The following is a 266,087-nucleotide window of genomic DNA, read 5'->3' on the forward strand; positions in this document are numbered from 1 at the left end:
TGCCTCTAGGGTGTGTTAGAGGAGCCCAGAGCAGCCCCCAGGTGCGATCAGAGGTTGATGGGCGAGCGCTGCCTGGACACATTGAGAGGCAGGCCCTGCCCTGGCTGAGATCAGGGCCCCATGGTGCCAGGTGCTGCCCAAACAGTGACAGCCCATTGCCAATGTGGTGTCCTTCTCCCCATTACAGCAGGGAAACTGAGGCACAGAGTGGGGCAGAGAGTTGTCCAGTCTCACACAGGCATTCTCTAGCAGAGCTGGGAATGGGTCCCCGGTATCCAGCAACCCAGGTTGGTCCCTTAGCCACAAGGCTAGCCTGCTATCCCACCGCTCCCACCAGCACACTCCCGGCAATGACTCCACCCTCTCTCTGGCCTTAGATTTTGGCCTAGATGTTTTCTTTCGGAATGGTTCCCTGTCGCCCCCCTGCCCTGTCCAACTTCCTCCTACTCTGCCTTCCTTCTCAAGGGCTCCTCCTCCCCTGGTGTCCTGTGTGGGAGAGACCAGGTTAGCTGGGAACACCAGCTGCTATGCCCAGGGAACCCAGTGGAGGATGCTGGGCGTGGGGAAATCCCAGCAGAAGGCAGCTGCAATTCCGCCCGTCCTTCGTCCTCGCTGGGGTCCACCTGCCCATTGGGCTGTCCCCCGGGGGAGGCAGAAAGGATTCTGCTCCTGCTGCGACCAAGCACAACGGCCCAGCCTTGGGTGAGGTTCCTTTTCCACCATTCAGCAGAACCATGTCCGGAAAAAAGCTACTTCCTGCCCAACCATGAGGGGAACCAAGCACCCGCTGCAGCACCAGACCCAGGGGCCACCGCTGGAGAGGAACATGCCGCAGCCGGCAGGCGCATTAACAGAATCGTGGGATCCTGCCCCTCCATCCCTCCCACGAAGGGAGCTGCCGCCCACAGGAACTCCGGCCTTAATGAGCGTGTTGGTTTTCCAAGTGCCACCGGATCCTTGTTGTCGGTGCTGAAACAGACGAAGGCCACCTCTCCGAAACGCCCCAGCCAAGCCGCTCTGCCAACAGGAGCTTTAATCTCCATGGGGAATGGGGGAGAGGGGTTGGCAGGGGCCTTTGGGTTCATTGCTGGGGGGGGGGGGTTTCGTGGGCTCTTTTAGGTCACCAGTCTGAAAAGCGTCCCCAAGAGAAGTGTCGTTAGACAGGGGTGTGATGGGTTGGATCACCGGCTTGGGATTCTCCCCCCCAGCCCAGGCAAAGAGTTGGGGTAACTGCCCCCCAGAAGAGCAACACAGACAGTGAACCGGCTCGCTCCTGGACAGCTCAGCTGCAAGGCTGTTGACCGCTCCCAGGACACAGCCCCAAGGGGACCAAACCCCGAATAAATCTGAGTTCCCCGTGTAAAAGCTTTACACAGAGAACGCTCATAAGCTCAGCCCCCTTTATCAATCAAAGGGAGATATGCACAGTGGTTACCCCCCACAGGTAACATAAGAACGGCCAGGCTGGGTCAGACCAAAGATCCAGCTAGCCCAGTGTCCTGTCTGCCCACAGTGGCCAATGCCAGGTGCCCCAGAGGGAATGAACGGAACAGGGAATCGTCACGTGATCCCTCCCCGTCACCCACCTCCAGAGAAACAGAGGCTGGGGACACCACTTTTACCTGGAAGCAGGGTATGGGGGGTCCCAGAGCCCATGTGGAGTGGGAGAAGGGAACCTGGGGGGAAGGGAGAGGAGCTGGGGGGCTCAGGGGCTGGGATACCTTCTGGAGCCCGGGAACCCACCTGTCTGGGGGAGGCTGGACGTGTAACCCACACGCGGGTTGGGCGTGAGATCCCATGCAGAGAGAACAAGTCTGCTCCACAGCCCCAGCTACCAGCCAGCGGCTCTTAGCTCATGCCTCAGAGGCCCCAGGTTCGATTCCACCTGCAGATGACTGAAAAGACCTGCCTGGTTTCAGTCCCTCGGCCCCGGTGGGCCCCCGTGTGACGGCGCGTTGGGGTTCCCCAGTCTCCTGCAGCCCCGGAATGGCACAAACAGACTTCACCAGCCAATAGAATACAGGTGGTTTATTGCTTCTCCACAATACAGCACAGATGTAATCTAGTTACAGGAACTGGGGGCTAAGAGGCCTCAGTGCCCCCCTTGAGATAGGGGAATCCCAGCCCCCTCCCCAGTTCCTTCTCCCCTGCTTTCCTGCCAGGTACTAACTCCCCCTCTCCAAGCCCTGCCCCCAGCCAGGGCAGCCTTCCACCTCCCTTTGTTTCTCCCCATGGGGGGGTTGGCTGGTTCAACCGGTATGGAGTCACCTTTGCATAATAAGGTTTTCCCTGCTGGGTCTTGCTACAGACAGCAGAGGTCACCACAGCCCAGCAAGTACCCCCATTACGTCACACCCCGCCTGGGTGAAACATACAGCACCCAGTCACCTGCAGCAGGTCTGTCCCCAGCAGGGGGATCGCTCTGAGGGGGCCGTTGGGAACACCCTGCCAGGAGCCGGCTTTGGTGCAGAAGTTGACAAGTGAAGGCCCTTCTGCTGATGCTGCGGAGAGGAAATGTTTGTGGTGCCCGTCGGCTCTCCCCAGTCTGCAGCAGCGTCTCCCGGAGTCTGATCCGCCTCCCCACGCTGGCTCCAGAGCCTGGCCTCCGGACACCCCCAGCAAAGCCGGCAGGAGCAGCCAGCTGAGATCAGTGCAGGGGGGAGCGTTTGAGCCCTGAGGGGAACAGCACCCGACAAAGGGATCTGCAACTTCGGCCCGTCCTTTGCCCTCGCTGGGGGTCCACCTGCCCTGGGGGAAGGGGGAGGGATTCTGCTCCTGCTGTGGCCAGGCATGATGGCCCAGCCCTGGGCGAGGTTCATTTTCCACCTCTCAGTAGAACCAGGTGTCTGGAAAGAAGCCACTTCCTGCCTGACCACAAGGGGAACCTCTCCACCCCCGCAGCACCAGGCCCAGGGGACGCTGCTGGAGAGGAAGACGCTGCAGCTGGCAGGCGTGTTAACAGACTCGTGGGATCCTGCCCCTCTGTGCCGCCCATGAAAGCTCCGACCCTAATGAGCGTTTTGGTCTTAGGGTGCCACCGGATCCTTGTTGTAGGTGCTGAAACAGACGAAGGTCACCGCTTCGAAACGCCCCAGCCAGGCTGCTCTGCCAACAGGAGCTTTAATCTCCATGGGGAGTGGGGTTGGCAGGGACCTCGGGGCTCATTGCTAGGGGGGGTTACGGGCTCTTTTAGGTCACCAGTTTGAAAGCATCCCCAAGAGAAGAGTCGTTAGACAGGGGTGTGATGGGTTGGATCACCAGCTTGGGATTCTCTGGTCCCTCCCCAGCCTAGGGGGGGGTAACTGCCCCCCAGAAGAGCAACACAGACAGTGAACCGGCTCGCTCCAGGATGTCTCAGCTGCAAGGCTGTTGACCGCTCCCAGGACACAGCCCCAAGGGGACCAAACCCCGAATAAATCTGAGTTCCCTGCGTAAAAGCTGTACTCAGAGAATGCTCATAAACTTAGCCCCCTTTATCATTCAAGAGGAGATACGCACAGTGGTTACCCCCACAGGTAACATAAGAACAGCCAGACTGGGTCAGACCAAAGGTCCAGCTTGCCCAGTGTCCCATCTGCCGACAGTGGCCTGTGCCAGCTGCCCTAGAGGGAGGGAACAGAACAGGAATCACCATGTGATCCCTCCCCTGTCGCCCACCTCCAGAGAAACAGAGGCCAGGGACACCACTCCTACCCATCCTAGCTAATAGCCATTGATGGACCTAATCTCCATGAATCTAGCTAGCTCTTTTTTGAACCCTGTTAAAGTCCAGTTCTTCATAACATCCTCTGGCAAGGAGTTCCACAGGTTGGCTGTGCTGTGTGCAGAAAAACTTCCTTTTGTTTCTTTTAAACCTGCTGCCTATTGAGTTCATTTGATGGCCCCTCATTCTTTTATTGTGGGAGCAAGTAAATCACTTTTCCTTATTCACTTTCTCCAGGCCAGTCATGATTTTATAGACCTCTGTCCTATTCCCCGAGTCTCCTCTTTTCTAAGCTGAAAAGTTCAAGTCTTTTTAATCTCTCGTCATATGAGACCCGCTCCAAACCCCTCATCATTTTTGTTGCCCTTATAAACAATTGTTTACAAAGGGCCTGATAAAGAACAAAGGGTTTTATTAAGTTTTAAAAGTCAGACCTAAGTGGTTGCAAGTGAAACACTCAGATCAAGGGAAGTTATTTGTGACATGCAAATTCTCACCCTGAGACTTGTTCCAATCGATTGTCTTCTGTCACAAGCTGGGCAGCCACCTGGCTTGGGCCCAATCCTGCCCACTCTTCAATCTTAGATATTCCCAGATGTGCCTTGGGGGTAAATCGCGGGTGTCCTGGCATCTGGCCACTGCCCCTATTCCCCCCTTTCTACCTCTTTGCCCAGGGCGGGGATTCTTTGTGTTAAGTCCAAACTTGTCTCATGTTGAGTTGGAAAGTACCAGACCCAGAATGGATTCCAGCGTCACAGGCCTTTGTAGGACCAATCACAATCCAGGCTTACAGGAAAAACAAGCCCACTCAGACACAGTTACCTCGAGCACTGGGCCATTCAGTTCCCCAGTGCCACTACTGGCTCACACGCCAAAGTCTAGATTTAGACACACATTCACACTTCACTTTTCTAACTCCTCACACAAGGAAGATCCCTGCACAGAAAGTGAATATGGCCATTCAGGAGACTGTAGCTTTAAAAATGCTACATCATGTGAGTTCCTTGGTTTAACACTGATATGACCCCATGAGATAAATCTACTGATCCCCAGTGGCAGGCAGTCCTGCAGGCTAACTCAGCTAATAGCAATAAGCAGGGAATCCCAGCAGTTAATCCCTCTAATTCCCAGGGGCAGGGAGGAATGCAGACAAGTCCTATTTACACACCATTGCAGGAAGGCTTGTTAATAGCCAGTGGCAGGGAGTTCCAGGGATTATCCCAGCAGACACCTGCCCCAGAGGCAGGGCATCCTGTAGGTTAACCTCAGTATTAGAATATAATCAAACCACAGTGAACACACTGAAATTACAAAAATATATAAATGTATTTTGACAAATTTACTGTAAAATCCATGACCATGTTGGGGCAAAGCATCAGGGATGGATCTCAAGATGTAGAAAGGAAGAGTGGTGTAAAATATTACTCCTCTGAGGGCTACAACAGTGATTCACAGCGGGTAACCCAGGGGTGGGCAATAATTTTTGATGGGGGGCACTCCAAGAATTTGGAAAGTGGTCGAAGGTTGCACTGTTCCATGATTTTAATGGAGGAGGTGTGGGGTCTGGGATGGAGGTTGGGCGCTTGGGGTAAGGGAGGGAGTTTGGGTGAAGGAGGCAGTTGTGACCTGGGGCACTGGACTGGGGAACAGGGGGTTGGATTGTGACCCAGGGCAGGGAATTGGGGTACAGGAGGGGTTGCAGGGATTTGGGTTGTGAGCTAAGACAGGAGGGGACTGTGATCTGGGGCAGGGGACTGGGGTACCAGATCTGAGCGGGGATAAGGATGCAGGAAGGGGGCAGAGGATTTAGGTATGTGGAGTAGGGGGCAAGACAGGGGGCAGAGGGCTGGGGAAGGGAGGGGCTGGGGTGGCAGAGGCAGGCTTTGGCCAGGAGACTTACCAACCAGCAGCTGTTCCTGAATCAGCCTCCTTGCCAGCCAGTGTCCCTCTCAGCTGTGGGGCAGCCCAGCTTCCTAGATGATTAATCAGCCCTGCCCAGTCAGTCAACTCTGTGCAGTGACCCCTGAGCCTCTGGCTGGGGGGGGGGGGGGGGGGGCTGATGAATCACCTGTGCGGTTGTGCTGCCATGGGGCTGAGAGGGAACATGCCTAACTGCCCTGCCCCTGCACAGGCTTCAGCCATGTGCTCTGGAGGCCCTTGTGCTTCGTGGCTGCCTGTTATTGAAACAGGCAGCTCCCATTGGCCCCCAAACCAGTCCAGTACCCCAGAGCACAACTGCCTCCTTCACCCAAACTATAGATTGTGACGGAACTGATCACCCTGTCACCGGCTACAATTTTACTGCTGAGTTTAATCGTGTTAACCCCTGGAACTCCCAGCCATTGTATATTAGTGAGGTGAACCTGGGCAAAATCAGTCAGTGGGATTGTGCTGGGGGTAGGAACAGCTCCTCAATCTTTCCCTCCTCCCCTCCAGATGCACAGTTTTTAAAGAAAACCTGTCCACAGCCATGTTTCTGAGCAGTGTGTGGGTAGGGTGAGGCAATCAGGGAGCCTGTCTGGGGCTCCCTGCAGCGTCCACAGGCCAGATCTGGTGGCTTCTTGGGTTCGATCTGGCCCATGGGCCATATTTTGCCCAGGCCTGGGTTAATTTCACCGACATACAATGGCAGGGAATTCCGGGGGTTAACACTGGTAAACTAAGCAGTAAAACTGCAGCTGGTGACAGGTGTGCTCAGTTCCTTCACAGTCTATTGTGTTTGACATCCCCACTTTTCATCCTGCCCTGATGGGACCTTTGAACCTTTAGGCTACGTCTATACTGGCACGTTCTCACGCAAAAACTCTTCCAGAAGAGAGTGTCTACCCGGGCATATGCTTTTGCACAAGAGCATCCATGCTCGTGTAGACCAGTGATCCCCAACCATCTGAGGCTGCCGGGCGCCAGGGGGCGTGGCCGTTCGCCTGCCGGGCGCCAGAGGGCGGGGACACTTGGGCGCTCGGGGGCGGGGCTCCCCCCATAGCCGCGCGCCTGGGGCCGCCCCTCCAAGAGCACGGGTGGCTAATTCGCACCTGGAGCCGCCCCCCCCCCCGGTCCAAGTGCCGCGTGCCCAGGGCCGCCCCCCCCAAGTCCCGCGCGCCCAGAGCGCAGGTGGCTAATTCGCGCCCGGGGCCAGCGCCCCCCCCCCCTCCAAGCGTCGCGCGCCCAGGGCTGGCCCCCCCCTCCAAGCACCTGGGGCCGGCGCCTCCCCCAAGTGCCACGCGCCCAGAGTGTGGGCGGCTAATTCACGGCGTTCCCGTGGCCAGCACTCACCGTACGCCATTCGCCCGGGCCGGCTCCGGCACCATGCATGCGCCACATGCCCGGGGCCAGGCCAGCCCCGAGCACTTGGCGGGCACACACAAATGGCCCCGCGGGCACCGTGTTGAGGACCACTGGTGTAGATGCTCTCTTGCTCAAGAAAGCTCCGATGGCCATTTGAACCATAGGGCTTTCTTGCACAAGAAATTCGTGTTGCCTGTCTACACTGGCCTCTTCTGGAAGAGCTCTTGCGCAAGAGGGCTTATTCCTGAGCAGGAGCATCAGCGTTCTCACGCAAGAAGCCCTGAATTCATACATTACAATGTCAGTTAAGAACATGCGGCCAGTGTAGACAGGCAGCAAGTTTTTGCGCAAGAGCAGCCACTTTTACGCAAGATCAAAAACCTGGGGTCCTGAGATTTTCTGATTTTAGGATTTTAGCAGGGTGGGGAACAGGAGGGTGGGGAGAAAGAGCTGAATGCTTAAGAAATCAGAGTTGGTAGAAAATTCGACACTTTCCAACAAGGACTTAACAAACATTTGAACTATCTCACCCATTACCAAGATAGTTTCCCCAATTATCACCTCTAATACCATTAACTCACAAACATCCCACTCTCCCTACCTCTAATATCATCAATTCACAGACACTTACCTTCCTTCCTCCCCCCCCCCCCTGCATCCCCCTCTTGTTCTGCAATGTGATTTGTCCTTTTCATATTTGTTCATTTTTTTAATTGTATCCTTTGGTATATATGGTTGTGACTATTTTCTTCCACTATTTGATCTGAGAAAGTGGGTCTGGCCCACGAAAGCTCATCATCTAATAAACCATCTTGTTAGTCTTTAAAGTGCTACATTGTCCTGCATTTTGCTTCAACTACCCCAGACTAACACGGCTACATTTCTATCACTATTCTAAGGCGTTCACAGGACTTAGCACAAGGACTAGCTGACACGGGGGCACCACCCATTTGGGTGCCTGCTGTTATGTCATAAATGGCACCAAACCTATCTGGGCATCTGGGAGCAGGGCCTGGTTATCGGACATCAGGAAAGTTCATGCACAGGAAAGCTGGCACATGGCCTAGGGCACCACCCCTAGGGCACCAGGGTATGGGGGGGTCTTTTGCTGCTCCACATGGCGACTGAACCATACCTGGTACCGTAAAGAGGAAGTAACTCTACTTCTTACCTCAGTTGCTGACATGTGTTGGTTCTAGGCATATCCCACTTCCCCCACCATGTCACTGCCAACTATCCCACTGCTCACTCCCACTCACTAGCTATAATTACCCATAGCAATACAAGCACTTGTTGAAATAGAAAAGATAATTAGAAGCACTGTCAGCATGTCTAAGGTTAGACATTGGAGTAGATCTGGTCAAATGGCAAATGTGTCCGTAAACCGTCAGTGTTCGCGTAGACTTCGTCTCCTCCTCCTGCTACAGTCTCACTGTTTTCCTCTTGTTCCATGTTCTCATAGTCGTCAGAGCTCAGCTCCGGAGGCTGCGAAGAGGAAGGGTTGGTTTGCACAGTGACTGCGGTGCAGCTGCCTCTGGGGTGGGGCAGCTGGGGAACAGCCCCACACATCCCCGCATGAGGAAAGAGCACGTGCAGCCAGGGGCAGGAAGCAAGACAAATGTATCTAGGGCATCAGCACGGCTGTTCAGAAGCCAAATGCAATTAACTATCTGGGCATCCGGCCTGCACATCGGGATTTGCGACCCGTGAGCTCTGACGAACCGGGAAACGTCTGATTACAAGCAGGTGGAGGCTCTGGCCAGTACCTCAGGGAAAACAGCTGCAGAACAGCGCCCCCTAGTGCTCTGCTGGGGCACTGGGACCAGCCCTGCCTGCCAGGGGAAAGCCCCCACCCATCCTGGGAAGAAGCAGGTCTCTTCTGTCTTAGCCCCAAGGCCGATGGGGGAAGCATGCAGCCCTGGCGTTCCCCACCTCTCCCCCTGCCTTGGTCTTGTACGGGTTGAACCGCTCCTTTTTCTTCACCCTGTTGGGCTTCTCCTCCATAGGGGATGGCTGCTGCTCCCTGTTGCCATCGTCGCCATAGCTTGAGGGTCCTTCCTCTCCATCTTTGCTGCAGGAGGGAACAGCTTTAGCTTGGTTCCCCCAGCCCTGGAGCTGCCGATGAGTCCACCCGGAAGCAGTCAGTCCCAGAGTTTACCACAATCAAGCCCCAATGGCAGGGAGTCCCATGTATTAATGCAGATAATATCTAGTGGCAGGGAGTCCCACAGGTTGACCCTGCTAATACCCAGTGGCAGGGAGTCCCATTGATGAATTATTTCTTAGCGGAGTCTCAAACTACGGGAGAGCAGTGTCCAATCCCCTCCCAGTGGCCTATTTTCTATGGGTATCTCCCGGTGCACTAATTAATCCCGCCCCCCCCCCCATCTTCCTCCCTCCAGTTCTCTGGGCCTGTCTGCCCTCCACTCATTCCCCTTCCTATTTTGAGCCTCCTGCAGCCCCTAGTGCTGAGTGGGGCCCATGGCCCATGCAGCCTCTTTATGACTAAGCCACTCCAAGACCCTGGCTTGGTGCCCTCACCTGGCTCTGGCTATTTTATAAACCACGATCACCAGCCCCATGAGGAGCAGAACGCCACCGATGACACCACTGGAGACTATGAGCAGCAAATTATTGTCCCCTGATGAGAGAGATGGACACAGCTGGTGTCAGCAGTGGGATTATTGGCATCAGGCAGGGCAGGGGGGGCAGCAGGTATTTGTGCGTAATTACAACAGCCTGCCCGTGCAAGGGGGGAGGGTGCAATTGTCTCTTCCTCTCAGCTACATTCCACGTGTGCCTTGTATCATGGCGTGCATACATCTGCAAATACGGTAAGGGCACACGAGCTACTCAGAGGTTCCTAGGTTCCCCTGTGTCACGTTATTGGATTTTAAAGATCATTGCTGCACCCATGGGGGGGGGTGTCTGCCCCAAAAGTCGGTACAAAGGGGGGCGTGTGAGGTGTCACATGAAAGCTTGTGTTCTACTGATTCTATGTTTGCTATTCATGTACTTCTGTGATATCTGTACATGGAGTTATGAATAAGTACTCTGTGCTTATGCTGGAAAAATCTCTGTCTGAGACAGCAACCGGCAAAGAATGTTCAGCCAGTGACGGTGCTAAATAGCACAACTCCAGGGACAACAACTCTCCAGGTGCCAATACACAACTGAAGAATGTGTCTGCAAATCTGGATTCCGGCAAACCAGCCAGGGCATAATGGCTGCCAGCATGTGAAATAGGGATAGGTCACTTGACCAGGTGACCTGCTCTGGCCGGAAAGATGCCAGAAGAAGTATATAAGTGCCATGTGGCACCCTCAATTTTGTCTTGAGTTCAGCTCCTGATCCCAGATGCAGCCTTGCGAGGGACAGAGAGCCGGGAAGGATCGTGGACCCATCCTGACATAGGATGTAGGCCAGAGACTTTTCAGACTGGAGTTTATAACATCTCTGCTGAGAGCCTGTATTGAGAACTGGGTGGTTGGATGCAGGTAACGTATTCTCCTTATCAACTTTACTCTCCTTCTTTTCTTTCTTTTAGTTATAAACCTTTCGATTTTAGATTCTAAAGGATCGGCCCAACGTGAACTTGTGGGTAAGATCCAGAGTGTAAATTGGCTGGGAACTGTGGCTGGTTTCTTGGGACAGGGAGAACCCGTTTGGGGTAGGTGGGACTGGGTTCGATAACCCCTCCCTGGGCTGACTGCGGCACAGAGGGAGCTGGAGTGCCAGAGGCGCTTTGCTTGTGAGGATTCTGGATAGCCAGATTGGCACCTGGAGTGCTCAATGTGACAGGTTTGTGGCCAGTTTGGGAAGGTCTCCAGTCAGGGGCTGTGAGGAGCCCCGAGTTTTGAGCAATTCGCCCTGAGCAGACGACCTCAGCTGTGACCAGACCTGGCCCGGTCCGACACACCCTGGCCTTGGAGTAAATTAGGGGGGTGGTTACTATTCGGTTATGAGAATATACGGTAACCCCACCCCCATGCTCAGGCTATATTAAATAAATGGCAATTTGTACTAGGCACATGATTGTATACGAGTAATTACGGTACTAGCAGACATGGCTGTGTATGAGTGTAATTATGGTAGCAGGAGATCCCATGCAAGCTCCACCAACAATCTCTCCCAGCCATGAACCATATACCCAGAGTGGGTCATATATGTGAGTAATTATGGTAGCAAGGTGCCCCGCACCCACTCCCATAGGTCCCCAGTACCTGCAGGCACGAGGGGCAGCTCGGCCTGGCTCTGCCCGTGGGCGTTGGCGGCGGCGCAGGACACGTTGGCCAGGGCCCCGGCCGGGCCCCTCAGCTCCCCACTCACGGCCGGGCCTCGCACCCAGGACTTGGCCCGCAGCTCAGGGCCCTCGAAGTCCCCGGGGACGGTGCGGTTGGGCAGGCGCCACTGGAGGCGGGGCGGGGGGTTCCCCTCGGCCGCGCAGTAACACGTGGCCGCCCCCCCAGGCCTGCTGCCCCACACCGTGCAGTTCCCCCCCGGCAGCAGCTCCGGTGCGTCTGCAACAGGACACAGGGCGTGTGGGGAATTTTTCTCCTAGGACCCCACTGGCTGTCAGCTCCACCCCCACCACAACCACTAGCCCCCACTTCCCTCGCATTGCCAGGCATAGAACCCAAGAGTCCTGCGTTGTCCCCCGTAACCACTAGTTTCCACTCCCCTCACATTGCCAGGCATAGAACCCAGGAGTCCTGCCTATTCCCCCATAACCACTAGTCCCCACTCCCTTCACGGAGCCAAACATAGAATCCAGGAGTCCTGCCTGTACCCCCATAACTGCTAGCCCCCATGCCTCTGCCGAAGCTGCACTGGGTGACTCACAGCCGACGTGGAGCCGGAGGGCTCGGCGGGTGGACACCCCGACCGCAGGGTACGTGACGGTGCAGCCGAGCTCTTTGCCATCGTGCGCCAGGGTGGGCGTGAAGTGGAGCACGGAGCTGTAGGAGACGCTGCCGTTCCCCTGGGGCTCTGAGACGTTCATGGCTGTGGAGTTGAACCCTCCTGTCCAGGTGATTTGGGGAGGGGTCCCAGAGCAGGTGCCCGGAGCCTGGCAGGTCACATTCACTGGCTGCCCGGGCTTCAGCACCTCAGGGACCCTCAGGACTGGCTGGTCCCTCAGCTCTAGGCAGGAGAAACCATTAAGAATCAGCCCTGTGGGGAATTACTGGGATTAATCCCCAGCACTCACTGCCACTGAGTATAATTGAGATTAACATGTGGAACTCTCCGCCACTGGGTATTATTGGTGCTAACCTGTGGAATTCCTCGCCACTGTGTATTATTGGGACTGAGCCATGGAACTTCCCACCACTGGGCATAACCAAGCTCAGTATTACTGGGCCCCCTGCTGCACCTGTGACATTCACCAACGGCTGGATCTCCAGGTAGCTGTATTTGCTCTCTCCCTTCACGAAGCGGAAGTAGTAGCGGTCCCGGTCTTCAGCCCGCACGTCGCTGATGCTCAGGGAGCAGTCGTTCTCAGCCTCCCCAGCCAGGCGGATCCGACCCCTGGGCTCCTTCGGGGGCCTGTCCGGGTTGGTGCTGACCACGGGCACACCGCGGTGCCAGTCGGCGCCTCTGAGGAACCAGTATTTGTAGACAGGCCCGGGGGACTTGAAATTGGCTGTGAAATTGCAGGGGAGCAGCACGCAGAGGCCCTGCTGCACCGTGACATGGGGCGCCACGTGGATCCGATAGACCTGCCCCTGGGAGAGCTGGGCTGCAGGGGAACAGACCAGCTCTGCCAGTGCCCCATAACCCCGACCCACAGCCCCCAGCTCTGCCACTATCCCCCATCCCCAACCCACAGCCCCCCAGCTCTCCAGTGCCCCATAACCCTGACCCACAACCCCCAGCTCTACCAGTGCCCCATAACCCCGACCCACAGCCCCCAGCTCTGCCACTACCCACCATCCCCAACCCACAGCCCCCCAGCTGTCCAGTGCTCCATAACCCTGACCCACAGCCCATGCCTCTGGATCCTGACCCACAGCCCCCCTCTCTGCCCGTGCCCCTCACACCGTCCTGTATCTGACAGTCTCAGCTCTGGCGCAGGAAGGCGTCTGAAGCCAGGAGTCCTGGGTCTCTCCCTGGTGCTGCGGGATTCCTGCCCCCGGCTCCCTGCGACTCTTACCCTGGCAGAGCAGCGCGAGGAGGACTCTGAGGCCTCGCCTGGTGCAAGAGGGCATCTGGCCGGCTCCTGGCCCCCACATCCTCTCGCTCCGCGGCTTTGGGGGCAACTGGCAGCCGGGCCTCACGGACCCCCCGATTGGTTCCTTTCAGGGAGTCCCAGGTCCCTGCATGGGCGGGTGTTGGGGAGAAAGAGGGTGCAGGAATGAGCAAAGCCGGAAAGTGTGGTCTAGCAATAAGAAAAGGGGCACTCGGGAGGGAAGTGTGGTCTAGTGGTTAGAAAAGAGGAAGCTGAGAGTCAGGGTCTAGCTTGGGCTCTAGGCAAGGAGTGGGGATCAGAGCAGGGAGCTGGGACTCAGCCAGTGTCTGTCTGTACTTACCCAGGGGCCAGGCGATTCTACACCCAGCTCTGTGCTCTGCGGGTGCTACACCACGGAAACCGAGACTCCCACTTCCCTTGGGGAAACCACATCCTGTCAGCCCCACCCAGGGCGGGCCCTCCTGCCGGCGTGCCGCCTGCCCCATCCACGCACATGCAGAGCCGGGGGCAGCCAGCGCTGCCTGTGTCCGTCCCCCACAGCCTGTGTGCTCAGCACCGCGGCATTCACACCCCCGCTCTGATTTCACACCCGCTGCTGGGAGCTGCCCGTTTGATGTGGCTGACACTGGACATGATACGAGCAGAACGGGGGACCAGCCATGTCCCTCCTGCCCCCCCGTGATGCTGCATCCCCGGCAAACTGCCCACCCCCACTGCCCAGCGCCGGGGGAGCTCAGACAAAGTCTGTCAGCTCAACGAAGGCCAATGAGCCGCCCCAGCCCTTTGGCCCCCCAGGCCGGGCTGGAGGAAACTCTGACCCATGGCTCAGGGCACAAGCTAAATGAACAGCAAAACAAATGATTTGTCTCCTCACAAGCTGTAATACACAGCCCAGCTGGCTTGCACCACTGGCTGGAGCCACCATCCCCAGCGCCTCGGCTCTCTGGTGTCTCTTGACAAGAATGCGAGAGCTAATATGGATCCACTGTCTCGTTTTCCCACCGTTCTTCTCCTTGAGCAGCATCCTCCCCCTCAGCTGGGAAGCAGCAGACAAGCAGCCTGGGAAGGCGGTGGGATTTGAGCTTTCACTGAGGAAATTTACATTTCCCATAAATACCCTCCCTCTGCCCCTTCTGCCCTGCTGGACAATGGCTTCGTTACACAGGGCTGGGCCCCATGTGCCTTTGTCTCTGAGAAAATTGTGTAGTTGTTACCCAGAATTACAGCAGCAGCCATACCGTAGAATCTTCAAACTTCATAAAGTATTGGTCCCTGTTTTTCAGCAGGACCATAATGTTCAGCAGGTTATGAGTTTTCGTATGATACCCCACAGGGCTCACACTGTCCTAGTGTTGTCATAGTTTTATGAACATGGATGAACATATGAGGGGCAGGTTGTCACTCGGGCGGCCCATACTCTGTGTGCATGTCAGTGTGCCCCACTTGTGCACCACAATCACACCCCAACCCGCTAGTCCCCCTCCTGGGAGTGATGTTCAGATCACTATTTCTGTTTCCAGAGTCTTCCCCTGGCTTTTCGTTGACTCTCTAGCTCAACCTCAGTCAGAGAACGTTCACTTTGGGTTTATTATTAGCCCTTCCTCTTCGCTCGCAGCCTCTGGAGTGTGACCGCTGCTGACAGATCTTGTGTCACTCTCTGTGCAAACATTCATGGGGCAGGAAATGGTGAGTGCATCCCCCACTGCCACAGTAGAAACATGTGGGGCGCCCACCTGCCTTGGAGCTCCTGTCCTCCCGCAGCTCCCAGAACGTCTCCGAGGAAGAAGTGCGGGTGACGGAGGATTGGCGACGTGTCCCAGGCAAGTTGATAGCAGGGGACGTGCCAGAGTGTGTAAAAGGGGAACAGAAGATCGAGATGAGGGAATGGCTTTAGCTCGGTTCCCACAGCCCTGGAACTACTGAGGAGTCCACCCTGCAGCAAGCAGTCCCAGAGGTTAACACAACCAGTCCCCAAAGGCAGGGAGTCCCAAGGGCTAATGGTTGTGTCATTTAGCAAAAGGGGATCTTCTGGGGTGTCAAATGAAACCTTCTGTTCTACTGATTCTGTGTGTGCTGCTCATGGACCTGTGTGAGATCTGCATGTGCAGCTATGAATGTGGACTCTGTGCTGATTCTGTGAGTGTTCTCTGCCTGAGACAGAGCAGGGCCTGACCTGCCAGCTGTAAGGAAGGAATGTCCAGTCAATCACTCTGCTAATTAGCGAGGCTCCAGGGACAATGGTTCTCAAGGTGCCCCACACACACCTGAGGAAGGTGTCTGGGACCTGCAAACCAGCCAGGGCATGATGGCTGCCAGCAGGTGAAACAGAGATCGGTCACTCGGCCATGTGACCTGCTCTGGCCAGGAGGACACCGGGAGAGATATATAACGCTATGAGGCGGACTCCATCTGGCCTTCAATTCCGCTCCTGATCCCAGATGCAGCCTTGTGAGGAACAGCGAGTCGTGAAGAATCCTTGGCCCGTCCTGACGTAGGATGTACCCCAGAGACTTTTAAATTAGTACATTGTAACATTCCTGCTGAGAGCCTGTGTCGAGAACCTGGTGATTGGTGCATGTGATGTATGGGTATGTCTACACTACTACTCTAGTTCGAACTAGGGTGGTTAATGTAGGCATCCGAAGTTGTAAATGAAGCCCGGGATTTGAATTTCCCGGACTTCATTTGCATCTTGCCGGGCGCCGCCATTTAGTTCGGACTCTGTGCCCGCGGCTACACGCGGCATGGACTAGGTAGTTCGGATTAGGCTTCCTATTCCAAACTACCTGTACTCCTCGTGGCTTCATTTGCAACTTCGGATGCCTACATTAACCACCCTGGTTCGAACTAGGGTGGTAGTGTAGACAAACCCTATTCTCCTTCACAACCTCACTCTCCTGCTTTTCTTTCTTTTAGTAATAAACCATTATAGATTTTAGGTGCTAAAGGAGTGGCTTGGGGTGTCTGAGGGGTTTTCTCGTGAGGCTTCCTTCCTGCCAGATGAACGTGGGACAGGCAGGTTGTCTTTCAGGTGGCCCACACTCTGTGCCGCATGGCAATGTGCCCCACTTCTACCCCACAGTCACACCCCAACCCACTGGTCCCCACCTGGGGCTGAGGTACAGACCACTATTTCTGGGACTTGCTTAGCTGTTTCCAGAGCCTTCTCCTGGCTTTTCTTTGACTCTTGAGCTCAGCCCCGGTCAGAGAATGTTCACTTGCAGTTTATTATTCGCCCTTCCTGTTTGCTCGCAGCCACTGGAGTGTTACCGCTGCCGACAGATCTTGGCACCATCCTGGGTGGGGCTCTGATAGCGTCACTCTCCGTGCAAATGCTCATGGAGCATGGTGAGCAAATCACCGAAGGCCTCAGTGGAAATGTGAAAGGCGCCTGTCTGCCCCTGGAGTGCGCCCGGCGGGTCTGTCCTCCCCCAGCTCCCAGAACGGCTCCTAGGAAGCAGCGCGGGTGACGGAGGGTTGGCGACGCGTCCCCCGCGAGCTGAGAGAAGGGGACGTGCCGGAGTCTGTAAGAGGGAAACAGAAGCTGGAGATGAATCAGCTGGGGGCCCTTGTAGCCAGGCAGGCTAATGGCCTATCCGCTGTCCCCTCTGTCTCCTCCGCTCCGCTCCGCTTTCCTCCGTTTGAATCCGGCGCCCTTTCCTGACGCCAGAGACACGCGTTCATCCAGGCCCCGCCCCAGCTGTTCCCTCTAGGTGGCGCTGTTGCCTCCTGCCGTGGCGCTCGGCTGACTTCTGCCTGCGCACCCCATGCAGCACCCCAGAACAAGAGGCGCCATCTGCAGCCAGCATGGGGCGGAGCAAACCCTTCGAGGGAGGATTAGCTACAGAGAGCTGGGGAGGGGATGTCACTGGGCTGGGAGGAGGGGCTATTCGAAACCCTGCTGCCCCGGAGACCCCACAGCGGTGCCCAGAATAGAGCAACTGTGCAGCGCTTCACCCTGCCCTCCCCTTGGGGCTCCCGGCAGCCAGAGGTTATGGGTTGTCCCAGGCACCTGTCCATGTTGGCCACCTGCAGCTGCTGGAATGATCCTCTGGGGGCTTGTCATCTTGTGTGAAGCCAGCACAGCTCAGTCTCCAAGCCCCCAACAAGGAGTTCCACAAGTTAACAGTCAGGCCGGGTGTGCTGATGTGCATGAAGAAGCACCTCCTCAAGTTCACACTGAACCTGCTGCCTCTTCATTTCAGCAGGTGCCACCTGGCTCACGTCTTCTGTGCAGAGCCAAACATTTCCTCCCTTGTGTTCTCTGCTCCCGTCCCGCTCTGAGAATCAGAGAATCCCAGGGTGGGCAGAGACCTCATGAGTCAAGTCCACCACCCTGCTCAAAGCAGGACCAACCCCAACTCAATCATCCCAGCCAGAGCTTGGTCCAGCCAGGACTTAAACACCCCTAGGGATGGAGATTCCACCCCCTCCCTAGGGAACCCAGCCCAGCGCTTCCCACCCTGCTAGGGAAATAGTTTGTCCTAATACTCACCTAGACCTCCCCTCCTGTAACTTGGGATCATTGCTCCTTGTTCTGCCACCTGCCACCCCTGAGAACAGCCTCAGTCCAGCCACTTTGGAACCTCTGTTCAGGAACTTGTAGGCTGCTCTCAAATCCCCCCTCACTCTTCTCTTCTGCAGACAAAAGAGACCCAAATGCCTCAGCTTCTCCTTGTAGGTCACGTGCTCAAGCCCCCGAATCATTTTGGTCGCCCTCCGCTGGACCCTCTCCAATGCATCCACATCCTTACTGTAATTGGGGGCCCAGAACTGGACACAATACTCCAGATGTGGCCTCACCAGAGCCGAATAAAGGGGAATAATGACATCTCTGGATCTTCTGGCAATGCTCTTCTTAATGCAACCTAATATGCCATTAGCCTTCTTGGCTACAAGGGCACACTGTTGACTCATATCTAGCTTCTCATCCACTGTCATCCCCAAGTCCTTTTCTGCAGAACTACTGCCTAGCCAGTCGGTCCCCAGCCTGTAGCAATTTTTGGGATTCTTCCATGCCAAGTACAGCACTCTGCACTTGCCCTTGTTGAACCTCATCAGATTTCTTGGGGCCCAATCCTCCAATTTGTCCAAGTCACTCTGGACCCTATCTCTGCCCTCCAGCCTATCTACCTCTCCCCCCAGCTTAGTGTCATCCGCAAACTTGCTGAGGGTGCAATCCAGCCCCTCAGCTAGGTCATCAATAAAGATGTTGAACAAAACCGGTCCTAGAACAAATCCTTGGGGCACTCCGCTAGAAACCGCCCATCATCCTGACATCGAGCCGTTGATCACTACCCGCTGGGCCCAACCTTCTAGCCATCTTTCTATCCATCTTACCATCCATTTATCCAATCCACATTCCCTTAACTTGCTGGCAAGAAAATTGTGGGAGACAGTATCAAAAGCCTTGCTAAAGCCAAGGTATTTCACACCACTGACTTTCCCACGCCCACAGAGCCAATTACCTCATCATAGAAGCTAATCAGATTGGTCGGGCACGACTTTCCCTTTGTGAATCCATGCCGACTATTCCTGATCACCTTCCCCTCTTCCAAGTTCTTCAAAATGGATTCCTTGAGGATCCCTTCCATGATTTTTCTGGGGACTGAGGTAAGACTGACTGGCCTATAATTCCCTGGATCGCCCTTCTTTCCTTTCTTAAAGATGGGCACCACATTCCAATCATCCAGGATCTCTCCCGATCTCCACGACTTTTCAAAGATAATGGCCAAAGGCTCCTCAATGACATTTGCCAACTCTCTCAGTACCCTCGGATGCACTAAGTCCGGACCCATGGATTTGTGTACGTTTAGCTTTTTAAAATAGTTCCGAACCTGTTTTTTACCCACCAAGGGCTGCCCACCTTCATCTCATCTTGAGTCACTTAGCACATTAGTCTGGGAGCCGACCTTGTCCGTGAAGACAAAGGCAAAGAAAACATTAAGTACTTCAGCTTTTCCCACATCATCTCTCACTAGGGCTGTGTCCAGACTCAGGGTTTTTTTCGGGAAAAGTAGCCTTTTCCCGAAAAAACTTCCCCTGCGTCCAGACTCAAGCCGCGTTCTTTCTAAATTAATTCGAAAGAACGCGGCTTTTCTTTCGATGGCGGTAAACCTCAATTTACGAGGAAGAACGCCTTCTTTCGAAAGTTCCTCTTTCGAAAGAAGCGTTCTTCAATGTAAATAGGGCTTCTTCGAAAGAGAGCATCCAGACTGGATGCTTTCTTTCGAAAAAGCAAGCCGCTTTTTCGAAATTTCTCCGTGCAGTCTAGATGCTCTCTTTCGAAAGAGGCTTGCAGTCTAGACATAGCCTAGGTTACCTCCTTCATCCAGTAGGGGCCGCACACCCTCTCTGATCACCTTCTTCTTGCTAACATGCCTGTAGAAACCTTTCTTGTTCCCCTTCACATCGCTTGCTAGTCGCAATTCCAATTGCGCTTTCGCCTTCCTGATAACTCCCCTGCGTTCTCGAGCTAGACATTTATAACCCTCCCTGGTCATTTGTCCAAGTTTCCACTTTTTGTAAGCTCCCTTTTTGTGCTTAAGTTCACCAAGGATTTTCCCTGTAAGCCAATCCGGTCTCCTACCATATGTGCTTCTCTTGCTGCGCATCGGGATGGTTTCTTTCTGTGCCTTCATAGAATCATAGAATCATAGAATTATAGGACTGGAAGGGACCTCAAGAGGTCATTGAGTCCAGCCCCCCGCCCTCAAGGCAGGACTAAGGCTTCTTTAAAATACTGCCAGCTCTCCTGGACTCCTGTGGTGTTTTAGATGCTGCTTGTAATTATTAGAACTGGGAGCACTGGCTGTTGGGAACTGGGAGCGCAGGAAACAGGAAGGAGGGGGGAGGAGATGGGCCAGGCCTGAGTGAGAGCTACAGAGGGGAGCAGCAGCAGCTTTGTAAAGAGGTTTCACCTTTGTTAAATAAAGGCCTGTTGAAGTTTGTTACAACCTTGCTTGCATGATACAACATTTTGGCCACGAGGATGGATCTTCTGCCTCTGAACCCACCTGCACCCTTTCTGCAAAGGCCAGGTGAGCCTCCAATTGTTTTTACTGCCTGGATCCATATGTTTGGGTATGTCTACACTACCACCCTAGTTCGAACTAGCGAGGCTAATGTAGGCATTCGAAGTTGCAAATGAAGCCCGGGATTTAAATATCCCGGGCTTCATTTGCATCTTGCCAGGCGCCGCCATTTTTAAATCCCCAGTAGTTCGGACTCCGTGCCCGCAGCTACACGTGGCACGGAGTAGGTAGTTCGAATTAGGCTCTCTAATTCGAACTACTGTTACACCTTGTTCCACACACTTTAGATAACCAGTTGATCACCCTATCTTCTCCATTCCAATCAGGGGTCTTCCCTTGTTGCTCATTCCTCTTTGTATTTCTTCCCGGTATCCAACTTGCCTCCTCCCCTCAGGGTTTTGGTCACCATCCCCCGACGAACCTAGTTTAAAGCCCTCCTCACTAGGTTTGCAAGCCTGCCCGCGAAGATGCTCCTTCCTCTCTTGGTTAGGTGGATCCCATCTCTTCCTAACAATCCTTGTGCCCGGAACAGAGTCCTATGGGCGAAGAAACCAAAGCCCTCTCTGTGACACCACCTGTGCAACCACGCATTGACTTCCTCAGTTCAACGATCCCTACCCAGTCCTTTCCCTTCAGCAGGGAGGATGGACGAGAACACCACTTGCGCTCCGAATTCTTGGATCCTTCTTCCCAGCACTACATAATCCGCAGGAGACAAATTGCTCGATCATTGTCTTCGATCCACCTCCTCTGGGGCACCTGGTACTAGCCACTGTTGGCAGACAGGATACTGGGCTAGATGGACCTTTGGTCTGACCCAGTCTGGCCGTTCTTATCTTCTTATGTTCTCTCTAACACATCCATAACACATCTCTATAACTATAACACATCAAGAATAGTGATAGAAATGTAGCCGTGTTAGTCTGGTGTAGCTGAAACAAAATACAGGACTATGTAGCACTTAAAGGGTTCTAGGGGTTATAGCGGACCACAAGCTAAATATGAGTCAGCAATGTGATGCTGTTGCGAAAAAAGCAAACATGATTCTGGGATGCATTAACAGGTGTGTTGTGAGCAAGACACGAGAAGTCATTCTTCCGCTCTACTCTGCACTGGTTAGGCCTCAGTTGGAATATTGTGTCCAGCTATTACCCCTAGCGATACAAGCACGTGCTTAAATAGAAGAGAGATTTAGAAGCACTGTCAGCTCTTCCCCTCCCGCTCTAGGGTTAGACATTGGAGTAGATGCTTTCCTGGTCAGACAGCAAATGGGACTGTAAATCGTCAATGTTCTCAAAAACTGCATCTTCTCCTGCTGCTAAATTTTCAGGCTACATCTAGACTGGCATGATTTTCCGCAAATGTTTTGAACGGAAAAGTTTTTCTGTTAAAAGCATTTGCAGAAAAGAGCGTCTAGATTGGCACGGACACTTTTGCGCAAACGCACTTTTTGCGGAAAAGCGTCCGTGCTAATCTAGACGCGGTTTTGCGCAAGAAAGCCCTGATCGCCATTTTAGCCATCGGGGCTTTTTTGCACAAAACACTTTTTAGCTGACTACACTGGCCCTCTTGTGCAAATACATTTGCGCAAGAGGGCTTTTTCCCGAACGGGAGCAGCATAGTATTTGTACAAGAACACTGACAATCTTACATAAAATCGTCAGTGTTCCTGCACAAATTCAAGCTGCCAGTGTAGACAGCTGGCAAGTTTTTCCGCAAAAGGAACTGCTTTTGCGGAAAAACTTGCCAGTCTAGACTGGCAGCCTCATAGTTTTCCACTTGTTCTATGGCTTCGTAGTTGTCATTGTTCAGCTCCTGAGGATACAAAGAGGTAGGGTTGGTTTCCACAGTGACTGAGGTGCAGCCACCTCTGGGGTGGGGCAGCTGGGGGAATAGCCCCACACAACGCCACATGAGGATGATTTGTGTGCTACCACAAAGGTAGCAGGAAAGGAAGAGTAATGTATCTATGGCAACCAAGTGGTTCTTAGGAGGTGTGACGTAGTGGGGGTACTTGCTGGGCTGTGGTGACCCCTGCTGTCTGGAGCAAGACCCAGCAGGGAAAACCTCACTATGCAAAGCAATGTAGCACTAAAGACTAACAAGATGGTTTATTAGCTGATGAGCTTTCGTGGGCCAGACCCACTTCCTCAGATCTGAGGAAGTGGGTCTGGCCCACGAAAGCTCATCATCTAATAAACCATCTTGTTAGTCTTTAAAGTGCTACATTGTCCTGCATTTTGCTTCAGCTACCCCAGACTAACACAGCTACATTTCTATCACTATTTCACTATGCAAAGGTAATGCCAAACTTGTTGAACCAGACACCCCCCATAGAGAGGAACAAAGGAAGGTGGATGCTGCCCTGGCTGGGGGGCAGGGCTGGAAGAGAGTTAGTTAGTTCCTGTCTGGAAAGCAGGGGAGAAGGAGCTGGGGAGGGGGGCTGGGACTCCCCTATCTCAAGGGGAGCACTGAGGCCTCTTAGCCCCAGTTCCTGTAACCAGATTACATCTGTGCTGTGCTGTATCCTGGAGGAGCAAATAAACCACCCTCAATTCCACTGGCTGGTGGAGTCTGTTTGTGCCATTTCGGGGTGCAGGAGACGGGGAACCCCCAACGCGCCGTCACAGGAGGGCAAATGTAATTAACTATCTGGCCAGGACAGTGGTATCCACGACCCCCCAGCTCTGACAAACCGGGGAGAGGTCTGGTTACCACGAGCACTCGGCTGCGCTGGCCTGTACCTCAATGATGAGAATCTGAAGTCGACAATCTGAAGTGATGCATCTGATGAAGTGGGTCTTTGCCCATGAAAGTTTATGCTCCGATACATGTTAGTCTATAAGGTGCCACAGGACTCCTCGTGCCTTTTGCAGATCCAGACTAAGAGGGCTACCCCTCTGATAAGAGGAAGAATAGCGCCCCCTAGTGCTCTGCTGAGGTATTGGGGCCAGCCCTGCCTGCCAGGAGAGAGCCCCCATCCATCCAGGGAAGGAGCAGGTCCTTCCCTGCTTAGCCCTGAGGGCGGTGGGGGAAGCATGCCGTGCTGGTGTTCCCTGCCTTTCTGCCTCTGCTAGCCTTGTATAGGTTGAACTGCTCCTTTTTTCTTTGCCTTGCTGGGTATCCCTGTTTTGGGGGACAGCTCCTGCTCCCCGTTGCCTCCATTGCTGTAGTTTGAGTGACCCTCCTCTCCGTCTCTCCTGCAGGTGGGAATGGCTTTAGCTCGGTTCCCACAGCCCTGGAACTGCTGAGGAGTCCACCCTGCAGCAACCAGTCCCAGAGGTTAACACAACCAATCCCCAATGGCAGGGAGTCCCAAGGGCTAATGGTTGTGTCATTTAGCAAAAGGGGATCTTCTGGGGTGTCAAATGAAACCTTCTGTTCTACTGATTCTGTATGTGCTGCTCATGGACCTGTGTGAGATCTGCATGTGCAGCTATGAATGTGGACTCTGTGCTGATTCTGCGAGTGTTCTCTGCCTGAGACAGAGCAGGGCCTGACCTGCCGGCTATAAGGAAGGAATGTCCAGTCAATCACTCTGCTAATTAGCGAGGCTCAGGGACAATGGCTCTCAAGGTGCCCAACACACACCTGAGGAAGGTGTCTGGGACCTGCAAACCAGCTGTTTGTGTCTGGGACTTGCAAACCAAATGATGGCTGCCAGCATGTGAAACAGAGATCGGTCACTCGGCCATGTGACCTGCTCTGACAAGGAGGATGCCGGGAGAGATATATAACGCCATGAGGCGGACTCCATCTGGCCTTCAATTCCGCTCCTGATCCCAGATGCAGCCTTGTGAGGAACAGCGAGTCGTGAAGAATCCTTGGCCCATCCTGACATAGGATGTACCCCAGAGACTTTTAAGCCAGCACTTTGTAACATCTCTGCTGAGAGCCTGCATTGAGAACCTGGTGACTGGTGCATGTGACGTATTCTCCTTAACAACCTCACTCTCCTGCTTTTCTTTCTTTTATTAATAGACCTTTATAGATTTTTGATTCTAAAGGATCGGCCCAGCGTGATCTTGTGCGTAAGATGTAGAGTGTAAATTGACTGGGAACTGTGGCTGGTCTTTTGGGACCAGGAGAACCCATTCGGGGTAGGTGGGATTGGGTTCTATAACCCCTCAGCTGTGTGCAGGCCTGGGGCTGATTGTGGCACAAGGAGCGTTGGGGGGTCAGAGGGGTTTTGCTCGTGAGGCTTCCTGCTGGCTGATTGGCAGCTGAAGCGCTCGGTGGGACTGGTTTGTGGCCTGTTTGGGAAAGGCCTCCATTCAGGGGCTATAAGGAGCCCTTGTTTTGAGCAATTCGCCCAGAGTGGACATACTCAGTGGTGCCCAGACACTGAGTGGTCCGTCACAGGATGTGAATCGGAGGTCTCCTGGCATCTGGCCACTGCCCCTCTTTCCCCCTTTCTATTCCTTTGCCCAGGGTGGGAATTCTTTGTGTTCAGTCCAAACTTGTCTCACTGGGGAAGTCCCACATGTAAAATGGGTTCCAGCATCAGCTGGCCTGGCCACAGGACTTTGTACGGCCAATCGCAGTCCAGGCTTACAGGAAAAACAAGCCCACTTAGACACAGTTACCTAGAGCACTGGGCCATTCAGTTCCCCAGTGCCACTACCGGCTCACACGCCAATATCTAGATTTAGACACAGATTCACACTTCACTTTTCTAATTCCTCACACAAGGAAGATCCCTGCACAGAAAGTGAATATGGACATTCAGCAGATCGTAGCTTTAAAAATGCTACATCATGTGATTGATTTTGCCTAAAGTAGCTGCAAGTCACACCTATTCATACACCTATTTTCATAAAGCATGGGGGGAAAGGAGAGCTGTGAGTTCCTTGGGTTAACACTGATATGACTCTCTTCCCCCCAGGAGCTAAATCTACTGATCCCCAGTGGCAGGCAGTCCTGCAGGCTAATTCCGCTAATAGCAAGAAGCAGGGAATCCCATGGGTTAACCCCTCTATTTCCCAGAGGCAGGGAGGAATTTAGTCAAGTGGTGTGAATACACCATGGCAGGAAGTCTTGTTAATAGCCAGTGTCAAGGAGTTCCAGGGTGTAACCCTGCTAACAACCAGTGGCAGAGACTCCTGCAGATTAAACTCAATATTATAATATAATCAAACCACTGTGAATGCATTGAAAGTACAAAAACAGATACATGTATTTTGAAACATCTACCACTAGTTTGCTGTAAAACAGTAAAAATGGCTCTCAAGATTTAGAAAGGGAGTGTGGGGTGAAATGTCTCCCTTCTAAGCACTACAGCAGTGATTCTCAAGCATTCACCCCACTAATATCCAGTGGCAGGGAGTTCCAGAGGTTAACACCATTAAACCCACCATTCAAATTGAAACCAGTGAAAGATTTGAACAGTTCCTTCATAATCTATAGTGTTTGACATTCCCCCCTTTTCACCCTGCCCTGATGGGGCATTTGAACCTTTAAGGGCCCTAAGATTTTCCCCTTCCAGCATTTTAGAGGGATATTGGAATGTTTAGGAAATTGGACGTGGTAGAAAAATCCTCTCTTCTTAGCATTCCAGGGGCCTACATGCATTTCAATCACTAAGGCATTAAGGGGACCTGGCACAAGCATCAGCTGACACTATGGGCATGACCCCTAAGGGTGTCTGCTGTTATGTCATCAATGGCACCAAAACTGACTGGGCATCTGGGGGTGGGGCCTCGTTAACAGACATCAGCTTATGTGCAGAGAAGTAGGCACATGGCCTGGAGCTGGTGAGTGCGGGGGTCTTCTGCTGCTCCACACGGTGACTAAACCATCCCTGGTACCATAAAGAGCAAGTGACGCTACTTCTTATTGTGTTGGTTCTAGGCGTATCCCACCGCACCCACCATGTCGCCACCAGCCATCCCACCGCTCAACCCCACGACTCTAGCAACAATTATTGCAAGTGATACAAGCACTTCCTTAAATAGAAATAGTACTTAGAAGCACCATCAGCTCTTCCACTCCTGCTCTAAGATGAGACATTGGAGTAGATGTGGTCAGATGTCAAATGTGGGTGCCAATTGCCAATGTTCTCGTAGACTCCATCTCCTCCTGCTAAATACTCATCATTTTCCACTTGCTCCATGTTCTCATAGTCATCAGTGCTCAGCTCTGGAGGCTGCAAAAAGGAAGGGTTGGTTCACATGGTGACTGAGGTTCAGCTACCTCTGGGGTGGAGAAGCTGGGGAACAGCCTCATACAACACCACATTGGGAAAGCTCACTTGGTGTCAATTTGCAGCCAGGGGCAGGAAGGAAGACTAATGTATATAGGGCAACAGCATGGCTGTTTGGAAGGCAAAATGCCTTTAATTATCTGGGAATCCAGCCAGAACAGCCAGATCCATGACTCCCAAGCTCTGACAAGCAGAGAAGATGTCTGGTTACCAACAGCACTCGGAGGCTCTGGCCAGTATTTCAGGGAGAAAAACTGCAGCACAGCGCCCCCTAGTGTTGCTCTGGGACTCTGGAACTGGCCCTGTCTGCTGGGGAGAGCCCGTACCCATACAGGGAGGGTGCAAGTCCATCTCAATTTAGCTCTGAAGGTCTGTGGAGAGTCATGTGGCATTCCCACCTCTCCCCCTGCACTGGCCTTGTACAGGTTGGACTGCTCCTTTTTCTTCACCTTGCTGGGCTTCTCGCCGTTAGGGGAAGGCTGCTGCTCCCCGTTACCTCCATTGTCATACCTTGAAGAACCCTCCTCTGTGTCTTTCCTGCTCTTGCTCCTGCTCCTGCTTTAGCTCAGCTCCCACAGGCTTGCAGCTGCAAGTCCTAGAGGTTAATGCAACCAATCCCCAGTGGTAGGGAGTTCCATGGGTTAAATCTACTCCTCTTAAGTGGCAGGAGTCCTATGGGTTAAGTACTCTATCATTTAGTCACAGGGGAGCCTATGGGTTAATTTTGATAATATCTGGTGGCATGGAGTTCCACAGGTTATCCCTGCTACAACCAAGTGGCAGAGATTCTGTAGGCTAATTCTACAGGAGAGCAGCATCCAATCCCTTCCCTGTTGCCTGCTTTTCATGGGTATCTTCCTGTGTACTAATGAATTCACTACCCTCAGTTCTCCTCGGCCAGTTCTCTGGTCTGTCTGCCCTCCACTCCAAGCCTCTGGCTTGGTGCCCTCACCTGACTCTGGCTACCTTGAAGACCACGATCGCCAGCATAAACAGGAGAAAAACGCCACCAGTTACTCCACTGGAGACTAGGAGCAGGAAATTATCATCACCTGAGGAGAGACACGGACACAGATGGTGTCAGTGGTGGGATTAATGGTGTCAAGCAGGGCATGGGGGGCTGTCAGGATCCAGGAGGCCCTGCAGGAGAGCTTCGACCCTGAGGAGCCAGCAGAGCCACCCCAGTCCTCCCCATCGGGGGCTCGTGCCCCATTTCTCCCTCACTTCCTTCCACTTACCGTTCCCTTGTAAAAAATAAAGGACACGTGTTCAAAAATAGAAACTCTCTTTATTTAACAAAACTGGGGAGGGGGATTAACCTCTGGGGAGACTGGGAAAAGGAGGTGGGAGAGGGGAAAAGAGAGGGTGGGAGAGGGGAGGGGGGAAACTGGGAGGAGGGAGCTGGAAGGGGGAAGCCAGGGAAGAAGGAGGAGGGGAAGTATAAAACTATGGTACGCCATATCTTCAGTACTGTGTACAGATGTGGTCTCCTCACCTCAAAAAAGATATTTTGGCCTTGGAAAGGGTTCAGAAAAGGGCAGCTAAAATGATCAAGGGTTTGGAACAGGTCCCATATGAAGAGTGGCTAAAGAGACTGGGATTTTCAGCTTAGAAAAGAGGAGACTGGGGAGGGATATGATACAGGTCTATAAAATCATGAGTGGTGTGGAGAGAATGAATACACAGCCCTTAATTCGAACTACTTAATTTGAACTAGGCATTAGTCCTCGTAGAATGAGGTTTACCTAGTTCAAATTAAGCGCTCCACTAGTTCGAATTAAATTCGAACTAGTGGTTTGTATGTGTAGCACCTATCAAAGTTAATTCGAACTAACGGCTGTTAGTTCAAATTAACTTTGTAGTGTAGACATACTCTTACTGAGGTTAATCCCTGGAATTCCCTGCTACTGGATATGGTTGGTCCTAACCCATGGAACTCCCCACCACTGGGCATAGCTGAGCTCCGTATTACTGGGCCCCCTGCTGCACCTGTGACGTTCACCAGCGGCTGGATCTCCAGGTAGCTGTATTTGCTCTCTCCCTTCTCCAAGCAGCAGTAGTAGTGCTCCCTGTCTTCAGCTCACCTGTCGCTGACCCTCAGGGAGCAGTCGTTCCTGGGCTCCCCAGCCAGGTGGATCCGGCCCCTGGGTTCCTGCAGGGGCCTGTTTGGGTTGGTGCTGGCCACGGGCACGCTGCAGTGCCAGTCGGCACCTCTGAGGAACCAGTATTTGTAGACAGGCCTGGGGAACTCGAAATCGGCTGTGAAATGGCAGGGGAGCAGCACGCAGAGGCCCTGCTGCACCGTGACATGGGGCACCACGTGGATCCGATAGACCTGCCCCTGGGAGAGCTGGGCTGCAGGGGAACAGACCAGCCCTGCCAGTGCCCCATAACCCCGACCCACAGCCCCCAGCCCTGCTAGTGCCCCATAACCCCGACCCACAGCCCCCAGCCCTGCTAGTGCCCCATAACCACGACCCACAGCCCTCAGCCTTTCTAGAGCCTCATAACCCCGACCCACAGCCCCCAGCCCTTCTAGTGCCCCATAACCCTGACCCCCAGTTCTCAGCTTTGCCTGTGCCCCTCACGCACGACCCACAGCCCCCATCTCTGCCTGTGCCCCTCCCACCGTCCTGTATCTGACAGTCTCAGCTCTGGCGCAGGAAGCGTCTGAAGCCAGGAGTCCTGGGTCTCTCCCCGGCGCTGCGGGATTCCTGCCCCCGGCTCCCTGCGGCTCTTACCCTGGCAGAGCAGCGCGAGGAGGATTCCGAGGCCTCGCCTGGTGCAAGGGGGCGTCTGGCCGGCTCCTGGCCCCCACATCCTCTCGCTCCGCCGCTTTGGGGGCTACTGGGCCTCACGAATACTGAGATTGGCTACTATGAGGGGTCCCAGGTCCCTGCGTGTGCAGGTCCTGGGTAGAAGGGGGAATGAGCTGAGCAGAGAAGCGTAGGGTGGCCTAGTGGTTAGAAAAGGGCTGCTGGGAGGAGAGCGAGGGCTAGTGGTTAGAGCAGGTGCACTGCAGCGCCTGGAACTCCCACCTCTCTTGTGGAAACCACATCCTGCCGGCCTCACACAGTGCAGGCCCATCGGAGCCTCCAGCCTGCCCCAATCCATGCACATGCAGCGCTGGGGGGCAGCCAGCTCAGCACTGTCTGTGTCCATCCCCCACAGCCTGTGCACTCAGCACCGCAGCATTCACACCCCCGCTCTGGTTTCACACCCCCTGCTGGGAATTGCCATTTTGACGGGGGAGGGGAGAGGGGGTGACATTGGACAGGATGTGAGCAGAGATGGGGACCAGCCGTGTCCCTCCCCCCCCCCCCGCGATGTTGCATCACAGGGAAACTGCCCACCCCCACTGCCCAGCACCGTGGGAGCTCAGACCAAGTCCGTCAGCTCAATGAAGACCAATGAGCCGCCTCCCCCCCCCACACACACGCTGGGCTGCAGAAAACTCTGACCCCCGGCTCAGGGCAAAAGCTAAAGTAACAGCAAAGCAAACAATTCGTCTCCTCACGCGCTGCAGTACAGGGCCTGGCCGGCTCCCCTACGTCCTGGAGCCTCCTTCCCCAGCACCTCAGCTCTCTGGTGTCTCTTAGCAGGAAGGCAAGAGCTTCAACGGAGCCACTGTCTCGTTTTCCCACCATTCTCTTCCTTGAGCAGCCCCCTCCCCCTATCTGGGGAGCAGATGACAAGCAGCCTGGGCAGGTGGTGGGATTTGAGCTTTCACTGAGGAAATGAAATTTCCCATAAATACCCTCCCTCAGCACCTTCTGCCCTGCTGGACAACGGCTCCGTAACATGGGGCTCGGCCCCATGCGCCTTTGTCACTGAGAAAATTGTGTGTAGGTGTTACCCCGAAAAACAGCAACAGCCATCCCGTAGAATCTTCAAACTTCATAAAGGGTTGCTCCCTGTATTTCACCAGGACAATCATGATCAGCGGGTTATGAGTTTTCGTATGATACCCCACAGGGCTCACACTGTTCTAGTGTTATCCTCGTTTTTTGAAAATAGGTAAATTCTTTAAAAGCAGTGAACATGGAAGGGGCAGGTTGTCACTTGGGCTGCCCACACTCTGTGTGCATGTCAGTGTGCCCCACTTCTACCCTACAGTCACACACCAACCCACTAGCCCCCCACCTGGGGGTGAGGTACAGAACAATATATCTGGGACTTTTTTAGCTCTCTTTCCCGAGCCTTCCCCTGGCTTTTCTTTGACTCTTCAGCTCAACCTAGGTCAGAGAACATTCACTTAGGGTTTATTATTCGCCCTTCCTCTTCGCTCGCAGCCACTGGAGTGTGACCGCTGCCGACAGATCTTGGCACCATCATGGGCGGGGCTCCGACAGCGTCACTCTCTCTATAAAAACTCACAGGGCAGAAAATTATGAGCGAATTGCCTAAGGCCACAGTAGAAATGTGCAGGGCACCCAACTGCCCTTGGAGTGCGGCCGGCGGGTCTGTCCTCCCCCAGCTCCCAGAACGGCTCCGAGGAAGCAGCGCGGGTGACGGAGGGTTGGTAACTCGTCATCCGCAAGCTGAGACCTGGGGACATGCCAGAGTCTGTAAGAGGGGACCAGAAGCTAGAGATGAGTGAAGAGGGGGCCCTTGTAGCCAGGCAGGGCATCTTAGGGTGCATTAGGAGGAGCATGGCCAGCAGATCCAGAGAAGTGATTATTCCCCTTTATTCGGCTTTGGGGAGGCCAGATCTGGAGTATTGTGTTCAGTTCTGGGCCCCCTGCTATAGAAAGGATGTGGACGCACTGGAGAGGGTCCAGCGGAGGGCAACCAAAAGGATTTGGGGGCTGGAGCACATGACTTGCAACGAGAGGCTGAGGGATTTGGGTCTCTTTAGTCTGCAGAAGCGAAGAGTGAGGGGGGATTTGAGAGCAGCCTTCAAGTTCCTGAAGGGAGGTTCCAAAGAGGTTGGAGAGAGGCTGTTCTCAATGGTGTAGGTGGCAGAACGAGGAGCAATGGTCTCAAGTTGCGGCAGGGGAGGTCTAGGTTGGATATTAGGACAAACTATTTCCCTAGGCGGGTGGGGAAGCACTGGGCTGGGTTCCCTAGGGAGGGGGTGGAATCTCCATCCCTAGGGGTGTTTAAGTCCCGGCTGGATGAAGCCCTGGCTGGGATGATTGAGTTGGGGTTGGTCCTGCTTTGGGCAGGGTGGTGGACTTGACCCTTGAGGTCTCTGCCCACCCTGGGATTCTCTGAGTCTCAGAGCGGGACAGGAGCAGAGAACGCAAGGGAAGAAATGTTTGGCTCTGCACATAAGACGTGAGCCAGGAGGCACCTGCTGAAATGAAGAGGCAGCAAGTTCAGTGTGAACTTGAGGAGGTGCTTCTTCACGCACATCTACACACCCGGACTGACTGTTAACCTGCGGAACTTCCTGCCGGAAGCTTGGAGACTGCACTGTGCTGGCTTTACACAGGATGACAAGCCCCAAGGGGATCGTTCCACCAGTTGCAAGTGGCCAATGTGGACAAGTGCCTGGGATAACTTATAACCGCTGGCTGCCAGGAGCCTGGAGTGGAGGACAGGGTGAAGCGCTGCACAGTTGCTCTATTCTGGGCACTGCTGTGAGGTCACCAGGGAAGCTGGGTTTCAAATAGCCCCTCCTCCCAACCCAGTGACATCCCTGCCCCATCTCTTTGTAGCGAATTTTCCCTTGAAGGGTTAACTCCACCCCATGCTGGCCATAGATGGCAACTCTTGTTCTGGGGTGAACATTTTCATTTTTTTCATTGTATTCCTTCCATTCAACTGCTGCAGCAGTGATTAGGTAGGTAATATCCAGCAGCAGGGAGTCCCAGGAGTTAACACAGTTCAACCTGGCAATAAAATTGCACCTCATAGCAGGTGTGATTAGTTCTTTCATAAACCAGTTTTTCAAGTCAGCCCCTTTACCTCTACCCTAATGGGGCCTTTGAACCTTTCCAGGCCCTGAGATTTTCCCCATCCAGGATTTTAGGGAGATATTTTTAACTCAGCAAATTGGAGAAGGTAGAATAATCCTCTCTTCTTAGTGTTCACTTCTCCATAACACATCTCTATAACACAACACATCTCTAACACATCTCTATAACACATCTCTAACACATCTCTATAACACAACACATCTCTAACACATCTCTATAACACAACACATGTCTAACACATCTATATAACACAACACATCTATATAACACATCCATAACACATCTATATAACACATCCATAACACATCTATATAACAAAGCACATCTCTATAACACATCATGTTGCTGCCAGTAACTACTTCTTAATTCAGTTCCTGATATGTTGGTTCCAGGTGTATCCCACTTCCCCCACCATGTCACAAGCCATCCCACCGCTCAGCCCCACAGCTCTAGCTCCTATTACCCTTAGCGATAAAAAAACGTGCTTAAATAGAAGAGAGATTTAGAAGCACTGTCAGCTCTTCCCCTCCCGCTCTAGGGTTAGACATTGGAGTAGACGGATTCCTGGTCAGACAGCAAATGGGGCTGCAAATCGTCAATGTTCTCGTAAACTGCATCTCCTCCTGCTGCCAAATGTTGGTAATTTCCCACTCGCTCTATGGCTTCGTAGTCGTCAGTGCTCAGCTCCTGCGGATACAAAGCGGAAGGGTTGGTTCCCACGGTGACTGAGGTGCAGCCACCTCTGGGGTGGGGCAGGTGGGGGAAGAGCCCCACACAAAGCCGCATGAGGATGACACGTGTGCTACCACAAACGGGACCGGAGCAGGAAAGGAAGAGTAATGTATCTATGGCAACCACGTGGTTCTTAGGAGGGCAAATGTAATTAACCCATGTGGCCAGGACAGTGGGATCCATGACCCCCCAGCTCTGACAAACCAGGGAGACGTCTGGTTAACTGGAGCGCGAGGCTGCGCTGGCCTGTACCTCAATGATGACAGTCTAAAGAACAGCGCCCCCTAGTGCTCTGCTGGGGCATTGAGGCCAGCTCTGACTACCAGGGCAGAGCCCAGACTCACCTCCACGCCCCCACTACCCCCACCAATACAGCACCCTGGTGGTCTGCTGGGTCATTGGGGCCAGCCCTGCCTGCCAGAAGTGAGACCCCACCCATCCAGGGAACGAGCAGGTTCCTCCCTGCTTAGCCCTGAGGGCGGCGGGGGAAACATGCCATCCTGGTGTTCACCAACTTTCTGCCTGCGCTGGCCTTGTACAGGTTGACCTGCTCCTCTTTCTTCTCCTTGTTGGGCTTCCCCCCTCTGGGGGATGGCCACTGCTCCCCATTGCCTCCATTGCTGTAGCTTGAAGGACCCTCCTTTCTGTCTTTCCTGCAGGAGAAAATGGATTTAGCTTGGTTCCCAGAGCCCTGGAGTGGCCAATGAGTTTCCCCGTAGCAGCAAGTCTCAGAGGTTAACACATCCAATCCCCAATGGCAGGGATTCCCATGGGCTAAGGGTTGTACCATTTAGCTAAAGGGGATCCTCTGGGTTAACACTGATAATATCTAGTGGCTGGGAGTCCCACAGATTAACCAGTGGCAGGAAGTATCATGGGCTAATTCTTTCTTAGAGGAACCTCATACTACAGAAAAGCAGCCAGATTATGTCCAATCCCCTCCCAGTGGCCCACTTTCCATGGGTTTCCTGTGTCCATGGGATGGATGGGAGGAGAGCTGGTCTTTTCTGAACATCCAGCATTCAGTAACCCAATGGTTAAATGCGGGTAGCTAGGAGGTGTTGTCAGGGAGCCAGGAGAGCCAATGGGAGAAGGTGTAGAGATTTGAAATGAAAAAAATCCCGTTTGATTTTTCTTCTTTGTGTGCGAGTTTTAAGCCAGGACCTGGGAGAACAAGATGAATGGAACCAGGCACAATTACCATGCCTACAAGGAATATTGGACATACAAATGGACTGGACCTTAAAGCATGGATACGTGAGTAGATAGGGAATGCCTAGTTAGATGCACTCCGGTTATTTTCTTTGCTTTCAAGTTCCCGAGTTCTTTCTTTCTGCATTCAAGAAGAAAGGGTTGTTTGTTTCCTCTCCCCTTGGGTGGTGGCAACTACCTGCCAAAGCCAGGGAAACCGTGACTGTGGAGAGTTTTTAAACAGAAGCCGATAGAGGCAAATTATTTGAAGGTTTCTTGCAGGCTGTCACATTATTGGATTTTAAAGGAAGCAGACAGATCACTGCTGCGCCCATGGGCGGGGAGTGGGGGTTTGCCCCAAATTCTGTGCAAAGTGGCCATGTGAGGTGTCAAACGAAAGCTTATGCTCTATAGATTCTGTGTATGCTACTCATGTGCTTCTATGATGTTTGTATGTGAAGTTATGAATATGGGCTCTGTTCTTGTATTGTGAATGTTTTCTGTCTGGGTCTACTGAAAAAGCTCCCCACTGTTGGCAGAACCGTGGCTACAGAGCACTTTCGACATGGCGCGTGATTGGCACAGCGCCCGAACGTGAGTATGCAAATGAAGCCCGGGATATTTAAATCCTGGGCTCATTTGCACTTTCTAAGTGCTTGATTTGCATCCCCAGCCGACAGAGGGGTGAACTCTAGACACAGCCCATAGTGTTTTTTATTTCAAAATAAGGTATTTCGAAATAGCGGCCGTCCACAATGATGCAAATGAAGCACGAGATATTTGAATCCCCGCTTCATGAAGTGTAGACATACCCTCTGGGAGCGAGCAGTGGGCCTGGACTGCCTATGGTGAGGAAGGATGGCTCAGTGAATGACTGTGCTAATTAGCACTGCTGATGGACAACGACTCTCTGAGCAATGTGTCTGGCAACCTGCAGACTGCTGAATACCTCCTGGCTGCTGGCATGTGAAACACAGACAGGTCACTTAGGGCTCATCTAGACTACACCAAAATTCTGAAAAAGGATATGCAATTCAACAGGATGCATTTTTTTTCACACCTCCCCCTCCCCCCACACACACCTTTTTCAAAAAGCCGCTCTTCTTCAAAAAATGAGGTTTATGTGGCTTTTCGAAAAAGGGAGGAGGGAACGCTTTTGAAAGTGAGATCGGAAGAAGATATGCAAATTCCCACAGAATTTGCATATCCTCTTCCGGAACGTCAGCAAGGTCTAGACCAGTGTTTTCCAATTGGTGCTCCGCGGAGCTCTGGGATTCCGCGAAGCGAAAGTAGGGGTTCCACGAGGAGTCGGCACTCCCCCGCCCCCTCTGAAAGAGAGAGCGCCGGCTAGCCAGCTTCTTAAAGAAGGAGCACACTGGTTTCCCGTTCCCCCTAGCGACGCAGAGGCGTAGGGAGGCGGGGGCAGAGGGAACAGTTTCTCCCGACCGGCACACTAGAGGGGTTCCAGACAGAGGTGACCCCACGTGACCCACAGCGGAGAGAGAAGCACTTCCCCTCCTGAAAGGAGCCGGCGCACGCTGCCTGAATAGCTGGGGCTGCGGCACCCGTAACTTAGTTCCACCACCTTTCTGCGCAGTGCGGGGGGAGGTCAGGAGTCCCGGGGCTGCGCACCTCCGACTGTTCAGACAGCGCGCTCTGCCCCGGGACTCCCCACACTGCCCCCCACCCCACAGAAGGGAATCACAGAAGTAAGTTGCTGGAGTGCAAGAGCCCCTCCTGGTCAAGCAGCGCGCACACCTGAGCTATGTCTACACTTGTGGCATCTTGCGCAAGAAATATGCAAATGAGTGGAATATCGCCACGCCTCATTTGCATACCTAATGAGCCGCCATTTTTGCAGAAGAGGCTCTTGCGCCAGAAAGAGCTGGCTACACTGCCCCTTCTTGCGCAAGAAAAACCCTCTTGCGCAATTCTGCTAAACTGATTATTTTCAGGAATAACGGCATCGCGCAAGACGGTTTTTCTTGCGCAGGAAGGGGCAGTGTTGACAACTCCTTCTGGCGCAAGAGCCTCTTCTGCAAATTTGGTGGCTCATTAAGTATGCAAATGAGGCTCGGAGATATTCCACGCTTAGCCTCATTTGCATATTTCTTTCGTAAGACACCAAAAGTGTAGACATAGCACAGTTGTTTGGGGAGGGGAAGTGCAGTCGCACACTCCCAGAACCCAGAGGTGCTACAGGATTGCCAGGTACTTGTCCCAACTGCCCCTGTCCCCTGCCCTGACCCCCCATGGGTACCCTGTCCCCTGCCCCCACCAGCACTGTCCCCAGCACCCAGCACCACCCTGTCTCTGGCTCCAGGACCCTGCCACTCAGCACAGCAGAACCCTGTCCCCAGCCCCAGCATCTTGCCATCCACCCCAGTACCCATCACCACCATGTCCCCGGCCCCAGCAACCTGCTTCCCACTGCAGCACCCAGAAGCACCCTGTCCCTGGCCCCAGCACCCTGCCACCCATCCTAGCACCAAGCAGTACCCTGTTGCTTGACCCAGCACCCTGACACCCACACCAGTACCCAGCAGGACCATGTCCCTGAACCCAGCATCCTGACAGAATCCTGCCACCCAGCAGCACCCTCTCCCTGGACCCAGCACCCACTAGCACCCTGTTCCCTGCCCCCACCAGCATAGTTGGGACCACATTAGTGAGGCTTGGGGGGATTTTTTGCATCTCACTTGTGTGGCCCCAACTGACTTTTCTGTGGGTCAGTGATGCATGACTCAAAACAGATTCCCCGCCCCTCTCATAAATAAAAACACTGAAACATTTTGTGTTTGACAGAATATTTTATTTAAAAACGAAGCCTGGCCAACATGCAAAATCACCATCTCACTGCAGCATCATAACACTGCACCACCTGACCCCAAATCTCAGCTTATCATACACTGGAACCCCCTGTCCTGAGCCTCTTACATCCCCAAACTCCTGCACCCCCAGATCCTCCGTCTTCTGCCTCAACACTCCTGCACATCCATGCATCACAAATCTGTCCTGAGCCCATCATACTCACAGCCTGCTTGCCCTGAGCCCCTCACATATCCAGCCCAAACTCCTGCACCCTCACATCCACAAACCTGTGACGTGCTCAGCACCCCAACCTTCCACCTGAGCCCAACACTCCCCAGCCTGGAGCCCCCTCCCCGAGCCAACAGCCTGTTCTCCTCCATCCAGATTCCCTCCCAGAGCTTGTACTTCTCACCACTTCCCACACCCAAATCCTTCATTCCCACCCCAGAGCCTGCACCTCCTGTCTCAACCCAGGGAGAGTGTATAAGTGCTGGGGATAGCACGTGATGGAGAGGAGGGGAACAGAGAAGATGTGGCCTCAAAGGGGTGGGGTCTTCGGGAAGGAATGTGATTTTCATGAATTTTTGGGTACTTTTTTTCCCCTTGACGTAGGAGTTCTTTGAAATTCTGAAAAGCTGAAAAGGGTTCCATGGCCAGATAAAATTGAGAAACACTGGTGTACACATAACCTTAATCATGTGACCAACTCCAGTTTGGGACACAGCAGAGATATCTAAGTGCCATGAGGCTGTCTCCATTTTGTCTTCAATCTTCCTACTGATCCCAGATGCATCCTTGTGAGGGACAGCGAGCCGGGAAGAATCATTGGCTCATCCCGACATAGGATGTGCATCAGAGACTTTTAAGCCAGCACTTTGTAACATCTCTGCTGAGAGCCTGCATTGAGAACCTGATGATTTGATGCATGTAACGTATTCTCCTTAACAACCTCACTCTCCTGCTTTTCTTTCTTTTAGTAACAAACCTTTAGATTTTAGATTCTAAAGGATCGGCCCAGCGTGATCTTGTGGGTAAGGTCCAGAGTATAAATTGACCTGGGAACCGTGGCTGGTTTCTTGGGACCGGGAGAACCCGTTCGGGGTAGGTGAGATTGGGTTGTTTAACCCCTCACCTGTACGTTAGGCCTGGGGCTGATTGGGGCACAGGGAGAACTGGGATATCTGAGGGGTTTTGCTCATGAGGTTTCCTGTTGGACAGAATGGCAGCTGAAGCGCTCGGTGTGACTGGTTTGTGGCCTACTTGGGAGAGGCCTCCAGTCAGGGGCTGTAAGGAGCCCTTGTATGAGCAATTCGCCCAGAGTGGACACTCTCGGTGGTGCCCAGACACTGCCCGGTCCGTCACAGGATGTAAATCAGGGGTCTCCTGGCATCTGGCCACTGCCTCTATTGCCCCCTTTCTACCTCTTTGCCCAGGGTGGGAATTCTTTGTGTTCAGTCCAAACTTGTCTCATTAGGAAAGTTCCACATGCAAAATGGGTTCCAGCATTAGCTGGCCTGGCCACTGGTCTTTGTAGAACCAATCACAATCCAGGCTTACAGGAAAAACAAGCCCATTGACAGACTGTGACCTTGAGCACTGGGCCATTCAGTTCCCCAGTGCCACTACTGGCTCACACGCCAATGTCTAGATTTAAACACAGATTCACACTTCACATTTCTAACTCCCCACACAAAGATCCATGCACAGAAAGTGAATATGGACATTCAGCAGATGGTAGCTTTAAAAATGCTGCATCATGTGACTGATTTTGCCTAAAGTAGCTTCAAGTTACATACACCAATTCTCACAAAGCATGGGGGGAGGGCTGTGAGTTCCTTGGGTTAACTCCGATGTGACCACAGGAGATAAATCTACTGATCCCCGGTGGCAGGCAGTCCTGCAGGCTAACTCCGCTAATAGCAAGAAGCAGGGAATCCCAGGGGTAAGCTGATTCTAGGCGTATCCCACTTCACCCACCATGTCGCCACCAGCCATCCCACCACTCATACCCACGACACTCGCAACAGTTATCACAAGCAAAACAAGCATTTGCTTAAATAGAAGAGGTACTTAGAAGCACTGTCAGCTCTTCCACTCTCGCTCTAGGAATAGACACTGCAGTAGATCTGGTCAGATGGCAAATGTGGCTGCCAATTGCCAATGTTCTCGTAGACTCCATCTCCTCCTCCTGCTGAATTCTCATCATCTTCCACTTGCTCCATGTTCACATAGTCATCACTGCTCAGCTCTGGAGGCTGCAAAAAGGGTTGATTCACATGGTGACTGAGATGCAGCTACCTCTGGGGTGGAGCAGCTGGGGAACAGCCCCATACAGCGCCACATAGGGACAGCTCACTTGGTGTCAATATGCAGCCAGGGGCAGGAAGGAAGACTAATGTATCTAGGGCAACAGCATGGCTGTTTGGAAGGCAAATGCCTTTAATTATCTGGGAATCCGGCCAGAACAGCCAGATCCATGACTCCCAAGCTCTGACAAGCAGAGAAGATGTCTGGTTACCAACAGCACTCGGAGGCTTTGGCCAGTATTTCAGGGAGAACAACTGCAGCACAGCACCCCCTAGTGCTGTGTTGGGGCTCTGGGACCAGCCCTGCCTGCCATGCATCCAGGGAGGGCATGTGCAGAGGCCCACGACCCTGGCATTCCTCACCTCTCCTCCTGCACTGGCATTGTACAGATTGAACTGCTCCTTTTTCTTCGCCTTGCTGGGCTTCTCCCCATAGGGGGACGGTTGCTGCTCCCTGTTGCCTCCGTTGTCGTAGCTTGAAGGACCCTCCTCTGTGTCTTTCCTGCAGGAGAGCACAGCTTTAGCTCAGTTCCCACAGCCCTGGAGCTGCTAGTCCTAGAGGTTAATGCAACCAATCCCCAGTGGCAGAAAGTCCCATGGACTAAATCTTCTCCTGTTTAGTGGCTAGGAGTCCCATGGGTTAAGGATTCTATCATTCAGTGACAGGGGATCCTATGGGTTAACTTTGATAATATCTGGTGGCATGGAGTTCCACAGGTTATCCCTGCTACTACCCAGTGGCAGAGAGTCTGTAGGCTAATTATGTCTTAGGGGAGCCTCATGCTACAGGAAAGCAGCATCCAATCCCTTCTCAGTTGCTTTATTTCCACAAGTATCTCACTGTGTGCTAATGGATTCACCACCCTCAGTCCTCCTCAGTCAGTTCTCATGGCCTATCTGCCCTCCACTCTAAGCCCCTGGATTCGTGCCCACACCTGGCTCTGGCAACTTTGCAGACCACGATCGCCAGAATCAAGAGGAGTAAAATGCCGCCAGTGACTCCACAGGAGACTATGAGCAGGAAATTACCATCACCTGAGGAGAGACACGAACACAGTTGTTGTCAGCAGTGGGATTCATGGTGTCAAGCAGGGTTTGGGGAAGCATGTGTATGTGGGTAATTACTGTTAGTTACAGCCTGCCCATCCACAGGGGGGAAGGTGCTATTGTCCCCTCCCCTCATAGGGTATGTCTACACTATCCCGCTAGTTCGAACTAGCGGGGTAGTGTAGACATACCCATAGACATTAAGCGGGCGCCTGGTGTATATATAAGAAAGTAGGGTAAGTGTTCACTAGCTTCCCCGCGCTTCCTGGGTTCCCCTGGCCGTGAGGTAAGTTGGGGAGTGGTGACTTTTATTTGGGTGTGAAAATATACGGTAACCCCACCCCCACGCTCAGGCTTTATTAAATAAAAGGCAAATTATATTTGGGCCAATCTGCATAGCAGAGTAATTACGGTGCTAGCAGACACAACTGTGTAGGAGTGTAATTATGACAGGAGTACACCCCATGCCAGCTCCTACCACCCAGCTGCCCCAGCCATGCAGCATATACCCAGGCTGGGGTGTACACATGGGTAATTATGATACAAGGGACTCACACCCCTGCTCCCACCGGTCCCAGATACCTGCAAGCACGATGGGCAGCTCAGCCTGGCTCTGCCCATGGGCATTGGCGGCGGCGCAGGACACGTTGGCCAGGGTCCCGGCTGGGCCCCTCAGCTCCCCGCTCACAGCTCGGCCTTGCACCCAAGAATTGGCCCGCAGCTCAGGGCCCTCAAAGTCCCCGGAGACGGTGCAGTTGGGCAGGAGCCACTGGAGGCGAGGTAGGGGGTTCCCCTTGGCCACACAGTAACATGTGGCCGTCCCCCTGGGCCCGCTGCCCTGCACCGTGCAGTTCCCCCCTGGCAGCAGCTCCGGAGCGTCTGCAACAGGACAGAGGGCATGTAGGGGATTTACCTCCTGGGACCCCACTGCCCTCCAGGCTCTCAGCTCCACCTCCTCCCTAACCACTAGCCCCCACTGCCTTCGGATCACCAAGCATAGAAACCAGGAGTCCTGCCTCTCCCATGTAACCACTAACCCCCACTTTCCTTCCAATGCTGCACAGGGCGACTCACAGCCGACGTGGAGCCGGAGGGCTCGGCGGGTGGACACTCCGACCGCAGGATACGTGACGGTGCAGCTGAGCTCTTTGCCTTCGTGAGCCAGGGTGGGCGTGAAGCGGAGCACGGAGCTGTAGGAGACGCTGCCGTTCCCCTGGGGCTCAGAGACGTTCATGTCCATGGAGTCGAACCCTCCTGTCCAGGTGATTTGAGGAGGGGTCCCAGAGCAGGTGCCTGGAGCCTGGCAGGTCACATTCACTGGCTGCCCAGCTCTCAGCACCTCAGGGACCCTCAGTACAGGCTGGTCCCTCAGCTCTAGGCAGGAGAAACCATTAAGATTCAGCCCTGTGGGGAATTACTGAGTTAATCCCCAGAACTCCCTGCCAATGGATATTGGAATTATCCCATGGACCTCCCCACCACTGGGCATAACCGAGCTCAGTATTACTGGGTCCCCTGCCACACCTGTGACGTTTACCAGCGGCTGGATCTCCAGGTAGCTGTATTTGCTCTCTCCCTTCTCGAAGCGGAAGAAGTAGTAGTCCCGGTCTTCAGCCCGCACGTCGCTGATGATCAGGGAGCAGTCGTCCTCGGCCTCCCCAGCCAGGCGGAACCGACCCCTGGGTTCCTTCGGGGGCCTGTCCGGGTTGGTGCTGACCACGGGCACACTGCGGTGCCAGTCGGCGTCTCTGTGGAACCAGTATTTGTAGACAGGCCCAGGAGACTTAAAATCGGCTGTGAAATGGCAGGGGAGCAGCACGCAGAGGCCCTGCTGCACCGTGACATGGGGCGCCACCTGGATCCGATAGACCTGCCCCTGGGAGAGCTGGGCTGCAGGGGAACAGACCAGCCCTGCTAGCGCCCCATAAACCCAACCCACAGCCCCCAGCCCTGCTAGTGCCCCATAAACCCAACCCAAGCCCCCAGCCCTGCTAGTGCCCCATAACCCCGACCCACAGCCCCCAGCTCTGCCAGTGCCCCTGGATCCCGGCCCTCAGTCCTCAGTTTTCCTGCAGCCCCTCACACCGTCCTGTATCTGACAATCTCAGCTCTGGCGCAGGAAGCGTCTGAAGCCAGGAGTCCTGGGTCTCTCCCCGGCGCTGCAGGATTCCTGCCCCCGGCTCCCTGTGGCTCTTACCCTGGCAGAGCAGCGCGAGGAGGATTCCGAGGCCTCGCCTGGCGCAAGGGGGCGTCTGGCCAGCTCCTGGCCCCCACATCCTCTTGCTCTGCGGCTTTAGGGGCAGCTGGCAGCCGGGCCTCACGGGCGCCCCGATTGGCTCCTTTCAGGGGGTCTCAGGTCCCTGCATGTGGAGGGCCTGAGGAGCAAGGAGGAATGAGCTGAAGAGGGAAGAGGAGAGTGACCTAGTGGTTAGAAAAGGGGCTGCTGGGAGGAGAGCGAGGGCTAGTGGTTAGAGCAGGTGCACTGCAGAGCCTACAACTCCCACCCCCTTGGGGAAGCCACATCCTGCAAAACCTGTCCGGTCCCACACAGCGCAGGCCCATGGGCCCCGCCTGCCCCCATCCACACGCAGACATTGCTAGGGGCAGCCAGCGCTGTGTTTCCGTCCTCCTCAGCCTGTGTGCTCAGCACTGCGTCAGTCACACCCTCGCTCTGGTTTCACACCCGCTGCTGGGAATTGCTGCATTTGACAAGGGGTGACATTGGACAGGGTGCGAGCAGGGCTGGGGATTGTCTGTCCCTCCAGCCCCCCGCAATGTTGCATCACCGGGAAACTCTTCCCCCTCCGGCCTCTGCCCAAACCCAGTGCCCAGCGCCATGGGAGCTCAGACTATGTCTATCAGCTCAGAACCGCCCCAGCCCTACGCCGGGCTGGAGGAAACTGACCCACGGCTCAGGGCACCAGCTAAACAAACCACAAAGGAAATTATTTGTCTCCTCACGAGCTGCAGTACAGGGCCCAGCCACCTCCCCTGCAGCCTGGGTCCTCCTTCCCGAGTGCCTCGGCTCTCTGGTGTCTCTTAGCAAGAATGCGAGAGCTAAAAGGGATCCACTGTCTCCTTTTCCCACCATTCTCCTCCTTGAGCAGCTCCTCCCCCCACCCCACCAACTGGGGAGCAGCCGACAGAGTCTGGTAAGGTTGTGGGATTTGAGCTTTCACTGAGGAAATGTACATTTGCCATAAACACCTTCCCTCTGCCCTGCTGGACAATGGCTCCGTCACACAGGTCTGGGCCCCATGTGCCTTTCTCTTTGAAAAAATTGTGTGTAGGTGTTACCCAGAATTACAGCAACAGCCATACCGTAGACTCTTCAATCGCCATAAAGGGTTGCTCCCTGTATTTCACCAAGACCATAATGTTCAGCGGGTTATGAGTTTTCACATGGTACCGCATGGGGCTCAAAGGGTGTGTCTAGACTACAGGGTTTTTATAAAAAAAAAGTGGCCTTTTTTAAAAAAAAAAAAATTATATCTGCATCTAGACTACCGCCGTGTGCTGTCAACAGTAAATTGACAGACCGTGGTGGTTTTGTCGACAGCAGTAAACCTCATTTTATGAGGAATAACACCTTTTTTCAAAAGTACTCTTGAAAAAAGGCGCTATTGCATACAAACTGTGCTTTTTTGAAAGAGAGCATCTAGACGGTCTTGCTTTTTCAAACATACTGATTGTAGCCTAGAAGCTCTTTATCGACAGGCTTTTTCGAAGGATACTTTTGAAAAAGCCTCTGTTGAAAAGGGCGTGCAGTCTAGACGTAGCCACGCTGTCCTAGCGTTATCATAGTTTTAGGAACATGGATGAACATAGGAAGGGCAGGTTGTCCCTCGAGCGACCCTCACTGTGTGCATGTCAGTGTGCCCCGCTTCTACCCCACAGTCACATGCCCCATGCTGGGTGCAGACAGCAACTCTTGTTCTGGGGTGTCCTCATGGGAGCACCCAGGGGATGGGAGGAAGGTTCCATTTCAACCCCACCTCAACCCCCCCAGTCTGCCCCACTGGCTGGTCCAATTCCACAAGCAGTGCTCCCCTAGAGGGGAGAGACCCCAGGTCCCAATTCCTGCCCCACCAAGCCAGCCAGTCCCCTGCCCTTGGCCAGATCAGAGCTGATACTCCTGAGAGGGGAATAGACCCCGGCCCCCATTCCCCTGTTCCTCATGAGACTGGCATGGAATTTAACTATAACAGCCACCGTGCAGCTCTGAGTTCCATGGGTTAACACTGATATGACCTCATGAGATAAATCTAAGAAGAAGAAGCAGGAAATCCCTGGGGTTACCCCCACTGATTCCCAGGGACAGGGAGGAATGCAGTCAAGCCTCATTGATACCCCATTGCAGGAAGTATTGTTAATAGCCAGTGGCAGAACATTCCAGGGCTAACCCTGTTACCACCCAACGGCAGGGAGTCCAGCAGGTTAACCCCACTATGATAATATAATCAAACCACTGTGAAAGCATTGAAAGTACAAAAATAGATACCTGTATTTTGAAAAAACTTACAGCAAAATCCACCACCAGTTTTGCACGAAGCATCAGGGATGGAACTCAAGATTTAGAAAGAAAGAGTGGGTGAAATATTGCCCCTTTAAGTGCTGCAGCAGTGATTAGGTAACTAATAGCCAGCGGCAGGGAGTTCCAGGGGTTAACACTGATCAACCTGGCAATAAAATTGCACTTCATAGCAGGTATGATAAGTTCTTTCATAAACCAGTTTTTCAAGTCACCCCTTTACAAGTCACCTGATGGGGCCTTTGACCCTTTTCAGACCCTGAGATTTTCCCCTTCCAGGATTTTAGGGAGATTTTTTTAACTCAGGAATTAGAGAAGGTAGAACAATCCTCTCTTCTTTGTGTTCGCCTCTCTATAAGACAACACATCTCCATAACACATCATGTTGCTGCCAGTGACTCTATTTCTTAACTCAGTTGCTGACGTGTTGGTTCCCAGCGTATCCCACTTCCCCCACCATGTCACCAGCCATCCCACCGCTCACCCCCATAGTTCTAGCTACTATTAACCCTAGTGATAGAAACATGTGTTTAAACAGAAGAGAGATTTAGAAGCACTGTCAGCTCTTCCCCTCCCACAATAGGGTTAGACATTGGAATAGATGCTTTCCTGGTCAGACAGAAAATGGGGCTGCAAATTGTCCATGTTCTTGTAAACTGCATCTCCTCGTCCTGCTAAATTCTCATAGTTTTCCACTCGCTCTATGGCTTCGTCGTCATCAGTGCTCAGCTCCTGAGGATACAAAGCGGAAGGGTTGGTTCCCACAGTGACTTAGGTGCAGCCACCTCTGGGTTGGGGCAGCTGGGGAAAGAGCCCCACACAACGCCGCATGGGGATGACGCGTGTGCTACCACAAAGGCGCCCGGGGCAGGAAAGGAAGAGAAATGTATCTATGGCAACCAAGTGATTCTTAGGAGGTCAAATGTAATTAACGATGTGGGAACCTGGCCAGGACAGTGGGATCCACAACCCCCCAGCTCTGACAAACCAGGGAGACGTCTGGTTACCACGAGCACCCCGCTGCGCTGGCCTGTACTTCAATGACGACAATCTGAAGAACAAAAGCGCCCCCTAGTGCTCTGCTTTGGGGCCAGCCCTGCCTGCCAGGAGACAGCTCCCATACATCCAGGGAACGAGCAGGTCCCTCCCTCCTTAGCCCTGAGGGTGGCAGGGGAAGCATGCTGCCCTGGTGTTCCCCACCTTTCTGCCTGCGCTGGCCTTGTACAGGTTGAACTGCTTCTATTTCTTCTCCTTGTTGGGCTTCCCTCCTCTGGAGGATGGCCTCTGCTCCCCGTTGCCTCCATTGCTGTAGCTTGAAGGACCCTCCTTCCGATCTTTCCTGCAGAAGGAAATGGGTTTAGTTTGGTTCCCACAGCCCTGGAACTGTCGATGAGTATCCCCACAGCAGCGAGTCCCAGAGTTTAACACAACCAATCCCTAATGTCAGGGAGTCCCGTGGGCTAAGGGTTGTATCATTTAGCAAAAGGGGATCCTCTGGGTTAACACTGATAATATCTAGTGGAAGGGAGTCCCACAGGTTAACCAGTGGCAGGACATTTCATGGACAAATTCTTAGAGAAGCCTCATACTACAGAAAAGCAGCCAGATTCTGTCCAGTTCCCGTCCAGTGGCCCACTTTCCATGGGTTTCTCCCTGTGTCCGTGGGATGGATGGGAGGAGAGCTGGTCTTTTCTGAACATCCCAGCATTCAGTAACCAAAGGGTTAAACGCAGGTAGTGAGGAGGTGTTGTCAGGGAGCCAGGAGAGCCAATGGGGGAAGGTGTAGAGATTTGAAATGAAAAAAATCCCGTTTGATTTTTCTTCTTTGTATTCGAATTTTATGCCAGGACCTGGGAGAACAAAATGAATGGAACCAGGTAGAACTACCGTGCCTACAAGGAATATTGGACATGCAATGGATACGTGAGTAGATAGGGAATGCCTAGTTAGATGCACTCTGGTTATTTTATTTGCTTTCAAGTTCCCGAGTGCTTTCTTCCTGCATTCAAGAAGAAAGGGTTGTTTGTTTCCTCTCCCCTTGGGTGGTAGCAGCTACCTGCCAAGGCCAGGGAATTTGTGACTGTAGGGAGTTTTTAAAAAGAGAAGCTAATAGAGGCAAAGAATTTGAAGGTTTCTGCAGGCTGTCACATTATTGGATTTTAAAGGAAGCAGACAGATCACTGCTGCGCCCACGGGGGGCGGGAGGGTGTTTGCCCTAAATTCTGTACCAAGTGGGCCATGTGAGGTGTCAAATGAAAGCTTATAATCTACAGATTCTGTGTATGCTACTCATGTGCTTCTATGATGTTTGTATGTGAAGTTATGAATATGGGCTCTGTTCTTGTATCATATATAAAGTAGCCCAATGTCTGTGACTCTATAACGCTGAAATGTTGGCTGTTCCCTCTGGGCAGTGCTGTTGCCTGAGTCACATCCTTCGCCTCCCACCATGGCGCTCGGCTGACTTCTGCGCCACTCAACAGGGCCGCCGCGGGGGAGGAAGTGGCTGTTTGGGCTCTGCAGTCCCCTGAGTGAGAGGCAGGACGGGGAAGAGAAGAGAAAGAGAGGGTGTGTCTAGACTACATGCCTCCTTCGACGGAGGCATGTAGATTAGCCAGATCGGAAGAGGGAAATGAAGCCGCGATTAAAATAATCGCGGCTTCATTTAAATTTAAATAGCTGCCCCGATCTGCCGATCAGCTGTTTGTCGGCAGATCGGGGCAGTCTGGACGCGACGCGCCAACAAAGAAGCCTTTCTTCATCGGCACAGGTAAGCCTCGTGAAACCAGGTTTACCTGTGCCGATGAAGAAAGGCTTCTTTGTCGGTGCATCGCGTCCAGACTGCCCCGATCTGCCGACAAACAGTTGATCGGCAGATCGGGGCAGCCATTTAAATTTAAATGAAGCCGCGATTATTTTAATCGCGCTTCATTTCCCTCTTCCGATCTGGCTAATCTACATGCCTCCGTCGAAGGAGGCATGTAGTCTAGACACACCCAGAGAGACAGAGAGAGAGGCAGGAGGCGAAGGAGAGCTGGGGGTGGGGAGGCATTAGGAGGAAGAGAGAGAGAGAGACACGGAGCGAGAGACTGGAGGCTCAGGAGAGAAGACCGACGTGGAGGAGAATCCTGAAAATCCCGTCTCATAACGGGCTAATTCTCTATCTGGGAGGGAGCAATGGGCCTGGGCCGCCTTTTGGGAGGAAGGACCGTTCAGTGAGTGACTGTGCTAATTAGCACTGCTGATGGACCACAACTCTCTGAGTTGGCCAATACTCACCCGAGCAATGTGTCTGGAAACCTGCAGACTGCCCAGTACATTGTGGCTTATTGCATGTGAAACACAGACAGGTCACCGAGGGCTTGTCTAGACTACGCCGAAGTTCCAAACGAGGATATGCAAATTCCACGATATGCTTTTTCGGCAACCCCCCCTTTTTCAAAAACCTTCTCTTCCTCAAAAAATGTGGCTTACGTGGCTTTTCGAGAAAGTGGAGGTTACCAAGAAAAACCACGTCCCGACTACTTTCACTTTCGAAAGCTCTGCTTTTGAAAGCGAGATTGGAAGAAGGCCTCTTTTGGAACTGCGACGTAGTAAGCAACTCCAGTTTGGGAGACACCAGAGGTATATAAGTGCCGTGAGGCTGTCTCCATTTTGGCTTCAGTCTTGCTACTGATCCCAGATGCAGCCTTGCTAGGGACAGTGAGCCGGGAAGGATTGCTGACATAGGATGTACACTAGAGACTTTTAAGCCAGCAGTTTGTAACATCTCTGCTAAGAGTCTGCATCAAGACCTTGGTCATTGTTGTGTGTGATGTATTCTCCTGAACAACCTCACTCTCAACCATTTCTTTGTTTTGTTAGAAAACCTTTAGATTTTCGATTCTAAAGGATCGGCCCAGCGTGCTCTTGTGGGTAAGATCCAGAGTGTAAATTGACCGGCTGTGGCTGGTTCATTGGGACCGGGAGAATCTGTTCGGGGTAGGTGAGTGTGACGACGCATTGGGGTTCCCCCGCCTCCTGCACCCCTGTAGCGGCATGAACAGAGTCCACCAGCCACTAAAATAGAGGGAGTTTATTGCTTCTCCAGGATACAGCACAGCACAGATGTAATCTGGCTCCAGGGCAGGCCTAGGATGCCTCAGCCCCCCTTGATATGGGGGAGTCTCGGCTCCTAAGTCCCAGCCTGTTGCCTAAGCTGCTTCCTCCATGATCCCAGCCAGCCACTAACTAACTCTCTTCTAGCCCTGCCCCCCAGCTAGGGCAGCATTCCACCTTCCTTTGTCTCTCTCCCTGGGGGGTAGCTGGTCAGACAGGTTGAGAGACCCTCTTTGCATAACGACTCACCCCCTACCCTGCTGGGTCTGCTACAGACAGCAGAGGTCACCCACAGCCCACTGCCCAGCATAGCAGCGGACAAGTTACCCCCACCACGTCACAGTGAGATTGGGTTCTATAACCCCCCCGTGTGTTGGGCCTGGGGCTGGTTCTGAGCAATTTGCCCTGAGCTGACACCCTCAGCGGTGCCCAGACATGGCCTGGACCAGCCCGGATGGGCCCATCACATAGGCAACTCCTTCTGCACTCAGGGCGCCAGAGTGGGGAACAGTCGTGACAGGGCTAATGAATCCACCCCCCTCAGTCTTCCTCAGCCAGGTCCCTGGGCCTCTCTGTCTGCCCTCCACTCATGGGTGAAAGTAGATGCGATTTCTTACTGGCACTATTAAACTGCATCCCCTGGGAAAGGGGGGGGGGCTTCGCGGCAGAGGTGGTGGGGTTGTGATATGACAGTACCTGTAAGAAATGTAACTGTGGGGTGGAGTGTGGGGCGCTGAGGGCAGGGGATTGGGGGGTGTCAGGTGGGAGGCTCAGGGCAGGGAGTGTGTGGGGGGTGCAGGAGTCAGGGTTCGAGTTGGGGGGGCTCCCTGACACTGACAGGAGGGGGAACAACAGGCAGCGTCTGGAGGAGGAGGGGCGAGCTTCAGCCCTCCCTAAATGGCAGCAGGAAGGAGGCTCAGACTGTCCCAGACCAAGGGGGCACCCCAGCCAGACCCTTTCACCTGCCAGCTGCCTATCACAGAGAGCCCAGGAGCCCAGCTGGGAGTTGCCCCGCCTCCTCCTGCTGTCGAGTGCCCCAGCTGGCTACCTCCTTCCTGTTGGTGCCGCGCACCGGGCTGCACGTTCACCCCTGCCTCCCCTTGTGCCCTTTCTCATGCCGGACCTGCTGTGCCCCCTGGTGCTGAGTGAGGCCCGTGGCCCACACAGCCTCTTTGTGGCTAAGCCATGAGACCTCCAAGGCCCTGGCCCGGGGCTCTCACCTGGCTCTGGCTACCTTGCAGACCACGATCGCCAGCACCGAGAGGAGCAGAACGCCACCGATGACTCCACCAGAGACAATGAGCAGCAGATTATTGTCCCCCGAGGAAAGGAATGGGCACACTTTGCGAAAATGGCGATCAGGGCTTTTTTGGGGAAAAAAGCGCGTCTAGATTGGCACGGACGCTTTTCCGCAAAACGTGCTTTTGCGGAAAAGCGTCCGTGTCAATCTAGAAGCTCTTTTCCAAAAATGCTTTTAATGGAAAACTTTTCCGTTAAAAGCATTTGCGGAAAATCATGCCAGTCTAGACGTAGCCTCAGGCTATAATTAATAAATGGCAACTTTTACTAGGGCCATCTATATATCTGCCCTGACCTGCCCCACCCCTGCCTGCTGCAGCCCACTTCTCTTGCACTCTCTCCCCACCCTCCGGCTCCCTTTTAAGCTGTTTCTGTTTCCACTGCCTGTGCACCCCAGGGTAGGGGGTTGCCTGCGCGACAGCCCATGTGTCCAACACCAGCCTGGTGCGGCTCTTGCACCAGGCGAGTCCTTGGAATCCTCCTTGCGCTGGTCTGCCAGGGTAAGGGGTCATCTAGCCGGCTCCCGGCCCCCACATCCTCTCGCTCTGCGTCTTTGGGGGCATCCTGGGATCATGGGCACTCCTATTCACCCTTTTCAGGGGGTCCCAGGTCTCGTGATGTGAGGTGAAAATATTCTCTGGAGAATATTCTCCAAGAATGAGAATATTCTGAGAATATTCTCCAAAAGATTATTTCCTGAGAATTTTCTAATTTTTCATTTCCTCTTGAAATAATATATTGTATTCATCTTTCAGAACACCCTGAATGTTAATGAGCTTTCTTGATCATTCAAAATACTTCGGGAATGTTATAGAATGTTCCAGAATGTTATGGAGCTTTCTAGAACATTCTTGAGTCAGGAATTCTGACTGTTATGGAACTTTCTGGAAGCATCACAAAAGTATATAAAGAGGTAATAACACATTTATTCTCTTTTGTGAAAGGCGTAATTGCGTTTTCATCAGTATGAAAAGAAGAACTAAGCCTAATAGTGATATGTGGGATTATTTCCTTCATAAAACAGCTTAAGACAAAGTGTTATATGAATGTAAGTTCTGCAAGGCTGAATACATCATAAATGCGACAAGGATGAGAAAGCATATTTCCAATTGTTTGAAGACTCCTGCTTACATCAAGGAAAAGGCAACAAAATTCTCAGAGTCCAGAACAGGGCTGTCTCTAGGTTTTTTGCTGCCCCAAACAAAAAATATTTTGGCCACCTCCCACTCCCCTTTTTTTTTCTGGGGAGGGTGTCCATGCAAATGCAGCTTGTGCAGCTTCCTGGGAGGTGGGGGTGTGCTCCAGGATGATCCCAAACTCCGGGGCATTTTCATCTCCTAGGAGCGCACCAGGGACTGGCCACGTTAGGACAATGGGGGTACGCCTAAACTACATGCCTCCGTCGACGGAGGAATGTAGATTTGTGTATTCGAAAAAGGGAATTAATCGCGGCTTCATTTAAATTTACATGGCTGCCGCGCTGAGCTGACGAACAGCTGATCAGCTGTTTGTCGGCTCAGCGCGCTAGTCTGGACGCTCCCCTGCCGACATCAAAGCCCTTTGTCGGCAGACCCGGTAAACCTCATCCCACAAGGAATAACAGGGCTGCTGACAAAGGGCTTTGATGTCAGCAGGGGAGCGTCCAGACTAGCACGCTGAGCCGACAAACAGCTGATCAGCTGTTTGTTGGCTCAGCGCGGCAGCCATGTAAATTTAAATGATGCGGCGATTATTTAAATCGCCGCTTCATTTCCCTTTGCCTATCTGTCTAATCTACATGCCTCCATCGACGGAGGCATGTAGTCTAGACACAGCCTGGGAGGGCAGGTTCAATCACAGCAAGTCAGTTAAAGACTTCCAAAGCGTGCAGCTGTTCACATCACCTAGTGCTGGAGTCCCGGTTCCACTCCTCACTCTGCAAAGGGATTTTATTATTAGAAGAGCCTTACAATCAGACTCCAACTGCAACACATAAGCTGTCCAACTCTTGGTGTCCCAAGCTCAACTGTCCAGAACAAGACAGGCACCAGATAACAAAACCCCAGTAGCCTAGGACCTATTCTATGAGCACATCCCTGTGCTTTCTCCTTCAGGGATGAACCAAACAACCTCTGAAGCAGGGTGGATTGATTTAAATAGCTTTGATTTAAATCTCTAATTTTAATCATGAATTAAACCGGCAACCAGAAAACATTGATTTAAATTATACTTTTAAAATATTTTCCTAAAGGATGGTTGAATCTTATTGATTAGCAACCTTTAAAATATGTTGATTTCCAACTAATATAACCTTTATTCCAAATGTGGTGCTTCTATTTACTAACCAGGAGAATACACTCAGTACAACTATCAACTAAATAAATGCCCAGTAATTGTGTAACTTACATGTAATCAGATTCTTACTTTTTACATTTTTATTCTATTATAAAATGGTTATAATAGGAACATTTAAGAGACAGGTTTTACTCCATTTATTATTTGCTAAGTGTTGGCTACTTTTTTTAAAACATACAATTTGCATCTACTTATGTCTGGATGGAAATTCCATTTAAAATAAACAAAAATCAGCATTTAATTTTTGTATGAAATAAAACTCTAACATGTGAAGGACGCATAACAAAAAAGTATGCAAACACATTTTGCATCTAAAATTCATTTATTAATCAAAGGAAATATCCTTAGTGAATTTAACAGTTCTAATCTAGTCATCATGTTCTTCAAGATGTTAGAACGCTCTCATAACCAGTTTTTTAGTGAGAGAAGAGGAAAACAAGTTTTTCTGCTTCGTCAACTCTCGGTTTTGCAACGGTGAATGAACTAATCATTGAATTGAACTAGCTGAATAAACCAAAGTGATAAAAACATTCTCTCTTGACCTGCGGAAGAAGCTACTGCTGATGTAAACTGGTTCTGGGTGCTTACACAGCAACTTACACTAATGAACTGGTAGAATTTCTTTAAAAGTGGACAGGACACATGTTCTATTTAGTTTTTAAATGTAATTCATAAGTTATTTAAATAGGTTATGATACATTTAGTCCATAATAATTTGTAATTTAATTTTAAAGGTATATTATTTAAAACAAAGTCTATTTAAACGGGATCGCAGTTCCAATTTTAATAAAGCTCTCCTGCCCCAGACAGAAACGGACTTGGGGACATGGAAACTGGGAACACCAGCATACCCCTTCCTCAGACAAAGGGGGAGGGAGAATCACTTGGGTCCCAGGCAGGGGTGAGGTTGTCAGGACACAGCACAAGGAAGCTAGGTTCCTTGGCAGGTGTGTGTGGGGGGGAGGGTTCAGGGCCCCGAGAGTAGGGAGAGGGGGGATTATTTAGAGAGCCAGACCGGAGATGGGGATCCAGGTGGGCATCAGGGAGGCGGCAGGGGAAGGAGAAGAGGAGATGCGATCCCAGCAGAGTTGCAGTGGGCCAGGAGGTGGGGTGCGGGTTTTTTTTCTTCCAGTCCATCTTTTTATCTTTTAAAAAAAAATTCCTGACATTACAGAACTAAACTGCAATGTATTAATATTCCACTCTGACATTTCATGACAAATAGAAAACTGCATGAGCCAAAAAAAGGGAAAAGCTGATAAAACTAAGATATGAATCTCAGCATTTTAGCAGCTGAACAGAGAAAGGAATTAAAATGCTGTAATTAAAAAAAATCATGAGTGGATGGGAAAAGCGTGTAGAAACGGAAATTTACAAACTAGTTAAAAGCTGGAATCTGACTGCTTAGAAACTACACAGATGGAGCATGGGGATGAACAGCTGAAGGGGTAATGACGTGTTTGCATCATCCTAGCTGCTTTCCATTCCACCAGTCTCCGAAGGAAGCCTGACACTAATTAGATACTTGGCCAGGCTAATGCTGGCTGCAGATTATGGTACCCTGCCTGTCAGCAGATCCTTCCACTGGATTGGCAGTTTTGATCTACGCCCCAGACATCTGGCGGATCTCATTGATTTTGGGGCCTTGACGCCCGATGATGCAGCCAATCAGATCATTTGGAATGGTGAGTTTGTGAGAAGGGGTTTGAGCAGATGCATCCAAACCTGCCCAAGAGCCTTTCACCTCTGGAGGGCAGAGGCCTACCCGGGGGAGGAGAAGAGAGGGGGGAGGAGGGCAGGGGGGTCGCAGGACAGTGGGCAGGGCACACAGGTGGGGGGGACAGTTGGGCAAGGGGGGTTCACAGGCAGGGGAGTTGCAGGGGAGAGAACACAGGTGGGGGTGGCCAACAGGGTGGTACACAGATGGTGGTGCCACGGGCGGGAGGCGGAGTTGCAGGGGAGCAAGGTGCATGGGGGGGGCCGGACGAGGGGGCACATGGGCTGGGGTAGGGGGGGCGCTCACTCAAAGGTGAAGAAGAGGCTGCCGGGCTCAGCATCACCAGCAGCAGCAGCCGCGGCCACCCCGCGCCACCCTCCATGAAGCACCCCAGCAGTGGCCGCACCTCGGGGCTGCCCGCTCAGAGCTCCCAGCGCCCTGGGGCAAGGCGCAGGCTCTGAGCAGCTGGGCGCAGGGTTCCCAGCTTGGGGCGGCCTCCGGGGGGCTCCCTGCTGCCCTGCTCCTCTGGGCCGGAATGCCGCCCCTGGCAATTTGCCGCCCCAAGCACCTGCTTGTTTTGCTGGTGCCTAGAGCCAGCCCTGGTCCTGAAGCAGACCACCTCAGCCATCAACGTCTATAGAACACTGCGCTAGTGCTAGTGAATTTACATCACCACCTTCCACGTCTAGTTCAGCCAAGGGGTCTCATGCTGTAAGTCACTACTTTGAGTCTATGAATGACACTGAAAACAGGTTTGGATGATTTTTTTGCATGAGTTATTTTCTCACCGGGATCACCTCTCTCACTGGTTGAAAACAAAGATTGGATTATTTTCATGCAAAAATTAAGACCATCGTTCAAGATGCCATCAAAGTACACACTTTCTAACACACTTTTGGAAGCTGAATATCAACGTGTTGATGCTCTTATAAAAACAAAAATTGCTGAAGCCTCTTCTCTTGCACTGCAGTGTGATGCTCGGAGCAACTGAAGAAATGAATCTGTTATCAATTTTATTATATCAACACCCCAACCAGTGTTTTACAAGACAGTGGCAAGCGATGTTGAACGCCATACTGCTGAGTATATGGCATTCCGTATGGAAGAAATAATGACAGAAATAGGCGCTGAAAAATTTGGTGCCATTGTCACCGATAATGCTGCAGTAATGGTGAAATCCTTATCAGTGCTTAACAAAAAATACAATCTCATTGCTATGTACACTTGTGTTGCTCATACACTAAATTTTTTAATTTAGTAACTTAAAATTCAGTAACTTAAAATCTGTTCAAGAAACTGAAGCTACCTGTAAAACCATTGTGAAGGAAATTAACAAATCGCAAGTTTTACGAGCTCATTTTACTGCATTTCAAAAAGAGAAAAATCAAACTTGTGCACATAAATTACCAGTTAAAACTAGGTGGGGTTCCATTTTATATTGTTTGGAAACCTTATTGAAATCAAAACATGTCTTAAAATGCCTTTCTGTCCATGAAGATTTACAGACTAAACTGAGCAAACGTACCAGGAATTCAATCTTGAATGAAGATGTATTTTGGATACGGGTCCAAAAACTGCATGCACTGATAAGTCCTGTTGTTAAATGGATTATGCTGCTTGAATCTGACCAGCCAAAAATGAACAAAGTTCCTGAATGTTTCAGGGAATTAAGCAATCATTTTGATAGGCTACTTCCCAAAAGTCCACTTACCAAACAAGAAAAAAGAGGATGTGATGAAAAGTATTGAAAAAAGAAAAGATATGGCTCTAAAAGACATTCACTATGCTGCAATTACTAGAAATTAACAAATACAAGGAACTGAATTCATCGATAAATTAGTCACAAGAACGTATGGCACTGATCACTCAGCAAAAGTCATTGCAGAGCATCGTGCTAAAGAAGGTTTTTTTGGAAAATCGTATGTAACAAAATCAGCTGGCTCAGTAGATGAAGTAACATGATGGAAAGGTATTTGCTATGGATCAAAATTAGGGAAAGCAGTGATCAACATATTGAATATGCCACCAACAACGGCAACAACTGAAAGAAGTTTCAGTACTTACAGTATCAGTCATAACGCAAAAAGAAACAAGTTAACACAAGAAAGGGCAGGCAAGCACACATTCATAGCCCATAATATAAAGCTTCTTAAAAACCCAAATGATGCTCTGTTGAAATCCAAAAGAGAAAAAAGGAAACAGAATTAGAGAAATGAGGAAGAAGATATTGATGATGCTGAAGAGAAAGAAGAAGTCGAAGAAGAGGACATGTTTGAGGAAGAAGAACAGATAGAAATATATGGATCAGATTAATAGAATCATACAATACTAGGACTGGAAGGGATCTCGAGAGGTCATCAAGTCCAGTCCCCTGCCCTCATGGCAAGACCAAGTATTGACTAGACCATCCCTGATAGACATCTATCTAACCTTCTCTTAAATATCTCCACAGATGGAGATTCCACAATTTCCCTGGGCAATTTATTCCAGTGTTTGACCACCCTGACAGTTAGGAACTTTTTCCTAATGTCCAACCTAAACCTCCCTTGCTGCAGTTTAAGCCCATTGCTTCTTGTTCTATCCTCGGAGGCCAAGATGAACAAGTTTTCTCCCTCCTCCTTATGACACCCTTTTAGATACCTGAAAACTGCTCTCATGTCCCCCCTCAATCTTCTCTTTTCTAAACTAAAGAAACCCAATTCCTTCAGCCTTCCCTCATAGGTCATGTTCTCTAGACCTTTAATCATTCTCGTTGCTCTTCTCTGGACCCTCTCCAATTTCTCCACATCTTTCTTGAAATGCGGTGCCCAGAACTGGACACAATACTCCAACTGAGGCCTAAGCAGCGCAAAGCAGAACGGAATAATGACTTCTCGTGTCTTGCTCACAACACACCTGCTAATGCATCCCAGAATCATGTTTGCTTTTTTTGAAACAGCATCACACTGTTGACTCATATTTAGCTTGTGGTCCACTGTAACCCCGAGATCCCCTTCTGCCATGCTCCTTCCTAGACAGTCTCTTCCCATTCTGTATGTGTGAAACTGATTGTTCCTTCCTAAGTGGAGCACTTTGCATTTGTCTTTATTAAACTTCATCCTGTTTACCTCAGACTATTTCTCCAATTGTCCAGGTCATTTTCAATTATGACCCTATCCTCCAGAGCAGTTGCAACCCCTCCCAGCTTGGTATCATCTGCAAACTTAATAAGCGTAATTTCTACGCCAATATCTAAATCCTTGATAAAGATATTGAACAGAGCCGGTCCCAAAACAGACCCCCGCGGAACCCCACTTGTTATACCTTTCCTGCAGGATTGAGAACCATTAATAACTACTCTCTGAGTATGGTTATCCAGCCAGTTATGCACCCACCTTATAGTAGCCCGATCTATGTATTTGCCTCAATTATTGATAAGAATATCATGTGAGACCATATCAAATGCCTTACTAAAGTCTAGGTATACCACGTCCACTGCTTCTCCCTTATCCACAAGACTCATTATCCTATCAAAGAAAGCTATCAGATTGGTTTGACATGATTTGTTCTTTACAAATCCATGCTGGCTGTTTCCCACTAACATTCACTATGTTAGGCATTCCTTCAGACTTCTCGGTGAAGACCGAAACAAAGAAGTCATTAAGGGGGGGAGGTAAATGTTTGTGAGCTAATGAGGTGATAATTGGGGAAGCTATCTGTAATGGGTAAGATAATTAGCATCTTTATTCAAATTTGAGTGTAAAGTGTCGAATTTAAGCATGAATGACAGTTCAGAGGATTCTCTTTCAAGTGAAGTCTTAAAAGGTCTTTGAAGCAGGATGCAGGTAATCAGGTCATTGAGACAATGTTCTTTCTGGTTGAAATGGCAAGAAACTGTTTTTTCTTTGTGATCCTGTCTGATATCTGTTTTGTGGGCATTGATCCTTTGGTGAAGTGTCTGAGACGTTTGTCCAATGTACATAGCAGACGGACACTTTCGGCACATGATTGCATAAATTATATTTCTGGATGTGCAGGAATATGTGTTCTTGATCTTATAACTCACTTGGTTGGGTCCAATAATGGTATCAGCAGAGTGAATATGTGGACAAAGCTGGCTAGTTTATTGATAATGTGTTGGACAGGTTTACGTTGGGGGCTGTAGGTGATGACAGATCCAAGAAAACCAACAATAGAACACCACTTGTCATCACCTACAGCCCCCGACTTAAACCTGTCCAACACATTATCAATAAACTACAGCCTATACTGGAACAGGATACTAAACTCCGAGAGGCTCTGGGAGACAGACCCATAGTCTCCTATAGACAACCACCTAACCTCAAGATGATTCTTACCAACAATCAGAGGACATACCACACTAATACCAACCCTGGTACCTTCCCTTGCAACAAACCCCGTTGCCAGCTTTGTCCACATATTCACTCTGCTGAAGTGGGGGCCAGCAAGTGTACCCCAAAACCTTATCTACCAGGCTTTGGTAGAAAACTTCCCCCAAAATCTTAAAACCCTAGATTTTGGGAATAAAACTTTCACTGCCACCACCTAAATATTAATAAAGAAATCAGGGGAAAGATCATCTGGGAAATCTCACCCCTAAAGTAAAAAGCAGGACACCACCATTACCAATACGAGGTTAATTTTAAAAAAAAGAGAAAACTTTTATCACCACAATATTCCTACTGTAAGCATTATGACTAGATGGCAAGGTAACAAAATATACTCATGGAGAAACTCCATGGGCCTAGAACTTAGTTACAAAGAAAAGCCAAAACATTTTTTAAAAAGTGCACAGACAGCAGATCCCATACCCAAACCATAAAACAGTAAAACCCAACGGATTTATCTAAACTTTTCCCTTCTTACAGAAAGTGAAGAATTGTTTCCGGGGCTATGTCTACGCTGGCGTGATCTTGCGCCAGAGATATGCAAATGAGACTAAGCGTGGAATATTGACGAGCCTCATTTGCATATCTAATGAGCCGTCATTTTGCTGAAGAGGCTCATGCGCCAGAAGGAGCTGTCTACACTGCCCCTTCTTGTGCAAGAAAAACCATCTTGTGCAATGCCGTTATTCCCGAAAAATAATCAGTGTAGCAGCATTGCGGAAAACCCCAAATTCCTTTGTCCCACTTTGAAAGTCCTACCTACATTCCTATTGGCCACTCCATCTGGCTAGGTGTAGTTAACCCCTTAGTCCCCAGGCTGCTGGCTAACCCTCATAAACATGACAGGGGCAAAACAGTAAGGATGGCTCTCAAAATTTAGAAAGAAAGCATGGGGTGAAATATCTCCCTTCTAAGCACTACAGGAGTGATTCTCAAGGATTAACCCCTCTAATATCCAGTGGCAGGGAGTTCCAGAGATTAGCACCACTAAACCCACCAGTAAAACTGCAACCAATGACAGTTTTCATCAGTTCTTTCACCATCTGCAGTGTTTGAAGTTCCCCCCTTTTCACCCTGCCCTGATGGGGCATTTGAACCTTTCAAGCCCCTGAGATTTTCCCCTTCCAGGATTTTAGGGAGATATTGGAATACTTAGGAAATCGGAGGTGGTAGAAAAATCCTCTCTTCTTAGCATTCCAGGGTTCTACATTCATTTCACTCAAACACATTAAGGGGACCTGGCACAAGGATCAGCTGATGCTATGGGCATGACCTCTATGGGTGTCTGCTGTTATGTCATCAATGGTACCAAAACTGACTGGGCATCTGGGGATGGGGCCTTGTTAACAGACATCAGCTTATGTGCAGAGAAGTTGACACATGACCTTGGGCTGGTGTGTGTGGGGGGGGGAAGGAAGGGGGGTATTCTGCTGCTCCACATGGTGACTAAACCATCCCTGGTACCATAGGGAGCAAGTGACACTACTTCTTAATGTGTTGCTTCTAGACGTATCCCACCGCACCCACCATGTCACCACCAGCCATCCCAGCATTCACCCCACGGCTCTAACAACAATTATTACAAGTGGTACAAGCAGTTGCTTAAATAGAAGAGGTACTTAGACGCACTGTCAGCTCTTCCACTCCTGCTCTAGGGATAGACATTGGAGTAGGTCTGGTCAGGCAGAAAACGTGGCTGTAAACCATCAATATTCTCGTAGACTCCATCTCCTCCTTCTGCTAAATTCTTGTCACTTTCCACTTGCTCCATGTTCATATAGTCATCACTGCTCAGCTCTAGAGACTGCAAAAGGGAAGGGTTCATTCACACGGTGACTGAGATGCAGCTACCCATGGGGTGGAGCAGCTGGGGAACGGCCCCATACAACGCCACATGGGGATAGCTCACTTGGTGTCAATTTGCAGCCAGAGGCATGAAGGAAGTCTAATGTATCTAGGGAAAAGCATGGCTGTTTGGAAGGCAAATGCCTTTAATTATCTGGGAATCTGGACAACAGCCAGATCCATGACTACCAAGCTCTGACAATCAGAGAAGATGTCTGGTTACCAACAGCATTCAGAGGCTCTGGCCAGTATCTCAGGGAAAACAACTGCAGCACAGCGCCCCCTAGTGTTGCACTGGGGCTCTGGGAACAGCCCAAATTGCCAGGGGACAGCTCCCACCCATCGAGGGAAGGCATATGCAGAGGCCCGTGGCCCTGGCGTTCCCCACCTTTGCCCCTACATTGGCCTTGTACAGGTTGGACTGCTTCTCTTTCTTCGCCTTCCTGGACTTCTCTCTTTTGGGGGACGGCTGCTGCTCCCCGTTGCCTCTTTTCTTGTTGCTTGAAGGGCCCTCCTCTGTGTCTTTCCTGCAGAAGGGAACAGCCCTTAGCTCAATTCCCACAGCCCTGGTGCTGCTAGTCCTAGAGGTTAATGCAACCAATCCCCAGTGGCAGGGAGTTTCAAGGGTTAAATCTACTTCTATTTAGTTGTAGGGAGCCCCTTTGGTTAAGGATACTATCATTAAGTGAAAGGGGATCCTGTGGGTTTACTTTGATAATATCTGGTGACATGGAGTTCCACAGGTTATCCCTGCTACTACTAAATAGCAGAGGGTCTGTAGGCTAATTGTGTCTCAGAGGAGCCTCATGCTACAGGAGAGCAGCATCCAGTCCCTTTAGAGTTGCCTGCTTTCCACGGGTATCTCCCTGTGTGTTAATGAATTCACCACCCTCGGTTCTCCTTGGTCTGTCTGCCCTCCGCTCCAAGCCCCTGCCCCGGTGCCCTCACCTGGCTCTGGCAACCTTCCAGACCACGATTGCCAGCACCAAGAGGAGTAAAATGCCACCAGTGACTCCAGTGGAGACTATAAGCAGGAAATTACCATCACCTGAGGAGAGACACGGACACAGATGGTGTCAGTGGTGGGATTAATGGTGTGAGCCCTGGGATTAATTCTGTCAAGCAGGAAATGGGGAAGCATGTGTATGAAGGGAATTACAGTTAGTTACAGCCTGTTCATGTATGGGGGGGGGGGGGGGGGAAGGTGCTATTGTCCCCTCCCCTCAGAGGAATTAGGTGGGCATCTGGTGTATGTCTAAGAAAATAGGGTAAGGGCTCACTAGCTACCCAGCGCTTTCTGGGATCCCCTGGCTCTGAGGTAAATTGGAGGGGGGGGAAGAGGTGGATTCTATTTGCATGTGGGATATATGGTAACCGCACCCCCACACTCAGACTATATTAAATAAAAGGAAAATTATATTTGGGCCGAGAGTAATTACAGTACTAGGAGACATGACTGTGTATGAGTGTAATTATAGTAGCAGCACATCCCATGCCAGCCCCCATCACCCAGCTGCCCCAACCCTGCAGCTTATACCCAGAATCAGACGTATACATGAGTAATTATGGTAGCAGAGTGCCCCACTCCCACCGCCATGGGTACCCAGTACCTGTAGGCATGAGGGACAGCTCGGCCTGGCTCTGCCCGTGGGCGTTGGTGGCGACGCAGGACACGTTGGCCAGGGCCCCGGCCGGGCCCTGCAGCTCCCCGCTCACGGCCTGGCCTTGTGCCCACGACTTGGTCCACAGCTCAGGGCCCTCGAAGTCCCCTGGGAGGGTGCGGTCGGGCAGGAGCCACTGGATGCGGGGCAAGGGATGCCCCTCGGCCGCGCAGTAACATGTGGCCGCCCCCCTGGGCCCGCTGCCCTGCACCGTGCAGTTCCCCCCCGGCAGCAGCTCTGGCGCATCTGCAACGGGACACGAGGCATGTAGGAGATTTGCCTCCTGGGACCCCACTGCCCTCCTGGCTCTCAGTGCCACCCCCTCTACAACCATGAGCCCCCACTTCCTTCGCATCACCAGCCACAGAACCCAGGAGTCCTGCCTGTCTCCGTAACCACTAGACCCCATTTCCCTGCCAATGCTGCACAGGGCGACTCACAGCCGACGTGGAGCCGGAGGGCTCGGCGGGTGGACACCCCGACCGCAGGATACGTGACGGTGCAGCGGAGCTCTTCGCCATCGTGGGCCAGAGTGGGCGTGAAGTGGAGCATGGAGCTGTAGGAGACGCTGCCGTTCCCCTGGGGCTCTGAGACGTTCATGGCCGAGTAGTTGAACCCTCCTGTCCAGGTGATTTGGGGAGGGGTCCCAGAGCAGGTGCCTGGAGCCTGGCAGGTCACATTCACTGGCTGCCCGGGCTTCAGCACCTCAGGGACCCTCAGGACTGGCTGGTCCCTCAGTTCTAGGGAGGAAAAACCATTAAGATTCAGCCCTGTGGGGCGTTACTGGGGTTAATCCCTGGCATGCCATGCCACGTGATATTATTCGTGCTAACTGGTGGAACTGTCCTCCACTGGGTATAGTTGGGGCTAACCTGTGGAACTCCCCACCACTGAGTGTTATTGGAACTAACCCGAGGAACTTCCTGCCCCAGAGTATTATTGGAGATCACCTGTGGAACTCCCTGCCACAGGGTATTTTTGGGACTCACCCATGGGACTCCTCTCCACTGGGCATAACTAAACTCAGTATTACTGGGCCCCATTCTGCACCTGTGATGTCCACCAGCGTCTGGTTCTCCACGTAGCTGTATTTGCTCTCTCCCTTCTCGAAGCGGAAGAAGTAGTGCTCCTGGTCTTCAGCCCGCACGTCGCTGATGATCAAGGAGCAGTCGTTCTCAGCCTCCCCAGCTAGGCGGATCCGACCCCTGGGCGCCAGTGGAGGCCTGTCCGGGTTGGTGCTGGCCACGGGCACGCAGCGGTCCTTGTCTACGTCTCTGCGGAACCAGTATTTGTAGACAGGCCCGGGGGACTTGAAATCGGCTGTGAAATGGCAGGGGAGCAGCACGCAGAGGCCCTGCTGCACCGTGACATGGGGCGCCACATGGATCCGATAGACCTGCCCCTGGGAGAGCTGGGCTGCAGGGGAACAGACGAGCCCTGCTAGTGCCCCATAACCTCGACCCACAGCCCCCAGCTCTGCTAGTGCCTCATAACCCCGACCCACAGCCCCCAGCTCTGCTAGTGCCCCATAACCTCGACCCACAGCCCCCAGCTCTGCTAGTGCCTCATAACCCCGACCCACAGCCCCCAGCTCTGCTAGTGCCCCATAACCCCGACCCACAGCCCCCAGCTCTGCTAGTGCCCCATAACCTCGACCCACAGCCCCCAGCTCTGCTAGTGCCTCATAACCCCGACCCACAGCCCCCAGCTCTGCTAGTGCCCCATAACCCCGACCCACAGCCCCCAGCTCTGCTAGTGCCCCATAACTTCGACCCACAGCCCCCAGATCTGCTAGTGCCCCATAACCCCGACCCACAGCCCCCAGCTCTGCTAGTGCCCCATAACCTCGACCCACAGCCCCCAGCTCTGCTAGTGCCCCATAACCTCGACCCACAGCCCCCAGCTCTGCTAGTGCCCCATAACCTCGACCCACAGCCTCCAGCTCTGCCAGTGCCCTTCAACCTCGACCAGCCGTCCCCCCAGCTCTGCCAGTGCCTCATAATCCCAACCCGCAGACCCCAGCTCTGCCACTGCCCCATAACCCCCATCTGCAGCCCCCCCTGCTCTGCCCGTGCCCCTCACACCGTCCTGTATCTGACAGTCTCAGCTCTGGCGCAGGAAGGCGTCTGAAGCCAGGAGTCCTGGGTCTCTCCCCGGCACTGCGGGATTCCTGCCCCCGGCTCCCTGCGGCTCTTACCCTGGCAGAGCAGCGCGAGGAGGATTCCGAGGCCTCGCCTGGTGCAAGGGGGCGTCTGGCCGGCTCCTGGCCCCCACATCCTCTCGCGCCACGGTTTTGGAGGCAGCCGGAAGCCGGGCCTCACGGGCGCCCCGATTGGCTCCTTTCAGGGGTGCCAGGTCTCTGCCTGTGAAGGTCGTGGTGAGAAGGGGAATGAGCTGAGCAGGGAAGTGGAGGGCAGCTGAGTGGTTAAAAAAGGGGAAGCCGGGAGGAGAGTGAGGGCTAGTGGTTAGAGACGATGCAGTGCTGAGTCTGGCACTCACTCCTCCCTTGGGGAAACCACATCCTGCCAACTCCACTCGGACCCGCACAGCGCAGGCCCCTATGCCCCTCCTGCCGGCATCCTGCCTGCCCCCTGCACGTGCAGAGAGCCGGGGGCAGCCAGTGCTGCCTGTGTCCATCCCCCACAGTGTGTGCTCAGCACCGCCTCATTCACATCCCTGTTCCGGTTTTACCGTTGCCCATTTGACGGGGGGTGACACTGGCCAGGATGTGAGCAGCTGTGTCCCTCCCGCCCCCTGCGATGCTGTAGCACCGGCAAACTCTTCCCCCTCCGCCCTCTGCCCACTCGCAGCGCCCTGCGCCCGGGGGCCCAGACATAGTTCAACAAAGGCCAATGAGCCACCCCAGGCCTGTGGCCCCCCCTCGCCGGGCTGAAGGAAACTGACCCACGGCTCAGGGCACAAGCTAAACAAACCACAAAGGACTCCTCACAAGCTGCAGTACAGGGCCCAACTGCATCTCCTCCAGCCTGGAGCCTTCTTCCCCTGCGCCTCGGCTCTCTGGTGTCTCTTGGAAGAATGCGAGAGCTAAAACGGATCCACTGTCTCATTTTCCCACCATTCTCCTCCTTGACCAGCACCACTTCCCCCCAGCTGGGGAGCAGCTGACAAGCAGCCTGGGAAGGCAGTGGGATTTGAGCTTTCACTGAGGAAATGTACATTTCCCATCAATACCCTTCCTCTGCCACTTCTGCCCTGCTGGACAACGGCTCCGTAACACAGGGCTGGGCCCATGTGCCTTTGTCTCTGAGAAAATTGTGTGTAGGTGTTACCCAGTATTACAGCAACAGCCATCCTGTAGACTCTTTTAACGCCATAAAGTGTTGGTCCCTGTTTTTCAGCAGGACCATAATGTTCAGCAGCTTATGAGTTTTCGTATGGTACCCCACAGGGCGCACGCTGTCCTAGCGTTATCACAGTTTTATGATCATGGATGAACACAGACGGGGCAGGTTGTCACTCGGGCAGCCCACACACTGTGCCGCATGTCAGTGTGCCCCACTTGTGCCCCACAGTCACACCCCAGCCCGCTAGCCCCCCACCTGAGTGTGAAGTTCAGATCGCTGTGTCTGGGACTTTCTTATCTGTGTTTCCAGAGTCTTCCCCTGGCTTTTCGTTGACTCTTTATCTCACGTCAGGGAACGTTCACTTTGGGTTTATTATTCGCCCTCCCTCTTAGCTCGCAGCCACTGGAGTGTTACTGGTGCTGACAGATCTTGTCACCATCATGTGCAGGGCTCCGACAGCGTCACTCTAAGTGGAAATGCTCATGGGGCAGGAAATGGTGAGTGAATCACCCAAGGCTGCAGTAGAAATGTGCAAGGCGCCTGCCTGCTCTTGGAGTGGGTCCGGCGGGTCTGTCTTCCGCCAACTCCAAGAGGAAGTTCAGAGCAGGGCACGTGCCGGAGTCTGTAAGAGGGGAACAGAAGCTGTAGATGAGTCTACAGGGGGTCTTTGCAGCCAAGAAGGCTAGTGGCATGTTACGGTGCATTAGTAGGAGCATTGCCAGCAGACTAGACAAGCAATTATTCCCCTTTGTTCGGCAGTGGGGACGCCACATCTGGAGTATTGCATCCGGTTTGGGCCTCCCACTATTGAAAGGGTGTGGACGCATTGGAGAGGGTCCAGCGGAGAGCGACCAAAACGATTATGGGGCTGGAGCACATGACCTACGAGGGGAGGCTGAGGGATTTGGGCTTGTTTAATCTGCAGAAGAGAAGAGCGAGGAGGGATTTGGGAGCAGCCTTGAAGTTCCTGAAGGGAGATTCCAAAGATGTTGGAGAGAGGCTGTTCTCAATGGTGTAGGTGGCAGAATGAGGAGCAATGGTCCCAAGTTGTGGCAGGAAAAGTCTAGGTTGGATATTAGGACAAACTATTTCCCTAGGATGGTGGGGAAGCACTGGGGGGGTTCCCAAGGGAGGGGTGGAATCTCCATTACTAGGGGTGTTTAAGTCCCGGCTGGACGAAGCCCTGGCTGGGATGATGGAGTTGGGTTGGTCCTGCTTTGGGCAGGGTGGTGGACTTGACTCTTGAGGTCTCTGCCTGCCCTGGGATTCTCTGATTCTCAGAGCGGGACGGGAGCAGAGAACGCAAGGGAGGAAATGTTTGGCCCTGCACAGAAGACGTGAGCCAGGAGGCACCTGCTGAAATGAAGAGGAAGCAAGTTCAGTGTGAACTTGAGGAGGTGCTTTTTCAGGCACATCCAGCCAGCCAGCCTGACTGTTAACCTGAAGAACTCCCTGCTGGGGGTTTGGAGACTGAGCTGTGCTGGCTTTAAACAGAATGACAAGTCCCCAGAGGATCATTCCAGCAGCTGCAGGTGGCCAACATGGATGGCTGCCTGGGAGAACCCATAACCGCTGGCTGCCGGGAGCCTGGAGAGGAGGACAGGGTGAAGTGCTGCACAGTTTCTCTAGTCTGGGCACTGCTGTGGAGTTGCCAGGGCAGCTGGGTTTGGAATAAACCATCCTCCCAACCCAGTGACATCCCCACCCCGGCTCTCTGTAGTGAATCCTCCCTCCAAGGGTTAACTCCTCCCCATGCTAGGCGCAGACAGAGCCTCTTGTTCTGGGATGGCCCCAAGGGAACACCCAGGGGAGGGGAGGGAAGGTTCCATTTCAACCCCACCTCAACTGCCCCAGGCTGCCCCACTGGCTGGTCCAATTCCACAGCCAATGCTCCCCCCGAGGGGAGAGACCCCATGTCCCAATCTCTGCCCCATCAAGCCAGACATTTCCCTTCCCTGGGCTAGATCAGAACTGGTACTGCTGAGAGGGGAATAGGCCCTGTACCTCGTTCCCCTGTTCCTCAGTAGACTAGCATGGAATTTAACTATAACAGCCACCCTGCAGCAGTGAGTTCCATGGGTTCACACTGATAAATCTGCTAATACCAAGAAGCAGAGAATCCCAGGGCTAACCCCACTAATTCCCACAGGCAGGGAGGAGTGCAGACAAGCCTTATTGATACCCCATGACAGGAAATCTTGTTACTAGCCTGTGGCAGAGAGTTCCAGGGGTAACCCTGCTACCACCCAATGGCACGGAGTCCCACAGTTTCACCCCAATATTATAATAAAATCAAACCACTGTGAACACATTGAAAGTACAAAAATAGATTCCTATATTTTAAAAAACTTACAGCAAAATTAACCACCTGTTTTGCACAAAGCAGCAGGGATGGATCTCAAGATTTAGAAAGGAAGAGTGGGTGAAATATCACCCCTTTAAGTGTTGCAGCAGTGATTAGGTAACATTAGTTACCCAGTAGCAGGGAGTCGCAGGGGTTAACACTGTTAAACCTGGCAATAAAATTGCACCTCATAGCAGGTGTGATCAGTTCTCTCATAAACCAGTTTTTCAAATCACCCCTTTTACTCCAGCCTTGATGGAGCTTTTGAAGCTTTCCAGGCCCTGAGATTTTCCCTTTCCAGGATTTTAGGGAGATTTTTTTAACTCAGGAAATTAGAGAAGGTAGAACAATCCTCTCGTCTTAGTGCGCACCTCTCTATAACACAACACATCTCTATAACATATCATGTTGCTGCCAGTAACTCTACTTATTAACTCAGTTGCTGACATGTGTAGGTTCTAGGCATATCCCACTACCCCCACCATGTCACCACCAGCCATCCCACCGCTCACCCCCACAGCTCTAGCTCCTATTACCCCTAGCGATACAAGCAGGTGTTTAAATAGAAGAGAGATTTAGAAGCACTGTCAGCTCTTCCCCTCCCGCTCTAGGGTTAGACATTGGAGTAGACGCTTTACTGGTCAGACAGCAAATGTGGCTGCAAATCGTCAATGTTCTCGAAAACTTCATCTCCTCCTGCTGCTAAATTCTCATAGCTTTCCACTTGCTCTATGGTCTCGTAGTCGTCAGTGCCCAGCACCTGCGGATACAAAGCCGAAGGGTTGGCTCACATGGTGACTGAGGTGCAGCCACCTCTGGGGTGGGGCAGCTGGGGGAATAGCCCCACACAACACCACATGGGGAAGACGTGTGTGCTACCACAATGGTGCCCAGGGCAGGAAAGGAAGAGAAATGTATCTCTGGCAACCAAGTGGTTTTTAGGAGGGCAAATGTAATTCACGATGTGGGAATCTGGCCAGGACAGTGGGATCCACGACCCCCCAGCTCTGACAAACCAGGGAGACGTCTGGTTACCACGAGTGCGAGGCTGCGCTGGCCTGTACCTCAATGATGACAATCTAAAGAACAGCGCCCCCTAGTGCTCCGCTGGGGTATTGGAGCCAGCCCTGCCTGCCAGGGGACAGCCCCCACCCAGCCAGGGAACGTGCAGGTCCCTCCCTGCTTAGCCCTGAGGGCAGCGGGGGAAGCACGCAGCCCTGGTATTCCCCACCTCTCTGCCTGCGCTGGCCTTGTCCAGGTTGAACTGCTCCTCTTTCTTCGCCTTGCTGGGCTTCCCACCTTGGGGGGATGGCTGCTGCTCCCCGTTGCCTCCATTGCTGTAGCTTGAGGGACCCTCCTTTCTGTCTTTCCTGCAAGGGGGCACGGCTTTAGCTTGGTTCCCACAGCCCTGGAGCTGCCAGTGAGTCCACCCTCCAGCAGCCAGTCCCAGAGATTAACACAACCAATCCCTAATGGCAGGGGGAGTCCCATGGGCTAAGATTTGTACCGTTTAGTGAAAGGGGATCCTCTGGGTTAACACTGATAATATCTAGTGGCTGGGAGTCCCATAGGTTAACAAGGGGCCAGGAGTTTCATAGGCTAATTCTTTCTTAGAGGAGCCTCATACTACAGAAAAGCAGTCAGCTCAACAAAGGTCAATGATCCATCCCAGCCTTGTGCCTCCCTTTCCCGCTCCCCACACCAGGCTGGAGGAAACTCTGACCCACAGCTCAGGGCACAAGCTAAAGGAACAGCAAAGAATACAATTTGTCTCCTCACAAGGTGCAGTTCACGGCACGGTTGGCTCTCCCCACAGCCTGGACTCTCAGTCCCCAGCATCTCTGCTCTCTGGTGTCTCTTGGCAAGAATGCAAGAGCTAAAACAAATCCACTGTCTCATTTTCCCACCGTTCTCCTCCTTGAGCAGCCCACTCCCCCACAGCCCCAGCTGGGGAGCAGGCAACAAGCAGCTTGGGAAGGTGGTGGGATTTGAACTTTCACTGAGGAAATGACATCTCTATTACTATATTTTCCATAAATACCCGCCCTCTGCCCCTTCTGCCCTGCTGGACAATGGTTCTGTAACACAGGGCTGGGCCCCACGTGCCTTTGTCTCTGAGAAAATTGTGTAGGTGTTACCCAGAATTACAGCAACGTCCATACCGTAGAATCTTCAAACTTTATAAAGTGTTGCTCCCTGTATTTCACCAGCACCATAATGTTCAGCGGGTTATGAATTTTTGTATGGTACCCCCACAGGGCTCACACTGTCCTAGCATTATCATTGATTTTTGAAATGAGGTGAACATGGAAGGGGAAGGTTGTCACTCAGACTGCTCACACTCTGTGTGCATGTCGGTGTGCCCCACAGCCACACCCCAGCCCGCTAGCCCCCCACCTGGGGGTGAGGTACAGATCACTATTTCTAGGAATTTCTTAGGTCTGTTTCCAGACCCTCCTGTTTGCTTTTCTTTGACTCTTTAGCTCAACCTCGGTGAGAGAACGTTCACTTGGGGTTTATTATTAGCCCTTCGCTCACAGCCATTGGGGTGTTACTGCCGACAGATCTTGGCACCATCATGGGAAGGACTCCGACAGCGTCACTCTCTGTGCAAAAGACAGGACTATGTAGCACTTTAAAGACTAACAAGATGGTTTATTAGGTGATGAGCTTTCGAGGGCCAGACCCACTTCCCCAGATCAATTTGTGGAAGAAAATCGGCACAACCATACATACCAAAGTGATACAATCCAAAAAAAGTGAACGCATGTGAAACCGACAAATCAAATTTTAGAACAGAGTGGGGGTGAGGGGAGAAGGTAAGTTTCTATGAGGTAATGACATAGGGGTGATCATAGGGGAAGTTTCTGTGAGGTAATAACATTAGGGGTGATAATTGGGGAAGCTGTCTTTCTAATGATCACCCCTAATGTCAATACCTCACAGAAACTTCCCCTGTTATCACCCCTATGTCATTATCATTATTGCAAGTGATACAAGCACTTGCTAAATAGAAGAGGTACAGTAAAACTCCGGTGGTCCGGCATCCAGTGGTCCGGTACGCCTGATGGTCCGCCACCAACTGCAACCCGGAAGTGCTCCGGCAGCTGCTTCAAGTTGTTAGAGTAATTGATTAACTGCGGCTGTATCCACAGCCAACATGCAGTTAATGTAACTTTCCTCTCTACTGCCAGGAGGGGGGGAGGGCAGGGGAAGGTAGGGGTCGGTGGGAGAGAGGGAGGGGGAGGAGGAGGAGGAGGGCGCAAGGGTGTGCCAAAGCAGCTGCATTCAGGATGTTCTGGTCAGTTACAGTCACTCCGGCTGGATCCACAGCCGACACGCAGTTAATGTAATTTTCCTCTCTAGTGCCGGGAGGAAGGGGGGCAGGGGAAGGTAGGGGTTGGTGGGAGAGGGGGAGGGGGAGGAGGAGCCTGTCACCTGCGGCTCTACCTGTTCCCACCGCCCCCCCCCCCTTCCGGCAGTAGAGAGGAAAGTTACATTAACTGCGTGTCGGCTGTGGATCCAGCCGGAGTGACTGTAACTGACCAGAACTTCCTGAATGCGGCTGCCTGCCTGTCACCGCCTCTCCTCTTCCACCGCTCGCCGCTCGCAGGCTCTGCCTCCCTGCAGCAGGAGGGAGGGTTTGGCACACCCCCGCCCCCTCCCCCGCTTCCCTTCCGAAGAGACCCGCCCCTGCCAGAGTACCTCTTGATAGTCCGGCATTTCTGATAATCCGGCACCACCTGGGTCCCAAGGGTGCCGGATTATCGGAAGTCTACTGTACTTAGAAGCACTGTCAGCTCTTCCACTCCCCCTCTAGGGATAGACACTGGAGTAGATCCGGTCAGATGGCAAATGTGGCTGCCAATTGCCAATGTTCTCGTAGACTCCATCTCTTCCTTCTGCTAAATTCTCCTCATCTTCCACTTGCTCCATGTTCACATAGTCATCACTGCTCAGCTCTGGAGGCTGCAAAAAGGAAGGTTTGGTTCACACGGTGACTGAGGTGCAGCTACGTCTGGGGTGGAACAGCTGGGGAACGGCCCCATACAGCGCCACATTGGGACAGCTCACTTGGTGTCAATATGCAGCCAGGGGCAGGAAGGAAGACTAATGTATCTAGGGCAACAGCATGGCTGTTTGGAAGGCAAATGCCTTTAATTATCTGGGAATCCGGCCAGAACAGCCAGATCCATGACTCCCAAGCTCTGACAAGCAGAGAAGATGTCTGGTTACCAACAGCACTCGGAGGCTCTGGCCAGTATTTCAGGGAGAACAACTGCACCACAGCGCCCCCTAGTGTTGTGCTAGGGCTCTGCCGGGGGGAGCTCCCACCCATCCAGTGAAGGCATGTGCACAGCCCTGGCTTTTCCCACCTCTCCCCCTGAATTGGTCTTGTATAGGTTGGACGGCTTCTCTTTCTTCGCCTTGCTGGGCTTCTCCCCACTGAGGGACGGCTGCTGCTCCCCATTGCCTCTGTTGTTGTAGTCTGAAGGAGCATCTTCTCTGTCTTTCCTGCAAGAGGGAACAGCTTTAGTTCAGTTCCCACAGCCCTGGAGCTGCTAGTCCTAGAGGTTAATGCAACCAATCCCCAGTGGCAGGGAGTTCCTAGGGTTAAACCTACTTCTACTTAGTGGCAGGGAGTCCCATTGGTTAAGGATTCTATCATTTAGTGACAGGGGATCCTATGGGTTAACTTTGATAAAATCTGGTGGCATGGAGTTCCACAGGTTATCCCTGCTACTACCCAGTGGCAGAGATTCTGTAGGCTAATTCTGTCTTGGAGGAGCCTCATGCTACAGAAATGCAACATCCAATCCCCCCACAGTTGCCTGCTTTCCATGGGTATCTCCCTGTCTGTTAATGAATTCACCACCCTCAGTTCTCTTGGGCCAGTTCTCTTGGTCTGTCTGCCCTCCGCTCCAAGCCCCTGCCCCGGTGCCCTCACCTGGCTCTGGCAACCTTCCAGACCACGATCGCCAGCACCAAGAGGAGTAAAATGCCGCCAGTGACTCCAGTGGAGACTGTAAGCAGGAAATGACCATCACCTGAGGAGAGACATGGACACAGATGGTGTCAGTAGTGGGATTAATGGTGTGAGCCCTGGGATTTATGCTGTCAAGCAGGGCATGGGGAAGCATGTGTATGAAGGGAATTACAGTGCGTTACAGCCTGCTCATGTATGGGGGGGGGAAGGTGCTATTGTCCCCTCCCCTCTGAGACATTAGGTGGGCACCTGGTGTATGTCTAAGAAAATATGGTAAGGGCTCACTAGCTTCCCAGTGCTTCCTGGGTCCCCCTGACTCCGAGGTAAATTGGGGGGCGGAGGTGGCTTCTATTTGGGTGTGAGAATATGGTAACCCCACCCCCACTCTCAAACTATATTAAATAAAAGGAAAATTACATTTGGACCAAAAGTAATTACAGTACTAGCAGACATGACTGTGTATGAGTGTAATTATGGTACAGGACATCCCATGCCAGCCCCCACCACCCAGCTGCACCAGCCCTGCAGCTTATATGCAGCCTGGGGTGTATACATGAGTAATTACGGTAGCAGGGCACCCCACTCCCACCCCGTAGGTGCCCAGTACCTGCAGGCACCAGGTACAGCTCGGCCTGGCTCTGCCCGTGGGTGTTGGCGGCGACGCAGGACACGTTGGCCAGGGCCTCGGCCGGGCCCTGCAGCTCCCCGCTCACGACTTGGCCTCGCGCCCAGGACTTGGCCCGCAACTTGGAGCCCTCGAAGTCCCCTGGGAGGGTGCGGTCGGGCAGGCGCCACTGGATGCGGGGCAAGGGATGCCCCTCGGCCGCGCAGTAACATGTGGCCGCCCCCCTGGGCCCGCTGCCCTGCACCGTGCAGTTCCCCCCCGGCAGCAGCTCTGGCGCATCTGCAACGGGACACGAGGCATGTAGGAGATTTGCCTCCTGGGACCCCACTGCCCTCCTGGCTCTCAGTGCCACCCCCTCTACAACCATGAGCCCCCACTTCCTTCGCATCACCAGCCACAGAACCCAGGAGTCCTGCCTGTCTCTGTAACCACTAGACCCCACTTCCCTGCCAATGCTGCACGGGGCGACTCACAGCCGACGTGGAGCCGGAGGGCTCGGCGGGTGGACACCCTGACCGCAGGATACGTGACGGTGCAGCCAAGCTCTTCGCCATCGTGCGCCAGGGTGGGCGTGAAGTGGAGCACGGAGATGTAGGAGACGCTGCCGTTCCCCTGGGGCTCTGAGACATTCATGGCCGAGTAGTCGAACCCTCCTGTCCAGGTGATTTGAGGAGGGGTCCCAGAGCAGGTGCCTGGAGCCTGGCAGGTCACATTCACTGGCTGCCCGGGTTTCAGCACCTCAGGGACCCTCAGGACTGGCTGGTCCCTCAGTTCTAGGGTGGAAAAACCATTAAGATTCAGCCCTGTGGGGCATTACTGGCGTTAATCCCCGGCATGCCATGCCACATGATATTATTCGTGCTAACTGGTGGAACTGTCCTCCACTGGGTATAGTTGGGGCTAACCTGTGAAATTCCCCACCACTGAGTGTTATTGGAACTAACCCGAGGAACTTCCTGCCCCAGAGTATTATTGGAGATCACCTGTGGAACTCCCTGCCACAGGGTATTATTGGGACTCACCCATGGGACTCCTCTCCACTGGGCATAACTAAACTCAGTATTACTGGGCCCCATTCTGCACCTGTGATGTTCACCAGCGTCTGGTTCTCCACGTAGCTGTATTTGCTCTCTCCCTTCTCAAAGCGGAAGAAATAGTGCTCCTGGTCTTCAGCCCGCACGTCGCTGATGATCAGAGAGCAGTCATTCTCAGCCTCCCCAGCCAGGCGGATCCGACTCCTGGGCGCCAGTGGAGGCCTGTCCGGGTTGGTGCTGGCCACGGGCACGCAGCGGTCCTTGTCTACGTCTCTGCGGAACCAGTATTTGTAGACAGGCCCGGGGGACTTGAAATCGGCTGTGAAATGGCAGGGGAGCAGCACGCAGAGGCCCTGCTGCACCGTGACATGGGGCACCACCTGGATCTGATAGACCTGCCCCTGGGAGAGCTGGGCTGCAGGGGAACAGACCAGCTCTGCCAGTGCCCCTGAAACCCAACCCACAGCCCCCAGCTCTGCCAGTGCCCCATAACCCCGACCCGCAGCTCCCAGCTCTGCCATGGCCCCTCGACCACGACCCGCAGCTCCCAGCTCTGCCACGGCCCCTCAACCACGACCCACAGACCCCCAGCTCTGCCAGTGCCCCTGAAACCCAACCCACAGCCCCCAGCTCTGCCAGTGCCCCTCAACCACGACCCACAGACCCCCAGCTCTGCCAGTGCCCCTGAACTCTGACCCACAGACCCCAGCTATGGCTGTGCCCCTGGATCCCGACTTGCAGCCCCCAGTTCTGCCAGTGCCCCTCAATCCCCACCCACAGCCCACAGCTCTGCCATTGCCCCTAAACTCTGACCCACAGACCTCAGTTCTGCTGGTGCCCCTCAACCCAAGGCCGGCTCCAGGCACCAGCAAACCAAGCACGTGCTTGGGGCGGCACATTGCCAGGGGCAGCTTTCCGGCTGCCCCTGAGAGACACTGGCCGGAGAACTCCTGAACTCCTGACCCTTGCCACCTGACGCGGGCCTGCCTGCGTCTGCCCAAGGCAATGTGCGGGGTGGCGGAGCGCGCGATGGGCCAGCAGGCAGCCGCCCTCCGCAGGTGGGGTGCGCAGGGCAAGTCGCGCTCGCAGCCCCGCAGTGATGGCGGAGGCGCCATGACATCACGGTTCCGGGGCTGCCTCGCTGCCTTCCCTCAGCACTGGGGAGAAACATGCCCCTCTAGTTAGCACGAGAGGGCGTTGTGGCGGGCCGGGGCGGCCCCGGCAGGAGCGCTGGCCACGTGTCTCTCCAGTCGCCTTCCCGGCACTGCTGCCGCTGCCCAGCACCCAGCGGCCGCGGCACGGGAAACGCTCGAGGGAGCCTCCCATGAAGCAGACTCGGCGCCCGGGGATCCCGTTCTCCTCTGACAGGCACCAGCCAGCGCGGCCCGACGTGCAGGGGGCACCCTGGGCTTCGAGAACAGCAGCGGCGCCGGAGCGCTACGGCCCTGCTGGGCGAGCCGCTCTCCCCGGGCTGTGCAGGGCCGGCTGCACAGAGCGATCCGGGGCCTTGCCCGGTCACTGCAGCCAGGGACCGCCCTGCGAGCCACGTGCCTTTGGTCATCTCTCCGCCTGCCTTGCGCTTACTAGTGACCCCTCCGGCTGGAGCGGCCGCCCCGGCCAAGGAGTTTGCAGGAGTGTGTGATGTGGGGGGAGAGGGGGTTGCTCACGCTGGCAAATGGGGGGCAACTCTCCCCCTTTTCTCTACTTCAATGCTGGTCGGAGGGAGGGGAGAGCTCAGCCTGGGTGGGGCCGGGCAGAAGGAAGGCCTTCCCGGGCCAGGATGACTCAGGCCGAGGTGCCTAGGCTGGGGGGAGGGGAGAGCTACTTTGCAGCCCGACCTGGTTGGTCTGGCGCTGAAGAGCCGCTGGATGGGGCCTCGCCTGCCGGCTCAGAGATCTGTGGGGGGGAGGGAGAGGGGTGTCCCTGGCCTTGCCCATTACTTCCCGGCTGTGTCCGTGCGCATCCCCAGGGGGACACGTGCCACTTTCACCCTCCCCCAGGGCGCTCTGATGTTTCTGCGCGTGCTGTGGGGAGGGGACGAGGGTTTGGTGGGGAAAGGAGACGGAGTTTGTTCAGTGCGGGGGGGGGGATTGGGTTTGGCTGGGCGGGAAGAGGGGGCGCAAGGTGGATTGGGTGGGGGACAGAAGGGAGGGCAGACTGGGTCCGGTCACTGAGGGGTCGGGTTTGCCTGGGCGGGAAGAGGGGGCGCAAGGTGGATTGGGTGGGGGACAGAAGGGAGGGCAGACTGGGTCCAGTCACTGAGGGGTCGGGTTTGCCTGGGCGGGAAGAGGGGGCGCAAGGTAGATTGGGTGGGGGACAGAAGGGAGGGCAGACTGGGTCCAGTCACTGAGGGGTCGGGTTTGCCTGGGAGGGAAGAGGGGGCGCAAGGTGGATTGGGTGGGGGACAGAAGGGAGGGCAGACTGGGTCCGGTCACTGAGGGGTCGGGTTTGCCTGGGAGGGAAGAGGGGGCGCAAGGTGGATTGGGTGGGGGACAGAAGGGAGGGCAGACTGGGTCCGGTCACTGAGGGGTCGGGTTTGCCTGGGAGGGAAGAGGGGGCGCAAGGTAGATTGGGTGGGGGACAGAAGGGAGGGCAGACTGGGTCCGGTCACTGAGGGGTCGGGTTTGCCTGGGAGGGAAGAGGGGGCGCAAGGTAGATTGGGTGGGGGACAGAAGGGAGGGCAGACTGGGTCCGGTCACTGAGGGGTCAGGTTTGCCTGGGCGGGTAGAGGGGGCACAAGGTGGATTGGGTGGGGGACAGAAGGGAGGGCAGACTGGGTCCGGTCACTGAGGGGTCGGGTTTGCCTGGGAGGGGAGAGAAGGTGGAAACTGGGTCCGGTGAGTGTGGGGGGGGAGGTCGGGATGTGTGTGGAGGGGAGACAGGACGTAGGCTGGGTTTTCCGGAGGGCGCGGTGGGAGTCAAAGAGCCGCAAGGTGAAACGGGCGCTTTCCCCATCAGTGCCTGTCCTGCAGCAGTGGGACAAGGGGGGGAGGGGCAGCCAACATTTTTTTTCCTCCCCGTGGTAAAAAACCTAGAGCCGGCCCTGAGCCAACCCCCACCCACAGCCCTGCCAGCACCCCCCAATCCTGACCCACAGCCCCCAGCTCTCCAGTGCCCCATAACCCCGAACCACAGCCCCCAGATCTACCCGTGCCCCTGGATTCTGACCCACAGCCCCCTCTCTGCCCGTGCCCCTCGCACCGTCCTGTATCTGACAGTCTCAGCTCTGGTGCAGGAAGCGTCTGAAGCCAGGAGTCCTGGGTCTCTCCCCGGCGCTGCGGGATTCCTGCCCCCGGCTCCCTGCGGCTCTTACCCTGGCAGAGCAGCGCGAGGAGGATTCCGAGGCCTCGCCTGGTGCAAGGGGGCGTCTGGCCAGCTCCTGGCCCCCACATCCTCTCGCTCTGCAGCTGGGCCTCATGGGCGCCCCGATTGGCTCCTTTCTGGGGGTCCCAGGTCCCTGCCCATGGAGGTCATGGGGAAAAGGGGGAATGAGCTGAGCAGGGAAGTGGAGAGTTGCCTAGTGGTTAGAAAAGGGGCTGCTGGGAGGAGAGCGAGGGCTAGTGGTTAGAGCAGGGTGCTGGGACTCAGCAGGTGCACTGCAGAGCCTGGGACTCCCACTTCCGTGGGGAAACCACATCTTGCAAAACCTACCCAGCCCCACACAGCACAGGCCCTTGGGCCCCTCTAGCTGGCGTCCTGCCTTCCCCCATCCACACCCACCCTGAGCCGGGGGCAGCCTGTATCCATCCCCCACAGCCTGTGTGCTCAGCACCGCGGCATTCACACCCCCGCTCTGGTTTCACACCCACTGCTGGGAATTGCTGCATTTGACGGGGCGGGGGGGTGTGTGTGTGTGTGTGACATTGGACAGGATGCGAGCAGGGCTGCAGTCCCTCCCACACCCCACAATGCTGTATCACCAGCAAATTGTCCCCCCACTGCCCAGCACCATGGGAGCTCAGACAAAGTCCGTCAGCTCAACGAAGGCCAAGGAGCCACCCCAGCCCTGTGGCCCCCCCTCGCCGGGCTGGAGGAAACTGACCCACGGCTCAGGGCACAAGCTAAACAAACCACAAAGGAAACTATTGGTTTCCTCACAAGCTGCAGTACAGGGCCTGGCCGGCTCCCCTCCAGCCTGGAGCCTCCTTCCCCAGCGCCTCGGCTCTCTGGTGTCTCTTGGAAGAAGGCCAAGGATCCACTGTCTCCTTTTCCCACCGTTCTCCTCCTTGAGCAGGCCTCCAACCCTCCGCCACCAGCTGGGGAGCAGGTGACAAGCAGCCTGGTAAGGTGTCGGGATTTGAGCCCCATGTGCCTTTGTCTCTGAGAAAATTGTGTAGGTGTTACCCGGAATTACAGCAGCAGCCGTACCATGAGGAGTAACCGTTAATGCGAACTGAGGACTTGGTTCGAATGACCGTTTCACTGCCACGTGTAGCCACAGGAAGTTACATCGGACTAGTGGCATTTAAAAATGGAGACCGGATGGAAACATGCAAATGAAGCCCAGGATATTTAAATCCCGGGCTTCATTTGCAATTTCAAATGCCTCCATTAGCCACCCTAGTTCGAACTAGAGGGCTAGTGTAGACAGACCCTTACAGACTCCGGCACATCCCTGGGGGTATGTCTACACTACCCCGCTAGTTCGAACTAGCGGGGTAATGTATGCATACCGCACTTGCTAATGAAGCCCGGGATTTGAATTTCCCGGGCTTCATTAGCATAAGCGGGGAGCCGCCATTTTTAAATCCCCGCTGCTTCGAACCCCGTGTAGCGCGGCTACACGGGGCTCGAACTAGGTAGTTCGGACTAGGGTCCTATTCCGAACTACCGGTACTCCTCGTGAAACGAGGTGTACCGGTAGTTCGGAATAGGCACCCTAGTCCGAACTACCTAGTTCGAGCCCCGTGTAGCCGCGCTACACGGGGTTCGAAGCAGCGGGGATTTAAAAATGGCGGCTCCCCGCTTATGCTAATGAAGCCCGGGAAATTCAAATCCCGGGCTTCATTAGCAAGTGCGGTATGCATACATTACCCCGCTAGTTCGAACTAGCGGGGTAGTGTAGACATACCCTGGGTCTCAGCTCGCGGGGGACGTGTCGCAATCCCTCCATCACCCGCACTGCTTCCTCGGAGTCGCTGGGGGAGCTGGAGGACAGACTCGCTGGCCGCACTCCAAGGTCATGTGGGTCCCCCACATTTCTACTGCAGCCTTAGGCGATGCGCTCACCATTTCCTGCCCCACCAGCATTTCCACTGAGAGTGACGCTGTCGGAGCCCTACCCATGATGGTGCCAAGATCTGTCGGCAGCGGTATCATCCCAGTGGCTGCGAGCAAAGACAAAGGGCAAATAATAAACCCCAAGGGAACGTTCTCTGACTGAGGTTGAGCTAAACGTAAGCGGGGGAATGGTCCCGCTATTGTGGGGAACTTTCCTGGCTTCTATACACCCCGGTGAAATGGACCAGTGAAAGGATCTGAGTCCCCGCTCCCACTTCCTTTACCCCCCGGCTCTCTGATCCTGAGGGCTCCCCCTCCACTCTCCTGAGTAGCAGAGTCCTCGAAACCCCAACAAGGCTGGGCCCAGGTTTCCTGGGGCTTAATCCCCGACCTTGTAGTCACTAGGGGCAGGAGTTAGGGTGTCCCCACTCCGAGGTGCTCTCTTCACACTGCAGGCCTTCTTGGCCCAGCGATCACTTCATAAGGTTCAAAGCAAATACAATTTATTAAACAACAACTGATTAAAGAGAAAAGAATAAGAAAAAATGAGAATGGTTAAATGAGAACACACAGCCCTGCTCTGTAGCACGGGGACATCAAAACAGCAGCCTGCAGAGTGTAAGGACAGTCCACAGTCTCTTCCTTATAGGCCCTTTAGAAGCCCTGGATGTGCTGCAGGGGGGCTGCAGGCTGGACACGCTTGCTCTGGCAGTGACCACACAGCTTCAAGCTCTAAGTGGCCAGATCCCTCTCCCAGTCCAGAGCCTCTCCCCACACTTTGCAGTTCCCAGCTGCTCACCACATCCAGCTGCAGGCTGTGCTGCTTGGCCAGTCTCTAGCTCCTTGCGTTGCTTCTCTGTTCCTTTTGGCTCTCTGAGCACTGCCAGTCTGCTGCTCAACACAGGGTCTGCGCTCCTTGGGCTGTGTGTGCCTGGCTCTGTTGCTGCAAGACTGCCCCTCAGCACAGCTTGCACTCCTTGAGCTGTGTGTGCCTGGCTCTGTTGCTGCAAGACTGCCCCTCAGCACAGCTTGCACTCCTCTTAGCAGTCTCTCAGCTCTCTCCTTGCTCAGAGAGACCCTGAACAATCCCAGCTCCCAGGGAGGACGGGGCCTGGCCTCTTGCTTTTCTCACTGGCTTGTCCAACTTGTCAATCAGGCTGAGCTGGAGTGTTGGCTGCTTTCCATTGTCTCTGGGGTCTGTCAGTCTCATGGACCCTCCCCCTTTTGATACTGGGAGCTGGCAAACCAAAAAACTCCCACAGAGTTTTAGTAAGGGGTAATAGTCCCCTTACATAAAGAGTCAGCTGAGCTTTGGATCAGGACCCCGTGCTGTTCTAACTTTGATTTTGGCATTGAGATTCGGTTGGTTAAAGAGCCGCGTCAATGAGTCACGAACTATATGAGAGTCTGGACCGAAAGGCTCTAGAAGCTTTGTGCTTGGAGAGAGGCATTAAATTTAGAGAGAAAGCTTCTAAGCCAGAACTGAGATCTTTGCTAATACTAAATGACCAGCAGGCAAGGGAGCAGCATCCACCCAATGCCACAGATGCTGTGGCAGAAGTTAGAAAGCAGCAGGCATTGAAGAGAATGGATCTGGAACATGGGAGGGCCCTTGCCACAGGCATCGAAAGGCGAGGGAGGCGGATGCTGAAAGGGAGCGAAACGTGAAGGACTGCAGATACTGTTTCTATTGTCTCAAAAGGGCTCAGCCATAAAACTCCCCTCGGGGCCGGGTATGGGACCCACGAGGCAGAGTTCATCAGTGGTGCTAGGTGAATGGGGTGAGGGGTGAGGCCTGGAGAGACACGGCTGCAGGATGACTGGTCAGAGCCCGCCTGGTCAGGGCAGAGGATTACCAGCCAGGAGAAGGCCTGACTGTCCCAGCTTTGTCTGAGTATTTTGTAACGGGGCCTTTAGCCAGAATCCGACTGGCATGGAAGGGGTTTGAGGGCACCATGGCGGTGGGAGCGAGAGACACAATCCCTAAGGATCTCGTGATTGGGAAGGATATTAAAGCCGGGTTCAGTCCGAGTGTCCTGACTGAAGCACGAGGAGAAACAGTCCTGAGCCTTTGTCTGCCGGGGTGAAGGTTACTCTAGGTCCGTGTTTCCCAAACGGTGTTCCGCGGAATCCCGGGGTTCCGCAAAGCGAACATAAGGGATCCGCGAGAAAATTCCTTTACAAGAATATCTTATGATTAAAGAAATAATCATCAATATTTAAGCATTTCTGAATGTTATTGAAAGCAATTTTCATTTGTGTTTGCCACAAGAAGCGTCCCTGTGTAACGCCAGCGTAGCCAGAGAGGGGGGGAATGCTGTTACTACTCAGCGCTGTGCGCGAAGTCAGTGGTGCGATCTCCTGTTATATACAGAAAATCATACAGAAATTGACTGAATACTGCACCAGATATGGGAATCCACATTTCCAGTATGAAACCAAATATAAAAAGAATTTGCCAAGAAAAGAAGATAAACCACTCTTCGCACTGTAAACTGCCAATATAATGCATATTAGTTTTTGAGCTTTATTTTTTTGTACACATTAAATGTGATTTTTGTTTTTAAAGATGTGCAATTAAACTAAATGTTGATCTCATGACCTTGTTTAGCATTCGTTTATTAGTATCCTTACTTGGTTTTGGTCTACTTTTTCAGCTCCATATATGAGACTGTTATTAGGGGTTCTGCAAAATTCTTTCGAGTTTAAAAGGGTTCCATTGCCAAATAAAATTGGGAAACACTGCTCTAGGTCATGGGTTCCCAAACTGGGGGGTGTGCCCCCCTGGAGGGGGGTGAAAAAATTCCAGGGGGGGCACGAGGCGACCCAGCCACACACACGCACCCGTCAATCCCACGCCAAGTTTTGCTGCTATTTTTTGAGGGGGGAGGTGTGAGGGTTTTTCAAAAATCAAAAAGGGGGCGTGATGCCGAAAAGTTTGGGAACCACTGATCAGGTGTTTGCCTGAGGCAGATAGCTGTGTGTCTGGGCAGGGGGGCTCCAGGGGTCTCGGCAATGCTTCCCTGGAGCAGGTTGCAGTGGATGGCCAGGGTAGATACCTCACTGTGTAGAACAAAGTAAAGTTCTGGAGGGTGATGGGTTGTTGGCTGGTGGTGCTTGTGAAACTGCGCTTGCACAAGCTGGAAGTGAGTTGTGTGAAGAACCACAGTGTGTGGGGGCTGGCGGTCTGGCTGCTGGAAGTAGCAGTGGGTCAGTGAAGGAAGCTGTCTCAGTCACTAGCTGTGCGCCTGAGAATAGCCAGGGGTGCTGGGACAAAGGAGAAGAGCCCGTCTCTAATTGTCCATCTTTGTGTGGCACCAGCATGTCTGTGAGGGAAGGGATAGCTCAGTGGTTTGTGTGTTGGTCTGCTAAACCCGGGGTTGTGAATTTAATCCTTTAGGCAGCTGTTTGGGGCAAAATCTGTCAGGGAGGGTCCTTGGTCCTGCTGTGAAGGCAGGGGACTGGACTCGATGACCTTTCCAGGTTCCTTCCAGTTCTAGGAGATAGGACTCTCCCAGTCCTTTGTCTGAGGAAGATGCCCCTCCACCTGTGATGGCTGAGAGCAGGGCTGTTTCCCCAGAGTTGGGACTAGATACAGCTAAGGCCCAGAAAAAGGGTGGCCTTAGGTTTGTGTTTGCTGGGGAGAAGGATGCTGTGACTTGTGTAGATCCAGTCAGTGTCTTGCCAGGATCCCAGAGATTCCGTTAAAAGCATTTGCGGAAAATCATGCCAGTCTAGACCTAGCCCCTGGGTATGGAGCCAAAAATATGGCATGATGACAGAAAGTGTTGTCAATATACACTTGATATGGAGCTGTTCTTGTTGCTGATGTTAACTTTTGTAATCAATGTGCTGTTGCTACCAAGAATTGTAAAAATGTAAAAATGTACAATGTGCATATTGTTTTGGAAAGCTATTGAACCTGTCAAGAAATGTACCAAATGACAGACTGTATGTTAAAGGACCTTGTGATGTTGATATTTCATGGTTAACGCCTGTAACTGGTCTTGGAACTTCTTACAGGACAGAGAAGATTCCAGCCATAATGTACTGTGTGGAAAGGGAAACTGAGGCACACCACCATTATGTTTTCATGGCTAAGAGCCAAGATGCCTACATTATGAGGGATGAGAATACTTACATTAACACAATGTTAATTGGAGTTCAGAGAGGTCCCAGAGCTGGTATGGATACATTTATTATTTTCCTTCACTCTGGGCAAGATCACGCGCTACACATAGGGATCATGCTGCAAAAGCAGATCTGATTGGCTGTGGTATCTACCAAGTTTTACCTTGGGTTTATAAAACAGTGCAAGGACATGGTGGTTGGTATGACAGACCTTGCAATGAGGAAGCCTATTATAGGCAAACCTGGTTTTCATACAGATGTCCAGTTCTATACTCTTGTATTGGATTAGAACCCGTACTAGCACAGAGCCAAAACATGGGGAGGCCTGCGATGCCCTCAGTGATGTTACTGGCATCACTTCCTGCATCAATTTTGCATTGGGGTGTCGCCTGCTGATACTGCCAGTGTTCTCTGCCTGAGACAGAGCAGGGCCTGACCTGCCGGCTGTAAGGAAGGAATGTCCAGTCAATCACTATGCTAATTAGCGAGGCTCAGGGACAATGGCTCTCAAGGTGCCCAACACACACCTGAGGAAGGCGTCTGGGACCTGCAAACCAGCCAGGGCTTGATGGCTGCCAGCAGGTGAAACAGAGATCGGTCACTTGGCCATGTGACCTGCTCTGACAAGGAGGACACCGGGAGAGATATATAACGCCACGAGGCGGACTCCATCTGGCCTTCAATTCCGCTCCTGATCCCAGATGCAGCCTTGTGAGGAACAGCGAGCCAGGAAGAATCATTGGCCCATCCTAACATAGGATGTGCACCAGAGACTTTTAAGCCAGCGGTTTGTAACATCTCTGCTGAGAGCCTGCATTGAGAACTTGCTGATTCGATGCATGTAATGTATTTTCTTTAACAATCTTATTCTCCACCTTTTCTTTCTTTTATTAATAACCCTTAACATTTTAGATTCTAAAGGATCGGCCCAGCGTGATCTTGTGGGTAAAATCCAGAATGTAAATTGACTGGGAACTGTGGCTGGTTTCTTGGGACAGGGAGAACCCGTTCAGGGTCGGAGCGATTGGGTTCTATAACCCCTCCCTTGTGTGCAGGCCTGGGGATGATTGCAGCACAGGGAGAGCTGGAGTGTCTGAGGGATTTTACTCATGAGGCTTCCTGCTGGCCGGATTGGCAGCTGAAGTGCTCAGTGTGACTGGTTTGTGGCCTGTTTGAGGAAGGCCTCAAGTCAGCGGCTTTAAGGCGCCCGTTTTGAGCAATTTGCCCTGAGCAGATGCCGTCAGTGGTGCCCAGACCTGTCCTGGTCCATCACAGGGGGTAAATCGAGGGTCTCCTGGCAGCTGGCTCCTGCCCCTATTCCCCCCTTTCTACTCCTTTCCTCAGGGCAGGAATTCTTTGTGTTCAGTCCAAACTTGTCTCATCTCAGAAAGTACCACATGCAAAATGGGTTCCAGCATTGGGTGGCCTGGCCACAGGTCTTTGTACGGCCACTCGCAATCCAGGCTTACAGGAAAAACAAGCCCATTGACAGACTGTGACCTTGAGCACTGGGCCATTCAGTTCCCCAGTGCCACTACTGGCTCACACGCCAATGTCTAGATTTAGACACAGATTCACACGTCACTTTTCTAACTCCTCACACAAGGAAGATCCCTGCACAGAAAGTGAATATGGACATTCAGCAGATGGTAGCATTAAAAATGCTACATCATGTGATCGGTTTTGCCTAAAGTAGCTTCAAGTCACACCTAATCATATACCTATTTTCATGAAGTGTGGGGGAGGCAGTTGTGAGTTCCTTGGGTTAACACTGATATGTCCCCATGAGATAAATCTACTGATCCCCAGTGGCAGGAGGTCCCGCAGGCTAACTCCGCTAATAGCAAGAAGCAGGGAATGCAGATAAGTCCTATTAATACACCATGGCAGGAAGTCTTGTTAATAGCCAGTTCCAAGGTGCTCCAGGGTTTAACCATGCTGTGACAGACCGGGCCGTGTCTGGGCACAGCTGAGGGCGTCCGCTCAGGGCGAATTGCTCAAATCCGGGGCTTCTTACAGCCCCCTTGACTGGTGACCTCTCCAAACAGGCCACAAACCAGTCCCACAGAGCGCTTCTGCAACCTGCCTGAAGCCTCCCGAGCAAAACCCCTCCGACACCCCAGCAATATCCGTGCCCCAGATGGCCCCGGGCCTATACACAGGTGGGGGGTCCTAGCACCCAATCCCACCTACCCCGAACAAGTTCTGTCCGGTTCCAAGAAACCAGCCACAGATCCCTGGTCAATTTACCCTCTGGATCTTACCCACAAATCACGCTGGGCCAATCCTTTAGAATCTATATCTAAAGGTTTATTATTACAAGAAAGAAAAGCCTGAGAGTAAGGTTATTAAAGTACAGTACGTTACATGCACCGAATCTCCCAGTTCTCGATGCAGGCTCTAGCAGAGATGTTGCAGCTGCTGGTTTAAAAGTTCTTATTGCACATCCTACGATCAGGATGGGTTCACAGGTCTTCCGGGCTCTTCGATCCCTGCAATGCTGCCTCTGGGATGAAGTGCTGAGCTGAGAACAAAATGGCATCGACTACATGGCCTCTTTATACCCCCTTCCTGGCCTCTTCTGGTCTCAGCCGGTCACCTGGTCCTCAGCCTCTCTCTGCTGGCAGCTCTTGGGTCTCCGCCCTCCTGCTTTAGGTGTGTCCTTGGGCCATCAAGGGCCATTGTCCCACAGGGCTTTGCTACTCAGCCTGTTCATAGCCATGCTTAACCACATTCAGAGAAACATTCAGCTTCCACACAGATTACAGATTCCTACCTACACACACAGACATTATACACTCACATAAATAGCGTACATAAGATTAACAAACAATAAGCTCCCATTCAATACCCCACATGGCTCCCTTTCATACCAATTTCTGGGGCCAACACCCCCACCTAGGGGTGCAGCAGCGATCTGGCTGCTTCCCTCCAATTCAGTAATGTGACACATGCTAACAGCCAGTGGCAGGGAATCCCACAGATTAAACTCAGTATTATAATATAATAAAGCCACTGTGAATGCACTGAAAGTACAAAAACAGATATGTGTATTTTGAAAAATCTTACAGTAAAATCCACCACTGGTTTGGGGCAAAACAGTAAGAATGGCTCTCAAGGTTTAGAAAGAAAGTATGGGGTTAAATGTTTCCTTCTAAGCGCTACAGCAGTGATTTACAAGGATTAGCCCCACTAATATCCAGTGGCAGGGAGTTCCAGAGATTAACAACATTAAACCCACCAGTGAAATTGCAACCAGGGACAGTTTTGATCACTTCCTTCACAATCTACAGTGTTTGATGTTCCCTCCTTTTCACCCTCCCCTGATGGAGCATTTGAACCTTTCAGGGCCCTGAGATTTTCCCCTTTCAGGATTTTAAGGGGATATCAGAATATTTAGGAAATTGGAGGTGGTAGAAAAATCCTCTCTTCTTAGTGATCCAGGGGCCTACAAGCGTTTCACTCACTAAGGCATTAAGGGGGCCTGGCACAAGGATTAGCTGACACTAGGGACATGATCTCTATGGGTGTCTGCTATTATGTCATCAATGGTACCAAAACTGACTGGATATCTGGAGATGGGGCCTTGTTAACAGACATGAGTTTATGTTCAGAGAAGTTGGCACATGGCCTGGGGCTGGTGGGTCTGTGGGATCTTCTGCTGCTCCACATGGTGACTAAACCATATCTGGTACTATAAACAGCAAGTGATGCTACTTCTTAACATGTTGGTTCTAGACGTATCCCACCGCACCCACCATATCACCACCAGTAATCCCACTGCTCACTCCCACGGCTCTAGCAAAAACTATCGCAAGTGCTACAGGCACTTGCTTAAATAGAAGAGGTATTTAATTCACTGTCAGCTCTTCCGCTCCTGCTTTAGGGAGAGACATTGGAGTAGATCTGGTCAGATGGCATACGTGACTGTAAACCGTTGATGTTCTCATAGACTACGTCTCCTCCTGCAAAATTCTCATCGTTTTCCACTTGTTCCATGTTTGTACAGTCATCAGCAGTCAGCTCTGGAAGCTGCAAAAAGGAATGGTTGGATCACATGGTGACTTATGTGCAGCTTCCTCTGGGGTGGAGCAGCTGGGGAAAAGCCCCATACAACACCAGATGGGGACAGCTCACTTGGTGCCAAGATGCAGTCAGGGGCAGGAAGGAAGACTAATGTATCTAGGGCAACAGCATGCCTATGCAGAAGGCAAAAGCAATGAACTATCCTGAAATCCAGTTAGAACAGCTGGATCTATGACCCCCAACCTCTAACAAACTGGAGACACGTCTGGTTACCAACAGGACTCGGAGACTCTGGCCAGTATCTCTGGGACAACAACTACAGGATAGCGCCCCCTAGTGTTCTGCTGGGGCTGTGGGAACAGCCCTGCCTGCCAGGGGAGAGCCCCCACCCATCCGGAGACCGTGCAGGTCCCTCCTGGATTAGCCCTGAAGGCATGTGGAGAGGCATGTGGCCCTGGCATTCCCCACCTTTCCCCCTGCACTGGCCTTGTACAGGTTGGACTGATCCTCTTTCTTCACCTTCCTGGACTTCTTCCCATTGGGGGATGGTTCCTGCTCCCCGTTGCCTCCGTTGTTGTATCTTGAAGGACCATCCTCTGTGTTTTTCCTGCAGGAGGGAATAGCTTTAGATCAGCTCCCACAGCCCAGGAGCTGCTAGTCCTAGAGGTTAATGCAACCAATCCACAGTGGTAGGGAGTTCCAAGGGTTAAATCTATTCCTAGTTAGTGGCAGGGACTCACATGGGTTAAGGATTCTATCATTTAGGGTATGTCTACACTAGCCCCCTAGTTTGAACTAGGGAGGCTAATGTAGGCATTCGGAGTTGCAAATGAAGCCCGGGATTTAAATATCCCGGGCTTCATTTGCAACTTCGAATGCCTACATTAGCCTCCCTAGTTCGAACTAGGGGGCTAGTGTAGACATACCCTTAGTGACAGAGGATCCTATGGGTTAACTTTGATAATATCTGGTGGCATGGAGTTCCACAGGTTATCCCTGCTACTACCCAGTGGCAGAGATTCTGTAGGCTAATTCTGTTTTAGAGGAGCCACATGCCAGAGGAGAGCAGCATCCAATCCTTTCCCAGTTGCCTGCTTTTCACGAGTATCTTCCTGTGTGCAAATGAATTCACCACCCTCAGTTCTCCTCGGCCAGTTCTCTTGGTCTGTCTGCCCTACACTCCAAGCCTCTGGCCCGGTGTCCTCACCTGGCTCTCGCAACCTTGCAGACCACAATCACCAGCACCAAGAGGAGCAAAATGCCACCAGTGACTCCACTGGAGACCATGAGCAGGAAATTATCATCGCCTAAGGAGAGACAAGGACACAGATGGTGTGTGCAGTGGGATTAATGGTGTCAAGAGGGCATGGGGAAGCACGTGTATGAGGGTAATTATGGTTAGTTACAGCCTGCTTGTGCATGGGAGGAAGGAGCTATTGTCCCCTCCCCTTAGAGACCTGGTGTATATCTAAGAAAATAGGGTAAGGGCTCCCTAGCTACCCATCGCTTCCTGGGTTCCCCTGGCTCTGAGGCAAATTGGTGGGTGGCTTCTATTTGGGGGTGAAAATATACGGTAACACCACCGCCACACTCAGGCTTCATATTTATAGTAGCCCAGTGTCTGAGAGTCTGTAACGCCGAAATGCTGGCTGTTCCCTCTGGGCGGCCCGTGCTGCATGGGGAGTGCGGGGCCCAAACTGCCGCTTGCTCCGCTTGCTCGCCTGCGGCGGCCCGGCCGAGCGGCACAGAAGTCAGCTGAGTGCCACGGAGAGACGGGAAGGGGGGCGGGGCAGTGACGTGTGGTGTGACAGCAGCTCCAGGCCCCACCCCCTGGCCATGAAAGTCACCGTCCCGCCCCCCTTCGCCTCCCGCCGTGGCGCTTGGCTGACTTCTATGCCACTCAGCCAGGCCGCCGTGTGGGAGCAAGTGGCACAAGCGACTGTTTGGGCTCCGTGCCCCTCTCCCCCCCCCCATGCAGCACAGGGAGTGCGGAGCCCAAACGGCCGTTTGGGCTCCACAGTCCCCCGAGTGAGAGGCAGGAGGGGGAGGAGGAGAGACAGAGAGAGAGGCAGGAGGAGGAGGAGAGCTGAGAGGGGGGGGGCAGGAGGAGGAGGACAGGAGAGAGAGAGAGAGAGAGAGAGACGGAGACAGAGACAGAGACCGGAGGCTCAGGAGAGAAGACCAACGTGGAGGAGAGACCTGAAAATCCCGTCTTATGTCAGGCTAATTAGCTAGTTATTAAATAAAAGGCAAGTTATATTTAGGCCAATCTGTGTAGAAGACTAATTATGGTACTAGGAGACATGACTGTGTGTGAGCGTAATTATGGTAGTAGGACACCCCATGCCAGCCCCCACCACCCAGCTGCCCCAGCCCTGCAGCTTATACCCAGGCTGGGGTGTATATGTGAGTAATTACGGTAGCAAGGTGCTCCACCTCCACCCCCACGGGTCCCCGGTACCCGCAGGCACCAGGGGCAGCTCAGCCTGGCTCTGCCCGTGGGCGTTGGCAGCGGTGCAGGACACGTTGGTCAGGGCCCCGGCCGGGCCCTGCAGCTCCCCGCTCACGGCCGGGCCTCGCGCCCAGGACTTGGCCCGCAGCTCGGGGCCCTCGAAGTCCCCGGGGACGGTGCGGTTGGGCAGGCGCCACTGGAGGTGGGGCAGGGGGTTCCCCTTGGCCGCGCAGTAACATGTGGCCGCCCCCCCGGGCCCGCTGCCCCACACCGTGCAGTTCCCCCCTGGCAGCAGCTCTGGCGCATCTGCAACGGGACATAGCGCGTGTGGGGAATTTGTATCCTGGAACCCACTGACTTTCTGGATCTCAGCTCCACATCCTCCCCAGTCACTAGCCCCCACTGCCCTCACATTGCCAGGCATAGAAAGCAAGAGTCCTGCCTGTCCCCTGTAACCACTACCCCACACTCTCCTTCCAGAGCTGCACGGGGTGACTCACAGCAGACATGGAGCCGCACGGCTCGGCGGGTGGACACCCCGACCGCAGGGTACGTGACGGTGCAGCCGAGCTCTGTGCCATTGTGCGCCAGGGTGGGCGTGAAGCGGAGCACGGAGCTGTAGGAGACGCCGTTCCCCTGGGGCTCTGAGACGTTCATGGCCATGGAGTCGAACCCTCCTGTCCAGGTGATTTGGGGAGGGGTCCCAGAGCAGGTGCCCGGAGCCTGGCAGGTCACATTCACTGGCTGCCCAGGCTTCAGCACCTCAGGGACCCTCAGAACAGGCTGGTCCCTCAGCTCTAGGAAAGAGAAAACCATTAAGAATCAGCCCTGTGAGAATTACTGCGGTGAATCCCCGGCACATCCTGGCACAGGGTATTATTCTGGCTAACTCGTGGAAATGTCCTCCACTGGGTATATTTGATGCTAACCCATGGAACTCCCTGCCATTGGGTATTATTGGAGGTAACCTGTGGAACTCCCCAACTGAGGGTATTATTGAGACAGACCCATGGAAATCCCTTGCACTGGGCATAGTAGAGCTCAGTATTACTGGGCCCACTGCTGCACCTGTGACGTTCACCAGCGGCTGGATCTCCCGGTAGCTGTATTTGCTCTCTCCCTTCTCGAAGCGGAAGTAGTAGCGGTCCCGGTCTTCAGCCCGCACGTCGCTGATGCTGAGGGAGCAGTCGTCCTCGGGCTTCTCAGCCACGCGGATCCGACCCCTGGGCTCCTTCGGGGGCTTGTTCGGGTTGGTGCTGGCCACGGGCATGCTTCTGTCCTTGTCAGCGTCTCTGAGGTACCAGTATTTGTAGACAGGCCCTTGGGACTCGAAATCGGCTGTGAAATTGCAGGGGAGCAGCACACAGAGGCCCTGCTGCACCGTGACATGGGGCGCCACCTGGATCCGATAGACCTGCCCCTGGGAGAGCTGGGCTGCAGGGGAACAGACCAGCCCTGCTAGTGCCCCCCAACCCTGACCCACAGCCCCCAGCTCTGCCAGGGCCCCTCAAGCCTGACCCACTGCCCCTAGCTCTGCCAGTGCCCCATAACCCCGACTTACAACCCCCAGCTCTGCCAGTGCCCCATAACCCTGGCCCACAGCTCCTCAGCTCTGCCAGTGCCCCATAACCCCAACCAACTGCCCCCAGATCTGCCAGTGCCCCATAACCCTGACCCAGAGCTCCTCAGCTCTGCCAGTGCCCCATAACCCTGACCCACAGCCCCCCTCTCTGCCCGTGCCCCTCACACCGTCCTGTATCTGACAGTCTCAGCTCTGGCGCAGGAAGGCGTCTGAAGCCAGGAGTCCTGGGTCTCTCCCCGGCGCTGCGGGATTCCTGCCCCCGGCTCCCTGCGGCTCTTACCCTGGCAGAGCAGCGCGAGGAGGATTCCGAGGCCTCGCCTGGTGCAAGGGGGCGTCTGGCCGGCTCCTGGCCCCCACATCCTCTTGCGCCGCAGCTTTGGGGGCAGCCTGGGATCACGGGCGCCCCGATTGGCTCCTTTCTGGGGGTGCTAGGTCCCTGCGTGTGCAGGTCCTGAGGAGAAGGTGGAATGAGCTGAGCAGGGACGTGGATGGTTAGAAATGGGGCAGCTGGGAGGAGAGTGAGAGCTAGTGGTTAGAGCTGGTGCACTGCAGAGCCTGGGACTGCCACTGCCCTTGGGGAAACCACATCCTGCCAGCCCCACCCTGCCCCACACAGCACAGGCCCCTGGGCCACTTGGCCCCTTTTGCTGGCATCCTGCCTGCCCCCATCTATGCATATGCAGAGCAGGGGGCAGCCAGTGCTGCCTGTGTCCATCCCCCACAGCCTGTGTGCTCGATAATGCGGCATTCACACCCCCGCTCTGGTTTCACACCCGGTGCTGGGAAATGTTGCATTTGACAGGGGGACTGGGCACGATGCGAGCAGGGCTGGGGACCAGCCGTGTCCTTCCCGCCCCCCGCGATGCTGCATCACCAGCAAACTCTCCCCCCAGAGAGAGCCCAGCGCCATGGGAGCTCAGACAAAGTCCATCAGCTCAACGAAGGCCAACGAGCTGCCCCAGCCCTGTGCCCCCCCCCCCCCATGCCGGGGTTGAGGAAACTCTGACCCACGGCTCAAGGCAGAAGCTAAACAAACCACAGAGGAAACTATTGGTCTCCTCACAAGCTGCAGTACAGGGCCCGGCCGGCTCCCCTCCAGCCTGGAGCCTCCTTCCCCTGCCTCTCGGCTCTCTGGTGTCTCTTGGAAGAAGGCGAGAGCTGAAACCGATCCACGCCCCCTCCTCCCCCCCAGCTGGGGAGCAGGCGACAAGCAGCCTGGGAAGGTGGTGGGATTTGAGCTTCACTGAGGAAATGTACATTTCATAAGAACATAAGAACATAAGAACGGCTGTACTGGGTCAGACCAAAGGTCCATCTAGCCCAGTAGCCTGTCTGCCGACAGTGGCCAGCACCAGGTGCCCCAGAGAGGATGGACCGAAGACAATGATGAAGCGATTTGTCTCCTGCCATCTCTCTCCAGCCTCTGACAAACAGAGGCCAAGGACATCTTTTTATCCCCTGGCTTTTATGGACCTAACCTCCATGAAATTATCTAGCTTCTCTTTAAACTCTGTTATAGTCCTAGCCTTCACCGCCTCCTCTGGCAAGGAGTTCCACAGGTTGGCTACACGTGAAATGAGGAGTAACGGTAGTTCGAACTAGGAAGCCTAGTTCGAACTACCTAGTTCGTGCCCCGTGTAGCCGCGCGGCACGGGGTTCGAACCAGCGGGGTTTTAAAAATGGCGGCTCCCCGCTTATGCAAATGAAGCCTGGGAAATTCAAATCCCGGGCTTCATTTGCAAGTGCGGTATGCCTACATTACCCCGCTAGTTCGAACTAGGAGGGTAGTGTAGACATACCCCCCGTTTATTGATAAGAATATCATGCGAGACCATATCAAATGCCTTACTAAAGTCTAGGTATACCACATCCACCGCTTCTCCCTTATCCACAAGACTCGTTATCCTATCAAAGAAAGCTATCCAATTGGTCTGACATGATTTGTTCTTTACAAATCCATTTTGTCTGTTCCCTATCACCTTACTACCTTCCAAGTGTTTACAGATGATTTCCTTAATTACTTGCTCCATTATCTTCCCTGGCACAGGAGTTAAACTAACTGGTCTGTAGTTTCCTGGGTGGTTCTTATTTCCCTTTTTATAGATGGGCACTATATTTGCCCTTTTCCAGTCTTCTGGAATCTCTCCTGTCTCCCATGATTTTCCAAAGATGATAGCTAGAGGCTCAGATACCTCCTCTATCAGCTCCTTGAGGATTCTAGGATGCATTTCATCCGGCCCTGGTGACTTGCAGACATCTAACTTTTCCAGGTGATTTTTAACTTGTTCTTTTTTTATTTTATCTTCTAAACCTACCCCCTTCCCCTAGCATTCACTATGTTAGGCATTCCTTCAGACGACCCGGTGAAGACCAAAACAAAGAAGTCATTAAGCATTTCCAAGTTTCCTGTTACTGGTTCACCCTCCTCACTGAGCAGTGGGCCTGCCCTCTCCTTGGTCTTCCTATTTATAAAAAGTCTTCTTGTTTCCCTTTATTCCTGTAGCTAGTTTGATCTCATTTTGTGCCTTTGCCTTGCTAATCTTGCCCCTGCATTCCTGTGTTGTTTGCCTATATTCATCCTTTGTAATTTGTCCTAGTTTCTATTTTTTATATGACTCCTTTTTATTTTTATATCATGCAAGATCTCATGGTTAAGCCAAGGCCGTCTTTTGCCATATTTTCTATCTTTCCGACGCAGCGGAATAGTTTGCTTTTGGGCCCTTAACAATGTCCCTTTGAAAAACTGCCAACTCTCCTCAGTTGTTTTTCCCCTTAGTCTCGATTCCCATGGGACCTTACCTATCAGCTCTCTGAGCTTACCAAAATCAACCTTCCTGAAATCCATTGTCTCTATTTTGCTGTTCTCCCTCCTACCCTTCTTTAGAATTGTGAGCTCTATGATTTCATGATCACTTTCACTCAAACTGCCTTCCACTTTCAAATTCTCAACCAGTTCCTCCCTATTTGTTAAAATCAAATCTAGAACAGCTTCCCCGCTGGTAGCTTTTTCAACTTTCTGAAATAAAAAGTTGTCTCCAATGCAATCCAAAAACTTATTGGATAGTCTGTGTCCTGCTGTGTTATTTCCCCAGCATATATCTGGCTAGTTGAAGTCCCCCATCATCACCAAATCTTGGGCTATGGATGATTTTGTTAGTTATTTAATAAAAGTCTCATCCACTTCTTCCACCTGGGTAGGTGGCCTGTAGTAGACTCCTAGCATGACATAACCCTCCTTTTTTAACCCCTTTTAGCCTAACCCAGAGACTCTCAACACTTCCATCTCCTACGTCCATCTCGACTTCCGTCCAAGTGTGTACATTGTTAATATATAAGGCAACTCCTCCTCCCTTTTTTCCCTGTCTATCTTTCCAGAGCAAGCTGTACCCTTCCATACAAACATTCCAATCATGTGTATTAGCCCACCAAGTTTCTGTGGTGCCAACAATGTCATAGTTGTATTAATTTATAAGCACTTCCAGTTCTTCCTGTTTATCACCTATACTTCTCACATTTGCATGTAGGCATCTACATTTGATCTTGCCTCCCAGTTTTGCCCTGACCCTCCTTTCTCTTTGCCATTATGGCCCATGCTCCCTCCCATTTCTGACCCATCTCCCAGGTCTCCATCTTCTCCACTTACCTGTGGGCTTTTCTCACCTGTCCCCATCGAACCAAGCATAAAGCCCTCCTCACTAGGTTAGCCAGTCCGTGTCCAAATATGGTCTTCCCCCTGCTTATGAGATGAACGCCATCTCTGCCTAGCAGTCCTACCGGGAATAGCATCCCGTGGTTGAGGAAGCCAAAGCCCTCCTGGCAATACCTTCTTCACAGCCAGGCATTCTTAAAGTGTTGCCTCCTGCATTTCACCAGGACCATAATGTTCAGCGACTTATGAGTTTTTGTATGATACCCCACAGGGCTCACACTGTCCTAGCATTATCATGGTTTTATGAACATGGATGAACATAGGAGGGGCAGGTTGTCACTTGGCCAGCCCACGCTCTGTGTGAATGTCAGTGTGCCCCACTTGTGCCCCACAGTCTCACTCCAGCCCCCCAACTGGGGGTGAGGAACAGATCACTATTTCTGGGACTTTCTTAGCTCTGTTTCCAGATCCTTCCCCTTGATTTTCTTTGACTCTTTAGCTCAACTTCGCTCAGAGAATGTTCACTTAGGGTTTATTATTAGCCCTTCCTCTTCACTTGCAGCCACTGGAGTGATATCGCTGCTGACAGATCTTCGCACCATCATGGGCGGGGCTCCATCAGCGTCACTCTCAGTGGAAATACTCATGGGGCAGGAAATGGTGAGCGAATCGCCTAAGGCCACAGTAGAAATGTGCGGGGTGCCCGCCTGTCCTTAGAGTGCAGCCGGCGGGTCTGTCCTCCCCCAGCTCCCAGAACGGCTCCAAGGAAGCAGCGCGGGTGGTGGAGGGTTGGCGACGTGTCCCCTGTGAGCTCAGAACAGAGGATGTGCTGCAGTCTGTAAGGGTATGTCTACACTACAAAGTTAATTCGAACTAACAGACATTAGTTCGAATTAACTTTGATAGGCACTACACACGCGAACCACTAGTTCGAACTTAATTCGAACTAGAAGAGCGCTTAATTCGAACTAGGTAAACCTCATTCTACGAGGACTAACGCCTAGTTCGAATTAAGTAGTTCGAATTAAGGGCTCTGTAGCCACTTAATTCGAACTAGTGGGAGGCTAGCCCTCCCCAGCTTGCCCTGGTGGCCACCCTGGGCACCACCAGGGAAACTCGTCTGCCCCCCTCCCCGCCCCGGAGCCCTTAGAGGAGCACAGTCTGGCTACGGTGCCCGTGCCAGGTGCAAGCCTGCCAGCACCCAGCCAGCAGACCCTGTACCTGGCATGGCTCGAGCCAGCCACCTGCTGCCACCCAGCCCTCTGCCTCTTCCCGGAACCAGGCTGGCGGCTCCCGAGAGCCTGCCTGGGGCGGCAAGAGGCGGGCCCCCGCCTGGTCTAGTGTGGACATCGTGTACTTCATTTAGGTTTGGGGGGAAGCCTCCAACGTCCATGACCTCCGCACTAGGCACAGGAAAGTGGCCGTCTAGGGCAGGAGAGCTGCCAGCCTGGCCACCCAGGAGCAGGTTTGCATGAAAATCAGGGTGGTCGAGTGAGACCCCGACCCTGAGCCCTGAGCTTAGAACATAAAAACATAAGAACGGCCGTACTGGGTCAGACCAAAGGTCCATCTAGCCCAGTAGCCTGTCTGCCAACAGCGGCCAACACCAGGTACCCTGGAGGGGATGGACCAAAGAAAACGACCAAGCCATTTGTCTCGTGCCATCCATCTCCAGCCTTCCACAAACAAAGGCCAGGGACACCATTCCTACCCTCTGGCTAATAGCACTCCATGGACCCAACCTCTAAGACTTTATCTAACTTCTCTTTAAACTCTGTTCTAGTTCTAGCCTTCACAGCCTCCTGCAGCAAGGAGTTCCACAGGTTGACTATTTGCTTTGTGAAGAAGAACTTTCTGTTACTAGTCTGAAGCCTGCTACCCATTCCTTTCCTTTGGTGTCCTCTAGTCCTTCTATTATGGGAACTAATGAAGAACTTTTCTTTATGCACCCTCTCCACACCACTCATTCTTTTATAGATCTCTATCATATCCCCCCTCAGTCTCCTCTTTTCTAAGCTGAAAAGTCCTAGTCTCTTTAGCCTCTCTTCATATGGGACCTGTTCCAAACCCCTCATCATTTTAGTTGCCCTCCCCTCTCCCACCCTCTCTCTTCCCCTCTCCCACCTCCTTTTCCCAGTCTCCCCCAGTTTTGTAAAATAAAGAGAGTTTCTATTTTTGACCACATGTGTCCTTTATTTTGTACATCAGGAAGGGGGGCTAGAGATGGGTAAGTGGAAGGAGGTGAGGGAGGAATGGGGTATGAGCCTCCGATGAGGAGGACTGGGGTGGCTCTGCGGGCTCCTCGGGGTGGAACCTCTCCTGCAGCCCCCCGATTGACCGCCCCGGATGGCAGTCTGTGACAAGTGCAGCCAGGCTGATGGCCAAGTGCTGTGATATGCCGAGTGTGGGCACTCAGGGCACTCCAAGCCAGGACTGCTTTGCAAGCGGTGAACCCCTGAGAACTGTCTGTCTGGGATCGGGGTCAGGTCCCTTTAAGCACAGCCCTTGGCTAGCCTGAGACAGCAGCTTCACGCTCTAAATCCTAATCTGATGCCCTGCCGGCACTGCTTCCGGCCAGCCTTAATTTCGGTTCAGGGTCCACTCAATTAGGACATGCTAGTTCGAATTAGCAAAATGCTAATTCGAACTAGTTTTTAGGTCTAGATGCACTAGTTCGAATTAGCTTAGTTCGAACTAACTAATTCGAATTAAGTTAATTCGAATTAGTGCTGTAGTGTAGACATACCCTAAGAGGGGAACAGAAACTGGACATGAGTCAACAGGGAGCCCTTGTAGCCAAGAAGGTTAATGACATATTAGGTTGTACTAGGAGCTGCATTGCCAGCAGATCTACAGAAGTGATTGTTCCCCTTTGTTCGGCTCTGGGGAGGCCACATCTGGAGTATTGCGTCCAGTTCTAGGCCTCCCCCCCCCCACTAGAGAAAGGATGTGGGCGCATTGGAGAGGGTCCAGCGGAGGGCAATGAAAATGATGAGGGGCTGGAGCACATGACCTGCGAGGAGAGGCTGAGGGATTTGGGCTTGTTTAGTGATTTGGTAGCAGCCTTCAAGATCCTAAAGGGAGAGTCCAACGAGGGTTGAGAGAGGCTGTTCTCAGCGGTGGCAGAACAAGGAGCAATGGTCCCAAGTTGTGGCAGGGAAGCTCTAGGTTGGATATTAGGATAAACTATTTCCCTAGGAGGGTGGGGAAGCGCTGAGCTCGGTTCCCTAGGGAGGGGGTGGAATCTCCATCCCTAGGGGTGTTTAAGCCTCGGCTGGACAGAGCTCTGGCTGGGATGATGGAGTTGGGGTTGGTCCTGCTTTGGGCAGGGTGATGGACTTGACTCTTGAGGTCTCTGCCCGCCCTGGGATTCTCTGATTCTCAGAGCGGGACAGGAGCAGAGAACACAAGGGAGGAAATGTTTGGCTCTGCACATAAGACGTGAGCCAGGAGGCACCTGCTGAAATGAGGCAGCAGGTTCAGTGTGAACTTGAGGAGGTGCTTCTTCAGGCACAGCCAGCCAGCCAGCCAGCCTGACTGTTAACCTGTGGAACTCCCTGCTGGGGGCTTGGCGACCGAGCTGTGCTGCTTTCACACAGGATGGCAAGTCCCCAGAGGATCAGTCCAGCAGCTGCAGGTGGCCAACATGAGCACATGCCTGGGAGAACCCATAACCGCTGGCTACCGGGAACCTGGAGGGGAGGGCAGGGTGAAGCGCTGCACAGTTGCTCTATTCTGGGCACTGCTGTGGGGTCGCCAGAGCAACTGAGTTTTGAATAGACCCTTCTCCCACCCCGGCATCCTCACCCCGGCTCTCTGTAGCGAATCCTCCCTCGAAGGGTTAGCTCCACCCCATGCTAGGCGCAGATGGTGCCTCTTGTTCTCGGGTGGCCTCATGGGAGCACCCAGGGGATGGGGGGAAGATTCCATTTCAACCCCACCTCAACCCCCCTGGTCTGCCCAACCAGCAGGTCCAATTCCACAGCCAATGCTCCCCCCAAGGGGAGAGACCCCATGTCCCAATCCCTGCCCCACTAAGCCAGCCAGTCCCCTGCCCCGGGCCAGATCAGAGCTGGTACTGCTGAGAGGGGAACAGACCCCGGGCCCCACTCCCCTGTTACTCGTGAGACTGGCATGGAATTTAACTATAACAACTACTTTTCAGCAGTGAGTTCCATGGGTTAACACTGATATAACCTCACAAGATAAATCTACTAATAACAAGAAGCAGGGAATCCCCAGGGTTAACACCACTAATTCCCACAGGCAGGAAGGAATGCAGACAAGCCCTATTGATACCCCATGGCAGGAAGTCTTGTTAATAACTAGCGGCAGAGAGTTCCAGAGGTAACCATGCTACCACCCAATGGCAGGGTGTGCCACAGGTTAACCCCAGTATGATAATATAATCAAACCACTGTGAACACATTGAAAGTCCAAAAATAGGTACCTGTATTTTGAAAAACTTACAGCAAAATCTACCACCAGTTTTGCACAAAGCAGCTGGGATGAAGCTCAAGATTTAGAAAGGAAAAGTGGGTGAAATATCGCCCCTTTAAGTGCTGCAGCAGTGATTAGGTAACTAATACCCAGCGGCAAGGAGTCCCAGGGGTTAACACTTAAATCTGGCAATAAATTGCACTTCATAACAGGTATGATCAGTTCTTTCATAAACCAGTTTTTCAAGTCACCCCCTTTACCCTTGCCCTGGGTATTAGTGGGACAGCTGGGGGAATAGCCCGACATAACACCTTTCCAGGCCCTAAGATTTTCCCCTTCCAGGATATTTGGGAGATTTTTTTAACTCAGGAAATTAGAGAAGGTAGAACAATCCTCTCTTCTTAGCATTCCCCTCACTATAACACAACACATCTCTATAACACAACAGAACACAACACATCTCTATAACACATCGTGTTGCTCTCAGTAACTCTATATCTTAACTTAGTTGCTGACATGTGTTGGTTCTAGGCGTATCCCACTTCCCCCACCATGTTGCCACCAGCCATCCCACCGCTCACCCCCACAGCTCTAGCTCCTATTACCCCTAGCAAGACAAGCATGTGTTTAAGTAGAAGAGAGATTTAGAAGCACTGTCAGCTCTTCCCCTCCCGCTCTAGGGTTAGACATTGGAGTAGACGATTTCCTGGTCAGACAGCAAGTGTGGCTTCAAATAGTCCATGTTCTCATAAACTTCATCTCCTCCTGCTGCTAAATTCTCACAGTTTTTCTCTTGCTCTATGGCCTCGTAGTCGGCAGTGTCCAGCACCTGAGGCTGCAAAGAGGAAGGGTTGACTCACATGGTGACTGAGGTGCAGCCACATGTGGGGTGGGACAGCTGGGGGAAGAGCCCCACATAACACCACATAGGGATAGCTCACATGCTACCGTAATGGTGGCCGGGGCAGGAAAGGAAGAGTAATGCATCTATGGCAACCAAGTGGTTTTTAGGAAGGCAAATGTAATTAACGATCTGGGATCCTGGCCAGGACAGTGGGATCCACGACCCCGCAGCTCTGACAAACCAGGGAGACGTCTGGTTACCAGGAGCACTTGAATGCCTTGGCCTGTACCTCAATGATGACAGTCTGAAGAGCGCCCCCTAGTGCTCTGCGGGGGTATTGGGGCCAGCTCTGCCTGCCAGGAGAGATCCCCCACCCATCCAGGGAACAAGCAGGTCCCTCCCGGCTTAGCCCTGAGGGTGACAGGGGAAGTATTCGGCCCTGGTGTCCCTCACCTCTCCACCTGTTCTGGGCTTGTACAGGTTGCACTGCTCCTCTTTCTTCACCTTTGTGGGCTTCCCCCCTTTGGGGGATGGCTGCTGCTCCCCGTTGCCTCCATTATTGTGTCTTGAGGGACCCTCCTTTCCGTCTTTCCTGCAGGAGGGAACGGCTTTACCTCGGTTCCCACAGCCTTGGAGCTGTCGAGGAGTCCACCCCGCAGCAGCCAGTACCAGAGGTTAACACAACCAATACCCAATGGCAGGGAGTCCCATGGGCTAACTGTTGTACCATTTAGCAAAAGGGGTCCTCTGGGTTAACACTGATAATATCTAGTGGCAAGGAGTCCCACAGGTTAACCCTGCTAATCCCCAGTGGCAGGAAGTCTCATGGGCTAGTTCTTTCTTAGAGGAACCTCATACTACAGAAAAGCAGCCAGATTCTATCCAATCCCCACGCAGTGGCCCACTTTCCATGGGTTTCTCATTGTGTCCGTGGGATAGATGGGAGGAGAGCTGGTCTTTTCTGAACATCCAGCATTCCGTAACCAAAGGGTTAAATGCGAGTATCTAGGAGGTGTTGTCAGGGAGCCAGGAGAGCTAATGGGGGAAGGTGTAGAGATCTGAAATGAAAAAAATCCTGTTTGATTTTTCTTCGTGTGCGAGTTTTAAGCCAGGACCTGGGAAAACAAGATGAATGGAACCAGGAAGAACTACCATGTCTGCAAGGAATATTGGACATGCAAATGGACTGGACCTTAAAGCATGGATATGTGAGTAGATAGGGAATGCCTAGTTCGATGCGCTCCGGTTATTTTCTTTGCTTTCAAGTTCCCGAGTGTTTTACTTCTAGATTCAAGAAGAAAGGGTTGTTGGGTTTTTTTCCCCTTGGGTGGAGGCAACTACCTGTCAAGGCCTGGGAACCTGTGACTGTGGGAAGTTTTTAAAACAGAAGCCGATAGAGGGAAAGTATTTGAAGGTTTCTTGCAGGCTGTCACATTATTGGATTTTAAAGGAAGCAGACAGATCACTGCTTCCCCATGGAGAGGGGGGCGGTGTTTGCCCCAAATTCTGTGCAAAGTAGCCATGTGAGGTGTCAAACGAAAGCTTTTAATCTACAGATTCTGGGTATGCTACTCATGTGCTTCTATGATGTTTGTATGTGAAGATCTGTTCTTGTATTGTGAATGTTCTCTGTCTGGGAGCAAGCAACAGGCCTGGACCGCCTATTGAGAGGAAGGATTGTTCATTAAATGGCTATGCTAATTAGCACTGCTGGCCAGTACTGCATGGCTACTGGCATGTGAAACACAGATAGGTCACTTGGGGCTCGTCTAGACTAGCCCAAAGTTCCAAAAGAGGATGTGCAAATTCTGCGGGATGAGTTTTTTTTGGCAATCCCCCACCTTTTTCAAAAAGCCGCTCTTCCTCCAAAAATGAGGTTTACGTGGCTTTCCGAAAAAGAGGAAGGGAGTTTGCCAAAAAAAAACCCTTGTCCCGACTACTTTCCCTTTCGAAAGCCCTGCTTTTGAAAGAGAGACCGGAAGAAAATATGCAAATTCTCTCAGAACTTACATATCCTCTTTCCGAACGTCAGCGTAATCTAGATATAGCTTTTATCATGTGACCAACTCCAGTTTGGGAGACACCAGAGATATATAAGTACCATGAAGCTGTCTCCATTTCAGCTTCAATCTTGGTACTGATCCCAGATGCAGCCTTGCGAGGGACAGGGAGCCGGGAAGGTTTGCTGACCCATCCTGACACAGGATGTGCACCAGAGACTTCTAAGCTAGCAGTTTGTAACATCTCTGCTAAGAGCCTGCTTCGAGAACCTGGTGACTGCTGCATGTGATGTATCCTCCTTAACAACCTCACTCTCCTGCTTTTCTTTTGTTAATACACCTTTAGATTGTAGATTCTAAAGGATCGGCCCAGCGTGCTCTTGTGGGTAAGATCCAGAGTGTTAATTGACCGGCTGTGGCTGGTTCTTTGGGATTGGGAGGATCTGTTCGGGGTAGGTGAGATTGGGTTCTATAACCCCTCGCCTGTGTGGAAGGCCCAGGGCTGGTTCTGAGCAATTTGCCCTGAGCTGACGCCCTTAGTGGTACCCAGACATGGCCCATCCCATCACACAGGCCCCTACCTTCTGCACTCAGGGCGCCAGAGTGGGGAACAGTCGTGACAGGGCTAATGAATCCACCCCCCTCAGTCTTCCTCAGCCAGGTCTCTGGGCCTCTCTGTCTGCCCTCCACTCACGGGTGAAAGTAGATGCGATTTCTTACTGGCACTATTAAACTGCATCCCCTGGGAAAGGGGGGGGGGGCTTCACGGCAGAGGTGGTGGGGTTGTGATTTGACAGTACCTGTAAGAAATGTAACTGTGGGGTGGAGTGTGGGGCGCTGAGGGCAGGAGATTGGGGGGTGTCAGGTGGGAGGCTCAGGGCAGGGAGTGTGGGGGGGGGTGCAGGAGTCAGGGTTCGAGTTGGGGGGGCTCCCTGACACTGACAGGAGGGGGAACAACAGGCAGCATCTGGAGGAGGAGGGGTGAGCTTCAGCCCTCCCTAAATGGCACCGAGAAGGTGGCTCAGACTGTCCCAGACCAGGGGGGCACCCCAGCCAGCCCCTTGCACCTGCCAGCTGCCTATCACAAGAGAACCCGGGAGCCCAGCTGGGAGTTGCCCCACCTCCTCCTGCTGTCGAGTGCCCCAGCTAGCTACCTCCTTCCTGTTGGTGCCGCGCACCAGGCTGCACATTCACCCCTGCCTCCCCTTGTGCCCTTTCTCATGCCGGACGTGCTGCGTCCCCTGGTGCTGAGTGAGAACCGTGGCCCACAAAGCCTCTTTGTGGCTAAACCATGAGACCTCCAAGGCCCTGGCCCGGGGCCCTCACCTGGTTCTGGCTACCTTGCAGACCACAATCGCCAGCACCGAGAGGAGCAGAACACCACCGATGACTCCACCGGAGAGAATGAACAGCAGATTATTGTTCCCTGAGGAGAGAGATGGACACAGCTGGTGTCAGTAGTGGGATTAACGGTATCGGGCTAAATTAGGGGGACGCCTTGTAGTCATCGTGCATATAGCTATGCAAATAGGGTAAGGGCGCACTAGCTACTCAGCAGTTCCTGGGTTAACCTGGCCCTAGCGTAAATTAGAAGGGTGCCTTCTATTTGTGAGACTATACAGTAATCTCACCCCCACTCTCAGGCTATAATAAATAAATGGCAACTTTTACTTGGACCAATCTGTATATCAAAGGAATTACGGTAATGACAGACATGGGTGCACGTCAGTAATTACAGTAGCAGAGCACCCCAATGCCCAGCCCCCTGCCCCATGCTCCCCACACACCACCACAGCTACATCAGCCATGTAGCATATGCCCCGGTAGTGGCATGTACAGCGGCAGTTGTGGTTCTCACCGCCCCACACCCAGTCCCCCGCCCATCCCTGTACCTGCGGGCGTGTCGGGAAGGTCCCCGGTATCTGCAGGCACCAGGGGCAGCTCAGCCTGGCTCTGCCCGTGGGCGTTGGCGGCGGCGCAGGACACGTTGGTCAGGGCCCCGGCCGGGCCCTGCAGCTCCCCGCTCACGGCCGGGCCTTGCGCCCAGGACTTGGCCCGCAGCTCAGGGCCCTCGAAGTCCCCGGGGACGGTGCGGTTGGGCAGGCGCCACTGGAGGCGGGGCGGGGGGTTCCCCTCGGCTGCGCAGTAACATGTTGCCGTCCCCCCGGGCCTGCTGCCCCACACCGTGCAGTTCCCCCCCGGCAGCAGCTCCGGTGCGTCTGCAACGGGACACAGGGCGTGTGGGGCAGGGAGCCAGATCCCCCGGCAGCGCCCAGATCAGCTGCATTGGGGTCAGTGCTCCCTAAGGGCCACATTCCCCACCCCCTGAGCCTCCTCCACCCTGGAGTGCATCAAGACTAGTGACCCTAGAAGGAACAGGCCATTTCACTGCCCCCTGAGCCAGCCAATGTCCCGTTATGGGGCTGGATCTGGGCTGGCCCTCTGCAGAGGGGAATTACGGTAATGACAGACATGGGTGCACACGTCAGTAATTACAGTAGCAGAGCACCCCAATGCCCAGCCCCCTGCCCCATGCTCCCCACACACCACCACAGCTACATCAGCCGTGTAGCATATGGCCGGGTAGTGGCATGTACAGCGGCAGCTGCGGTTCTCACCGCCCCACACCCAGTCCCCCGCGCATCCCTGTACCTGCAGGCGTGTCGGGAAAGTCCCCAATACCTGCAGGCACCAGGGGCAGCTCAGCCTGGCTCTGCCCGTGGGCGTTGGCGGCGGCGCAGGACACGTTGGCCAGAGCCCCGGCCGGGCCCTGCAGCTCCCCGCTCACGGCTGGGCCTCGCACCCAGGACGTGGCCCGCAGCTCAGGGCCCTTGAAGTCCCCGAGGAGGGTGCGGTTGGGCAGGCGCCACTGGAGGCGGGGCGGGGGGTTCCCCTCGGCCGCACAGTAACATGTGGCCGCCCCCCCGGACCTGCTGCCCCACACCGTGCAGTTCCCCCCCGGCAGCAGCTCTGGTGCATCTGCAACGGGACACAGGGCGTGTGGGGCAGGGAGCCAGATCCCCCGGCAGCACCCAGATCGGCTGCATTGGGGTCAGTGCTCCCTATGGGCCGCATTCCCCACCCCCTGAGCCAGCCCCCCACCCTGGGGTGAATCAAGACCAGTGACCCTAGAAGGAACAGTCCATTTCACTGTTCCCTGGCCCCCTGAGCCAGCCAATGTCCCGTTATGGGGCTGGATCGGGGCTGGCCCTCTGCAGAGGGGAAAGGCCCCAGCCCCCTTTCCCGGCCCACCTCAGTCTGCCTCTCCCTCCTCTTCCCCACTACTCCTGCCCGTGCTAGATCAGGACTAGTTCCCCATAGAGGGGAAAAACTTTGGGCCCCATTCCCTTGAGTGAGCCCCGCCCCCTGGGGCCAGAGGGGAGCGGGTGCCCCAGAGGCAGGGTCCGGGCCCCACTGCCTCTCACACTGCACGTCGAGATGCACCGCGGGTGAGTCCTCCCCCAGGCCTATCTCGTTCTCGGCGGCGCAACGGTAGGGCCCCGATTGGCGCCCCACGGCCGGCACCCGCAGCTCGGAGCCCCGGCCCAGCCCACGCTGCGGGACCCGGCGTGTCCCCTGGAACCAGCGGTAACCGGTGGCCGGCGGGTTGCTCTGGCTGGTGCATCTCAGGGTGACGCTGTCGCCTTCCTTCAGCTGGGCCGGCCCCAGCACGGTCACCGTCGTGCCCCGCGGGCGATCTGGGGGGAGGGGAGCTCGTTAGAACCACAGACTCTCAGAACGCTAGAACTGGCACGACCTCGAGAGGCATCGAGTCCAGCTCCTGCCTGCACGGAAGGACCAAGCACCATCTAGACCATCCCTGACAGGGGCGTGTCCAGCCTGCGCTGAAATATCTCCAGGGATGGAGATTCCATAACCCCCCTGGGCGATTTATTCCCGTATTTAACCAGCCCGACAGGAAGTTTTTCCTGATGTCCAACCTCAACCTCCCTGGCTGCAGTTTAAGCCCATTGCTTCTTGTCCTGCCATCAGAGGCCAAGGGGAACAATTTTTCTCTCTCCTCCTTGTGACAACCTTTTAGGGTATGTCTACACTAGCTGGGTAGTTCGAGGTAGGTAGGCAAATGAGGGCAACCGGAGTTGCAAATGAAGCCCGGGATTTAAATATCCCAGGCTTCATTTGCATCTTCCCGGGCGCTGCCATTTTTAAATCCCCCTTAGTCCGAACTCCGTGACTGCGGCTACGTGCGGCACGGAGTAGGTAGTTCGAATTAGGATCTCTAATTCAAACTACCGTTACTCCTTGTGGCACGGAGTTCGGACTAAGGCGGATTTAAAAATGGCGGCACCCGGGAAGATGCAAATGAAGCCTGGGATATTTAAATCCTGGGCTTCATTTGCAACTCCGGTTGCCCTCATTTGCCTACCTAACTCGAACTACCCAGCTAGTGTAGACATACCCTCAGATACTTGAAAACGGCTCTCATGTCCCTCTCCGTCTTCTCTTTTCTAAACTAAACAAACCCAATTCTTTCAGTCTGCCCTCTCAGCTCATGTTCTCTAGACCTTTCGCCATTCTTGTTGCTCTTCTCTGGCCCTTCTCAAATTTCTCGACATCTTTCTTGAAACGTGGTGCCCAGAACTGGACACAAGACTCCAATGGAGGCCTAATCAGCACAGAGTAGAGCGGAAGAATGACTCCTCGTGTCTTGCGCACAACACTCCTGTTAATACATCACAGAATCAGGTGGGGTTTTTATGCAACAACATCACACCATTAACTCTTATTAAGCTTGTGGTCCACTATGACCCCTAGATCCCTTTCTGCCGGTCTCCTTCCTAGACAGTCACTTCCCGTTCTGTAGGTGTGACGTGGATTGTTCCTTTCTAAGTGGAGCACTTTGCATTTGTCCTTATTAAACTTTGTCCTATTGACTTCTCTGCGGGTATGTCTACACTACATCTTGGCTCCGTCGATGGAGCCCCGTAGATGAGCTTTGTAGACATAGCAAAATGAAGCGGCGATTTAAAAAATCGCTGCTTCATTTACATCAAAATGGCTGCTGCACTGTGCCAATCAGCTGTTTGTCGGCTCAGCGCGGTAGTCTGGACACTCCGCGGTCGACAAGAAAAGCCTTTGTCGACCGCCCCAGTAAACCCAGTAAACCTCATCCCACGAGGCATAATGGTGCAATTGACAAAGGCTTTTGATGTCGACCGCGGAGCGTCCAGACTACTGCGCTGAGCCGACAAACAGCTGATTGGCTCAGCGCAGCAGCCATTTTGATGTAAATGAAGCAGCGATTTTTTAAATCGCCGCTTCATTTTGCTATGTCTACAAAGCCCATCTACATGGCTCCATCGACGGAACCGTGTAGTATGGACATACCCTGAGTTTCCAAATATCCACCTTCCTGAAATCCATTGTCTCTGTTTTGCTCTTCCCGCTTCCACCCTTCCTTAGGCCTGTAACTCTGGGACTCCATGGTCACTTGCACCCAAGCTGCCTTCCACGTTCTGACTCCACCAGATCCTGCCTATTTGCTACCATCAAATCCGGAACAGCCTCCCCCGGCGCTCTCGCCACCTCCTGGCATAAAACACTGTCTGCAAAGCAGCACGCGAGCCCTGACGATACCTTCCCTGCAGATGTCTGGGTGGCGGAGCCCGGCACCAGCAAGGCCAGTGGCTGGCATGGCTTTGTCAGTTCTTTACAAAACAGCCTCCCCCCACTGACCCACACCCCGCCTCCTGCAGCACAGAACAGCTGCAGAACAGCTCTGCTGACCCCCACTCCACCCCCTGCAGCACAGGGCCCCCAGGACTCCCCCCACCCACAGCACAGCGCCCCACCCCCCGCAACACAGCACCCCCTAGTGCCACCCCAACTCCTGCAGCACAGCACCGCCTGCTGATCCCCGCCCCACCCCCTGCAGCACAGGGCCTCCATGACTTCCTGCCCACACAGCACAGCACCCCCTAGTGCCCCCACCCCACTCCCTGCAGCACAGCGCCCCCTAGTGTCCCCACCCCACCCCCTACAGCATAGCACCCCCTATCACTCTTATCCCGACCCCTGCAGCACCTCACCTCACCCCACCCTCTGGAGCCCAGCGCCCCCTAGTGTCTCTCACTCACACTTGACCTGCAGGTGCAGCTCGCTGCGGGCCTGCTGCCGGTTGGGGAAGGTGGCCGTGCACTGCAGGTGCCGGCCATGGTCCTCGGGTGAGGGGGTGTAGCTCAGCTCCGACTCCACCCGCCAGATGCCCCCCGCCAGCTGCTGGTGGCTGCTCACGGCTTTGCCCCGCACAGGCGTCCAAGCCAGGGTGGGAGGGGTCAAGGGGCAGGTGTGGCGGATGGAGCAGTTGATGGTGGTTTTGTTGCCCTCGATCAGCACCCCAGGGTCACTCAGCACCAGTGGGTCTGGAGTGTCTGGGGAGACAGATGGGGAGGGTGTGATGGGCTTCAGTGACCAGGGAAACCAGATGCAGCCACCTCTGGGGAGGGGCAGCTGTTTATACCAGGATCCCTCCCAAGTGCTGAGACATGGCCCTTCAGGAGCAGGGACTGGCTATTCAGGAACCCCCACCTGGTGCTGAAATGCAGCCACCTCTGGGGAAGGGCAGCTGTTTATACCAGGATCCCTCCCCGGAGCTGAGATGCGGCCCTTCTGGGGTGGAGTGTGGGAGCTGTTTATCCAGCGACCCCTCACCCACCACTGACATGTGGCCACCTCTCGGTGGAGTGTTTGCAATGCGGCTGCCTCTGGGGAGGAACCTCTGCTGCCAGCCTCCCACGCCGCCTCTCTGTGCTGCCCTGTGGGGTGGGGGGGTCTCCGGTCACCTGCCACCTCCAGCTGGACGGTGACGTCATAGAAGCGGTGTGAGACCGAGTCGGGGTTGATCCAGACATAGTAGCTCATGGCGTCTTCACTCCTCACGGGACTGAGGCTCAGGGTGCAGTTCCCCGTCTCCGGGTCCCCCAGCAGCTCTGTCCGGGCCTGGTACTCGGGCAGGACGCTGGCTGGGCCTTTGCTGCTATAGATCTCCGGGTAGCCCCGGCTCTGGTACTGGTACCAGGTCACGCGGAATGGCCTCTCCAGGGACTCGCGGGACCCGGGGTAGGTGAATGAGCAGGGGATGACCACGCAGGACCCTTTCAGAGCCCAGATGGTCTTAGGGAGCGAGGATCCCCAGGACGCAGAGACATCACTGTAACACAAAGCTGGAAAGAGACAAAGCACTGAGGTGCAGCCACCTCTGGGGCAGAGCAACAGGGGAACAGCCACTCATAACGCCGCACAGAGATGGCTCAATATGCAGCCACCTCTGGGGTGGGGCAGCTGCGGAACAGGGATACAGAGAGTTATCTTCTAGCAGAGCCAGAGGAGGTGCTGCCATGTGAAGTTCATAGCGTGTCAACTCTGGGCACATCCAACAATGTTGGGAGGGTTCAGTTGGGGTGGGGAGCCCATGGGGGCTACGGGGCCAGGCAGTCGGTCAGGGGCAGGGAGAGAAACACTCCCATGGTTGGAGATGCTGGGGGCTGCACGAAGGGGGTGGTTGTGTGTGGGGGGAGGGGTATGAGGACAGCTGTGTGAGGTGGGGTGTGTGAGGAGGGGATGCGAGTGAGCAGCTGTGTGAGGTGGGGTGTGTGAGAGGACAGCTGTGTGAGGTGGGGGGGTGAGATGGCAGCTGTGTGAGGTGGGGATGTGAGGTGGGGGGGTGAGGTGAGGGGGGGCTACGTGAGGTGTGTGTAGCTTGTTTCTGTGTCCCAGCTGGGGGTCTGGAGCAGCCTCCAAGTCCCTGGGTCTCCCCCCCCCATTACCTGCCCCTCCCCCTGCATCCTCACCAACCCCCCCAAGCAGCCTGTGCGGGGGAGGGGCAGGGGAAAGGCTGGGGATCAGCTGCTTTGCCATGAGGAGCTCAGGGATAGGGGGCTGCTGCTCCAGCTCCTGGGGGGCCCTTTGAACTGGGCCCCCATCAGCAGCTGGGCCCCTGGCTCCCTGCTCCCCTGCCTCAGACCCTGCCCACACAAGGGCCCCAGGGCTGCCTCCCTGAAGGCAGGCGGGTGCACAGGAGAGATGGGCAGGATCAGCGCTCCCCCCAGAACAGGGGCAGTGTTAATGGCACCTTCACCAGTGCCTCAATTGTGCCCTCTCTGTACGATCTGCCCTGCCCCACCCCTGCCTGCTGCAGCCCACTTCTCTTGCACTCTCTCCCCACTTGCTTATCCCACTCTCTGGCTCCCTTTTAAGCTGTTTCTGTTTCCACTGCCTGTGCACCCCGGGGCAGGGGACTGCCTGCGTGACAGCCCATGTGCACAGCAAGCACAAGGGCTTGCCTGCCTCATTCAAGAATAGCCCGGAGCTCCTCCCCTCTGCCCCTTTCCTGTGGGTTCGTGCCAATGGGAGGCGACGTCTTTCGGAAGAAGCTTTTCTGGAAGAGACCTTCGGCAAAAACGTCTTTCGACAGCGCTGTTTGCTGATGACTGCCCCTTATGGCACACCAGGAGAACCACCTGCAGACAAGCACTGACAGATTCGCTGAAGCATCATAACTAACACAGCGAGGCACAGCGAGGCGAGCTAACACAGCGAGGCACAGGCTATCCAATAAGTTTCTGGACTGCATTGGAGACAACTTTCTGTTTCAGAAGGTTGAAAAAGCTACCAGAGGAGACGCTGTTCTGGATTTGGTTTTAACAAATAGGGAGGAACTTGTTGAGAACTTGAAAGTGGAAGACAGTATAGGGGACAGTGATCACGAAATAATAGAGTTCATGATCTTAAGGAAAGGTAGAAGGGAGACCAGCACAATTGAGGTAATGGATTTCAGGAAGGCAGATTTTGATAAGCTCAGAGAAATTGTAGGTAAGGTCCCATGGGAAGCAAGACTGAAGGGAAAAACAACTGAGGAGAGTTGGAAGTATTTCAAAGGGACGTTGTTAAGGGCCCAAAAGCAAACAATTCCGCTGTGTAGGAAAGATAGAAAATATGGCAAAAGACCAGCTTGGCTTAACAAGGAGATCTTGCATGATCTCAAAATAAAAAAGGAGTCCTATAAAAAATGGAAACTAGGACAACTAACAAAGGATGAATATAGGCAAGCAACACGGGAATGCAGGGGCAAGATTAGAAAGGCAAAGGCACAAAATGAGATCAAACTAGCTACAGGCATAAAGGGAAACAAGAAGACCTTTTATAAATACATTAAAAGGAAGAGGAAGACCAAGGACAGGGTAGGCCCACTGCTCAGTGAGGAGGGAGAAGCAGTAACAGGAAACTTGGAAATGGCGAAGATGCTCAATGACTTCTTTGTTTCGGTCTTCACCGAGAAGTCTGGAAGAGTGCCTAACGTAGTGAATACAAGCAGAGAGAGGGTAAGTTTAGAAGATAGGATACACAAAGAACAAGTTAAAAATCACTTAGGAAAGTTAGATGTCAGCAAGTCACCAGGTCCTGATGAAATGCATCCCAGGATACTCAAGGAGCTGATAGAGGAGGTATCTGAGCCTTTAGCTATGATCTTTGAAAAATCATGGCAGACAGGGGAGATTCCAGAAGACTGGAAAAGGGCAAATATTGTGCCCATCTATAAAAAGGGGAATAAGAACAACCCAGGAAACTACAGACCGGTGAGTTTAACGTCTGTCCCAGGAAAGATAATGGAGCAGGTAATTAAGGAAATCATATGCAGACACTTGGAAGGTAATAAAGTGATAGGGAATAGCCAGCATGGGTTTATGAAGAACAAGTCATGCCAAACTAATCTGATAGCTTTCTTTGATAAGATAACGAGCCTTGTGGATAAGGGAGAAGCGGTGGATGTCATATACCTAGACTTTAGTAAGGCATTTGATACGGTCTCGCATGATATTCTTATTGATAAACTAGGCAAATATAACTTAGATAGGGCCACGATAAGGTGGGTGCATAATTGGCTGGATAACCGTAGTCAGAGAGTTGTTGTTAACGGTTCAAAATCCTGCTGGAAAGGGATAACAAGTGGAGTTCCTCAAGGGTCTGTTTTGGGACCCGTACTGTTCAATATCTTCATCAATGATGTAGATATTGGGATAGAGAGTACGCTTATTAAGTTTGCAGATGATACCAAACTGGGTGGGGTTGCAACTTCTTTGGAGGATAGGGACATAATTCAAAATGACCTTAGCAAGTTAGAGAGATGGTCAGAGGTAAACAGGATGAGGTTTAATAAAGAGAAATGCAAAGTGCTCCACTTAGGAAGGAACAATCAGTTCCATACATACAAGATGGGAAGCGACTGTCTAGGAAGGAGCATGGCGGAAAGGGATCTAGGGGTCATAGTGGACCACAAGTTGAATATGAGTCAACAGTGTGATGCTGTTGCAAAAAAAGCAAATATCAACAGGTTGTATCAACAGGTGTGTTGTAAGCAAAACTCGTGAAGTCATTCTGCCGCTCTACTCTGCACTAGTTAGGCCTCAGCTGGAGTACTGTGTCCAGTTCTGGGCGCCACATTTCAAGAAAGATGTGGAGAAATTGGAAAGGGTACAGAGAAGAGCGACAAGAATGATTAAAGGTTTAGAGAACATGACCTATGAAGCCAGGCTTCATGAACTGGGCTTGTTTAGTTTGGAAAAAAGAAGATTAAGGGGGGACATGATAGCGGTTTTCAAATATCTAAAAGGGTGTCACAAGGAGGAAGGAGAAAATTTGTTCCTCTTGGTTTCTGAGGACAGGACAAGGAGTAATGGGCTTAAAGTGCAGCAGGGGAGGTTTAGATTGGACATTAGGAAAAAATTCCTAACTGTCAGGGTGGTCAAATATTGGAATAAATTGCCAAAGGAGGTGGTGGAATCTCCCTCTCTGGAGATATTTAAGAACAGGTTAGATAGACATCTGTCAGGGATGGTGTAGACGGAACTTGGTCCTGCCTTGAGGGCGGGGGGCTGGACTCGATGACCTCTTGAGGTCCCTTCCAGTCCTATTATTCTATGATTCTATGATTCTATAACTGTTCGGTCTCACAATTAGCCTCGGAAAGACAGAAGTCCTCTTCCAGCCTGCACCAAACAGTGCTCCTCCACAGCCGTGTAGCACTATGGATGGTACACAACTGAAGGGAGGGGGCAGCTTTAAGTACCTGGGAAGCACAATATCAAGTGATGGAACCTTGACGAGGAGATTACAGCGAGGATCCAGAAAGCCAGTCAGGCACTTGGGAGATTGCGTACTAAAGTTCTTCAGCACAAAGATATTCACCTGTCAAGGCTGTGTCTACACTGGCAAGTTATTCCAGAAAATCAGCCGCTTTTCCAGAAAAACTTGCCAGCTGTCTCCTCTGGCCGCTTGAATTTCCGGAAAAGCACTGACGATCTAATGTAAAATCAGCAGTGGTTTTCCGGAAAAACTATGCTGCTCCTGTTCGGGCAAAAGTCTTTTTCGGGAAAACCGTTCCAGAAAAGGGCCAGTGTAGACAGCATAGTAGTGTTTTCCGTAAAAAAGCCTCGATTGTGAAAATGATGATCGGGGCTTTTTTGCGGAAAAGCGCGTCTAGATTGGTCATGGACGCTTTTCCGCAAAAAGTGCTTGTCCGGAAAAGCGTCCTGCCAATCTAGACGCGCTTTTCCAAAAATGCTTTTAACAGAAAACTTTTCCACTAAAAGCATTTCCGGAAAATCGTGCCAGTGTAGACGTAGCCACCGTATATAATGCCTTGGGCCTCACCTCTCTCTTGTATGGCTGAGAAACATGGACCCTGCCCGTAGGCACATCAAGCGGATGGAGCAGTTCCACATGCGCTCCCTACGATCAATCATGCGAGTTCGCTGGCAGGACTGAATTACTAACCAAGAAGGGCATGATAGAACTAGTTCCACAAGCATCGAAGCCAAGATCCTCCAGATCCTGCTTCGATGGTCTGGCCATGTTCTCCGCATGGACAAAAGCAGGATCCCGAGGCAGCTGTTCTACAGGGAGCTGGTACGTGCTAGTCGCAAACAGGGACGCCCGAGGTGGAGGTATAAGGATAACCTGAAGACCAGCTTGCATTGGACAGGCCTTCAAGCTCGAAAATTTGAACTAGCTGCTGCAGACAGGACTAACTGGCGTTCCCTTACAAGAAAAGCAGACACAAAGTTTGAGGACGACCGCAGCCAACACCTCGCAGCTGCACGTGACAGACAACAGAGCTGTGTTCTCTCCTGTCCTGACAACCGGCGTCCCATGCCCTATTTGTAGCCGCATGTGTGCTTCGACCTTTGGGCTCCGGAGCCACATGCGTTTCCACATATGAAATGCACAACATGTCTTCCTTGGCTCCCAAGAGACAACCAACAAAAGAACGCAATTGGGCTGTGTCTAGACTGTATCCCTTTTCCATAAAAGGGATGCAAATTAGACACATAGCAACTGCAAATGAAGCGGGGATTTAAATCCCCCCGCTTCATTTGCATAAACATGGCTGCCGCTTTTTTCCGGCTCCGGGATTTGCCGGAAAAAAGTGCCAGTCAAGACGGGGATCTTTTGGAAAATAAAGCCTTTTCTGAAAGATCCCTTATTCCTCTTAAAACAAGGAATAAGGGATCCTTTGGAAAAGGGTTTATTTTCTGAAAGATTCCCCGTCTAGACTGGAGCTTTTTTCTGGCAAAGCTCCGAGCTGGAAAAAAACGGCAGCCATGTTTATGCAAATGAAGCGGGGGGATTTAAATCCCTGCTTCATTTGCAATTGCGATGTGTCTAATTTGCATCCCTTTTACGGAAAAGGGATGCAGTCTAGACACAGCCTTGCAGTGTGGACGTAAGTATTGTTTTTCCAGAAAAACACCCATTTCTCTAGAAAAAACTCTGCAGTGTAGACATACCAGGACTAGGCTAACAAACCCTTCCCTGATTTGGAGTGAGCAGAGAATTGACTTGAGCCAGCAGTTTGTTCCATCGCTGCTCCAAGTCACAGCCAAGAACTTTACACCTGGTGTACGTACGTGAGTCCTTTGCTTTCCTTTGCTTTACCTCCCTTTGATTCTTTTTGCTAAGCCCATGTTATAGCAAAGCAAGACTTGGCCATTCTAATGACCAATTGATTCCATTTTGTGTAAGATAACAATGATACCCTGATCTGCAGGACATCCTGCTACTCAGGATGTGGCAAAGCTATCCCCTTAGTTGGCAGTTCTACGGCTGTTTCTGCTTTTTGCTTGTCAGAACCGAAACGTCGCCATTTACTCCCCATTTTCTCAGCTTGATCACACTGAACTATGCTGAACACGCAGAATTGTGCAAAGCACGTCCCTGCCCCTCAACGCCCCAGCCTGGCCTGCGGGCTCCGTGCACCAGCCTTGAGAGAGGCCTGGGTTTGGCTTCTTAGAAATCAGTCCTTTGGGCAAGGCAGACACTGTGGTTTTGGTTAAGACAGGGCTGTCTAGACTCCCTTACACGGGGGAAGCCCAGGGAGCCTCTGGGGGCCGGGGACATGGGGGAGAGAGGGCAGCAAAATACAAATTTGCCCAGGTGCCCTTTTCCCTAAGGCCAGCCTGCAGGATCAGGTGTGGGGCTGGAGAGACGGGAACTGAAACAGCCTGGATGGGGGCCAGCACCCTCCGTTGCCCTCCCCCACCCCCACCCCACATGAGACAGCTTGTCTCTGCCCTGGCTTGAATGGGAGTCAGCGCTCCCCCCTCCCCCATGTGGAATCCCCATCTCGCCCCCCCTCCCCCCCGTCTCCACTCAGCCGCTTCACATCCCTCTGGCCGCAGGGGCTCGTCCCCCCTTTGCTGTCCCCACCTGGGGTAGTCACAGCCCAACCCCCTTTTGCCCACCGCTCGTGTGCCTAGGGTGAAATCTGGGTGTGAAATTGGGCATGGGGGTCCCCCCTGCTCCCATACTGATTTCTCCCCAGGACAGACCCCGCCTCTGCCTCCACCCCAGGGAACTGCTTACTCCCCTTCAATCCCCTCCACCCCTTACATAGAAGGAAACTGAGGCAGCAGCAGAGTTTAAAATACAGCCAGGATACCTGGGTTCCCTCCCTGACTCTGGGAAGGCAGTGGGGTGGAGCGGTTAAAGCTGGCTGGGGGGGGGACCAGGACTCCTGGGCTCTCTCCCTGGCTCTGGGCGGGGAGTGGGCTCCGGTACTCAGGGCAGGGAGAGAGGAGTTATCGACAGCGGGCGTGGGAAGAGCAGACACACTTGGTGCCGCATGACCCAGCGCACCCCCCAGCTGCTGTCTGCCTGCCCAGGCCTGGCTCAGAGAGCTCCCAGCCTCTGCACGGACACGGCTCCCTCGGCAGCCAGTCACCCTGGGTCTCTCCCCGGTGCTGAGGGATTCCTGCCCACCCGGCTCTCTCTTACCCTGGCAGAACAGTGCGAGGAGGATTCCGAGGCTTCGCCTGGTGCAAGGGGGCGTCTGGCCGGCTCCTGGCCCCCACATCCTCTCGCTCCGCGGTTTTGGGGGCAGCCAGCAGCCGGGCCTCCCAGGCACCCCGATTGGCTCCTTTCAGGGGGTCCCAAGTCACTCGCTGAGGAGGCAGTAGTGCCAAAGGGGGGAATGAGCTGAGCAGGGAAGTGTGGCTTAATGGTTAGTGCAAGGAGGTGCTCAAAGCCACGATGCCCGAGTTCTAGTCCTGGCTCTGGGAAGGGAGAAGGGTGTAATGGTGAGAGCATGCAGCGAGTGCAATGCCACAGCAGCTGTGACTGCCCCCTTTAGGGAAACCACTTCCTGCTAAACCCATCCGGCCTCCCACGGGGCAGGCGGATGGGTCCGTCTTGCAAGCACAGAGCTGGGGCCGTGCTGTCTCTCGGTGTCCAGTGCCCTCAGCCCGACACCCCGCTCTGATTTCACACTAGCTGCTGGCGACTGCCTGTTTGATGGTGGGAGGAGGTGATACTGGCCAGGGTTCAGGCAGGGCTGGGAACCAGCCATGTCCCTCCTGCCCCCGCGATGCTGCATCACTGGCAAAGTCTCTGCCCACCCCCCATTCCCAGCCTGGGACGTCCTCCACTTGCCGGCCCCTCACGAATTCACCTGCAGAGCAACACCCACCAGTGCCCAGCCCCCAAGAGCTGCGTCTTGGCGCCGTCACGGGTGGGCATCACGGTGTCATGGGACACTTGAGAAAACGGTTTTTATAGAATCCTAAGAGAGGAAGGGACCTTACGAGGCATCGAGTCCAGCCCCCTGCCCTCACGGCAGGACCAAGCACCATCTAGATCAGGGGTGGCCAACCCATTTAACAAAGAAAGCCAAAACAGCAGCAGAAAAAATGCGAAGAGCTACACCAGAATTGTCAAACACCAAACAAAAAGATCCCCCCCCCCCCCGCAGAACAGAACTGTCAAGCAAAAACAAAAAATTTTTTAAAAAATTTAAAAAGGAGGCTGTTCCTTTAAGAGGGCCGCCATCTTGGTTGCCATTTTTAAAAGCCTGCAGCTCCGACCCCGTAAGCACAGAGAAGGTGGGGGCCGGGCAGAAGCTGGAGGGGAGCCGCTTGAGGGGGGTGCAGGAGCGGCTTCACAAGACGCACTTTTGGGGGGCAAGAGCGGCATGCAGCTCGCAAGCTGCTGATTGGCCATGGCTGGTCTAGATCATCCCTGACAGGTGTCTGTCCAACCTGCTCTTAAATATCTCCAGGGATGGAGACTCCACAACCTCCCTTGGTGATTTATTCCAGTGTTAACCACCCTGACAGGCAGGAAGCTTTTCCTAATGTCCAGCCTGAACCTCCCAGGCTGCAGTTGAAGCCCATTGCTGCTTGTCCGGTCCTCAGAGGCCAAGGGGAACAATTTTTCTCACTCCTCCTTGGAACACCCTTTTAGATACTTGAAAGCTGCTCTCGTGTCCCCTCTCAGGCATGGTCTACACTAGGAATTAACTGGATTCGGTTGATTTTCTAAATGAAGCAGCACCACCAAGCCTGCTCCATCGATGTTAAGGGCCATTAAAGTCAATTTCTGTACCCTCCATTTCACTTGGCGTCATGGTAAATTAGACCTTCCGTGGTCGACTTTAGGGTAATGCTGATGCTGTGAAAGCCGACATTCTTGGCTTCCAGGAGGTATCCCACAATGCTCTGCTGTGACCGGACTGGCCAGGACTTTCAGCTCCGCTGCTCTCGAGGTGCACAGGAAAAGCCCCGGGAATATGTGAATTTCATTTCCTGTGTGGCCAGCATGGCCAGCAGAGCTCAGAGCAGGCAGCCTACCTGGCCATGAATGTCCAGGGTCACAGACGAGCTCCAGCGGGGAGCATGGCGGAGATCCTGGACCTGATAGCTGTGTGGGGAGGGGACCCTGTTCTTGCAGAGCTGCGGAGCAGCAAAAGCAACGCTGATCCCGATGCCAAGATCGCAAAGGGCACCGTGGGGAAAGGGTACGCCAGGGATGCCCAGCAGCACCGCGAAGAAACAAAGGAGCTCAGGCAGAAGACTAAGGAAGCAAACGGACAGTCTGGAGCCTCACCGTAAACATGCCACTTCTCTGAGCTGCTGCATGGGACCCTGGCGGGGACCCATGGTGAGGCGGTGAAGAGGAGAAGAAGAATGGTCAGCGGGTAAGCCAAGATCCGAAGCCAGGACCTTCGGACAGCACTGGAGACAAGCCCATCTTCCCAGGAGGTCTCATTGCCAGGCCCGGAGGGTGGGTCTCACTCTGGTCCTGCGGGGGAAAGCCATTCGCAAAGATCCCTACACGTGGCCTGACTCATATGAAAGTTCAGCAGTCGCTGCTGGTCGTCCCATCGCTTCTTGTGTCTCTCTCACCACGCTCCTGTGAACGCAGCCCAGACTGAGCTTTGCTTTCCCCGCAACCGTGCCCCACGGCTGACTCAGGTGTCCCTTGTGGGCCACTCTGACCCCTAGATCCCTTTCTGCAGTTTCCTTCTGAGACAGTCACTTCCCATTCGGTAGTTGTGACATGGGTTGTTCCTCCCTCAGTGGAGCACTTTGCATTCGTCCTTATTAAACTTCATCCTGTTTACTCAGACCATTTCTCCAGTTTGTCTACATCATTTAGAATTGTGACCCTGCCCTCCAAAGCACTCACAACCCCTCCCAGCTTGGCATTGTCTGCAAACTTAATAAACGTATTCTTTGTGCTATTCCCTAAGTCGTTGATGAAAATATTGGACAGAACTAGTCCCAAAACAGACCCCGGCGGAATCCTACTTGTGCTGCCCTTCCAGCATGACTGTGAACCATTAATAACTTCTCTCTGAGAATGGTTATCCAGCCAGTTATGCAACCACCTTAGAGTCGCCCCATGTATGTTTTATTTCCTTAGTTTATTGGTAAGTGGGTCAGGCGAGACCGCATCAAATGCCTTACTAAAGTCTAGGTATACCACATCCGCCACTTCCTACTTAGCCACAAGACTTGTTATCCTATCAAAAAGGCTCAGTGGGGAAGCTGTGTTTGTCTGTAACTTTAAAAACAATGAATAGTCCTGCGTCACGTTGGAGACTCACAAATATATATAGGATCATGAGCTTTCGTCGGCAAAGCCTCCGTGAGCTGGAGTACAAATATCAAAAACCAAGTTATTTATAATAGAGAAGAGAGAGAATTGTTTTAGGTGCCTGTCAATAGTAGTGTTGGTGTTAATGAGGTTAATTTAGTGGGCAAGAAGTATCCCATATTTAGCTTTTGATGTAAAACTGTAATGTTAAAAGTAGGGCAGGCTGGCTTTATAATGTGACAACCAGTTCATGTCTTTGTGCAAGCCCAGGGAAACAGTGTCAGATTTGCAGATGAAGGTCAATTTTGTTTTCTCTCTCTCTGTGATTGGCTGGCAAAATTCTTTTCATAGAATCATAAAACACTAGAACGGGAAGGGACCTTGAGAGGTTATTGAGTCCAGTCCCCTGCCCTCATGGCAGGACCCAGCACTGTCTAGACCATCCCTGATAGATGAGTAGAAGAACGGCTACTTTTAAGTCCATGACTGAGAGCCCAGATAGATTAAAATGTTCCCCTGCGGGTTTCTCTGTGTTACCATTCCTGATGTCCGATTTGTATCCATTTATCCTTTGTCACAGAGACTGTCTGGTTTGGCCAATATCCATGGTAGAGGGGTGTTGCTGGCACATATCACATCAGAGCTCTGTAAAACTTTAGAGTCGACGAGTCCACTCAGTCCTACTTCTCGTGCCGTCAATTGCTCAGTCAAACTTTTGTAGCCAATGTTGCAAGATGCCTGTCAGATGTGCTGTCAGCTGATGGTCAGGGCAGTGCGTGGTTTGTGTGTGTTATACATCCGAGTCTTCAACTGCTAGGACACAAAATCCCTCCGCAGCAGGCGGCCTAAGGAAGGCTGACGGATGCCCCAAGGGTCTGTCCCATAGAGGCGACAGAACCCAAATGCCCAGCTCTCCCTGCTTCTGCCCCTATGACAGGCTGGAGTTCTTTTAATTGTGTTTGGTTCTGTTACAGCAGGTTAAAGCTTAAACAGTTACAGATTTATTAAAGAGGTTTCTAAAGCATGTGGTTACAGTGGCTATTGCTCTATTTCTTAACTGCTAGCCAATACAGATCTTAAAATGGTTACAAAGGAAAAACAAAAGGAAGATAGAAAGTAACGGTACCAAGTGACAGCTTAACCTTTAAAGAGCTCTATTCTATGCATGCACTAAAATGAAAGGACACATACAGGTACAATTTGTACCCCCTTCTGCGTCCCTCAATTCCAGCATGTCAGGCCAGGTTCGGTCCCTCAATTCCCCGGGAAAAATGAATACGAGCCTGGGTGTCCTCATGTGGACCTCAGGAGGCAATCACCTAACCCGACCAGCAGGTAGATGGTAGATTGACGCTCAGAGAGAGTGTACTGCTGGACCCATCTCTACACCCATGGGGTCACGCATTCTCTTTCTTATCTATGATGCCAAATGGTGCTGGTTCGTCTTTGTGATGCCAGTTCTTACAAGGGAGTTGTGAACTTAATTTACACTTGTAAGAGAGATAACTAAATTGGAAGTACTGGATATTCTTTGCTCAGCGGGAGATTCTCCCGCCCCGAGAACGATCGTGTGATCGTATCAATATCAGTGCTAGCCAAGGGCAGTTTTCGCAGCCTCTAGCAGGTCAACAATTGGCGTATCTCTGTTTACAGCCATCCAGGGTCACAGCAGCCAGCATATCCGGGCCTGTGTCAAGGCTTCAAAGACTATGCTGATTTTATTGCTTTCTATGCCCTGTGTGCTCCAGGCACCTCAGAAGGGCAAGCAAGATGGATGTTGCAAGGGGGGTTCTGTCTGGCTACATGTGCTAAAGATCCTTATGTCCCATCATGCTTCAGCCACCATTCCTGAGGGCACATGCACGACGATGACGGGTTCTGCTCGATAACGAGCCATAGCAGAGTAGGCGGATGTAATACAGGATGTTTCTGGGGACACCACTGAAAGGGGTCAAATCAGGGAAATTGCTCAGAGATAGGGCTACTTACAGCCCAAGCTGGAGTCCTTCCCTATATGGCACCAAACCTTCCAAAGAGCACTTCTGTTTGCCACACTGGCTAACCAGAAACCACACAAGCAACCCCATTAGACACGCCAGCTTTCCAGTGCCAGCACCAGCACCGCTCCTTACACAGGTGAGAGGTTATGAAAACCAGTCTCACCAAATCCGAACAGGTTCTCCCAATCCCAAGGATCGACCACGTTCTCTGGTCAAATTCTCCCTCAGATCTTACCCAAAAGAGCCGGCTGGGCTGATCTTTTAGAATCTAAAAAGGTTTATTAATAAAAAGAAAGAAAGGAAAGGTGAGAAAGTTGTGAAGGGAATCCAATCGCACACGCCGGTTGCAAAGTGCCTGGGGCAGGCTTGGAGCAGAGGTGGAACGATCTGCTGGCTTAAAAGAAGTGTTTGGAACACACCCTCTGCTAGGCCGGGTCATCCGTCCTCTCAGGCTCCGGTTCCCAGCAAAGACCCTTCAGAGGGGATTATCCAGACTGAAGACAAAGGGTGGAACCTTCAGGGCCCTTTTCATACCCATGTGGAGGGAATCCCATTGCTCTCGCCATGTGAAATTCTGTCCCAAGATGGAGTTTGTCACATGGGCACATCACCTGACCAGGCAGGACTTGGTCCCTTTTAGGCAGCAGCCCTGGCTCCCATGCTGCTCTGAGTGTTCCCAGCAAATCTCCTCAGATGTGGATCAGTGCCACTTGAGGTGCATTGTCAGTCAAGTGCTGCTAGTCGCTTAACTAATAGGCTCCTCACAATAGTTTGGTATCTCCCGGAAGCAAACATCTCAAATATATTTAAGAACATAAGAACAGCCATACTGGGTCAGACCAAAGGTCCATCTAGCCCAGTAGCCTGTCTGCCGACAGTGGCCAGCACCAGGTGCCCCAGAGGGGGTGGACCAAAGACAATGATCAAGAGATTTGTCTTGTGCCATCCATCTTCAGCCTCTGACAAACAGAGGCCAGTGACACCATTTCTACCCCCTGGCTAATAGCCTTTTATGGACCTAACCTCCATGAATTTATCTAGCTTCTCTTTCAACTCTGTTATAGTCCTCGCCTTCACAGCCTCCTCTGGCAAGGAGTTCCACAGGTTGACTACACGCTGTTGTGAAGAAGAACTTTCTTTTATTCGTTTTAAACCTGCTACCCATTAATTTCATTTGATGTCCTCTAGTTCTTCTATTATGGGAACTAATACATAACTTTATTCACCCTCTCCACACTACTTATTATTTTATAGACCTTTATCATATCCCCCCTCAGTCTCCTCTTTTCTAAACTGAAAAGTCCCAGTCGCTTTCACCTCTCTTCATATGGGACCCATGCCTAAACCCCTAATAATTTTAATTGCCCTTTTCTGAACCCTTTCCAAGGCCAAATAACTTTTTTGAGGTGAGGAGACCACATCTGTACACAGTATTCAAGATGTGGGCATACCATCGTTTTATACAGGGGCAGTAAGATATTCTGGGTCTTATTTTCTATCCCTTTCTTAATTATTTACAGAGCCAATACTCATAACTTCAGCTGCAAAAATGGTACACAGCTCTGAACAGTACCAACGGAATCAGGGAACCATACATTTTCTAGAGATGCCTCACTTGGCCCACTTTTTCCAAGATTTGGTGCTAACACATAACAGTGATTTGTATGTTAAATTTCAGCAAGGGAGGTTTAGGTTGGACATTAGGAAAAACTTCCTGCCTGTCAGGGTGGTTAAACACGGGAATAAGTTGCCTGGGGAGGTTGTGGAATCCCCATCTCTGGAGATATTTAAGAGCAGGTTAGATAGACATCTACCAATCATTATGGTGTTTGGTCCTGCTATGAAGGCAAGGGACTGGACTTGGTGACCTCTCCTGGGTCCCTTCCAATTCTATGATTACAATCCAATAACGTCACAACAGAGACCTTGTTCATTGTCGTCATCCGAGTCAGATGCCACCAGCATTTGCTGGTTCAGGTTCTGTAGTTTCTGTATCGGAGTCCTGCTCTTTTAAGACATCTCAAAGCATGCTCCACACCTCCTCCCTCTTGGATGGTTGAAGACACTCCAGAGGCTTGGAATCATAGGGTGTGTCTAAACTACATGGCTCCATCGACAGAGTCATGTAGATTAGGCTGATCGGCAGAGGGAAATCAAGCCGTGATTTAAATAATCGTGGCTTCATTTAAATTTAAATGGCTGCCGTGCTCTGCCGACCAACTGATGATCATCTGTTTGTCGGCAGATCGGGGCAGTTTGGATGCGCCGCAGTCGACAAGGAAGCCTTTGTCGACGGGCACAGGTATGCCTCGTGAAAACAGGTTTACCTGCTCCGGTCGACAAAGGCTTCGTTGTCAACTGTGGCGCGTCCAGACTGCCCCGATCTGCTGACAAACAGCTGATCATCAGCTGGTCGGCAGAGCACGGCAGCCATTTAAATTTAAATGAAGCCACGATTATTTAAATCACGGCTTGATTTCCCTCTGCCGATCAGCCTAATCTACATGACTCTGTCGACGGAGCCATGTAGTTTAGACACACCCATACATTCCTAGGCCTGGAAGGGACCTCGAGAGGTCATCGAGTCCAGTCCCCTGCCCTCACGGCAGGACCAAGCACCGTCTAGACCACGCCTTCTGGGTGTGGATCATTGTCCCATGTAGTGGGACATAAATCACACAGGCTATGTCTACACTGCATGCTTATTTCAGAATAAACTACTCCGAAAGAAATACTTGAAACAGCTTCTTTCGAAATAGCACTTCTACATTACAGGGACACCTAGAAATTAGTCTGTGGCCAGCTCCCCTAATGTGGACACACTACCGCGACTTATAGCCCCAGGAAGCACAGGGGAGTAATTATTCTCAATGGCCTCGGAGAGGCGCTATTTCGAAATAGCTGCAAGGGGAGTAATTATTCTCAATGGCCTCGGGGAGGCGCTATTTCGAAATAGCCGCAGTGGAGTGTCCACGTGACCGCTATTCCAAAATCACTATTATGGAAGAGGCGTTATTCCTGGTGGAATGAGGTTTACAAACACCAAAATAAGCCACCCGGTATTGCAAAATTATTTCAAAATAACGGGCGAGCCAGGTAGGCGCTCATATAGTTATTACAGAATAATAGGCGCTAGTCTGAAATAACGCTGCTGTGTACTTATACCCTGCCATAGCAAAAGAACGAATTTGCTCTCCAGCCTGAGCTGAGAGCTCAAGTGATGGAGGCTCATGCACTAAGCTCCAGGGTTCCCAGGTTCAATTCCACTGGCTGGCATTATGCTATCTTTGGAAATCTTACATTGGTATTTCTTTGTATTTTGTCAAATCTACAGTGAAAGCATTCTTAAAACAAATGATATATGCTGGGTGATCATCTGAGATGGACAGAACATAGATTATACAGCAGAGTGTGGGTAGAACACAGCACGAGAGGCACACAGCTCTCCCTCTAGGAGTTCAGTCACAAATCTAATTAGCATAGTATTTTTTTAACAAGTGTCACCAATATGGAAGCATGTTCTTTGGTGCATTTGAATATTTAGTGTATCCAGCACATAAATACCCTTGTAATGCCAGCTACAAACGAGCCATGCAAATCCCTGGTCTTACTTTCAGGTGACACTGTAAATAAGCAGGCAGCTTTCCCTCCCATCAGTGTAAACAAATGTGCTTGTGTGACCAATTGGCTGAACAAGAAGTAGGACTGAGTGGACTTGTAGTCTCTGAAGTTTTACATTGTTTGGTTGTTGAATGCAGATACATGACAAAAAAAATCTACATTTGTAAATTACACATTTATGCTAAAGAGATTGCACTGTGGTACTCGTGTTAGGTGAACTGAAAAAATACAATTTATTTTATAATTATTACAGTTCATTTATTTGTAATAAAAATAATAATATAAAGTGAGCGCTGTAACTAAAGTCAGAATTTGAAAAATGTAAAACCCTGCCAGAAATACTGGGATTCTATTGTTTAATGGTCCAATTAAAACTGTGATTAATTCCTTTAGTCACAATTAGTTTGAGTTAACCATGTGAGTTAACAGCAATTTATCAATAGCCCTATTATTTACCTTTTCACATAAAACATGAACTGGAGGCAACCTGACAAAATGAACAGGCAGCAGGTGTAATGCGAACTAACAGTAGTACATTTCACACACACACACACACACACACACACCATTAACCCATGGAACTCCTTGCTAGCTGGCTTCAAAAAAGGATGGCAAGCTTCTGGAGGATTGGAAGCAGCCACACGTGGCCAGCATGGGTAGGTGCCTGGGACAACCCTAAACAGCTGGCTGCTGGAAGATGGGAGGAGAAGATGGGTTGGCTTGCTGGCCCATTCTGTGTGCTGCCCCTGGAGCCCTGGTCCTGGTCATCAGCCGGCAGGAAGAGTGGGGGGTTCTCATGTGGCCTGCAGTGTTAGTTGCGGGACAGGCCATGCTCCCACAGGCAAACAATAGGGAAATCCCCCATAAGTGTCACCTCCCTCCTTCAACTGGTATCAGGTGGGCGGCTTATACGCGAGTTGGCCTCTGTATGCCAGTCAATAAGGTAGCAACAGCCCTTTTTGGACATTGTCCATGGGCAGGTTAGAATCAGGCCTGAACATGTATGTGAGTAAATACGATAACAATGGGCCCTATGCGTGGGTCAGGAGGGGAAAGCTGCAGGGATCTGTAATTATGGTAACAAGGCAGGGGGAGGCTGTTCCTCCCCCCTGAGCCAGCCAGATTCCCCCTGCCCCACTGGATGACAGCTGGCACCCCCTGAAGGGGAAAGGCCCCACATCCTTTTCCCTGCCCCCCCGCTCTAACCACCAGTCCCCACTACCCTCCCAGAGCCAGCGGGAGAACCCAGGTGTCCCTTGGTGCACATCTGAGGGGAGTCTGGAGATACCAAGGGGGGGGGGGGGGAATCACTCACCAGACAAGAAGAGTCTCTGCGAACAGGATCTTTATTCTCCATGGTACATAGAGGGGTCCCACTGTGGGGCCTGTCCCCACTCTTCCCCCCATGGGGGGGGTTGTTGGAATCAGTCTCAGGACTCTGCAGGCTCCGTCCGGCCCCGTGGCTCTAGGAGCAGCGCAGGGCCCAGGCTCGGCTCTAGGAGGATCGGTGAGCAACCAGCGTCACCACACCTGGGGGGGAAGAAAGAGAAATGAGCTGAAAGCAGCGATGGAAGCATCGTCTGGTACCCTGCGCCCCACCCCAGAGGCAGCTGCCTTCTGACACTCACCGGCGAGGAGGAAGAGGGGGCAGGCGGCCCAGCCCAGGCCGAAGGACCAGCCGAAGATGAACTGGGTGGCATTCACAGCCTCAGAAAACTCTCCAGTGTACATCGCCATGGCCACCAGGGCGCAGAACCCTAGGGCACAGGGAACAGCACAGACCCCCCTTAGTGCAGCCCACACGCAGCTCCCAGCCCTGCCCCACCTGCCACCAGGGGGAGCTGCCAGAGCCCCGAGCAGGATTTGTGAGGGGGGAGGCCGGGACTCAGTTCCCCTTGGCTGGCTGTGGGTGGGAAGGGTGAGTTCCCTGAGAGACGAGTTTCCTAGGGGAGACGGGGACGTACCTGCCGTGAAGCTGGCCAGGAAGGAGAGCAGGGCCAGGGGCACAGAGCGGAGGTGGGAGCGCAGGAATGAGGCGAGGAGAACAAAGCAGGAGAGACACCCAGCGATCGCGGCCAGAAGCGTGAATGCCCTGATGACCTTTAAAGAGTCTGTAGCAAAGGAATGGGGTAAATAACCAACATTGCACTGGTTACGGGACCCAGGAGTCGTGGCTCCCAGCCCCCCTCAATCTACCAGCCCCCACTCCCCTCCAAAAGCAAGGAATAGAACTGCCCGATGGTGCTGGTTGGTGGCAGCGGTGGGATCCCCAGAAGCCTTACCTGATGCTGAAGAAATTTGCTCACACACTGAGTCCACACAGCTCTTCCATAGCCCCTCATGGAAGGACTGGGGGCCAGTGCTGGCCACCCGCCAGTATTCGGAGCCCAGGGCCACCAGCAGCAGCAGGAGGCTGAGCAGGGCCAGGGCAACGCTGGGGATCTGAAGAGGCAGCATCGTGGGGGGAGTTTAGGGGCAGCGCTAGGATCCGGGGTGCACCTGGGGGTGGGGAATGAGAGTCAGAGGGATCCCCAGCCCAGAGCTGCTGGGGGGAGCATGCAGGGAGGGAGAGGGGCGTGGGAGGAGGGACGGGGTGAGCTGTGTGAGGAGGGTGGGGTATGGAAGGAAGGGTGTGCAAGGGGGGACAGGGTGGGTGTAGTGGGGTGCGTGGGGAGGGACAGGGTTAGGGTTATCGATGGGCACAAATGGGTACAGATGGGGTGGGCATGTGAGGAAGGACAGCATTGGGCGTGCAAGCAGGGAGGGGGCAGGCTGTGAGGCAGGAGTGGGGGGGTGGGACGTGTGGGGAGGCAGGAGGCAGGCGGAGGAGGGAGGGGGTGGGAGGGTGGGGAGGAGGGAGGGGGTGGGGGTGGGATGTGTGGGGAGGGATGGGGCAGGTTGTGAGGAGAAAGGGGGTGGGATGTGTGGGAAGGGATGGGGCAGGTTGTGAGGAGAAAGGGGGTGGGATGTGTGGGGAGGCAGGAGGCAGGCTGTGAAGAGGGAGGGGGTGGGTGGGATGTGTGTGGAGGGATGGGGCAGGTTGTGAGGAGAAAGGGGGTGGGATGTGTGGGGAGGCAGGAGGCAGGCTGTGAAGAGGGAGGGGGTGGGTGGGATGTGTGGGGAGGGATGGGGCAGGTTGTGAGGAGAAAGGGGGTGGGTTGTGGATTGGGATGGGACGAGGAGGGAGGGTCCCCAAAAGACCCCTGCTGTTGAGGGCTCTTATGGGAGGTGGGGGATGCTCTGTTGGCTGGGGGAGGGGAGGAAGCCGGGAGGTTTGGGGCTGGCTGGACAGACGGAGCTGTGTGTGATGGGACGGATGGACAGACGGGGGGTGGCTCTGTGTGGGGGGAGGGTGGCTACATGTGGGGCATGGGGCTGGCTGGACAGACAGGGCAGAGTGTGATGGGACAGATGGATGGATGGAGGGACGGACGGAAGGTGGCTACGTGTGGGGGGTGGGGCAGGCTGGGGCTGTGGGGCCAGACGGACACTCGGGTGGCCCAGGCACTCCATGCTGTCCAGGGTCTCTCTCTAACTGACCCCCCTTCCCACCGCCCTTCCCCCCCCCCCCCCCCGAGTGCCCTCCTCACCTCTCTGCCTGCTCCCTCGCAGGGCTACGCCAGCCTGGCCTGGTCCCGCTGCTCCCCCCCGGAGGCCTCTTGTTCCCAGGCAGCTTCCTGGGAGGGGCAGGGATACAGTCAGGGCCCATTGCACCATCCCCACATCCTCTTTGCCACTTCCTCCCGCAGCCCGCGAGTGCCCCACCCCCGGCCAGCGCCCTCGGCTGCTCCCATCTGCCCCAGCCTGCTTCATGAGGGGAACCCCAGCGAGAGAACCCAGGGTCCAGACCCTCCCCAAGGCTCCTGCCTCCACTCCCCTCCCAGAGCCAGGAGAGAACCCAGGCGTAAACCCTTCTGCTCTGACCACTAGTCCCCACTCCCCTCCCAGAGCCAGGAGAGAACCCAGGCGTAAACCCCTCTGCTCTGACCACTAGTCCCCACTCCCCTCCCAGAGCCAGGAGAGAACCCAGGCGTAAACACCTCTGCTCTGACCACTAGTCCCCACTCCCCTCCCAGAGCCAGGAGAGAACCCAGGCGTAAACCCCTCTGCTCTGACCACTAGTCCCCACTCCCCTCCCAGAGCCAGAAGAGAACCCAGGTGCCCATTGTTGCACACTTGAGGGTGGTGTGGGGCTGGGGGATCCCTCACCAGACAGGCAGCTCTGAGAACAGGCCCTTTAATCTCAGGAACGGGGGAGGGGGTTGCCATTTTTTTTTCTGGAGTAATAAGAGGAAGGTGGAAGAGTCCTTGCTCAGGTCTGTGGGAGCCTGGGGACGGACAGACAGACACACACACACAGCCCCTCCAGCAGGGGGTGCAGAACACACCCAGGAGGGCTTGTCCCCACCAGCAGGGGGCAGCAGGAACACACACACTCTCCCCTGCATTGGCGAGTCCCTTGGCGCTCCCACAACACAGTTCCCTGCAGGCACCGGGGAAGCCACCGGCCCCGGGGCCCACAGCCGAGGTCTAGCCAGGGACGGGCCTTTGCAAGGGGCTTCTCTCGCTCCCCCGTTGTTGAGACAGCTCATGGAGCCATGAAATCCCGGGGCGGCAGAGACCTCAAGAAGCATCGAGAGCAGCCCCCTGCCCAGAGCAGGACCAACCGGACTCAAACATCCCAGCCAGGGCTTTGTCCAGCCGGGACTTAAACACCCCTAGGGATGGAGATTCCACCCCTCCCCAGGGAACCCAGCCCAGGGCTTCCCACCCGCAGTGATCTCAGGTTGCAGTGGGGGAGGTCTGGGTTGGATATTAGGAAATCATTTGTCCTAATCTCCAACCTAGACCTCCCCCACTGCAACCTGAGCCCATTGCTCCTTGTTCTGCCACCTGCCACCCCTGAGAACAGCCTCTCCATAGACTCATAGACGTTAAGGTCAGAAGGGACCATTCTGATCATCTAGTCTGACCCCCTGCACAGTGCAGGCCACAGAATCTCACCCACCCCTCTCAGAATAATCCTCTCTCCTATAGCTCAGATATTGAAGCCTTCAAATACTTTGAAGACCCCAAGATGCAGAGAATCCTCCAGCTGTGATCTGTGCCCCATGCTACAGAGGAAGGCGAAAAACCTCCAGGGCCTCTGCCAATCTACCCTGGAGGAAAATTCCTTCCCGACCCCAAATATGGCGATCAGCTAAACCCTGAGCATGTGGGCAAGACTTACCAGGCAGACACCCAGAAAGTTCTCTATAGTAACTCCTATCATCCCTCCATTGACCTATAATGAATGATCAATTAGTTACCAAGATCATGTTATTACATCAAACCATCCCCTTCAGGGATTTGAAGGCTGCTACCAAATCCCCCCTCACTCTTCGCTTCTGTCTGTCTGGGACCCTCCGAATGTTTCTGTTTGTTTGCTTCTGGCTTTCAATAATCTATTAAAATAGCCAACATCATCAATATCCTCTGTATCAGTGTTTCTCAACCGGTACAAGTACCCTTAGGGGTACTTGAGAGAAGTCTGGGGAGTACATCCACATAACTGAAATTTGGAAACTGAATTTTTGTTTTAAGTTTTACAGCGTTTTATTATTTTTGTACTTTTTACACCCAAAAATGTCACCACCCGCCCGGCTACGATTAAGTGGTTTAAACAAATGTGTTGCAACAGTAGAAAAAAAATGTGTGAGTCTGAAAACTGCAGGTACTGGGGGTATTTTTTTTTTAAGGGGCACTTTATAAAAAAAGGTTGAGAAACACTGCTCCATATCATATCAATGCAAGCTTCAATGCTTGTTTAAAATGTTTACCCTGCCTCTCTATTTAAAATATTTGAGGCGTCTTACAAATGTTACGCAATGTTAAGTCATATTCTGAATCTTCTGTGAAATGAAAATTATTTGACTTTTCCCATCGAAAGCCACACGTTCCTGTGAAAAATGTTGATGGCTACATAGATTACTTTTTTTTTTTTTTTAAAGTCAGAGCAATTCAAGGTTTGTGAGGATTTCAAACTGTTGAAATATTTCAAATTGTTTAATGCATCTCAAGTCTTTTGAGACAGCTTTGTTCCGCCGCAAGGAAATGCCTATCTGAAAAATAAAAGATGGGTATGACAATTTAGGCACCGTAAGGAAGACCACGCTGGTGTCTGAAACCGTGTCGTTGTCTTAAAAACGTGTTTCAAAGAAAGGAAAACATGATGTGAGCATATGTGTGTCCCTAACTGGAGCTGTTAGATGCTACGAAAATAAAAAATAATAATTTCATTCTAAATATTTCAAGCAGTTTGATACCAGTGTCCAGCATTTTCGACCAAAAGAACTAGGGAATTATTTTTTGTTGTTGTTTAAGATCTAGTGTTGGGATATCAGAGGCTCCACCTACAAACACGCCACATGGTTTACGACTCCGTTAGGGTTTGCAGCAAAAGAGCACCAAGCGATTTTGGGGCTAGAAATCAACAAAGAGACAAACTGCCGTAAGGACCTTTATTCTTTTTCGTTTAGACAAAGACCAGGAAAAGCAGGGAAATTCGATGCCTACAAGGTTGTTAAAGGTAGAAGTTGGGGCTCCCTGGGCGAAGACACAACATTTTGAAACTTCCATTCGAGCTGCTAGATTTGCCTTGGCCAACGCTACTCGGGGGGGGGGGGGGGGGGTGGAGATAGAAATTTCTCAGCAGTGGTCACTTCTGGGGCCAGTTTAATGCATCTGCTCATCAGTCGAAGCTACAGCACAAGTACAGAGGCTTGAGATTTTAAATCCAGGTCTAGGGGAAGCACAGTCCCAATGGGAGCTCAGGACACCTGGGTTCCAAGGCCCAGCATGTGCCACTGGGCAGGGCATCCCATTTGGCCGTGCCTCGGTTTCCCCCAGGCTGTCTAATGTGGAGTGATGTTTGCCGGATTTGATTTGAAAGCTCTTCGGGACAGGAGGCTGGCTCTGGGTGCGTCCTGCGCCAAGCACCATAGGGGGAATAGCAGCCGTGGGCGATTTAGAAGCCAGATCTCTCACCTGCCTGGAAGCAGGGCGGGGGGGGGGGGAGGGCAATGAAAGGAATGAAGGGCCTTGCTGGAGAGCCAGGGGCGGGCGATTTCTCGCCCCGCGGTGTCTGCGATTCACGGCGGCGGCAGAACCGAGGATTTAGCGCGTCTCGGCCACACGCTGGCATCCGTGCATCCGATACGCACACATGTAAAAGATCCCTGAGGGTAGGAGAGAGGGGTTAATAGTGCCGAGAGGTCAGGACTCCTGGCTTCCATCCCCAGTGCGGGGACAGGAGGGGAGGCTAGTGGTTAGAGCAGGGGGGACTGGAAGCCAGGACTCCTGGGTTCCCTCCCTGGCTCGGGGAGGGGAGGGGAGACCAGTGGTTAGAGCGGGGGGAGGGGGACTGGGAACCAGGACTCCTGGGTTCCTTCCCTGGCTCGGGGAGGGGAGGGGAGACCAGTGGTTAGAGCGGGGGGAGGGGGACTGGGAACCAGGACTCCTGGGTTCCTTCCCTGGCTCGGGGAGGGGAGGGGAGACCAGTGGTTAGAGCGGGGGAGGGGGACTGGGAACCAGGACTCCTGGGTTCTCTCCCTGACTCTAGCTCGTGATTAGAGCCAGGGCAGTCCCGGGCAGGGAATGTGAAACAAGGAACTGCATCACAGGATTGCACCCCCAGGGGCAGACCCCGCTGGCAGACCCCTCTCCCCAGGGCTGGGCTGGCACCCCGGGGCAGGGCCATACCTGCGAAGAAGGCCATGAGCAGGGCCACCCAGCCCAGGATGTAAGACCACGAGAAGCGCCAGTCGCCGAACCGCTTGCCCAGGAAGTTGACGGTGACTCCGGTGTAGATGGCCATGGCCAGGAGCACAAACAGCGCTGGGGAGGGGACAGAGACTGATGGCAGGACAAGGGGCCGAAGAACCCGCTACAGGCGTCTGCAGTGTAACTAGACCCCGCAACCCTCCCAGAGCCGGGGGGAGAACCCAGTCCTCCCTCTAACCACTAGACCCCACTTCCCTCCCAGAGCTGGGGGGAGAACCCAGTCCCCCCTCTAACCACTAGACCCCACTTCCCTCCCAGAGCTGGGGGGAGAACCCAGTCCTCCCTCTAACCACTAGACCCCACTTCCCTCCCAGAGCTGGGGGAAGAACCCAGTCCCCCCTCTAACCACTAGACCCCACTTCCCTCCCAGAGCTGAGGGGAGAACCCAGTCCCCCATCCCCTCTAACCACTAGACCCCGCTCCCCTCCCAGAGCCGGGGGGAGAACCCAGTCCCCCCTCTAACCACTAGACCCCGCTCCCCTCCCAGAGCCGGGGGGAGAACCCAGTCCCCCCTCTAACCACTAGACCCCACTTCCCTCCCAGAGCTGGGGGAAGAACCCAGTCCCCCCTCTAACCACTAGACCCCACTTCCCTCCCAGAGCTGGGGGAGAACCCAGTCCTCCCTCTAACCACTAGACCCCACTTCCCTCCCAGAGCTGAGGGGAGAACCCAGTCCCCCATCCCCTCTAACCACTAGACCCCGCTCCCCTCCCAGAGCCGGGGGGAGAACCCAGTCCCCCCCCCTCTAACCACTAGACCCCACTCCCCTCCCAGAGCTGAGGGGAGAACCCAGTCCCCCCTCCCCTCTAACCACTAGACCCCACTTCCCTCCCAGAGCCAGGGGGAGAACCCAGTCCCCCCTCTAACCACTAGACCCCGCTCCCCTCCCAGAGCCGGGGGGGGAACCCAGTCCCCCCTCTAACCACTAGACCCCGCTCCCCTCCCAGAGCTGGGGGGAGAACCCAGTCCTCCCTCTAACCACTAAACCCCGCTCCCCTCCCAGAGCCGGGGGGAGAACCCAGTCCCCCCTCCCCTCTAACCACTAGACCCCACTTCCCTCCCAGAGCCAGGGGGAGAACCCAGTCCTCCCTCTAACCACTAGACCCCGCTCCCCTCCCAGAGCCAGGGGGAGAACCCAGTCCTCCCTCTAACCACTAGACCCCACTTCCCTCCCAGAGCCAGGGGGAGAACCCAGTCCTCCCTCTAACCACTAGACCCCGCTCCCCTCCCAGAGCTGAGGGAAGAACCCAGGAGTTCTGGTTCCCAGCCCCCTCCCCCCCAACCAGTAGACCCCACTCCCCTCCCAAAGCTGGGGTAGAACCCAGACATCTTGGCTCCCAGCCCGTCCTGCTCTACCCCTAACCCCAGGCTGAAAAATCAGTCGGGGGCCGCACACAAGTGAGAAGCCAAAAAAAACCCCAAACCCTCCCTGACGTGGCCCTTCTGAGACTAGGGGGGCCCAGCCTAGATTTGGGGCACTCCAGTACTGGCGTGGGGGTGGCAGGGGGGCTGGAGCACCAGCGCAGGCTCCCCAATGCTGGGGGGAGGGAAGCCAGGCAAGAGAGGGCTGCATCCGGCCCTCAGGTTCCCCAGCCCGGTCCTAGACCCTACTCCCCTACCAGAGCCGTGGTACAATCCAAGCGTCCTGGCTCCCAGCCCCCTCTAACCACTAGACCCCACTGCTTGGCTTGTGTCGTGGTGACCAGCGGGGGCCCCACGGCCGTGGGGAGACACTTACTGGAGACGAAGAACATTATCCCGGCAGCGAAGGACCGGTTATATCTCTCGAAGGTGGATGGGTGGGCGAAGGACAAGATGCCCGTGATGATGCCAGCGAAGCAGGACAGGGCGGAGAGAATCATGAAGGCCCGGGTGGCGTTCCAGTAGGCTAGCGCAGCAGGGAGGAAACACTCAGAACCGCTCCTGTTTGGAGGCGGGTGGCTTGCCCGGCATGAAGATGCAGCCACCTCTGGGCAGAGCAGCTGGGAACAGCAGCACATAATGCTGCACAGGGCTGCCTCTCCTGGCACAGAGGTGCAGCTGCCTCTGGGGCGGGAGAGCTGGGGAACAGCCACACATAACACAGCACAGGGTTGGTTTGCCCAGGATGAAGACACAGCCACCTTGGGGCAGGGCAGCTGGGGAACAGCCGCCCAGGGACGGCTCTCCTGGGGCTTACATGCAGCCGCCTCTGGGGTGGGGCAGGGGGCTGTTCCATTGAACGTGATGCAGTACAACGTAAGAGAGGCAGTGAAGGGAAATGGCAGCTCCAGGGAGGATGTAGTGAAGCTGAATGGAATCCCCCCTGCGGCAGCTTGGCCCAGATGCCCGGGTTCAAGCCCTGCCTCTTTAGCACAGGCTAAAGCGCCCCCTAGTGCTGCCCTGGGGCATCGTAACCAGCCCTGCCTGCCAGGGAGAGCCCCTCACCTGCTTCCTGCCGCACAGCGCCCCCTAGTGCCATGCTACGGTAATGGGGCCAGCCCCTAATGTCTGAGAGCCCCCCGCCACCCCGCTCCCTGCCACACAGTGCCCCCTAGTGCTGTGCTAGGATAACAGGGCCACCCCTTAATGTCCGACCCCACTCCCTGCCACACTGCGCCCCCTAGTGCTGTGCTAGGATAACAGGGCCACCCCTTAATGTCCGACCCCGCTCCCTGCCACACAGCGCCCCCTAGTGCTGTGCTAGGATAACAGGGCCAGCCCTTAATGTCCGACCCCGCTCCCTGCCACACAGCGCCCCCTAGTGGTCCTTACCAATGTTCTCGGTCTGCATGTAACACTTGCCCGCCAGACAGTAACGCCACAGGCCCTGGTGGGCCAGGCCCCCCTGGAGCCGGTACTGCACCCAGTAGTCAGTGGCCGTGCAAACCACCAGCAGGATGTTCCCCACAGAGGCACAGAAAAGCCCCCCTGCCATGAAGCTGTACATCCTGCCTGAGCCTGCAGACAGCACACAAGTTAGAGTTGGGGTGGGGGCTGCAAGCAGAACACCTGGGTTCTGCCCCCAGATCAGGGAGGGGAGTGGGGTCTAGTGGTCAGAGCAGGGGGGGCTGGGAGCCAGGAGCCCTGGGTTTTATTCCCAGCTCCGGGAGGGGAGTGGTGTCTAGTGATCAGAGCAGGGGGGCTGGGAGCCAGGAGCCCTGGGTTTTATTCCCAGCTCCGGGAGGGGAGTGGGGTCTAGTGGTTAGAGCAGGGGCGCTGGAGCCAGGAGGACTGGGAGGAGAGCAGCTGGACAGGGACCATCACAATGTAGCAATGCACATGTGTGGCGGGGGGTTTCTCCGGGCCAGTGTGCATGCGTGGCTGTGTCTTAATGGAGTGGGGGGGAGGGGGCATCACTGGGGCGTGTGTGTCTGTTCCCAGCTCTCTGCATGTGCAGGACAGAGGGGAAACCCCAGGATGTGTCCCTGAGCCCTCCCCCAGTTGGTGCCCCTACCTGTGCCGACCCCAGCGCCCGGCGCTCTGCTCCGCACAGCCCAGAGGAGTCAGCCCTCTGCTCTCCCAGTCGCTGGCAGCAATTTTGCAGAGGGTGGCAAATCCCTTCAGGCCCAGGACGGGGGGAGGGAGCTGGGGCACCCACAGCAGGGGCAGGTGGTTCCAGAAGGCCAGGATCTGCAGGCCCAGCAATCCTACCCTGGAGGCTCAATGCAACCTGATGACTCGGGCAGTTCCATTGAGCGCCTGGAGTGGCCGGACAGGGGCCTCCCTGGACAGCGCAGGGAGCTGGCGGTTCACACAGGAACACACCCCGTTCAGCTCGCCAGAGCGCCGAGGCTGTTTCTCCAGGCGGATTGAACTGAAAACCCGGGACTGACCGAGCCCCCCGCCACAAAGCCCAGGGTGATGGGCAGCATCAGTTCTCGGTGCTGTGCAGTGCTGGAGCACGTCTCTGCCCCGTCCTGCGTCGTCCCTCGCTGCTCTATGGCACAGCACGAAGCTGGCTGGCTGCACAGAGACCAACGCCTGCCGTCAGCCCATGTCCCCTCGTCCCTCGCTATCCAGCACAGCCTTTCCATTACCTGCTGGTGGCGATGCACAGTCTGTGTGGCATGCAGCCCATCTGCGAGAACTCGCAGCAGTGAATTTCTACTGGGGCGTCTCTGGGTCACATACACAATTCCCCTTTATTTGGCTCTGGTGAGGCCATATCTGGGCTGCGTCTAGACTAGCAAGTTTTTCCGCAAAAGCAGCTGTTTTTGCAAAAAAACTTGCCAGCTGTCTACACTGGCCGCTTGAATTTCCGCAAGAACACTGACGATCTCATGTAAGATTATCAGTGTTCTTGCAGAAATGCTATGCTGCTCCCGTTCGGGCAAAAGCCCTCTTGCACAAATGCTTTTGCACAAGAGGGCCAGTGTAGACAACGCAGTATTGTTTTGCGCAAAAAAGCCCCGATCATGAAAATGGCGATCGGGGCTTTCTTGCGCAAAACCGCGTCTAGATTGGCACGGACGCTTTTCCGCAAAAAGTGCTTTGGCGGAAAAGCATCCTTGCCAATCTAGAGGCTCTTTTCCGCAAATGCTTTTAACGGAAAAACTTTTCCGTTAAAAGCATTTGCGGAAAATCATGCCAGTCTAGATGTAGCCCTGGAGTATTGTGTCCAGTTCTGGGCCCCCCACTATAGAAAGGATGTGGATGCATTGAAGGAGGGCCCAGCAGAGAGCGACCAAAATGATTCAGGGGCTGGAGCACAAGACCTCCGAGGAGACCTACGAGGAGAGGCTGAGAGATTTGGGTTTGTTCAGTCTGCAGAAGAGTGGGGGGGGATTTGGTAACAGCCCTCAACATCCTGAAGGGAGGTTCCAAAGAGGCTGGAGAGAGGCTGTTCTCAGTGGGGGCAGAACAAGGAGCAATGGGCTCAAGTTGCAGTGGGGGAAATCTAGGTTGGATATTAGGAAGAACAATTTCACTAGGAGAGTGGGGAAGCCCTTGGCTGGGTTCCCTAGGGAGGGGGTGGAATCTCCATCCCTAGAGGTGTTTAAGTCCCGGCTTGACCAAGCCCTGGCTGGGATGATTGAGTTGGGTTGGTCCTGCCTTGAGCAGGGGGCTGGACTCGACTCCTGAGGTCTCTGCCCGCCCTGGGGTTCTGTGATTCTATAAGTCATCTTGAAACGAACCCCTAGACCAGGGCTGGGCAAGAGCCCGTCAATGGCCCGGAAACGGCCCACCTAGCTCTTATCCGGCCCACACGGCAGCTCCCGGCCCCGCCCCCTCGAGCGCTGCCTGGGAGCCTGGACGCACGAGCCCTTTCAACTGCTTCTATTTAAGGGGCTCGTGCCTTTCCCACGGCTGGCAGGAAACGGATCGCGCCCTTTGAATAGAAGCAGTGGAAAGGCCCGGCTCCCAGGCAGCACGCTAGGCCGGGAGCAGCGAGTCCTTAAAATATCAGGAGTTGAAAGGACTCGCAGCTCCCGCCCCCGCTACCGTGATGCCTGGAGCCACACAGGAGGCGCAAGCCGTTTCAACTCCTGCTATGTAAAAGCCCCGCCCCGTCTGCCTGAAGCCCTGCCCCTTTCCAGGCAGCCCACGAGCACTTCACGACTTTCTGAAGCGGCCCCCCCTTCACATATGATTGCCCACCCCAACTCAAAATGGCACAGGATACGGTTCTAGGTGCGATGTAATTCCTCTGAGATACATGCACAATTATTCAAATTCACTATTTTAATGGCCCAGAACAATTTGGGGGTGAATAGGGATATTATTTTAACCAGAGATGATGGTGATACAATTTTTCTGGGCTACAGAGCTGACCTACACCCAGGCTATGTAGCCTGAACTGGCTAGTTTCTATTATTACACCAATATGCCAGAGACAGAAGTCTGAAACGTGGCATGCACCCGGGGAGGCCCCTTTAGCACCAAGGCAGAACTCTCAGGGCAGTGTGGTTTTTCTGGGGTGCACGAAGGTGAACACGGGAGACTGCCATGGCTGCTCCACAGGCATGCCGCACACCGCAGACGCAATAAACGCCACCCACCCTTTCAATCGCTAGACAGTCGAGAGAAACGTTTATTGCCGAACAGCCGCATTTTAACAGTCGACTGTACTCGAGATCTGGGGCAGTTTGCAGCCAAACCGGCTCACCCGTGTGATCGATACAGACTTCTACAGAGCCACCTTCAAACTTTTACATCTCCCCTGAGAAAGGGTTTCAACATGTTTGAAAAACTCACAGTCCAACTCTCTTTACAAACACCATTTAACACGGTTGGGGATTCAACTCTACCAACACTCGGAAACAGCCTGGCTCTTGGGGTGTTTTCAAACCTAGACAGGAAACCACACACCAGAAACTACAAAGGTGATGCTACAAAATAAAAGATGGGAAGGTGGCAGGGAAAACACACAGAATAGTTGGGGGGGCACCAAACTTTTGAGTCCCCGACCTTTGACGTTGCAAACGTAGGCCCCGATCTTACGAAGTTCGGCCGTTCTTTTCAGAGCCCCGCGCAACCTGTGCGCATCCACACAACACGCAGGCTTGTTTGCCTCCTGGGGGATTTACAGATATGAACCACCTCACTAATTTGCAGGATGCGGGGAGACTAACTGAAGCTTCGTTTTCTAACGCGGGTAAAACAGCAAACGTTTGCGTTACTGAGAGAAGCCCCCACGAGGTGGTCCTAGGGGGAAGAAGACGGGGGATTTGGGGTTGGTGTCCTGGTTCTTACCCAAACCTCAGAAAGTAACAAAGTAAGAGACACAAATGCCAGGAATTTGGCACCATCGGTTGCTTTTTGGGCAACCTCCCGTTTCTGATCATTTGAAAACCTAAATCAACGTTAAAATCTTTGGACGGGGAAAGAGACGAGTTTGGGGCACGGGAGGGAGGGTTGCTCAAGGCAGAGATTAGGGTGGGAAGACCAGAGGTAGAAAGTTTCTTTCGGGGTGGACGGTCACAGGCAGAGGGCTAGGAAGGGAGGGTCATGGGTAGGCGATTTATTTGGGTGGGGGTTAGAAGGATCGTGGGTAGAGGAGACCAGGAATGGAGACTTGGGGGTAGAAACCTTGTTTGGGGCAGAGGATCACGGGAAAAGGGTTAGGGAGGGTCCCGGGTGTCGGGCCAGGAAGACAGGCTCATGGGTAGGCTTGCTGGGGCAGAAGTTAGGAATAGAAGCTCATGAGTAGAAGACCCGTTGGGGTGGAGGCCAGGAAGGGAGGATCATGGGTGACTTGTTTGGGGTGGGGGTTAGGAGGCATGGAGACTTGAGAGTCTTGTTTGGGGCAGAGGATCATGGGAAGAGGACAAGGAATGGAGGATTATGGGTAGACAACCTGTGGGAAGGGAGGTTGACGGGTAGGCGGCTGAACATGGCAATTAACAAACGAGGCCATGGCTGAACTCGGCAGTGCCCACGGAGCCAGGGATGGGCGCTCTGCCGGGAGACCCCCGAGGCCCTCGCTTCGGCCCAGGCTCACGCGCTGTCCTTGCTCTCCGCAGCGGCAGGGGCGGGGTCTGCCCGCCTGGCTGCAAAATCGCCGAGCTCAGCCAACCCGCGGCCACGTGGGCCTCCCTCTCCCGGGCGCTGCATCCCACCTTCAGCAGCGCCCCCCTGGGCCTTGCCTGCCCGGCGGGGCTCCGAACCAGCGCTAGAGCCCCTCTGCACGTCAGAGAAAAGGTTCTGGAGATAGCTGGAGAAGGTGCTGTCCTTGGCAGCCGGTCGGGGCGTTTTCTTCTCCTGGCCGGAGGCCGCTTGAACCTTTGAAGGCACCTCTGCAGGCGGGGGAACCGCTGGCACCGATTTGGGGGGCTCCTCATACTCTTTTTCCCAGTCTTCTCCTTCCTGGGACGCCGGGAGGCCAGCTTGGGAAGACTTGGCTTTCTCCGAGACGCTCCGTTGGGCGGTGGATCCGGCATAATCCGCCTCCCAGTCTTCCCCAGTGGCTTTGGCTGCCTTGATTTCCCCTGGGCCAGACCCCCATCTCTGCGGGCACCCGCTAGACCATCTCTTCGCCCCCGGGGCATCCCAGGGGCGGCCATCTTGGTTCCGCTTCCTGGCTGCATAATCTGAACCCGGGGCTCTCCTGGATCCCGGGTTCCACAGCCCCGCCTTCCGAGGGGCAGATTCCTCCTCGCCCCGTGGCCTCTGCCCGCCCCAGGGCCGACTGAAATCCTTCTGCCCCCTTGCTCGTCCGTTCTCCCCCCAGCTCTTCGGCGACGGGGACCCACGCCGCTCCCACCTTGGAGAGAAGTCCTGCCAGTCGCCGCGGACCCCGGAAATCCCTTGGGAGTAGCTGGCGCTGCTCTGCCCCACGGCGCTGGACCCATAGCACCCCACCTGAGCCTGCTGCGGGTTGGCACAAGCCGGCAGGGGGGCGCAGCAGTAGTGTGGCTGGCACCTGCAGCCCAGTGCTTGCTGGGGAGGCGCACCGTGGCCCAGGGCCAGGGCCCCCTGGCCGCCATAGAGGGGCGTCTGTGGCAAGGCCGAGTAGGCCCCCATGAGGGCGCTGTTGAGCAGGTAGGACAGGGCGTCTAGCCGGATGGGCACTGTGATGGAGGAGAGGGCCCCTGCCGAGGGGCGGCCCAGGATCCAAGGGGTACCAGAGGCGGGCATGGGGCAGGAGGGCACCACAGGAATCTTCTCCAGCGCAGTCTGGTCCGATGCGGGCGGCTCCGTGGGGCTGGGGGAGCTGTGGGGGGAACGGCAAAGGGGGTCAGAGATTCCACCCTCCTGACAGGATGAGAATTCGGGGGCTTGGGGCTTAAGGGGCCTGCAGAGGAAGGGGTGGTGGTCGGGGGGGGGGGGGGATATGTGGGGCGAGCCGGCCTCGGAGTGAGTGGGTTTGAGGGTGGTGCAGGAAGGGGAACCCCTGGGGGATGGAGGGTCCCTATGGGGCAGGAGGTGCTGTCCTGGCTGGGTGGGGTCTCTGAAGCTAGAAGGGGGGTTCGCCCAAGGGGCAGGATACCCTGGCTGGAGGGAGTAAGGGGCTAGAGGGGGTTCGGATGGGGGCACAGGTCTCTGCTTGCGGGCTCTATGGGCTGGAAGTGGCTTCCCCTGGGGGGCAGGTGGCATGTGGTGGTGGGGTTTATGGACTGGGTGCAGTTCCTATGGGGAGGCTGGGAGACCTACTGGATAGAGCGGGGGTGTCATGTAGAGCAGGCAGTCTCCAGCTGGGGTGAACTATGGGGCTGGGAGGGAGCTCACAGGGGACTAGGGGTCTCCGGCTGGGGATCCCATGGGGGGCTGGGGTTTAAGGGGCATTGGAATGGAAGGGGCTTTGGGGGCTGTGGGGCGGAGGGGGGTCCCAGGCTGGGGGAACCCATGAGAGGCTGAGAAGTGCATGGGGTACAGGGCAGCCCTACGGAGGGTTGGGGGCTCCTATGGGGTGCTGGGAGTCTGGTTCCTTGACTGAGGGGTCCCGGGGAAGGCTGGGGGCCCGTGGGACCGAAGGGGGCTCCATGGGGTGTCTATGTGGAAGAGGGATCCCTGGGCGGGGAGGGTCCCAGGCTCGGGGGGGGTGGGACGGGGGGTTCCATGGAGGGCCCTGTGGGAGGCCCCGTGGGGAGCCGAGGCGCCTATGGGGCACAAGGCCGTGGGACGGGGGATTCTGTGGGGCAGGGGCCCGGCTGGCCCCGCCTGGGGGATCTATGGGTCGGGGGAGCTTGGGGGGCCGTGGCTGAGTGGGGGGTCCCCTGGGGCTGGGCGGGGTGCAGGAGGGGTTGGGGGGCAGCGCCCCTCACCCCGCGCTCCGGGCGGCCCCGCTCGGCCCCTCCATGCCCCGCGGCTCGTGGCTCCCCGGGCCGCACAAACCGTCCCAGCGGCCGCCACGCGGTGGGGCGGGGCTTGTGAGGCGAGGGGGCGGGGCCGTAAGGCGCGGGGGCGGGGCTTGAAAAGGACGGGGTGACGTCAGTTTTCTGAAGTTGGACTTTCCTGGGATGTGGGCGTGGCCAGTGTCTATTTGGGGCGGGGTTTAATCAGATGGGCGGGGCCTTTGGCTCAGCTTCTTCTCCCAGGGCTCTCTAAAGGAGCTCAGCCCCCTGGCTCTGCCCCCGCCCCCTGGCCTGGCCACCCTGGGCTAGGGGAGCAGCCCAGCGGCCAATCGCTGCCTACCAGGGTTGGGGGGCTGGGATGAAGTGAGGGGCAACGGTTCCCCGCATGGGTCTCTCCCCCAGACCTCCCTCCCCATCCACACAAGCACAGATTGGCGGCTCTGGGGCAGGGAAGAGGCACCAGGTGTTTGGGGGTGAACCAGGATTGAACCCTCCGAATATGGGGAAAGGGGTAGGGAGAATGGTTTGACATGGGTTATAGGGGGCTCCATGGGGAGAATGGGGAGCTAGGGTAGAGGGGGGCAGCAGGATGATCCTCCCCTGTCTTCCATCCATCGATTCCGTAAACTAATTGGACCAATATTTCACCCTTTGTATGAGCCACGTAATGCCAGCTAATAAGCTCCCAGCCTTGCCCCCTGGCACCACCATGGGGCATTGGGACCAGCTCTGACTCCCAGGGGTGAGCCCCACCCCACTCCCTGCAGCACAGCACCCCCCAACACCATGCAGGGGCATCGAGGTCAGCCCCCACGACAAAGGGGATAGAGCAACACAAATAATAGTAAAAACAAATTTATTTTCAATATCTTCCAATATCTCCCTTTTTAGGCGAATTTACATAAAAACATTCACGCCCCAGAACCAGCAGATATTGAAACTATCAGAGGAGTGTGGCTCTGAAGATTCCCCGCCATTGCAGGCAAGCAGATATGTTCTAGTGTGTGTCACGTCCCCTATAATGCTCAGAACAAGGGAGATTCTCTCTATCTCCCAGACACTGGGTTCTGTCCCAGCTCTTACAGTGAAATTCCCATGCACACTCCTCCCTCCCTCCCTTCTCCCTCCCATGCCTTGCAGACTTGGGAAAAGGGAGCTCAGACAACCCAGGTCTCTGCTGGGGCTGGTAGCAATGCTCGAGGGATGATGGGGAGTGCCTGCCCTATTGGGAAGGGGGCTGAGAACCCCACGGTTCATTACACACAGCCCTTTGGATGGGATCAGAGCCGGCGCCCCCTAGAGGGGCAAGGCCCCATATTCTGTGTCCAGCGCCCCCAGACACCGTTACTCTCTACAGCTTTACCCAGATGGTGGCACCATGGGGATCTCCATGGGTGTCTCCCCCTGGTGGTGGGAAGGAGACTAGCAATGAGACGTGCAGGTCCTAGCACCTTTCCTCCCCCACGAGGGTGCCTAGCTCCTTCTTCAGCTCCTGGATTTTGGCCCGGGCCTCGGGGCTAACCCGGGCATTGTCCAAGTCCGGGAGGACGGAGAGGATGCAGCGCAAGGCATCGGCGTTCTTCACGGCGTCCATCTGGTCGGGGTCAGCCTTGATCTCTTCCACCCAGTCCAGGTAGGCCTGCAGCAGGCCCATGTCGCTCTCGAACGTGCTGATCACCGTCAGGCCCGGCTTGCACCGCCTCAGCTCCGCCAGCACCTGCTGCCCGGCCTCGCTCAGCCGGTTCCCCACAATGCTGCCAGGGCGGGGAGACTATGTCAGGGCGTCGCAGCGCTGCAGCTGCCTCTGGGGTGCAGCAGCTGGGGGCTGGCAGGGAGCTAGTTGCGGGGGGGGTTACATCGTGTGTTGAGATGCGGGCGGAGAGTGGTGGCTGTTTATGAAGGGATCCCTCACCCAGCGTTGAAATGCGGCCACCTCTGGGGTGGGGCGGGAAGGCTGTTCATACGGGGGTCCCTCACCTGAGGCTGGGATGCAGCACCAAGGCTACAACAGATTGCCAGGGGAGAGCTCCCCTCCCCCCTCACAGCACAGTGCCCCCTAGTGCCATGCTAAGGCACTGCTGCTCTAACCACTAGTCCCCAGTGCCAGGGGAGGACACCCCCCCCCACCTATGCAGCCCAGCGCCCCCTAGTGCTGCCCTAGGGGTCAGACCGCCAGAGGAGCCCCCCCCCCCCCGCCCAGCAGCCCGGCGCCCCCTACAGGACAGCCCAGGCACTCACGTCAGCAGCAGGAGGCTGGTGTTGGCCTGCAGGCAGGGCAGCATGTTCTCCAGGCCGCTGTCGGTGATGCCGGTGATGTCCAGGTAGAGCTCCTGCAGGGTGCAGTTGTCCTGCAGCGCCTCCCACAGCCGCCGCGCCCCCTCCGAGCCCAGGCAGTTCCCGCACAGCCTGCCGGGAAGCAGGGCAGGATCCATCCAAGAGTTCGGAAGGAGCTGGCCCAGAAATGACCCCCGCCCGACGGCTCTGGGTGCATCCCCCCTTCTCCCTCGGAAGGGGACTCGTTCCCCATGGCCCGGCCAGCCCGGGCATCGGTTAGTGCCCAAGGGCAGGGTGGGGGAGGTGCCTGTCCCTGCGGGGAACAGGGCTGAGCCTGGCAAACTCCATCCCCTGTGGAGCTAGAGGGGCCCAAAGCCCACATCCTGCCCCTCCCCCCACACTGGGGCAGGATCGGAGCCAGTGCCCCCTCGAGGGGAGTGGCCCCGGGCCCCATCCCTCACCCCCTGCCCAGGGCCCCGGCTCACTCACATCAGCCGTTTCACTTGGCACTGTGGGGATCTCAGCACCTCAGCCTCTAATGCGGCCGCCTCCGTGTCCAGGGAGTTGTAGCGCAGCCTGTGGGGGGAAGGAGGAGGACCACGTGAGCGGGGAGCTCCTGCTCCCACAATCTGGGATAGAACCCAGGAGTCCTGGCTCCCAGCCTCCCCTGCTCTAACCACTAGCCCCCACTCCCCTTCCACAGCCAGAACCCAGTAGTCCTGGCTCCCAGCCTCCCCAGCTCTAACCACTAGCCCCCACTCCCCTCCCACAGCCAGAACCCAGGAGTTCTGGCTCCCAGCCTCCCCTGCTCTAACCAGTAGCCCCCACTCCCCTTCCACAACCAGAACCCAGGAGTTCTGGCTCCCAGCCTCCCCAGCTCTAACCACTAGCCCCCACTCCCCACCCACAGCCAGAACCCAGGAGTCCTGGCTCTCAGCCTCCTTCACTCTAACCCCTAGCCCCCACTCCCCTCCCACAGCCAGAACCCAGGAGTCCTGGCTCTCAGCCTCCTTCACTCTAACCCCTAGCCCCCACTCCCCTCCCACAGCCAGAACCCAGGAGTCCTGGCTCCCAGCCTCCCCAGCTCTAACCACTAGCCCCCACTCCCCTCCCACAGCCAGAACCCAGGAGTCCTGGCTCTTTGCCCCTCCCCCACCACTAGCCCCCACTCCCTCCCACAGCCAGAGCCCAGGCCCCCGCCCCCCACTCACTGCAGCGTCTCGCAGCGGTGCAGCAGCCCCCGGATCCTGCGCAGCCCGGCCATGCCCATGTTGCTGTAGCTCAGGTTGAGGTTCTTGAGCCGCCCGGGCTCCGAGGCCCCCAGCACGTAGGCCAGGGCGGCGCAGTCGGCCGGGCTGAGGGCCACCTTGTAGAGGTCGACGTCCTCCAGCTCACGGGCCACCCGGCCCGTCACCTCCTCCTGGCGCAGCTCGGCCACGCAGTGCACGAGCGAGAGGAGGCGCTTCCCCGGGCCGGCACTGAGCCTCCTCCCCAGCCAGGCCGCCGCCGGCTCCAGCATGTCCCCGGAGAAGGCTCCGGCCACGCCCGCCAGCTCCCCCCTCATCCCGGAGGGCAGCAGCCCCATGAAGAACCTGGCGAACATCTCGAGGTCCTCCCAGCAGAGCTGGCGGCCCTGCAGGAGCTGCTGGGTGCGGCGGAGGAGGCCGGAGCCGTCTGGAGCGGCCCAGGAGGGCGCCGGGTCCCCGTCCCGCCGGGTAGAACCTTCCCACCAGAGCTCCAGGCAGGGCGTGAGGTCCTCGGCGCCAGGCGCCAGGGCGGCCACGCAGTAGAGCGCGGCCAGGAACTCCTGCACCGTCACGTGGAAGAAGCGGTACCCCACGTGGTGGTCTCCCAGGAAGATGGGGTTGAGGAAGGCGACTGGAAGGTCTTGGGAGTCGAAGCCAAATTCCCGCAGCTCCTCGATGCTCAGGCGTCTCTTGCCAGCCAAGAGGGCGGCGTACGCCAGACGCCCCAGGTGCCGGAGCAGCTGCCCGGCCCCCGGCTCGGGAGGCCAGCCGTGTCCCAGCAGGGTGGCGAGATAGCAGCGGTAGACGTCGGTGAGGGTGGCGGGCAGGGAGGGGGCAGCCTCCCCAGTGGCCGGGAAGGACTTTGCCAGGGCGGTGCACAGGATGAAGCAGTAGAGGGGGATGAAGCAGAGCCCGGCTAAGCCGGGGTGGCCGGCGATGTAGCTGGAGACGGCGGCGGTGCGCTCGGCATCCCGGAAGAACCGGCACAGGTAGTCCTCCAGCTGGGCCTCGTGGAAGCCCAGGATCAGCAAGTGGCGATCAAACGGGGTGCTGGAGAGGGCCGGGCAGGGCCGGGACGTCACCACGACGGTGGCCCCGGGCAGCAGGGTCCCCTCGAGGAGGCCCCGCACCACATCCCTGGCATGGGCCGGGTGGTCGGTCTGGTGGCAGGGAGTTCCGCTGTCCAGCAGCTGTGGGAATTCATCCAAACCGTCCAGGAGGAGGAGCAGGTCCCGGGGCCGCGCCAGCAGCTCGGGCAGCACCTCCTGGAGGTGGGGGCGCCTGTCGCAGATCAGCCCCTCCAGGGTGACCGGGCCGGGCGCCATGCTGAGCTCCCGGCAGCAGAAATCCAGGGCGCAAAGGGGACCCTGGAAAGCCGCCCCCAGGGCCCAGTCATGGAGGATCTTCTGCACGATCGCACTTTTGCCGATGCCGGCGGCGCCGCTCAGGGCCACCCGGCGGGGGGGCTGGGTGGCGGGGGGCAGCGGGGCCAGGAGGCGGGCCAGGGGGACCTGCTGGGGGGCGTGGAGGGGCAGCAGGCGGGCCCGGCGGCTGGCCAGGGTCCGGTACTCGTGCCCGGGGGGCGCGGCGGGGCCAGGGGGGGCCAGGAGCAGCGGGGCGAAGCAGATCTCGATGTGGCCGCAGGAGTGGAGGTCGTACTTGTTGGCGCACAGCTGCTCGGTGTGCCGCAGCAGGGAGGCCCGATGGCGCTGCAGGGCGGCTGGGGGACAGGGGGTGTCATGTGTCTGCGCCTCGAGCCCCCGGGCCTGCCCCTCGCACCTCCGTCCGCCTCCAGCTGCCCCTCCCCTGCCCCTGCCCAATCCCCGCCCCCGCCCCCATGTCCCTGCAACTCCCCCAATCCCCAACCCTGCCCCCCTTCCAATCCCCATCCTCCTGCAACTCCCCCCGCCCCTCTCCCATCCCCCTGCAACTCCCCCAGCCCCACCCCCCGCCCCCTCCCATCCCCCTGCAACTCCCCCAATCCCCAACCCTGCCCCCTTCCAATCCCCATCCCCCTGCAACTCCCCCAGCCCCACCCCCGCCCCCCTTCCAATCCCCATCCCCCTGCAACTCCCCCAGCCCCACCCCCGCCCCCCTTCCAATCTCCATCCCTCTGCAACTCCCCCAGCCCCACCCCCGCCCCCTTCCAATCCCCATCCCCCTGCAACTCCTCCAATCCCCAACCCTGCCCCCCTTCCAATCCCCATCCCCCTGCAACTCCCCCAGCCCCACCCCTGCCCCTGCTCCCATCCCCCTGCAACTGCCCCAATCCCCAACCCTGCCCCCCTTCCAATCCCCATCCCCCTGCAACTCCCCCAATCCCCAACCCTGCCCCCTTCCAATACCCATCCCCCTGCAACTCCCCCAGCCCCACCCCCACCCCTCTCCCATCCCCCTGCAACTCCCCCAATCCCCAACCCTGCCCCCCTTCCAATACCCATCCCTCTGCAACTCCCCCAATCCCCAACCCTGCCCCCCTTCCAATACCCATCCCTCTGCAACTCCCCCAGCCCCACCCCTGCCCCTCTCCCATCCCCCTGCAACTCTCACAATCCTCGATCCCCAACCCTGCCCCTGCTCCCATCCCCCTGCAACTGCCCCAATCCACGACCTGCCCCCCAGGACTCCCTCAACCCCCATCTCTGTCCCTGACTCACCCCCAGCCCCGAGAGCCTCTCCCAGCTCCCCTAACCCAACCCACCAGTCTGGGTCCTGCTCCCAGGCCCCAACCCTCCCCCCTTCCGTCTGTCACCCCAGCTCTCCACCCCCGACGCCCGAGCTCCCCCTGGCCTCTCTACCTTTCAGCTGGGGGCTCGGGGCCTTTCTGAAGCTCAGGTTCCCGGGGTGCTCGCCGCCTGTCAGACATGGGACAAGTGTCCTTGTTGCTGGGGGAAGGACCCAGATCCAGGCCCCACAGCTGGGTGGGCCCAGCCCCTCCTTACCCACACCTCCCCCATCGCACCCTGCGCTGGCCTCAGAACTGGGGTGAGAGCCCCGGAGTACTGACTCCACGCTCCCCCAGATCCCGTCCTGCCCCCCAGAGCCAGCGAGAGACCCCCGGAGTCCTGGCTCCCACCCCCCCTTTTCTAACCACTAGGCCTCACCCCCCTCCTGGTGTGAGTAAGGGAACCCAGGACTCCTGGCGCCAAACCCCTCTCCTCTAACCACTAGGCCTCAGACCCTTCCCAGAGCCAGCGAGAGAATCCCAGAGTCCTGGCTCCCACTCCCCTCCTCTAACCACTGGACCTCACACCCTCTCCCAGAGCTGGCGAGAGCTCCCAGCCCACTAGACCCCACTCCCCTCTCAGCGTGTGCCTGGGGCTGATGGTTGCTCCCTGGAAAGATGGTTCCCGGGTGCGGGGGTAGGGGAGTCTCACCTGGTCCCTCTTGGGCTGGCTTATACTTCTTGCCATTTTTCCGCAGGATTTTCCGCAGGAAGGAGTGATGGGATTTTGGAGGCCTGGGACTGACTGGGAAAGAAAGGGGATGGAAGGGTGGGCGAGTGGACAGAGAGAAGACCGGTGGGTGGGGACAAAACGACGTGAGCGGAAGCAGGTTGGACGGACAGACAGACGGACGGAACGCGGATGTGTCCTAGGCTGGCCACAAAGGGGGCGGATGGGGGGCTGGAGGTGTGGGTGGGTACACGTAAAAAGGCCACTGGGCTGGGTGGAAGGCGCGGGAATGGAAGACTGGCTGGGCGCCCCCTGGGGGCTGTATGGGCCACGCGTGGGCGTGACCGGGCTGTGACAGATATAAAAAGGGACAATCGGCCGTGTCTATAAAAGCATGGACGGACGGACGGACGGAGGGCTGGTAGCGGCAGGGCCGACTTATCCATTTGGCGCAATAGGCACAGTGCCTAGAACCCACGATACTTTTAGGGGCCCACGAAAATGCTTTCATTTCTTTTAAAATCAGAAGAAACAAATGAACTTTTAGGGGCGAAGAAAATGTTTTAATTTTTTTCTCACATCAGAAAAAAATGACACTTTTAGGGCCCATGAAAATCTATTAAATTTTGCCTAAAACAGAAAAAAAATAAAATGTTGACGTATTTAAAGTCACATCAAAAATAATTGTTAATATTTTTTTTATGGAGGAAGGGCCCACGAAGACAAAAGTGCCTCGGGCCCACGAAAGTCATAATGCGGCCCTGGGTAGCGGGGCGGGGGGTGTTGCTTGTACAGAGAGTGAGGAAGGGCGGGCGGGCGGGCTGGAAGGGGGAGGGTGGCTCTGTCAGGCCGGGTGGACACAGAACCCGACTGGCCGTGTGGGTAAGGAGCTGGGGAGATGGCGGGGGCTGGGGGGGGTGGAGGGGGCATGGGACACACACAGGCCACCGGCCGGGCACATAGGGCTGCCAGGTGTCTGGTATTGGCCTGGACAGTCCAGTATGTATTTGCAGCCTCTGTCCAGTAAAAAGAAACCAGCTTGGGACATTCCCCCCCCCCCCCCCACCACCACCACATGCTGCATTTGGCAGGGGTGGGGGGGAGTGGTGGGCGTGGGGATTTAAAGGCACAGTGCCTTTCTTTTGTGCCTTTTTTTTTTCACTCAACCAATGTTTTTCCCTGCCATGTTCAGTATTTTTTTTTTTAAGTATCTGGCAACCCTACAGGCACAAGACCGAGCTCACTCCGCTCATAGGAGGAAAATCTTAGCAGGAACATGCCCCCCAGCCACCCTGCCCGAGTTCATGCAATGCAAGTTGGGTGAATGCAATTGCAGGAGAGTTGCAGGGGGGGGTGTATGGCGGCCAAACTCATCCCTGTTGGTAGGAGGACACTGGGAGGAGTTCTTAGAGGGGTCACACGACACCCTTTCCTTCTGGTCATGTGTCCATCTTGACCCCAGGAGTACTATCTCCAGGGGTGGGACTTCTGGTGGCAAGGGGCGTGGCTAATGGGATCAGGGGGCGTGGCTAAAGTGTCCCTAATTTGGGTTCAAAAAATATGGTCACCATACTCACGGGGCCAGGCCTGCCCACCCCTCACCAAGCCAGCCAGTGGCCCAGGCTGAGGGGTGCCCCCTAGTGGGGCCACCTCCTCCATGCCACCCAGTGCTCTGCCTCGGGGCTAGGGGGGACCCTCCTAGTGGGGCCAAGCCCTGCATCCCGCCCCCCCCATGCCACCCAGTGGCCTGTGGGTGCTGGCGCCCCTGCGGGCAGGCCCGGTACCTGGCCGCGTTGGAGCCGGCGCGCTCTGCGTCTGGAGGTTGTTCGCCTGCAGCCACTGCTGCACCTTGGCGCCGTAGGCCTCGCCCAGCTCCCCCAGCGCCCGCAGGAAGTCCTGGCTCTGCCTGGCCCCCCGGTTGGCCCACTCCAGCAGCGCGATGACCTGGTTGGGCGGGGGGGCCGTCTCCAGAAGGGCGAAGTACTCAGCCTGGCTCAGCGCCCCCGCATCGTGCAGCCAGCGCAGCAGGGGCTGGGGGTTCTCTTTGAGCCAGTCCAGCAGGGCCTGCTGGTGCTGCTGGAGCAGCGGGCGGGAGTCCTGGGGGGCTGGCATCTGCTGGGGAGAGATGCAGAGAACCCAGGAGTCCTGGCTCCCGGCCCTCCCAGCACTAACCACTAGACCTCACTGCCTTCCCGGAGCCAGGGAGAGAACCCAGGAGTCCTGGCTCCCGGCCCTCCCAGCACTAACCACTAGACCTCACTGCCTTCCCGGAGCCAGGGAGAGAACCCAGGAGTCCTGGCTCCCGGCCCTCCCAGCACTAACCACTAGACCTCACTGCCTTCCCAGAACCAGGGAGAAAACCCAGGAGTTCTAGGTCCCAGAGCGCCCCCCCCCCCCCCGCCCCACTGTTAATAGAGGAGCAGGGTACCAGCTGGCTGGCTGCGCCCCCTCCTGCCCCACTCCCACCCCCTAGCGCCCTCTCTGATCGCCAGAGGGAGCCTGCTCCTCCCCCATGGCTAGTCCCCATCCAGTCTCCAGCCCAGCAGGGCCAATGCACCTGCCCGGGACACTGAGTAGGGAGGCGGAGGGAGCCAGGGAGGGGGCGGGCCGGGACTTATCTCTGCTGGCTCCAAGGAACAGAGACGTTGCCCTTTCGTTCTCCTGATCCAGCCAGCAAGTCCCTGGGCGGGGGGTGGGGAGCTCGGGGGGCCGGGAATAGGGCCCAGGGGCCTTTCCCCTCTAGGGGGCACTGCCTCCAAGCCAGCCCCTCTCCTTCAGTGTCTGTGACATGAGTGTGTCCGGTCTCAGCCCCCCCCCCCCCCCGGCTAGGGGCGCCTCCCGCACGAGCTACCCCCCCCCCCCCCCCCGCTGGCAGCTCCAGCGGACAGGTGACGGCTGGATGGGCCCCAGGAACTGAACTCCTCAGCTCCCTGCTCTAACCATTACACCCTGCTCCCCTCGCGGAGCTGGGAGAGAACTCAGGAGTCCTGGCTCCCTCTCAGCCCTTCTGGACCCCACTGCCCCGCCTCCCCTCCCGCCCAAGCCCGGGGAGCACTCAGGAGTCCTGGCTCCCCCAGTCCCCCTCTAACCACTAGGCCTGCCCTGCCCCCCGGGGTGCGGGTCCTACCTGGGCCCGCGCAGCCCCTGAGCCTGCTCCCGCAGGGGCTCCTAGCACAGCCTGGGGGTCAATCATTAACCACGGGCAGGCGCATGGAAGGCTGGGTAAGCGCCTCCCTCCCCCCCCCCCCCCCCCCGCCGGGGGAGAGCAGGGCCTGGGAGCCGGGACTCGCCCCAGCTCTGGGGAGGAGTGAGGGCTAGTGGTTAGAGCAGGGGGGTTGTTCTGTCGCAGCGCATGGCCATGCTGGCGACTTGGTCCGGGTGCATGTAACGGGGGGTGACAGGAAACAGCTGGGGGGAGGCTGGGCCCAGCCTGGGGCAGTGGGAGGTCGTGGGGTCCCCGGGGGGCTGCGCAGGAAGCGGTGTGGTTTTCCTTGCTAGGGGGCCTTGACAATGAGCCCCCCTCGGAGCCCTGCTGGTGCCCTTCACTTCCGCCCCCCAGCCCTGCCAGTGTCCCCTCCCCCCGACCCGCAGCCCCGGCCAGCCCAGCCCCCCCCCCCAGCCCTGCCAGTGTCCCCTCCCCCCGACCCGCAGCCCCGGCCAGCCCAGCCCTGCCCCCCAGCCCTGCCAGTGTCCCCTCCCCCCGACCCGCAGCCCCGGCCAGCCCAGCCCTGCCCCCCAGCCCTGCCAGTGCCCCCTGACCCACAGCCCCGGTCAGCCCAGCCCTGCCCCCCAGCCCTGCCAGTGCCCCCTGACCCACAGCCCCGGCCAGCCCAGCCCCGCCCCCCAGCCCTGCCAGTGCCCCCTGACCCACAGCCCCGGTCAGCCCAGCCCCGCCCCCCAGCCCTGCCAGTGCCCCCTGACCCACAGCCCCGGTCAGCCCAGCCCTGCCCCCCAGCCCTGCCAGTGCCCCCCGACCCGCAGCCCCGGTCAGCCCAGCCCAGCCCCCCCCCCCAGCCCTGCCAGTGCCCCCTGACCCACAGCCCCGGTCAGCCCAGCCCAGCCCCCCCCCCCAGCCCTGCCAGTGCCCCCTGACCCACAGCCCCGGTCAGCCCAGCCCCGCCCCCCAGCCCTGCCAGTGCCCCCTGACCCACAGCCCCGGTCAGCCCAGCCCAGCCCCCCCCCCCAGCCCTGCCAGTGCCCCCTGACCCACAGCCCCGGTCAGCCCAGCCCCCCCCCCCCCAGCCCTGCCAGTGCCCCCTGACCCACAGCCCCGGTCAGCCCAGCCCAGCCCCCCCCCCCCCCCCAGCCCTGCCAGTGCCCCCTGACCCACAGCCCCGGTCAGCCCAGCCCCGCCCCCCAGCCCTGCCAGTGCCCCCTCCCCTCCCCCCGACCCGCAGCCCCGGCCAGCCCAGCCCTGCCCCCAGCCCTGCCAGTGCCCCCTGACCCACAGCCCCGGTCAGCCCAGCCCCGCCCCCCAGCCCTGCCAGTGCCCCCTGACCCACAGCCCCGGTCAGCCCAGCCCTGCCCCCCAGCCCTGCCAGTGCCCCGCGACCCGCAGCCCCGGTCAGCCCAGCCCCGCCCCCCAGCCCTGCCAGTGCCCCCTCCCCTCCCCCCGACCCGCAGCCCCGGCCAGCCCAGCCCTGCCCCCAGCCCTGCCAGTGCCCCCTGACCCACAGCCCCGGTCAGCCCAGCCCCGCCCCCCAGCCCTGCCAGTGCCCCCCGACCCGCAGCCCCGGCCAGCCCAGCCCTGCCCCCAGCCCTGCCAGTGCCCCCCGACCCGCAGCCCCGGTCAGCCCAGCCCTGCCCCCCAGCCCTGCCAGTGCCCCCTGACCCACAGCCCCGGTCAGCCCAGCCCCGCCCCCCCGGACTGTCAGCGCTGGCTGCTCAGGGTCGGTACAGCGCAATGTGCGGGTGCGGGTGCCTGTGTTAATTCATCACCTTCCCAGTGCCCGGGGACCATGGTAAATCCGGGCCTTTGCCCTGGGTATCTCCGCTTGTGTGGGCACTGTGCCCAGTGTCGCGTTTACACACACGAACACCGCACACACACACACACACACAAACACTGCACACACACACACCCCCAAACACTGTGCGTGCGCACACAGACACAAACACCACGCATGCACACACACACAGGTACACACAAACACTGCACACAAACACCACATGCACACCACACACTCAAACACAAACACCGCACCTGTACAAACACTGCACACAAATGCACACTGCACACACACACACACCACGCACATGCACACCACACACTCAAACACAAACACCGCACCTGTACAAACACTGCACACACATGCACACTGCACACACACACACACACACACACACACACACAGCACGCACATGCACACCGCACACTCAAACACAAACACGGCACACACAAACACCGTGCCCGCACGCACACACACACCGGACACACACTCTGTGTGTGGGAAGGGACACACACACACACACCCTGCTCCCTTCCAGCGGTGCTAGCCCAAGGATCACCCAGCAGCTGAGGGTGGGGATGGAGGGGTTGCCCCTACGCCCCCCCCATGCCCCTCCACGTGCCAAGGGAGATGTGGGGCGAGGGGAGGGGCGGGAGCTGCTGCCGGCCCGGGGCGACAGAGCCGCGATTCTCACGCTTGGCTGGGCGCAGAGAGGCCGGCGAGGGGAGAGCGAGGCCGGGCTGGGGCCGCTCCAGGGGCGCGGGGCTCGGGCCGGACCAGCCCTACCAGGTGAGCACCCGGGAGAGGGGTCCCAGGGGATACAGGGATGGGGGGGGAGGGAAATGGGTCCCATGGGATACAGGCATGGGGGGGAGGGAGATGAGGATTCTGGGTTGGGGTGGACAGGAGGGAGATGGGTCCCAGGGGATACTGGGGAGGGCAGGAGGGAGATGGGATACAGGGATGGGGTGATGGGGAGGGAGATGGGATAGGGAGATGGGTCCCAGTGGTTACAGGGATGTGTGTGTGGGGGGGGGAGATGAGTCCCAGGGGATTCATAGAATCATAGAATAATAGGACTGGAAGGGACCTCGAGAGGTCATCGAGTCCAGCCCCCCGCCCTCAAGGCAGGATCAAGCTCCGTCTACACCATCCCTGACAGATGTCTATCTAACCTGTTCTTAAATATCTCCAGAGAGGGAGATTCCACCACCTCCAGAGAGGGGATTCAGGGATGGGATGGGGGGTGAGGGAGATGGGTCCCAGGATACTCAGGGATGGGGGGGGGGGGGAGATGAGTCCCAGGGGACACAGGGATGGAGTGGACAGGAGGGAGATGGGTCTCAGGGGTTACAGGGACGGGGTGTGGGGGACGGAGATGGGTCCCAGGGGTTACAGGGACGGGGTGTGGGGGACGGAGATGGGTCCCAGGGGTTACAGGGACGGGGTGTGGGGGACGGAGATGGGTCCCAGGGGTTACAGGGATGGGGTGTGAGGGACGGAGATGGGTCCCAGGGGTTTCAGGGATGGGGTGTGGGGGACGGAGATGGGTCCCAGGGGTTACAGGGACGGGGTGTGGGGGATGGAGATGGGTCCCAGGGGATTCAGGGACGGGGTATGGGGGACGGAGATGGGTCCCAGGGGTTACAGGGATGGGGTGTGGGGGACGGAGATGGGTCCCAGGGGTTACAGGGATGGGGTATGGGGGACGGAGATGGGGTGCAGCAATAGGTTGCTGTGGGCGGGGTCTCTCCAGCAGGGTCTTTCCTCGGGGGGCTCATGCTGGGGGCTGGGGTGCAGAGAGGCAGTAGGGTGGGACACAGCTGGGCCCTGCCTTGGTACCCTTCCCCAGCAGGGGGAGGGCTAGGATGGGCTGGGCTGGGCTGCGGGTGACTGGCTGCCAAGGGAGCCGTGTCCGTGCAGGGACCAAGAGCTCCCTGAGCCAGGCCTGGGCAGGCAGCCAACGGCTGGGGGGTGCGCTGGGTCATGCGGCTCCGTGCGTGTCTGCTTTGCCTGCCCGGCTGTCGATAACTCCCCTTCCCCTGCCCTCAGCGCCAGAGCCCGCTCCCTGCTCAGAGCCAGAGAGGGAGCCCAGGAGTCCTGGCTGCATTTCAAGCTCTGCCACTGCCTCAGTTTCCCTGCTGTCGAAAGGGGACTGGAGGGGAGTGAGCTGCTCCCTGGGACGGGGGTAGGGTCTCTCCTAGGGGAAGAGCTGGGGAGTGAGGGGGCAAGGTGACCCCATGCCCCAGTTTCACTGCCGGGTTTTCCTCGGGAAGCAAAAGGGGTCTGAGCTGCAACAGCAAAGGGAGCAAGGCCTGAGGCCAGTGAGATGGGCCCTCTGTAGGCAGCCCGGCGCTGGTCTGACGCAAGGGGTGGGATATGGGACACAGGGCCCTTCTTTTGGGGAATGCTGGCCCCGATCCAGGCTGTTCTGCTTCCACGTGTCTCTCCCCAGTTCCAGCGTCACACCGGATCTCGCCCCAAGGAGCTGAGACAGGGAAGGGGCAGACACTTGGGGACCAAATTGAACCCGCCTGACATGGCAGGATCCGGCCAGATGCGACCCGCTGTGAGTCTGACATGGCAGCACCTCCTGCTGGCCCTGCTGGAAGGTATCTCTCTGCCCTCACAGCTCCCTAGCGGCCCTGTCGCAGAGGTGGTTGTATCTCAGCCCCAGATGAGCCATACCTATGTGGCGTTGTGTGTGGCTGTTCCCCGATGGCTCCACCCCAGAGGTGGCTGCATCTCAGCCCCAGACAAACCATTTCTGAGTGGTGTTATGTGTGGCTGTTCCCCGGTGGCCCCACTCAGAGATGGCTGCATCTTGGCCACAGAAAAGCCATCTCTGTGCAGTGTTATGTGTGGCTATTCCCCAGAGGCCCTATCCCAGAGGTGGCTGCATTTCAGCCCCGATGAGCCATGTCTATGCGGTATTATGTGTGGCTGTTCCCCAGTTGCTCCATCCCAGAGATGGCTGCATCTCAGCAATATGTTGGTGTCTTTCCAGCTTTGTGTTACAGTGATGTCTCTGCGTCTTGGGGATCCTCGCTCCCTGAGACCATCCGGGCTCTGAAAGGGTCCTGCGTGGTCATCCCCTGCTCATTCACCTACCCTGGGTCCCGCGAGTCCCTGGAGAGGCCATTCCGCGTGACCTGGTACCAGTACCGGAGCCGGGGCTACCCGGAGATCTATAGCAGCAAAGGCCCAGCCAGCGTCCTGCCCGAGTACCAGGCCCGGACGGAGCTCCTGGGGGACCCGGAGATGGGGAACTGCACCCTGAGCCTCAGCCCCGTGCAGAGCGAAGACGCCATGAGCTACTACGTCTGGATCAACCCCGACTCGGTCTCACACCGCTTCTACGACGTCACCGTCCAGCTGGAGGTGGCAGGTGACCGGAGACCCCCCCACCCCACAGGGCAGCACAGAGAGGCAGCGTGGGGGGCTGGCAGCAGAGGCAGCCACATTGCAAACACTCCACTGAGAGGTGACCATATGTCAGTGCCGGGTGAGGGGTCCCTGGATAAACAGCCCCCATGCTCTATCCCAGAAGGGCTGCACCTCAGCACCGGGGAGGGATCCTGGTATAAACAGCTGCCCTTCCCCAGAGGTGGCTGCATCTGGGTTCCCTGGCTCGCTGCAGCCTGTCACACCCTCCCCATCTGTCTCCCCAGACACTCCAGACCCACTGGTGCTGAGTGACCCTGGGGTGCTGATCGAGGGCGACCGAGCCACCATCACCTGTTCCATCCGCCACACCTGCCCCTTGACCCCTCCCACCCTGGCCTGGAGCCCTGCGCGGGGCAAAGCCGTGAGCAGTCATGAGCGGCTGGCGGGGGGCAGCTGGCAGGTGGAGTCGGAGCTGAGCTACACCCCCTCTTCTGAGGACCACGGCCGGTACCTGCAGTGCACGGCCACCTTTCCCAGCCGGCAGCAGGCCCGCAGTGGGCTGTACCTGCAGGTCAAGTGTGAGTGAAAGACGCTAGAGGGCGCTGGGCTGCAGGGGGATTGGTAGGGGGCGCTGTGCTGCAGAGGGTGGGGGGCACTAGGGGACCTTGTGCTGCAGGGGGGCAAAGTGGAGGCACTAGGGGGTGCTGTGCTGCAGGGGGTAGGGTGGGGACACTAGGGGGCGCTATGCTGCAAAGGGCGGGGCGGGGACACTAGGGGGTCCTATGATGTAGGGGGCGGGGTGGGGGCACTAGGGGGCCCTATAATATAGGGGGCAGGGTGGGGGCACTAGGGGGCGCTGTGCTGCAGGGGGTGGGGCGGGGACACTAGGGGACCTTGTGCTGCAGGGGGGCAGAGTGGAGGCACTAGGGGGTGCTGTGCTGCAGGGGGCAGGGTAGGGACACTAGGGGGCGCTATGCTGCAAGGGGCGGGGCAGGGACACTAGGGGGCCCTATGATATAGGGGGCGGGGTGGGGGCACTAGGGGGCGCTATGCTGCAAGGGGCGGGGTGGGGACACTAGGGGGCCCTATGATATAGGGGGCGGGGTGGGGGCACTAGGGGGCGCTATGCTGCAAGGGGCGGGGCGGGGACACTAGGGGGCCCTATGATATAGGGGGCGGGGTGGGGGCACTAAGGGGCGCTATGCTGCAAGGGGCGGGGTGGGGACACTAGGGGGCCCTATGATATAGGGGGCGGGGTGGGGGCACTAGGGGGCCCTATAATATAGGGGGCAGGGTGGGGGCACTAGGGGGGGCTGTGCTGCAGGGGGCAGGTGGTAGTTCCCCAGGCAGAAAGAGGGGTTTGGGGGCTCGTGGGATGCTCCGGTTGGGGCTGCAGGACTCTGGGGTGTCGGGGTGGCTGGGTGGGGCAAGCTCCCATTCAACGTCCCCCTAACGAGCTCCCCTCCCCCCAGATCGCCCACGGGGCACGACGGTGACCGTGCTGGGGCCAGCCCAGCTGAAGGAAGGCGACAGCGTCACCCTGAGATGCACCAGCCAGAGCAACCCGCCGGCCACCGGTTACCGCTGGTTCCAGGGGCTGCGCCGGGCCCCGCTGCGCGGGCTGGGCCGGGGCCCCGAGGTGACGGTGCCGGCCGTGGGGCGCCACTCGGGGCCCTACCGCTGCGCCGCCGAGAACGAGATAGGCCTGGGGGAGGACTCGCCCGCGGCGCAGCTCCACGTGCAGTGTGAGGGGCAGTGGGGTCCGGGCCCTGCGTCTGGGGCACCCGCTCCCCTCTGGCCCCAGGGGGCGGGGCTCACTCAGGGGGTGGGGACTGGAGCCTGAGGTCTTTCCCCTCCATGGGGAACTGGCCCTGATCTAGCACGAAGGTGGGGGGCAGACTGAGACGGGCAGGGAAAGGGGCCCGGGGCCCCAAAGGAGCACTCGCCCTGATCTGGCCCTGGGGTGGGGGGCTGGCTCAGGGGGTGGGGAATGCGGCCCTTAGGGAGCACTGACCCCAATCCAAGTGATCTGGGGGCGGCCAGGGGATCTGGCTCCCTGCCCCACACGCCCTATGTCCTGTTGCAGACGCACCGGAGCTGCTGCCAGGGGGGAACTGCACGGTGTGGGGCAGCGGGCCTGGGGGGGTGGCCACATGTTACTGTGCGGCCGAGGGGAACCCCCCGCCCCGCCTCCAGTGGCGCCTGCCCAACCGCACCCTCCCCGGGGACTTCGAGATCCCCGAGCTGCGGGCCAAGTCCTGGGTGCGAGGCCCGGCCGTGAGCGGGGAGCTGCAGGGCCCGGCCGGGGCTCTGGCCAACGTGTCCTGCGCCGCCGCCAACGCCCACGGGCAGAGCCAGACCGAGCTGCCCCTAGTGCCTGCAGGTACTGGGGACCCGTGGGGGTGGGGGTGAGGCACCCTACTACCATAATTACTCATGTATACGCCCCAGCCTGGGTGTATGCTGCAGGGCTGGGGGGCTGAGAATGGCCCACCTTATTATCACAGTTACCTATATACGTGTTCCCACCGGGGTAGGTGCCACATGGCTGATGGAGCTGGCTGGTGGGGTCTGGGCATTGGTGGACCCTGCTACCGTAATTACTCACATTTGCGCCTATGTCTGTTATTACCATAATTACTTTACTACAGAGATTGGCCCTAGTATAAGCTGCAATTTATTTAATATAGCCTAAGAGTGGGGATGGGGTTACCGTATATTCTCACACCCAAATAGAAGCCACCCCACGAACTTACCCCAGGACCAGGTTAGGCAGGAACCGCTGAGTAGCTAGTGCGCCCTTACCCTATTTGCGTAGCTATTCGCACCATGAGTACAAGGTGCCTGCCTACTGTAGCTCAGGGGAGCGGACAATAGCGCCCTTCCTCCTTGCATGAGTGGGCTGTTACTGCAATTACCCACATACACATGCTGCCCCCCATGCCTACCTGACAGCATTGATCCCACTTCTGACACCAGCTGTTTCTGTCTCGCTTCTCAGGGGATGATAATTTGTTGCTCATGGTCTCCAGTGGAGTCATTGGTGGCTTTCTGCTCCTCTCGGTGCTGACGATTGTGGCCTGCAAGGTAGCCCGAGCCAGGTGAGAGCACAGGGTCAGAGGCTTAGAGTAGCTTAGCCACAAACAAGCTGTCTGTGCAGGGGGCCCCACCCAGCACCAGGGGGTGCAGCGGGCTCAGAATAGGGAAGGGCATGAGTGGAGGGCAGACAGGCCCAGAGAACCAGCTGAGGGGGGTGGATTCATTAGCGCAACAGGGAGATACCCGTGGATATCAGGCAACTGGGAGGGGATTGGACGCTGCTCTCCTGTAGCATAAGGCTCCTCTAAGAAAGAATTAGCCCATGGGACTCCCTGCCATTGTGGATTAGCAGGGTTAACCTGTGGGACTCCCTGCCACTAGATTTCATCAGTGTTAACCCACAGGATCCCCTGTGACAAAATGATACCACCCTTAGCCCATGGGACTCCCTGCCACTGTGGATTGGTTGCATTAAACTCTAGGACTGACTGCTTCGGGGCAGGTTCATCAGCAACTCCAGGGCTGTGGGAGCCAAGCTAAAGCCGTTCTCTCCGGCAGGCGAGACGGAGAGGAGGGTCCCTCAATCTGCGGCAACGGAGGCAACGGGGAGCAGAGGCCATCCCCCAAAGTGGGGAAGCCCAGCAAGGCGAAGAAAGAGGAGCAATTCAACCTGTTCAGCAAGGCCAAGGCCGGGGGAGAGGTGGGGAATGCTAGGACTGCATGCTTTCCCCACCAGCCTCAGGGCTAAGCCAGGAGGGACCTGCTGCTTCCCTGGATGGGTGGGGGCTCTCCCCTGTCAGGCAGGGCTGGTCCCAGTGCCCCTTCAGAGCACTAGGGGGCGCTGCGCTGCTGTTGTTTACCCTGAGATACTGGCCAGAGCATCCGAGTGCTCCTGGTGACCAGACATCTCCCCGGTTTGTCAGAGCTGGGGGGTCGTGGATCCCGCTAGTCCTGGCCTGGGTCCCAGATCGTTAATTGCATTTGCCTTCCTAAACTCCACTTAGTTGCCATAGATACATTCATTTTCCTTTCCTGCCCTGGGCACTGTTGTGGTAGCACATGAGTCATCCCCATGCGGTGTTGTGTGGGGCTGTTCCCCCAGCTGCCCCACCCCAGAGGTGGCTGCACCTCAGTCACCGTGGGAACCAACCCTTCCTCTTTGTATCCTCAGGAGCTGAGCACTGACGACTACGAGGCCATAGAGCGAGTGGAAAACTATGAGAATTTAGCAGCAGGAGGAGCTGGACATTATGGGAACACTGGCAACTGGCAGCCACTTTTGCTGTCTAACCAGATCTACTCCAAAGTCTAGAGCAGGCGTGGAAGAGCTGACAATGCTTCTAAATATCTCTTCTATTTAAACATGTGCTTGTATAGGTAGTGGTAATGATAGATACGGCCATGGGGGTGAGCGGTGGGATGGCTGCTGGGAACATGGTGGGGGCGGTGGGATACGTCTAGCATCAACACGTCAGCATCTGAGTTAAGTAGAGTCACTGGTAGCAACATGATGCTAGAGGTGTGTTACAGAGAGCAGGAAACTGGTGTCAGCAGTAGGATCACGGGGAAACTAACCGAACCGCCTGATCTGCCCATAGTCTTCTGCCCACACGAGGGATGGTTTAGACACCACGTGGACCAGCAAAAGATCCCACAAGCCCACTAGACCCAAGCCAGGAGCCAGCTTCTCTGGACATTCATTGATGTCCAATAACCATGCTTCTGCCTCCTTCCCCCCTCCCCCGCCATGTGATGCCTAATCAGGTTTGGCACCCACTGATGACAGAACTGCAGACACCCGATGGAGTAATGCCCCTAGTGTCAGCTAGTCCTTGTGACAAGTCCCATTAACCCCTTAGCCAGGGGGTGGTGTGGAGTGAAATGCAGGTAGGACCCTGGAACACTAGGAGAGGATTTTTCTCCCACCTCGGATTTCCTAAGCATTCAAACAGCCCCCTAAAATCCTGGAAGGGGAAAATCTGTTCCTGAAAAGATTCAAAAGCCTCTTCAAGGCAGGCTGAAAAGGGGGGACTTGAAACACTGTGGCTTCTGAAGGAACCAATCACATTTGCCACCTGCTGCAATTTTACTGCTGGGTTTAACGGTGTTAACCCCTGGAACTCCCTGCCAGAGGGTATTAGTGGGGTTAATCCTTGAGAATCACTGCTGTACCACTTAGCAGGGTGATATTTCACCCCACTTTTCCTTTCTCAATCTTGAGATCCATCCTTGCTGCTTTGCCCCAAACCTGTGGTGGATTTTGCTGTAAGATTTTCAAAATACACGTATCTATTTTTGTACTTTCAGTGTGTTCACAGAGGTCTGATTATATTATAATACTGTTGTTAACCTGCGGGGCTGCCTGCCTTTGGTTGGTAGCAGGGTTAACCCCTGGAACTCCCTGCCAATGGCTATTATTAAAATGTCCTGCCATGGGGTATCAGTGAGGCTTGTCTGCATTCCTCCCTGCCCCTGGGAATTAGAGGGGTTAACTCCTGGGATTCCCTGCGTCTTGGTACTAGTGGGGTTAGTCTGCAGGACTGCCTGCCAATGGGGATCAATAGATTTATCTCCCGAGGGGGGAGGGGTGTCAAGTCAGTGTTAACCCATGGAACTCAGTGCTGCAGGGTGGCTGTTATAGTTAAATTCCATGCCAGTCTCTGAAGGAACAGGGGAATGGGACACAGGGCCTGTCCCTTTTCAGAGGGGATGGGCTCTGATCTGGCCCAGGGCAGGGGACTGGCTGACTGGCTGGGGCAGAGACTGGGACATGGGACCTTTCCCCTCTGGGGGAGCTTTGGCTGTAGAATTGGACCTGCTAATGGGGCAGACCTGGTGGGGGGGGTGATGTGGGGGTGAAATGGGACTGTTCCCCCTCCCCACAACTGCTCCTATGGGGCTGCCCCAGAACAAGAGACGCTGTCTGGGCCTGGGATGGGGGAGCAGGGGCTGCGCAGGAGGAGGGAGGGGGGGGGAGTTTCGTGCAGGCCTGTGTCCCCTCCATGGCAGTTTCACCTCAGAGCACTGGGGGGGGGGGTCTGTCCCTGGGCTTGGGGAGAGGCCAATAGAAACCCAGCCACCCTGGCAGTGCCCCAGCCCTGCTATGGGACGTCCCCCCCCCCCCGAAATCCAGGATCCGCTGGGTGGGTCGTTTCCCCCTGTGTGTGAGCTGTCGCCCAGGCCAGTGACTGAGGGACACGCCAAGCTGCTGGGCTGGTGGCCGAGAGCTGCTCGTTCCGCGGGGTCCCGACCACTCCGCAGGGCGGCCCGGGCCCGGCTTGGCATGGACAGCCGTGGGGGCCGCCCTCGCCCCATCCAGACCCCTTCTCGGCTACGCAGCTGCCCGGGGCCTCCTGCTGCTGGGTCTGTGGCCCGGACAGAGCCCTACGCCCTCCCCGACCCCATCGATCCTCCAGCTCCGGACACGGCCCTACCCCCCTGCCCTCCTCCCTCCCTCCCCCTCTGCAGTCCTACCCCCCTGCCCTCCTCCCACCCTCCCCCCTCTGCAGTCCTACCCCCCCGCCCTCCTCCCTCTCTCCCCCTCCGCAGTCCTACCTCCCCGCCCTCCTCCCTCCCTCCCCCTCTGCAGTCCTACCCCCCTGCCCTCCTCCCACCCTCCCCCTCCGCAGTCCTACCTCCCCGCCCTCCTCCCTCTCTCCCCCTCCGCAGTCCTACCTCCCCGCCCTCCTCCCTCCCTCCCCCTCTGCAGTCCTACCCCCCTGCCCTCCTCCCACCCTCCCCCTCTGCAGTCCTACCCCCCCGCCCTCCTCCCTCCCTCCCCCTCCGCAGTACTACCCCCCCGCCCTCCTCCCTCCCTCCCCCTTCGCAGTCCTACCCCCTGCCCTCCTCCCTCCCTCCCCCTTCGCAGTCCTACCCCCCTGCCCTCCTGCCTCCCTCCCCCTCCACAGTCCTACCCCCCTGCCCTCCTCCCACCCTCCCCTTTCTCAGCCCTCCCCCTCCGCCCTCCTCCCTCTCTCTCCCTACACAGCCCTATCCCTCTCCACCCTCCTCCTCCACAGCTGTACCCCCAGCCCTCCTTTGCCCTCCACAGTCCTACCCCCTCCCCTTCTTCCTCCCTCCCCATAGGCAGCCCTTAGACTTCAGAACGAGCAGGCTGGGTCAGAGCAAAGGTCCCTCCAGCCCAGTGTCCTGTCTGCCCACAGTGGCCAGTGCCAGGTGCCCCAGAGGGGGTGAGCAGAACAGGGAATCATCCCGTGATCCCGCCCCTGGCGCCCATTCCCAGACAAACAGGCTAGAGACACCGTTCCTTCCCATCCTGGCCAGTAGCCAATAATGGACCTAACCTCCACAAATTCATCTAGTTCTTTTTTGAACCCTGTTGAAGTCCTGGTCTTCACAGCATCCTCTGGCGAGGAGTTCCACAGGTTGCCTGTGCGCTGCATGAAGAAAAACTCCCTTTGGTTTGTTTTAAGCCTGCTGCCTCATTTCATTTGGTGCCCCCTAGATCTTGTGTTATGGGAACCAGGAAATAACTTTTCATTATTCACTTTCTCCACTCCAGCTATGATTTTATAGACCTCTGTCCTATCCCCCCTGAGTCTCCTCTTCTCTAAGCTGAGAAGTCCCAGGCCTGTTAATCTCTCCCCCCCCCCCCCGTCCTTATCCAGCCCATCCCCCCCAGCTGTCCTGAGAGCTGCCCCCGTGGGGGCTGGGCCGGGGTCTCTCCAGTCCCTGTGGGGGGCGGGAAGGTTCCATGGCAGTTGGTGAGACAGAGGCTGGTGTGTGGGTAAGGGCCCCTCTCTCCCTCCCCCCCCCGGCCTTCATCTCCTCCGTCCCCTCCCCCCGCTCCCCCAGGCCTTCTTCTCCTCTGTCCCCTCCCCTCTGCCCCCCCCCCACCTCTTCATCTCTGTCCTCCCCTCCCCCAGCCTCTCCAGCCTTCATCTCCATCTGTCCTGTCCCCTCCAACCCCCCGGCCTTCATCTCTGCCCCCTCCTCAACCCCATTTCCCCCGCTGCTCCACCCCTATACTTAGCCCTCCCCCTGTCCACTCCTGCACCCCTATCCATCCCCCCTCCTGTCTGTCCCCACACCCGTCCGTCCATCTGTCCCTCATCCCCCCCTCCAGTGCCACCCTCCACACCTAGCTGGGGGCTGCCCCAGGGCTGGGTTTCCCTCTAACTCATTCCCCCTCCCCCCTGGCACCCCCAGGTCCTGGCGCTGTCCTGCCCTGAGCTGCCCCTGCCATGGTGTCTGTCCGGATCCCCTGCACGGCCCTGGCCCTGCTCAGCTTCCTGCTGCTGCTGGCCGCCCTGGGCTCCGACCACTGGCTGGTGGCCAGCAGCAGACTCGTCTCGTCCTACTCGGGGCTGTGGAAAGTCTGTGTGAACTCGGGGTGCTGGGCCTTTACTTCAGTGCCAGGTAGGGGCAGCCCAGCCTCCCCTCCCCCGCTGCAGCTCCCCCCCCCCCCCCAGGCCAGGACACCTGGGTTCTGGTCGGGGGGGTTGCTGCTGGGCTCTTCTCCATGTAACCCCTGGTCTCTATTGCCTCCCCAGATTACATTGAATCCACCAGGGCTTTCCTCTTCCTGGCCATGAGCGCCGGGGGGGTGTCCAGCGGCGCTCTCCTCGCCTCCTTCCTCCGCTCCCACCTCGGCCCCGTGCCCCTCACCCTGGTCTCTGCCGTGGGCAGCTTCAGCGCAGGTACCGCGCCCACGCCCCTCCCCCAGCCCTGCGGAGCCCCCCGCAGCCAGGGACCCTGGAGGCGGGCGGGGCAGGGCCGGGGGCTGCGCTAAGGGGGCTTCATGCTGCTCCCTGTGCCCTAGGGTTCTGCGCCATGGTGGCCATGGCCGTGTACACCGCGCAGTTTGCTGAGCCCGTGAATGTCGCCCAGGGCCAAGTCTCCTTCGGCTGGTCCTTCGGCCTGGGCTGGGCCGCCTGCCCCCTCTTCCTCCTCGCCGGTGAGTGCAGCGGGCGCGGAAGGCGGCTGCCTCGGGGGGGGGGGGGGTCCACAGGGACCTGGCGGCTGGTGCCAGCAGATGCTGCTTCCCCCGGGCTCGTTGCGGCCCTGAGCCCCTTTCTGTCTTCTCCCCCAGGACTGGTGACGCTGCGCAGCCTGAGGGCCTCCTAGAGCCGCGCCTGGGGCCTGCCCTGCCTGGGGATGGGCCGGCGGGCCAGGCGGCGCCTGAAGCATTACAGGAGCAAAGCCCCCCCGGCCGCCAGCAGGGGGCAGCGAGGGGGGAGGGTTGCCACCCCCTGCTGGAGGGCTGGGCCCTGCTCTGTGTGTGTGTGTGTGTGTGTGTGTGTGTGTGTGTCACCCCCTGCTGGAGGGTATGAGTTCAGTGTGTGTGTGTGTGTGTGTGTGTGTTTGTGTCACCCCCTGCTGGAGGGTATGAGTTCAGTGTGTGTGTGTGTGTGTGTGTGTGTGTGTGTGTGTGTGTGTCACCGCCTGCTGGAGGGTATGAGTTCAGTGTGTGTGTGTGTGTGTGTGTGTGTGTCACCCCCTGCTGGAGGGTATGAGTTCTGTGTGAGTGTGTGTATGTGTATGTGTGTGTGTGTGTGTGTGTCCCTGCCCCCCCCCCCCACCCGCTGGAAGCTATGAGTTCTGGTGTGTGTGTCCCTGTCATCCCCTGCTGGAGGGTATGAGTTCTGTGTGTGTATGTGTATGTGTGTGTGTGTGTGTGTGTCCCTGCCCCCCCCCCCCCCGCCCGCTGGAGGCTATGAGTTCTGTGTGAGTGTCCCTGTCATCCCCTGCTGGAGGGGATAAGCCCTGCAGAATGTGTGTGAGTGTTTCTTTGTCACCTGGGAGCCCACAGACCCGTGACCCCCACACACATACACGGAGCGCTCCCCCCTCCCTTTTCTTCCCTATTCCCTGTGCCAGACCCCTTGTTCCATGGAGATTAAAGGCTGTTCTCAGAGCCGCCTGTCTGGTGACTTACTCCCTCGGAGATGGGTGTGTGTGCAAGGCGGACAAGACTCCTGGGTTCCCTGCTAGGCTCTGGGAGGGGAGTGGGGTCTAGTGGTTATAGTGGGGTGGGTGGGTCTGGGCACCAGGACTCCTGACTGTCCCGGGGAGCTGGTGGGGGGGGGGGTGAGCCTGACCCCCAAGAGGGTACAGTGTGGGGGGGAGAGGGAACAGGAGCCCACCTCCAGCATGGGTACAAGAGGCGCCCCAGGGAGGGAGGGTTAGCCCTAGAGCTGAAGCCTGGGGGGTGTTAACCCTTTGAGGGGGAGCTGCTGCATGGGGCGGGGGAGGGGGTCTCTGAGCCCGGGGGTGGTTGTGGGGTGGGGGGGGCTGCATTGAGAGGGTGACATTAAGCAGAGTCCCCGGCGCAGCCCTGAGTCTGGGGAACACGGCTGTCTGTCCTCGCCCCCGTCTGTCCGTCCGCCCCCAGACACCCAACGCCAAACGCTCCCTCTGCCGGCACAGCCCCCCCCCCCCCCCCCCCGGGCTCTGGGCCGGGGTCTGTCCAGGCCACGCTGGGGTCCCGGGGGGCGGGAAGGTTCCGTGGCAGTTGGTGAGACAGAGGCTGGTGTGTGGGTAAGGGCCCCTCACCCCCCCCCCGGCCTTCATCTCCATCCTCCCCTCCCCCAGCCCCCGGCCTTCATCTCCGTCCTCCCCTCCCCCAGCCCCCGGCCTTCATCTCCATCCTCCCCTCCCCCCGCCCCCCGGCCTTCATCTCCGTCCTCCCCTCCCCCAGCCCCCCGGCCTTCATCTCCGTCCTCCCCTCCCCCCGCCCCCCGGCCTTCATCTCCGTCCTCCCCTCCCCCAGCCCCCCGGCCTTCATCTCCGTCCTCCCCTCCCCCCGCCCCCCGGCCTTCATCTCCATCCTCCCCTCCCCCCGCCCCCCGGCCTTCATCTCCGTCCTCCCCTCCCCCAGCCCCCCGGCCTTCATCTCCGTCCTCCCCTCCCCCCGCCCCCCAGCCTTCATCTCCGTCCTCCCCTCCCCCCGCCCCCCGGCCTTCATCTCCATCCTCCCCTCCCCCAGCCCCCCGGCCTTCATCTCCGTCCTCCCCTCCCCCAGCCCCCCCCGGCCTTCATCTCCATCCTCCCCTCCCCCAGCCCCCGGCCTTCATCTCCATCCTCCCCTCCCCCAGCCCCCCGGCCTTCATCTCCGTCCTCCCCTCCCCCCGCCCGGCCTTCATCTCCATCCTCCCCTCCCCCAGCCCCCCGGCCTTCATCTCCGTCCTCCCCTCCCCCCGCCCCCCGGCCTTCATCTCCGTCCTCCCCTCCCCCGTCCCCCGGCCTTCATCTCCGTCCTCCCCTCCCCCAGCCCCCCGGCCTTCATCTCCGTCCTCCCCTCCCCCAGCCCCCCGGCCTTCATCTCCATCCTCCCCTCCCCCAGCCCCCGGCCTTCATCTACATCCTTCCCTCCCCCAGCCCTCCGGCCTTCATCTCCGTCCTCCCCTCCCCCAGCCCCCGGCCTTCATCTACATCCTTCCCTCCCCCAGCCCCCCGGCCTTCATCTCCGTCCTCCCCTCCCCCAGCCCCCCGGCCTTCATCTCCATCCTCCCCTCCCCCAGCCCCCGGCCTTCATCTACATCCTTCCCTCCCCCAGCCCCCCGGCCTTCATCTCCGTCCTCCCCTCCCCCAGCCCCCGGCCTTCATCTACATCCTTCCCTCCCCCCGCCCTTCATCTCTGTCCTCCCCTCTCCCCAGCCCCCCAGGCCTTCATCTCCGTCCTCCCCTCCCCCAGCCCCCCGGCCTTCATCTCCGTCCTCCCCTCCCCCAGCCCCCGGCCTTCATCTCCGTCCTCCCCTCGCCCAGCCCCCCAGGCCTTCATCTCTGTCCTCCCCTCTCCCCAGCCCCCCAGGCCTTCATCTCCGTCCTCCCCTCCCCCCGCCCCCCGGCCTTCATCTCCGTCCTCCCCTCCCCCAGCCCCCCGGCCTTCATCTCCATCCTCCCCTCCCCCAGCCCCTCCATCTCTTCATCTGTCCACCCTCATTTCCACCCCCCACATGCCCCACTGAGCTGTTCCCATCTCCACCACTCCCCACATCCCTGCCCCTAAACTCTCCTCCGTCCATCCCGCCAGCCAACAGCTTGCCCGAGGTCCCCATCTAACCCTCATCCCCCCCAGGTGCTTCCCAGATTCCGGCTCTGGCCCCATCCCCGCGATGGTGCTGCTCCGAATTGCCAGCCCCTCCCTGGCCCTGCTCAGTCTCCTGCTGCTGGTGGTGGCGCTGGGCAGCAGCTACTGGCTGGTGATAAGGGAAAGCGGAGACGTGATCCACTCGGGCCTGTGGAAGACTTGTGTGAATCTGAGGTGTCTGGTGCCTTCGACTGTACCAGGTAAGAGCAGCCCTGTGCCCCCAGGGATCCCACTGCTGCCACCAGCACTGTGCCCCCAGGAAACCCACTACTGCCACCAGCCCTGTGCCCCCAGGGAACCCACCACTGCCACCAGCCCTGTGCCCCCAGGGAACCCACCGCTACCACCAGCACTGTGCCCCCAGGGATCCCACCACTACCACCAGCACTGTGCCCCAGGAAACCCACCACATCCACCAGCACTGTACCCCCAGGAAACCCACCGCTGCCACCAGTCACTTCCACTGGGTTCTCACTTCAGCTCTAGCAAAGGAGTGGGGGTTGCTGGCCGGGAGGGGCTGGGAGCTAGGACTCTGAGATGCTCCCTGTCTCTGGGAAGGGAGTCGAGTTTAAGGGTTAGGGCGGGGGAGGCTGGGTGCCATACGTTCACCATTTCAGCCCTGGCCTCTCTTTTCTCAGATCTCCTCAATGCCTGCAGGGTTTGCCTGACCCTGGCTGTGCTGCTGGGGGGCGTCTCCGGCGTCGCTCTCATCACCTCCTTCTTCTGCTTCCACCTCGGTCCTGTGTCCCTGCTCCTGGTCTCTGCTGTGGGCAGCTTCAGCACAGGTACCGCGCCCACGGGGCCTCCTGCTCCCGGCTGCTCGAGGGGGTGTTTCCACCTGCCCTAGAGCCCCAGGTGCCTGACAATGTTCTAACTCTGCAGGTCACTGCCAACAGCCAGCCTGTGCCCCCTGCCTGTGGGCCGTGCCCCTCGGGCTCCGTGCTCTGCCCTGGGCAGCCTGCCCCCCGCCTCACGTCCCAACCCGGTCCTCCCCGGCATCCCCTATGTTACCTGGCAGGCACCCCCACACACACACCCCAACCCCGGTCCTCCCCGGCATCCCCTGTGTTACCTGGCAGGCACCCCCCCACACACACCCCAACCCCGGTCCTCCCCGGCATCCCCTGTGTTACCTGGCAGGCACCCCCCCACACACACCCCAACCCCGGTCCTCCCCGGCATCCCCTGTGTTACCTGGCAGGCACCCCCCCACACACACCCCAACCCCGGTCCTCCCCGGCATCCCCTGTGTTACCTGGCCGGCACCCCCCACACACACCCCAACCCCGGTCCTCCCCGGCATCCCCTGTGTTACCTGGCCAGCACCCCCCCACACACACCCCAACCCCGGTCCTCCCCGGCATCCCCTGTGTTACCTGGCCAGCACCCCCCACACACACCCCAACCCCGGTCCTCCCCAGCATCCCCTGTGTTACCTGGCAGGCACCCCCACACACACACCCCAACCCCGGTCCTCCCCGGCATCCCCTATGTTACCTGGCAGGCACCCCCCCACACACCCCAACCCCGGTCCTCCCCGGCATCCCCTGTGTTACCTGGCCGGCACCCCCCCCACACACCCCAACCCCGGTCCTCCCCGGCATCCCCTGTGTTACCTGGCCAGCACCCCCCCACACACACCCCAACCCCGGTCCTCCCCGGCATCCCCTGTGTTACCTGGCCGGCACCCCCCACACACACCCCAATCCCGGTCCTCCCCGGCATCCCCTGTGTTACCTGGCCGGCACCCCCCACACACACCCCAACCCCGGTCCTCCCCAGCATCCCCTGTGTTACCTGGCAGGCACCCCCACACACCCCAACCCCGGTCCTCCCCGGCATCCCCTGTGTTACCTGGCCGGCACCCCCCACACACACCCCAATCCCGGTCCTCCCCGGCATCCCCTGTGTTACCTGGCCGGCACCCCCCCCACACACCCCAACCCCGGTCCTCCCCGGCATCCCCTGTGTTACCTGGCCAGCACCCCCCCACACACACCCCAACCCCGGTCCTCCCCGGCATCCCCTGTGTTACCTGGCCGGCACCCCCCACACACACCCCAACCCCGGTCCTCCCCAGCATCCCCTGTGTTACCTGGCAGGCACCCCCACACACACACCCCAACCCCGGTCCTCCCCGGCATCCCCTGTGTTACCTGGCCGGCACCCCCCACACACACCCCAATCCCGGTCCTCCCCGGCACCCCCTGTGTTACCTGGCCGGCACCCCCCACACACACCCCAATCCCGGTCCTCCCCGGCACCCCCTGTGTTACCTGGCCGGCACCCCCCACACACACACCCCAATCCCGGTCCTCCCCGGCATCCCCTATGTTACCTGGCAGGCACCCCCCCACACACACCCCAATCCCGGTCCTCCCCGGCATCCCCTATGTTACCTGGCCGGCACCCCCCACACACACCCCAATCCCGGTCCTCCCCGGCATCCCCTATGTTACCTGGCCGGCACCCCCCACACACACCCCAACCCCGGTCCTCCCCGGCATCCTCTGTGTTACCTGGCCGGCACCCCCCCCACACACACCCCAATCCCGGTCCTCCCCGGCATCCCCTGTGTTACCTGGCCGGCACCCCCCCCACACACACCCCAATCCCGGTCCTCCCCGGCATCCCCTGTGTTACCTGGCCAGCACCCCCCCACACACACCCCAATCCCGGTCCTCCCCGGCACCCCCTGTGTTACCTGGCCGGCACCCCCCCCACACACACCCCAATCCCGGTCCTCCCTGGCATCCTCTGTGTTACCTGGCCAGCACCCCCCCACACACACCCCAATCCCGGTCCTCCCCGGCATCCCCTGTGTTACCTGGCAGGCACCCCCACACACACACCCCAACCCCGGTCCTCCCCGGCATCCCCTGTGTTACCTGGCCGGCACCCCCCCCACACACACCCCAATCCCGGTCCTCCCCGGCACCCCCTGTGTTACCTGGCCAGCACCCCCCCACACACACCCCAATCCCGGTCCTCCCCGGCATCCTCTGTGTTACCTGGCCGGCACCCCCCCCACACACACCCCAATCCCGGTCCTCCCCGGCACCCCCTGTGTTACCTGGCCAGCACCCCCCCACACACACCCCAACCCCGGTCCTCCCCGGCATCCCCTGTGTTACCTGGCCGGCACCCCCCACACACACCCCAACCCCGGTCCTCCCCGGCATCCCCTGTGTTACCTGGCCAGCACCCCCCCCACACACACCCCAATCCCGGTCCTCCCCGGCATCCTCTGTGTTACCTGGCCGGCACCCCCCCCACACACACCCCAATCCCGGTCCTCCCCGGCATCCCCTGTGTTACCTGGCCGGCACCCCCCCCACACACACCCCAATCCCGGTCCTCCCCGGCACCCCTGTGTTACCTGGCCAGCACCCCCCCACACACACCCCAATCCCGGTCCTCCCCGGCATCCTCTGTGTTACCTGGCCGGCACCCCCCCCACACACACCCCAATCCCGGTCCTCCCCGGCACCCCCTGTGTTACCTGGCCAGCACCCCCCCACACACACCCCAACCCCGGTCCTCCCCGGCATCCCCTGTGTTACCTGGCCGGCACCCCCCACACACACCCCAACCCCGGTCCTCCCCGGCATCCCCTGTGTTACCTGGCAGGCACCCCCACACACCCCAACCCCGGTCCTCCCCGGCATCCCCTGTGTTACCTGGCAGGCACCCCCACACACACACCCCAACCCCGGTCCTCCCCGGCATCCCCTGTGTTACCTGGCCGGCACCCCCCCCACACACACCCCAATCCCGGTCCTCCCCGGCACCCCCTGTGTTACCTGGCCAGCACCCCCCCACACACACCCCAACCCCGGTCCTCCCCGGCATCCCCTGTGTTACCTGGCCAGCACCCCCCCACACACCCCAACCCCGGTCCTCCCCGGCATCCCCTGTGTTACCTGGCCGGCACCCCCCACACACACCCCAACCCCGGTCCTCCCCGGCATCCCCTGTGTTACCTGGCAGGCACCCCCACACACACACCCCAACCCCGGTCCTCCCCGGCATCCCCTGTGTTACCTGGCCGGCACCCCCCACACACACCCCAATCCCGGTCCTCCCCGGCACCCCTGTGTTACCTGGCCGGCACCCCCCACACACACCCCAATCCCGGTCCTCCCCGGCACCCCCTGTGTTACCTGGCCGGCACCCCCCACACACACACCCCAATCCCGGTCCTCCCCGGCATCCCCTATGTTACCTGGCAGGCACCCCCCCACACACACCCCAATCCCGGTCCTCCCCGGCATCCCCTATGTTACCTGGCCGGCACCCCCCACACACACCCCAATCCCGGTCCTCCCCGGCATCCCCTATGTTACCTGGCCGGCACCCCCCACACACACCCCAACCCCGGTCCTCCCCGGCATCCTCTGTGTTACCTGGCCGGCACCCCCCCCACACACACCCCAATCCCGGTCCTCCCCGGCATCCCCTGTGTTACCTGGCCGGCACCCCCCCACACACACCCCAATCCCGGTCCTCCCCGGCATCCCCTGTGTTACCTGGCCGGCACCCCCCCCACACACACCCCAATCCCGGTCCTCCCCGGCATCCTCTGTGTTACCTGGCCGGCACCCCCCCCACACACACCCCAATCCCGGTCCTCCCCGGCATCCCCTGTGTTACCTGGCCGGCACCCCCCCCACACACACCCCAATCCCGGTCCTCCCCGGCACCCCCTGTGTTACCTGGCCAGCACCCCCCCACACACACCCCAATCCCGGTCCTCCCCGGCATCCTCTGTGTTACCTGGCCGGCACCCCCCCCACACACACCCCAATCCCGGTCCTCCCCGGCACCCCCTGTGTTACCTGGCCAGCACCCCCCCACACACACCCCAACCCCGGTCCTCCCCGGCATCCCCTGTGTTACCTGGCCGGCACCCCCCACACACACCCCAACCCCGGTCCTCCCCGGCATCCCCTGTGTTACCTGGCCAGCACCCCCCCACACACACCCCAATCCCGGTCCTCCCCGGCATCCTCTGTGTTACCTGGCCGGCACCCCCCCCACACACACCCCAATCCCGGTCCTCCCCGGCATCCCCTGTGTTACCTGGCCGGCACCCCCCCCACACACACCCCAATCCCGGTCCTCCCCGGCACCCCCTGTGTTACCTGGCCAGCACCCCCCCACACACACCCCAATCCCGGTCCTCCCCGGCATCCTCTGTGTTACCTGGCCGGCACCCCCCCCACACACACCCCAATCCCGGTCCTCCCCGGCACCCCCTGTGTTACCTGGCCAGCACCCCCCCACACACACCCCAACCCCGGTCCTCCCCGGCATCCCCTGTGTTACCTGGCCGGCACCCCCCACACACACCCCAACCCCGGTCCTCCCCGGCATCCCCTGTGTTACCTGGCAGGCACCCCCACACACCCCAACCCCGGTCCTCCCCGGCATCCCCTGTGTTACCTGGCAGGCACCCCCACACACACACCCCAACCCCGGTCCTCCCCGGCATCCCCTGTGTTACCTGGCAGGCACCCCCCCACACACACCCCAACCCCGGTCCTCCCCGGCATCCCCTGTGTTACCTGGCAGGCACCCCCCCACACACACCCCAACCCCGGTCCTCCCCGGCATCCCCTGTGTTACCTGGCCGGCACCCCCCACACACACCCCAACCCCGGTCCTCCCCGGCATCCCCTGTGTTACCTGGCCAGCACCCCCCCACACACACCCCAACCCCGGTCCTCCCCGGCATCCCCTGTGTTACCTGGCCAGCACCCCCCCACACACCCCAACCCCGGTCCTCCCCGGCATCCCCTGTGTTACCTGGCCGGCACCCCCCACACACACCCCAACCCCGGTCCTCCCCGGCATCCCCTGTGTTACCTGGCAGGCACCCCCACACACACACCCCAACCCCGGTCCTCCCCGGCATCCCCTGTGTTACCTGGCCGGCACCCCCCACACACACCCCAACCCCGGTCCTCCCCGGCATCCCCTGTGTTACCTGGCAGGCACCCCCCCACACACACCCCAACCCCGGTCCTCCCCGGCATCCCCTGTGTTACCTGGCCGGCACCCCCCCACACACACCCCAACCCCGGTCCTCCCCGGCATCCCCTGTGTTACCTGGCCGGCACCCCCCACACACACCCCAATCCCGGTCCTCCCCGGCATCCCCTGTGTTACCTGGCCGGCACCCCCCACACACACCCCAATCCCGGTCCTCCCCGGCACCCCTGTGTTACCTGGCCGGCACCCCCCACACACACCCCAATCCCGGTCCTCCCCGGCACCCCCTGTGTTACCTGGCCGGCACCCCCCACACACACCCCAATCCCGGTCCTCCCCGGCATCCCCTATGTTACCTGGCCGGCACCCCCCACACACACCCCAATCCCGGTCCTCCCCGGCATCCCCTATGTTACCTGGCCGGCACCCCCCACACACACCCCAATCCCGGTCCTCCCCGGCATCCCCTATGTTACCTGGCCGGCACCCCCCACACACACCCCAACCCCGGTCCTCCCCGGCATCCTCTGTGTTACCTGGCCGGCACCCCCCCCACACACACCCCAATCCCGGTCCTCCCCGGCATCCCCTGTGTTACCTGGCCGGCACCCCCCCCACACACACCCCAATCCCGGTCCTCCCCGGCATCCCCTGTGTTACCTGGCCGGCACCCCCCCCACACACACCCCAATCCCGGTCCTCCCCGGCATCCTCTGTGTTACCTGGCCGGCACCCCCCCCACACACACCCCAATCCCGGTCCTCCCCGGCATCCCCTGTGTTACCTGGCCGGCACCCCCCCCACACACACCCCAATCCCGGTCCTCCCCGGCACCCCCTGTGTTACCTGGCCAGCACCCCCCCACACACACCCCAATCCCGGTCCTCCCCGGCATCCTCTGTGTTACCTGGCCGGCACCCCCCCACACACACCCCAATCCCGGTCCTCCCCGGCACCCCCTGTGTTACCTGGCCAGCACCCCCCCACACACACCCCAACCCCGGTCCTCCCCGGCATCCCCTGTGTTACCTGGCCGGCACCCCCCACACACACCCCAACCCCGGTCCTCCCCGGCATCCCCTGTGTTACCTGGCCAGCACCCCCCCCACACACACCCCAATCCCGGTCCTCCCCGGCATCCTCTGTGTTACCTGGCCGGCACCCCCCCCACACACACCCCAATCCCGGTCCTCCCCGGCATCCCCTGTGTTACCTGGCCGGCACCCCCCCCACACACACCCCAATCCCGGTCCTCCCCGGCACCCCCTGTGTTACCTGGCCAGCACCCCCCCACACACACCCCAATCCCGGTCCTCCCCGGCATCCTCTGTGTTACCTGGCCGGCACCCCCCCCACACACACCCCAATCCCGGTCCTCCCCGGCACCCCTGTGTTACCTGGCCAGCACCCCCCCACACACACCCCAACCCCGGTCCTCCCCGGCATCCCCTGTGTTACCTGGCCGGCACCCCCCACACACACCCCAACCCCGGTCCTCCCCGGCATCCCCTGTGTTACCTGGCAGGCACCCCCACACACCCCAACCCCGGTCCTCCCCGGCATCCCCTGTGTTACCTGGCAGGCACCCCCACACACCCCAACCCCGGTCCTCCCCGGCATCCCCTGTGTTACCTGGCAGGCACCCCCACACACCCCAACCCCGGTCCTCCCCGGCATCCCCTGTGTTACCTGGCCGGCACCCCCCACACACACCCCAACCCCGGTCCTCCCCGGCATCCTCTGTGTTACCTGGCCGGCACCCCCCCAACACACACCCCAACCCCGGTCCTCCCCGGCATCCCCTGTGTTACCTGGCCGGCACCCCCACACACACACCCCAATCCCGGTCCTCCCCGGCATCCTCTGTGTTACCTGGCCGGCACCCCCACACACACACCCCAATCCCGGTCCTCCCCGGCATCCCCTGTGTTACCTGGCCGGCACCCCCACACACACACCCCAATCCCGGTCCTCCCCGGCATCCTCTGTGTTACCTGGCCGGCACCCCCACACACACACCCCAATCCCGGTCCTCCCCGGCATCCTCTGTGTTACCTGGCCGGCACCCCCACACACACACCCCAATCCCGGTCCTCCCCGGCACCCCTTGTGTTACCTGGCCGGCACCCCCCCACACACACCCCAACCCGAGCCCCAGCTCAGAACCCCTTCCTCCCAGCACCCCCACACACACCCCAACCCCAGCCCCAGCCCCAGCTTGGAACCCCTCCCACACACACCCTATCCCAGCTCAGAGCCCCTCCCTGCCAGCACCCGCACCCACCCACATATTCCCCCTATCCCAGCTCGGAACCCCTCCCTCCCAGCACCCTCACCCCCTTCCCACATCCCAACCCCTGCCCCAGCTCGGAACCCCTCCCCCACCTAAAGCGAGCACCCGCACCCCTGTCCCTCCCACCAGCTAGCCCCCTGCCCAAAGCCCACCCGCAGTTCACACCCCAAGCCTCTGCCCCAGCCAGAACCCCTCTTGCTCTCCAGGTGTGGGGCTGAGGCCTGGGGCTCATGCTCTTCCCCGTGGCCCTAGGTCTCTTGGCGGCCGCCGCGATGGCCATTTTCATGTGGCAGAGCCCCAAGGGCATGACGATCGCCACGTCTCGCATCAGCTACGGCTGGTCCTTCGGCCTCGGCTGGGCGGCCTGCCCGCTCTTCCTCCTGACCGGTGAGAGGGGGGAGGGGGCAGGGCCTTCTGGGGCAGGGCGTGGGGCGGTTTCTGGGGAGAGGCGCAGGGACTGTGTACACAGGGACCCCTCCCCCAGTCCTGAGATGCAGCCACCTCTGGGGTGGGGCGCAGGGGCGCAGCTGCACAGCAACGCAGCACGGGATTGGCTCACCCGGCTCTCAAATGGCCCCTGTCTCTCTTCTCTCCGCCCCCCAGGTGTGGTGACGCTTCTCTCCCAAGGATCCTCCACAAGCTGAGAGTGGGGCCCACGCTGCCCCCGGGGGCTAGAGCTGGGGGGTGGATGGAGCCTGTAGTCCTGACCGGCCGATTCCCCCAGCAGCCCCGAGTCTGTGTGTGTGTGTGTGTCCCTGCCACAGGGGTGTGTGGGAATTCCCCCTGATGGTGGGAATCGGCCTTGGGGTGTATGTGTCCCTGCACCCCTTGATGAAGAGTATCAGCCCTGCTCTCTCCTGTGTGTGTGTGTGTGTGTGTGTGTGTGGGTGGGTGTGTCTCCTCTGCCGCCCCCTGCTGGAAGGAATCAGCCCTGCTCTGTGTGTGTGTGTGTGTGTGTGTGTGTGTGTGTGTCCTCTGCTGCCCCCTGCTGGAAGGAATCAGCCCTGCTCTGTGTGTGTGTGTGTGTGTGTGTGTGTGTGTGTGTCCCCTCTGCTGCCCCCTGCTGGAAGGAATCAGCCCTGCTCTGTGTGTGTGTGTGTGTGTGTGTGTGTGTCCTCTGCTGCCCCCTGCTGGAAGGAATCAGCCCTGCTCTGTGTGTGTGTGTGTGTGTGTGTGTGTGTGTGTGTGTGTGTGTGTGTCCTCTGCCACCCCCTGCTGGAAGGAATCAGCCCTGCTCTGTGTGTGTGTGTGTGTGTGTGTGTGTGTGTGTGTCCCCTGCTGCCCCCTGCTGGAGGGAATCAGCCCTGCTTTGTGTGTGTGTGTGAGTGTGTGTGTGTGTGTGTGTGTGTGTGTCCCCTGCTGCCCCCTGCTGGAGGGAATCAGCCCTGCTTTGTGTGTGTGTGTGAGTGTGTGTGTGTGTGTGTGTGTGTCCCCTGCTGCCCCCTGCTGGAGGGAATCAGCCCTGCTCTGTGTGTGTGTGTGTGTGTGTGTGTGTGTGTGTGTGTGTGTGTCCTCTGCCGCCCCCTGCTGGAGGGAATCAGCCCTGCTGTGTGTGTGTGTGTGTGTGTGTGTGTGTGTGTGTTACCCAGGGCTCCCGCTCACTCCAGAGCCCCCACCTTTCTGTTCCCCTTCCTTTCCTCCTGCCAGACCCCTTGTTCCCTGGAGATTAAAGGCCTGTTCTCAGCACCTCCTGTCTGGTGACTCACTCCCCCTTAGCGATGGCTGTGGGGGAGACGCACAGGCCTCCTGGGTTCTCTCCCCAGCTCTGTGAAGGAAGTGGTGTCTAGCGGTCAGAGCAAGGGGAGGGGACCGGGACCCAGGACTCCTGGGTTCTGTCTCTTGCTAAACAGCTGGTGCTGGGCTGAGAGGCCCCTCCAGGATCGGAGCAGGGGGCCCTAGAGAGGAAGGGATACAGAGGAGAGGCTGCGGGGGGCTCTTTCCTCCCTCTGGGGCAGGGTCAGAGCCAGGCTGGAGCTGGGGGGGACCTATGGAATGGGGGGCCCATTTATATTATCCACATCGACACTGGAAAATCGCAAGGAGCCCTGCGGCAGGCAGGCCAGGCCAGGCGTCGGCAGGAGAGCTGCGACTGGCGACACCCCACTGATCACTGCCTAGCCTGGCGGTTGGCCATCGCGGGCAATCAGCAGCCCCGGGAGAGACGCCGGGGCTACCCCCGGGCCAGGGGACTCCAAGGGCTTCTGCGTGCCCGTGCTGGGAGCCTGGGTTTACTGGGCAAGGGTATAAACCGGCAGCTGCACCAGGCCTGCCGCTGCGGGGGTGCACCCTGGAGGGACCCTGTAAGCCGGCAGACACCCCCACGCGGCTACGAACCTAACAGATGGACTCGGGGCTCAGCTGGGGGTGTCTGCTTCCTTCCCCATCGAACAAGCCCCTTCTCCCTTCGGTGGCAGGTGCTAACGGCCGGGCCGGCCGGCGGGGATCTGGGGGACACCCCGGGGGCAGGCAGCGGGTAACGTCGCGGCCTTGGGGGAGCAGAGCAACATTCTGTCTCGTGACAAAAGCTGGAAGTAACTTCTCACTGGACTGCGCCTGGCGGCTGGTTGGGAGGCTGGACGGCGTCAAAGGGGCTGGGCTAGGGATGGGACAGGGTGGTCCAGAAACTGATTCACCAATGGGCAAAAGCGTAGAGGTTAATGCTATAGACTATGTGCATCCCCAATCCCCCCCCCCCCCCATACCCACACACACACCGGTACATTTTTTAACAGGCTGGCCAGCAGCTGGCGCAGTCCTGGCTTGCACCAGGTCTGGGATCTGCCCCACAGCAGCTCTGCAATTTTAGGCTGTGTCTAGACTGGCAAGTTTTTCCGCAAAATCAACTGGGATGCAGCCACCTCTGGGCAGGGGCGGCGCACACACGGGGCGGGCTCACCCAGCTCAGCGATGCGGCCACCTCTGGGCAGGGGCGGCGCACACACGGGGCAGGCTCACCCAGCTCAGCGATGCGGCCACCTCTGGGCAGGGGCGGCGTACACACGGGGCGGGCTCACTCAGCGCAGCGATGCGGCCACCTCTGGGCAGGGGCAGCGTACACACGGGGCGGGCTCACCCAGCGCTGGGATGCGGCCACCTCTGGGCAGGGGCGGTGTACACACGGGGCAGGCTCACCCAGCGCTGGGATGCGGCCACCTCTGGGCAGGGGCGGCGTACACACGGGGCGGGCTCACCCAGCGCAGCGATGCGGCCACCTCTGGGCAGGGGTGGCGCACACACGGGGCAGGCTCACCCAGCGCAGCGATGCGGCCTCCTCTGGGCAGGGGCGGTGTACACACGGGGCGGGCTCACCCAGCGCTGGGATGCGGCCACCTCTGGGCAGGGGCGGCGTACACACGGGGCGGGCTCACTCAGCGATGGGATGCGGACACCTCTGGGCAGGGGCGGCATACACACGGGGCGGGCTCACCCAGCGCTGGGATGCGGCCACCTCTGGGCAGGGGCGGCGTACACACGGGGCAGGCTCACCCAGCGCTGGGATGCGGCCACCTCTGGGCAGGGGCGGCGTACACACGGGGCAGGCTCACCCAGCGCTGGGATGCGGACACCTCTGGGCAGGGGCGGCGTACACACGGGGCAGGCTCACCCAGCGCTGGGATGCGGCCACCTCTGGGCAGGGGCGGTGTACACACGGGGCAGGCTCACCCAGCGCTGGGATGCGGCCACCTCTGGGCAGGGGTGGCGCACACACGGGGCAGGCTCACCCAGCGCAGCGATGCGGCCTCCTCTGGGCAGGGGCGGTGTACACACGGGGCGGGCTCACCCAGCGCTGGGATGCGGCCACCTCTGGGCAGGGGCGGCGTACACACGGGGCGGGCTCACTCAGCGATGGGATGCGGACACCTCTGGGCAGGGGCGGCATACACACGGGGCGGGCTCACCCAGCGCTGGGATGCGGCCACCTCTGGGCAGGGGCGGCGTACACACGGGGCAGGCTCACCCAGCGCTGGGATGCGGCCACCTCTGGGCAGGGGCGGCGTACACACGGGGCAGGCTCACCCAGCGCTGGGATGCGGACACCTCTGGGCAGGGGCGGCGTACACACGGGGCAGGCTCACCCAGCGCTGGGATGCGGCCACCTCTGGGCAGGGGCGGTGTACACACGGGGCAGGCTCACCCAGCGCTGGGATGCGGCCACCTCTGGGCAGGGGCGGCGTACACACGGGGCGGGCTCACCCAGCGCAGCGATGCGGCCTCCTCTGGGCAGGGGCGGTGTACACACGGGGCGGGCTCACCCAGCGCTGGGATGCGGCCACCTCTGGGCAGGGGTGGCGCACACACGGGGCAGGCTCACCCAGCACAGCGATGCGGCCTCCTCTGGGCAGGGGCGGTGTACACACGGGGCGGGCTCACCCAGCGCTGGGATGCGGCCACCTCTGGGCAGGGGCGGCGTACACACGGGGCGGGCTCACTCAGCGATGGGATGCGGACACCTCTGGGCAGGGGCGGCATACACACGGGGCAGGCTCACCCAGCGCTGGGATGCGGCCTCCTCTGGGCAGTGGCGGCGTACACACGGGGCGGGCTCACCCAGCGCTGGGATGCGGCCACCTCTGGGCAGGGGCGGTGTACACACGGGGCGGGCTCACCCAGCGCTGGGATGCGGCCACCTCTGGGCAGGGGCGGTGTACACACGAGGCGGGCTCACTCAGCGCTGGGATGCGGCCACCTCTGGGCAGGGGCGGCATACACACGGGGCGGGCTCACCCAGCGCTGGGATGCGGCCACCTCTGGGCAGGGGCGGCGTACACACGGGGCGGGCTCACCCAGCGCTGGGATGCGGCCACCTCTGGGCAGGGGCGGCGTACACACGGGGCGGGCTCACTCAGCGATGGGATGCGGACACCTCTGGGCAGGGGCGGCATACACACGGGGCGGGCTCACCCAGCGCTGGGATGCGGCCACCTCTGGGCAGGGGCGGCGTACACACGGGGCAGGCTCACCCAGCGCTGGGATGCGGCCACCTCTGGGCAGGGGCGGCGTACACACGGGGCAGGCTCACCCAGCGCTGGGATGCGGACACCTCTGGGCAGGGGCGGCGTACACACGGGGCAGGCTCACCCAGCGCTGGGATGCGGCCACCTCTGGGCAGGGGCGGCGCACACACGAGGCGGGCTCACCCAGCGCTGGGATGCGGCCACCTCTGGGCAGGGGCGGCGCACACACGGGGCGGGCTCACCCAGCGCTGGGATGCGGCCACCTCTGGGCAGGGGCGGCGCACACACGAGGCGGGCTCACCCAGCGCTGGGATGCGGCCACCTCTGGGCAGGGGCGGCGCACACACGGGGCGGGCTCACCCAGCGCTGGGATGCGGCCACCTCTGGGCAGGGGCGGCGTACACACGGGGCGGGCTCACCCAGCGCTGGGATGCGGCCACCTCTGGGCAGGGGCGGCGCACACACGGGGCGGGCTCACCCAGCGCTGGGATGCGGCCACCTCTGGGCAGGGGCGGCGCACACACGGGGCGGGCTCACCCAGCGCTGGGATGCGGCCACCTCTGGGCAGGGGCGGCGCACACACGGGGCGGGCTCACCCAGCGCTGGGATGCGGCCACCTCTGGGCAGGGGCGGTGTACACACGGGGCGGGCTCACCCAGCGCTGGGATGCGGCCACCTCTGGGCAGGGGCGGCGCACACACGGGGCGGGCTCACCCAGCGCTGGGATGCGGCCACCTCTGGGCAGGGGCGGTGTACACACGGGGCGGGCTCACCCAGCGCTGGGATGCGGCCACCTCTGGGCAGGGGCGGCGCACACACGGGGCGGGCTCACCCAGCGCTGGGATGCGGCCACCTCTGGGCAGGGGCGGTGTACACACGGGGCGGGCTCACCCAGCGCTGGGATGCGGCCACCTCTGGGCAGGGGCGGTGTACACACGGGGCGGGCTCACCCAGCGCTGGGATGCGGCCACCTCTGGGCAGGGGCGGCGTACACACGGGGCGGGCTCACCCAGCACTGGGATGCAGCCACCTCTGGGCAGGGGCGGCGTACACACGGGGCGGGCTCACCCAGCGCTGGGATGCAGCCACCTCTGGGCAGGGGCGGCGCACACACGGGGTGGGCTCACCCAGCGCTGAACAGAAGCCCCCAGGAGGCGAGGCAGCCGGACGCCAGCTCCCCGCCCTGGCAGAGAAAGACGGTCCCCCCGCCTGGAAGCTCCACTCCTCCCGGCCACCCAGATCCGGCAGCGCTTCAAAGGACACCGAGGATGCTGAGGAACTTCCGTCCCGGCTGGAAGACTCGGGGATGTTCCTCACCCGCCAGCAGAGAGGGAAACGCCCGTTCTCCTCCAGAACAGGCAAGGCGGGGTGTGTGTGTGGGGGGGGGGGTTACTGACAGGGAGCCCAATGAGGCTTTGAATCAGGGAACAGTTAAAGAGGCCGTAGGGCAGGAGTGGGCAATCACTTTCCCTGGGGGGCCACTTAATTAATTTTGTGATCACAGGCCGGCTCCATCCTGCCCCCACTCCTGGAAGGGGCGGGGCCTGAGGCAGAGGGGGCGGGGCTGGGGACTGGCCTTCCCCCAGAGTTGTCTGAGCTCAGGACTGTGAACTGGAAACACAGCAAAGGGCTCGTGGCCCCGGCCCCTGCCAGAGGAGCCCCACGACCTGCAGCCACGAGCCATTTAAACAGGATCCGGCTGCCCGAGCCACCGCCTGGAAAAATGGCCAGATGCAGCCCACAGCCAGATCACAGTGTTAGGTGCAGATCACAGTGTTAGGTGGGCCACAGCCGGCCCCGGGCTACAGCCAGATCACAGTGTTAGGTGGGCCACAGCCGGCCCCTGGGCTACAGCCAGATCACAGTGTTAGGTGGGCCACAGCCGGCCCCGGGCTACAGCCAGATCACAGTGTTAGGTGGGCCACAGCCGGCCCCTGGGCCGCAGCCAGATCACAGTGTTAGGTGGGCCACAGCCGGCCCCTGGGCTACAGCCAGATCACAGTGTTAGGTGGGCCACAGCCGGCCCTGGGCTACAGCCAGATCACAGTGTTAGGTGGGCCACAGCCGGCCCTGGGCTACAGCCAGATCACAGTGTTAGGTGGGCCACAGCCGGCCCCAGGCCGGATCCTGCCCATCTCTGCTGTCGGGCAAAGACAGAAGGTTCTTGCCGAGTCCCGGGGTGGGCGCTTGGAAATGCTGGGCGCTGGCTGGTGCCGCCAGTGGTGAGGCGCCCCGTGGACACCCGGGTCCAGGCAAACAGGCGAAGGGAAAGGCCAATGGGGGTTTTGTTGCCCGAGCGATGGCCGGAGTCTGGGCGGGGCTCAGCAGCGCCGCGAGGGCCTGGCGGGTGAAGCCAATGGCCGTGTTCACGTTTGGGGATCTGCTCTGCAGTGCGCAGCCTGCCCCACCCTGGGCCTTCTCGGTGCCGGCCGCTCTAGGCGCCCCTGGGCACGAGGGCTAATTGGGACCGAGGCCCCTGGGCTGGGGGACCCTAGGGGTCCATCTGGCCCCACAGCCCCATGCAGCCCTCCCCCCCCACACTCCTCCATCCATCCATCCCCACGCACCCCAGCCCTCCTGGGAGCTGCTCCGGCAGGGCCTGGGGTCTCCCCAGACCCCGCACTGGGTCCGGGGTGGGGGGGGAAGGTTCCATGGCAGTTGGTGATCCAGAGAGACTGATGTCTGGGTAAGGGCCACCCCACAACCCCTCCCTCCATCCCCTCCCCCTCACCTCCACCCATCCCCCTCCCCGCTCCCTCTCTCCCCAGACCCCCCCTTATAGAGCTGGCTGCCTACCCAGACCCGGCCCTTGCGCCCGGGCCGGCGTTTCCTGCTGACTCTCGCTCTCCCCACCCCAGGAGCCCCCCGGATCCCGGTGCAGCCCCCCTCCCCAGAACTCTCTCCCGGAAGCTGCCCCTCCAGGTCTCCTGCACCTGCCTGGCCCTGCTCAGCCTCCTGCTGCTGCTGCTGGCCCTGGGCTCCGAGCACTGGCTGGAGGCGAGACGAGGCGACGTCTTCATCTGCTCCGGGCTCTGGAAGATCTGCGTGAACTCCCTGTGCGTCATGCCCTCGCAAATGCCAGGTGAGGACAGCCAGCACCCGGGAAGGCACCACTACCACCAGCCAGCTGCAGCGGGTCAGGGAGGGGGGGCTGGGAGCCAGGACTCTTGGGTCCTATGCCCAGCTCTGGGAGGGGAGTGGGGTCTAGGGGTTAGAGCAGGAGGAGCCGGGACTCTTGGGTTCTATCCCCAGCTCTGGGAGGGGAGGGGGGTCTAGGGGTTAGAGCACGAGGAGCCGGGACTCTTGGGTTCTATCCCCAGCTCTGGGAGGGGAGTGGGGTCTAGGGGTTAGAGCAGGAGGAGCCAGGACTCTTGGGTTCTATCCCCAGCTCTGGGAGGGGAGGGGGGTCTAGGAGTTAGAGCAGGAGGAGCTGGGACTCGGGTTCTATCCCCAGCTCTGGGAGGGGAGTAGGGTCTAGGGGTTAGAGCAGGAGGAGCCAGGACTCTTGGGTTCTATCCCCAGCTCTGGGAGGGGAGGGGGGTCTAGGAGTTAGAGCAGGAGGAGCTGGGACTCGGGTTCTATCCCCAGCTCTGGGAGGGGAGTAGGGTCTAGGGGTTAGAGCAGGAGGAGTTGGGACTCGGGTTCCATCCCCAGCTCTGGGAGGGGAGTGGGGTCTAGGGGTTAGAGCAGGAGGAGCCGGGACTCTTGGGTTCTATCCCCAGCTCTGGGAGGGGAGTGGGGTCTAGGGGTTAGAGCAGGAGGAGCCGGGACTCGGGTTCTATCCCCAGCTCTGGGAGGGGAGGGGGGTCTAGGGGTTAGAGCAGGAGGAGCTGGGACTCTTGGGTTCTATCCCCAGCTCTGGGAGGGGAGTAGGGTCTAGGGGTTAGAGCAGGAGGAGCCGGGACTCGGGTTCTATCCCCAGCTCTGGGAGGGGAGTGGGGTCTAGGGGTTAGAGCAGGAGGAGCTGGGACTCTTGGGTTCTATCCCCAGCTCTGGGAGGGGAGTGGGGTCTAGGGGTTAGAGCAGGAGGAGCTGGGACTCTTGGGTTCTATCCCCAGCTCTGGGAGGGGAGTGGGGTCTAGGGGTTAGAGCAGGAGGAGCCGGGACTCTTGGGTTCTATCCCCAGCTCTGGGAGGGGAGTGGGGTCTAGGGGTTAGAGCAGGAGGAGCCGGGACTCTTGGGTTCTATCCCCAGCTCTGGGAGGGGAGTGGGGTCTAGGGGTTAGAGCAGGAGGAGCCGGGACTCAGGTTCTATCCCCAGCTCTGGGAGGAGAGTGGGGTCTAGGGGTTAGAGCAGAAGGAGCCGGGACTCTTGGGTTCTATCCCCAGCTCTGGGAGGGGAGTGGGGTCTAGGGGTTAGAGCAGGAGGAGCTGGGACTCTTGGGTTCCATCCCCAGATCTGGGAGGGGAGTGGGGTCTAGGGGTTAGAGCAGAAGGAGCCGGGACTCGGGTTCTATCCCCAGCTCTGGGAGGGGAGTAGGGTCTAGGGGTTAGAGCAGAAGGAGCCGGGACTCGGGTTCTATCCCCAGCTCTGGGAGGGGAGTAGGGTCTAGGGATTAGAGCAGAAGGAGCCGGGACTCGGGTTCTATCCCCAGCTCTGGGAGGGGAGTGGTGTCGGGGGGCAGCCTCCTGGGCTCTATTTGAGTGTGCTGGGGGGTTCCTCTCCACGTCACCCCGGGCTCTCTGTCTCCCTCAGATTACATCGAGGCGACCAAGCTGTTCCTGATGCTGGGCCTGCTGGCGGGGCTGCTCTCTGCCTTCACCCTCCTCGTCCTGTTCAGCGGCTCCAGCTTCGACTCTGTGCTCCCCCTCATGGTCTCTGCCATGGGCAGCTTCAGCGCAGGTACCGCCTGGGCCCACGGCTCCCCTGTGCCCCCAGCCGGCCCGGGGGAGGTCTGGCCCTGTGCCGGGCGGCCCTGCGGGGCACCCACACTGTTCCCTGTGGCCTAGGTTTCTGTGTCCTGGTTGGGATGGCCGTGTTCACCAGCGACCTGAACAGCTTCATCAAGTTCATGTGGCCCCACATCTCCTTCGGCTGGTCTGTCGGCGTGGGCTGGGTCTCCGTCCCCGTCTTCCTGCTGACCGGTGAGCTTGCCCGGGGGTGCATCGGAAATGCGGCCACCTCTGGGCAGGGGCGGCATACACACGGGGCGCGCTCACCCAGCGCTGGGATGTGGCCACCTCTGGGCAGGGGCAGTGTACACACGGGGCGGGCTCACCCAGCGCTGGGATGTGGCCACCTCTGGGCAGGGGCGGTGCACACACGGGACGGGCTCACCCAGCACTGGGATGCGGCCACCTCTGGGCAGGGGCGGTGTACACACGGGGCGGGCTCACCCAGTGCTGGGATGCGGCCACCTGTGGGCAGGGGCGGCGTACACACGGGGCGGGCTCACCCAGCACTGGGATGCAGCCACCTCTGGGCAGGGGCGGCGTACACACGGGGCGGGCTCACTCAGCGCTGGGATGCAGCCACCTCTGGGCAGGGGCGGCGTACACACGGGGCCGGCTCACCCAGCACTGGGATGCAGCCACCTCTGGGCAGGGGCGGTGTACACACGGGGTGGGCTCACCCAGCGCTGGGATGCAGCCACCTCTGGGCAGGGGCGGTGTACACACGGGGCGGGCTCACCGAGCGCTGGGATGCGGCCACCTCTGGGCAGGGGCGGTGTACACACGGGGTGGGCTCACCCAGCGCTGGGATGCAGCCACCTCTGGGCAGGGGCGGTGTACACACGGGGCGGGCTCACCCAGCGCTGGGATGCGGCCACCTCTGGGCAGGGGCGGCGCACACACGGGGCGGGCTCACCCAGCGCTGGGATGCAGCCACCTCTGGGCAGGGGCGGTGTACACACGGGGCGGGCTCACCCAGCGCTGGGATGCAGCCACCTCTGGGCAGGGGCGGTGTACACACGGGGCGGGCTCACCCAGCGCTGGGATGCGGCCACCTCTGGGCAGGGGCGGTGCACACACGGGGCAGGCTCGCCCAGTGCTAAGATGCGGCCACCTCTGGGCAGGGGCGGCGTACACACGGGGGCACGCTCGCCCAGTGCTGAGATGCGGCCACCTCTGGGCAGGGGCGGCTGTGGGCTGACTGGGGTGGCATCTAGCATGTGCCAAGTTGGCGTTTTTGTTAAATGGCTCTCAGCATCCCCACTACCATTTACTGCAGCCCCCAGAGGGCTGGGGGAGAGCCCCACATAGCCCTGCATGGGGGTGGTGTCATTACCACGGGGCTGGGGGCACCGCTGAGGGGGGCAAATCAGGGCAAATTGCCTGGAACCAGGGCTACTCGCAGCCTCCTCAGTCAGGCACCAAACCAGCCGCACTGAGCACCTCAGCTGGCACCTGGCCAGCAAGGAGCCTCACAAGCAAATCCCCCCCGACACCCCAGTGTTCCCTGTGCCCCCCCAGCCCCCCTCACACAGGGGAGAGGTTCTAACCCATCCCCCCACCTCTCTCAGACACCCCAGTGTTCCCTGTGCCCCCCCAGGCCCCCTCACACAGGGCAGAGGTTCTAACCCATCCCCCCACCTCCCCTCAGATACCCCAGTGCTCCCTGTGCCCCACCCAGCCCCCTCACACAGGGCAGAGGTTCTAACCCATCCCCCCACCTCCCTCAGATACCCCAGTGCTCCCTGTGCCCCACCCAGCCCCCCTCACACAGGGGAGAGGTTCTAACCCATCCCCCCACCTCCCCTCAGACACCCCAGTGCTCCCTGTGCCCCACCCAGCCCCCCTCACACAGGGGAGAGGTTCTAACCCATCCCCCCACCTCCCCTCAGACACCCCAGTGCTCCCTGTGCCCCACCCAGCCCCCCTCACACAGGGCAGAGGTTCTAACCCATCCCCCCACCTCCCCTCAGACACCCCAGTGCTCCCTGTGCCCCACCCAGCCCCACTCACACAGGGGAGAGGTTCTAACCCATCTCCCCAGCTCCAGACAGGTTCTCCCAGTCCCAAAGGGACCAGCCCCAGTCCCAGGGCGATTGATACCTCGGATCTCACCCAAAGAGCCGCTGGGCCGACCCTTTAGCAGCTGCCATGGAAAGGTTTGTGCACACAGCAAGAGGGGGTGGGAGGAGGACGGATGAAGACTTGGAGATGCTCCAATTGCAAAGTGCCTGGGCCCGGCTCTGAGCGGAGGAGGAACAAGCCGCCGGCTCACCAGTCTCGGGAGCACGTCCTGTGTCTGGCGGGGTCAGCAACTCCATCCGGGCCCTTAGTCCTTGGGGAGTGACGGGCGGGAGTGGGACCCTGGAGGACCCTGGAGGGCCCCTTGTGTCCCCTTGCCCAGGCGGAGGGACACCCGGGGTCCCCTGGTGGGATGGCACCTCCCAAACTGGAGCGGGTCAGAGGACAGCTCCCTGCCCGTGTCCTTCCTCGGCAAGCAGCCGGGGGCCCCTCCGGGCGGGCAGGCTCCCAGCCGAGCCCCTGGGGGTTATCGGCAGCACCGAGGGGCCACTGCCCATGCAGCAGAGCCGGTCAGGGAATCGCCGCCCCGCGCCACAGGCCCCCGGCGCCTGCTGCTGTGTCCCAGACACAAACGTTCCAAGTGCCCGCCCAGAGCCGCTCTCCAGAGCTTCCCCACGGAAATCCCACCGGGACACAGCCGCCCGGCCCGGCCCCGCCAAGCACCCACGTCCAGTAGATGCCTCACCTGGCCCCTAGCCCAGCACGTGGGGCAAACCCACCGTGGGGGGTGCAACACTGAGCTGCCTGCTCCTACGCACGTCCAGGGATGTCCCAGACAGCTCGCCTGGCTCTGGGATGCAGCCACCTCTGGGGCAGGCCAGCCGGGGAATAGCCACTTGTAACGGTGCACGGGGACAGTTCTCCTGGCTCTACGGTGCAGCCACCTCTGGTGCAGGGCAGCCGGGGAACAGCCGCCCGTAATGGCACAGGGGGACGGCTCGCCTGGCTCTGGAATGCAGCCACCTCTGGGGCAGGGCAGCCGGGGAACAGCCGCTTGTAACAGTGCACGGGACAGCTCTCCTGACTCTGAGATGCAGCCACCTCTGGGGCAGGGCAGCTGGGGAACAGCCGCTTGTAACAGTGCCTGGAGGCGGCTCACCTGGCTCTGAGGTGCAGCCACCTCTGGGGCAGGGCAGCTGGGGAACAGCCGCCTATAACGGCGCACGAGAGCAGCTCTCCTGGCTCTGAGGGGGGGCAGCTGGGTTTCAGTGGCTGCACCTCATTCCAGCTCTGAGCTTGTTTTGTCCTCTCTCCACAGGAGGGGTGACGCTGCTGGCCCAGGAATCCAACTGAATCTGAGCATGGGGCCTGCGCTACCCCGAGGTGCCAGGGCCTAGTGGAGCCTGCATTGTTGGGGGACTGATTTCCCCAGTCCCCCAGAGCAGGGAGTGGGGGGGGGGATCCTTGCTGCCCCCCACTGGAAGGGCTGAGCCCTGCTCTGTGTGTGTGTCAACCCAGGCAGCACCTCCTCCCCCAACCTCTCCCGCCGTGACACCCCCCCATCCCGGTTCATCCTTCCCCCCCGATTTTCCTTTTAGAAACATTAAAAATTCCATTCCCCAAGCACCGTGCCTGCTCGTTTATTGCAGTCTCTCCCGTGGTTGAAAGGGAGCCCGGACTCCTGGGGCCTATCCCTGGCTCTGGGAGGGGAGTGGGGTCTAGTGGTTAGAGTGGGGGGGAGGGGCCGGGAGCCAGGACTCTGGCCTCTTTACTGGCGCTCTCTTGCCTGGCTTCACCACTGACTTCCCAGTGTTCGCTCATGCCCTGGGGCTGGCGGTGTCGGGATCCCCGTAAACGCTGTTCCCAGGCCCTCAGCACTTCGGGGTGAGCATTGGGCCACTCCTCCGGGCCAGCGTCCGGAGCCCCTGCGCTTCCAGAGCCGGCCCCCTGGGCTACCGACACGCTTCCCAGCAAGTGACAGTGACGTAAACGGAATCACGGTCCCCTCCGCTAGTCGTGGGGCCCCTAGCGCCTCGGCTTCAGAAGCCGAACCCCGACTGCCGAGGCTGCTCACATTCACTCTCACCCAGGGCAGGGCAGCTGCCGAATGTGCCTCGGGTGGCTTGAAAGCCCGTTGGCGACGCCTCCCGGCCTGTCTGCAGGCTGGCGGTGTCACGTCACTGCAGCGTGTTGGGCTCCTCGCAACCTCTGCGAAGCCAGCGCTGCGGCACTGACCCCCAGGTGGACCATCCCAGGAAGTGCCAGGGACCCAGAGAGCAGAAATCAGGGATGCTTTGTGCTCCCACCCCCTGGCCTTGCCTGGCCCCGTGGAAGAGGGGGGGAGCGCCTGCAGGAATGTGCCGGGGGGTCAGACGGGGCTAATCGTTGCGGGGATCAGTGTTTTGCGGGGGGGTCACCCTGGTTGCCGTGCAGTGTCCTTGCGCACGCCGTGCGGAGCAGGACGCGGGCGGCAGGGCTGGGTTTCTGGGGGTATGTCTACACTAGAAAGTTAGTTCGAACTAACGGACGTTAGTTCGAACTAACTTTCCTATGCGCTACACTAGCGCTCCGCTAGTTCGAATTTGAATCGAACTAGCGGAGCGCTTAGTTCGAACTAGGTAAACCTCATTTTACGAGGACTAACGCCTAGTTCGAACTAGCTAGTTCGAACTAAGGGCTGTGTAGCCCTTTAGTTCGAACTAGTGGGAGGCTAGCCCTCCCCAGGTTTCCCTGGTGGCCACTCTGGCCAACACCAGGGAAACTCTATGCCCCCCTCCCGGCCCCGGACCCCTTAAAGGGGCACGGGCTGGCTACGGTGCCCGTGCCAGGTGCAAGCCTGCCAGCACCCAGCTAGCAGACCCTGCACCTGGCACGGCACAGAGCCACCCACCCGATGCCCCCCAGCCCACCCCCTCTTGCCGGGACCAGGCTGGCGGCTCCCGGGAGTTTGCCCTGGACCGCAAGAGGCGGGCACCTTCCTGGGCTAGTGCGGACATCGTGGACCTCGTCCACGATCTCCGCACTAGGCACAGGAAAGTGGCCGTCTAGGGCAGGAGAGCTGCCAGCCTGGCCACCCAGGACCAGGTGTGCATGAAAATCAAGGGGGTCCACTGAGACCCCCGACACTGAGCCCTGAGCTTACAATGGCCGTACTGGGTCAGACCAAAGGTCCATCTAGCCCAGTAGCCTGTCTGCCAACAGCGGCCAACCCTAGGGACCCTGGAGGGGATGGACCGAAGACAATGACCAAGCCATTTGTCTCGTGCCATCCCTCTCCAGCCTTCCACAAACTTTGGGCAGGGATACCACTCCTACCCTCTGGCTAATAGGACTCCATGGACCCAACCTCCATCACTTTATCTCACTTCCCTTTCAACTCTGTTCTAGTTCTAGCCTTCACAGCCTCCTGCAGCAAGGAGTTCCACAGGTTAACTATTTGCTTTGTCAAGAACAACAACTTTCTCTTACTAGTTTCAAGCCTGCTACCCATTCCTTTCCTTTGGTGTCCTCTAGTCCTTCTTTATGGGAACTCAGGAAGAACTTTTCTGAATGCACCCTCTCCACCCAACCCCTGCTTTTAGAGACCTCTATCCTGTCCCCCCTCCGTCTCCTCTTTTCTAAGCTGAACAGTCCCAGTCTCTGTAGCCTCTCTTCATCTGGGACCTGTTCCCAACCCCTGATCATGTTAGTTGCCCTCCCCTCTCCCAGCCTTTCTCTTCCCCTCTCCCACCTCCTTTTCCCAGTCTCCCCCAGTTTTGTTCAATAAAGACAGAGTCAATGTTGGAAGAAACGTTATCTTTATTTTGTACATCAATAAGAAGGGGGGCTAGGGAAGGGCAAGTGGAAGGAGGTGAGGGAGGAATGGGGTACGAGCCCCCGATGGGGAGGACTGGGCTGGCTCTGCGGGCTTCTGGGGGTGGAAGCTCTCCTGCAGCCCCCCAATTACTCCCTCTCCCCAGATGGCAGCCTGCGGCAAGTGCAGCCGGGCTGATGGCCGAGTGGTGTGATGTGCCCAGTGTGGGCACTCAGGGCACTCCAAGCCAGAACTTCTTTGCAAGCGGGGCACCCCTTAGAACTGTGTGTCCGGGGTGGGGGTCGGGACCCTTTAAGCGCAGCCCTCGGCTAGCCTGAGACAGCATCTCCATGCTCTAAGTCCTCCTTTTATGCCCTGCCGGCACTGCTTCCGGCCATCCTTAAGCCCTGTTCAGAGTCCACTCAATGTGGACTTACTAGTTCGAACTAGCAAAACGCTAGTTCGAACTAGTTTTTAGTTCTAGATGCGTTAGTTCGAACTAGCTTAGTTCGAATTAACTAATTCGAACTAAGTTAGTTCGAACTAGCGCTGTAGTGTAGACGTACCCTGGGTGCGAAGTGCTGCACCTGATGGAGGAAGGGCCTTTGCCTGCTGCGGGTCGGGCTTTCTGCTTCCATTCCTAGGATACAATCCCCTCCCGTGAGCCCGGGTGCAACAAACATGCTCCATGAGCCGGTTGTAGACGCTAAAGACCTTCAACCAGCCCAGCTCTCAGCCCACCGCAAGCGCAGAATATTCCCCAGTGCAGGATCCCGTGCGAACCCGCCCAGGCCCCCGCCCACTGCATATCCCTGCCCCACACGAGCCTGTCCCTGCTTTCCCCACTCACCCTGCCTTGGCGCCGGGGCGGGGGTATTCCCAGGAGAAGGAAGGTCACCGGGGGCCCAGATGCTCAAGGGGTCGGGTGGCCCCGGTCGCCCTGACGGGGCCTTTTCCAAGCTGTTTCGGGAGGAGGGGGCCTGGGTGTGGCTGCCCTCCCTGGTCCAGACACTGCCGGCTGCCTCTCCCAGAACCCGTCACGGGGTGAGCCCCCGACTTTCCCGGCGCGCAGAGACGGGGGAAGGGGACCACCACCGGTCTCCGGTTTATAAGCACTGCATTATGGCGGGGGGTGGGGCGGGGGGCCCTGCCTCAAAAGGCTTTTACGATCCTTTCAGGCCTCCCAGCTTCTGCACGCTACAGCCACCCCCGGGGTGCCCAGACGCAAAAGGAGGCGTTAGGCCCCACTGGAAGCCACAGGGTGCGCCGGCAAACTATTCGAACACTCAGCGCCCATGTGGTCCCCTTCCCCCACCTCCCCTGTGAATGGAGGGGGCAGGGCGGCTATCGGGTGGGGCGGGGGGGGGGGAAAGCTAGGGAAGATGCCCTGCCCTGCAGCGAGGCCAACTCTCTGGAGCTCCTGTCTCAGGAAAAGCGTGTGGCGCTCAGCAGGCAGGGTGGGGTCAGGAGCCATAAGAACATCAGAGCGGCCAGGCTGGGTCAGACCAAGGGCCCATCCAGCCCCATGTCCTGTCTGCCCACAGTGGCCAATGCCAGGTGCCCCAGAGGGAGTGAACAGAACAGATCATCCCTCCCCTGTCTCTTACAAACAGAAGCTAGGGACACCATCCCTGCCCAGCCTGGCTAGTAGCCATTGATGGACCTAACCTCCATCAATCTAGCTGGCTCTTTTTGGAACCCTGTTAAAGTCCTGGTCTTCACGACATCCTCTGGCGAGGAGTTCCACAGGTTGAGTGTGTGCTAGGTGAAGAAAAACTTCCTTTGGTTTGTTTCAAACCTGCTGCCTATTGATTTCATTTGGCGACCCTTAGTTCTTGTGTTATGGGAACAAGTAAATAACTTTTCCTAATTTCCTTTTTCCACGCCATCCATGGTTGTATAGACCTCTATCCTATGCCCCCTTAGTCTCCTCTTTTCTAAGATGACAAGCCCCAACCTTATTCCTCTCTCTTCATATGGGACCCGTTCCAAACCCCTGACCTTTTTCGTTGCTTTCTTGTGAACCTTTTCCAATGACCCACAAGAGAATTCACCAGGGGCTGCGTTGGCTTCCCTGGTTATCGGTGCGTGCAAACAGGCAGCCCTCCCCAGCCTTCCTCCTCCCCGCCCCCAGCACGTTTCCGGACAAGAATGACACCTTGCTCGTACCAGGGAGAAATGGTTTTGTCACCCACAGACTCACACGGAAACGGCTTGGCCTTGGGATCAAAGGAGAGTTTCACTTTTCCCTGGCAGCTCCATAAACGGCGGCAGGATCACAGAGCAGCCAACTCCCAAGGGAATGTGAGTGACTCTAGGCAAACATCCGCGCCTGGGCAAGGACGTGCACTTTCCGGCTGGTTTCACTGTTTGCTGTTCCTGGGGGCTGTTTGAGCTGCAGTGGGTGGAGAACCGGGCCCAGAGGCTGGGTAGAAATAATGGCTCACAGCAGCACGCAGCTCGCCGGGCGCCTCCTAACCGTGGCATTGGGGGGCAGAGCAGAAATCCCTCCTGGGCCCATGGCAATGAGCTGTCAATCAGTCAGCCCGCGCATCCGCTCCTCGTGCTTCAGCCTTTTCGCCTGCGCGCAGGAAAATCTGCCACGCTGCCAGGTTCGGCTGGGACGCGGGGTCGTCCTGGGGCTTTCGCTGATGCCCACGTTTCCTGGCCTCGCACCGGAGCGGCCCCAGACGGTGGCGGGACTCCTGGGGCCAGCAGCAGCTCGCTCGGCAAAGGCCTGGCTCCGTTCGGTCTCTGCTGCAAACCCAGGGCGCGCCCCAAACCCCGCCCTGTGGCTTGGAGACCGGTTACTGCTGCCCTGAGTGACTGCCCTCCACCGGGGCAGGGTCTTCCATGTAATGTGTCAATCAGAGAGTGCGAGGTGAGAGAGGACAAAGGCCCACGGCATTGTGGGATACTGGGGTCTAGTGGTTACTGGGGAGGGCTGGGAGCCAGGACTCCGGGGGTCTCTCCCCCACTCGGGGAGGGGAGTGGGGGGGTGCCGTGTTGCCCTATCCCCAGCGGGAGGGGAGTCTTCAGGGGAGCCGAGGAAGGAGGGGGCGGGGCCAGAGTGCAGGCGGAGCAGGGGCGGGGGAGGGAGTAGTCCGCTGGGATGGTTCGGGGGGGCGGGGATTATGGGACTTTGCCCCCTCTCCGCCCCAGCCCCACCCGCGGAAGCATCCCAGGTCCAAGGGGCAGGGACTCGGTGCCGTGGGGCGCAGATCGGACAGACGCTGCCCTCCGAGGGAGGAGGTGACGGAGAGCAGGCGAGGGGGTCGTGAGAGGCCCCCGAACGTAGGCTCCACGGAGTGAGACCGAGGGTCTGTCTATGCCCCCCCCCACAAATACCCGTCCATCCAAGCTCCTTGCCAGCCAGCCCACGTCTGTCTCTGTGGCCCTGCCCCGCCCCAGCTGCGCCAGGCCACAGGGCTTCCTGAACTGCTGGCCAGGCCTGGGACGCGGGGGCTCATGGAGCTGCCTGGCCGGAAGCAGCCAAGGGCAGAGCAGCCAGGGAGAGGGATCCTTACAGCCACCGGTGGGCAGCGGGGCTGGCTGCTGGCTGGTCCGGAGCAGGGCTCGGCCAGGGAAGGGGGTGATAGAATACAGGCCGGTGGGGTGGAGAACCGGGGAGGGGCAGGGAGATCAGAGTCAGGCGGGGCACAGACCTTGTCACTGGGGGCGCAGGGGGAAATCACACGGGTATCACGGGCTGCCCCAGCTCCTGCCCACTGAGCCTAGGGCCCCCACAGTGGTGCTCCCTGGGGTCCAGCTGTCGGGTGCTGGGGCTGGCTGAGCTGCGGTGCTCCTGGAGCGCCGGGTCCCTGCCTGGCTTCGCAGTGCACAGCCAGCCACGGGCTCTCCACCACGCCCGGCGGAGCGGCTCCCGGACCCCGCTGACCAGGCTGAAAGCGAGGACGAGACACATAGGAGCCGGCGGCAGCCCCTGACCATGGGGCATCGATAGACGGCACCTGCCCCTTGCTCAGAGCCGCGCTGGTTTAGCCTCCGGCCACAATTCTGCATTTTCCACGGCTCCCATTCATCTCGGTTTGCCACCCTGTGGAGCAGAGACCCGGCCGCTGCCCGTCTGGCTCCACGGGCCCCATCTTGCTGCGGGACTCAGCCCAGCCTGCGCCAGGTCCCCTGGGGCCGCAATTTCCCATCTCTCTCTTCCTCACTTGCCAGGTGTCCCCAGATCCCAGCTCCTTGGCCCCCAGCTGCTCCTGCCATGCAGCCCCTCCGGATCGTCAGCACCTTCCTGGCTCTGCTCAGCCTCCTGCTGCTGCTGCTCGCCCTGGGCTCCGACCACTGGCTGGTGAATGACCTAGGCATCGTTCAGGGATTGTGGCAGGTTTGCTACAATACAATCTGCGAAAAATATTCTGCAGTGTCAGGTAAGGGTAGGCAGCTCTGCCAGGGATCCCACCGCTGCCACCAACCAGCTCCACTGGGCACAACCCTGACTTCCTGGGTTCTTTCCCCACTTCTGGGAAGGAAGAGAGGTGTAGTGGTCAGAGCAGAGTGGACTGGGAGCCAGGACTCCTGGCTTCCATGGGAGTTTGCTGCAGGGTTATTCTCTATGTAACCCTGGTCTCTCTTGGCTCCTCAGATTATGTTGACGCCACCAGGGCTTTCCTGTTCCTCGCCATGATCGCTGGGGGGGTCTCCAGCATTGCTGTCATCACCTCATTCTTCCGCTCCCACCTCGGCCCCGTGCCCCTCACCCTGGTCTCTGCTGTGGGCAGCTTCAGCGCAGGTACCGCGCCCACTGGGCTTCCCCCCAACCCCAGCCCCCCGCAAACCACGGGGACCCTGCTCTGGGCTCTGGCAGCTTCCCCTGCTGGTGGGTCTCTGCATGAGCTGCACTAAGGGGTGTGGCGCTGTTCCCTGTGCCCTAGGGCTCTGCGCCATGATCGCCATGGCCGTGTTCACAGGGAAGGTCGTGGCTCTCACCCAGGGTATGGTGAACTTCGGCTGGTCCTTCGGCCTCGGCTGGGCCTCCTTCCCCCTCTTCCTCATCACTGGTGAGTGCAGCAGAGGGATGTCAAAAGGCGGCTGCCTCTGGGGAGGGGGAGGGGCAGGGGGCCGGTTCTACAGGGACCCCTCATCCGGTGCTGAGAGGCGGCTGTTTCTGGGCAGGGGCAGACAGTCCCCATGGGTGCTGCTCCCTTCGCTGCCTGAGCCCCAGTCTCTGCTCTCCCCCAGGTGCAGTGACCATGTTCATCCCCAAACCCCCCTCGAGCTGAGCCGGGGGCGGCTGGACGGAGCCTGCAGCATCATGGAACCGACTCCCTCAACAGCCCTCAGCAGAGGGCAGAGGAGTGTGGAGCCCCGACCTCTCTACTTCCGCACCCTCTATCCCCCCCGGTTACCCCCACCATCCCAGCCCCCTCCTTTGGCAGCCAACTGAGTCTTTGTGCAGAAACATGAAACGGATCCACCCCCCAGCAACACGCCTGGGTTGAGTCCGGCTTTCCTGGTGTCTGAAAGGGAGTCGGATGCCTGGGTTCTGTCGCCGGCTCGGGGAGGGGAGTGGGGTCTAGTGGTTAGAGCGAGGGGACTGGGGGCCAGCATTCCTGGCTTGTCTCCCTTGGGAGGGGGCAGTAGGTGATGCTAGTTGGGGAGGGGAGGAAGGAGGGACACGATCTCCTGCCTTGGCCAGGGGCAGCATGAGGTGGAACGAGGGGCGGCCCTTGGCGGATGCTGAGCCCAGGAAGCAGACCGGCCAGAAGGGAATTGACAGGAAATTCGTGGCTCTGGGTTCGGTGACTCTGTTCAGAGCCAGCACTGAGCAAAGGGAACCGAACGGCACCGTCTCGCCCGGAGTGAGTCTCCCATGAGCCTCTGGGGCATTGCAGAGTTCTACTGCCCCACAGCCCCTTCCCCATAATTCTCTGGGGTCTCCCTGACCCTCCCCAGCCTCCCCTGCAGTGTCTGGGCTGTCCGGCTCTCATCTCCCGCAAGCTTTGGGCTGTCTTCATGCTGGACGGGACCCAGGAACCGGGCTCTCCCCAGCCAGGAACAGCCATGGGTCCCGGCTCCTGTTAGAGCCCCAGAGTCACATCTATCCAGCTCCCCTATTGATCCCCCCCAGACATGCATCCTCCAGCCCCACATATGCCCCATCCCTCCTCACATGTATCTAGCCCTGCATGGATACAGAATTTGTAGCCACAAAAACGAGCCATGAATGCAGATACCCATGGCTATGAAGCGGATTTGCAGGGCTCCCTCTACCCCCGTCGCTCTGTCCCATCCCTTCCTCCAGCTAGCAAGGAATGTGAAGGGGAACAAGAAAGGTTTCTACAGGCATGTTAGCAAGACGAGGGTGATCAGAGAGGGTGTGAGGCTCTTATTGGATGAGGGAGGTAACCTAGTATGTCTACACTGCATCCCTAGTTCGAACTAGGAGGGTAACGTAGGCATACCGCACTTGCAAAGGAAGCCCGGGATTTGAATTTCCCGGGCTTCATTTGCATAAAGCCGGCCAGCGCCATTTTTAAATGCCGGCAGTTCGAACCCCGTGCCGCGCGGCTACACACGGCATGGAGTAGCTAGTTCGGATTAGGCTTCCTAATCCGAACTAGCTGTACTCCTCATTCCACGAGGAGTACAGCTAGTTCGGATTAGGAAGCCTAATCCGAACTAGCTACTCCGCGCGGCACGGGGTTCGAACTGCCGGCATTTAAAAATGGCGCCGGCCGGCTTTATGCAAATGAAGCCCGGGAAATTCAAATCCCGGGCTTCATTTGCAAGTGTGGTATGCCTACGTTACCCTCCTAGTTCGAATTAGGGATGCAGTGTAGACATACCCCTAGTGACACATGATGTGGGGAAAGGTGAAGTACTCAAGGCTTTCTTGCCTCTGTCTTCACGGACAAGGTCACCTCCCAGACTAATGCGCTAGCAACACAATATGCAGAAAAGGCCCTGGGGATTCCAGTGGATGAGAAGCTGGAGATGAGTCAACAGGTTGCCCTTGTAGCCAAGAAGGCTAGTGGCATATCAGGTTGCATTAGGAGGAGCATTGCCAGCAGATCCAGAGGAGTGATTATTCCCCTTTATTCAGCTCTGGTCCAGTTCTGGGCCCCCCAGTATAGGAAGGATGTGGACGCACTGGAGGAGGGTCCAGCGGAGGACAAACAAAATGATTCGGGGGCTGGAGCACTTGACGGATGAGGAGAGGCTGAGGGATTTGGGTCTGTTTAGTCTGCAGAAGAGAAGAGGGAGGGGGATTTGGTAGCAGCCTGCAACTCCCTGAAGGGAGGTCCCAAGAAGGATGGACAGAGGCTGTTCACAGTAGTGAGGGATGCAGAACAAGGAGCAATGGTCGCACGTTACATCAGGGCAGGTCTAGGTTGGAGATTAGGAAAAACTATTTCCCTAGGCGGGTGGGGAAGTGCTGGGCTGGGTTCCCTAGGGAGGGGGTGGAATCTCCATCCCTAGAGGTGTTTAAGTCTCGGCTTGACAAAGCCCTGGCCGGGTTGATTTAGTTGGGATTGGTCCTGCCTAGAGCAGGGGGCTGGACCTGATGACCTCCTGAGGACTCTTCCAGCTCTATGAGTCTCCAGCCCCATATGCACAGCTCCAGCCAGTGGATGGCAGGGGTTGAGACAGGCCTCCCTGCTCTGGGGGTCCCCAAACCTCCCCCTGCTAGAATCAGAGACTGGGTATCAGTTGAAAATGGCCCTTTGCTGTTCATTCCCTCTGTAGCCCCTGGCCCTGCCCAGAGGTACAAGAGCCGGGGGAGGGCGGGAGAAGGGGGACAGCCCCCATGCCTCCCCACTTTGCAATATGTTTTGGGGGTCATAATGCTCCCCCAATCTGCAAGCCTCGGGCAGGCCTGAAGCACGGGGGGCAGGGACAGCCTGCAGCTCCTGCCTCTTCTGGGTAGGGGGGCACTGACATGGGTATTAGGCCCCCCCATCTGCCTCCCCCCCATGGCTGCACCCTCTGCTCTTTTTCCCCCAGATCAGCCACCAGCCAGAGCTGGGCTGTGGTAAGAGCCACCCAGCGAGGCTGGGTTGCTGTGGGGTTTATACCCTGGCCTGGCTCCACCTTTCAGCCTGGCCAGGGGGCGGGGCCTAGAAGAAGAGGAGGAGCAATGGGCGGGGCAAAAAGGGGCGGAGTCTGTGGCTTCCCTCCTGTATCAAGAAACTGGCACTCCTGCCTCTGCAGTTGTTGGAAGACGGGACCCAGGGCTCACGGCGCCGGCCCGGCCGTTCTGACGAACGCTGCCATGAAACTTTCCACCTCTACTGCCTAGGTCCAACTCTAGGTCTGCTGGGACGGGGCCCTGGGCCCCCTGTTGGGGAACCTCCTCGAGTTCCGGGCCGCCAGCCCCTCGCTTGCTCTGCTACGAGTGGTGACCAGCGTCCTGTGGGGTCCGTCTGGCCACTCCTCTAGGTCACTCCCCATTAGCACGTCGGTGGGCAAGTGCGGGTGCACCCCCACTTCCTTGGGGCCCTCCTTGGCCTCCCATTTCAGATGCACCCTGGCTACGGGTACCTTAAAGGGGTGCTCCCTATGCCCCTCAGTGTCAGCTGAGTGTCGGGTAGCATACGGTCTGGGGCCACTACGTCGGGTCGGGCCAGCGTCACCTCCGCCCCTGTGTCCCAGAAACCCGTCACCTTCCTGCCATCCACCTCCAGGGGTACGAGGCAGTCCCTCCGTAGGGGCCGTCCCGCCCCCACCCGGTGCACGGATAAATCTGTCTCCCGAGGATCAGACCTCCCAGGGGAGGTGCACTGAGCATCCTTCCCCCGTCCCCGAGCGGAGGTTTGCCGGCCAGCCCCTGCCTCTGGGGCAGCCTGCCCTTCCTCCCGCCCCAGCCAGTTAACCCTGGAAAGTCCCAGGTCCTGGGACCTGTTCTTGCGCCTGGTGCATTGGGCCCTCTTGTGGCCTCGTTGCCCACAGAGATGGCAAGTTAGGTTCTGTGGGCCCATTCGGGTCGGCTCTGCCCGGGCCCTGGCTGGTTTTCTGGGGTATCGATGACTGGTCCTGGTCCCTGGGGCTCGCCTCGGAGGTGTCTCTCTCCGTTGCTCAGCCGAGATCCGGTCTCTGCGCGATTCTCTTTCTCTCCGGGACTCCCGTTCACACCCGGACCGGCTCTCCACGAACTCATCCGCCAGTCTCCCGGCCTCCTGGGGGTTCTCTGGTCTCCGGTCCTTGAGCCACAGCCTCAGTTTGGGTGGGCACGCTTCATAGAGCTGCTCCATCATGACCAGCTTGAGCAGCTCCTCTGCGGTCTGGGCTCCGAATCCAGACACCCACTTGCGGCAGTATTGCGCCAGGCGGGAGGCCAGGTCCACATAGGTCTCCCGTGGCCCTTTCTGCACCCCCCGGAACTTCTTCCTGTACATCTCGGGGGTCAGCCCGAACTTGTGCAGCAGGGCCTCCTTGACTCGGTTGTAATCCCCTGGCTGTAGGTCCTCCAGCTGACTGAGCACTCCGGCCGCCTCCTGGTTCAGTGCGGGGATGAGCTCCTGTAGCCAGTCAGCTGGGGGGACCCGTTGCAGTCCACAGGCCCTCTCAAAGGAGCTGAGGAACCCGTCTATGTCGCCCACGTCCTTCAATTGGGCCACCGTGAGCTTCTCCAAGCACCTGGCAGCCCCGGGACCCTGGGGCCCATCCACTCTTGGCGCAGCCGGGGCCCCGCAGGTTCTCCGCTCTGCCATGGCCAGCTCATGCTGTTGCTGCCTCTCTCGATCTTGGCGCTCCTTCTCTCGATCCTGGCGGTCCCTCTCTCGGTCTTGGCGCTCCTTCTCTCAGTCCAGTACTTCCAATTCCTTCATCCGCAGCTGGATCTCCAGCCGCCGCAGCTCCGCTGGGCTGGTCCCTGCCCTAGATGGGCTACGGCTTGCAGGCCTCCCGGGAGATGCTGTCTCATCTCTCCGTTGGGTTCCAGCGCTCCTCCCCCTCTCTGAGCCTGACACACTCTCAGGGGGGGTCTGGCTGCTTCCCCTGGGGACAAGATCTTGGCCCTGTGGCTGGTCATTATCTGGGCAATCAGCTGGGCCTTGGTTGCTTTCCGCACAGGCAAGCCCCTCTCTCTGCACAGCCCCACCAGCTCTGCCTTCAAGAGTCGGGCGTAGGCCATCTGCCCGCTGGTCCCCTTGGTGCAGACTCACCAGTCTAGTGCTGCAGCGCCCCACGATTCCCCGGAACCGCTTCGCTCTGCCTCCAGCACGCTTGGCTCCAGGGCTCTTGCTTCTACGGCGCCTTGTCGCTTGTCGCTGGGAGCTTCATCCACGGGGTGCAGTGGATCCCACCCCTGACACCAGTGTGATGACGCGTCGGGATTTTCCCATCTCCTGCACCCCCGAAATGGCATGAACAGACTTCACCAGCCAGTAGAATGGAGGTTGTTTATTGTTCCTCCAGCACAGCGCAGCACAGATGTAATCTGGTTACAGGAACTGGGGCTAAGAGGCCTCAGTGCCCCCCTTGAGATAGGGGAGACCCAGCCCCCCTCCCCAGCTCCTTCTTCCCAGCCTTCCAGCCAGGAACTAACTCCCCCTCTTCCAGCCCTGCCCACAGCCAGGGCAGCATCCACCTTCCTTTGTTTCTCCCCATGGGGGGCCGCAGGTCAGACAGGATTTTGAGTCACCTTTGCATAATGAGGTTTTCCCTGCCGGGTCTTGCTCCAGACAGCAGAGGTCACCACAGCCCAGCAAGTACCCCCACTACGTCACACGGTGTCCCTCCCCGTCTGCAGCTCACCCCAAGAATTCCCCGGCTCTGCCAGAGCCACACAGCTGGGAGATCAGAAGAACGTCAGAGCGGCCAGGCTGGGTCAGAGCAAAGGTCCCTCCAGCCCAGCGTCCTGTCTGCCCACAGTGGCCAGTGCCAGGTGCCCCAGAGGGGGTGAGCAGAACAGGGAATCGTCACGTGATCCCTCCCCTGTCACCTACTTCCAGAGAAACAGAGGCTGGGGACACCATTTCTACCTGTCCTGGCTAATAGATTCATGGAAGTTAGGTCCAACAATGGCTATCTAGCTCATTTTTGAATCCTGTCATTGTCTTAGCCTTTCCCACATCCTCTGGCAAGGAGTTCCACAGGTTGACTGTGGCACTGAGTGAAGAAAAACTTCCTGCTGTTTGTTTTAAACCTGTTTGGATCCAGAGGGAAACGTTTCTTTGAAAAAGCCACCCCATTTGTGTGCTTGGGGCTTTTTGCCCTGCGTTAGCCTGGATGTTTTATTTTTCCCTGGGGAACACTTCAACATTTTTGTGGACCTGAATGCGTTTTCCTAGCCAGTCCAAGGCCCTGCCAGGGCTCCCTGGAAGCTGTGCGCTTGGGCAGCCACCCAGGAGAGAGTCAGGTGTCACCCAGGTGATTAGCAGAGCTCCCACAGCTGGCAGTAGGTGTTTCTACTGGTGGTGCACATCTGCACATGACTCAGAGCACAGAACAAAATTTATTCTGCACATGGATGGAAAAATTAGAGGAAATATTGGTCCCAATGTCTCAGTACCTCGGATGCCCATTTGAAAATAAATAATCTGCCCACTGGCTAGTCTGTTTGTGAACTATTGAGGCAGGACCTGCCTCTGCTGTGTGTCTGGGCAGCGGCAGGCACAACAGGGCACTGGGCCCTGTTGGGGAAGGGAGCTGGATGAGTGCCGGCCTCGGAGGTGGGCCCAATCCTTCCATGGGGCAAAGCTTCCCCCACCACATTACCCTGACCCCTCACCTTCCTCCATAGCCCCCAGTGCTCACAACTGCCCCCCAACTGTCCCATCACCCCCCACAGCCTCCCTGGAACTCTACCCACACTGCCTCCCCCAATCCCACAGCCCCTCCCACCAGGGTATCTAGCTACGTCCTCATGCCCCCATCTGCTGGCCGAGCACCTGGCCCTCACTGCCCTGGAGGAAGGAGGCCAGGCAGCCCACGTAGCAGAACCAGCAATGCGGGGGCCTCAGCACGAGGGGAAGGTGGCTGAGGTCTTGGGGAGCGATGTCCAGCACAGGAGGCTGATCAGCGAAATGAGCCCTGGGGCAGGAGAGGAAAGGTCTGGGCAGCAGCCTCCTTCCTGCAGCTCCTGGGGCACCAGGGTCCCTGAATGCTCAGCCCCCGTGCCCCTCCCCAGACCTTATTGCATTTCAGCCCCACGTGAGGGATTCCTGAATAACCCGCCTTCGTGCCCCACGCCAGAGGTGCTGGTCTCCCTGCGCCCGGCGAGCGGCCCCTGCAGATGCTGAACAGACCGGTCCAGCAGAGCCCGGGGCCCCCGCTCGCTACCTCTCTGCTCTCCAAAAGCCGCCTTTGGGCGCACGGGATCTTGGTGTGGCTCCTGCATGCACAGACCCATGCGGGGCTGCGTCCCTCCCTGCAGGGGGTGCCATGGGCCATGCAGGCCCCAACAGGCCCAGGGCTCCCCCAAGCATGGTGGGGTGTCACTCACCAGAGCAGGACACACGGGGAGCTCGCCCAGGGGAGGGGGATCCATCCGTCTGTCCGTCCATCCTTCCATCCATCCCTGCCCATACCCCCCTCTGGCTAGCCAGGAATGGGGGGGAGGGATCTTAGCCAGGCCTGAGCCACTGTTAGGCCCTAGAAAAAATAGGCCTAGTGCAGTTATGCTAAAGCAAATGTAACAAAGGTTTCTGGGTAGTCCCTGGGTAGAACTGGAGATAGGTTCAAGCAGTTCCTGTCTGACGCACCCTACACGCACCCTACACGCTTGCTCAAGTTGGCAAAATGAGATAAGTAAGAAGCTGCATTTTTGTACCTGCTGTGATGAGGAACAGTTTGTTTTGAGAACTGATAAGAAGACTCCCTGTGTCTGCTCTCCCCGTTTGTTCCAAACTCCCTGTTTATGTTCTCCTTTGGCCATAACAAACTTTCTCCTTATTGCCCAGTACCTGTCTTTTGGGCTGATAAGAAATTGCTGATGCATTATGAATTGCTTAAGGCCAGGATGTATAGTTGGCCAGGTATGCATGGGTATTAGAGGTTTCTAACTGATAAAGGGGGGTTGGTTGCTTGGGCGAATAGTCTATGACGCGACGGAACTGTCTATATAAGCCTACCTGTAAATGAAATCGGGGCTAGTTCACTTTGGAGACGAGCCGCTCTCTATTGTTGTGTGCACCATTCAATAAAGAGCTTGTGATTGGATCTTGCTGGTGTTGCCTGTCTCTTTGCAGTCAGACAACGAACAGAGGCCGTCCGGGTTCGAGTCCCCGACACCTCCCTGCCCCACCCCACCCCACTCCTTGTCCATGGCCCCAGAGCGAGGGGGAATGGAAAGTGAATGTGGAGGGGAAGGGTGAGGGGAAGCAGAGGGGCCCTGCCCTGCATTGCCAGGCAGAACTGCCCCATGCGCCAGGCTGGCACAATTCCCGTATTGCTCTGTGGGGACTGATAAGCCCGTTCCTAGATCCTCCCCTCAGAGACGCTCCCCTCACAGCCTCCCCCCGGCCCTGGGAGGGAGGTGGGGTCTAGTGGTTACAGGGCAAGATCTGGGAGTCATGACTCCTGGGATCTCCCCCACTCTGGGAGGGGATGGGGGGCCCTGGGGTGTCATGTCCCCAGGGAGTTGGGAGACTCCCGGGGAGCCGAGGGGGGAGCCAGGGTGTAGGCAGATGAGGGGCTGAGCAGGGTAAGTTTCCCGGGGAGGGAATAGTCAGCTGGGATGGATGGGGGGGGGGGTTGATTATGGGACTTAGCCCTTTCTCCGCCCCCAGCCCCACCTGTGGGAGCAGTCGAGGCATAAAGCCAGGGCTCAGAGCTGGGGTGGGATCGGCCGGACGCAGCCCTCCGAGGGAGCAGGCGACAGAGCAGGTGAGGAAGATCAAGGGGGTTCATTTACCCACAGCCCCCTGGGAGAAGGTCCCTGACAGCCGATGGTCAGGGCAGTGTGTGTGTGTATGCTTCCGAGAAAAGGTTTAACGTCCGTGTCTTTACTGCTAGGACCGGGGTCCCGTCGCAGAGGGTGGCCAGAAGGCCAACAGATGCCCCGTTATATAGGAAGAGCTTATTACACCTTAGATTTTAACTGCTAGAACACAAAGTTCCTTCGCAGCGGGCAGCCTGGGAAAGGCTGGAAAGGTGCCCCAACGGATCTTGTCACCTGGGAGTGACACAGATCCAAACGCCCAAGCTCTCCCTATGTCTGTCCCTTTATGACCGGCTGAAGTTCTTTTAAATTGTGCTTGGTTCTGTTACAGCAACTGGAGGAGTCAGGTTAAAGCTTAAACAGTTACAGGTTTATTAAAAGACTTATAAAAGCATATGGTTACAATGGCTATTGCTCTATTTCTTAAATGCTAGCAAATATATATATATATATATATAGGTCTTAAAAATGATCACAGGAAAAAGGTAAAGATAGAAAATAGAAATAATGGTACCAAGTGACAGCTTAATCTTTAAAGAGCTCTAAGTCTATGTATATATATACTTAAGCAGAGGACCACATCCAGGTACAATTTTTACCCCTTTCTGTGCCTCTCGACTCCAGCGTGTCAGGCCAGGGCCGGTCTCTCAATTCCTAGGAAAGACGAATACGAGGTGGGCGTCCCCTCTGGAACCTCGGGAGATCAAACACCTAACCCGACCAGCAGATAGATGGTAGATTGACACTCAGAGTAAATGTGCTGCTGGACCCATCTTTATACCCCTGGGGGCCCGTATTCTCTTTGGGTATGTCTACACTAGAAAGTTAGTTCGAACTAACGGACGTTAGTTCGAACTAACTTTCCTATGCGCTACACTAGCGCTCCGCTAGTTCGAATTTGAATCGAACTAGCGGAGCGCTTAGTTCGAACTAGGTAAACCTCATTTTACGAGGACTAACGCCTAGTTCGAACTAGCTAGTTCGAACTAAGGGCTGTGTAGCCCTTTAGTTCGAACTAGTGGGAGGCTAGCCCTCCCCAGGTTTCCCTGGTGGCCACTCTGGCCAACACCAGGGAAACTCTATGCCCCCCTCCCGGCCCCGGACCCCTTAAAGGGGCACGGGCTGGCTACGGTGCCCGTGCCAGGTGCAAGCCTGCCAGCACCCAGCTAGCAGACCCTGCACCTGGCACGGCACAGAGCCACCCACCCGATGCCCCCCAGCCCACCCCCTCTTGCCGGGACCAGGCTGGCGGCTCCCGGGAGCTTGCCCTGGACCGCAAGAGGCGGGCATCTTCCTGACTAGTGCGGACATCGTGGACCTTGTCCACGATCTCCGCACTAGGCACAGGAAAGTGGCCGTCTAGGGCAGGAGAGCTGCCAGCCTGGCCACCCAGGAGCAGGTGTGCATGAAAATCAAGGGGGTCCACTGAGACCCCCGACACTGAGCCCTGAGCTTACAATGGCCGTCCTGGGTCAGACCAAAGGTCCATCTAGCCCAGTAGCCTGTCTGCCCACAGCGGCCAACCCTAGGGACCCTGGAGGGGATGGACCGAAGACAATGACCAAGCCATTTGTCTCGTGCCATCCCTCTCCAGCCTTCCACAAACTTTGGGCAGGGACACCACTCCTACCCTCTGGCTAATAGGACTCCATGGACCCAACCTCCATGACTTGATCTCACTTCCCTTTAAACTCTGTTCTAGTTGTAGCCTTCACAGCCTCCTGCAGCAAGGAGTTCCACAGGTTAACTATTTGCTTTGTCAAGAACAACTTTCTCTTACTAGTTTCAAGCCTGCTACCCATTCCTTTCCTTTGGTGTCCTCTAGTCCTTCTTTATGGGAACTCATGAAGAACTTTTCTGAATGCACCCTCTCCACCCAACCCCTGCTTTTACAGACCTCTATCCTGTCCCCCCTCCGTCTCCTCTTTTCTAAGCTGAACAGTCCCAGTCTCTGTAGCCTCTCTTCATCTGGGACCTGTTCCCAACCCCTGATCATGTTAGTTGCCCTCCCCTCTCCCAGCCTTTCTCTTCCCCTCTCCCACCTCCTTTTCCCAGTCTCCCCCAGTTTTTTTCAATAAAGACAGAGTCAATGTTGGAAGAAACGTTATCTTTATTTTGTACATCAAGAAGAAGGGGGGCTAGGGAAGGGCAAGTGGAAGGAGGTGAGGGAGGAATGGGGTACGAGCCCCCGATGGGGAGGACTGGGCTGGCTCTGCGGGCTTCTGGGGGTGGAAGCTCTCCTGCAGCCCCCCAATTACTCCCTCTCCCCAGATGGCAGCCTGCGGCAAGTGCAGCCGGGCTGATGGCCGAGTGGTGTGATGTGCCCAGTGTGGGCACTCAGGGCACTCCAAGCCAGAACTTCTTTGCAAGCGGGGCACCCCTTAGAACTGTGTGTCCGGGGTGGGGGTCGGGACCCTTTAAGCGCAGCCCTCGGCTAGCCTGAGACAGTATCTCCATGCTCTAAGTCCTCCTTTTATGCCCTGCCGGCACTGCTTCCGGCCATCATTAAGCCCTGTTCAGAGTCCACTCAATGTGGACTTACTAGTTCGAACTAGCAAAACGCTAGTTCGAACTAGTTTTTAGTTCTAGATGCGTTAGTTCGAACTAGCTTAGTTCGAATTAACTAATTCGAACTAAGTTAGTTCGAACTAGCGCTGTAGTGTAGACGTACCCTTTCTTATCTAAGATGCCAAATTGTACTGGTCCGTTTTGTGGCGCCAGTTCTTACAAGCAAGTTTCAAGTTAATTTACACTTGCAAGAGAGAGAACTAACTTGTGAGCACTAGACATTTTTTACTGGGCGAGAGATTCCTCCCCCCGTGGACGGCTGTGTGTTCGTATCAATATGGGTTAAGTCAAGGGCACTCCTTGGCAGCCTCTTGGTCAGCAATTGGCGTATCTCTGTTTACAGCCATTCACGGTCACACAGCCTGGGCCTTCTGCTCTGTGTGCCCTGTATGCTCCAGGCAAGCAAAAATGGATGTTACAAGGGGGGGTTCCTGTCTGGCTACATTCCACCCCCTGATACGACACACCACATCCCAGGATACAAGATGGCGGTGATACCAGCTCCTCTTGCCCACCTTGGGGGAATCTAGAAGTGCCTGATGGCCGGAATAGAAGGTTCAAGATCTAGGAATTGGCGAGGGTCCTTTCCTAGTGCTGTATATCGAATGTGCACAGAAAAGATAGCTGCATTAACTAGGCATTGCACAATACATAGGGTTATGCAGAAAATGATTACAACAATTACAGTGGTTAGAGCAGTGGTTATAACAGAGTGTAGAAAAGGAGTTAGGGAAAATCTCAGCTGTTGGGCTAACCAATTTAGCCATGAGATGTTTACATTCTTAGTTACAGCATGTCTTACCCCATACAGTCTGTTGCCTCCCCCTAAAGTTATTTTGAGGATTGCGGTGGTCGCTGTCATCGAACCACACCGGTCTCCATTGGAAGATGTCGCTCTTGTTCCACTAGTTGTTTGGGCTGAGAGGGACAAACTCGATTTCCAGTCTAGTAGAGGAGTCAAGTAAGGTGTTCTGGTACAGCAGTAGCAGTTGGGATGAGGAAGAAGACCATGGCGAGTTGGAGTACCATGTCTTGCTTCAGCTTAGGTTTTTTTCTATAGTTCAGTCTATAACCAGCAACAACGATTGCAAGCACTATAACAGCAAGCGGTATATATACAAAAAGTTCATGATGGTTTCCCGGATCCACACCAGCGCTGGGAGGGATACATCCCACTGGAGCACTGTTCAGGGCCATTGCCTCAGTTTCCTGTAATAAAACAAAAGGTTCGCCGGTCTTGGATACAATCCAAGCCTCAGTAATGGTTATTGGTGTTAGCCCAGCGTCTCCAGTGGTCCAGACTCCTTTTCCCTTGTAGGAGTGCAGTACGTAGGTTTGCATTCTCAAACTGGGGTGTTTGATTACTACAGTGTTTTCAGGTGCATATTTAGAATCTTTGAATGGCACAGTGTGGCTAGGAGAGGTTCTCCCTGTAGGGAAAAATTCTTTACTGATCGGACTGCCCGTAGGGGTCTGCCGATTGTTTAATCTTTGCACTATAGTATTTAATCTGTTTTCTCATTTGCCATCTGTGGGCCTTTGGGTCCTCATGGATTCTTTACTTCCCCACTCCCATGGGTAGGCACGGGGGAGATGGGGACTCACCACCATAAGGGCTGGGTGGTCAAAGCTATCCTATTCTTCAATACTGGCTTCCTAATTTAATTTAGTTCCATTAATTAACAATCTAATTAGTCTCTGGTCCAAATATCTGGTTAGGTCTAGTGAAGTGGATACAGAGCTGGACAAATCCTTCAAACTATTCAGGATCAGTCGGTTGGCTTGGCTGGTGTGTAGGCCTTTACAGGCATTGGATATTATTGCATCTACCAGCCTGGATTCTATACAATTTCTGGGCTATGACATAAGTGTTGCTGACAGAGTTTCCAGGCCCAAACCAATCTGCGATGGTATCTGCTAAGCCCCGTCGTTGCCTAATTAGGCACTTGCCAATTTGATTAGCCAGTCTAGCACACAGCTGGTCTATACCAGTGTGGAACATCACCAAGGTAAGGACCAGTGACAATTGTCCTGGTTCTGGGACAGGGGTCTGTTCAGGGCATGATGCACAATTGGGAGGCTCTATTTTGTCCTCAAGGACCTGGTTAATAATACGGCAAGTTAGCAATGGCCATTGTTTAACAAATGACAGCCATGCCTCAGGGGTTACCTTGTCTGGGCTTTAAGTGGTAAGCCCTAGTGGGAGTCAGTAGGTCTAACTTCAGTTGCCTGATGTCAGTGTTTCGCTTCTTTCTCACAATATTCCATACAAACTTTAACTCAGAGGACTGTGGATTCTTTGTCCTCATAGTGTTCATGTTGTTACAATAAACAAAATGATTCTGTGTGAATGAGGGGCGGCCCAAGGCCGTGTATTCTCATTGCTATTAGCGTGTATTTTTCTTATGTATGTGACTTGAAGGAGGTTACGTTTACTAGAGTCACTGTTTCTCTTATAGGACCAAGCATGGTTCACAGATATTTAATTGTTAACTTATGCAATTCCATAATTCTTGAGGCCTTTTAAGGCATCAGGCACCAGTGAGTAGCAGGGCAAGTAGCTGTTATTGCAATGGTGAGGTTACTAGTTTCCTCATTGTTGTGGGCATCTTTACTTAAACATGCTGATGTCCCACTTGCTCGTGTTGTTCCTTCTAGATTTCTTATTATATCTTGCCAAACCACTTTATGGTTGGTGTACAAATTTACAGAAGCTAAATATTTCATTTGTGTAGCCATTAAAGCAAAACTAATTTGGTGGGGGAGAGGGCTGTTACCCCACTCCCAGTCTTTCTGTTCACGTGATGCACTCCTTGCTTCTTTCCAGTTTCTTCTTTATTTACCTGTGGAGACATTGTTAACATTCTCCTAGCCTAAACAATTACTAAACTATCATCCCTTCACTAAAGTTTAAAGTTGCCAATTGACTAAGTTTACAGTTGCCAATTGATTGGGCCCAATTATTAATTTTGTTGGTTTAAATTCATGCTTCTGCTTTACTCAAAGTATCCTTTCATTAAAACAATATCTTACACACAACAATATTTGCAATTCTTATTACAATTAAGACACACAAGACAAACTTGGACAGAACACAAACTTATTGTGTTTTGTTGTTGTTGTTTGTTGTTTTTCTTCAGCTGGCACCAGCGCTTTCTGATGATCTGAAAGACAAGAAAACATCTCTACCCCCATCGGGGTGGCCTATTATAACTTAAAATACTGCCTAAGATCTGTTAGGGGAATCTGTTACAGCTAGTTCCTTATCACTTCTATGGGCGAGTGAGCTACAACTTTCCTAGAACAAGGGAGCTTTATTGGTATTCGTGACCTTCCACTCCCTCAAATTACCTTTGAGTGGCTAGCCTTCCCCAACAGTGGCATGCCTCAGTTTCCCTCTTGTACCACAGATCAGGCTTAATGTGTAAAGCTATAATGCTTTTCCTTAGCACAAGGTGTTGGTTGGCCAGTTACTGTTCCTGCAAGCAAAAAGCTTTTATTTTCCTGAAAAGAATCATATGTACAATGTTACAGGCTTACTTATGAGGGACAGTTGGTTTCAAACCTCTTCAGAACAGAAAGGCAGTCCGCACTCACTTACAACCTTGGATCTGAGAGCAAGCTAAAAGTATTATCAACTCAGCCTTGAACATAGACACAGTGAAGTTTCAGAGTTTGAATTTCTTAAAACAATAACTTGGTTTTCTTAGAGAGCAAATTTAACCTTAAAAGTTGAATGCCTAACAGAAGCACTAACTAATTTGTGCATTGTCTGTTTGCAATTTTAAGCAAGAGGACATAATCCAAAACAAAATAAAACTAGTTCATTTGAAACCCACAAAATAAAGTTACAATATATAGAGCTCATTCTTTGGACAGTCATTTTCCTTTGGGCTATTCCCGGTGGCAACTCCTTTCCTTCCAATATGGGCTTAATGATTGGAAGAGGAGTGTGAAGTGTTATGGCTTGAGCTTGGGTTAGCTCCTCTGTTTCCCTTAGTGCTGTGTAGGCTGCCAGAAGCACTTTTCATAAAGCGTGTAATTTAACTGTGACCTCTGCCATAACTTCGAGCCAAACTGTATGGGGCGGCGGGGTACAGTTTCTCCTTCTTGCCATAAGGCATAGGACATCTCTGTGTTTCCCACAGTAAGGTACAAATGAAATGGGACCCATTAGGGTAAATCGAACCCATAGACTGATAAGTGCGTATCTCGTTATCAGCTGTCTCTCAGAGCTTCCTCATGGGGGGGGGGGGCTCATTCCCATCGAGCATGCTTCCTGAGCAAATTATACGGGGAGTAGGTACAAATTAAGATTCCCCGTTTTTCCAGATCTTTAATTAGTTCACAGACCGGAGCCATAGCTTCGGCTGGAATGCTGTACTGTTTTATCTTGGTTACACTGGAAGGCGGGAGAGCGGGGGTTTGAGCCAGCAAAGTTTTAAAGCCAGAAAGCTCCAAAAGCTCATTTTTCTCTATTAATTACTTTCTCCTTCCCCTCTCTAGCCTCAGGAGGAGCCGTTCCTGAAGGTGCTCCATGTCCTTATTTAGGGTTCGCACCCGGGTATCCAGGTTCTGGCATTGCTCCAAGAGTTCGTTCTCTCTCTGCACCCTTATCAGCTCTGTTTCTAAGTTCCAGTAGCTAGAGCAGGCGGCTTGCCACACACCCTTTAACAGCCAGATGCAAGCGCCTTTCCCTAACATCTCTTTATCCCACTTAGGGTTGCCCCATCCCTCTCGGGCAAACTCCTTTTCTATACAGCTAAAATCCATGTCAATCATGACTGGCTTCATGCTGCTGTATTTGAACCAATATCACAATCCTGCCGACTACGCCAATTCTGACAGCCGACGGTCAGGGCAGTGTGTGTGTGTATGCTTCCGAGAAAAGGTTTAACGTCCGTATCTTTACTGCTAGGACCGGGGTCCCGTCGCAGAGGGTGGCCAGAAGGCCAACAGACGCCCCGTTATATAGGAAGAGCTTATTACACCTTAGATTTTAACTGCTAGAACACAAAGTTCCTTCGCAGCAGGCAGCCTGGGAAAGGCTGGAAAGGTGCCCCAACGGATCTTGTCACCTGGGAGTGACACAGATCCAAACGCCCAAGCTCTCCCTATGTCTGTCCCTTTATGACCGGCTGAAGTTCTTTTAAATTGTGCTTGGTTCTGTTACAGCAACTGGAGGAGTCAGGTTAAAGCTTAAACAGTTACAGGTTTATTAAAAGACTTATAAAAGCATATGGTTACAATGGCTATTGCTCTAGTTCTTAAATGCTAGCAAATATATATATAGGTCTTAAAAATGATCACAGGAAAAAGGTAAAGATAGAAAATAGAAATAATGGTACCAAGTGACAGCTTAATCTTTAAAGAGCTCTAAGTCTATGTATATATATACTTAAGCAGAGGACCACATCCAGGTACAATTTTTACCCCTTTCTGTGCCTCTCGACTCCAGCGTGTCAGGCCAGGGCCGGTCTCTCAATTCCTAGGAAAGACGAATACGAGGTGGGCGTCCCCTTGGAACCTCGGGAGATCAAACACCAAACCCGACCAGCAGATAGATGGTAGATTGACACTCAGAGTAAATGCGCTGCTGGACCCATCTTTATACCCATAGGGGCCCGTATCCTCTTTCTTATCTAAGATGCCGAATTGTACTGGTCCGTTTTGTGGCGCCAGTTCTTACAAGCAAGTTTCAAGTTAATTTACACTTGCAAGAGAGAGAACTAAATTGTGAGTACTAGGCATTTTTTACTGGGCGAGAGATTCCTCCCCCCGCGGACGGCTGTGTGTTCGTATCAATATGGGTTTCAGTCAAGGGCACTCCTTGGCAGCCTCTTGGTCAGCAATTGGCGTATCTCTGTTTACAGCCATTCACAGTCACACAGCCTGGGCCTTCTGCTCTGTGTGCCCTGTATGCTCCAGGCAAGCAAAAATGGATGTTACAAGGGGGGGTTCCTGTCTGGCTACAGTCCCACACAGGGACACTGAGGGGCTGTTCCCCCCACCCTTAATCACACACAGAGAGCACCCCCGCGCCCAGCACACCCATCTCTCTCCAGTACTTGGCCTGGCCCCCACCTGCAGCTAGTCCTGCTCTGCAGGTGCTGCCCTGCCACACACTGGAGCCTGTGGGGCCAGTCAGGCTAAGGCTGTGGGACGGGGAGGGGGCTGGAGACCCTTGGAGGCACCATCGGGGGGAGGAGGGGCTGGGTGCTGGCTGGTCCGGAGCAGGGCTCAGACGGGGGCAGGTGATTGAATAGAGGCAGGGCAGGAGGATGTGGGGCAAGAGGGGGTAGAGCGGGGGGGATGGCAGGAGGTGCAGGGAGATCAGAGCCAAGGGGGTTCACACCCAGTCACTGGGGGTGCAGGGGGAAATCACATGCCCAGAGTTCAAGGCCAGAGGGACCCCTGGGTACCACGGGCTGACCCAGCTCCTGCCCGCTGCACCCACACCCTAGAGAGGACCAGAGGGTGGCACCCAGGGGAGCAGCTCAGCAGGGGCTGGCTCTGGGCAGACCAAACTGAGCCCCCCCTGGACCAGAGCCGGGAAACCAAGCAGGGTCTGCAAAGTGCTGTGAGCAGGCGGCTGGGGGATGAGGGCTGAGCCTCACTGGGCTGGGACGAGGCACCAGGGGCTCGGGGAAGCTGCTCTGGGGCTGATCCCCCTAGAAGGGGGCAGAGCTGGCTGGGGGCAGGTGGCCACTGGGCAACCAGAGATCCGTGCTGTGGCCTGAAGCCAGCGTGGAGGCAGGGACCTGTCTGTTTGCCTGTGGGTTTGCTCACCTGGGGGAAGGAATGAACCTGGCTGTAAAAGCCGGGACATGGCAGGGAGCGGCGGAGAAGCCCAGTGCTGGGACACAGCCACAGGGTGTGTGTGGGAGGCGGGGACTAGAGGAAAATGAATCCCCCAAAAGGCCCGGGGGAGGGGGAAATTCTTTCCCGTGGCCATCCGCTGGACCCTGCAGGTGGGAACTGGAACCTGGCCAGACATGCCTGAGACAGAGATCGCTGGGTGACACCCCAGAGACCTGCCGCAGACCCCCCCCCCCCCCCTCCGCAGCCCAGTGTCCCGTCTCTAGTCCCAGCTTGGCTGCTTCAGAGGAAGGAGATTAAAACCCCTCACCAAACACACGGCTGTGGGGTTAGTTCCTGACTTCTGCCAGCAGCTGTCTTGTGCCTCCCTTCCCCTATGGGTCCCTCGGATGCCCACAGACATGGGGTCCAGGGGGGAAGCCTGCAAAGGAACGAGGAGACTGATGGAGACGCTGTGTGTGGGGCGGGGAGGGGAGATCAGCTCCTGGACACAGCCCAGCTGTGATGGACGTAAAATCAACCAAGCGAGAGAACGGCTGTTTCAGCATCTGCTGAAGGAACTGGGGACTTAGTGCCCAATGGGCAAGCGGGGCCCTTCAGCAAAGCAAACCCACGGGGTGAGTCTGTGTTAGCAGCGGGGGGGTGGGGGAGGGGGAGGAAGGTGTCACCCAAGTGATTAACAGAGCTCCCACAGCTGGCAGTAGGTGTTTCTACTGGTGGTGCACATCTCACATGACTCAGAGCACAGAACAAAATTTATTCTGCACATGGATGGAAAAATTAGAGGAAATATTGGTCCCAATGTCTCAGTACCTCGGATGCCCATTTGAAAATAAATAATCTGCCCACTGGCTAGTCTGTTTGTGAACTATTGAGGCAGGACCTGCCTCTGCTGTGTGTCTGGGCAGCAGCAGGCACAACAGAGCACTGGGCCCTGTTGGGGAAGGGAGCTGGATGAGTGCCGGCCTCGGAGGTGGGCCCAATCCTTCCATGGGGCAAAGCTTCCCCCACCACATTACCCTGACCCCTCACCTTCCTCCATGCCCCCAGTGCTCACAACTGCCCCCCAACTGTCCCATCACCCCCCACAGCCTCCCTGGAACCCCACCCACAGTGCCTCCCCCAACCCCACAGCCCCTCCCACCAGGGTATCTAGCTATGTCCTCATGCCCCCATCTGCTGGCTGAGCGCCCGGCCCTCACTGCCCTGGAGGAAGAAGGAGGCTAGGAAGCACATTTAGCAGAACCAGCAATGCGGGGGCCTCAGCACGAGGGGAAGGCAGCTGAGGTCTTGGGGAGCGATGGCTGGCACATGAGGCTGATCAGCGAGATGAGCCCTGGGGCAGGAGAGGAAAGGTCTGGGCCGCAGCCTCCTGTCTCCAGCCCCCATGGTAACAGGGTCCCTGTATGCCAGCCCCAGAGCTGGTTGCATTTCAGCCCCACGTGAGGGATCCCTGAATAACCCGCCCCCGTGCCCCACGCCAGAGGTGCTGGTCTCCCCGCGCCCGGCGAGTGGCCCCTGCAGATGCTGAACAGAGCAGATGCTCTGCTCTCCGAAAGCCGCCCTTGGGCGCACGGGATCTTGGTTTGGCTCCTGCACGCACAGACCCACACGGGGCCGCGTCCCACCCTGCAGGGGGTGCCATGGGCCATGCAGGGCCCAGCAGGCCCAGGGCTCCCCCAAGCATGGTGGGGTGTCACTCACCAGAGCAGGACACACGGGGAGCTCGACCAGGGGAGGGTCCATCCTTCCCTCCATCCCTGCCCATGCCCCCCCTCTGGCTAGCCAGGGATGGGGGGAGGGATCTTAACTAGGCCTGAGCCTCCCTGCCCCACCCCACTCCCCTTCCATGGCTCCAGAGCGAGGGGGAATGGAAAGTGAAGGCGGAGGGGAATGGCAAGGGGAAGCAGAGGGGCCCTGCCCCGCATTGCCAGGCAGAACCGCCCCATGCGCCAGACAATTCCCGTATTCTTCTGTGGGGACAGATAAGCCCGTTCCCAGATCCCCCCTCAGAGACGCGCCCTGCATGGCCTCCCCCCGGCCCTACGAGGGGAGTGGGGTGTAGTGGTTACAGGGCCGCGTCTGGGGGTCAGGACTCCTGGGTTCTGGGGGCACTGGGGTGGGGGGCACTGGGGTGTCCTGTCCCCAGGGGGTTGGGAGACACCAGAGGAGCCAGTGAGGGGAGGGTGCGGGCGGATGAGGGGCTGAGCGGAGTAAGTTGCCTGGGGGAGGGAATACTCGGCTGGGATGGATGGGGGGGTTGATTATGGGACTTTGCCCCTTCTCCGCCCCCAGCCCTACCTGTGGGAGCAGCCCAGGTACAAGGCTGGGGCTCCGAGCCGGGGTGGGATCGGCCGGACGCAGCCCTCCGAGGGAGCAGGCGACAGAGCAGGTGAGGAAGATCAAGGGGGTTCATTTACCCACAGCCCCCTGGGAGAAGGCCCCACACAGGGACACAGGGGGGCTGTCCCCCCCCACCCTTAATCACACACAGAGAGCGCCCCCATGCCCAGCACACCCATCTCTCTCCAGCACCTGGCCTGGCCCCCACCTGTGGCTGGTCCTGCCCTGCAGGTGCTGCCCTGCCACACACTGGAGCCTACAGGGCCAGCCAGGCTAAGGCTGTGGGACGGGGAGGGGGCTGGAGACCTTTGGAGGTGCCATCGGGGGGAGGAGGGGCTGGGTGCTGGCTGGTCCGGAGCAGGGCTCAGATGGGGGCAGGTGATTGAATAGAGGCAGGGCGGGAGGATGTGGGGCAAGAGGGGGTAGAGCGGGGGGGATGACAGGAGGAGCAGGGAGATCAGAGCCAAGGGGGTTCACACCCAGTCACTGGGGGTGCAGGGGGGAAATCACACGCCCGGAGTTCAAGGCCAGAGGGACCCCTGGGTACCACGGGCTGCCCCAGCTCCTGCCCGCTGCACCCACGCCCAAGATGGGACCAGAGAGTGGCACCCAGGGGACCAGCACAGCAGGGGCTGGCTCTAGGCAGACCAAACCCAGCCCCGTTGGACCAGAGCCGGGAGCCCAAGCAGGGTCTGCAAAGCGCTGTGAGCAGGCGGCTGGGGGATGAGGGCTGAGCCTCACTGCATGGGGATGAGGCACCACGGGCTCGGGGAAGCTGCTCTGGGGCTGATCCCCCTGGAAGGGGGCGGAGCTGGCTGACAGCAGGTGGCCACTGGGCAGCCGGAGATCCGGGCTGTGGCCTGAAGCCAGCGTGGAGGCAGGGACCTGGCTGTTTGCCTGTTGGTTTGCTCACCTGGGGGAAGGAATGAACCTGGCTGTAAAAGCCGGGACATGGCAGGGAGTGGCGGAGAAGCCCAGTGCTGGGACACAGCCACAGGGTGTGTGTGGGAGGCGAGGCGGGGGGTGGGGGGCGAGAGGCTGCAGAGGAAAGTGAATCCCCCAAAAGTCCTGGGAAGGGAAGGGGGGAATTCCTCCTTTGCTCATCAGCTGGACCCTGCGGGTGGGGATGGGAGCCTGCCCAGACCCGCCTGAGCCAGAGCCAGCTCCTGGACGCAGCCCGGCTGCCAGAGATAGAAGGTTAAGGAAGTGAGAGAACAACCGTCTGAGCCTCTGCCCAAGGCTCTGGGAGCCCAGGTGGCCTGGGGAGAAGCGGGGGGCGGGGCCCTCAGGGAAGAAACCCTGCAGGCGGGGCCGGATTGACACACAAGCTAAGTACACTACGGCTTCACCCCGCTGGGCCTCATGTTCCATGTGAGCCGTGCCTAGAATTTGGAAAGTGGTCGAGGGCCTCACCCTTCTACAAGGAGGTTCGGGGTCTAGAATGGAGATTGGGTGCAGGAGGGAGCTTGGGGGTGAGGGGTCTAGAGGGAGTTTGGGTGAAGGACAGGGTTGTGACCTGGTGCAGGAGGGGGGCAAAAGATTTGGATTGAATGGGGGGAGGCAGAGGGGAGGAAGGGCTTGGGGTGCCAGAGGCAGGCTCAGGCCAGGAGGTGCTTACCTGGGTGACTCCCAGCCAGCAGCCCAACAAGCTCCCTGCCTTCCATGCCCCAGAGCAGCTGGCTGCCTGGCACAGGGGAAAGGGGGAGGGGTACTTTGTGCACAGCCCATTCTTCAAACAGGCAGCTTCCATTGGCTGGGAAATGGTCAATGGGAGCTGCAAGATTATGCTGGGGTGGGGCAGAATGTAAAGCCTTTCCCTCTCCCTCCCTCGCCCCTAGGGTCACAGCTGTTCAAGGACAAAAGGGGGCCCTGTAGTTGGCTTTTTGGAGCAGCGGGCGAGAGCCAGGCAGGGAGCCCGCTTGAGGTTCCCGTAGAGCTGGCAGGCCAGATGCAGCCCATGGGCCATATTTTGCCCAGCCTGGCTTAGGGCCTCAGATTATGAAGGGACCTCTAAATAGAAAAAAATCCTAAATTCCATTTTTGGGTAATGCTGTGGGGCCTCTTAAATGTAATTTAGAGTCTGAGCAGGTCTTAATCTGGCTCTGCCCATGGGGGGATAAACTCAGGGTGAGTCTGTCCTAGAAATGTGACGGCAGCAGGGCAGCTGGAAGGGGTGGGCGGGTGAGGAGGGCCTCTCTTTCTATAGCGCTGTCATGTGGTTCCCTCACTGTCAGCATCCGGCTCTCTGAGAGGCACGAGCCAGGTTGGCTGGAGATGCAGGGTACCCTGGGGCTGGGGCTGGGGCTGGCTGAGCCGCGTTGCCCCCGAGTGTCGTGTCCCAGCCTGGCTTTGCGGTGCACAGTCGGGTCGGGGCTGGCCCGGCGCTGAGCGGCTCCCAGGGCCCTGCTGTGAAGCGTGGAGTAAGGGAAAGAGGAGAAGAAGCCGACAGCGGCTCCTGTGGGTGACCCTGGGCTGCCATTACCCATCACCGGCCCTTTGCTCACAGTCGTGGTTCTTTGTCTTGGTTTTCTGCCCTGCAGAGCAGAGCCCTGGCTGCTGCCCGTCTGGCTCCACAGGCCCCATCTCGCCATGGGACTCAGCCCAGCCTGCGCCAGATCCCCCGAGGCCATGATTTCCCATCTAGCTCTTCCTAATCTGCCAGGTGCCCCCCACCACCACCAGATCCCAGCTCCTTGGCCCCCTGCTGCCTCCATCATGCAGCCCCTCCGGATCGTCAGCACCGGCCTGGCTCTGCTCAGCCTCCTGCTGCTGCTGCTCGCCCTGGGCTCCAACTACTGGCTGATGGGTGACAGCATCAGTAAGGGGCTGTTGGAGACCTGCTTTCCATCAGGGTATCAACAGGTTTCTACCCAACCAGGTAAGGGCAGGCGGCTCTCCCAGGGAACTCACTGCTGCCTCCAACCAGCTCCACTAGGCACAACCTGGACTCCCAGGGTCTTTTTTCTATTCTGGGAGGAAAGAGGGGTCTAGTGGTCTGAACAGAGGGGGCTGGGAGCCAGGACTCCTCAATTCCAGGGGAGTTTGCAGCAGGGTCTTCACCATGTATCACCTGTTTCTCAAGACTCCTCAGATTTCTTTGATGCCACCAAGGCTTTCCTGTCCCTGGCCATGATCGCTGGGGAAGGGTGCGGGGGGTCTCCAGCGGCGTTCTCATCACCTCGTTCCTCCACTCCCACCTCAGCCCCGTGCCCCTCACCTTGGTCTCTGCTGTGGGCAGCTTCAGCGCAGGTACTGTCCCCATTGGGGTCTTCTCCTTTCTGCTCTGAGCCCCAACCATACACTCTCCAGCCCTGGGGAGCCCCCCAGCCAGGGACCCTGCTCGGGGCTCTGGCAGCTCCCCCTGGTGGCAAGGCGGGGCAGAGACCGGGGGGGGCTGAGTGTGTGTTAACAGGAGGTCCATGCTGTTCCCTGTGTCCTAGGGCTCTGCGCCATGATCATTATGGCTGTGTACACAGCAAAAAATACAGTTCTTAAGACTGCAGTCCCGGGACAACCAATCATCTGGTCCTTCAGCCTCGGCTGGGCCTCTTTCCCCCTCTTCCTCATCACAGGTGAGTGCAGCCCTGGAGCGAGTCCCCAGGGATCCCTCGCCTGGTGCTCAGATGTGGCTGAGTCTGGGGTGCTCCCTGTGGGTGCTTCTCCCAGGGTCCTATCTCTGCCCTGAGCCCCAGTCTCTGCTCCCCCCCAGGTGCACTGACAATGTTCATCCCCAAACCCACCTCAAGCTGAGCCTGAAGCCTGGGGCTGAATGGAGCCAGCAGCATCACAGAGCCGATTCCCTCAACAGTGTGGAGCAGGAGGCAGAGAGAGGGGTGAGCATGCAGCCCTGGCCTCTCTCTACCCTGGCCCCCACCTTCAGCTGCCCCTGCCAGCCTTGACCCCCCCCCCCGCATCCCCCTCCCCCCCAAACACACAATGTAACCCCGTCCTTCGGCATCCACCCACAATCTTTGTACAGACATTAAACGGGTCAGTCCCCAAAGCATTGCTCCTGGGGATTTTATGCTGTTTGAAAGGGAGTCAGACACCTGGGTTCTGTCCCCGGCTTGGAGAGGGGAGTGGGTCTAGTGGTTAAAGTGGGTGGAGCTGGGGGCCAAGACCTCCTGGGTTCTCTCCCCCAGGTGGCGGGGCAGGGCAGGGTGGGACGTGATGTTGGCGTGGGGTGGAAGGAGCGACACGATCTCCTGCCCTGGCCCGGGGCAGCGTGAGGCGGAGCGAGGGGCGGCCCTTGGCGGGTGCTGAGCCCAGGGCGCAGCCTGGCCAGAAGGGAAATGGCAGGAAATCCCCGGCCCTGCGGTTCGGTGACTCTGCTCGGAGCCGGCGCTGGGCAAAGGGAACCGAACGGCACCGTCTCATCTGGAGCGAGTCTCCCATGAGCCTTTGGGGCATCGCAGAGTTCTACTGGCCCCATTGCCCCTTCCCCATAATTCTAGGAACCATGGAACAGCCAGGCTGGGCCAGGCCTCACAGCATCTGTGGGGTGATGCCCAGCGGCCAGCCCTTGCCAACTCCCTTAACTCTGTGCAATTGTCCCATCTCCGTCTCTCCTGTGCGAGGATCTTGGGTGTTTGGGGGTTGTACTTGGCCCAAGCCACATGCCAGCTGGACACAGGGTTACAGGTGTAGCTACATACCCTGGGGGACACACACACAGAGACACGGACACACACAGACAATGACAGACACACTCAGGGTATGTCTACACTACAGCGCTAATTCGAACTAAGCTAATTCAAAATAACGCATCTAGACTTAAAAACTAATTCGAATTAGCGTTTTGCTAATTCGAACTAGCGCATCCACACTGATTGGACGCTGGGTCGCATTGAAGGGCAGCTGAAACCAGTTCTGGCAGGGCATCAGGTCAGTAGTTGCTTTGTGTGGCTGCTGTCTAAGGCTATCTCAGGCTCATGCTTAAAGGGACCCCCCTGGACAGCCGGTTCTCAGCTTTTCCACTTGCTTCCCTACCTCACCGAGGGACAGCAAACCATTTTTCTCTGCGCATGTCTGTGTCGGTGGTTCCCTTCGGGGGGGCCGCCGCAGTTGGCAACATGCAGCCAGAGCTCGCCCTTGGCTTTCTGGTGCAGTTTTTGGACTTGCTGAGCAAGCCTGACACCAATGGCTGGAGGCTGCCTGGCACCACCTGGGGAACGTCAGCCCCCTGCCTCTCCACCTGGCTGCCCTGGGGGCCATGGAGGAGCCGCAGCAGCGCCCAGATGCCAGCGTGCCCCGCCGCATCTGGCGTATGGACACCAGCAGCGACTGGTGGGTCCTCATCGTCCTGGAGTGCTGGGGATACAGACAATGGACCCAGAACTTCAGGATGAGGAGGGACACCTTCCTGGAGCTCTGCGAGTAGCTCGCCCCTGCCCTGCAAAGAAGGGACACTCGCATGAGACCCGCCATCCCCCTCCAGAAGCGTGTGGCCATCGCCCTCTGGAAGCTCTCCACGCCGGACAGCTACCGATCCGTCGGGACCCAGTTCGGAGCGGTGCTCATGCAGGTATGGCACTCGCTGGCCACTGGGCCGGAGGGGTGGGGGGCTGCAAGGAGGGAATGGGCCACCCCAGGGAAAATAGGGGCGGGGGAGGAGGTGACAGTGCCCCACACGGGAGGGTTCGGTCTGTCCCGGCCGTACTACACACTGCCCATGGGGGTTGCTTCTGGGAGTGGGGAGTGGGGCAGTGCCAGGGCACGAACACTCCCAGCCACCCGGGCGCCCCAGTGATTTGCTGTGTCTCTCTGCAGGTGGTCAAGGCCATCAACCGGGTGCTGCTCCGCAGGGTGGTCCGCCTCACCGATCTGGATGCCGTCATCTGGGGGTTTGGCACCCTGGGCTTCCCCAACTGCAGGGGAGCCATCAATGGGACGCACATCCCCATCCGTGCCCCGGAACACCAGGCCTCCCAGTACATCAACCGCAAGGGGTACTTCTCCGTGCTCCTGCAGGCCATGTGTGACCACCGGGGCCAGTTCACGGACATTAATGTGGGCTGGTCCGGCAAGGCACACGACGCCAGAGTGTTCTGCAACTCCTCAGAGTGCCAGAGGCTGCATACCGGGACCTTCTTTCCCGACCGCCACATCAGGGTCGGGGACGTGGACATGCCCGTGTGCCTGGTGGGGGATGCGGCCTACCCCCTACAGCCCTGGCTCATGAAGCCCTACATGGGCACCTCAACCTCTCCTGCCAGGCCTTCAATGCCAGGCTCACCAGGGCCCTCATCGTGATCGAGGGGGCCTTCAGATGCCTGAAAGCATGATTTAGGTGCCTCCTCACCCGCCTCGACCTTGCTGAGCACAATATCCCTTCTGTGGTGGCAGCATGTTGCGTGCTGCACAATTTGTGCAAGCGAAAGGGGGAGGCTTTTCTGCCAGCCTGGATGGCTGAGGCTGAGCACATGGCTGGCCAGTACATGCAGCCCCACACCGCCGCCATCCGGGAGGCCCAGTGGGGGGCCGTCCAGATCCAGGAAGCCCTGCGGGAGAGCTTTCAGGTGGAGGAGGAGGACTGAACTCTCCCTGCATGCCCCACTGGGGCCTTCTTCCACCCTCCCCGCTTCCCCTTTCCCCTCCCTAACCTCCCTTCCTAATGTCAAATAAACACACCTGTTTTGCCAACAAAAATGTCTTTTATTTTACCCAGTATGTAAAATAATGAGGGAGGAATGAGGGTGGGAAAGGGGAGGGGGAAACCTGGGAGGAGGGAGCTAGAAGGGGGAGGAAGGGAAGGGAAAGCTCAGAGTTGGGGGTCCTGCTGGCTCTCCCATCTCATAGCACTGCGGGTGCGGGGGCATCGGGGAGGAGTGGGTGTGGAGGGTGGGGCAGGAGGGACGGGGGGTGCAGAGGAAGCGGGAGGGGGAGCAGGGGTGGGAGGAGGAGCAAGAGCTGGTGCAGCCGCAGGGGCCAGAGCAGGAGGAGGCAGGAACTGTTCGACCAGGGTCTGGAGGTAGCCTCTGAGGGCATGGCCCTGCTCCTCCAGAAGCCAAGTCCGAACTACCTAGTCCGTGCCACGTGTAGCCGTGCGGCACGGAGTCCGCACTAGCGGACATTTAAAAATGGCGGCGCCCGGCTTCATGCAAATGAAGTCCGGGAAATTCAAATCCCGGGCTTCATTTGCAACTCTGGTTGCCTACATTAACCACCCTAGTTTGAACTAGGGTGGTAGTGTAGACATACCAACAGTGACTCAGTGGGGACAGTTCTGGCCAAGGTTTTCCAGGTGAATCTGTTCTGTGGACCCTGGAGGGTCAATGGGGGCCCATCTGGCTGAGGTGTTTTGGGGGTGCCCCATGGACCCTGCTGGGGGGGGAGCTGGGTGAATGCCAGCCTCAGAGGTGAGCCCAGTCCTTACATGGGGCACAGATACCCCTCCACTGCATTACTCTGACCCCTCACCTTCTTCCATAGCCTCCAGTGTTCCCACCCAACCCCCACTATCCTATAGCCCCTCCCAACAGCCCCACCCACCTGCAGCTCCCTCCCTGGAACCCCACCCACAGTGCTTCCCCCAACCCCATAGTCCCTCCCACCAGGGTATCTAGCTATGCCCCCATCTGCTGGCCCAGCACTGGCTCCCTCCGCCCCAGAGGAAGAGGAAGGAGGCCAGGCAGCCGAACCAGCCATGCGGGGGCCTCAGCATGGAGGGAAGGCGGCTGAGGTCTTGGGGAGCAGCGGTCGGCACAGGAGGCTGATCAGCGAGACGAGCCCTGGGGAAGGAGGAGAGGAAAGGTCTGGGCTGCAGCCTCCCTTCTCCAGCCCCTGTGGCACTATGGTCCCTGTGTGCCTAGCCCCCCAAGGGATCCCTGAATAACCTGCCGCCATGCCCCACACCAGAGGTGCTGGTCTCCCTGTGCCTGGCAAGCGGCCCTTGCTGATGCTGAACAGACGGGTCCAGAGCGGAGCCCCAGGACACCGCTCGCTACCTCTCTGCTCTCCGAAAACTGCCCTTGGGTGCATGGGATCTTGGTTTGGCTCTTTCACGCACAGACCCACACGGGGCTGGGAGGCCAAATCTTCAAGTGACACACCTGGGAGAGAGTCTGCCCTGTCCGACCCCTAGGTGTGTAAGTGATAGGACGGTTTCTGGGGGCACCATTGTGAGGGTCAAATCAGGGTGAATTGCTTAGGGACAGGGCTACTTATATCCCTTAGGGTATGTCTACACTAGAAAGTTAGTTCGAACTAACGGACGTTAGTTCGAACTAACTTTCCTATGCGCTACACTAGCGCTCCGCTAGTTCGAATTTGAATCGAACTAGCGGAGCGCTTAGTTCGAACTAGGTAAACCTCATTTTACGAGGACTAACGCCTAGTTCGAACTAGCTAGTTCGAACTAAGGGCTGTGTAGCCCTTTAGTTCGAACTAGTGGGAGGCTAGCCCTCCCCAGGTTTCCCTGGTGGCCAGTCTGGCCAACACCAGGGAAACTCTATGCCCCCCTCCCGGCCCCGGACCCCTTAAAGGGGCACGGGCTGGCTACGGTGCCCGTGCCAGGTGCAAGCCTGCCAGCACCCAGCTAGCAGACCCTGCACCTGGCACGGCACAGAGCCACCCACCCGATGCCCCCCAGCCCACCCCCTCTTGCCGGGACCAGGCTGGCGGCTCCCGGGAGTTTGCCCTGGACCGCAAGAGGCGGGCACCTTCCTGGGCTAGTGCGGACATCGTGGACCTCGTCCACGATCTCCGCACTAGGCACAGGAAAGTGGCCGTCTAGGGCAGGAGAGCTGCCAGCCTGGCCACCAAGGACCAGGTGTGCATGAAAATCAAGGGGGTCCACTGAGACCCCCGACCCTGAGCCCTGAGCTTACAATGGCCGTCCTGGGTCAGACCAAAGGTCCATCTAGCCCAGTAGCCTGTCTGCCCACAGCGGCCAACCCTAGGGACCCTGGAGGGGATGGACCGAAGACAATGACCAAGCCATTTGTCTCGTGCCATCCCTCTCCAGCCTTCCACAAACTTTGGGCAGGGACACCACTCCTACCCTCTGGCTAATAGGACTCCATGGACCCAACCTCCATGACTTGATCTCACTTCCCTTTAAACTCTGTTCTAGTTGTAGCCTTCACAGCCTCCTGCAGCAAGGAGTTCCACAGGTTAACTATTTGCTTTGTCAAGAAGAACAACTTTCTCTTACTAGTTTCAAGCCTGCTACCCATTCCTTTCCTTTGGTGTCCTCTAGTCCTTCTTTATGGGATCTCAGGAAGAACTTTTCTGAATGCACCCTCTCCACCCAACCCCTGCTTTTACAGACTTCTATCCTGTCCCCCCTCCGTCTCCTCTTTTCTAAGCTGAACAGTCCCAGTCTCTGTAGCCTTTCTTCATCTGGGACCTGTTCCCAACCCCTGATCATGTTAGTTGCCCTCCCCTCTCCCAGCCTTTCTCTTCCCCTCTCCCACCTCCTTTTCCCAGTCTCCCCCAGTTTTTTTCAATAAAGACAGAGTCAATGTTGGAAGAAACGTTATCTTTATTTTGTACATCAAGAAGAAGGGGGGCTAGGGAAGGGCAAGTGGAAGGAGGTGAGGGAGGAATGGGGTACGAGCCCCCGATGGGGAGGACTGGGCTGGCTCTGCGGGCTTCTGGGGGTGGAAGCTCTCCTGCAGCCCCCCAATTACTCCCTCTCCCCAGATGGCAGCCTGCGGCAAGTGCAGCCGGGCTGATGGCCGAGTGGTGTGATGTGCCCAGTGTGGGCACTCAGGGCACTCCAAGCCAGAACTTCTTTGCAAGCGGGGCACCCCTTAGAACTGTGTGTCCGGGGTGGGGGTCGGGACCCTTTAAGCGCAGCCCTCGGCTAGCCTGAGACAGTATCTCCATGCTCTAAGTCCTCCTTTTATGCCCTGCCGGCACTGCTTCCGGCCATCCTTAAGCCCTGTTCAGAGTCCACTCAATGTGGACTTACTAGTTCGAACTAGCAAAACGCTAGTTCGAACTAGTTTTTAGTTCTAGATGCGTTAGTTCGAACTAGCTTAGTTCGAATTAACTAATTCGAACTAAGTTAGTTCGAACTAGCGCTGTAGTGTAGACGTACCCTTACAGAGTCCTGCTCTTAGGACAGAACATTGTTACAGGCTGGGGACGGACTGGCTAAGCAGCAGTTCAGCAGAAATCCCCTGGGGATTCCCGTAGATAAGAGCTGGATATAAGTCAACAGTGTGCCCTTGTAGGCAAGCAGGTTATCGGCATATTAGGTTGCATTAAGAGGAGCATTGCCAGCAGATCCAGAGAAGTGATTATTCCCCTTTATTCGGCTCTGGTGAGGCCGCTTCTGGAGTATTGTGTCCAGTTCTGGGCCCCCCACTACAAAAAGGATTTGGACACATTGGAGAGGGGTCCAGTAGAGGGGAACCAAAATGATTCAGGGGCTGGAGCAAATGACCTATGAGGAGAGGCTGAGGGATTTGGGCTTGTTTAGTCTTTAGAAGACAGGAGTGAGGGGGGATTTGGTAGCAGCCTGCAACTCCCTGGAAGGGGGTTCCAAAGAGGCTGTTCTCAGGGGTGGCAGGAGCAATGATCTCAATGGAAATGGGGCTAGGGTTGCCAGGTGTCCAGTATTGACCCAGACAGTCCAGTATTTTTGCCTCCTGTCCGGTAAAAAATTTCAGAAAATACCAGACACCCAAAATGTCCGGTATTTTCTGTTTTTTTTCCCAGCCAGGAGGTGAAAATACCAAACACCTGGAAACCCTTCGACACACTCAGCAACTGGGCCCAGCCCCCAGCCTCCTTCTCCACCCCCCACCAGCCCCCTGCTTAGCTGGGGGGGGGGGAGAGCTCAATCAAGAAAACAAAAGGGCCACCAGCAAAAAGCCTAAGGACCTGAAGCAAGGGGAAGCAATGCCTTCTTTGGGTCTTAGTGCTCAACCTCTCCCCTCTTGCCCTTAAAAGGGCCATGCTGTTTTAATGCTGTTTTATTTTATTAATAACTGGTTTGTTTTTTTTCGCAACAACTTTGGTCTTCCCCTCTATTTTTTTCCCCAGTGGGAGTTTTTTTTTTGAGGACTGGAGGGGCATTCGGTATTTTTGGTTAAACCATCTGGCAACCCTAGGGTCAGGGTGTCATCTTGCTCAATAAGCAGCTAAACAGAGCTGCTCCATGCTTGCAACTGCGCAGCTCCCAGAGGAGGTAAAGGGGAGATAAGGAGGGAACAAGTGGCTAGGGGGAGGAGGAGTGAGTGAGTAATTGGCTGAGGGGGAATCAGAGGGGAAGGGAGCTTGGGGAGCCCTGTCTGTGTGAGGACAGAGAGGCAGAAACACAGCGCACTCAAGCCTCCTGGGAAGGAAGAAAAGGAGCTGACTGCTTTGGGTTGGTGGGGGAAAGAGGGGGTGGGTGGGTCCTGGCATTGGGGTGAGGTAGAGGTGGGGAGGGGAGTTTGTTTGTGCTGTGGTCTGGAGTGAAGTGGGGGGAAGGTGTATGGATAATTTGTGCTTTGTCCTGACCTAACTCCCATCTAGGCTGCTGGTGCCTGCTAGTCTGCCTTTCTGTCTGGCTGGGTTGGGAGGTGGGGGGAAGCAGGCTGCATGGTGTGTGTGTGTTCATGCTTGGAGGATATTTGATTACATTTCGAAGTTTGCATAGGTGTTATTGACTTAAGGTAAAAAAAGAAAAAATCTTTTAACAGAATGTTTTTGGAGGGTTGCAGACATCTAAAACTCTCATCTTAATGCACATTTTAAATCTTGTGTAATACATAGTGAAATACATAGTAAATTGTATTTCATTGTCACGGAGTGTGGGGGAATCACCAGGCCCTGAACCCACATCTGCACTTAGACGTGACTGTCAGCCAGAAAGTACAACAGAAGATTTATTGGTTCACAGGGACACAGTGTAGCACAGACTTGTTGTTACAGGAACCAGGAACAGTCAGTACAACCCATCTTGGGGACAGAGGAGCCCAAGGCCAGGGCTCCAGGGCCCTGCCCAGCCCACAAGCTAGCTAGACTCCCTTGTCCCTGAGCCAGCTGAAAAAAACCTAACTCGTACCCCCAGCAACTGGTCAAAGCCCTGTAGTCAGCCCTGCCCCGTCCCCCCTTATCCTGCTTTCTGGGCAAAGTGTAACCTGGCTGAGTCTCCACCTAGGGTTGCCAGATAGTTTCACAAAACCGAACATGGAGGGAAAAAAATTGGTTGAGAAAAAAAAAAAAAAAAAAGGACCTGCCAGGCACAGCAGGGGAAAAATGTCCCCAGTGGCCTTCCATCCAAGAAAAACAAAAAATACTGGTATTTTCTGGGTTTTTGTCTCTTTTTTTGACTGGACAGAAGACGTAATTGCCAGACTGTCCAGGGGAAAACTGCACACCTGGCAACCCTAACCCCCCGCAGGGAAGGGGTGGGGAGGCATCCCTTCCCTCCCCCTTTTGCAAGGGATTCCTCTCCCCTCCCCGCCCCCCAGCCTATCTCTCAGGTTCCATGTGCCTCCTTAACAGTTAAGGAGGCATTGCGGCCAGTGTAGGGCAAGTAGGAATAAGAGATCCTCCGGAATAGGGCTTTATTCCGGAGGATCGCGCCAGTCTGGACGCTCTTTTCTGGCTTTTCCCCAAGCCGGAAAAAAGCAGCGGCCATGTTTATTTAAATCCCCCGCGCATTTCCCTATTCTGACTTCTCTCATTTTCATAGCTATTACGGGTTATGTGGCCAGTGTAGACACAGCCCTAGTGAATGCCCTTTACTCTCCTTTCCCATCTTAGTAAATAATGTATTAATCATGCCCTCCTTGTAAATACTATTTCTGGTTGACTCCTAGATTTGTTTAGCATCTTAAAGCTGAGCTATGTGTGGATAATATGTATTTTGGTATGTTTACTAGCTTTAGTTGTTAGAAAGGATGATACATGTAGTCTAAGGGTAGCGTTAATTTTCTTTTTTCTTTGATTTCTTATTAAATGTCATAAGAATTTCTCCTTGTTAACTATCCCTTGTTTTAATATACAGGGCATCCCCACCATGTCACCCCAGTATACATCCTTTCTACACTAAAGTTATTGATGTTCGTAGGAACTGATGTGTTATAAGTCCTCCCATTCCCCGCTATAAGTCATGCAAAATGCTCCCCTCAATTTGCTTAAATGAAAGTCGGCTGCGAGAAAAAAATTCCCTGCTTTAAGTTGTTTTGCCCTAGGTCCAAGTTTTTTTGAACATATCTTGGACTTACAGTGAGGATGGCCTGTATTTTCTTCTACACATATGGACTGCTTAACGTGTATGTATGTGTTTGTGTGTTTTGTTTGTATTGGTGGTGCATATCCATACACTACCTCAATACTGGTGTTGCGCATAAGAAAATTCAACCTACCAAGGATACAAAATGTTAGAGGGAACACTGGCCCCATCCTCCCACAGCTCCTGGCACTCTAGGGCTCTCTCCATGGCTCTGGGAGAGGGGTATGGGGCACTGGAGTGTCCTTTCCCCAGGGTATTGAGAGTCTCCAGGGAAGCCGAGGGAGGCACCAGGGTGCAGGCAGAGCGGGGGCTGAGCAGGGTAAGTTGCTCTGGTTGGGATGTATAGGGGAGCAGCGATTATGGGATTTTGACCTCTCTTCAGCCCAGCTCCTCCCTCCTAATTCTCTAAGATCTCCCTGACCCGCCCTGGCCTCCCCACAGCATCTGGGCTGCCCTAAGACAGCAGGGCCCCTCCAGACTCCTGCGAGTCTCCAATGAGTCCCTGACCTGGGCCAGACCCGGCTCTTGTCTCCAGCAAGCTTTGGGGTGTTTTCATGATGGATGGGAGCTAGGCTCCTGCTGGCCGCTGGGCTCCCCCCACCTTCCCCCCTCCCACCAAGAACGGCCACAGGTCTGGACTCCAGTTAGAGTCCTGGAGTCACATCCATTGAGCTACCACCATCCCCTCATCTGTGCACCCTCCAGCTCCACATACACCCCATCGCTCCCCACACATCCCTCTCCCACGGCCCTGCAGGCTCTACATCCCTCTCTCTAGCCCCATTAGCACAGTCCTAGCCAGGGGATGCCGTGGGTTGAGACAGGTCTGTCAGTAGCTGGTCAGGATCCAGCCCCCTGCTCTGGCAGGGCAAGATTTAGGAACTCTGACCAGAAGTGGGGATTGAGTGACTGGATCACTCAATGGCCCTGTGCTGTTCATTCCCTCCAAAGCATCTGACCCCACCTCGTGGAGCCAGAACTTGAGTGGGATCATGGCCACCACGCCTCCCCAATTTGCAGTACGGGTGTGGTTTGGGGGGCTTGGTGCTGCCTCCAAACTAGAAGCCTTAGGCAGGCACAAAGTGGTGCTAGCAGGGGCTGCCTGTGGCACTAGCCTTTAGCATGTGGCTCTGCCCCCTCCCTGGCTCCTCCCCCTGGTCTTCCTCTTTCCCCACAGGCTGCACCCCCTGACTTGGACAGAAGCCAGGGTTGGGCTGTGGTAACAGCTGCCTTGTGAGCCTGGGTTGTATGAGGAACCTCAAATCCTTCCTCTGCACTGGATGGGGGGCTGGGCCAACTGAGAGCAGCCCCCAGCCCATACCCCTACCCTACCCCCACCCCTGGGTGACCTACACAGGGCCAGTGGAGAGGCCAGGACATCACCCTGCAGCCAGGGCAGCTTTTACGTGGCCTGGCTTCTACTTTCAACTTGGGCAGTGGGCGGGGCTTCAGGGAAGAGCGGGGAGCAATGGGCAGGGCCCAAAAGGGGCGGAGTCTGTGGCTTCCCTCCCTCTATCAAGAATCTGGCACTTCTGCCTCTGCAGCTCTTTGAAGATGGGACCGTGGGCCCATGGGGCTGGGCCAGCCTGGCCGTTCTGACGAACGCTGCCACAAAACAGTCCACTATCGGACCGTATCTGTGCATGGGAATCAAACCCTGCCTGGGGCCGGGTGTCTTCGAACGCCCCACACCCCACTCAGCAGGGAGCCAGTATCCTGGGGGCTTCTGAACGCCAGAGCTCACAGGTACACAGCCCCCCTCTGGACAGACTATGGGGGACAAGGGCAGCCACAGGCTGGGACCCTGGAGTGCAGGGAGCTGCAGCCTGGGGAGCAATGTGGCATGGGGCAGACTGGACAATAGCTTGAGGCTAGTGTGAAAGTCACCAGGCCAGTGTCCCTCCTTGTCTGCAGCTCACTGCATGGGTCATGGGAGACTTGCTCTGGGCAAGATGGTGCTGGTAAGTTCCCTGTGTCCAGCGCCAGCTCCAAGAAAAGTCACTGAGCCACAGGGCCGGGGATTTCCTGCCAACTCCCTCGTGGCTGGGCTGTTCCCTGGGCTCAGCTCCCACCCAGCGCCACCCCTTGCTCTGCCTCACGCTGCCCCTGGCCAGGGCAGGAGATCGTGTCCCTCCTTTCTCCCTGCACAAACCAGCACCACGCCCTGCCCCCACCCCCCAGGAGAGAGAACCCAGGAGTGCTGGCCCCAGCTCCCCTTGCTCTAACCACTAGACCCCACTTCCCTCCCTGAGCCAGGGACAGAACCCAGGCATACGACTCCCATTCGAACACCATAAAATCCACAGGCACGATGCTTTAGAAACAGATCTGTGTAATGTCAGTACAAAGCCTGTGGGTTGGATGCCAAAGGACGGGGCTGCATTGTGTGTATGGGGAGAGGATTGCGGCTGGAGGGGGCAGATGAAGGTGACAGAGAGAGGCCAAGGCTGCACGCTCACCCCTCTCTCTGCCCCTGCTCGGGGCTGGTGAGGGAATCGGCTCCATGATGCTGCTGGCTCCATCCAGCCCCAGGCTCCAGGCTCAGCTCGAGGGGGGCTTGGGGATGAACATCGTCACTGCACCTGGGGAGAGCAGAGACTGGGGCTCAGTGCGGCGATGGGACCCTGGGAGCAGCACCCACAGGGAGCACCCCAGAAGTGGCTGAAACTGAGCACCAGGTAAGGAGCCCCTATGTCCCACCCCTCAAGGTCTACATCTCAGCTCCCAGAGGCAGGGTCCCTATATAAGCCCACCCTGAGCCCCACCCGAGACTCAGCCGCATCTGAGCGCCAGACGAGGGATCCCTGGGGACTCGCTCCTGGGCTGCACTCACCTGTGAGGAGGAAGAGGGGGAAGGAAGCCCAGCCAAGGCCGAAGGACCAGCCGAAGGACCAGATGATGGTGGGTTGACCTGGGCCTGGATTCCTATACTCTGCACTTTCTGCAGTGTACACAGCCATGGCCACCATGGTGCAGAGCCCTAGGACACAGGGAACAGCACAGACCCACCCCCTTAGTGCAGCCGTCCAGTCCAGCCCCGCCCCGCCCATCCCCTTCCCCATCCCACACCAGGGGGAGCTGGGTCCCTGGCTGGGGGCACCACAGGGCTGGGGGGTTGTGCGGACGTAGGGAGTTTTGGGGGTTCAAAGGGGAGCTGCATGCAGAGGGGGCACTCAGTGCCTATCTGTTACTGGTTTAATGTGACATGGGGTTGGGAGTTTGCTGTTGTAGAGACCAGCCCAGGACTGGGGCCCTGCTGCCTGGCCCTGCTGAGAGGACACAGCGGGTTTCAGCCAGCCAACAGACAAGGGGCTGCAGAGGGGAGACGCGGCGCAGCTGGCCCCAGAAAGGGGGGAAATTAGAGGAGAGAAGAGAGGCACCTAAGCAATCCGGTAGGTTTTCACCCAGACAGTCTGGTATTCGGGGGCCCCATCTGGTAAAAAACCGCAGAAAATACTGGACATGTGACATGTCCGGTATTTTCCGTTTCCTTTGGTCGGAAGCCCGGCGGAGACAGTCTTCCACGGCCACGTGTGGTGGGGGTTGGAGGAGCAAGGAGTGTGGGGTGACTTTTTTTTTTCTCAACAACTTTGGCTCCCCCCTCCCTTTTTTTGGGGGGGGCTCAACCAAATTTTTCTGCTGTTTGGTGAAAGCCTCTGGCAAGTCTACAACCCTGTTAACCTGGAGAGAGACTGGCTGGGGAGGGGCTGTTGCTGGGGGTATTGGAGGCGCTGCTGAGAGACTGAGGGAGCTGTTCAGGACAGAGGGAAGGGCAGGCAGGGCTCACCTAGCTGCAGGGAGATTCAGACACGCGAGGCTGAGGGCCCGGACCTACTGGCCTGAGGGATCCTTTGCTGTATTCAGAGCTCCATAAACCCTCCTGTTTGGTGCTGGCTTAGGGTATGTCTACACTACCCCGCCAGTTCGAACTAGCAGGGTAGTGTAGACATACCCTTAGAGTCTCTCAGGGCTAGTGATCAGGGGGGCACGATTCCTTCTGGGAGTGGAGGCCCCGGGGGTCCAGAGGGAGGGGACCCTCTGAAGGCGCTCACAGTGGAGGCTGGAGGCCCTGAGAGGCACCATCCCAGAGGCGGAGGAGCAGACCCCCTAGGTGAGAGTGGGCACCCCGAGAGAGGATTGCTACACTGGAGTGGGCCCCTGAAAAGGGGCTGCTAGACTGGAGAGAAAGGTCCTGCCTGAGGACTCAGGGGTCAAGTGTGGGCATGACCTGTGAGCTGTGACAGGGTTACATGGTTTGGGGGCTGGGGTTGGGGGGAGGCCCCGTGGGCGCGGTACCTGCGCTGAAGCTGCCCACAGCAGAGACCAGGGTGAGGGGCACAGGGCCGAGGTGGGAGCAGAAGAACGAGGCGAGGAGAGCGAGGCTGGAGACCCCCCCGGCGATCATGGCCAGGAACAGGAAAGCCCTGGTGGCGTCAATGAAATCTGTAAAGGCAAGAAAACCCCAGGGATACATGGAGAATAATCCATAAACTCCCACAGAGCCCAGGAATCCTGGCTCTCAACCCCTTCCCTCCTCCTGCCACCTACCCTAACCACTAGACGCTGCTCCTCTCCCAGAAGTGAGGAAGAACCCAGGAGTTGGGCTGTGCCCAGTGGAGCTGGTTGGTGGTAGCAGTGGTATCCCTGGCAGAGCTGCCTGCCCTTACCTGGCATTACAGGTAACTGATCACACTGTAATAGGCTGCACATCTTCCACAACCCCATATAGACGCCATTGCTGGACACCAGCCAATGATCAGAGCCCAGGGCGAGCAGCAGCAGCAGGAGGCTGAGCAGAGCCAGGGCGGTGCTGACGATCCGGAGGGGCTGCATGGCGGGAGTGGCTGGGGGCCCGAGGAGCTGGAATCTGGAGGAAGAGCGAGATGGGAAATTGTGGCCCCAGGGGACCTGGCACGGGCTGGGCTGAGTCCTGTGGCGAGACAAGGCCCGTGGAGCCAGGTCTCTGCTCCGCAGGGCAGGCAGACGAAGATGAAGAACCGCGACTGTGAGCAAAGGGCCGGTGATGGGTAATGGCAGCCCAGGGTCACCCACAGGAGCCGCCGTCAGCTTCTCCTCCTCTTTCCCTTACTCCACACCTCACAGCAGGGCCCTGGGAGCCGCTCAGCGCCGGGCCGGCCCCGACCCGACTGCAACATAAAGCCAGGCTGGGACACGGCGCTCGGGGGCAACGCGGCTCAGCCAGCCCCAGCCCCAGCCCCAGCCCCAGTGTACCCTGCATCTCCAGCCAACCTGGCTCGTGCCTCTCAGAGAGCCACATGGCGACAGCGAGGGAACCACATGGCAGCACTATAGGAAGGGACACGTCCTTCCTCCCCCTCCCCCCCCCCCCCGCTGCTAACACAGACTCACCCCGTGGGTTTGCTTTGCTGAAGGGCCCCGCTTGCCCATTGGGCACTAAGTCCCCAGTTCCTTCAGCAGATGCTGAAACAGCCGTTCTCTCGCTTGGTTGATTTTACGTCCATCACAGCTGGGCTGTGTCCAGGAGCTGATCTCCCCTCCCCGCCCCACACACAGCGTCTCCATCAGTCTCCTCGTTCCTTTGCAGGCTTCCCCCCTGGACCCCATGTCTGTGGGCATCCGAGGGACCCACAGGGGAAGGGAGGCACAAGACAGCTGCTGGCAGAAGTCAGGAACTAACCCCACAGCCGTGTGTTTGGTGAGGGGTTTTAATCTCCTTCCTCTGAAGCAGCCAAGCTGGGACTAGAGACGGGACACTGGGCTGCGGAGGGGGGGGTCTGCGGCAGGTCTCTGGGGTGTCACCCAGCGATCTCTGTCTCAGGCATGTCTGGCCAGGTTCCAGTTCCCACCTGCAGGGTCCAGCGGATGGCCACGGGAAAGAATTTCCCCCCTCCCCCGGGCCTTTTGGGGGATTCATTTTCCTCTAGTCCCCGCCTCCCACACACACCCTGTGGCTGTGTCCCAGCACTGGGCTTCTCCGCCGCTCCCTGCCATGTCCCGGCTTTTACAGGCAGGTTCATTCCTTCCCCCAGGTGAGCAAACCCACAGGCAAACAGACAGGTCCCTGCCTCCACGCTGGCTTCAGGCCACAGCCCAGATCTCTGGTTGCCCAGTGGCCACCTGCCCCCAGCCAGCTCTGCCCCCTTCTAGGGGGATCAGCCCCAGAGCAGCTTCCTCGAGCTCCTGGTGCCTCGTCCCAGCCCAGTGAGGCTCAGCCCTCATCCCCCAGCCGCCTGCTCACAGCACTTTGCAGACCCTGCTTGGTTTCCCGGCTCTGGTCCAGGGGGGCTCAGTTTGGTCTGCCCAGAGCCAGCCCCTGCTGAGCTGCTCCCCTGGGTGCCACCCTCTGGTCCTCTCTAGGATGTGGGTGCAGCGGGCAGGAGCTGGGTCAGCCCGTGGTACCCAGAGGTCCCTCTGGCCTTGAACTCTGGGCGTGTGATTTCCCCCTGCACCCCCAGTGACTGGGTGTGAGCCCCCTTGGCTCTGATCTCCCTGCACCTCCTGCTGGCCCTCTCCCACATCGTTCTCCCCACTCCTGTCCCACATCCACCCGTCCTGCCTCTATTCTATCACCCTCCAACCCCATATGAGCCCTGCTCCGGACCAGTCAGCACCCAGTCCCCCCTCCCCCACTGGGACCCCCATAGGTCTGCAGCCTCCTGCCCGTCCCACAGCTTTAGCCCAGCCCTTCCCAGACTGGCTCCACAGGCTCTGGCATCCTGGCTCCTGCCCGCATGGCATGGCGGAACCTGCAGCCACAGGTGCTGGAGAGAGGTGTGTGTGCTAGGTTGGGGGGCGGGTCTCCCTGTGTGTGAGGAAGGATAGGGGGGACAGCTCTTCGATGTCCCTGTGGGCAAATGAACCCCCTTGATCTTCCTCAGCTGCTTTGTCACCTGCTCCCTCTGAGGGCTGGTTCCTGCTGATCCCACCTTGGCTCAAAGCCCCGGCCTTGTGCCTCTGCTGCTCCGACAGGTGGGGCTGGGGGCGGAGAAGGGGCAAAGTCCCATAATCACCCCCCCCCCCATCCATCCATCCCAGCCGACTACTCCCTCCCTGGGCAACTTACCCTGCTCAGCCCCTGACCCACCCGCACCCTGGCCCCTCCCTTGGCTCCCCTGGAGTCTCCCAACCCCCTGGGGACAGGACACCCCAGGGCCCCCCACCCTCCTCCCAGACTGGGTAGAATCCAGGAGCCCTGACTCCCAGACCCCGCCCTGTAAGCACTAGACCCCACCCCCCTCCCAGGGCTGGGGAGGGAACCCCGGAGTCATAGGGGCGGTGGGGGGGGCTGTGAGGGGAGTGATGTATGGACAGATGGATCCTTTCTAAGCAAGCTCCATACACACCAGTATTCCCCTGAAAGCAGTGCCAGGCCCAACTATTGCCACTGCCTGCTCAGGCCTCATCCCCACAGAAACCTGCCCAAAGCTTGCCCAAACTGGCCCAGGCCTGCCCTGCTGCACCTGGCCTGGCACTAGAAACCCACGGCTGGGCAGAGAGGCTGTAACCCCCCGACCTGCTTTCCCCTCCCCCTTCATTCCACGAGGAGTAACAGTTAATTCGAACTAAGGAGTTAGTTCGAATTAACATTTAAGTGCCGCGTGTAGCCACGGGCAGTTAGTTTGGACTAAGGGAGATTTAAAAACGGCACCCGGGAACATGCAAATGAAGCCCGGGATATTTAAAACCTGGCCTTCATTTACAACTCTGGTTGCCCTCATTTGCCGACCTAGCTCGAACTAACGAGCTAGTGTAGACATACCCTCAGACACTTTACATCCAGGCTACGCCTAGACTGGCATGATTTTCCGCAAATGCTTTTAACATAAAAGTTTTCCATTAAAAGCATTTTTGGAACAGAGCATCTAGATTGGCACGGACACTTTTCCACAAAAGCCCATTTTCGCGATCGGGGCTTTTTTGCGGAAAACAAATCTCAGCTGTCCACACTGGCCATTTTGTGCAAAAGGGACTTTTGCCCAAACGGGAGCAGCATAGTATTTCCGCAAAAAGCCCTGATTTCTTACAGTAGGAAGTCAGTGCTTTTGCGGAAATTCAAGGGGCCAGTGTAGACAGCTGGCAAGTTTTTCCGGAAAAGCGACTGATTTTCCGGATAAACTGGCCAGTCTAGACACAGCCCCAGTGTTTAAAGGCAGAGCTGACTAGAATCAATTGAGAGTCCTTGTCTTGTCTCAGTGATCGCTTGAGCAAAAATCATTGACAAAATCTTGTCTAGAAGATCTTGGACTCAACACGCAGGCAATGTGTTGAAGAGCAGTGCAAAGGAGGCAAAGGTGGCGAGGGACCATATTATCTAGTGAAATCATTGGTGCTGAAATCAGTAAGGCCTAGAATTTGACCACAGAACTGACACTTTCTTAATAAAGACTCAATTTTTGCTATTTAAAAAGTAAATCAATGTAACTGAAAAGTGCACTGCCCTCTGGCTGCTGCAGGGGAGCAAGCGGCGCGAGCGACCGTTTGGGCCCCGCGCTCCCCATGCAGCAGAGGAAAGGTCTGGGCCGCAGCCTCCTGTCTCCAGCCCCCATGGCAACAGGGTCCCTGTATGCCCAGCCTCGTGCCCTTCCCCAGAGCTGGTTGCATTTCAGCCCCACATGAGGGATCCCTGAATAACCCGCCCCCGTGCCACATGCCAGAGGTGCTGGTCTCCCCGCACCCGGTGAGTGGCCCTGCAGATGCTGAACAGACCGGTCCAGCAGAGCCCAGGGCCCCCGCTCGCTACCTCTCTGCTCTCCGAAAGCTGCCCTTGGGCGCACGGGATCCTGGTTTGGCTCCCGCACGCACAGACCCACATGAGGGTGGGGGGATCAAACCCACAAGGGACACACCTGGGAGAGGGTCCGCCCTGCAGAGCAGCCTGCCTGTCCGACCCCCACAGAGCTGCTGAGGGGGCAAGTCAGGGCAAATTGCCTAGAGACAGGGCTACTTACAGCCCGAGCCTGGGGTCCTCCTGTGTCAGACACTAAACCAGCCACACTGAGCACCTCAGCTGCCATCCTGGTGTTCCCTGTGCCCCACCCAGCCCCCCTCGCACAGGGGAGAGGGTATAACCCATCCCCCCACCTTCCCCAGACACCCCAGTGCTCCCTGTGCCCCACCCAGGCCCCCCTCGCACAGGGGAGAGGTTCTAACCCATCCCCCCAGCTCCAGACAGGTTCTCCCAGTCCCAAAGGACCAGCCCCAGTCCCAGGGCGATTGATACCTCGGATCTCACCCAACAGAGCCGGCTGGGCCGACCCTTTAGAACAGGAGTGGGGAACCTCAGGTCTGGGGGCCAGATGTGGGTCCCAGCTTGTCTGGATCCAGCCCCCAAGGCTCAAGTCCCCTCCCAGCACTGGGGAGCTCACACTGGGCTCCAGCCTTCCCTCCCCACCCCCCACTGCAGGGCTGGAGCACACAACTCGACTAGCCTGCCCCCACCCCAAGGCTGTGGTGTGCGAGGGGAACGTGAGACGCATCTTTCTCCCACTCTGTAGGGACCCCCCTCTGTGAGGGGTTGTTGGTTCTTTTGCTTCTCACTTGTGTGCGGCCCCCGATTGGTTTTCTGTGGGTCAGCAGCCTTCACTGTGGGGAGACTCAGGAGGGGAGGGGAGGGGAGGTCTTTTATTGGCCCAACTTCTGCCGGCGAGAGATCCACTGGGGGGCCAGCCCGAGCTCTCCTGGGGGGCCCTCAGACACATAAACCCCATTCAGGGCACCTGGCACAGACTGTCTGGCACACGGAGATAACACCCGTATCAAGAGACCTCTACAGTCGCGTAGCTCCGCTCCCAGGGCAGCAGCTTCCTGGTCAGGTACACAATGGGGTGGCGTTCCCCCTTCTTGTCCGCCTGCATCAGCACTGCCCCCAGCCCGGTGTCTGAGGCGTCGGTAAACACGATAAAGGGCTTGCCAAAGTCTGGGTTTACCAACACTGGGGCCTTGACCAGGGCTCCCTTCAGTGCACAGAGAGCCCTCTGGCACTGCTCTGTCCAGACCACCCTGTCTGGCCTCCCCTTCCTGCACAGCTCTGTGATCGGAGCAGCCGCTCCCCACCTTATGGCCCAGGTAGGATACTTCGGCCATCCCAACCTTGCACTTCCCAGCCTTTACGGTCAGCTCAGCCGATCCAGTACCTGGCTGACCTGGGCCACGTGGTCCTCCCAGGACTGGCTGAAGATGCAGATATAATCTATGTACCCAAGGGCACAGTTCTCCATTCCCCGCAGCAGCTGGTCCACCAGATGCTGGAAGGTGGCCGGCGCCCCTTTGAGGCCGAGGAGCAGGACCAGGAACTCATAGAGCCCCAGCGGTGTGATGAAAGCCGATTTCAGTCTGGCCTCCTGGTCTAGTGGCACCTGCCAGTAGCACTTGGTGAGGTCCAGGGTGGTGAGATAGCGAGCTCCCCCCAGCTTGTCCAGGAGCTCGTCGGGCCTTGGCATCGGGTAGGCGTCGGACACCGTGATGGCGTTGAGCTTCCGGCAGTCTACACAGAACCAAATTGACCCGTCCTTCTTAGGAACCAGCACCACGGGAGAGGCCCAGGGGCTGGAAGACAGCTGGATCACCCCCAGGGCCAACATGTCCCGGACCTCTCTCTCCAGGTCCTGGGCTGTTTTCCCTGTGACCCTGAACAGGGAGCAGTGCACCGGGGGGTGAGAGCCCGTCTGCACCCGGTGGACAGCCAGGTTGGTGAGACCAGGTTTGTCGGAGAACAGCTGCTGCCGGGAGTGCAGCACCTCTCAGGGTATGTCTACACTACCCTCCTAATTCGAAATAGGAGGGTAATGTAGGCATACCGCACTTGCAAATTTCCTCGTGGAATGAGGAGTAATGGTAGTTCGGACTAGGAAGCCTAGTTCGAACTACCTAGTTCGTGCCCCGTGTAGCCGCACTGCACGGGGTTCGAACCAGCGGGGTTTTAAAAATGGCGGCTCCCCGCTTATGCAAATGAAGCCCGGGAAATTCAAATCCCGGGCTTCATTTGCAAGTGCGGTATGCCTACATTACCCTCCTAGTTCGAATTAGGAGGGTAGTGTAGACATACCCTCAGACTGGCCTGCTGGGCTGGGGTGAGCTGGTCCGAAAGAGAAATTGACTCCAGGGAAGAGTCCTCTCCGGTCCCAGGGAACAGGCCTACCAGGGGATCCTCCCCCTGCTCCTCCCAGGGCTTGCACATGGCCAGCACCAAGTTCTCCCTGTCCCAGTACGGCTTCATCATGTTCACGTGATACACCCGCTGGCCATGTGTCTGTCTTCAGTGGCCCCAGACCAGGGCTCAAGCTGCAGCAGCCCCTTAACACCTCTCCAGTCATGGGGGAGGGGTGCAGATGGAGAAGGGGAGCAGAGGGAAGCAGTCAAGGGAGAGGAGCAGGCAGGGAAGTGGTGTAGGTGGGGGGATGCGGGTGGGGGAGGGGAGCAGAGGGGGAGTGGAGCAGGGGGGTACAGGTGAGGGAAGGGAGCAGGCGGGGGAGGGGTTCAGGTGGGGAGTGGAGCAGGAAGGTGCAGGTGGTTGGGATGAGCCCTAGCTCCAGCCTCTGCCCAGCCCTGGGTTTCTAGCACTAGGCCGGGGGTGGGGGAGGTGGGGAGAAGGGGCAGGCCTTGGGCAGGTTTCCGTGGGGACGAGGACTGAGCGGGCATCTATGGGAGATGGCTGGGCAGAGGGTTCACCCATGGGCACAGGGCACGGGCAGGCCCAGGGTTGCCCAAAGCCGGGGGGGGGTTGTTGCTCAACAGAGCAGGGGACACATGGGGCAGATTTCACAGCCAGGGGTGCTGGTCTGTGGGGATCTCACCCAGGGGAGGGGGATCCATCCCTCTGTCTGTCCATCCATCCCTGCCCATGCCCCCCCTCTGCCTAGCCAGGGATGGAGGGAGGGATCTCTGCCAGGCCTGAGCCTCCCTGCCCCACCCCACTCCCCGCCCATGGCCCCAGAGCGAGGGGGAATGGAAAGTGAAGGCGGAGGGGAAAGTGCAAGGGGAAGCAGAGGGGCCCTGCCCCGCATTGCCAGGCAGAACCGCCCCGTGCGCCAGACAATTCCCGTATTCTTCTGTGGGGACAGATAAGCCCGTTCCCAGATCCTCCCCTCAGAGACGCTCCCCTCACAGGCCCCATCCCTCCCCAGCCCTGGGACTCCTGGGTTCTCTGGGAGGGGAGTGGGGTCTAGTGGTTACAGGCGGGGTCTGGGGGTCAGGATGCCTGAGTTCTCCCCTGCTCTGGGAGGGGATGGGGGGCACTGGGGTGTCCTGTCCCCAGGGGATTGGGAGACTCCAGAGGAGCCAGGGGGAGGGGAGGGTGCAGGCGGGTCAGGAGCTGAGCAGGGTAAATTGCCTGGGGGAGGGAGTAGTCGGCTGGGATGGATGGGATGGGTAATTATGGGACTTTGCCCCTTCTCCGGCCCCAGCCCCACCTGTGGGAGCAGCCCAAGTACAAGTCTGGGGCTCCGAGCTGGAGTGGGATCGGCCGGACGCAGCCCTCTGAGGGAGCAGGCGACAGAGCAGGTGAGGGGAATCGAAGGGGTTCATTTACTCATGGCCCCCGGGGATTAGGCCCCACATAGGGGCACTGAAAGGCTGTCTCCCCCCCCCCACACCCATCCTTCCTCATACACAGAGAGCGCCCCCGCGCCCAGCACACCCGTCTCTCTCCAGCACCTGGCCTGGCCCCCACCTGTGGCTGGCTGCAGGTCCTGCCCTTACACGCGGGATGACGGAGCCTGCAGGACCAGCCTGGAGGGGCCGGGCTAAGGCTGTGGGATGGGGAGGGGGCTGGAGACCCTTGGAGGCACTGGTGGGGGAGGATCTGGGTGCTGGCTGGTCCAGAGCAGGGCTCGTCTGGGGGGCAATAGAATAGAAGTGGGGCACAAGGGGGGAGGACCTGGGAGGGGGCTGGCAGGAGATGCAGGGAGATCAGAGCCAAGGGGGCTCAGATCCCATGGGCAGCCTGTCCATATAGGTGAACTAGGCAGTCGCCTGGGGTGCCAAGTTAAATGGGGCACCAAATGGGGGGTGCAATATCATTGAGGGGTTTGGAGGTGAGAGTGCCAATTATATGGTTCGCCTAGGACACCAGTTGCTGGCAGGTAATCTAGGGCAACCCCTGGTAGACCCCATCACTGAGGGCACGGGGGAAAATCACACGCCCAGAGTTCAAGGCCAGAGGGGCCCCTGAATCCCACGGCACCCCAGCTCCTGCCTGCTGCACCCACGCCCGGGATGGGACCAGAGTGTGGCACCCTGGGATCCAGCTGTTGGGTGCTGGGGCCAACTGAGCCGAAGTGTCCCTGGAGCGCTGTGTCCCAGCCTGGCTTCGCAGTGCACATCTGGGTTGAGGCTGGCCGGGGGCTCTCCGCCACGCCCGGCTGAGTGGTCTCTGGCCCTGCTCATCAGGCTGCCCTGGGTGCCCTGAGCACACAATGAGGACGAGACACATAGGAGCAGGCAGCAGCCCCTGACCGTGGGGCATCGATAGACGGCACCCGGCCCTTGCTCAGAGCCGCGCTGGTTCAGCCTCTGGCCACAGATCTCCATTTTTCATGGCTCCTGTTTGTCTCAGTTTCCCACCCTGCAGAGCAGAGACCCGGCCACTGCCCCTCTGGCTCCATGGGCCCCATCTCTCCGTGGGACTCAGCCCAGCCTGCACCAGGCTCCCTGGGGCTGCGATTTCCCATCTTGCTCTTCCTCATCTGCCAGGCGCCCCCAGATTCCAGCTCCTCAGCGCCCAGCTGCTTCTGCCATGCAGCCCCTCCGGATCGTCAGCACCGGCCTGGCTCTGCTCAGCCTCCTGCTGCTGCTGCTCGCCCTGGGCTCCGACTACTGGCTGATGCTTTACAGAAGCGGTGGTCATGGACTGTGGAAGATCTGCAACCCACCAGTGTGTGTAGTACTTCCTTCAGTGCCGGGTAAGGGCAGGCGGCTCTCCCAGGGATCCCACCGCCACCACCAACCAGCTCCACTGGGCACAGCCCCAACTCCTGGGGTCTAGCTCTAGCTCTGGGATGGGAGTGGAGTCTAGTGGTTAGAGTGGGGTGGGGGGGAGGCAGAGGATGTGGAGCCAGAACTCCTGGCTCTTCCCTACATAACTCCTGGTCTCTTGCCTTTACAGATTTCATTGACGCCACCAGGGCTTTCCTCTTCCTGGGCATGATCGCTGGGGGGGTGTCCAGTGGCGTTCTCATCACCTCGTTCTTCCGCTCCCACCTCGGCCCCGTGCCCCTCACCCTGGTCTCTGCTGTGGGCAGCTTCAGTGCAGGTACCGCACCCACGGGGCCTCTTCCCACTACCCCCAGCCTCCAAATTTTGCATCCCTCAGCCACCTCTGGGGAGCCTCCCAGCCAGGGACCCTTCTCAGGGCATAGGCAGCTCCCCCTGGTGGCAGGAGGGGCAGATGCCGGGGGGAGGGGAAGGGACTGTGCATGGGCTGCGCTAATGGGGGTCTGTGCTGTTCCCTGTGCCCTAGGGCTCTGTGCCATGATCGCCATGGCCGTGTTCACAGGGAAGACTGTGGATACCACCCAGGGTATGGTGAACTTCGGCTGGTCCTTCGGCCTTGGCTGGGCCTCCTTCCCCCTCTTCCTCATCACTGGTGAGTGCAGCCCCAGGAGCGGGTCCCCAGGGATCCCTTGCCTGGTGCTCAGATGCAGCTGCCTCTGGGGTGGGGCCCTGGGTGTGTTTCTAGGGGGACCCATCGCCTGGTGCTGAGACGCAGTCCCTGTGAGGTGAGGCAGGGGGCTGGCTACAGGTAGGTGACCAGCTGCCCTGTATTTAAAGGTACAATCCTCTATTTAAGCCCTACTGCAGGTTACTGGGTTTTTTTTTTAAATGGGCACAATACCCTGTATTTTCTGTCTCTCCCCTCCCATCAGTGCTGGTGGGCAGTGATCCCTGTGAGGTGTGTGCTTGGGTGGCCACCCAGGAGATATTCAGGAGCTATCCAGCTGATTAGCAGAGTACCCACAGCCAGCAGTATGTGTTGCTATTGGTGGTGCACATGCACATGTCTTGATGCACATAAAATTTATTCCGCACATTGTTGGAAAACGTTAGCGGGAACACTGCTGGTGGGTCTGACTGTTGGCTGTCTCCTTCATCACCTGCTGCGCACCCACCAGTGGTGAGCAGGGAAATCCAGGGGCTGCAGAGGAGACTGGGCATGCCAGGCTGGCAGTCGGGTAAGGCTGCAGCGGGCAGGGCCGGCCGCTTCCCCTGCTGGTCCATCCATGTCCCTGCTACGTGCCCGGCCAGCAGGCTCCGCAGCACCTGGTTTCCAGCCGGCCCTGACTGTGTGCTGTGTGACGTAGTGGGGGTGTTGTTACATTCACTCTTTGCTGTATTGTGATGTCTGTGTGCACACACCTCAGTTTCCCCCTGCTACTGCAGCACTCTTTGCATAAGGAGGGAGAGGCTGGGCATGACTCACTGCAGATGGGTGTTGGGCCCAGACACCTGAGGGCCAGGCATAGGACATAACTCCTGCCCCGGAAGAGGGACAAAGGAGAGGCGGGGCTGAACCACACTGGGGGGGGGGGGCGCGGAAGGAGCTGTGGGAGGAGTCAGTCTCGTCTGGGCTAGAAGCAAAGAAGGATCACAGAGCAGAAAGGGGGGAGAAGGCCCGGGACCCCTCCCTGGGGATAAGTCTGGCTGCTCTTGGTCCCTGTGTTAACATTGATCCTTGCTAGGCTGTGTCCCTGGGAACCAATAAACCTGTTCTACTTGCCTGCTGAGAGTCACATCGGGCTGCGGCTCTCCCCCAGCCAGCCCCGCTACCCCCCACATCTTCCCCGGCCAGCCCCATTGCCCTCCACCCCCCCAATCTCTCCCAGCCAGCCCCACTCCTCTCTTGCCCCACCTCCCCCCCCATATGAGATCAAGTGTGTCTGGTATTTTTTTGAAATCATCTGGTAATCCTACCCCCAGGAAATCCCAAGACCCTCTAGTCTGGGGTGCTGCTCTGAAGAAGCCAAGCCCTGCAGCCCCTTCCCCCTCCAGTGCTGGCCCGGGAAGCTTTTCTGGAGTGGGGCGTGGGAGGGGGTGGCGATGGGGGGGAAGAACAACACTATTTCCAGCCTGTTTGCAACCCAACCCTGCAGGTCCCCAGGCAGGGGTTTAACACCCTATTCACACCCTGCCCTCCCTCCCTCAGGCTCCCTCCCCTGCTGAAATCCCTGGACCCTGGTGCTCAAGGCAGCCTTAGGGCGAAACCCCTTTCTGCCCGCGCTGTAGCCAGGGGGACAGGAGGTAGCTGGGCTACGTGGGTGGCCAGCACAGCCTGGAGGTGTGAGCTGCCTTTCCATGCCATGTGGGCCGGAAGGAACAAGCTGCTTCTTGCCACAATAGAGGGGGCAGCGGAAGGGGAGCGATGACCTCCGGAAAAACACAGGCCCGATCTTCCCTTCCTCCTCCACACCCATCCCCATTTAGGGATGCCATGTGTCCGGTATTCACCCAGAAAGTCCGGTATTTTAGCCTCCTGTCCGGTAAAAAATTCAGAAAATACCAGACACCTGATATGTCGGGTATTTTCTGAATTTTTCCCTGACCAGGAGGTGAAAATGCTGCACACTTGGAAACCCTACAAACACTCAGTGCCCAGCCTCCCCCCCCCCCCCCCGGCTCCCAACACTCCCAGCTCCCCGCCTTCTGCCCCCATGCCTACCTGGTTCCGCAAGGCTGCTGGCAAAAAGATCAAGAGGAAGCAATGCCTCCCCAGGGTCTTAGTGCTCAACCTCTCCCCTGTTCCTATCCATGCTGCTTTATTATTTACATTTTTTTTCCTCAACTTTGGTCTCCTCCTTTTTTTTCCTTCAACAGAATTTTTTTGGGGGGAGGGGGGAGTTCGGTATTTTTGGTTCAACCATCTGGCAACCCTAGTCCCCCTGCGAGTGGATTCCCCAAGAGTCCATGGCAGACCCAGGTGTGTTGAAGGCCCTGAGAGGCTTGGTCCCAGGACGTGCAGGGAATAAACGCCAGGAGCTGTTGCACTGGAGGGGTGGCACAGAGAGTCCATGGGGAAACATGTGGGCACCATCTATGAGCAGTGTCTAGGGTTGCCAAGTGTCCGGTTTTGAACTGGACAGTCCAGTATTTGAGCTTTCTGTCTGGGAAACAAATTGAGAAAATAGAAATGAGAAAATAGAACTGTCCAGTATTTTCTAACTAAGATGTAATGTAGATTGTGATGGAATGTCAAGTGTGTCCGGTATTTTTTTTAAACCATCTGGCAACCCTATCCCCATTCTACAGGCAGCCGCTACCATCCCTTCCCCTGCCGAAAGGCTGCGGCTGGCCACCTTCCGGTACGAACCCTGACAGAAATCTGGGGAGGGGCTGTGTAATGGCGTGTCGGGGGGTCCCCGACCCCGCATCCCCATCCGCAGCCAGATGTGACCCTCAGCTGGCAGGTAGAACCGAGGGTTTTATTGGTTCCCAGGGACACGGCATAGCATAGGATCAGTGTTAGCACAGGGAGCAAGAGCAGGCAGCATTATTAATCTTGGGGAGAAGAGGTCCCAGATCCTTCCCCCCTTTTCCTGCTCTAAGCCCATCTCCCATCCTAGCCCAAACGAGACTGACTCTTCCTCCAGGCCCTACCCCACAGCCTGGTGTCAGCCATGCCTAGCCTTGGTCTCCCTTCCCAGGCTGGAGTTGTTATCTCCTGTGTCTGGCCCTCAGGTGTCTGGGCCCCAATACACATTTGCTGTGAGTTATCCCAGCTCCCCCCTCCCCTGCAGAGAAAACGGTTGAGAAACTGGTTTCGATCTCTGCAACACTCCAAAAACATTGCAGGAAAAGATTCTTTTCCTTCCTTACCGTAAGCCATTAACACCCATGCAAACATCCTGCAATGCACACTCCCCTTGCAGCCTGCCCCCCCCAGTCAAGCAGAGAAGACTGCAGCTAGTCAGACACCCCAATCAAACTGCCCCCTTCCTCCACCTCATTGCACAAAGGCCAACACCCACCCTTTCTGTCCCCCACCTACCTTATGCAGTCAGCCCCTTCTCTCTCTTTCCCAGGGGACTTGAGAGTGCTGAGTTTCTGCTTCTCTCTCCTCCTGCAACCAGACACTAACTCCCTATCCTCTGACTCCTCATCAGCCAATTAATTACTCCCCCCTCCCCTCATTGTCTCCTTATCTCCATTTGTACCTGCTCTGGGAGCTCCACAGTTCAAGCAGGCCAGTTAGCTGCTTGCTCAGTGAGCACCTCCTCCCCCTGCCCATCAACTGAGCTCCCTGACTGCATGGGAGCTTTGAATTTATACATGGAGATGCCTCTCTCCTAGAGCTAGAAGGGACCTTGAAAGGTCAACAAGTCAAGTCCAGTTCCCTGCCTTTAAAGCAGAACTGATTACCATCCCTGACCGATTTTGCCCCAGATTCTTAAATGGCCTCCTCAAGGACTGAGCTCACAACCCTAGGTTTAACAGGCCAATGCTCCAACCACCGAGCTATCCATCCCCCCGAAAATGGCTGCACCAGCCTGCAGGCTCACAGCCTACAGGGAGAGGACCAGGCAGGAAAGGTTGGGTCAGAGCCATCAGTAAAACCCAGCCCTTATGTGAGTGAGGAGCGTGCCAGCGTGTCGGGGAGCCCCCGACCCTGCACCCCCATCCGCAGCCAGAGGTGAGTCCGCCAGCCAGTAGAATACGGAGGGCTTATTGCTTCTCAGAGATACAGCGCAGCACGGGCTCGATGCGGACATGAGTCAGGGCAGCCAGCCTTAGACTGCTTGGGAGCAGGGGCCACAGGCCCCTGAACCCCCAGGACTCAGCTTAGTCTGTTCTCTTCATGTTTGCCCAGCCCAGACTGCCCCCCTCTCTCAGCCATGGGTCACGCCCCCCAGATAGCCCTCCCTTCCTTTGTTTAAACTCCTTCCCCAGGCCAGGTGAGAAGTTGCTAGGCAATGACCTACACGCCTGCCCTCAGGGACACTCCCTCCCCCCACCCCCCGGGTAGTGCTTACAGACACCGGCCAGTAGGGGTCACCCACTGCACAACACAGCAGCCAGGGAATGCCCAACAGCGTGGACTCAGGCCACAAGAGTGTACGTCCAGGGGCGGCCCTAGACAAGCTGCCAGCAACTGGCGCCCTAGGCGAGCCAGGCAGTCGGCATCCCTACCTCCAAACCCCTCAATGATATTGCGCCACCATTTGGCGCCCCATTTAACTTGGTGCCCCAGGCGACCGCCTAGTTCACCCATATGGGTGGGCCGCCCCTGTGTCCATCACACCCGACTATGTCACAAGGAGTATGGGAGGGTCTGTGTGTCACCTCTCCCTGTGCGAGCTGCCTTAAAGCTACGGCCATAAACAGAATGGCTGTGTCTAGACTGGCCAGTTATTCCGGAAAATCAGCCGCTTTTCCAGAAAAACTTGCCAGCTGTCTACACTGGCCACTTGAATTTCCGCAAAATCACTGACTTCCTACTGTGAGAAATCAGTGCTTCTTGCGGAAATACTATGCTGCTCTTGTTCGGGCAAACGTCCCTTTTGCGCAAAAGTTTTGCACAAAAGAGCCAGTGTAAATAGCTGAGATTTGTTTCGCGCAAAAAAGCCCCGATCGCGAAAATGGCGATCGGGGTTTTTTTGTGCAAAAGTGCGTCTAAATTGGCCACGGACGCTTTTCCGCAAAAAGTGCTTTTGCGGAAAAGCGTCCTGCCAATCTAGACGCTCTTTTCAGAAAATGCTTTTAATGGAAAACTTTTCCGTTAAAAGCATTTCCGGAAAATCATGCCAGTCTAGACGTAGCCGATGACTCCAGGGCTGCAGAATTTCTTTTCAACAAGGCCTCTGTCCAGGTGACCCTACCCTGACCGTTAGGACGGCGTCGTGGCTGATTGCCAGAGAATTCACTTGAACCCGGGTGATTTTACCAGGTGTCCCTTCTTCAGCAAAGGGAAATATGGTCGCTATGGGTGTTGCTCCCAACACCGCCCTGAACCCCAGTCTGCTCTCCCCCAGGTGCAGTGACCATGTTCATCCCCAAACCCTCCTCAAGCTGAGCCCGGGGGGCTGGATGGAGCCAGCGGCATCATGAAGCCGATTCTCTCAACAGTCCTGAGCAGGGGGCAGAGAGAGGGGGGAGCGTGCAGCCCTGGCCCCTCTCTACCCTGGGAACCCCCCACCTTCGGCTGCCCCCGCCAGCTGTGACCCTCCCCCCTCGCCTCCCCACAATCCAGCCCTGTCCTTTGGCATCCAACCCACAGGCTTTGTACAGACATTAAACAGATCTGTTTCTAAAGTATCGCACCTGCGGATTTTATGGTATTTGAAATGAAAAATGAATTCCAAATTTTCAAAGACGCCCTTACGCGTGCGGCTGGAATGCTGCATGACCCTGGGTTCGACAGTTCTGATACAAATGTCAAAGACAGGTGGGAAAAGATGCAGCCGCAGCCGGCCCATGACGTGCAGCCAGCCGGGGCAATGGTTCGCGGATGCTCTTAGTCACTGGGTCAATCCCCATGCTGTGAAGTCGCGTAGGGTCCGGCCGGCCGACGGGCATTCTCGGGGCTCGCCGGGCGACGTGCTCTGAGTTTGGATGGCGTTTGGCTCTTTGCTTTGGGACGTTGCCGACCTGCTATAAGGTGAGCGCCTGGGTGGCCCCCCCGAGCCGCCCCCCCCCCTCCCCAGGATGAGACCCACCCAGCTCCTCTGAAGAGCCATAAAGGGGCTGCTCCAGGTGGGGCCCCATGGCCGGAGACTGCCCCTCCCCAGCCACCCTCCGGCCCTGGCCCTGGCCCTGGCGTCAGACCTTCCCCAGGGCTGGAGCTGTGGGCCGCGTGGCGGGCGGCAGCTGCTCCAGGAGCCCGGCTGGGGCCGGAACTGGAGACCTGTGCTGGGTGGAGCCAGCCAGGGCGGGGTTGCTCAGCGGCCAGGGCCAGCTGGGGCCATGGGGGGCCAAGGATGTCCCTGTGGCTGGGGCCAGGTGGGGATGCATGGGGAGGGAGGTGGACTGCTCCAGCACCCAGGGCCAGTTGGGGTCGGGGGGAGGGGGGCAGGGGCTACTCCAGCGGCCGGGGCTGCATAGGGGCAGGGCCGGATTAAGGGGGGGCTAGCCGGGCAGCTGCCCGGGGCACCAAAGTATGGGGGGCACCTGATGGAAGTGGTAAGGGGCGCCGCGCACCCGGGAGCAGGGCCGCGCATACACACCTGGGCGCACGGCGTGCCTTACCATTTCAATCAGGTGCTCCCCATAGGTTGGCTGGTTTTCTGTGGGTCAGCGCCCCCCAGCCTGGAACTGCTTCCCCAGCCCTGCTGTGGCCTCTAAACCCTCCAGGCCTATTAAGAAGAGGGAGGTGGCTGAGAGCCGAGCGGTTATGGAAATCACATTACACGTACCGGTCCCTGGGGGGGGCTGTGAGCAGGGTCGCAACAACCTGTTGACGTCCAGCAACGCCCCACAGGGAGTGGGGAGACTCAGCAGGGGAGCGGAGAGAAGGGGAGGGGAGGGGAGGTCTTTTATTGCCCCAACCTCTGCTGGCAAGACAGATCCACTGGGGGGCCAGCCCGAGCTCTCCGGGGGGTGGGGGAGGGAGGGCACGCTGCCACTGACGGCTGCCCTTCCTGTTCTCAGACACTTATACATCGACGGGCTGGGAACCCTGATACTTACCATCTGGGGGTCAGAGCACGGAGCAGTGGGAACAAGTCCCTGCAGGAAAGCTTAGCAGGGACTGACTTCACCAGGGCTCTTTATGGCGCCTGTTGTCAAACGAGGCAAATCTCCCGATAAGCTGGGGTACCCCCGGGAGGGCTCTGTGCGCCCCTGGGGGTACATGTGTCCCTAGCAGAGAGCCACTGCTCTAAGGCAGCACACCTCACTTCCCCCCACAGCCAAGCACTTCTGACCCCTTCCCCTCGCCGAGAGCTCAGGAAACACCCACGGGTGCTGGCTCCCATGGAGGCACCGTGCTCCCAAGGCCCTGGCTGAGGCATTAGCCCGGAGGTGCTGGAGCAGGGCTGGCAGCACGGCTGTGGAGCACAGAAGCGACTCAGTGGACAGAGGTTTCCTGTGTTAAAATGAGGGTTAGAAGGACCTTGCACATCTCACCAGTCAGGATGTAACAGCAACAGGCAGATAAGCCCAGCAGACAGTGCGGGGGAGGGACAACTTGTTCCATCTGGTAGCAGAGAGTTCCACTGGCACCAGCTTCTACACCCTGGGAGTCAGCAACACCGATCCCACCCTCCTGAGCCAGCCCAGCCCAGCCCTGCCCTGGAGACAGAGTGGAGCCAGCGCCTCCTAGTGGGGAAAGGCCCCATAATCCATCCCCACTCCTCTGAGCCAGCCTGTCCTCCAGCTCACAGCCACGTTGTATTCTCAGCACAGGGCTGTGTGTGATCAACTAGACTTTCTCCTTCTCTGCTCCCCCTGCACCTATCTTCTTTCCCTCCTCCACTGCCCAGGGCTCCATCTTGCAGCAGTGAGTTCCACCGATTATAGCCCAGTTGCCCATCATATCCAGCCTGAATGTTCTGGAGGAGCCGAGGGTGCCCATAAAAGTCCTCTCTGATGGTGCCCTCCAAACACCCTCTGCTATTTCTCTTCTCCTCTTCCACTCTTCCGTTCCCCTCCTTTGCCCTCACTTCCAGCTCTGCCTCCGTTTCCCCCCAGGGCACCATGGGCCAAGAGATCACAACTTTCCTACCAACCGCAGAGGCAAACTCCAGGCAGAACCCAGCAGCTGTGAGCTGTAAATCCAGAGTTGTAAATTCAATCCTTGGAGAGGCCATTTAGGGATTTGGGGCAAAAATTTGTCAGGGATGGTACTTGGTCCTGCTGTGGAGGCAAGGGACTAGACTCCATGACCTTCCAAGGTCTGTTCTAGGAGATAGGCAATCTCCATTGATTTAAATGCCTGTTTCACCCCCATCCTCTGCCTGTTTGTGGGGGAGAAGTTCTGGCAGGTCTTCAGGAAATCTCTTCCCATGCTGGTCAAGGCGGGGTTTGTTGATGAATTCGGCAGCAGTGCCCCCAAGTCTAGTATAAGACGGGTCAGAATTTGAGAACACGTAACAGAACCTGACCTAGGGAGATGTGAGAACAAGGCTTCCCATTTCTTGGTAGTTCTAAAAGCTGATGGGTTCTAGGTATCTGACCATTCGTAAACATGGCACTGTGCCTGGGTTCTAGATTCCTGGCTATCTCCAGATTCCTATGGGTTCTAGGTGTTACAATTTTTTTCAATTTCATTGGGTCCTCAGTGGCAACAGATTCAGAAGCCGTCTCCAGACTCCTCAGCTGGTTTCTTCACCACCAGCAATTGTTAAGGCACGACTGGGTGATTTCCTCTGGGATCTGCTCAAGTTCAACCAGGCACTAATTCAGGGACATTTTCCAGCAGGGCAGACGAGGGGACTATAGGAACATAAGAACAACCAGACTGGGTCAGACCAAAGGTCCATATAGCCCAGTGTCCTGTCTGCCAACAGTGGCCAATGCCAGGTGCTCCAGAGGGAATGAACAGAATTGGGAATCATCCAGTGATCCCTCCCTGTCTCCCATTTCCAATCCCTGACCAGGGACACCATCCCTCCCCAGCCTAGCTAATAACTATTGATGGACCCAACCTCCATAAATGTATCTAGTTCTTTTTTGAACCCCATTAAAGTCCTGGTTTTCCACAACCTCCTCTGGCAAGGAGTTCCACGGGTTAACTGCATTGCATATTCCACACTAGTGAGGCCTCATCTCGAGTATTACGTCCAATTCTGGGACCCCTACTATAGAAAGTAGAAAAGTCCAGTCAAGAGCAACTAAAATGATGAGGGGGCTGGAGCACATGCCCTACTGTAGGGGAGCCTGGACCACCCCGAATAATAACGTCTGCATTGTCCAGCCCTGCTTTAACCAGACTAGCAATGACTGCCTTGACCTAAATGGGGCTCCTAACAAATCAAACCAGGCCGGATTCAAGCCTAGTACATGGAGGCCGGGCTGAGGAGGGGTGAGCTTTGAGACTCAGGAGTGCTATAAACCAGCGTTTCTCAGCCTTTTTTTAGAAAGTACCCCTAACATTTCTAAGAAGTGAAAATCACCGACGCAGCCATAGAACTATCAAACACGGATACTATAGTGTGAATAGCAGGATGTACCCCAAATCTGGGCATATACTATACGTAATCAACTGGTAGATTTTATTAGAACGACCAAGTCTCGCAATGGCTAGAAACGTAGGTGTAGAAAAGATAATCGGTGGGAGGGATTGGGTAAGGGATCCCTGCTACCTCACTCGCTGCCACTAGAAGCTGTGCCTGTTCTACCTACCGATGCCTTGTGGACACGTCTGCACATGGGGCATCAACGAGGCCATGACCTCCCGTCTGACAATCATAAGGTCTTAGCAGTACAACAGTGTGTGATTGATAGAACTAAGTACACGTATATCCCTAGCCTTAAAATTAAGAATCTTGTGTATTGCCCTAGGTGTAGGTGTTATGTTATTGCCTCTGCTAGCTACCCCGTGTACTGAAATAGATCTGTGTAACTTTGCATTCCTTTCCTTTCCTGTTCTGTGCACAATAAAGTTAACACGAGTTTCTCGGAGGTGTTTTTACTGGCTCCTCTAGTATCTAAAAGCCAAACCACACGACAACTGGCATCACGCACAGGATGGGAGGGGCCTCGGAGCACCGAGAGGAGAAAGGAATCATGCCGTTCTTCAAATGGACATGGGGTCAAAAGACCAAGATCAGGGGCTGTTGCCAGGCCAGCCACCTGGCAAGCCCTGAACTGCTCTTGCCTGACTCCTTCCTCAAAAGCAGCCACCATTCGGCTGGGATAGGGATGAAGTGCAGACAATTTGGCAAAACCCTGGGGAGCTGGCAGACATGCTGACGGGAGTGAAAGAGAGGGAGAAGGGTGTCATTCGACCTGCGACTGTCTCATAGACTCATAGACTCATAGACTTTAAGGTCAGAAGGGACCATTATGATCATCTAGTCTGACCCCCTGCACAGTGCAGGCCACAGAATCTCGCCCACCCCTCTTAGAATAATCCTCTCACCTATATCTCAGATATTGAAGCCTTCCAATACTTTGAAGGCCCCAACATGCAGAGAGTCCTTCAGCTGTGATCTGTGCCCAATGCTACAGAGGAAGGCGAAAAACCTCCAGGGCCTCTGCCAATCTACCCTGGAGGAAAATTCCTTCCTGACCCCAAATATGGCGATCAGCTAAACCCTGAGCATGTGGGCAAGACTCACCAGCCAGACACCCAGAAAGTTCCCTATAGCAACTCCTATCATCCCTCCATTGACCTATTTCCAACTGGAAATGAATGGTCAATTAGTTACCAAGATCATGTTATTTCATCCAACCATCCCCTTATCATAGAATCAGAACTGGAAGAGACCTCAGAAGGTCGTCAAGTCCAGCCCTCCGCTCTAGGCAGGACCAATCCCATCTAAATCAACCCGGCCAGGGCTTTGTCAAGCCGAGACTTAAACACCTCTAGGGATGGAGACTCCACTACTTCCCTAGGTAACCCATTCCAATGCTTCACTACCCTCCTAGTAAAATAGTTTTTCCTAATATCCAATCTGGACCTCTCCCACCACAACTTGAGACCATTGCTCCTTGTTCTGCCATCTGTCACTACTGAGAACAGCCTCTCTCCATCCTCTTTGGAACCTCCCTTCAGGAAGTTGAAGGCTGCTATCAAGTCCCCCCTCACTCTTCGCTTCTGCAGACTAAACAGACCCAAGTCCCTCAGCCTCTCCTCGTAGGTCATATGCTCCAGACCCCTAATCATTTTGGTTGCCCTCCGCTGGACCCTCTCCAATGCGTCCGCATCCTTTTTGTAGTGGGGGGCCCAGAACTGGACACAGTACTCCAGATGTGGCCTCACCAAAGCCGAATAAAGGGGGATAATGACATCTCTGGATCTGCTGGCAATGCTCCTCTTAATGCATCCTAATATGCCATTAGCCTTCTTGGCTACAAGGGCACACTGTTGACTCATATCTAGCTTCTCATCCACTGTAACCCCCAGGTCCTTTTCTGCAGAACTACTACTTAACTGGTTGGTCCCCAGCCTGTAACTATGCTTGGGATTCTTCCGTCCCAAGTGCAGGACTCTACACTTGTCTTTGTTGAATCTCATGAGATTTCTAGTGGCCCAATCCTCCAATTTGTCTAAGTCACTCTGGACCCTATCTCTGCCCTTAAGCGTATCTACCTCTCCCCCTAGCTTAGTGTCATCTGCAAACTTGCTGAGGGTGCAATCCATCCCCTCATCCAGGTCATTAATAAAGATATTGAACAAAACCGGTCCTAGAACAGAACCTTGGGGCACTCCACTAGAAACCGACCGCCATCCTGACATCGAACCGTTGATCACTACCCGCTGGGCCCGGCCTTCTAGCCATCTTTCTATCCATCTTACCGTCCATTTATCCAATCCGCATTCCCTTAACTTGCTGGCAAGAATATCGTGGGAGACCGTATCAAAAGCCTTGCTAAAGTCAAGGTACACAACATCCACTGACTTTCCCATGTCCACTGAGCCAGTTACCTCATCATAGAAGCCAATCAGATTGGTCAAGCACGACTTGCCCTTTGTGAATCCATGCTGACTATTCCTGATCACTTTCCTCTCATTCAAGTGTCTCAAAATGGATTCCTTTAGGATCCCTTCCATGATTTTTCCAGGAACCGAGGTAAGACTGACCGGCCTATAGTTCCCTGGATCGTCCTTCTTCCCTTTTTTGAAGATGGGCACTACATTTGCCCTTTTCCAATCATCCGGGATTTCGCCCGATCTCCACGACTTTTCAAAGATAATGGCCAAAGGCTCCTCAATGACATTTGCCAACTCCTTCAGTACCCTTGGGTGCATTAAGTCTGGACCCATGGATTTGTGTACGTTTAGTTTTTCTAAATAGTTCCTAACCTGTTCTTTACCCACCAAGGGCTGTCCATCTTCTTCCCATCTTGCGTCGCTTAGCACAGAAGTCCAGGAGCCGACCTTGTCCGTGAATACAGAGGCAAAGAAAGCATTGAGTACTTCAGCTTTCCCTACATCCTCTGTCACTAGGTTACCTCCTTCATCCATTAGGGACTGCACACCCTCTCTGATCACCTTCTTTTTGTTGACATGCCTGTAGAAACCTTTCTTGTTATCCTTCACATCCTTAGCCAGTCGCAACTCCATTTGCGCTTTCGCCTTCCTGATAACCCCCCGGCATTCTCGAACTATACATTTAAGCTCCTCCCTAGTCATTTGTCCAAGTTTCCACTTTCTGTAAGCTTCCTTTTTGTGCTTAAGTACACCAAGGATTTCCCCTGTAAGCCAATCCGGTCTCCTACCAGGTTTGCCTCTCTTGCTACGTGTCGGGATGGTTTCTTTCTGTGCCTTCAATAAGGCTTCTTTAAAATACTGCCAGCTGTCCTGGACTCCTTTCCCCTTCATGTTAACATCCCAGGGGATTCTTTCCATCAGATCTCTGAGGGAGTCAAAATCTGCTTTTTTGAAGTCCAAGGTGTGTATTTTACTACTCTCTTTCCTTCCTTTGGTCAGGATCCTGAAATCTACCATCTCATGATCACTGCTTCCCAGGTTGTCACCCACCTCTACGTCCCCTATTAGTTCCTCCCTGTTTGTGAGGAGAAGGTCAAGCTGTGCACGGCCCCTGGTCGGATCCTTCAGCACTTGTACCAAGAAGTTATCCCCAACATTCTCCAAAAACTTCCTGGATTGCCTGTGTACTGCTGTATTGGTTTCCCAACAGATGTCAGGGTGATTAAAGTCCCCCATGAGAACCAGGGCCTGCGATCTGGAAGCTTCGCTCAGTTGTTCGAAGAAAGCCTCATCTACCTCATCCACCTGGTTCGGTGGCCTGTAGCAGACACCAACCACAACATCACTGCTGTTTGCTCCTTTAAACCTGACCCATAGACTTTCAACAAGTTTTTCTCCCTCTTTATACTGGAGTTCAGAGCAATCTTAGTGCTCTCTTACATATAGTGCAACTCCTCCTCCTTTTCTCCCCTGCCTATTCTTCCTGAACAATCTATACCCTTCCATGACAGCACTCCAGTCATGCGAGTCATCCCACCAAGTCTCTGTTATCCCAATTAAATCATATTTCTTGGCCTGGGCCAGGGCCTCCAGCTCTTCCTGCTTGTTGCCCAGGCTTCTCGCATTAGTGTACAAACACTTCAGGTAACCAGTTGATTGCACTATCTTCTCCATTCGAAACATGGGTCCTCCTTTCTTGCTCCTTCCTCTCTGCATTTCTTCCTGGTATCTGACTTTCCCACTCCCCTCAGGGTTTTGGTCACCGTCCCCCGACGAACCTAGTTTAAAGCCCTCCTCACTAGGTTCGCAAGCCTGCCCGCGAAGATGCTCCTTCCTCTCTTGGTTAGGTGGATCCCATCTCTTCCTAACAATCCTTCCGCCCGGAACAGAGTCCCATGGTCGAAGAAACCAAAGCCCTCTCTGCGACACCACCTGCGCAACCACGCATTTACGTCCTCAATTCGACAATCCCTGCCCAGTCCTTTCCCTTCAACAGGGAGGATGGACGAGAACACCACTTGCGCTCCAAAGTCTTGGATCCTTCTTCCCAGTGCTACATAATCCGCAGCAACCCGCTCAAGGTCATTCTTGGCCGTATCATTCGTTCCTACATGGAGAAGCAGGAAGGGGTAGCGATCTGAAGGTTTGATCAGCTTGCTAAGCCTCTCAGTGACATCCCGAATGCGAGCTCCCGGTAAGCAGCACACCTCTCGAGATTCCAGGTCCGGACGGCAGAGGGATGGCTCAGTCCCTCTTAGGAGGGAGTCCCCGACCACCACCACCCGTCGTTTCCTTTTGCGGGTGGTGGCCGTGGAACCCCCATCCCTAGGACTACGCATCCCATGCCTTTCAGTAGATGGTGCTCCCTTCTGGTTTCTACCTTGTGAGGTCCCTTCCAGAGCATTCAGCACTGCAGAGCCTGTGGAGAGAGCTTGAAAGCGATTGCTTACCTCTATAGCATCGGGGGAATCCCGTGCTGGCCTTTTTCCCCTTCTAGAAGTTACATGCTGCCTGTTCTCCTCTTGGTCGCGTACTGCCCTCACTGGCTCCTCTGCCTGCCGTGCTTGAAGGATCAATTGCTGCCTTCTATCGAGGAAGTCTTCATCCTCTCTGATCAAGCGTAAGGTCGACACTTGGGCCTCCAGTCCTCTAATTTTTTCTTCCAAAATCTCGACCAGCTTGCACTTGGTGCAGATGAAATCTGTTCTTTCTTCCGGGAGGAAGACAAACATGGCACACGCCGTGCAGGTAACAACAGCAGCAGACGCATCATCAACCATCTCTGCTGTCCTGGAGAAGGGATTTAAAAAGAAAGACAAGAGAACCTCCCGCCCTTCCCTCTCCCCTTCCCTACTCCCTCTCAAAACTCCCTGTTAGCAATCACCTGTTCGCAAGCTCCTTGGTCGCTTGCCCACTGCCTTATAAAGCCCCTCCCCCTACCAAGGCTCAGCCAATCAGCAGAGGCTTCTACAATTCAAACTTTAATTAGAAGCCAACAGTTTCCACCTGCCAATCACAGCCCCTACCAATCACAGCACAAACTCTATCAAGGGGAGGGGGGAAGGGAAAAAAAAAAAAGAAAAAAAAAAAAAGCCTCACTCTCAAACACAGGGGAGGCAGGAGATCTGCACATGGATTAAGTTGCTAGTGAAAGAAAGAAATTGCACCTGCGATTAGAACAAGCCGAAAACACCATCCAGCTGCTCAGGCAGGCCATGAGACACACACAAACCTTTACAGACGGGCGGGAGAGGAAGTGAAGTAAACTCCCGGTGTCAGGAGGGAGACAGGAGACTGAAAGACATGTTGCTGCCTGTAAGAAAACAAAGTGAGTCGTGCTAAAGTGGCAGCTCTATGCAGACGAGAGAATTGGGACCCGGAGGACGGGGATGAGAACATCTGGAGTGACAAGGAGGAGGCAGAGGAGGCAGATGATAACTCCTGAACGGATGGGTCAGGGAGCTACTGTAATACCTCATGCGCCCTTGCTCCAGTCGTTAGTATAATGAAAGAACAGGAGACAGAGGAAGGTACAAAAACAACCAAAACTAGGACTTTCACTACCCCTGAACTACAAGATTTGCAGCAGCAAATGAACTGGAAACCAAAGGAGACAGTGCCCAAGAAAGCTCATGATCCCATCTACGGCTACATCTAGACTGGCATGATTTTCCGGAAATGCATTTAACGGAAAAGTTTTCCTTTAAGAGCATTTTCGGAACAGAGCGTCTAGATTGGCACGGACGCTTTTCCGCAAAAGCACTTTGTGTGGAAAAGCGTCCGTGCCAATCTAGAAGCGCTTTTCTGCAAAAAAGCCCCGATCGCCATTTTCGCAATCGGGGCTTTTTTGCAGAAAACAAATCCGGGCTGTCTACACTGGCCCTTTTGCACAAAAGGGCTTTTGCCCGAATGGGAGCAGCACAGTATTTCCGCAAGAACACTGAGAATCTTACATGAGATGGTCAGCTCTTTTGCGGAAATTCAAGCGGCCAGTGTAGACAGCTGGCAAGTTTTGCCGGAAAAGCAGCTGATTTTCTGGAAAAACTCGCCAGTCTAGACACAGCCAAAATGTTTTGTTAGTCTATAAAGTGCTACCAGACCATTTGTTGGATTTTTCTTAACAGAGTAACTCGGCTACCTCCTGAAGCTCTCTACAACAGGAAGGGTCAGGGTTGCATGTGTGTCCCTCACTCTCACAGCCCTTGGGACGCAGGCCCGTCCTCACCTAGAGATAGCCACTAGATATCCAGTGACAGGCATCTCTGCTAGCAGAGGGATCAGCCTGTGGGACTGCCTGCCACTGGATAGCAGAGGGGTTACCCTGCAGGACTGCCTGCCACTGGATAGCAGAGGGGTTACCCTGCGGGACTGCCTGCCACTGGATAGCAGAGGGGTTACCCCGTGGGACTGCCTGCCACTGGATAGCAGAGGGGTTAGCCTGTGGGACTGCCTGCCACTGGATAGCAGAGGGGTTACCCTGAGGAACTGCCTGCCACTGGATAGCAGAGGGGTTAGCCTCCAGAACTACCTGCCACTGGATAGCAGAGGGGTTACCCTGTGGGACTGCCTGCCACTGGATAGCAGAGGGGTTAGCCTCCAGAACTACCTGCCACTGGATAGCAGAGGGGTTACCCTGCGGAACTGCCTGCCACTGGAGAGCAGAGGGGCACTCAATGGAGATATGAGGTAGGGTCTGTAATGTGCTTTAATTGCAGGGCTGAGGACCAGGACACCTGGGTTCTCCCCCACCTCTGGTGGGGGTGGAGCATGTACAAGTCACAGAGCGACGGCGAGTAAACTCAGCACACTGGCAGGGTTTGGCAGTGAGGGGACAGACACACGGACGGCGCTTTGCTGGGAAGCACAAGCCATCCAAGCCCCTGTCTGAGCTGGCTCCATATTTCCACCATCCGCCACCCAGGTGAGTCGAGACGATGGGCAGAGAGCCCGACGCTGGATCTGAAGGGGAATTTCCTCGCTCAGACCCCTTACACCCCACAGACATTTGCTATTGCAAAGGCAAACCAGTGAGACTCCCTGTCTCTGGGTACCAGTGGGATTAACCTGTGGGACTCTCTGCCACTGGGTAGAACTGGGGTTACCCTGTGCAATTCTAAGGGGCTACTGGACTGCCCATGGGTTTTTTTTATTACAGTTACAGACTAACACGGCTTCCCCTCTCAGTCTCTCACCCCGAGAGGTTCCCACCACATGTAGATAACACACGAGCCCTCACAGCTATTGTTCGCCTGCTCTAACCATTAGACCAGTGGTCCCCAACCTTTGGGGCTGCTGGGCGCCTGGGGGTGGCACTTCGCATGCTGCGTGTCCGGGGCGGGGGCGTGAGGCCCGGAGCACAAGAATGGCTCGGGCAGGCCCTGGTCACTAGGCGGGCGCACATAAGTGTCCCAGCGGGCACCATGGCACCTGTGGGCACCACACTGGGGACCACTGCACTAGACCCTACCCCAGCAGTGAAAGTAACGTCACATTTCTTACAGGTATTCTGCTATTGCACCCTTGTTCCTGCCAGCTCTTGAAATAGCTCCCTGCTGGCTTTGCCACACCTCAGCCAGCTCTTGGAAGAACCCAGCAGTCCCCTTGCTCTAACCACTAGACACCCCGCCCCCAGCCCACTAATGCATTGGTTGTGACTAAGTTTTTCTAGTGAGCTCGCAGGCCTGTGGTTGTGGTTGAGGTGCAGCCTGTGTCACGAAAGGGTGCAAAATTCAGGCCCTTCCTCCTCACACGGGCACCTCTCCACAGATGAGCGCCTAGTCCCACATCAGCTGTATTAGCGTGTCTGGGAGCCAGGACCTGTAGCCTGGGGGACTGCCTACCACTGGATAGCAGAGGGGTCAACCTGTGGGACTGCCTGCCACTGGAGAGCAGAGGGGTCAGCCTGTGGGACTGCCTGCCACTGGATAGCAGAGGGGTCAGCCTGTGGGACTGCCTGCCACTGGATAGCAGAGGGATCAGCCTGCGGAACTGCCTGCCACTGGATAGCAGAGGGATCAGCCTGTGGGACTGCCTGCCACTAGATAGCAGAG

General features: G+C 56.9%; 16 protein-coding genes across 28 annotated transcripts; 6 read left to right on the plus strand and 10 right to left on the minus strand.

Annotated features, from left to right (window-relative positions):
- Positions 1–6,805: 6,805 nt before the first annotated feature.
- On the minus strand, positions 6,806–13,618 carry LOC142819533 (sialic acid-binding Ig-like lectin 13). 2 transcript variants are annotated; one of them, XM_089772521.1, is made up of 8 exons: positions 13,519–13,618; positions 13,143–13,305; positions 12,363–12,728; positions 11,831–12,130; positions 11,212–11,508; positions 9,530–9,629; positions 8,921–9,059; positions 6,806–8,473 (listed from the first exon to the last, which is right to left on the minus strand). In XM_089772521.1, exons 2-8 carry the CDS (start codon positions 13,219–13,221, stop codon positions 8,327–8,329), a joined length of 1,428 nt encoding a protein of 475 aa, XP_089628647.1. In that variant the 5' UTR covers positions 13,222–13,305; positions 13,519–13,618; the 3' UTR covers positions 6,806–8,326. The 2 variants fall into 2 exon arrangements, with proteins under 2 accessions (XP_089628647.1, XP_075763506.2); XM_075907391.2 differs by having other exon boundaries at positions 13,143–13,566.
- A 25,556-nt stretch (positions 13,619–39,174) lies between these two features.
- LOC142819700 (sialic acid-binding Ig-like lectin 13) lies at positions 39,175–43,272 on the minus strand. Its single transcript, XM_089772741.1, has 7 exons — positions 42,623–43,272; positions 41,948–42,315; positions 41,500–41,797; positions 41,008–41,304; positions 40,314–40,413; positions 39,742–39,880; positions 39,175–39,327 (listed from the first exon to the last, which is right to left on the minus strand). The coding sequence occupies exons 1-7, from the start codon at positions 42,699–42,701 to the stop codon at positions 39,175–39,177; spliced, it is 1,434 nt and encodes a 477-aa protein (XP_089628867.1). The 5' UTR covers positions 42,702–43,272.
- A 10,033-nt stretch (positions 43,273–53,305) lies between these two features.
- Positions 53,306–64,816, minus strand: LOC102453941 (sialic acid-binding Ig-like lectin 13). 4 transcript variants are annotated; one of them, XM_075907393.2, is made up of 7 exons: positions 64,496–64,807; positions 63,349–63,714; positions 62,739–63,038; positions 62,248–62,544; positions 61,586–61,685; positions 61,038–61,164; positions 53,306–60,596 (listed from the first exon to the last, which is right to left on the minus strand). In XM_075907393.2, exons 1-7 carry the CDS (start codon positions 64,572–64,574, stop codon positions 60,444–60,446), a joined length of 1,422 nt encoding a protein of 473 aa, XP_075763508.2. In that variant the 5' UTR covers positions 64,575–64,807; the 3' UTR covers positions 53,306–60,443. The 4 variants fall into 4 exon arrangements, with proteins under 4 accessions (XP_075763508.2, XP_075763507.2, XP_089628425.1 ...); XM_075907392.2 differs by having other exon boundaries at positions 61,026–61,164; positions 64,496–64,803; XM_089772299.1 differs by lacking the exon at positions 61,586–61,685 and having other exon boundaries at positions 60,457–60,596; positions 61,026–61,164; positions 64,496–64,810.
- An 8,505-nt stretch (positions 64,817–73,321) lies between these two features.
- Positions 73,322–92,440, minus strand: LOC102454989 (sialic acid-binding Ig-like lectin 12). The gene is made up of 5 exons (XM_089772742.1): positions 92,285–92,440; positions 91,491–91,856; positions 74,033–74,332; positions 73,542–73,838; positions 73,322–73,326 (listed from the first exon to the last, which is right to left on the minus strand). Exons 1-5 carry the CDS (start codon positions 92,361–92,363, stop codon positions 73,322–73,324), a joined length of 1,047 nt encoding a protein of 348 aa, XP_089628868.1. The 5' UTR covers positions 92,364–92,440.
- A 5,422-nt stretch (positions 92,441–97,862) lies between these two features.
- LOC142819616 (B-cell receptor CD22-like) lies at positions 97,863–117,699 on the minus strand. Of its 3 annotated transcripts, XM_075907863.2 has the most exons (9): positions 117,230–117,669; positions 109,741–110,121; positions 109,036–109,329; positions 106,363–106,635; positions 105,620–105,916; positions 104,830–105,156; positions 104,264–104,363; positions 101,391–101,529; positions 97,876–100,928 (listed from the first exon to the last, which is right to left on the minus strand). In XM_075907863.2, exons 1-9 carry the CDS (start codon positions 117,306–117,308, stop codon positions 100,776–100,778), a joined length of 2,043 nt encoding a protein of 680 aa, XP_075763978.2. In that variant the 5' UTR covers positions 117,309–117,669; the 3' UTR covers positions 97,876–100,775. The 3 variants fall into 3 exon arrangements, with proteins under 3 accessions (XP_089628423.1, XP_075763978.2, XP_075763980.2); XM_089772297.1 differs by lacking the exon at positions 109,036–109,329 and having other exon boundaries at positions 97,863–100,928; positions 117,230–117,699; XM_075907865.2 differs by lacking the exon at positions 105,620–105,916 and having other exon boundaries at positions 97,878–100,928; positions 117,230–117,661.
- A 572-nt stretch (positions 117,700–118,271) lies between these two features.
- LOC106732479 (protein NKG7-like) lies at positions 118,272–129,646 on the minus strand. Its single transcript, XM_075907919.2, has 6 exons — positions 129,540–129,646; positions 128,232–128,448; positions 127,914–128,060; positions 127,578–127,706; positions 127,265–127,479; positions 118,272–119,530 (listed from the first exon to the last, which is right to left on the minus strand). Exons 2-5 carry the CDS (start codon positions 128,404–128,406, stop codon positions 127,445–127,447), a joined length of 486 nt encoding a protein of 161 aa, XP_075764034.2. The 5' UTR covers positions 128,407–128,448; positions 129,540–129,646; the 3' UTR covers positions 118,272–119,530; positions 127,265–127,444.
- A 2,796-nt stretch (positions 129,647–132,442) lies between these two features.
- On the minus strand, positions 132,443–136,707 carry LOC102457806 (lens fiber membrane intrinsic protein-like). Its single transcript, XM_089772556.1, has 4 exons — positions 136,525–136,707; positions 135,509–135,658; positions 133,690–133,824; positions 132,443–133,166 (listed from the first exon to the last, which is right to left on the minus strand). Exons 1-4 carry the CDS (start codon positions 136,697–136,699, stop codon positions 133,105–133,107), a joined length of 522 nt encoding a protein of 173 aa, XP_089628682.1. The 5' UTR covers positions 136,700–136,707; the 3' UTR covers positions 132,443–133,104.
- A 3,052-nt stretch (positions 136,708–139,759) lies between these two features.
- On the minus strand, positions 139,760–143,573 carry C22H19orf84 (chromosome 22 C19orf84 homolog). Its single transcript, XM_075907885.2, has 2 exons — positions 143,457–143,573; positions 139,760–142,405 (listed from the first exon to the last, which is right to left on the minus strand). The coding sequence occupies exons 1-2, from the start codon at positions 143,489–143,491 to the stop codon at positions 141,190–141,192; spliced, it is 1,251 nt and encodes a 416-aa protein (XP_075764000.2). The 5' UTR covers positions 143,492–143,573; the 3' UTR covers positions 139,760–141,189.
- Positions 143,574–144,325: 752 nt separating this feature from the next.
- LOC142819617 (NACHT, LRR and PYD domains-containing protein 12-like) lies at positions 144,326–153,671 on the minus strand. Of its 2 annotated transcripts, none has more exons than XM_075907869.2 (8): positions 153,530–153,671; positions 152,187–152,514; positions 150,385–150,477; positions 149,806–149,862; positions 146,972–148,727; positions 146,250–146,336; positions 145,725–145,892; positions 144,326–145,240 (listed from the first exon to the last, which is right to left on the minus strand). In XM_075907869.2, the coding sequence occupies exons 1-8, from the start codon at positions 153,593–153,595 to the stop codon at positions 144,931–144,933; spliced, it is 2,865 nt and encodes a 954-aa protein (XP_075763984.2). In that variant the 5' UTR covers positions 153,596–153,671; the 3' UTR covers positions 144,326–144,930. The 2 variants fall into 2 exon arrangements, with proteins under 2 accessions (XP_075763984.2, XP_075763983.2); XM_075907868.2 differs by having other exon boundaries at positions 152,187–152,517; positions 153,530–153,649.
- Positions 153,672–155,895: 2,224 nt separating this feature from the next.
- Positions 155,896–164,083, plus strand: LOC142819618 (B-cell receptor CD22-like). Of its 4 annotated transcripts, none has more exons than XM_075907874.2 (9): positions 155,917–156,140; positions 157,807–157,963; positions 158,359–158,835; positions 159,023–159,316; positions 160,211–160,483; positions 160,825–161,121; positions 161,740–161,839; positions 162,336–162,477; positions 162,949–164,083. In XM_075907874.2, the coding sequence occupies exons 1-9, from the start codon at positions 155,958–155,960 to the stop codon at positions 163,087–163,089; spliced, it is 2,064 nt and encodes a 687-aa protein (XP_075763989.2). In that variant the 5' UTR covers positions 155,917–155,957; the 3' UTR covers positions 163,090–164,083. The 4 variants fall into 4 exon arrangements, with proteins under 4 accessions (XP_075763987.2, XP_075763989.2, XP_089628395.1 ...); XM_089772269.1 differs by having other exon boundaries at positions 155,983–156,140; positions 158,359–158,739; XM_075907872.2 differs by lacking the exon at positions 157,807–157,963 and having other exon boundaries at positions 155,896–156,140.
- Positions 164,084–166,378: 2,295 nt separating this feature from the next.
- On the plus strand, positions 166,379–168,655 carry LOC142819629 (protein NKG7-like). Its single transcript, XM_075907918.2, has 5 exons — positions 166,379–166,524; positions 166,947–167,156; positions 167,291–167,437; positions 167,560–167,694; positions 167,830–168,655. The coding sequence occupies exons 2-5, from the start codon at positions 166,982–166,984 to the stop codon at positions 167,862–167,864; spliced, it is 492 nt and encodes a 163-aa protein (XP_075764033.1). The 5' UTR covers positions 166,379–166,524; positions 166,947–166,981; the 3' UTR covers positions 167,865–168,655.
- Positions 168,656–170,774: 2,119 nt separating this feature from the next.
- Positions 170,775–180,789, plus strand: LOC142819627 (lens fiber membrane intrinsic protein-like). Its single transcript, XM_089772559.1, has 4 exons — positions 170,775–171,029; positions 171,468–171,614; positions 179,369–179,503; positions 179,720–180,789. Exons 1-4 carry the CDS (start codon positions 170,855–170,857, stop codon positions 179,758–179,760), a joined length of 498 nt encoding a protein of 165 aa, XP_089628685.1. The 5' UTR covers positions 170,775–170,854; the 3' UTR covers positions 179,761–180,789.
- Positions 180,790–186,158: 5,369 nt separating this feature from the next.
- LOC112547471 (protein NKG7-like) lies at positions 186,159–192,609 on the plus strand. Of its 2 annotated transcripts, none has more exons than XM_075907900.2 (5): positions 186,159–186,293; positions 186,930–187,153; positions 188,767–188,913; positions 189,021–189,155; positions 192,304–192,609. In XM_075907900.2, exons 1-5 carry the CDS (start codon positions 186,265–186,267, stop codon positions 192,336–192,338), a joined length of 570 nt encoding a protein of 189 aa, XP_075764015.2. In that variant the 5' UTR covers positions 186,159–186,264; the 3' UTR covers positions 192,339–192,609. The 2 variants fall into 2 exon arrangements, with proteins under 2 accessions (XP_075764015.2, XP_075764014.2); XM_075907899.2 differs by lacking the exon at positions 186,159–186,293 and adding an exon at positions 186,384–186,757.
- A 4,320-nt stretch (positions 192,610–196,929) lies between these two features.
- On the plus strand, positions 196,930–201,120 carry LOC102450815 (protein NKG7-like). 2 transcript variants are annotated; one of them, XM_075907911.2, is made up of 5 exons: positions 196,930–197,082; positions 198,964–199,172; positions 199,388–199,534; positions 199,677–199,802; positions 199,984–201,120. In XM_075907911.2, coding segments are annotated over exons 1-5 (525 nt in total). In that variant the 5' UTR covers positions 196,930–197,080; the 3' UTR covers positions 200,025–201,120. The 2 variants fall into 2 exon arrangements, with proteins under 2 accessions (XP_075764026.2, XP_075764025.2); XM_075907910.2 differs by lacking the exon at positions 196,930–197,082 and adding an exon at positions 197,093–197,659.
- A 34,955-nt stretch (positions 201,121–236,075) lies between these two features.
- On the minus strand, positions 236,076–238,722 carry LOC142819630 (protein NKG7-like). Its single transcript, XM_089772743.1, has 4 exons — positions 238,202–238,722; positions 237,831–238,046; positions 236,368–236,514; positions 236,076–236,116 (listed from the first exon to the last, which is right to left on the minus strand). Exons 1-4 carry the CDS (start codon positions 238,365–238,367, stop codon positions 236,076–236,078), a joined length of 570 nt encoding a protein of 189 aa, XP_089628869.1. The 5' UTR covers positions 238,368–238,722.
- Positions 238,723–247,248: 8,526 nt separating this feature from the next.
- LOC149521858 (protein NKG7-like) lies at positions 247,249–263,482 on the plus strand. The gene is made up of 4 exons (XM_089772744.1): positions 247,249–247,414; positions 247,618–247,764; positions 247,972–248,097; positions 263,358–263,482. Exons 1-4 carry the CDS (start codon positions 247,249–247,251, stop codon positions 263,480–263,482), a joined length of 564 nt encoding a protein of 187 aa, XP_089628870.1.
- Positions 263,483–266,087: the final 2,605 nt, after the last annotated feature.

This window comes from Pelodiscus sinensis, chromosome 22, assembly GCF_052426305.1.
Source record: "Pelodiscus sinensis isolate ZL-2025 chromosome 22, ASM5242630v1, whole genome shotgun sequence".
NCBI lineage: Eukaryota > Metazoa > Chordata > Testudines > Trionychidae > Pelodiscus > Pelodiscus sinensis.

Excerpts from the sequence above, each read along its gene's own strand:
- LOC106732479 (XM_075907919.2), bottom strand. The coding sequence starts at position 128,406 with ATGCTGCCTCTTCAGATCCCCAGCGTTGCCCTGGCCCTGCTCAGCCTC. Across the intron at positions 128,061-128,231 it reads GCAAATTTCTTCAGCATCAG|ACTCTTTAAAGGTCATCAGG; the intron begins GTAAGGCTTCTG and ends CCTTTGCTACAG. Across the intron at positions 127,707-127,913 it reads CCTGGCCAGCTTCACGGCAG|GGTTCTGCGCCCTGGTGGCC; the intron begins GTACGTCCCCGT and ends CCTGTGCCCTAG.
- LOC102454989 (XM_089772742.1), bottom strand. The coding sequence starts at position 92,363 with ATGTGGGGGCCAGGAGCCGGCCAGACGCCCCCTTGCACCAGGCGAGGC. Across the intron at positions 91,857-92,284 it reads CCTCGCGCTGCTCTGCCAGG|CCCAGCTCTCCCAGGGGCAG; the intron begins GTAAGAGCCGCA and ends GTTCCCCTGCAG. Across the intron at positions 73,839-74,032 it reads CCTCCGGCTCCACGTCGGCT|ATGCGCCAGAGCTGCTGCCG; the intron begins GTGAGTCGCCCC and ends GTCCCGTTGCAG.
- LOC142819618 (XM_075907874.2), top strand. The coding sequence starts at position 155,958 with ATGCCCCTCCACGTGCCAAGGGAGATGTGGGGCGAGGGGAGGGGCGGG. Across the intron at positions 158,836-159,022 it reads TGCAAACACTCCACTGAGAG|ACACTCCAGACCCACTGGTG; the intron begins GTGACCATATGT and ends CTGTCTCCCCAG. Across the intron at positions 161,122-161,739 it reads GCTGCCCCTAGTGCCTGCAG|GGGATGATAATTTGTTGCTC; the intron begins GTACTGGGGACC and ends CTCGCTTCTCAG.
- LOC142819630 (XM_089772743.1), bottom strand. The coding sequence starts at position 238,367 with ATGCAGCCCCTCCGGATCGTCAGCACCGCCCTGGCTCTGCTCAGCCTC. Across the intron at positions 238,047-238,201 it reads TCAGTTACCTGTAATGCCAG|GATTCCTGGGCTCTGTGGGA; the intron begins GTAAGGGCAGGC and ends GTTGAGAGCCAG. Across the intron at positions 236,515-237,830 it reads TGTGGGCAGCTTCAGCGCAG|GGCTCTGCACCATGGTGGCC; the intron begins GTACCGCGCCCA and ends CCTGTGTCCTAG.
- LOC112547471 (XM_075907899.2), top strand. The coding sequence starts at position 186,591 with ATGCAGCCCTCCCCCCCCACACTCCTCCATCCATCCATCCCCACGCAC. Across the intron at positions 188,914-189,020 it reads CATGGGCAGCTTCAGCGCAG|GTTTCTGTGTCCTGGTTGGG; the intron begins GTACCGCCTGGG and ends CCTGTGGCCTAG. Across the intron at positions 189,156-192,303 it reads CCCCGTCTTCCTGCTGACCG|GAGGGGTGACGCTGCTGGCC; the intron begins GTGAGCTTGCCC and ends CTCTCTCCACAG.
- LOC142819627 (XM_089772559.1), top strand. The coding sequence starts at position 170,855 with ATGGTGCTGCTCCGAATTGCCAGCCCCTCCCTGGCCCTGCTCAGTCTC. Across the intron at positions 171,615-179,368 it reads TGTGGGCAGCTTCAGCACAG|GTCTCTTGGCGGCCGCCGCG; the intron begins GTACCGCGCCCA and ends CCGTGGCCCTAG. Across the intron at positions 179,504-179,719 it reads CCCGCTCTTCCTCCTGACCG|GTGTGGTGACGCTTCTCTCC; the intron begins GTGAGAGGGGGG and ends TCCGCCCCCCAG.
- LOC142819533 (XM_089772521.1), bottom strand. The coding sequence starts at position 13,221 with ATGTGGGGGCCAGGAGCCGGCCAGATGCCCTCTTGCACCAGGCGAGGC. Across the intron at positions 12,729-13,142 it reads CCTCGCGCTGCTCTGCCAGG|CCCAGCTCTCCCAGGGGCAG; the intron begins GTAAGAGTCGCA and ends GTTCCCCTGCAG. Across the intron at positions 9,060-9,529 it reads TATAAAATAGCCAGAGCCAG|CAAAGATGGAGAGGAAGGAC; the intron begins GTGAGGGCACCA and ends TCCCTCCTGCAG.
- LOC142819700 (XM_089772741.1), bottom strand. The coding sequence starts at position 42,701 with ATGTGGGGGCCAGGAGCTGGCCAGACGCCCCCTTGCGCCAGGCGAGGC. Across the intron at positions 39,881-40,313 it reads TGCAAAGTTGCCAGAGCCAG|GAAAGACACAGAGGAGGGTC; the intron begins GTGTGGGCACGA and ends GCTCTCCTGCAG. Across the intron at positions 39,328-39,741 it reads ATGCCAGTGCAGGAGGAGAG|CCTCCAGAGCTGAGCAGTGA; the intron begins GTGAGGAATGCC and ends CCCTTTTTGCAG.
- LOC102453941 (XM_075907392.2), bottom strand. The coding sequence starts at position 64,574 with ATGTGGGGGCCAGGAGCCGGCCAGACGCCCCCTTGCACCAGGCGAGGC. Across the intron at positions 61,165-61,585 it reads TGGAAGGTTGCCAGAGCCAG|GAAAGACACAGAGGAGGGCC; the intron begins GTGAGGGCACCG and ends TCCCTTCTGCAG. Across the intron at positions 60,597-61,025 it reads AGGCCAATGTAGGGGCAAAG|TCTCTAGAGCTGAGCAGTGA; the intron begins GTGGGGAACGCC and ends TCCCTTTTGCAG.
- LOC142819617 (XM_075907868.2), bottom strand. The coding sequence starts at position 153,595 with ATGATTGACCCCCAGGCTGTGCTAGGAGCCCCTGCGGGAGCAGGCTCA. Across the intron at positions 150,478-152,186 it reads GCCGGCTCCAACGCGGCCAG|TCAGTCCCAGGCCTCCAAAA; the intron begins GTACCGGGCCTG and ends TTTCTTTCCCAG. Across the intron at positions 149,863-150,384 it reads GCCAGCCCAAGAGGGACCAG|GCGGCGAGCACCCCGGGAAC; the intron begins GTGAGACTCCCC and ends CATGTCTGACAG.
- LOC102450815 (XM_075907910.2), top strand. The coding sequence starts at position 197,637 with ATGTGTCAATCAGAGAGTGCGAG. Across the intron at positions 197,660-198,963 it reads TGTCAATCAGAGAGTGCGAG|GTGTCCCCAGATCCCAGCTC; the intron begins GTGAGAGAGGAC and ends CTCACTTGCCAG. Across the intron at positions 199,173-199,387 it reads AAAATATTCTGCAGTGTCAG|ATTATGTTGACGCCACCAGG; the intron begins GTAAGGGTAGGC and ends TTGGCTCCTCAG.
- LOC149521858 (XM_089772744.1), top strand. The coding sequence starts at position 247,249 with ATGCAGCCCCTCCGGATCGTCAGCACCGGCCTGGCTCTGCTCAGCCTC. Across the intron at positions 247,415-247,617 it reads AGTACTTCCTTCAGTGCCGG|ATTTCATTGACGCCACCAGG; the intron begins GTAAGGGCAGGC and ends TTGCCTTTACAG. Across the intron at positions 248,098-263,357 it reads CCCCCTCTTCCTCATCACTG|AAAACAAAGTGAGTCGTGCT; the intron begins GTGAGTGCAGCC and ends GCTGCCTGTAAG.
- LOC102457806 (XM_089772556.1), bottom strand. The coding sequence starts at position 136,699 with ATGTACAGCTTCATGGCAGGGGGGCTTTTCTGTGCCTCTGTGGGGAAC. Across the intron at positions 133,825-135,508 it reads GATAATGTTCTTCGTCTCCA|CGCTGTTTGTGCTCCTGGCC; the intron begins GTAAGTGTCTCC and ends TCCCCTCCCCAG. Across the intron at positions 133,167-133,689 it reads GCTCATGGCCTTCTTCGCAG|GGATCTTTTACATGTGTGCG; the intron begins GTATGGCCCTGC and ends TCCTACCCTCAG.
- LOC142819616 (XM_075907863.2), bottom strand. The coding sequence starts at position 117,308 with ATGTGGGGGCCAGGAGCCGGCCAGACGCCCCCTTGCACCAGGCGAAGC. Across the intron at positions 106,636-109,035 it reads GCTGCACCTGCAGGTCAAGT|ATCGCCCGCGGGGCACGACG; the intron begins GTGAGTGAGAGA and ends CCCTCCCCCCAG. Across the intron at positions 100,929-101,390 it reads AGCCCAGAACAGGTGGAGAG|CCTCAGGTGCTGGACACTGC; the intron begins GTGAGGGACACC and ends TCCTCTTTGCAG.
- LOC142819629 (XM_075907918.2), top strand. The coding sequence starts at position 166,982 with ATGGTGTCTGTCCGGATCCCCTGCACGGCCCTGGCCCTGCTCAGCTTC. Across the intron at positions 167,157-167,290 it reads GGCCTTTACTTCAGTGCCAG|ATTACATTGAATCCACCAGG; the intron begins GTAGGGGCAGCC and ends TTGCCTCCCCAG. Across the intron at positions 167,695-167,829 it reads CCCCCTCTTCCTCCTCGCCG|GACTGGTGACGCTGCGCAGC; the intron begins GTGAGTGCAGCG and ends CTTCTCCCCCAG.
- C22H19orf84 (XM_075907885.2), bottom strand. The coding sequence starts at position 143,491 with ATGGAGGGGCCGAGCGGGGCCGCCCGGAGCGCGGG. Across the intron at positions 142,406-143,456 it reads GGGGCCGCCCGGAGCGCGGG|CTCCCCCAGCCCCACGGAGC; the intron begins GTGAGGGGCGCT and ends TTCCCCCCACAG.